At 47.5% G+C, this 211,140-nt stretch overlaps 2 protein-coding genes across 2 annotated transcripts; both read left to right on the top strand.

The window, feature by feature from the left end:
* Positions 1-6,236: 6,236 nt before the first annotated feature.
* Positions 6,237-40,834, top strand: LOC119389338 (conserved regulator of innate immunity protein 3). The gene is made up of 6 exons (XM_037656550.2): positions 6,237-6,566; positions 7,051-7,198; positions 9,815-9,908; positions 18,726-18,837; positions 33,725-33,813; positions 40,479-40,834. The coding sequence occupies exons 1-6, from the start codon at positions 6,365-6,367 to the stop codon at positions 40,626-40,628; spliced, it is 795 nt and encodes a 264-aa protein (XP_037512478.1). The 5' UTR covers positions 6,237-6,364; the 3' UTR covers positions 40,629-40,834.
* Positions 40,835-63,427: 22,593 nt separating this feature from the next.
* On the top strand, positions 63,428-200,151 carry LOC119389337 (uncharacterized). The gene is made up of 8 exons (XM_037656545.2): positions 63,428-63,677; positions 71,904-72,122; positions 74,124-74,206; positions 76,794-76,858; positions 78,651-78,768; positions 186,881-186,936; positions 189,314-189,429; positions 199,865-200,151. Exons 1-8 carry the CDS (start codon positions 63,501-63,503, stop codon positions 200,078-200,080), a joined length of 1,050 nt encoding a protein of 349 aa, XP_037512473.1. The 5' UTR covers positions 63,428-63,500; the 3' UTR covers positions 200,081-200,151.
* The last annotated feature ends 10,989 nt before the right edge of the window (positions 200,152-211,140 follow it).

Here is a 211,140-nt window from a genome sequence, read left to right as displayed (position 1 = left end):
TGAAACGGGCTGGATAGTGACGTACAGAAAAAGGAGATGTAGAGGGGGGCTGAAATAGCTCTCATTAGGAAGCGGGGGAGGTCCAAAGGGATTGGGCTCTCTTTGGGATGCCCCAGTGGTAGATCGACGTTATCGTCGGCTGTCGACTGCAAACATCGCCGGCGTTTCTTGCTGTCCTTTATTTTTCATTTTCGTAGTCGACTAGCAGATGTTCATACACGTTTGTTGCATCTGTTTATTGTTTGACCACGAGTGACATTTTCGGCATTGATAATTCATATTGTGATACGGCAAACATTTGCGCATACATAGGCAGGGTTTTGTGTACATAAAATCAGTATGTCAGTGCGTGACACTGTCGAGTATTTCTTCGTGTCCTGTTTTATCTGTGCTGGTGCAATTCCAAGGTGCAATAAAAATGTGTACGCACGTGATACATGGTACTTGTTATGTACTCATATTAACTATGTATAAATATTTTTTTTTTATTGGGTATACGAGTCCAACTGCAGTTTTGGTAACCTTGTACGATCTACGTCTGTAAATAAAAATTTTTTAAGCGTACGGTGCGGATGCATTTATTACGAAGCCGTGTGATTCCGCCCATTATTGATTCGCGAAAAAAAAAAGAGCATTAGGTGGGTTAGTTACACAGACCAGCTAGATCATATATACACGAAAAATTTTTTTAAATGAGGCGTTGTTTATATTCGGCATAGTGGGGCTCGAAAGGCGGGAGTGAAGTCGCTATGATAGCTACAGTGGCGAAAGTGCATTGAAAATCGTATCGATCAGCACGACAGAAAAAAAGAAAAGAAAAACGAACGCCCCCAACTGCACACCCTTGTTGCAGCGGCTGTGTGGAGGAGCATTCATTTATGCAATAGCCGCTTAAAACATCGCTCGCCCTCCGTAAATCAGTCACAACAACAGTAACTTATTTCACAACACACAGAAAACTTGCATCAAAAGAACTTCCGTGAGTTGCGCACCGTAAGATTGACTTTTCTTGCGCGCAAAACAACAACGCGCGCTATCCGCGCCCTGCAGCCCGCCGGAAAGTTTCAGGTGACGCTGTGAGTCGCGCCGCCTGTCGGCGGCGACATGAAGTGCGTCACGCTCCGCCGCTCAGTGAGCGCACTATAAACTTCTAGAACACTGTAATTGTCGACTACGAGCGCGCCTGCATGTTTCAGGCAGGCGACGACGTTTGCGGCGGCCGCTCTTCGCCAAGAACGGCATTTTTTTTTCTTTTTGCGAGTATAAGTGCCCCGTGTTGACTCATGTGTACTTGTGTTTCACTTTTTTGTCGAAAAGTCGGTCTGTCGGCGACTCTCGTCGGCATTCAACCACCCTATCGTCCCCTTTCCGCCTCGAGGCACCCGAGGGAGGCAGAGAGCCGCTTGTCGCTCAGAACCAAGCTACGAGCTCGTCTTCCCATAATGAGGAGGGGGAAAACAGCTTTGTGCACCGGAAACGACAAACAATGAGAGCCTTTGCGCCTTTGTTTTTGTTTTTTTTCCTGCCTGAAAAACCTTTCAAACTACAGCCGTTTAAAGCTGTAGCCGAAAAACCAGCATGCAGCGACTCTTGTTAACGTAAGCATTCAACAAAACTTCGTCCCCTTTTTTCCTCAAGCCATTCGAGAGAGAGAGGCCCCACTCAGTCCGTCTTTTCGCTGAAAACCGAACTGCAAGCCCTAACAACAACAACAAAAAAAGAAAAAGCCGACAAAACACAGCTGCTTGCGCCGGAAACAAGTTCTTTTCTGTCCCGTTGTGCCAGCCATCCACGCGGGGAACAGTAGATGACCCCCCCCCCCACACACACACACACATACACACACACACAAACAGGCTAACAACGCACACACACACACAGGCGAGCGCACAGACAGTGAAACTGCAGGCGCCCATCAGTTCGTCACTCTGGCTGGTTGTCGTCTGCTAGGAAAGCGCATCGCCAGCCAAGGCCGCCAGCCCGCGCGTGAACGTGAGGAGAAGCGACGATCGTGTGTTGTTCTGCGGTTTCCGTAGGATTGAAATGGCAATAACGTGTGTTTCAAAAGGAGTTCTTGGTCGCTTGGTACGAAGTTGCACGCGAGTGGTCAGTGTGTGGTCTGAAAGAAGAATTGATGTGCGCGATGGAATTTTCCGACATTATTGGGAAATGCAGAGTGCAATCGAAAACCGTGGATTACGACGTACGAGTGGAGGTGAGCTTTTGATTTTTCAGTGCTCTACGTGTGCTGAGCCATACCGAACTGTTTTCGTTCCTAACGAAGAGGACGCGGCAAATTTGTGTCTGATTCCGCACCGGCTGCCCCTGCTCGCCACTCTGGCTGGCGAGAAATCACGCGCGAGAGCAGAAGACGCAGACAGGCACATTGCCCTTCAAGGTGGCCGTTGTCAGCCTGCTATCTTCCTATTTCTTTGTGACCTTGTAAGCTTGTGTATACAATTAAAATAAATAATAAAAGGCGAAAAAAAAAACGCACGAGAGTGGGGACACTTATGGACGGAATTCGAGGCGTTGCTTACGCAGCCCCGCACAGCTGCGGTAGAGTTGTCTTTCATTTTCGTCCGACTTCTGAGGTAACCCGCAGAATTTTAAAGCTAGTTGCTTCCGAACGGTGTTCCTACAGCTGTTGTGCCAGCCATGCACGCAAAAGTACGGAAAATTACCGGAGTTCTGCGACGTTTTTACGTCCTTTCGGCGAGGAGCCATGCGTTTCTACCGTGACTGCGGGCACGGGAGCAACAAACGACAATCCTAAGTTTTCCGCCGTGGCCGTCCGATGGCGCTGCCTGTTCGGTTCAAAGCTGCATCGCACTAGGCCTATACTGACGGATGAAACGTGACGTACAGAAAAAGTGACGTACAGAAAAAGGAGATGTAGATGGGGGCTGAAGTAGCTCTCATTAGGAAGCGGGGGAGGTCCAAAGGGATTGGGCTCTCTTTGGGATGCCCCAGTTGCTGGTAGGTCGACGTTGTCGTCGGCTGTCGACTGCAAACATCGCCGGCGTTTCTTGCTGTCCTTTATTTTTCATTTTCGTAGTCGACTAGCAGATGTTGATACACGTTTGTTGCATCTGTTTATTGTTCGACCACGAGTGACATTTTCGGCATTGATAATTCATATTGTGATATGGCAAACATTTGCGCATACATAGGCAGGGTTTTGTGTATTCGCAATGCCCACGGACTATTCGCAATGCCCACGGACTATAGGTGGCGCGCCGTGCTTTTCAAGATGGCGCCAGGAGGAGGGTCAACCCGTTTGTTAGCATAGGAACAGATAGGACGTGCGGACGTACGGCCCGTGCCACTTTCACCGGATGAAGTCATGAGCTGCGCTGAATTGGATATGAGACTAAAATACTTTCCCAAACCATGGAAAGTGCAAAGTACCCCCCACCTAATTATTTGCTGCGGTGTGAAAGGTTATATTTCAGCTCCGTTACCGTGCATAACGATGTTTTGCGAAATCCTGTGCGTGCTACATAAAACTGCATGAACTAAAATTGACGTATGAGCTGAACGGCACACCGACGTAGTACGTACCGAGCCTGCCTGACGAATTTGCCGCAGTAGTATAGGCCGCCAGCGAGTAGCGTCATCGCTGCAGCACGGGACCGCACGTTTAACGTGTTATGGTTTGCAAACATAATACGCCGTCGTCATTACTTGCGCAGTCGGGAACGCGGTATTACGTCTTCAACGGAACACGAGCATTTAACATCCCATTAAGTAACGCTTGTGTCACAGCCATGCTGAGACTCTAGCCGTGTGCAATTCACTTCACTCGCATGTTGCAGATTCGATCAGCCCGATACAAACATGAATATCGAAAAGAATGCACACGTATGCTTTTCGCAACGTCGAAGAAGTTAGCCGAGAGGCGTAGATTGTGGCCGTGACTGCACGTTCTATCGCTCTAACCATTTCGCTTCGCTGGTCGAGCTCGAGCGTGTTGGCGATGCGGCGCTCCATAATATCCACAATAATTGTGATACATGCAATGCACAAGAGGAACTATGCTTTTATTCTGATCTCGCTCAAGGATATTATACGTTAAATACAATCAAAGTGACTTACGAGCGTGAAAGAACATTAACGCACGAGGGGACATGTGCAACTCGCTCCTCGTGAGTTCAGCTGATCGTTCATCGTCGCTGTCACAGCTGTCACTCTCGGTGCTTTCACAGTCTTCAATGTCCAGTGAAAAATCCTCGTCGTCAAGATGGTTTCTTTCAACATCACTGCTGAAAGCAATCCGAAGAAATTCCTCCGCCGAACGACTGCGACCACTCCGCGTCACCACGTTTACAATTAGAGATACGTCTGGGCGCGAAGAACATTATGCTCTCGGATCGGTCAACGAGCAGACCGCTTGCAGTGTGCTGCCACCTATCAACAAACGTACAAAAACAAACGGCGCAGCGCTGGCTATGAAACCAACACCAACACACTGGCGAAGGACGGTGTGGAAAGCGTTCGCTCCACGAAAGGCGTGGAGCAGACGCGTCCTCGAATGATTGAAACGTCGCTCGCACGACTAGTAACAGCGCTTTGCTGACAAAGGATAGAGGCCCTATTTTGATGTATCGACAACTTGAGATCGCTGAGTTTTACAAGAGCACATCGCGAGCCCGCGCGACCTCCCGCGTAGTGTTATGGGATTCATGCTCTACAAGAAACACTGACCAATGCTATATACAAGTAAAACAGGGTGAGATTCAACTGAATATGTCAGACGATAACATTTAACTAACCTACGTGGCTACAGAAAGCCTCGCGAAGCTGATAGTATGCGTACGCTGTGGGCTAGCATTGAAAGCGCGAGTTGCCACGTAAAACTTCGCGTCTCGCAAGAACGAATCAGATTTCTCATGTCACAGAGGGCCCGGTTTGTTCACTGATGCAGGGAACATGCAAAGTCGTAGTGTTCCTTCCTTGCCAATGCGTTAACACTGAGGTTAGCACAGCCGAACAAGGGAGAGACTGCGTAGTGCTGCCATTTTATCGTCTACTAACCCTCCTCGAGAGGACGCTCCTGAATTCCGCTTGGCGGCGCGACAGTCTATGGGCATTGCGAATATAAAATCAGTATGTCAGTGCGTGACACTGTCGAGTGTTTCTTCGTGTCCTGTTTTATCCGCGCTGGTGCAATTCCAAGGTGCAATAAAAACGTGTACGCACGTGATACATGTTACTTGTTATGTACTCATATTAACTATGTATAAATATTTTTTTATTGGGTATACGAGTCCAACTGCAGTTTTGGTAACCTTGTACGATCTACGTCTGTAAATAAAAAAATTTTTAAGCGTACGGTGCGGATACATTTATTACGAAGCCGAGTGATTCCGCCCATTATTGATTCGCGAAAAAAAAAAGAACATTAAGTGGGTTAGTTACACAGACCAGCTAGATCATATATACGCGAAAAAATTTTTTAAATGAGGCGTTGTTTATATTCGGCATAGTGGGGCTCGAAAGGCGGGAGTGAAGTCGCTATGACAGCTACAGTGGCGAAAGTGCATTGAAAATCGTATCGATCAGCCGGACAAAAAAAAAAAAAAAACCGAACGCCCCCAATTACACACCCTGTTATTGCAGCGGCTGCGTGGAGGAGCATTCATTTATGCAATAGCCGCTTAAAACATCGCTCGCCCTCCGTAAATCAGTCACAACGACAGTAATTTATTTCACAACACACAGAAAACTTGCATCAAAAGAACTTCCGTGAGCTGCGCACCGTAACATTGACTTTTCTTGCGCGCAAAACAACAACGCGCTATCCGCGCCCTGCAACCCGCCGGAAAGTTTCAGGTGACGCTGTGAGCCGCGCCGCCTGTCGGCGGCGACATGAAGTGCGTCACGCTCCGCCGCTCAGTGAGCGCACTATAAACTTCTAGAACACTGTAATTATTAATGAAGTTAGCGCACGTCTTGTGTGTCTGTTTCTTGCTTATGTCTGTTTTTCGCGTTACCTGCTCAAATATGCAATCTTACAGACTCGCTCAGATTTTAATTCTTGTACACTTTTATTTCTTCACATTCATTCATAATTACTAGAAATTGATTTTCTGTTGGTTATCAACTTGTCATTAGTGTTCTGTCTAATCAACACGCTAGTGGAGGCCAACGTTAGCGGCTAGATAAACCGATCCAAGGCAGTCGCAAGCAACAATGTGCTAATCACGTGCGGCGCTAGTGGTAGTGGCACCGGAAATCGTGGAGCACGTTTTCCGTGGCGTGTTCTTCGTTTGCGCGGTGTTCGTTCGCGTTTGCCTTAGGCTTACCTAAGCAACTTGTTGCGTACGTTGGTGTTAAAGGTCTTCAGAGTGCAGCAAAAGTCATGGCGACAAGCCTTATTGGATCCGTGTCTCGAATTTGTCTGAAACCGGCACGATCGAGTGCTGTGCGAATGGCATTGAAGCCTGAGCTGCACGGCTGCAAGTCCATGTCCAGTTCAACTTTGTCCCGCACATGCCGGCACATTGTAAGATCAAGCCCTGTCCGAACAACGGTCTGCAGCTACAGTCAAGCAAGTACCAAAGGTGACATGCGAACATGTCGAATTTTTGTAGTGAAGCTAGTTCTCTGTATCCGGATTGCACATCTGAACAACGTGACCGCGCGCTGTGTCGATGAAAAATGTCACTTTCTCCCGTAAACATTAGAGAAATTTAGTGAAGGGACCCACAAACGGCTTCCGCACCCGATCTCGTGCGTTCCTTTGTATTCAGCTTAGGTGTGGCCGGCAAACAGAAGGGGGGAGTAGAAAAGAACGCGAGGACCCAACGGTAGGTAACTGCTAGTCGCGTCGTCGTGAACTACGGGGCTTCATTGTTTGTTGGTTTCGTATGGTTGTATCCAACAAACCCTCGATCGATTTCTCTCTATGGAGTATTTGTAGAAAGAAAAGTGCACCATTAGAACAACGACGATGGCAGACTACCCTGTTTCCCTTGTTCGGTACTCACTGTTCTCTTTAGGCAACGAGTTGCACCAGCAAGCCCCAACGGCTCATCTCTTTTGTAGGCGACCAGGAGCTTGCCGATTTTCTCGTGGAAGAAATCGAAGCCGAGAAGAAGGCAAGGAAGTCCGCGCAGGTTCCCAAGATCGAAGGATTTGATGTTAAAACGGAAGGATCCGAGGTAACCTTGACGCGCACCTTCAACCAGGAAAAGTGAGTGAAGTTTAACATGTTAACCGATAGCGGAGCTTCCCTTTACATTGCTCTAGAAACTTTCGTAGAAGCCCATATGCAGAGAGAGCTGAAGCATCGCCTCTCTTTGAAACATGCGCGACATTGCCGTGTGTCTCGTGTTTATCCTTTGTATCAAGTTACTAAGTAAGAAGACGCTTTGCATCAAAGTTGAAGCAACCAGTTTCTTATGTTTCCCGCGTCTGATCACTTGCAAAACACCTTCTTAATGCTCCTGCAGTCGTAACTGCACCATGGCTTTCAACACTTGCGCAGCATCGTTACTCTATGATGCAGCCTCATTTGCAGAGGACCAGAACCCTGCTGTTGTTGTGGAAAACCAGTCGCGGCGATAGAGGATTTTAGTTTGACCATAACTCCTTGCAGTTTATATTTCTGGGTTACTGTAGCTGTTGACGGCAGTGGCGGAGCTGGTCGCGACATCTTGTGGCGTTTTGTCCACCTATGAAACTACTGTTACGGATATTTTCATTTGCGTCAGTGGTCTCGTCAAAACAATGTAATGAGAGTGCTGTGAGTTAATGATTATCTCACTGGCTATGTTTTACACTGGCAGTTCACTAAAGCATAATAGTCTCTGCAATTTTCGCTTAGAGTGTGTCTAGATAGGTTCTACATAATCTTTGCTGCTATCGGCACTGCATATCATGTATACTTTGTTGGTAACCTATAAAATGTAAACGGGAGCTGTTTATGGAACAACTAAAATTCTATAATAATGTGGGCATGCTCTCTTGTGAATGGTTGTACTATGGTGCGGCAGCCTTGTGCAGAAGCTTCAATTGTGTGACAAAAGCATTCGAATGGCTCTGGTTAAAGGGACCCTGAAACGGTTTTTTGAAGTTTTGTCAGCGTTTAGGCATGAGCATTCCCAAATCATTCGCACCAGAAATTAAGCGACACACCGTGTACCAAGGCCACTGCGGACAATTATATCTATACCCTCCTCCTCACCACTGCCTTGCACCCTCAACTCACAGACATGCTGGCATCGCCAGGATCGTAGCGCTCTCATGAGCTCACTCGACGGTTTGATCTTTGCCCAGTCATGGCCTCCGATATTGCGCGCCAACGGGTTGCGCTCAATCTCGGAAGCCCAGTGTGCTCGGCAGCACGCCGTCTGGCAACAAAGACGAAGCTCGCGGAGTGGTTGATATCTGCTCCGACAGGTGCCGCCACACTACCAGCTGATCTTATTTTATTCTCCTGTACGGCGACAACCTACAAAAGCATGTGGACACACAAAAAGAATTCGAGAATGATGACCGATAGGCGTAAACTCAGGCAATGTGGTTGTGTCTTCAGGGGTGAAGTTACAGCCGCAGACACATGGATCGTGGCGTTGAACGGATAGTGAGAGCGCGACCGCTGTGATCGGTGGTGATTCGCAGCTTTAAATCCTTGTAATAAATTACACAGTTTACGCACAGAGCTTAAGTTGGTCTGTAAATTATCCTTAGGACTTGCTCTACCGGCCCAGTGTGTTCATACAAAATCGTCAAAACCGTTTCAGGGCCCCTTTAAGTGACCCCTGACAGCAAAATTTTTGCTTGTGACGTTTTTACTGTAATTTGTAGCCTTGTGTCTGCTAATGCCGATACTGAATCGTAAGGGCTCTAATGTATTCTGTAATTAATGTTGTCATTAATTGTGACCAAATTTAGTGACCCTTCAAAATGCCTGCCTAAAATCGTAAGAAGCTAGCGCCTGAGACTACATGCGCTCATGCATTGGTGACGCTCACAGCGCAGTTTTTTCAAATCGGGGCTTCGCATGCAGTAAAGAATGGAACGGTGTGGGTGCTTTGGTATGAGTTATGCCCGTTAAGAGCATGTCCCCTCAGGGAAAAGAAAACCATTCCTGGCACAAGCAGCTCGACAAGAGAGCGAGAGGGGTGAGGAACAATAGCCCTCGTCGGCTGTCAGTCGTGGTATTGCATGCATTCCGCGAAGGGTCTGCAAGGTCGACAATACTCTCTTTTCTTGTGGAATGTCACACGGGGCCTTCATCTACGCCATACTAGTGGCGATGTCACGACCCGTACAAAAATGTATGTAGACAATCTATACACTGTCTAAATACGCTTTTTAAGGGGAGGTGCTGTCAACTCAGATGAGCTCTCACGGTTACTTTAAAACCAAATCAAAATGCCTTGGAGGCAACGTTCGCCACTTATCATTGGCCAGATGTTCTCACGTATACAGAACGATCAAACAACCCAAACATCTCGCAGGTTCAATTTTGGTGTCGGGGCCCCTTTAAGCTAGGAATGCGTTCCAAAGGAGGGCTAGCCCTGTTTGGCAACTTAAGGTGCACCACACAAGAAAATGCATTAAATGGTCAGCCTACGGCTATGTTAATATTCTCTGATCATTTGATATTGTCATGTGGCAACAGACCGAAATATGCCAATTCAACGCAACTACGGACATCGAGAAGCACTTGCCACTTATTACTGATAAGTGAATGATTGGACCAGCTATGATCATAAGTGATGCTTATTTGCATTGCCCTTTCAGTGCCGAGTCATTCTTTCCTCGTACCATGTTTCGTCATTGTCGCATGCTTTCCTTCTAGGATTACTGTCCGCTTGAATGTGAACCACTCTGTGGATGCAGAAGATGCAGATGAATTCACTGCCAACCAGGATAATGCACCCGAGCCAGGAGAGGTTGGTCACTTTTTATAAGCTTGTGTGTTTGTGGGATGATATTTGAATGGGATCTCACAGAGGAAGCTTGCCTCGGGAGTCTGAAAGGGAGTAAAGTGCGTTGGGGGACCAGTTGGTCCGAAAGTGAAACTGCATAGGGGACAAGCAGAAGTAGTGGACAGGACAGGGAAGAGAGAAATGATTTTTCTTGTATTGGTAGGTTACCAAAAGCACCACTCTTGCCACAAGCAGACGCTTGGAAAGCGAGAAGATGCGCAGAAAAAGAATGCAGGTGATGACAACACCTTGGAAGTTCCTGAAAAACTGTGGCGTCTACTACTAGAGCCTACAAAGCTCCTAACAGTTAATGAAGTGCATTGCCCTTTCAGGAGGCTTAACATACCAAGTTTCAGGAAATTTCGCCGAGCCAATGGGGCCAAAATACGAAGAAGAAAAAATTAAAATCCGTGACCTCACCTGCGAAGCTTTTGGAGCAAAATTTTTTTAAAACTTTGACCTTAATTCTTTTTCTGTTAATAATAACGACCGTAGAGTTTTCATAGTGTATCAGTCCAAACTGATTCACTGATGTCAAGCTCCCTAGGGACCCGCAAATCATCCTAAAAATCAAGTAATCGGAAAGAACTTATGCATGCTTTTTTTACTGCCCTCAAGAATCATCACAGTCATGTCCAAAATAACTCCGAATGCCAACCAGTGCACATAAGGCAGCTCGGTGCTTCGACTGTGACAGGAGGCTGTGGTTGCAAGCTTTTATAATTAAGGAACATGTCCCATGACTGTGGCCCCTTGGTACGCTTCAACAAAATACGAGGGGTGATGAAATACGAGGGGCATATCCACGAAGTGAATGACGACGAGTGGGCGAAGCTTTGGGGGATCATTAACCCTGAATCCCCTTGTACATTGCCCACTCGATCATGCAAAGAGGTGGCAACACGTGTGTACAGCATATACAAAGTTGTTCATTAATCACATTGCGTATATGGTGTTGAGATGTGGGCGGCGTTTTCCTTTCATTACGACCGCCTTATGATCGGTGAAATGTAAAGCCAAAGGTTCTTCCAACCTGAAATTTGAGAAGACGAGGTCAATACAAGTCCCTCTGATCGAGCCTGAAGGAAGTGCTGAGCTGAGCAGCCTTCTTTGTTTCTCTCCCGTTTTCTCTTTCTTTCCTCCTCTCTTTTTCTCTTTCTGTTTTTTTTTTCTTTTTATTTATCTTAATTTCTATTTCTCTTCCTATTTTTTTTTTATTTCTGTCTCTCTGTTTCTTGCTTGCTTCCTCTTTTTCAATTTGTAATGTGGTTCTATATGTGGCTGTGATCATCATCAAGGCGCTCGAAGAACAAGAGGAAGAAGAGTTCTCTTTGGTGCGAGCGCAAGAGTGAGCGCTTCCAGTACTAGTGTGACTACAACGGGGCGACAACAGACAAGCCTCGACCATAAGGAGCTTCGCCCCTAAAAGTTTTACAATTATTATATCAAGAAAACTGCCAGATCTTGGAAAAAATTATATTTTTCAACATATTCTCCCCTCACGCTGATACACTTCTCCCATTTTTCTGGAAGGCTTTTAATATCTTGCAGAAAGCTTTCTTCCTGGTTGCCAAGCCACTCCTCTGTGGCAGTTTGAAGCGAGTTCAAGTCATCGAACATTGCCTTGAGGTGTTTCTTCAAATTTGGAAATAAATAAAAGTAACTTGGGGCCAGATCAGGACTGTAGGGTGGGTGGCCGAGCTGTTCGAGACCACACTCTCAAATTGCAGCCTGGGCAAGACGAGACCTGTGAGCCGGGGCATTGTCGTGCAGGAGCAGGACACCTCCTGTCACTAATCCTCGGCGTTTTTCTATGATGGTTTTACGCAGTTTTCGAAGAACGTTGGCATAGTATTTGCCTGTAAATGTCCTCCTCTTTTCAAGATTCCCAATGAACAGGATCACCTTTGCATCCCAAAAAGGTATTGCCATCACTTTCCTACTTGAGCGTTGCGTCTTGAATTTCTTCGGGGGAGGGCACCCCGAATGCCTCCACTGCATAGACTGCTGTTTTGTTTCTGACTCCCACTGATACAACCATGTCTCATCCCCAGTCACAAGGCGGGAGAGGAAGTCTTCTGGGTCACTTGAATAGAGGTGCAAAAGTTCCCTTGACTAATGCACGCGGTGGTGTCGATCTTGTGCTGAGGGGTTCCGTGGCACCCATCATGCTGAGACCTTCGACATACCCGAAACATCGTGGATGATAGTGAAAGCACTGCCATAAGAAATGTTCAATTCTCCGGCAACTTCGAACGCCTTGATTCAGCAATTACTCATGATAAGGCTCTCTGCTGAGGCTGAATGGTCCAAATCGGTTGAAGTGGTCGGTCGCCCTGACCTTGGGTCATCTTCCACGTGCACACAGCTGCACTTAACCTCATCGAACCACCGAGTCACTGTAGCATATGAAGGACTTTCACAGCCGTACACATTCACCATCCTACCGTGGATTTAATACTGAAAGGCGAGCTAGTTGGTTGTCACGTATCTCGGGAGCGCTTGCAAAGCGGAATGGAATTGGGAGAGAGAGAGTCGGGAGACACCGTGGTGGCACTGCAAACAAAACTTTATCTAACACACCACGGCAAACAAAAATGAACACTCAAAATTTACAGCAAAAAGTACCATTAGGAAATGCGACGCTATTGCGCAATCACTAACAGACAATTGCAAAACCTTCGAGCCATGTCTATCTCCTATCAACTCGATAGTCTGGCCACTATGGCATCTCAGTCACTCGCGATACTAATGGAGCGTTCTTACAGTTCGCGGTGTCCGCTGACTCGGTTGATGGTCTAAAGTCGACGTTCGGCCCCGTCGTCGCAGCTCCTCTCGACGTCTCCGGGCCGTCGCCGTCGATCAGACGCCTCGCTGATCGTCCTCCTCGCCGATGCTTCCTTCCTTTCGGAGAACACCGGTCTCTCCCAGTTAGGCCTAACTCCTGGCCTCCCCTTGGTGCCACCGGGTCTTACTGCCGACGTGGCTCTCTGGTGATTGCCCGTGGGTCGCCGTCGTCTTGCCACGCCGTGGGAGTGCCATAGGTGCCCTGCGAACTGCTGTGACGGGGCTGCTGCAAGCCCGGGGAGCCTCACTTGGATGGCACCAAGGTCGACGGCCACCCTCCCGAGCCTCTTGTGCCGCTGCCCCCAGAACGGGGCCCTACTGCTCTCGTCGCGGGTGCGATGCTGGCTTGCAACACCTTGCTCCTCGACGACTCCAACGGACAATGACTAACTCTTCTTCCGTGGTCTCTCACCTCGGCTCGGGTCGCGTGGCACGCGCCTTTCTCCGGCCAATGGCTTGCGTCGACGTGGCGAGGGTGCACCCCATCGGGTACATTTCCATTCCCCTCACACCATCGACGCCTTGCACTGTCCGGCACGCGCCCCGTGCCCCTTTACTCATGACATTGGTACATATACATCGTAATAACTTTTTCTAGTGCAGACTGACACACGGACAAAGAGAGGGAACGACACCAGCGCTACTATCAGCTGAAGGCTTTATTCAGCAAAAGAAATATAGCACCGTCGTAGATGCAGTGTCCGGAGCTAAAGCCGCTCCATCGCGTCTGCTGCCACTTTTTTAAGTACCACCATCTATTGTTTCGACGACGACACCCACTTCCGGTTCCGGAGCTTCCGGAAGGAAGTTTTTCAGCCACTTCCTTCCACTTTTTCCTTCCATCTTGTTTCTGCGCACGCATGTGCACACGCAAGAAAGCTAATATTTCGTTCTCCGTTTCGCAAGTGTTGTTGTTTTGAGGTTCGTCGTAAACTGCCTGCCACCGAGCGAGTTTTTGGTTGGTGTTTCTGCGTCGCAAGGGCATGGGCGGCCATGGGGCGGGTGCATCAACCGGAAAAGCAGCAGAAACATCATGGTGGCACTTCGGCTTCCGCCAGTCGGGGAGCCGGTGTAAAGGGAGAGGGGGAGGACGAGTTGGCGCTACTTAACCTAGCCGGCGGAAAACGCATGGAGGGGCTTTATCCGGAGCTATCGCCCCATATCTACTGCTACTCCTTTCTCTCATAAGCGACACTTCTTTAGTGTCAGTCTGCGCCAGAAAAAGTTATTACTGTGGATTTCTTTGGCAGAACTTCCTTCTTTGCACAAAAATGTGATAACGCTCTGGTACTCCAGCTTGAAATCGTGGGAGGATGCCATGTTTCACTGACTGATGGAGACCAAGTAATGAGCTTGATATTCAGACCTTGTTTGGCTGCAGAGATGACAAAAGGTGGAGAGAGCCCACTGTGATATATTTGGTTATAGCCAAGTTGCAAAACTTTTTTTAGATCTTCCCTCATACATTGCTTGTGCTTGATCGTGTAACGCCTGTCTGCTGCGGCTGTCGTGGGATGCCGTAGACCGGCGAGCTAAAGGCTCGTACTGTTGTTTCTGACTTTCCTAATGGTAACATATTTTTTTAAAAATCCACTAGCATTCACAGGGAAATCAACTCGAGTTCAAGCATTCACATTCGTCCATGAATAGCTGCCAGCTCTAAAGGGAAAGTACTTGCCCAGTCTTAGACAATGGTAAAGTTGATGTAGGCCCAAGTGGCATCACCAATGGCCAACCATAGGGAGTGCAGAGGCCTTAAAACTGCCTTCAAGGGATGCTGCTGTCAGGATGTCGGAGCCCCTCAGGGGCAGCCTTGAGGTTGTTGGGTGAAGCCCATGTACGTCTCCAATCTCCCACTTATTCCTAATCCTGCATGTTCTCTTTTCATTGATGCTTTGTTTTGAGTTTCTATTGTTGTGGTGATGTTTTTGGTTCTGTCTCCCAGTCCAGCTCATGCTAGTGTGCAGATGCCGAAGTGATGTGCTCGTGACAGTCTCCTAGTCTGTTTATCATTTAAAAGAAAGGTTTAGTTTGTGGTCTAACTTCATTGCTGCCTATTTAAATATATGTAAGGCACAGGCATACTTCTCTTGGGCAATCCCTCGACTGATCTCAAGGATTTTTTCAGACAGAAAGGCAAACTCTAGTGTCAGTGGAAGCACAATGCTTGCCAGTGCATTACTGTAATGAAAATGGGTACTGCAGTTCTCAAGGTGCATATTTTAGGATGTTAAAGGGGAACTCTGGCACATTTTTGACGATATTAGGCTATAGCTGTTTTCCAATGCAATTGCCAGTCCTGTAACAGCTAGGGTGGTTCAGTTTGCTGAGAGACTCGTCACTAATTTTAAATAAACAAAAAATGATGTGTCGCAACTGAAACCAAGACAGGTAGCTGCTTTGTGCAGCATCTACAATGATGTCGTGTAAGCATGCACAAAAGCGTTTCACTCGATGCGCCGCTCGGCACAAAGCCGCTTCTCCGGAATACTTCTGTTGTGGGGGAAATCTTCATTCCTCTTTTCTTGGAACCTTCAGCGCAACACCATCTTCCACCCATCCCTGCATATGATGCAGCTTACAAAACCAAACAGTTATCTGTGGTGGCTGTTGTCCAGATGAAGGAGGAGCCTGATTCCTCCTTCATCCCTTTCTGCTTGGGGAGATGGCAAGGTAGGTAGGATGCAAACATTATGAACATGGGGTGGCTTGCATTGAAAAACTTGATTCCGGAGTTGGCTACGAAGCTTTGAAATGCATTTTCAGAAAAGCTAAATGATTTGCAATTGTATCATTTGGCACACATCAGCAGGGTACCGAAGAGAATATGTTAAAAATTTTATTGAGATCGGCGGACATCAAGAAATCACCAGAGTTCCTCTTTAAAGCAGACAGATCCAATATATGAATTGTGTAGCTTAACCCTTTGAGGGTCGAATTTTTTCGCGAAATCCAGTCCAAAAATATGTAATTTTCTTATTGCTGAAATTCTTCAGACGATTCTATTTAAGAAAAAAATTGTCTAAAAGTTTTTTTCGTGACCGTAAAGTGACAAAAAAATCGTTTTTGTTGTTATATACGCATGGTTTATTCGTAGTAAACTCGAGCGAAATCCCCCCCACCCCAAAAAAAAACTTAACAGATTTTTATAAATAAAAATTATGCATTGTATTAAACACAGCTCACAGACATACAAAAATAAACGCACCAGAGTATTTTTCCGGTTAAAAATGTTTCTGCTCTAACACTAAAAACTTTTCAGCGTGTGATAGTCTTTGAAGCATGGCTCGCCGTGCACGATTTTCAGATGTCGCTTCTTGATCGTCATTGGAGTCAGAACTCGTCAAAAAATCCTCGTCTATCAAACTGAAATCCAATGAATCAGATTCTGATTCGGCACTTGGGGAATAGTCCGCATCGGAAGAATCGCTGCTCGACTCACCGGCAGCAGAGCAACCGGCGCGCGATTCCATAGCGTAAGCGAACTGCGTCAGTGAGCACATGGAAGAGAACTCTATGGTTTTGCGCCCATCCGGAAAGCAAAACGAGTCAAAAAGCTACAGTAATCCTTCGTCTTATCGCCAACAAGACGGGGGCGTAGCCAGAAAATGTTTTCGGGGGAGTGGGATTCAAACATACATTATGTATGTTCGTGTGTGTGTTTGTATGTGCGCGTGCATATATACGCAAGCAAAACCAAAAATTTTCCGGGGGTTTTGAACCCCCCAACCCCCCCCCCCCCTGGCTACGCCCCTGCAGCAAGACGTAGTTACTTTTTCCGAGACCCCAAATCAGGAAACGCAATATCACGGCAGTGTCGTTTGTGCAATTTAGCGCTGCACGGAAACAGATGTAATCGCGCCCCAGGGAGCAATAAACAAGAAAGTAACAAGCGATAGCCCTTTGATAGATTAAAAACCAAACAGCCATCAGCCTTGCGGGCACAAGAAGCGAAAACCACCCGAAGGCCGAAACCGAAACCAGCCGGACCGCATGCGCACGATCTGATGGGCAATTGAAAGCCGTCGCGCCTCTTTGGAAAGCAAAAAAAAAGAAGACGGAGAGACATCGGCGAATTAAAAAATTTCCACATATTCCCGAAGCGTGGCAGCACATTTCAAGCAAGAGAAATGATCGAAGAATGCGCGTTTGAAACCAACCAACCGCGCCGCGGGCGCACTCGGTTGCGCAAGCGATAGCCGGCGCGCATGCGAAGCATAAACAAAAGCAACAAGGGAGAGACATCGGCGCATGAAAAAAATTCCACGTATTCCCGAAGCGTGGCAGCACAGCAAGAGAAATGATCGAAAAAGGTGCTCGTTTTAAAAATAAACGCTATGCCATACATGTACGGCGAAAACCCTCAAGGGGTTAATTTGTTAGAATGTTAACAGGCCCAAATTGGGGATCTGAAGTCGCTGTAGTGGTTGCCAAGAAATATTTCAATGTATCTCAATGTAGAGCTCCTCCTTTTGTTCACACATGCTGGCCATCTTCTGTCAGCCTGTGTTTATTCCAGGAGGTACATCAAGTTCAGCTTGCTGAAGAAGCCACCTAAAAGTCTGTCTCAACACACTGGTTGTCTCAGAAACTCGAGGGGGCAACAAAATTTTAAAGGGATACTGACACAAAAATATTGGTGTGGCGCTTTTTTGCGGCAGTATGTTGCTGGAGCCCTATTAGTCACAACATGGCACGTCGCTTGCTGCAGCACGTGACAGTTAATTATAGTCTGTTTATTACAGATCAGTTTCGGTTTGGGAGAGCTCCGAGAACCGTGTGCAACTAATGCCGTCTAGCGTATAAAATGGCACACAGAACTGTGACGCACTTCCGCGCTGCCTGCATAGTCTGCTCGCATTCTTTTGCACGTGGCATGTGCTGCGCGATCACGTTGCTATCATCGTCATCTGGTGGCAACAACTTCCTTGAGGCTTCCACACGGCACGAATTCGCGACCAGCCGCCGAATAGCCGTTTCTTTCTGCTCGGCCGTTTCTTCTTCCCCGTAATGCGCTATACCAGTTCAGTGCTTAAAAGCCTTTTCTTTTTAAATTCTTCGTCGATTTTTATTAAGCTTGCAGAGTTTATTTACATTCATGTGCTGATTTCAAATATGCAGTTAAAGAGAGCGCGTCGCAGAAATTTTGGTGTTGGTGTTGGCAGCACTGGTTGTCGGTGAAAAATCGCAGTGGATGCAAATAATAAATATCAGGATTTCGGGCCAGAGTTGAACCCAGGCATTCTGCGTGGCAGCCGTGTTTTTATCACCGAGTCTAGTGGTACAGAGCCACAAGAGTGTAGTGGGTACTTAGCTACTTTCTAAAATGAATTATGCCACAGTGGGCACTTTGAAACTGTACTTGCAGTGCACATTTTAGGAGAGTTTAAGACTGCCAATGTTAAGCTCACAGGCCTTCCCTTGTGTTGAGCACGGTTGAGGTGTCACTGAGAAGCAAAAGATGGCAAGCAAATGAGAAGGCGATGCGAATGGGGCCCTATCACATTCCACTCCTGAAGGCCAAGTTTAAGCGTCCTCCAAGTTTTTTCTTGTACATTGTGTACTTTTCAACATATCAAACATTACGTGCCCCATTTTGGGAGCAATAGTTTGCCTTACAAAGTGTTACAAAGTAAATTCGAATGTCAGAATAACCTGGAATGAGAACTGCATGCAAAGAAACAAGATTGAATATTCTAATCCAACTTGAACAAAAATTTTATGTGAACATCCGTGACCTAAATGCCAGCTTGACATTGACACACTCGCGAATGTTCAGAATACTGTAGCTTTTGTTCGAATAGGTTTTGAACATGCATCTTCTTTTTTTTTTTTTGCATACCCTTCCACTTACATGCATAGCAGTTCATTGAGCATATGTTTGCACATTACATGCTGTCTTTAGCTGATGAATTTTGGCCTGTTTACTTCCAGATGAAATCCAAGCCCAACTTCACCGTAGAGATTGAGCGTGGTGGGAAGAAACTTTTCTTCAGCTGCACCTTTAACGAAGTTGCTGAACCTGAGGGTCAACCTGAGAACTATGGTAAGCATCTACCCTGGCTAAGAGATGTTATGCAGTCGCAGCTCAGCTAAACAACATGCGAAATGCACTCACTGGTTGTGTACAGGTCCTTGAAAACACTCGAAATTTAAAAGTTTATTGTCGCGAAAATCCTGGAATTCCTATTTTTTTTAAAGGGTATTTGAATTTCTTTAGCAACGCCCTCTAAAATCAACTATGCAACTTGCTTTCGTTGCAGATTGGCATGAATCTGGCAAACTCCCAATTGTAGAAACCCACTGAAGCATATACGTCTTTTGCTTAGTGTGGCTTGCACGAGTTGAAAACACCGCAACTTGTACAGAGCGAAATTTTTTTTACATTTACTTCAGAAATACCCCTGGAGGCCCTCAGAGGGGATGAACATAAGCATCATAGACAATTAGTACAATAAGTGGCAAATAATAGAAAGGATGTAACCCTTAAAGTAAGTGATTAACAGCAGGCTGACAAGTAAACTATTAAAGGTAATTTAGCATGACACAAATACGTAACTAATGAGCAGAAGAAAGAACGTGTTACAATGCATGTACATAAAAAAAACTGAAATAATGATGTGCTAGTTATTACTGATTATATAATGTCGAACACCAAAAGAAGGAACGCAAGCACACCAGCAAAAAGTGCACATGAGTGCACCAAATAATCACTAAAAGAAGACAATCTCGAAAAGTAAAGAAAACAGCAAGGGTAAAGAAGGTCAGTCAAAAGTGTAGCAACTCTTGAAACTTACGTAAGTTTCTGTAGCGATGTGCAGTGGGAGGTTATTCTAATCAATCATAGTGTCGAAAGTGCGCTACCTTTGTCCCAGTCGAAAGTGCGCTACCTAACCATATAGGCATAACAATCATAGTGTGCATGGTATGAATGATGTTGCGAACTGATGGGAGTTGTATGCGGGGCACTTAACTTTACACGTGTGATCACGACTTGGAAAAATAGATGCGAGTGAGCGAAAGAAGTGTCGTGGTGAATTGGGTGATGGCAAAGTTTGTGAAAGAGTAAAAGAATGGCGACGTTCGGTCAGAATGCGATTTCTAAGAGGTGTGATACTAGAATGACGCGAGCATTCCGAAAATATGAAGCACACAGCACGGTTTTACACGGGTTCTTTGTTACCATTTATACATATGACCGGTTAGAGTGCCAAATAAGGGAAGCACATTCAGCTTGAGGACTGTAGTGTTTTCTAAGGGAGGCACCGAGGGAACAACATGCACATGCACGAGTTCCACACCAAGCCCAAGTTGCCCTCAGCTGCAGGGAGGGTGTTTATATATATATATGTCTTGTGGGATGCCCCCTGGGGCACTACAGCAGAACAGAATAGTAAAATATGATATACAACAAGGACAAATAATTGTCAGGTAGGTGATCTTACCTACCCTATTTACTCGAAAATAGGTTGGGCACGAATATAGGTCGACCCCTACTTATAGCGCTCTACGAGAAATAAAATAAAATATTCGAGTATTTGTTGATCCATGTTTTTTTAGAAACAGAAAAACTGAAACTTAGCACACCTTTATTTACAATAACTTAGCACTCTAGTAGCTGCCAGGAGCGTCATCATGCTTCAGTGTATGTGTGGTTAGCTGAGGCAGTAATGACATATGTGTGATAGTTACATACCTGCCAGGTCTCCCGACTTGTCCGGGAGACTCCCGAATTTCGACCACTTTGTACGATTGTACGACCGAGAAAGAAATCTCCCGGAATTGCCCGCGTGTTTGTCCCAAAGCGGGCTCCAGTTTGGCAACCTAGCACCAATGCACCCGCGCGGAGTGCCGATTGTCATCGTCATCGTTGAAGAGCTCGAATGTACGTAGTCGACCATGCGGAACAGTTGCAAAAGCGAGTGAGCCTGCCAGTACTTCTCAGAGTATGTGAATGCAGCGCCGCCACTCTATGAGCTGTGAGGCACATGGCAGGTGTGGCGGCGCTAGCGTCGGATTCTGCTTGCTGTATTTTCCATGCTGGTGTCGCTGAGTGATAGCACTGACACCGCTGACACACCGACATGCCGTTTTTTCTCTGAGCATATTCTTGTGTCGTGAGCGCTGTAGCAATGCCTCCTTGACTGTAGGGTGGCTAGCGCTGTGTCGCGTTGCTGTCAGCCATGGCACTCAGCAAAGAGCGAAAAAATATCCTCAGGTGCTCTTGAAGCAGTATACGGCAGAGTTCGGTTGTGTTATCGCCACACGGAAAGGTGAGCACCATGCGTTCTGCACCATCTGTAAGTGCGACATTAGTATATCCCACGGCGGCAGAACTGACGTGGTTGCTCACGTTTCGTCGAAGAAGCACACCAACAACGTTCGTGCCAGGAGAAACAGCATCGAATGCAACAGTTTTTCGGTAAGCAAGACGGCGACAATGAAGTGATCCGTGCGGAATGTTTGTTTACCGATTTTCTGCTGGAGCACAGCATTCCGTTGAGTGTCTCCGACCACGTGGGACCCTTGCTGCGGAAGATGTTCCCAAAATGCGATGTTGCGAAGCGCTACGGCTGTGCTAGAACTAAGACGACAATGATTGTCGGCGAAATGGCAGGCCATGCACAAGAGTGTGTGGTGAGTGCCTTGAAAAGACTAGTTTTTGCAGTTGCCACTGACGGCTCGAACAACAGGCAGGCATGTACCCCATCGTGGCCACCTTCTTTGCGGAAGAATCGGGCCTTATCGAGAGCAGACTGCTTACTTTAAGCACCCTGGAGGGCCCTTCAACGGGGCGCAACATCGCCAAGTTAATTATGGACAGTTTTGCGTCATTGGATGTGCCATTGTCTAATTGCATAGCTTTTTGCTTTGACAATGCTAACGTGATGATGGGGAAGAAAAATGGCGTAGCGGCAGCGCTAACCGAGGCCCATGAAAGCATTGTAAAAATTGGATGCCCATGCCATTTAATAAACATTGCGGCTGAAAAGGCAGCTTCTTGTCTCCCAGCGAAGGTGGACGAAGTCCTTGTGGACATTTTTTCTTTTTTTTAGAAAGAAGTGCTAAAAGAAAAAGTTCACTTAAAGAGTTTCACGAAATTCACAATAAGGAGTTTCGCAAGATTCTAAAGCACGTTCCAACCCGATGGCTTTCGCTGGGAAAATGCCTGGAAAGGCTCCTATATCACTGGGCACCGCTCATGAGTTTTTCCTTCAAGGAGTGAAAAGAGATGCCACTACAGGTCCCCAATTTCTGACCTACTACGACCTTGCCAGAATGCCAGCACAAACTGAAGACACTGAGCAGCACCAGTTCAGACAAAAGTCTGTTGAATCAACACCTGTGCCTGTGAAAAAAGCGAAGGCTACTGATGTGTGCAAGACTGGATCAACTTGCATAACACGTGAGGAACGACTGTTCGTGTTCTTGAGCTCGGAGCTTAGCAAAGCTTGCGGTCTGTTTTTAAATAACATTATTCCTGCTTTTCAGGCAGTAAACTGCCGCCTGCAAGCACAGGCACCCCTAATACACAAGCTACAACCTATACTTTTGGACCTTCTTGAGGACATCCTTTCAAGGTTTGTGAAGCCAGCACTGCTAAAGCAGCACAAGGACATCTGTTTGATAGACTACCACAGCAGAAATGTGCAAAAGGATGACCAAGACTTGGTAATTGGGCAACAAGCTAGGTGTGTTGTTCAAAAACTCGAGCCAAGTGACAAAAGGAATTTTTTGAGGCTGTTAGAAGGTACATGGTTTTGTTGCATGCGACTACATGCGCCTCAAATTTCCTTTTGGAAATGCTGTTTTGATCAATGCACGCGTTGCGGATATTGAAGCTATTGATAAGATGTCATTTAAGAATGTCCTTTTTTTTTGTTGAGATGTTTCCAGCGTTATTGCCACAGAAGGAGCAACAGACCAGAGATCAAGCAATTAATGTACTGGAAATGGAATTTGGGAAGATGCAGTCTTTCAAAATTCCTGCAAATGTACTGCAAGAAGAACGGGCCGATGTGCAGTGGAGAACAATGTCGCTGCTTAGAGGTGCAGATGGGCTTCTGAAATTCAGACGCATTGCTCAAGTGATGCTGGGAATTCTTTCAATACCGCACAGCAATGCTGAATGCGGGCGGCAATTCAGCATTCTGAGGAAGACTTGCACCGAGTTCCGCGCTTCTGTGCAAGACAAGATGCTTGGACAACTTCAAGCCAAATGTCACAGGCGTGGACCATGTTATTCGCAGGTCTATTCAGAGGACTTTGACTTTGTTGTGAAGCACTCAGCTAGAAAAATAAAACAATTGCTGTAAAAACCTCCTTTTGGATCTCCCTGGTGCCTTGTTTGTGAACCTGGCAGGTATGTAGTTATACGTTAAGTCGGATTGAAAGTGTAGACTGAGGTACTTATATGTAGTACAAAGTTCAGTATCTATGTTATTCAAAACGTAAGTAGTCCACAAGCGGGCATTATGATGTGCAAAGGCCATTAGCAGTGTTTTAGACTCATTAAGCCATATTGTGCACCACGCGTTAATATTGTTAAGATCAGATTGCAGGATTTCACTGTCGTCTATACATGTTACCTGATGGTATATAATGCACAATTGTCTGCAAAGAGTCTGTCTGATAAGTGAGGATACACAATTAGGTATGTAGTCAGTATAAGTTATAAAAAGCAGCAGACCTCAGACTCAGACCTAGAATGCTACCATGAATGACGCCTGATGTTACTTGAGTAGATGGGAACTCTGTTCTGAGTGAAAGGAATTCTGTAATGTACGTGGGGGGGGGGTGTATGCTAAGGGTGTGTCAGTTTTTGCAATAGTGTGTAGTGAAGAACACGATCAAAAGCTTTTGAGTAGTCAAGCAAAATTGCATCTACTTGAAATCCAAGACCCATTGTAGCGTGTAAGTCATGAAAAAACTCAGCAGGTAGGGTCGCTTGTCTATTCCTTGTGAAAGCCGTGCTGATTAGAAATGACGTCGTAGTCTTCCAGGTAGTTAATGACCTGGGTGTATAGTATAATGAGCTCCAATACTTTACAGATTCTATTGGTTAATCAAATGGGATAATAGTTTCCTGGCAATGACTCGTTGCCTGATTTGAAAGTGGGAACAATCTGGGCCACTTGCAAGTCCAGAGAGATAATGTGAGGTGATAACAATTCTGTGCAGAGAGCGCATAGAAAAGGTGATAGGCTAGCCGATATGTTTTTGATTACCTTATTATTTAAACTCGAGATGATCAGATGCTGGCAATAATTTAAGTAGATTAATAATGCGTGGATTCCTTCTACTGTTTCACACAGCATCAATGAACTAACAGACAATAACGCCGTGGAAAGTATATTGTATGTTATTTGTGGTAATTATGATGCAAATGTTTAGGAAGTAAAGGGGACGAAAAGATGACTTGCTGCTGGCAGGGACCGAACCTGCAACCTTCGAATAAAGCATCCGATGCTCTACCAATTGAGCTACGGCGGCAGTCATCCTCCCGTCCACTTTATTCGGTATTGATGTGCATTTAAACCTGGGAGTGTTAGTCAGCGCCTAGTTATCTTTTTGTCCACTTTACTTTCTTAACGTTTACCTCATAATTACTACAAATAACATCGCCTATACTTTCCTTGGCTTTATTCTCTGTTAATTCTTATTAATGTTGTGTCTAACAAAAAAACAAACAAGCCCTTAAAATTCTTCTTCTGTCGTTCATTTTACTGTTACAGTTATTTACGACATTGATATAACATGACGATTGTTAACTACAAGGCATGATGTTACGTCTCCGCATGTAAACAAAAAGTCGTTGAATAATTGAGCACTATTTATACAGGATGTTCTTCTTTTAGACAATGCAGATTTTTAACAAAAAAAACCTATGACAGGAAGGCTCCTGTCGTTTTTACACACGAACTCCACGTCGAGGCAGAACTACTTTGCCGCAGTTAAATTGACACTGTTGGAGCTAATTAAGAAAAACTCGTTAATTAACTTTTAAATTATTGACTTGAGGGAAGGTGTTTATATTACAAAGTTGTAGTGCGTGCCAATTTATGACATACCTATTTTTTAAAAATCACAAAAGCTGCACGTAGTTCAAGATATTCGTCATCGAATTTCAAGGGTGAAATCGAAACTGATCGCGCAAGGCGCGCTATACTCGCGGACAACTTTTTTTGGCAATGAAGGGAAGGCTAGAGAGCCGAACTACGCGTATGCTGCCGCTGAAGAATATAGTCCCACAATCGCATCAGTGTTTTTTGCGTGAGATAAAAAACAACAGCATTACTTTATTTTCTACGGGACGCTCTTTGAAAAGAGGGTCAGCACGCACCAGGGAGATATTTATATTTGTTTTACTTTATGCGGTTTCATTTCGCGTTTTTGGGCGCGTGAAAACGTCGCACCTTTTACGTGCACCTCACAGTCAAAATGGCGTCTTCGTCTTCAGGTGAGAGATCGTCACCCTCCAGCTTTTCCAACGACTCGCCGAAGAAGCTTGCAACGAATTTCACTAACAAATGTCTGTCTAAGTCTGTGATGGCCGCTTGAATAATCAAACAGCCGTCACACGAGATACGGAAGGTTCGAAAAGTGTGCCGAACCGGACTACTTCGCAGAGCAGTACCTGTGCTGTAGCTCCGCTCTCGTAGCCTTTCCTGCATTGCCAAGAAAAGTTGTCCGCGAGTATAGAAGCACGGCCGTTCTGCTACGTCAGACTGGAACTACCCGTCACAAGGGAGTGACGAAATTTGAATGAAGGTGAACCATGGCCGTATGTTTTCGTGAAAGACTGCAAGTAATCTCACTGTGCCTGCGCATCGCCTTACTTTTGCACGTAGTGTTTGGTGCTTATCCGTTTCTTTCGAACTGTGCACAAGAAAACCGCAGTATCAACCTTTTCTTTTTCTGGGAAGCATAAAACTCCGAGGCAGCCACTGCGGCGCTTTTTTGTGCAGACAGGCGAAATAGTTTTTCGTGCCTCTTTATAGTTTAAGAAAGAAACAGATAAGCACTACTCATCGCACGCAGATATTAAGCTATCTACTCGTGTATTTCAGAATGCTTACCGATTTTTCTGACCATATTCTGTTTCGGCGCGCCTTCATTCAAAATTCGTCACTTCCCTGTCACGTGTCGTTCCGGTGTTCCACCGCACTTTGTGCGCCCCGGGCGCCATCCCTTGTGATTTCGTCCTTGAAATTCAGTGCTGAATATCTCGAACTACGTGCAACTTTTGTGATTTCTAAAAAATGGGTATGCCATGAATTATTATGCACTACAACTTTCTAATACAAACAACTGCCCTCAAGTCAATCATTAAAAATTAGCGAGCTTTTGTTGATTAGTCGTGTCAACGTCATTTTAGCTGCAGGAAAGTATTTCTGCCGCGTCATAGACTTTATATGAAAAATCTGTATTGTCTAAAAAAGGACACCCTGTATATCAAGGCGGGGATGAAGAGTGCTGGACAGTGAAAGAACGACAGATCTGTTGTTCTTTCACCGTTAAGCCCAGTTAGGCGTACTCCTGCAGACCATCTCTATCAGAGAGAACAGCCCCGTTCTCATTAGTAAGCTTAATGTCAGGATGGCTGCTAGGGTTTACTACACGCTAGAAATGTCAAGGGTTTGTAACAAGGAGGGAGGAAATGTCATTTGAAAAAAATTATATCTGGTGGTAAAGATTGATACTAATTTTCGGAAAGACGAATTTTGTCAGCATTTCTGTAGTGCCTGTTACCTTTATTTCTGTGGTGCCTCTTTTGCAGCATCTTATATACTTTTCGATAATTTGGCGCTTACTAGGTGAAACAAAAAGACTGTCGGACATACGATCAGTGCGTTGCAAGTTGGTGCAAATCTTCGAATTATTCGTTAGGACCAAGTTGAAAATGTTTGTGGAGGATAGTAGTCCCTGTGGGACAACCGACTAGCTGGGTTAAGCACAAGTCGAGGCAGGTTTGAAGAAAAGAATAACCTTTTGTTAAATTTGGGACAGCTGATAACATAGACCAGTTATTATTGGGAAAGTTAGTCATCAAAGATCAACAAAGTGCAATTAGAAAAATGATTAACGATGAGATTGAGCACTCTTCAAAATTGATCTAAAAATGCTGCTTATGTTAGCTGGTTGGTAGAGCACACCAATAATTAGTAAATTGAAGCCTCGTTTAACTGAGACCTGTATACATTCTAAAAACTATCAACTGGAACGCAAGAGGCGACAAACTCCTTTTTGACAGCCTGCATGACATCACCGCCTTTTTTGTGCTTTCGATCACAGCAACTGACACTATGGTGTTGTCTACTCTAAGGTCCGTAGATAAGGTTTTGTGCTTTTTTCTCTTGTTATCAGTGGGCTGTAAAGAGGAAGCGGAGCTGTTTTTCTAGCACGTAGGAGATGCTGCCGCTGCGCCAATTGCGCTAAACTGCACCTAGGTGTCCCGGCTGCTCCATCGTGCTGCATTTCCTCAAAATTTGGCGAGTCTGCGCCCAAGGGTGTGCTCAGACTTTCAGAAACTAAACTAACTACTTGAGGTTCGCCTATTGAAAGCGACATCGCGGTGCAGCTGCGTACGACGCAATCCGAGCCAAGTCAAACCAAAAGCGGGCCAAACGTCGCTGTTGCGATGCAGATTTCAGCGGCTGTATGGGACACCACAAGAAATCCAGTATGGCTGTCGATCCGGTCATCACCTGCACGCACGTAGTCATTGCCGCATGTGTTGTCGTTGTTTGCTGCCGCTTGCCGGCTAGGATAATTTTCCACCGTATTGAACTTCCACTGCAGGGAATAGCTCACGCTTGAGCGCAGTACATGTCTTAAACATAAGCCGATATAAGGCTGACAGTAATGCTGAAAATTAGTAGATAGGACCGTAGGTCGGCAATAAAAGGTGGAGCTCAATAAGACTCACTCAAGAAACATATTTTGTGCTTAGGGCTCCCTTAGACTCATCAATATTTTTCTCAACCGGACTCACTCGAACTCAAACTCAGCAAAATATTACTCACCTGGACTCACTCAAACCCAGACTCATGGGTCGATCTGAGTCTGGTGAGTCGACTCATGAGTGAGTTTGCCGACCTGTGGTTCATATATTATATTCTATTTTTGCGAATACTAGCGCGGCAATATTCAAATTGCAGTAAGAGAAAAATGTTCATTGTGCAGAATTATTTCATGAGGACAAATAATGTAGGGAAGTGCTTGACAGGGGTGGCGCCAGAATTTTTCGACTGGGGGGGGCAGCCACGACAAGCGAGTCCCTTCGAGGTGGGAACTTATCCATTGTGGGATGATTGTTTCATCAAGGGGGGGGGGGCATTGCCCCCTGTATCCCCCCCCCCCGCTGGCGCCACCCCTGGTGCTTGAGCGCAATTTTAACGCGATTTGTTAGAGAGCTCGTTTTGCAGAAATTCCGCCATCGCCGACGGTGTCGTTTGTGAGCGAAAAATCGTCCGTGACCAAAAAATCGAGAAAGATGCAAATAAAATAAACAATAAAAATCTTTCGTCCCACTGAGGATCGAACCCAGGCCGTTTGCGGGGCAAGCAGGTGGCCTACCACAAAGCCACGATGTTACTTGCAACTGCTTCGGAAAAAAGCACTACATAAATGCGATGTAGTGGAAGGAGTCTCCGTAACGCATTTTGTTGGGCAGGTGTCAGGACAAAAGTGAGCCCATTCGGCGATTTGTAGGCACATTGGCGAGGCCATCAAACTACGTTTTTTGCGCGACGCCATGCTTAGAAAAAAGCCGGTATAGTGCACCCATCGCCGCTAAAAACAAACATAAACTTGCAAACAGCTCCAAAAATGGACAACTATATCCATCTAGCGGAAAACATATCAAGCAAACAACAAATATTAGAAAATGTGCTGCCATCTGTGAGACTCTGGCACAGGGAAATGCTTTAGATCGAAAACCTGTACCATTACTATAGATACATCGTGCGCGCGTGTGTGTGTAACAACACACATTAATAAGTATCAGGGTTGGAAGTGCTGTGCCATTTGCGCCATGCTGCACCAATCTGCTTCTGCTGCGCCAATCTGCTCCAAAACGCATTATTGCACCGAAACTGCTCCCAGGCGGCCTTTGGTGCCTTCATGTGCCGCTGTCACCCTCGGCGTGGCGTGCCCGAGCGAGCTCATATCAACCTGGCGCGCTCTCCGTGACATTCGTGACGGCACGAAAAAGCTAGCGAAAGGTAAAGGGCAGGAGAGAGCTACTGGAAAGTAGCTGCTCAGTCACTTTTCCGTTGTCACACTGGCGGTGACAGAATTTTGTGAAGATTTCAGTTCTCTCGTCTTCTCATTTTACATTTCAGCTGGTGTTCGTTGATATGAACATAAAAAAAATTCTCAGAATTGTAGTCAGGTTTAGCAACGCAGTGCATCTCTATTTTCCTCTGGGTTCTCACCTCGGCTTTAAGGGGAGATGCGGGTCGAAAAAGTAGAGTTCTTTCAAAAATTATCAATTTTTTGTTTTCACCTGTTTTGTTAAGTATCTCTACTGTTCAGAAAATAAAAATCAAAGTTGAGACTCAACTGGAAATGCGTTAAAATTGCGTCTAAAGAGCACAAGGTGGCTGGTAATCTTGACTGAAAGTGTGACGTCTTCTAGCACCTTGCGGCCGATAGCGCGCGGCCGCTCGCAATTGGGAATCGCATGAGGAGATCTTCAAATAACCACGGTTTCCTGCGCTGCAGAAGCGCAAGAAATAATAAAGAAAGCATGCTTTTGCCGCGCTTTTCGAGCGCTGCGACTGGATTTTAAGTCACGTGGTACGGATCTGGGACCGCCATTGGCCGCTGCACGCCTTGCGTGTTTCTCTCGCGTATTTATTTTCATTATGGACGAAGAGAACCGTAGCAAGCACAGTCACCGGCCAGTGAAGTATCGCTCGGTGAACAAATTTCGAGGACGCCGGCGCAAATCGAAGCCGAACACTCGCTGAACGACAAGGGCGTGTGCTGCCGCGAGGCCTAGCGACGGCGATGGCAATGCTTCCAACGAGTTTGCCACGGCGTTCAAGTATGTCAGTGCCTCGCAAAGAGAAGATCGCACTCTTCAACGACGAAGAAATAGTCTTTCTTGATCGCTGACATAACAGCATTGAACATCCTCGTGATCGGTGCAGTGTGTCTAACGTGTCATCGTTCGGGAATACGCGTCTGGGAACCAGCTTACAAACACACAGGCGTCGTTTCTGGAACTTCAATGCGAGAACAGCGAGTGCCCCGAAAGTATTCTTTCGATGCCGTATACGTTGCGGCGAGTTGCTTCGAGCGAGGAGGCCAGCGTAAGGGCAGCGAGTGACGGACCGATCGCAAGCAGAACCTACGGCAGCAGGAGCTCGCGCACTAGCTACTCTGCTCGAAAGAGCTGTGAAGGAGAAACTTATGGCGCTGGCTCATTTTAGTGGCAGTGGCTGCTAGAAGAACAATTTACCTCTTTTGTGTGCAATTTTGGTCGGATTTCGTTACCTCTTTCATAAATAAACATCCAATTTTAACTTTAAACTTCGTTTTTCTGAAAACGCACTTTTTGGCAACTTTTTCAACGTGCCCCTCTTGCTTTTGGTACTTCTGGTGCTCAGATCTGCATGAAATTTTGCCCAAATTTTCTCTAATGTGTGACGAGTGCAGTTATCTCGTCAAAATCTTATTATGTTATGCATATTAGAAAATCTGCAAGTAAACATTTACTGGGGTCTGGGTAATATAGACTTCCCATGTTTGAATTTTTCACATCTAGTAAATATTTTATATGCACTTTGTGGATAGTTTTTGGCACTCTACAGTTCAATTGGAGCAATATGAGCCATCAATTGTCAAAATATATAGAAGTTTAAGGATCGAAATAGGGGGGCTGCAAGGCCTATGTTTTACACATTTGTCATGGTGCAGAACAAAAAGTATGCAACTTACAAGAAAACTAATTATATATTTGAAATCAGCATAAACATCTCTACAAATACCCCAAGTTTCATTGCTCTAAAATGAATATTTAAAAAAAAGTGTCTTCGAGCCGAATCTCCCCTTAAAGGCCAACTCCGGCGATTTTTTGGCCATGTCAAAGTAATGGTGTTTTTATGTTCCTGAGACGCTCCTGTTACGGGCCCGATAGCAGAAATACTCGGCAAATTGGAAAATAATTTTAAATAAGCAAAAAAGCGCAACACCAAAACCGAAACCCACCGAGTGTACTGTCTACGTAGGACGTAGACGTTGTTACGAACGAACCGAAAGTCGTGCAAGGCATGCCGGTCATGCCGGCGCGGAGTATGAAAACTGTGACAGCCGGGACGACCAGCGAAGCGCCGGCCAAACCAACGCTGTCTGTCACCTTGTGCACAGCAGACGCTCGCTGTAGCGGCCGAAGCGCCGAAGTTAGCGGTGCCCTCGGCTGCGTCACTTCCGCCGCCTTCCCAATACTGACGTCACAGACGCAATGTTGCCAATGATTGTGGGAAGCCAGGAGGGCGTTTGCAGACACTCTTTAAAATTCATTTGCAAACAATCTGCGCATGTCTCAAGCCTGTTATTTGGCATAAATGACGGAAACGTGCAAACGAACGTACCCAGCGAATTTCATTGAGATCCATCGACCTCGAAAAATCGCCGGAGTTGGCCTTTAAGGGGGTCATGAAGCACCGCTTGGGCTTGTTGAAAAAACACATCCTGCGGGAAGCTGACACGGCTATGAACTGCTCAGCCAAATATTACAGTCGTGCGCGCCGCGTAATGGCCACAAGCGCAGCGCGAAGTTGCCGTTTCCCCAGGCACCCTCTTTTCGAACAGAGGCCGGTTCTCACTCTCGTCGGTGGGCGGGGCGTCTGTCCGTTTACGTCGCGGATCTGTCCGTTTACGTCGCAAGAGACATAGCATGCTTATTGGCGGATAGCCGATGTAAATCGAGAGCGGCGTTCGGATCAGATGCGCTTCTTGCCGCGGGGTGCCGCCACTTGCCGGCGCCGCACTCCTCAGTACACGGTAGCCGCACTCGCGCAGGCGAATCACAGCGGGAGAGCGATCGTGTTTCATGACGCGCGCTGACGTAACTTCCTTCCCCCGTGCCATCCCTCCCTGTCTAGCTTCCAGTGCGCTTGTCGGCACGAGAAAAGAGAGAAAGCGCTGGGAGCGTGCGCCAAACCCCCGTAACTCCGCTGATTCTTGACGGATTCGAGAAATTTTTGCGGCAATCGATTCGGGAGGCAGTACACTCCGATACTGAGGTCATTAGATCATTACTTGGAAAAGTGGTTCATGACCCCTTTAAGAGCATTGGCTTTTTAAGGTTATTTTTGTAGTCTCATTGTGTTTAGAATAAAGGTAACCTTTATTGGCTTAAATCAGTTCATGTAAGCTGCGGAACGTTTCTCATTTGTGTGAGGTCTACCGTAAAATTCAGAGCAAGCATCGTCGTCGTCGTCCCCCCCTCGCCCCCAACAAGCCAAAATACTGGCAAAGTGGAGGGAAGCGGGGGCGGGGGACGGATTCCCGGAACGGCACGTAAATTCAAGATGGCGGTGGCAAATTTTGCTCCGAAAAAAAAACAAGAAAGATGCATGCGGACTTCCTCACAAGTCTTCCCGCTTTCCTTCGTGGCACGGCGCATAACAACGGCCCTCAAACACAACAAACGCAATGGTAACGTGATCAAACCGCGGGAAGCATGGCATAAAAGCACCTCCGATGATGTGCCAGCGCAGCAGCGCTAAGCAACAAACACCGGTCTCTAAGGCTTTACATGAGCTGACTACATCATCATAGTTATGATCTTGAAATACAGATCTCGAAGGCCATGCTTTTGCTCACGGGACCCTGAAAATCATCATGGGTGTCTTGCGCTAAGTGCGGGGTGCGATCATTATTCGGGAGAACAAAGAATAAAATTTTTACAACAAATTTCACCCACAGGCACTTAAGAGATTAGGCTGCTAAGCAGGATTGGATGGGATTCAAGGAGGCTACTGTTGCGTTGACATAATCAGGATACGAAGAAGGGGGGGGGGGGTGCGCTCTCCTGGAACAGCGTGAAAATGTGAAATTAGCAGTGAAATTTGAAACGGCGCTTGTTCGAAATTTTACGGTAGTCAAGTGTTGCTATCCAAAGCATCGCTTATCTCTTGTTTTATCTTAGTTACTGCTGTGCAAGCTGTGATTCTTTAATCATGGAAACATTAATTTGTGGCAAGTATGGTTGGTTCATCAATATTCAGTGTTTAGTAAAAACCATTTGAATTTTTTATGTTTACCAGAAATAGAAATTTCAATTGACAATGATGTTTTACCCTAGAAATGTGCTCCAAACCACACCTTTTGGTGCTCCAAAGCTCCCCTTTTACCGCTCCAAAGCTGCTCCAAAACAGCATTATCACTGCTCCCTGAGCTGCTCCAAAAGTCTGAAGCCCGCTTCCACCCCTGAAGTATGTACTTAGTGGTTGAAGTGCGCACTAGGGGCCGGATTTCGCTGTCGCATTCAACTCTTAAAGGCGAAGCTTAAGGGTCCCCCAATTTTTTCGTAACATAATCTGAGAGGGTCGGGCGCGGTGTCTAGGAGGTTGGTGTGGAATGACCCAGTTGGAAGTTGTCACAGATGCATTTTGGAAAGCTAAGGTTACACTTGTTATGAGCAGCTTACAAGTAAGCCTGTGCAGATGCAGAAAGTTTGAGAAATTCAAGAAAACAGGACTGTGGTTGTTTAGAGGCATCAGAGCAACCTGAACTATCTACCCTTGTCATAATAGTACTGAAAACTCAGCCTGAAAGGTTTCACTTATTATGGCCTGATTATGAGGCCACTGTCAAGTAGTGTAATTGATGCCATTTTTTTAAACATTGTCTAGGTATTATTTATAGCTTGGTGAACATGATCTCATTCCTGCTCATTGCTCTGTTCCCATTTTCAGCAGACAGTTTTGGTGTTGCTGAATTTGCTATATATGAAGGAGAATGGACAGATGAGGTCTACACAGTGTCTGGTGACATTATGGATGGGGTAAGGCTGCCTTCTACGTGCCTAAAATACCAGTGCATGTCTTAGTTTCTGAAGTGTCAACTTACCATGTCATGTGAGCAGGATTATTTGGCGACTGGAGTTACTTTTAATGTACTGTATTTTCTCGCATATACACTCAAACCTCGATATAACGAATTATCGGTTATAACGAAGTAAATGAGGAATAGTCTTGTCATAGATATAGTGTTACAAATAAACGTTTAAGAAAGGGAAAATAGACAACCACCCATTTGTAGCACGAAGCCACAAGGAAATCCATACGGATTTCTCAGAAATAAAGCCTCTTAGTCGCCGAAAAATTCGTCCTGGTCCGGGGTCGGCGACTAAGAGGCTTTATTTCTGAGAATCCGTATGGATTTCCTTGTGGCTTCGCGCTACAAATGGGTGGTTGTCTATTTTCCCTTTCTTAAACCTTCCGCTACCTTGCGGGATTCCGCAGAACTGATTTTCAAATAAATGTTTATAACGAATTTTTGGATATAACGAAGTTATTTTCATGGCAGATGTGACTTTGTTATCATGAGGTTTCAGTGTAGTATCCCACACCAAAAAACGGAAAAATGTGCTTGAAAAGTGGGGGTGCAGGCTATATGCCCCGGGGGTTATATGCATGTTTTTTTTTTTCTTTTTTTTTCATAGAGTTAAAGTTAGGGGTGTGGGTTATATGCAGGGGTGGGTTATATGCGAGGAAATATGGTATTTAGGTTCGTGGTGCTTCTTTGTACAGTGTGCATTTGAAATGAAGAGCTAGCTGTTCCGGTAGGTTTCCTTCTGCAATTCAGGAAATTTTCAAATTTATTGCAGAACATCATTCATTATTGCATTATCATTATTGCAATGCATAGGTGCCTTACATACATACATATGTGTGTGTGTGTGTGTGTTTGTGTGTGTGTATTTATACACACACACACACATACTGTATTTACTCAAATTTAGGTCACAAGTATTTTTCTTCGAAAACTCATCTACAAACTCTAGGGTTAGCTTATATTCGAGGATTAAAAAAAAAAGTGATGCCATTTACCATTTCTATCAGAATCATAACAGCGGATTGCTCACGCCATTGTGGCTCGTGTGACTGCCAGTTCAAAGTGCACCCCGCAAACTGGTGACCGGCACCACACTATACCACAAGAAATAGGTAGCATTTTCATTTGGAGATGCCGGCCGGCCAATGATTATGACTTGGCACATGTGGTGATGGCCGGAAACGTGATAGCAACCACTGACAAACGTGCAAGTGTGACTGATCGCCAACCGTCCTATCACGCTAAGCATATCCAACTATCTGTTTGGGAGTGCATGTGGCATAGCGCCGTTTTTAACCTGCTGCGTGCTTCTAATAGACACCAACCCAAATGCTGCCAAGCTCGCTGCGCTGCCATGGGACAGCTAAACCTGCCTAAACTGAACAAGAAAGCATAGCCGTCGCCACATTGGCTTCACATGATGTGTGCAACACCTGCCCTACTGTTAGAAGCGAGCAGTGTTCACGCATAAGGACACGCTCTGCACAGACACTTGCACGGCAAACGCGCACGTGTAAGAGTCCCGTCGTAGTGATAGCGTGTGTGTATAGCTGCACACAATGCACTCTGGATGAATGGTGCAGTAGCAGGTGCCAGATTTTAGAGGAACGGCATCAGTTTTGTTCAGTAGAGATTGCTGTACAACTCGCTCTGAAGCAAGCTGGATGAGCCCTACCATGTCAAGCTATTGGTGATACCCTTCACGGTTGGATTGTAAGGACTGTTTGTGTATGCTGTAGGCTCTCTTTGTTTCTGCTCAGCCTACATTCGAGGGCTTCTTTTCTGGCTTCAGGCTTTAAGGGTGTCAGCCTAGAATCGGGGCCTGCTTAGGTTTGAGTGTGTGTGTATTCTGGGGGTGCTGGGCGGCACGCAGGGAGTTGAGGACAATGAAGAGGTGTTCGGGCTTGGCGTGCTTACGCATGGCGGAACAGTGGGCAGTAGTTGGGGACTGGAGCTTGACTTCTAGCTTCGCCTGGGTCCTTGCACCCCTCCGAGAATATATGTGAAGGGCCCAAAGGTATAGCGCATCCAAGACGGGACAAAGTGAATGACACATGAACACACGTACACAGCACTAACTTGCAGAAATGAATGCCTATTGCTTGTGGAGCCACTTTGTAAATATGTAAATAGAAGGGCAATCTAGTTGTCCTTGTGTACACACCTGGTCATTGCTTTAAAAAGAATATTTTCTGAAAATAGGGGTGCGTGGGGAGGTCCCAACGAGGACACAAGAAAAGGGGACAAGGGGAGTACCCTCGTTATTTGCTTGCGTTAAATTGCCATATTTTTTATGGTCTACTCTGTAGGGCAGAGATTGCTTGCTCCTGCCAAAAACGCGAGACAGACAAAGCTGACTGCCTTTTTGGCACATCAGTAAAGGTTTGCATCCATAAATATCTAGCGTTGGATGTCCTCGCAGCTGTAGCGTGATTTAAGCTCGACTTTCCTTAGCTTTTAGTGAGTAGTCACTTTAAACGAATTACCGCTTCTGTCTAATATTTCTGCTGTCCCATGTGGAGATAGATTTGCACGAAGCTTACCCTACGAGGCGACCGGGAAGGGACGCGACGTTCTCCACTGCCGCAGCAAATAAGACGCTACGGCCGGGTTCGTCGACTCTCCGACTCGGCTCAGAAAAGGCACTCGAGGCAGGTTGTCAACAAACACGGGTTTATTAACCCAAGATGCAGCACAGGGCGACAATCACGGGTTTGCGGGCCGTCAGGGTAACTCCGCAAGACCGATCAAGTATGCTTGCCAGCGGCACTACTACTATCACACAAAGGGGCAGCAGTCGAGCACACGAACGAGAAGCCGCCTGCCAGAGCAGCGTGTCAACCTCTCGTGCAGGCCTGAGAGCATCTGACACGGCGAGCCAACGCCAGACAGAAGTGAGCTCATGGGAGAGGGGGTTGTCACTTGCGGCCAATGAGGACAGGCGTTGCGCAGTGACGTAAGCTAGCGTGGTGGCTTGTCCAGACGGCTGGACGCGTGCCCGCACGACGGGAAGCCGACACATGGCTTGCGCCGCCGTGGTCGCCATACTGCCGATTAACGCGCTAGCTGGAGCGCCAAAGAGTAGGGTGCACTCGATTCCCACACCCATTCACTTCATTATAACGAGGGTTTACTGTACGTAACTCTGAGAAAGTGGTGCAGTGTTGAGTGAGTACTACCCTACAAGATGTTCCACGTTTAGCGCTGACATAAAGGACCTGTTCTATTCTTTGATAGCAAACACTGATGAGTTGCTTGAAAGATACTATTGTTGAGGACAATGATGAAATTGCTTTCAGAAACGGTGTTGGTATTCTGGTCAAGAGCTTCCTAGAGGTATGGTTTTACTTGTGCTTGACGGTTGTTTCTTTTGGGCCAAATCTGTATGTACAGAAGTCTAGGGTTTGTATCAGGTCAAGAGTGGTGCCAGTAACAAGTAATATTTTTCTTGGAAAAGTTGAGGGAGCTCTAAAACAAGATTTCGAGGGTATTGCTTGACATGTTTTTAGATACGTGGATGACTATTTGGTGTTTGTTGATCGGGCTGATTTTACCCGACCTATGATCTGCCGTAAAATCCCCGAGCCAGCGCCGCCCCCCTTACGATGAAAGATAATCCGAAAAGAATTGAAGGGGGGCCCTTGCTTGGTCATGCATCAAAATTCAATATGGCGGCGGAAGAGCCGCGCGTGCTTCCAGTGAAATGCATTATTCAATAGGCATGTATTGTCATTATTAGCCCTGGTCAAGCAAATAAAAACACTGAATGAAGCAGTGAAAATGGCAGGAGGGCGGGGGGGGGGGGGGGGCACTTGCTTGGTCATTGGCACATATTTCTCCATAAGAAATAGGTGGCCGCTTGCTTGGGTAGGGGTGCTTGCTCAGGATTTTACAGTAGGTTTTGAAGGTGTTCAAGCAAAGGGGCAGAGGTTTGACCTTTACGTCACAAGTCCCGAGGAACAATATCTTGCAATTCCTTGATCTTTCACTATGGTCCCAAAGGAACCATGTTTGCTATACCTGGCGACAACTTTCTGTCACAGCACAGCCAAAGCTACGTGGGCGAAGCTTCTGCACATGTGTTACTTCGCCATGTAGTCCGTTTGCAGGCGATTGTTTACAGGCATAGGAAAACACGAAACCGTCACCAAAAAAAAAAAACTAGAAACAGCAAAAAACGAAAATTCTTTATGGGATAAGGTTTCTTACAACGCAGAAAATCTTGAACGTAATACCTATTTCTTTTCTTCTTACGCCTTCTTTTATGCTACGTAGTCTACAAAAGTTTGTGTTCCCCGACTAGAGCATTGCACGGGCCCGAGCCGGCCCGAAAGCCCGGGCCCGGCCCGCGGGCCGGGCCAGGTAAGGGATTGTTGGATCGGGCCCGGGCCGGGCTCGGGCCCGTGATGTTCGGGCCCGGGTCGGGCTCGGGCCTGAGCCAGGCCCGTATTAGGCCCGGGTCTCATACGTATCTGTATAATCACGCTCCGGACACCCGACACGTCACGTCGACGGGGATCGCTAAAGAGGCCGCCGGCTGGTTCACTTCGGCGCTCTAATAGACAGTTGTTTTGGAAGCCCTTAGTCCGGTCTCGCTTTAAGGCGTAACATTTTCAAAGATCGAAGGCAGTCACACGAAGACGACGAGACAGCCATCTTCAGTGAACAGCGAGGACGGTGGCTCGCTCTCTAACGGGTGTGCCTCGCTTTGACAGATCTATGGCACTGCGGTGGCGGTGACTCGGGCAAGAAGGGTGGGACAAAGAACGTTCTTGTTTTGAACACGAAAACGTTGCGTACGTTGGGTGCAGTTGCCTGCCGAGGAGTCAACACGACAGCTTTAATTTATGTAACGCTGCCCAGCCTGGTGTATTCCTACCAGAAGCAGCTAGAGCACGTTTTTTTTTTTCATTGCATTGTGCAATAGATGAAGTTTGCAGACTTGCTACTTTTACTCAACAGCCCTAGCTCGTATGCAATTGATGTAAAACTTAAACTAAAAATGTCTGCCATGTGTTTTTTTTTTTTCAGTTTATGGAGGTATATTTTGTAGTCGTTCTTTGAAATGCAAAAATAAGATTGCGTGGTTAGCACTGCGTGTGTACATGAAACAGCCAGCTATGACTCCAATTATATTTTATATTGCCCTGCAATCATTTCGCGAGAGTGTTACGGGCGTAATTAACCGAAAGTACACACAGTACCAGTGAAAGTCGTGACACTGAAAGAAGTTCCCAAAACAATCTCTAGAAAATATCTTGTGTGTGGCAGGTATCTTTACAATAACCGAAGGTTAGACAGTGCCTCCTTTATGCTCAAGGCATAACTAGCTGAAACGGGTCGGGTCGGGCCGGGCCGGGCCCGAACCTTTCAGGCCGGGGCCGGGTACGGGCCACATTTAAGAACACCGGGCCGGGCTCGGACGGGCCGGAGCATGGCGTTTTTGGGCCGGGCCGGGCCTGGGCCGGAAAAATCGGCCCGTGCAGTGCTCTATCCCCGACTACATGCAGCAGCATATTAAAAAAGTGTGTGCTTCAGTTCCATAGCTTTGGCTGTGCTGCCACTGAAAGTTGTCGCCAGGTATAGTACTAGTCAACCCGATCTGTGAAGTCACTGATAAGTTATCATCGGCCCATTCAAAGATTTTTCAGAATGGATTGGCTATGTCGTGTCTTTGCTCAGCCCTAAAAAAGTCTTGTGCTCATGTTGTATGTGAAAGTTCTTTACATCAGGTTGACAGGTTGGAAGTGTCTGGTTTCCCCTGCATGGTCCTTGCCTCTACTTGACAACGATTGTTGCACTGCTTGAAGTCTGAACAAAAAGAGGGGCTTGGTACAGCGGGTATGCCCTCAGATAGGTGAAAAAAGGTCGCCATTATCCCCCATCTGCGTTCTGTCTCTCATTGTTTGAAAAAGATAGCCGGTCATTATGACATGAATATCGTCTTTCGCGGCTGCAAAAACCTCAAAAGTGTGTGCGCAGGCATTGACAAAAGGGTGCAAGAAGGGCAGGCAGCTCTATGAAGCACTGTACAGGATTCATTGACCGTGCCAGCGGTGTTGCGTACTTCGTCTCTTTGTCATGCAGAGGCATGTATGTTGGTCAAAGAGGACAGTGTCTGCTAAAAAGAGCATGCTAGCTCCCTGAAGGGTATGCCTTCATTGCACCTTTCCCTCCATTGAGGCACAGTTGGAGCGATAGCTTCAGGAAGTTAATCTTGAATCCTCTCTTCGAAAATGGGCCTCTTTGCATGTGTGTGTGTGTGCGCGCATGAAATATGTCTAGATTATGAGGTGAATCAGTTTGGGTAAACCAGCAGAAGGATATTGAAACTTGAAAAAAAAAATGAAATACAATAAAAGCTGCAATAAGCAAGAAACTGAGCTGAGAAAGAAGCTGTGAAAACTTTTTTAGTTAGATAATCTATTGATTGTGAAAAATGTGCCTGATTTTGCTTGTGTACAGTAAATGTGCTTTCGTGCTGTAAAAGATGTTGTCTTTTTTTCTACATTCTAAAAAAAAGTGTTCTAGGTCTTTGAAAACCCTCGAATTTTTTTCTTCACAGTTGCTATGAACCCTGTAAGCATTCCCTATCTCTGTTCTTTATTTCAGTATCTGTATGACCTGCTGATGAACATGCTTGAGGAACGTGGAATCTCCAGCGAGTTTGGCTACAATCTTGTGAACTTCTGCACTGTTTACGAACATAGTCTTTACATTGGCCTGCTGGAAAAGCTCAAGGATTTTGTCTCAAAACAGTAGAGCTGTGCTTTGTGACGATGAAACCCGTCTTCAGACTTTTCTAGTATCATGCCTGTATTAATGTAGATACATTTATGCCCTGTATAAGCAGCGTCTGTGGACACAGTCCAGTATGTTGGTAAAATATTCATTGAGTTGGTACTTTGTGCTGAAGTTCTCACAATGTTCACTGAAGCACAGGGTTGCTTTCATTGTAAACAATAAATGTTACTGAGTATACAGTATATACACTTCACTGTGCTGAGCACTCTAAAGAATATAGTAGCAGTGCATGTTCATCACTTCACTAACTTCAGGTGAGGAGAAAGTGTCAGTTAAAAGCACTGAACTGTGCCAAATATGAAATGGAAGGTCTCAACCTTTTAGGAGCCTTAGGGGTGTTTTGGTGGATGGTGATCTGATAAATCTTAGGTGTTACCCCACCAGCTGCATTCATTCCACTGGCCCAAAGGGTGTTCACCTCGAGTAGTGTGGCAGCTTCAGGGCTTGCCACAGGGAAAGGATGGATTCCTTGCACTGGCAAAGCGAGCCTTAAGTCCAGGAAGGGCCACTCCATGGTGTCAGCGCAGGACCAGGGTGGTCTTCCTGGTTGTCGACAGGCCAGTTGGTACAATCTGAGCATGAAAACAGTGGGCAAGAACAGGTCAGGCAACATAATGAGAGTACTGTGTGTGCTCTCATTCTGTTGTCCCATTTTTGTGTGCTCATGCTGGTGGTCTTGCTGTTTTCCCGACTGGAGGTCCAGGGTGTGGTATGTGAAGGTTCTGATTGATCAGGCCAGCTGGGTAGCTGCAGCAAATGGCACTTCACAAGCAAAACAAACAAAAATCTCACAGGGTCCCTATGCATTTGCCTAAGACGACTTTCGCCTTCGAGTCATTTTAGGAGTGGAGGCATTGCAAGCTTTCTGCACCTCGCCTGGTTTTGTGCTGTCTCCGTGATCGGCCCACTTTGACCAAGGACAATGTCATGTGATGTAGTGATGACATCACATGACATCTGTGACGTCACATGGTGAAGTCATCACGTGATGATGACTTTTTTGCATCACTCGTGATAAGGTATTCTATAAGTTTTCTATCAGTACTACTGCTACACAACTACTACTACTGCTGCTGCTGCTGAATGCGTGTGGGGCAAGCCGGCAGCGGTTGCTAGAGCGTCTCCGGTTCCCCGCAAAAGAAGGCACATTAATTTAGGTCCGAGGCTCCAGTGACTTCCTCCACCCGGTGGACGTGATCCAGGAGCACGAATGGCGTCCCCGGGTCCGAGATGACGAGATGTGCCTCCCACTTCTCCTTTTTGAAGTTTGTGCTGTGGTTTAGAAATTTATCTAAACCTACTGGTTTCACACCGTCATGAGATGTGGAAGCCTGCTGCCACACCATAAACAGACCTGGCACAGTTTAGGATGGATTTTCTGCACCGAGACCTATATCGCTCACATCATGCACGGGGAAATCCTGTGAACGCATAGTACAAAGAAGGTTGCAAAACTAGAGGTGGGACTCTTCCCAGCTATCATGTTGCTCTATCCCCGCTGTAGTCAGGAGCCTGTGAACTGGCTCCCCACTCTGACAGAGTTATCTCTCAAAGGGCAGAGTAACAAATCATAAGCAGCAAAACGTCACCGGTGGTGGTCCAAATGTGTGCAATGGATGCGCTGCCGTATACGTGCCGTATATTTTGTTTTGACCACCGTAGTTAAGGTTGTAAGGAATTGGACACGTCGATTAGGTATTACCTTCTCACGCCTGGACATAGCGTAGATGCAGTGAGAACTCACGTCCTTTCCCGACACTTTTTGTGGAGAGTCTCTCGTGCTGTATAACGTAAAGGATCCAGTGAGTGTAGTGTGGCAAGAGTCGCACAGTGCTGTTTACACACTGTTCAGTGTATGCCATAAAGCCGCGCTTCAACATGTCGTCCACTACAGTTTCATGGTCTCGAAAAACAGCGGTGACACAGCCAAGCACATCTGCACGTGTATTACGCTGTGGTAACATGCGATAGCTTAACGCTTAACAACTTGGCCTGCGCCAGCTGGAAATGATGATGACCTCTTGCTGATGGCGCTCACCCACAAAGGGGGATGGGCCAAGAACTGGGCGGCTGCAATGCTCAGCTTCGCCCTCGAGGACCAACTCTGGGCCGTCCAGCGGGCCGAGGCAGCCGCCAGAGCTCAAGGGCTCGTGGCCGACGCCTAGGTGGGGATATTAGCCCAAATCCCCGAAGAACTCGCCGGACCTTTTTTTTTTTTTTTTTTAATAAAGTTGCTCTCTCTCTCTCCTCTGAATGCAAAACAAATGCCATTACGGTATTTAAATGATCAGTTGCACGATTAAATTGCGCACCTGACAACAATATAATTGCGACTGATGCATCTGTATCAAACGAAAAGGCTGAGGTAGGCATCTTCTCTACTTCTCTTGACTGATCTTTTCCTGTTCGACTTCCAGATTGCACACCTATCTTCATTGCAGATCGAATTATTTGCTATTGTTCTGGCTCTATGAAAACTTCCTTCAAGCGAATCGGAAGCAGTTATAATTACAGATGCTCTTTCAGTATGTTCGGTGCTCTCTTCGGCGACAAACTTGACGCTCATTAATATGTTTCATCATTTAATACCGGCAAACTTGCAAAAAATTCAGCTGTTATGGGTACCAGGCCACCGCGGATTATATTTAAATGAGATGGCGGACTTATTAGCCACAATATCTCGAAGCGGACCCATTACACCAATTATACCTGATACTGCTTACGCGACAGCAATAAGATTTCAAAATGCGTGTCTGGCATAATGAAATTGGCAAATTTTCATTGGATCAATTCAGCGACTTCACACATACAAGATTTTGCTGGAATAAGCCGTGGTGTGTATCACGGCAATTAGAAGTTACTTTCATCAGACTACGCTGCAGAATTCCGAAGTTGAATTATTACTTGCATGAAGCTGGGCCTCAGCGCGTCACCGTTATGTCAGTTTTGCGGTGAAATAGAGACAATAGAGCATTTCTTTTTATTCTGTCACCGGTATCCTAATCAGAGGAAAAGATGCCTCGTCACTCCCCTTCGAAAGTTAGGATTACAAATCAGTGTTGTGCAAATTTTATCATTTGGTGGCATTACATTAGGTTATAGCCACAGGGAGGTCCTCTCTGCAGTGGTTGATTACATACAGGAAACAAAAAGACTACCATGCTAATGTATACTGGCTTATTTTCATTATTAATTACAACCTGTTGTTGCATCTGTCAAACATCACATCTGATAGTCTGACTGCTCTATGGAATTTTCAAGTATTAGCTGGAAACTATAATTGTTTATTTCCTTTAATTCTTTCTTTTTCTTCTTCCCACTCTCGCCTTGCGTTCGCTCAAAGTGCGAATTATGCGGTCTCAAAGAAAAGAAAGAAAAAAAAGAGCACCAGCTCCAGAAGTGATAGGCCTAAAAAGAGATTTCAAGAGAGTAAATGAGCTGTATTGTATACAGCGGTCGCCGGAGACTTCCCCATACCTGGTTCTGATCTTACTATCTCTTCTGTAATACACCTACAGTATTTTGCCCATCTTCCACATGTCGTCGAGCCCATTCCACAAGATGAGAGCTGTAACTCTTCAACATCAATGCTCAGATCATGGGACGTGCTTTGTGTTTCTCCATTGTCTCCTTTCCGGTGAGAAAATGTGCTCAGTGAGCTCGTCTCATGTAAATAAAGACAATTACGCTTAGCGCAGCCTTACTGAAGCTTTTTTTTTTTTCACTACTGCAATCATTGTATCCAAATTGAACTTTTTATTCACAGCATCGTTTACATAAAGACGCTAAACACGTCGGCATTGTGGCTGAATGTACGATCGGTTGTACACTGCTACCTCATTTTTCAAGAATACTGAGGATCCTAGAGGGCAGTGCTTAGGCGCTTACAGTAAAACCCCTGAATTTTGAAAGTAGCGACACTCTCCTCCGCGCCCGCGTTTTCTTCCTCAATTCTTGGATTTCGCCCCTGGCCGGCGCGGTGCACACAGCACGCTGAACCCTTCACTGGCTCGCCGCAGCCGCATTAGATTCACTGCGCGCGCTTGTTTATTCGGCCCTTTGAAACATTAAATGATAATCTGTCGCTTAAAAACCGTCGTGACGAAAGTGGGCTTCCGATAGGACATACTGACAAATATATATCTTTTAAGACTCTTCGATAAATACAAGCGAATGCGTTTCGAAAAAAGAAAGAGTATACCAACTGGCGACAGAGCGGTTTACTTCTCCGTCGCCGCTTCGGCTGTCCATAACGCGGAGTTGTATTAAGCGCACGTAAAGTATGCAGCATAAAGTATGGTCGAGAATTTCGCTCCTAATTCTTGTCTTGATGAGCTCAAAGAAGGTAGCCAAGAAGAAATGAGGTGGTTTACTTGAATTGCTCGAAATGAGTGGGCCGGAAGCCTTTTAGTGCCAATGCCGCTGTCAGACACGTACGCACGAACATATACACATGCGCGTACACACGCAATACAGGCACGCACGCACGCACACGATACACACACATGCGCATATACACACGCGATACAGACACGCACGCACATACGAGCATACACGCACGATACAGACACGCACGCGCATATACAAGTGATAGACACGCACGCCTATACATGCACACGCGATACAGACACGCACGCAAATACATACATACGCTCGCGATACAGGCACGCCCGTGCATACATGCACACGCGATACACGCACCCACATACATCCACACGCGGGTACAGTCGTGGTAGACACGCGCGCACATACACAGGCGCGAATATACGCAAGCGCACACGCACGTACGCACGCGCCAATACAGACATGCACACACATACGTGCGCGCACGCACGCACAGGCGCGAAAACACATACACAAGCGCACACATACACAAACCTACGCACACGCAGGGGCGCACATGCACTCGCACACACGCAAAAACACGTGCGCACACGCACCTACACACGCAAGCGCACACATGCACACAAACGAAGACGCATGCACCCGCACACACGCCTGGAGGGTTCATGGCGTGCGCGAGCAATTAAAAGCGCGCAAAAGCGCGCGAAGTTTCCTTGCGCGCGCTTTTCGTGACGTCAGGGTCACCTGACTGGGAGGTATCGCGCGTCGCAGCCACTCGGCGTTGCGGATGCGCCGGCTCCACGAAAGAGAGGGTGAAAAAAGAGGAGGTTGACGGCGCGACGAGGGTGCGGCTGGTGCGGCGGCGCGGATAAAACAGCGCCGCTACTTTCCAACATCTGGGGGCTTTAGCTTACAGTCGTTGGCCCGATCTTCGTCAGTCATTTTAGCCCGGTAGCGTCGATTAGACTCGCGGCTCACGTTTCTGTTGCCGCTGGCTCCCCGGACCCTCTAGACGGGATCGTGGCGTCCGAGAGCAGCTTATGGTATCGTTGGCACATAGTGTTGCAGAGCTGTCTGCACAACTAGAATACACATACTGGAAGAAATAATACACATTATATACACTTTTTTTTTTTCTGGGTATACGTGTTGTCTAGACGGCCCTGTAGCACAATGTGCCAACGATACCATAAGCTGCTCTCGGGCGTCCATACTTCCTATTGGGCCCGCCAAGCAAGCTCACATTGTAACGCGAATCCGTTACTCGTAGACCTGACATCAACGCGACAAGACTTTCGAGCACTCACGAGCCACCGACATACATCTCGTATCTTGCCGCCGCCTGTGACGAGTGTCAGCTGCAAGGGCGACCAGTGACTACGTGCTTTGCGGTGAAGTGGCAACAAAAAGAAATGCAGGGTGCGTTCGGGTTCGGAGCGCCAAATTCAAAAGTGATTTTCTTCCTTAAAGGGCCCCTGACAGCCGATTTCTTGTTTGTGACATTTATGTTGTAATAAGTAGGTCTATGTCTTGTAATCACGGAATGACACCGTAAATCCTCCAACGTGATGTCTAAATAATCCTAGCAGCGTTAATTGTGGTCATTTTTAGTGTAGGTTCAAAACGCGCGCCGAAAGAGGATAAGAAACTAGCGCCGCGCCGCGGCGGTCGCGCCTCGGGGCACACGTGATGACGTGCGCTCAGTACTGGGTGACGTCAGCCACGCGCTTGTTGAACTGCCAGTTGGAGAACACACACACGGAGAGCTCACGCTGCCTGCCGACACGTACCGAAGAAGGAGAAGGTGGGAAAGCAAACATGCTTCGAAATATACCACAGTGCATGCACCGCGCATATTTCTGTCTGTGACGTCGAGAACACTTGCTTTACCTCTGCAACGTCACAAGGGGCCTACGTCTACGTCATACTAGTGGTTATGTTGATAGGAGTTCAAAATTCAGATGAGCACTCAGGCTTACTTTAAAACCAAATTAAAATATCTTAAAGGCAACGCTCGTCACTCATAATCGGTCAGAAGTGCCCCCGCATGCAGGACTATCAAACAACACAAGCATCTCGAGTTTCCAAATTCGGTGTCAGGGGTCCTTTAAAGGGACACTAAAGAGAAAAAATGAATCGCTTTAGATCGATAAATTGTGCTCTGAGAACTTTAATGTCGTTAATTTCGCCATCACAGGTTTATTAATAGAGGATAAAAATAAGTTCAAAGTTTCATTTTTAAATTTCGCGCCGAAACCTCCCCGCGTGACGTCACGGATTTCAAAGTGTATTTATCGTATTAGTGTATTTCAGCGCCATTGGCTCAACAAAATTATCCCTAACTTGTTAAGTCTATGGCCCCCTCAGAGGACAATGTACTTATTTTTACCGATTAGGAACTACGTATCCCTAGTAGGCGGCGTCAAAACATGTTACGTCACGGCAAATGGTGCGGAAACTTCAAGGTGGCGTCGCCACCCACATTTTGCTTTTTGAGCGTTTTCTCGCTTATTAAACGTCTTCTCGCAGCAAACGTGGTGTTTTTGGGATTGTGAAAGAGTACTTTACTAATATGAGAAAAATTGTTTTGCTCTTTAGTGTCCCTTTAAAACAAAAAAATTATTTGATTAGACTTTCTTCATTACTTAGCGATGAAATCTTCTATCAAACGCCGCAAGACGAGAATTTTTACTTGGACCGCATCAGCACGAAAAGCACGGTCAAACATGCGTCAAATCGCATATTTTGTCAATTTCACAATTTTTGGGGGGAAGATATGAAGTCCATTTCACCACTAAACATTTTTGTACTAAAATACACTTTCCTGAAAATCATACTATTATTAAGATTGATTAGGGAGAGTTCGATATAGCTCAGCAAAAATCACGAACTTTGAAGATTTTTGCAGTTTTTGAAAATACGTAGCTGGTAGTGAAACACAAAAATTTCGGAATTAATAAATAGGACAACTAGATAGAACCTCTGTGATAGCGCAAGCGCGGTTTCAAAGCTCAACACACAAAAATAGATTTTATACACATTTTTCTGTTAGGCACAGAGGGCCCCTCACCAGGTTCGACAATTTTGAGCTGACGAGCAATGCATACACTGGGCGTTCACGATCGCGTCTGCCAAAATTTGCAACGCTCCGCGCCGCGGAAATGGGTCAAATTTGAAGCTGATCGAACGCTGCTTGCCCTTCCCGCGGCCGCGCGCCCAGAGAATGAGGGAATGACGTACACGATGGAATGGCCCCGGTAGTGCTGTGACGTCCGTCCTCCACGTAGACGACTGTGCTCTGACATCGCCAACAGTAGCACACTGCGATGTGTAGTTTGTGTAATTTGTTGCTTGAATACATGAATAAAACTTGAGAGTAATAATAATAAAACACACAAACGGAATGTGTGCGTTTTCTTTTAAATGCGAATGCATTTCTTAGTCGGGCTATGTCCGGCGTTGTCCGCGGCGCCCTCTCCCATAGCAACAGCTGCGGGCGCGCGCGCTTATCCTCGCCCCTAGCAACCAAACCAGAGCATGTGGTGCGAGAGAGTGTAGGAGAGGGTAGGTGCAGTGCTTTGCCGCTTCTTCTCTCGCCGTTCGCTCTCTCTCCTCCCTGCGCCCCACTCTCCCGTCCGCTCGCGCCTCACTCTCGACCGTTCGCTGGCTGAGCGCCTCTCAAGGCGATGGCAGAAGTCGGTGAAGGCGAACGTCTGACGGCAACGGTACCCTCTCTCGGCGCAAGAAATGCATTCGCATTTCCTCACGATTCCCTTCGGGGAGGTGAGGGCACTTTTTTTTTAATTTTTACTGCGAATCGCAGCGAGATGCGAGACTAATCTACCTCCGTTTCGCATGCGCGTTCGTGTTCTCGCGCTTTGCCCATCGTGCAGACAACTAGATAGACAGACAACGTACACTCCGCCTATGCCTTACAACGGCATAGGCGGAGTGTACGGGGTGGCTGTGGGGCTCCACCCCCCCCCTCGGACGTTTTCAGGGGGGGGGGAGCTTCCCCCCCCTGGCGCCGGCCCGAGAAATTTGTCAAGATCTTGGCTTAGGTCCCCGTCCCTGACAACGAACTGTTGGCCGTCCTGTCTGGCAGCTATGTCTCAGGGGGCTGTTCATGCCCGCGTCTTTTTCATTTCAGGCCTATAAAATTCGCATCATGGACCAGTGACGAGCGAAACATTCACTTGAAAATGCCCCTCAAACGGATTTGTACGTGCAGAATATGTTTAGTCTTGAATCGCGTAGCGATTGGTTTTCAGAAAACAAAAATTCGGCAGATCCCACGCCTTGTGGGAATCTGTTTCATGCGAAGCAGTCAGCGAGTAGTTCTATGCTGCACTTTTTGGCTTTCCGCCAAGCGTTACGAGGTGGATCGACGTGTTTTTGTAGGTGTAGAGTTGCGTGCACATCGTGGGCCAGGCACTTCGAACGGTCTGGCGTAACGTCAGCGCTCACGTTGGAGCACATACGTCAGTATTATCGAAACGAAGTGCACTTTACGGTGCGATGATGCGAATATCATACGTAACAATTTCGTTAGCGTATTCCTCCGGGGTCGAGCAACACTTGAATATAGCTCGATGAATCATAGGAATACAAATGTAATATTTATTAGACTGCCATAAAAGCGGAGCCAGCACTGGAACCACAGACCTGACATGACGCCTGTATCGTAGGATTACATAGTGTTTATTGCTTTGTTATAAAAGTAGATAGCCAGCCCCACAACCACAATTGACGTTGCACCGACATTACGCTTGCATAAAGTGTATTTACCAAGCAGTTTCTAGACCTGGCGTGGCTCTGCGGTAGAATACCTAACTGACACGCAGAATGCTTGGGTTCGCTTCCTGCTCGGATCCTAATTTTCATTCTTTGCATTCGTCGGGTCAACGCTGTCGATGTCGGTTTTTTGTAACGCTCTCGAATTTACATTACCAAAGTCTGTTCTCGTCGTTCGTGGATAGATATAAACTGTCAGTCACCTGTGGCGCATACCCGTACACCGTGGCCCATGGTAAACGGGTATGTGCCACACGTGTCCGGAGGAAAGGGATTGACGACGTACGCGACAGGATTTCACTTTATTCATGTCATGACCAGACAGTCATATTCGTTAATCCTCTTACGCTCCTGTGCCAATTTTCGTCTACACCAAGTTAAGGAGGCGATCACGAGAGCACCCAGACGTATCGGCCAGATAGATAGATAGATAGATAGATAGATAGATAGATAGATAGATAGATAGATAGAAACGCTAAAAGTGCCCAGGGTTCGCTAAGAAATGCTTCGCCATTTAAAAATGCTACTGAGAATACAAAGCATTCTCGACACAATCAGTCAGGGAATGTTTTCGCGCAGACTTGCTCTCCAATAGAAAAGGGGCAATTTCCTGTTTGTCTAGAAATAGGTACACTTCGACATGCCTGCCCATAAAAGTTGCCGAGAAAAGATGGTACGCATTTTTTATTTATCAGCAAAGGGTTTTACTACCACTTCGGTGACCTAAAAGCAACTCAAATACTCGTCCAGAAAACAACCTTCGGCGGAAAAATTCGTAACCCAGCTTCGCACTAGGTCTAGTGGTAGCAAATGGCATTTTCTACCACCTGATAATAATTTTTGGCCATCTTAAATTGTATATGCACTGGCATAATTAAAGCTTCCTGTGCCAGCATTAGCCCATTCTCTCCTGCCTGGTACATGTTTCAACAAAGCAATTAAATCATGTCAATAAAAAAAATCGGCTGATCCGACGCATTGTCAGAGACGATATATATATATATATATATATATATATATATATATATATATATATATACAGGGTGTTTCAAGAAATGTGTCCAACCTTCTAAAAAAATCAGGAACATGCGATAGTTGATTGCTGCCTTCAGAATTGGTTTTTCTGTAGTGGCCGGGATTTTAAGATGGTTAAAGAAATTATTTGGGACTGTAATTAAAAAAGTTAAATTCATTACCTTTTTAATTAGCTGAGTTAGGTGGTTGCGTCAAATAGGAGAATTGAAGTTCTTTGCCAGAGACCCAACCCAACTTTGAGATTTCGAAAAAGTGGCATCTAGTAATAATTACGAAGTAATGAAATTCAACCAAATTCAATGGCGAAACCTAAACAGAAACATGGAAAAACGCAACTGCTACATTCTTCTGAGACGTCCAAAATGAATGAATGATTTTTTCTGTAGTGCTAGGCATCTTAAGATACTTAGAAACATGACTTGAGATAGTAATTAAGAAATTTAAATTAATTAACTTTTTAATTAGTAGAGTTAGGTAACTGTGTCAAATATGGGAATTGAAGTTCTTCGTGCCAGTAACCTATCCCAACATTGAGATTTCGAAAAAGCGGCCTCGAGTAATAATTATGAAGTAATGAAATTCAACCGAATTCGATGGCTTTCGCTGTTGAAAGCCGTTGCATTTCGTTGAACTTCATTACGCCACAACAATTACTAGAGGACGCTTTTTCGAACTATCAAAGCTCGGATTTGTTCCTCGCATGAAGAACTTCAATTCTCCCATTTGACACAATCACCTAACTACACTAATTAAAAAGTTAATTAATGTAACTTTCTTAATTACTGTCCTAAATTATGTCCTTAACTACCTTAAAATTCCTGCCGCTACAGAAAAAGCAATGCTGAAAGCCCCGAGCAAATATCGCGTTTTCCTGATTTTTTGAGGAGGTTGGACACATTTCTTGAAACACCCTGTATATATATATATATATATATATATATATATAAAAGAGAAAGTCACAGTGAAAAACAACATTTATTCTGAGCTTATAAAGGCCGGTCCCCGACCGAAAGATCAGAATAAATGTTATGTTTTTCACTGTGACTTTCTCTTATATATTTTAAGTGATAACCAGGAATATTCTTTCGAAAAAGAAATATATATATATATATATATATATATATATATATATATATATATATAATATACGTGTATGTGCGGAGAGAGAGAGAGCGAGAGAGAAATGTGGAAGAGCCATTGCGGCCCCCGCCCACTCCGGGAAAATGAAAACTCCCCGCTATGTACCGCGTTACAGCGCTCATTAGGCTCATTTATCCAGCGTCTAACTAGATGTTCATGCGGCACACCGCTAGTCTCGCGTCCTACAAATGTCGCAGCTTTCGTGCTCAGCAATAGCAGGCAATAGGCTGAAAGCCAAGTGATCGGCGAGGGCGCATTCGGCATAACTTGCAGAGCACAGACTCTAGAATTTTTCTCACACCCTGCTCTAGAGGAAAAGCTCCCCATAGGGCCCATGCATTAGAATCTCTGACCACAAGGGCGCCGCCTTACAGTACCGTGCGAGCGTTATACCAGCCCCTGAGACGCATGCTAACTTATGGTACATTCGCCTGGGCGCCTCCACGCTACACCTGGGAAGCTCGAGATCGGAAACGGAGAAAGCTTGTCCGAGCCGAACGAACAGCGTCCCGCTGGAGCAACCAGAAACCGAAAGCGGAAGTACGGAATTCGAGACGTAAGACCTTGCGAAACTGCTAACGTGTTGATAACAAGAAAAAAAACAAAGCATTGTACTTTTGTTTTCTTTTTTTGTAGTTTATTTTGAGGTACTTATTTCATTTCATTGCTTACCTCCTTCGCGGTATATGTCCGGACTGCGCTTCGAACATAATTAATGACTTTAGGTATCCTTTTCGGGATACCTAAACAGTTCATCAAACTTATCTTCGCAAACGCTACGGATGTCGCCGGAGCCGCCGCTGCTGCTGCTGCTACCGTCGTCGTCGGCTTGAATGACAGAAAGAAGCACCGATGACATGGATAAAGCCTTCGCGTACCGTTTCTTCGGCATGCTTCGTGTTGCGTGCGTCCTTGAGGTTGCAAAGCAGCGTACTGACACGTGAGAGCGCCACAGAGTGCTCTGAGAGGAGCGTGGTGAAGAACCAGCCGAACGTATTCAGAGCGCTCGATTTCGACCAGGCGAACGTGACGCGCGTCGCGAGAGCGCTCTGGAGCGCTCGAAAACGACCTGTCGAATGTACCATTAGTAGTAAGTTTTCATCGTAATTAATGAAAGTGAGCTCACGTGAAGCCCAGTTGTAAGTACGTGTCAACAGAAAGCGCAGAAGACAACGCATTGCGACTCACAACTCAGTCAAAAGACGCGAAATCGGCCGCGATCTCGAACTCATGATGAAGCGCAAAGAACGCCGCCACAACACCGCTCACGTCTCGGGGCTCGAACTGGTTCGCTCGTGGCAATGTTTGCGCATGACGTGTTCATGCGTATGTGTCATGTGATCCTCCCGCTCGCGTGCCGAAGAGGGTAGGGAAGGAATTTGGCTTGCGAAGGCTACACGGGGCGAGCGGCAAGGGCAGTGGCGTACCAACATATATATATATATATATATATATATATATATATATATATATATATATATATATATATATATATATATATATATATATATATATATATATATATATATATATACGATTTGAGGTGATTTTTTTATATTCATAGAGCTGATCAGATGACTTGCTTTTCAAAACTGTTTGTTTTAAGTGAAGGAAGAATCTGCACAAACAGATTGTGCAGGCTTGGCCGTCGTATACGGCGAAAACACAGCAGTGTTTAATAACATTTTGGAAATATTACCGTGAAGTCTAAAAAGTACACCCAAATTTAACCTGATCATCTGAGCATTGCATCAGCAAACTTCCCAGTCTTAGTTTGGCGTTGTAGATGCGATGAGTATGAAGAACCTGCTTTGACTCTAGTATCTTAAATTCTCACTTATTAAACAAAACATGTGGCTGACAAAGCAAAGTACTTCGCAGAAGTCTTCAGGATAAGCCGAGTGCCAATTTCTTTACTCTTAGAGCTCTTTAATATAAAGTCTTTCTTAAGAAGACCAAGTTCAGTCGATTAATACTTAAGCAAACCACATTGAGCTGGTTGTGTATAGTTATAAGGTTATCAATCACTACGAATTTTCATACTAGGTGTCGTTCCTTGCGCTGCTCCTTTTCTCAGCTTGGGTGGGGGGTGGACGGAAAAGCAGTGAAGTGGCCCTTTACTCCTCCCCTCCGGTTCCTCCAAAAATTATGTAAATAGCCTACGTAAGCTGTGTGAGCTCAAATTTTCCTTGAAAAAATGTTGGCGATTATAACGATAAACTAACCCGCATTGTTTCCTTCCGTATAGGTCATTAGCTGTTAATGAGTAGTCGATATTTTCTGGGTCATGCTCCAAGCAGCTGCTCGTAAAACGACGCAAGAAATGACGCGTAAGTGATCCACCGCGTAATTACCACGTATGCATGACTGCGTAAAAATATAATAATAATGAACTATTTGCAGTACGGCGTATTGTTTGTCATTGGTCCTTCGCTATTCGTCAAAAATTTTCAATGTGCCATAAATCGCCTTCTTGTTACGCGACGTCACAAGTTTGCGAAAACTCGCGGCGTTAAAATGAAGTGTGCACAGTAAACAGCACATTACTATTTTGAACAACTCATTTTTTTTTTTTTTTGGAATAGCCAGACAGTGTCTCTTTCTGAACGTAATTTAATAAGGCTGCCCGCCAATCACATTGCAGCGGCTGCTTATAGCAGCGGGCGAGATGGATTCATATGTGCATAATAGATACTTTCAGTTGTAGTATAACAATGTTGAGCTGTTTTTGCGGGTGTACAACTCTCTGTGAACTCATCGTTGCTGACAAAGAGGTTAGAGCACTGCACGGGACCGGGCCGGCCCGAAAGCCCGGGCCGGGTATGGGATTGTTTGATCGGGCCCGGGCCGGGCTCGGGTCGGGCCTGAGCCAGGCCCGTATTAGGCCCGGGTCTCATACGTATCTGTATAATTGCGTGTGTACGTTGTTTGGCTTTGTTTTTTGTTGTTTTTTGGGGTTTAACTTCTCGAAGCGACCCAGGCTATATGAGACGCCATCGTTGAGGGCTCCGGGTAATTTAAACCACCTGGAGTGCGTTGGCGTGCACAGAAATTGCACAGTACAAGACGTCTACAATTTTGCTCCATCGGTATGCTACACGTAGTTTCAAGAAACGCCTAATATAAGTTTCCACCATTATAGTGAGTGAAAGACGTTCTCGGGTACCGTGTAAGGAAAGCAACGGTAAACTGCCTAGATTAGTACATATAAGATGTGCGCGTTTGTATCTAGGGAAACATTTCGAGTATGAAGTTTGCAGGAGGCTTGCTACATTTACTCAACAGCCCTAGTTCGTATGCAATTAATGTAGACTCAAACGAAAAATGTCTGCCATGTTTTTTTTTTCACTTTATGGAGGTATTATATTTTGTAGTCGTTCTTTGAAATGCAAAAACAAGGCTGTGTGGTTAGCACTGCGTGCGTACATGAAACAGCCATCTATGACTCCAATTATATTTTATATGGCCCTGCAAATATTCCGCAAGAGTTTTACGGGCGTAATTAACCGAAAGTATACACAGTACCAGTGAAAGTCGTGACACTGAAAGAAGTTCCTAAAACAATCTCTAGAAATTATCTTGTGTGCGGCAGGTATCTTCACAATAACCGAAGTTTGGACAGTGCATCCTTTACGCTCAAGGCATAACTAGCTGAAACGGGCCGGGCCGGGCCCAAACCTTTCGGGCCCGGGCCGGGTACGGGCCACATTTAAGAACACCGGGCCGGGCTCGGGCGGGCCGAAGCATGGCGTTTTCGGGCCGGGCCGGGCCGGGCCGGGCCGGAAAAATCGGCCCGTGTAGTGCTCTAAAAGAGGTAGAGAGATAAATAAACATTATTAGGAACAGACACAATCTTTTGCAGGTAGGCAGCCTTCTTAGTTCTGAAAACTGTGGACGCTGATCATCTCCCTGGTGATGTAGATCAAGCAGGCCCTGCCCCCCCCCCCCCCCCCGTAATTTTGGTAAAGTGGGTGTTTTTACCAAAAATAAATAATAAAAATGTGTGATTTTCTCAAAATGTCAGGGTTTTCAGCAAGTGCCCCCCCCCCTCCGAAAAAAATTCCTGGCTACGGGCCTGAGTAACGGGGCGAACTTGAAAGCTGGGCTTCCCAATGCGCTCGAGTCCACTGCCTTGTTACAAGCTGCCACAATCGCTGCAGGCTACCATATAAGCCAAGTAAAGCAGGCTAATCGGAGACTAAAGTGGGAATCTATATTAGCTGTCCTGGCTAGGCACAACTAATATACTGGGCACTTCTACACGCTCATCAACTCACAGCAGCTTGAATATGGAGCAGTGGCGATGCTATTCGTTTTCAAACAAAGAAACTGAATTTCCTGAAAAAGGAGAGCGTTCGAGCGGGCTATAACACGTTTACTGGTTCCCGCCCATATATGCGTCGCGGATTACTTAAATTTCAGGCCAGGCGGAACAAAATAAAATCAAGACAGATTGCTGTAATGTTATAGAGCCCCTGCTGAGCGATAGCCTCCTCTGCAGTACTCGAGCGCAAGACGCGCAAGCGTGGAATAGGCAGCCCGCATGATACACGGAGGACAGTCGTCACAGCAGAAGCGTAGGACAAATTTTATTACAGAATTAAGTTATTGCTGCGTTCAAGTATAACTTTGCCTGACTTGTTAGTTTCCCAGTCTGCAATAACCACTGTCGAAAGTGGGGGGGCTAGCGCACCCCTTGCCCCCCCCGGTAGATACACCTATGGGCAAGGGTTTCAAGCTCGCCTTCTCGCATCATGGTTTCGCGCCACCTCAAAACATTGGTTTTCTCAGCTTCTAATAAACCGATTAGAAAAATTCTTGTGGTATAATGCTTTTTATTGGGCGCGCAACAACTTCAAGTGTCTAACTAAAATTCGTTGTCACCTTATGATGGGCCCTTTAACAAATACAAGCGAACATCGAGGGGGTGCCACGATCGTCAAACATTTTTTCGAGCAAAAATGTTTCGCCACAATACTCCATGTGGCACAGGAAAAAGGCACAAATTTTATCTGCGAAATATGCGATGGGCGAGCCACGTCTGGGACACTTGGCATATGGAATGACCCATATATATATATATATATATATATATATATATATATATATATATATATATATATATATATATATATATATATATATATTGCAAAGGCGTTTATTGACGGCGGGATCGACGGCGACGCTGCACAACGACGAGTCACGACGGAGCGCAGACTCGCAGACTCTCACGAGAACGAGCACGAGGGGCGTGCTCTCCGAGAAGAGGCGAAGCGGGCGACCCACTAGAAGGTGCTCGAGAGGACGACCCATTACAGCATTCCAATGCTTCTCTACAATTACCCCGGGTACGAAAAGGGAGCCGCCTGGCCACCTAACAGCTGGTCACTATGAGCGGGTCATGGTAGGGCTCGAGGCGCTCTACGTTGACAATGTCACGCCCTCGACGGCGCATGTCCGAAGATGGTTCAATGGTTTCAATCAGGTAGGTGATCGGGGATGTGCGTTCGACGAGACGGTATAAGGGCCTTCGTATTTGGGCAGTAGTTTGGAAGAGAGGCCAGTTGCAGTGGTAGGGACCGAGAGCCATGCATACGAGCGCTCCAGGGAGGAACGTGGGTGCAGAAGTGTTGGTGTCACCGCGAATGCTCTTCTGCCGCTCTTGGTCATGCGTAGTAAAGGTCTTGGCAAGCTCGCGACACTCCTCGGCATGTCTGGGTGGCAGAAATAGGCGCACACTCAGATCGATTCGGCTTGTATGGAAGGATTGTGTCGATTGTGTGCGACGGGTGCCTGCCGTACAATAAGAAAAAGGGTGGGAAACCGGTGGTGCTTTGAGGGTCGGTATTAGGCGTAGGTGACGAAAGGCAGAATGGAATCCCAATTTGTGTGATCGGCGGCGACGCACATCGACAGCATGTCGCCGAGCGTGCGGTCAAAGCGTTCGGTGAGCCCATTCGTCTGCGGGTGGTAAGCAGTAGTTTTGCGGTGAACGGTTTTGCGGGTGGTAAGCACTAAGCAGTAGTTTTGCGGTTGCACTCTTTGAGGGTGGCTTCGACGACTTCCGACAGGAAGACACGGCCTCGATCGCTGAGCAGTTCCTGGGGTGGACCGTGGCGCAGCGTGAACCGGTGGAGCAGCAAGGGCTACATCGCGCGCTGTAGCCGCTGGGAGGGCGGCAGTTTCGGCGTATCGGGTAAGGTGGTCTACAGCGACGATGGCTCAGCGACTACCAGCCGACGTCAGAGGAAGTGGCCCATACAAATCGATGCCAACGTGCCCAAACGGCCGGTCAGGGCAAGGTTGCAGACCTGCTGGTGACTGGTGCGTTGAAGTTTTGCGGCGCTGAGTCCGCTGACAATCGATGCAGGAGCGAACGAACTTCTGCACGTAGCGGTACATCCCTCGCCAAAAGTACCGTTGGCGAATGCGGTGGTATGTTTTCGAGAGTGCGCACACTGCGGGTCAGCGTGGAACGACTCGCATATGTCAGAACGCAGACTGCAGGGTGCCACTGGCGGCCGTCGGCGTTGTAATTGCGTCGGTGGAGGAGGTCGTCGCGAACGACGAAATGGTGGGCTTGGCGACGCAACGCGCGAGTGGATGGTGTTGCCGATGGATCAGTGAGCAAGTCTATCAGTGAAGCGATCCATTGATCCATGCGCTGTTCGGTAGCGATGGTGTGCATCAGGGGCGTAGCCAGAAATTTCTTTCGGGGGGGGGGGGGGGGGGGTGTTCAATTATACTTTATGTATGTTCGTGCGTGCGTTTGTATGTGTGCGTGCCTATATACGCAAGCAAAACTGAAAAATTTCGGGGGGGGGGGGGGTTGAACCCCCCCAACCCCCCCCCCCCTTGGCTACGCCCCTGGTGTGCATGTCGATGGAAGAAACGGCATTGTGAGACATTGAGCTGTGGGTATTGTCGTCAGGCAAGGGGGAGCGCGAGAGTGCGTCAGCGTCAGCATGCTGGCGTCCGTTGCGGTACAGCACGCGAATATCGTAGTCCTGTAGGCGAAGTGCCCAGCGGGCGAGGTGGCCTGAGGGATCCTTCAATGACGGCAACCAGCATAGTGCATGATGGTCGGTGGTGACATCAAATGGGCGACCATACAAATAAGGTCGGAATTTTGTGAGGGCCCAGATGATGGCCAGGCATTCCTGCGTACGACTTGCATATGCCACGACATATTCAGGAAATTCTGGTTTGCGCTGCGCAAGGACAGCGCCAAGGCCAACACCGCTGGCGTCTGTGTGTACCTCTGCAGGGGCCGTAGGGTCGCAGTGGCGTAGTATGGGAGGCGACGTCAACAAATGACGGAGCTTTGCGAAAGCGTCGTCGCACTCTGACGACCAAGAATGGAGGCGCCCGCTACTTCCGAGGAGCTACATACATACATACATACATACATACATACATACATACATACATACGTATGTGTGTGTGCATGTATTCTCCTGCGTGCGTTTGCGCGTCTGTATTGGCGAGTGTGTATGTGCGTGTGCGCAAGTATCTGTGTGTGTATGTGTGCGCCTGTTACTGCGTGCGCTTGTGTATATTCGCGCTAAGTATGTGCGTGCGTGCGTGTCTATCGCGACTGCACCGCATGTGTATGTATGTGGGTGCGTGTATAGCGTGTGTATCTATGTACGCGCATGCGTGCGTGCCTGTATAGCGTGCGTATGTATGTATGTGCGTGCGTGTCTGTATAGCGTGTGCATGTATATGCGTGCGTGTCTGTATCGCTTGCATATGCACGTGTGTATGTGCGCGCGTGTGTATGTGCGTTCGTTCATATCTGTATTACGCGTGTGTATGTGTGCGCGTGCGTGTATGTATGCACATGCGTACGCGAGTGTGTGTGCATGTGCGTTCGTTCTTGTCTGTATTGCGTGTGTGTATGTACGTGCGTGTCTGTATCGCGTGTGTATGTATGCGCGCGTGTGTGTGTATGTGCGTTCGTTCGTGTCTGTATTGCGCGTGTGTATGTGTGTGCGTGCGTGGGTATGGGTGTGCGTGTTTGATCGCGTGTGCGCGCGTGTCTATATGTGCGTGTGTCTGTATCGCGTGTGTATGTGCGTCTGAGTGTGTATGTGTGTGTATGTGCGTGCATGCGTGCCTGTATCGCGTGTGTGTGCGTGAGTAATTAGGGTTGCCACTTGCCCGGTTTTGGACCGGCCGGGCCGGTTTTTTAGACAAGGGGCCGGTCGCCGGTCCGCACCTAAGACCGGCCGTCGTTGGCCGGTTTTTTGCTCATCGTATCCCGAGTATTTTTTTTTTTTACTCTTCTCCGTGTTGACCGCACGTGTTGAGGAATTCCACCTGCGCGGTCGGGGACTGACCGCGCAGGTGGAAAGAAAAGACGGGGGAAACGGGACACCTGCGCCGCCGCAACGACACCGCGTGTCGATCCCCTACATCGCCGGTGCCAGAGAAGCAATAGCCCGCCGACGTCGCCCACAAGCCATCCATCACCATCGGCAGCTTCATCCCTCGGCCCAAAGATCGCGCACCTGCGGAAAAAGCTCAGGGCGTCCTACATTGGGGAAACCAAGAACTTCCACGAAAGAATGCGGCAGCACAAGAATAACATCCGTCAATTGAACCGAGAACGGAGCGCAGTAGCAGAACACTGCGAGCGGTTTGACCAATATCCGTCCCGACGATGCGGTGATTCTGGCAAAAGAAATGAACCCTCGCCGGCGGCTCCTCCTCGAATCCTGGCACATTCAGCAGACAACAGGAAACACCAACCGCTCTACGGGGACGTTGCCCTCCCTCTCCTGCCACCGATCGTTGGAAAAGAGCGAAAATCAGTATCAGTTGTATAGTTACGTGCTTCCTTTGCTTGCACTATGAGCACGGATTCTCCGCCTTTGAAAAAGCGAAAGATACGTCAATGCACGTTCCGGAAAGAGTGGAGATCTCAACCCGAGTACGAGAGCTGGCTCCTGCCCACTGCGTGCTGCTTTTGTTTGTGCATTGGGTTTGTGCATTGGGCTCAATGACAGCAATGTTACATCAAATGTCACTGCATGCCGAAGAATTGACATAGCGTCTATTGTTCAACATTATTTTGATCTCCTGTTAACCCCCCCCTCCCCCCGGGCCGGTTTTTTTTTCGGTAAAAGGTGGCAACCCTAAGTGCGTACGTGTCTGACAGCGGCATTGGCACAAAAAGGCTTCGCGCCCACTCATATCGACCAGTTGAATTTAAGTAAACCACCACATTTCTTCTTGGCTACCTTCTCGGACACAGTGCGTCCAGCGAGTTTTTTTCGCGTGCGGCGAGTGCGCGGACCGTCAAAATGGCGACCCCGCCGCTAACGCTCCTGGCGGATGACATCAAGTGCATACCCCCTATAGAAGTGCATCCGCATTCTATTTATCGCAGCGTCTTAAAAAATATATTCGTCATTATGTTCTATCGGAAGCCCACTTTCGTCACGACGGTTTTGAACGGACAGATTCCCATTTAATGCTTCTAGGGGCCAAATAAACAAGCGCGCGCCGTGATTCTAATGCGGCTGCGGCGAGCCAGTGGAGGGTTCAGCGTGCCGTGCGCACATTCTAGGGACCGTAGCACCGTAGTGCTATTCGCCGCGAGATCGGGCTATAGGTGGCAGCACCGTCGCCGCGTTTGTGTGGATAGGCGGTCGGCGGCGCGCATACAAATGTACACAGCGGCGCTTCGCCGTATGCGGTTTGAGTCGATTGTTGGCGAGTAAAGTGCGTTGACTGCAGCCTAATGGTGATGTGTGTGCCCTCCATTGCCACATCAATGCACGCGACCGTCCTAACGTACCTATTAATTGTGAGAGAAGTGCAATCTGCCAATCAATGGGGTACTGGCCTTCAGTCACATTCGTGTTTTGCCATGTGATCGATGTTTTTTCTTGCTTTATTTGCACGTGTTGAAATTGTGTTTTGCCTATACCACAATATAAACTGTGTTGCGCGACTGAGCCATTGAAGTATTTACTTCTTGCTCTAGCAGCTACAAAGAAAAAGAACCTGTATTTCTGCGTAATTCGATGACGTAGAACTTTGTGCACTCCGCTTTTCTGTTTGTACGAATACGCGTATTGCCGTAGAAATGCGTGGCTTCAGATCTTTTTTACCGCTTACCATCCTCTGCAAACGCTCGTTCATGCTTTGCGGTATCACAAGGATTTCCAAATCGCCAACACGTCACGAGATGGTGTCGCTAAAATTCTGCATTCACACCTCGACATTTAGTACTTTCTTTTTTCGTTTAGGACGACGCCGAATGAACTATGTGACGTGCTTGAACGAGAAAGCGGTACCCACTTGAAATGATTTTGGCGAATGGACGGTACGATGGTTAGACCTAGCGCCATACCGACACGGGCGTGTACTCACTTATTAGAGTGCATACAAGTCTCGTAAGGCGAAATGCCTATGTATATCGTGTAGGCATACGTACAGGCATTTGATACTGTGCTAGTACAACGAAATAAGCTGTAATCTGAGGACGCGCATGACGTACGCACACATGCGAACACGGTGTGGCTAGCAGACGACGCAAGGAGCCATCCACACCGCGCGGTTTCGTCCGCTCGCCGCTAGGTGCCGACTCTGCTCGATCTCGCCGCCAATAGTAGTGCTAGTAGTGCGCACCGCGCCGGCCAGGCGAGGGGAGAAATACGAGGAGAATTGAGGAGGAAAACGCGCGCGCGGAGGAGAGTGTCGCTACTTTCAAATATTTTAAAAGTTGCTTGTGGCGCGTATGGGTCACCGGTGACAATTTCTCGCGAAAAAGCTTGAGCGACCCAGCAGGCCCACGAGTCGGCGGAGAGGCAAGACTTCAACGTCCCCACGTGGGAAGCCTAGGCCCAGCCAACCAAATTGCTGGTTTCAATAAAAGTTTATTCCTCCTCCTCCGCGAAAAAGCTTGCCTCACATTCAATACCGTTCAGCATCCGTTCAGTGTATTCCTGAAACGTGGCCTCCGAGGTCAGCTCCAGCATAGAATTTCTCCAGCAACGCGCACGCGCCACGTTGCCGGAACTGGCCGCGGAGGCCACGCCTGATGATAATTATCCGCGTTTGGTGTCCGACTGACATGCCGACAGAACTACAGTGTTTAGTTCACTGTAACAGAGCACCGAAAAGAAAAGTCATAGACCTACGTGGTGAAGAACCTGTGAAGCGGAAGCATGACCTTACGCATGAATCGTCGTTCCGAAGCGCGTAGTGTGTAGGGAACACGATCCCAGTTAAGCACAGCTGGTCGCGTAGGCCACGCTTTTTCAACCACCTACGACCTACTGTAGATGGTGGGCGTAGGAGGCTTATCACGCCTATCATACCCAAAAGCAGATTCGCCACCCGTAATCGGCATAATAATCAAGTCGCCAAGTCTGGCTGGCGAGCGATGCAAACGTTAGCCACCATGCTACAAATGTGGCGGTAGGTTTTCGATCTTTTGGATTGCAGTACAAGTTCACTCGGTTCACTGTAGATTGTAGCAGGTGGCGGTTTGTTGAAGTCGCTATGTGCCTAGCCGCATTGATATTCTTCATACTAAACGCAGTGTCAGCGTTGTTTTCGTTTGCCTGGTTGGTCATTTTGCCAGTGTGCGGCGTGGCTTTTGGTGCACAAGCGTTTTCGTCGCTGTCCGTGGCCGTAACAACATCCCTGGTTGCAAGAAAATTGATTCCGCGCTTAATCGTAAGAGTACAAATTGTATTTATTGTTTTGTTTGTTGGCTCATGTTGGTCATTGACACGTTAGGCGAGAGTTCGAATGTGCATGACAGCATCTAGCGAATCCGGGGTGGGAGACCGGCCAAGAGCCAGGAATGTTAACTGTGCTCGCTGCACGAGTGTAGTTCGTAAACGTCAAGTTTTTGATAGAGTACGTGGATGCCAGGGTGCGAGTTGCAGGTGTTATTAATCGCTTCACATCAGACTATTCACGAGCACTTGAGCACTACCCGAAAAGAAGCAGTCATGGTCGACCAGTTTAATAAAGCTAAACATTTTACCTGCGTAACGAAGGATTGTGTGGCAACCCGCAGTGGCAGCTTAGCGGATGATGTGTTGCGCTCCTAAGCTTGAGGACGTGGGTTCGATTCCCAGCCACGGCGGCCGCATCTCGGTGGGGGGCGGAATGCACGAACGCTCGCGTACTTAAAGAAAACAAAACAAAACAAAAACGCAAGGGGTCAAAATTAATCCGGAGGCCGCCCACTAAGACGTGCCTCGTAATCATGTCGAGGTGCCGAACCCCAGATATTATTTTGGTATGCCGCTTAGTAAAGAAGTAAATTTGTTAGCATACATTCATGAAAGCCATAGTGTTGCTGCAAACTTGTGTTGTAATCATGTAAACGGTGTGAAGCAGAAGGTGTTCTTTGCGGTTCGACTTACTTAGCGGCTCTTTCACGCTCAAGGATGTACCATTCAGAACTAGTGGTTCACAAAGTCAGCATTCAGGCATGCCTTGATGTGCCTGTAGATTTCGTGGGAAGCCCTCGGATAGTCGTTAAATTCTTTTTTGGTCAGGCTGAAGCACTTACCGAAAAGTGTGTTGTACTGAATTCACGGTTACAATGAAAGCACAATGAAATCACATTAAGTTAGATTGGTGGTTGTGAAACTAAAGGTTTGCGAAATCATTTAGGAAGAACGGGACGTTATGCAGTTTCATTGAGCCTCCCCACTTGTTTATGGCTACCCTTTAAAAGCCATTCTTGAATATTCTGTTCATCAGTGCTACTAACAGTCATGCCCGCACAGTATGTTGGACATGATTACCAATAGAGGTTGATCCGTACCTCACTAGGTGGCTTCGTTAGGCAGTTTCAGGTAAAGGGACTTTACTTTCAGGGCAGGGGGCAATGGCCGATTTCACAGTTCCGGTTTTTGAAGGCAACCCCTCATCTCCACTGCTTTCTTAGAGGCTTAATCTATGTGGGGCAGTCAGGCAGAAAATAATGATCGTAGTCTTGGCATAAACAGCTTGTGGTTGATGGCCGGTCTTTATTTTAGTGCCCCGGTGCTGCATGCTTCTTTGTGACACCAGCAATATTTCTTCACTAAATCCCAATGAAAGCTATGACGTAAGCATTCATTAAAGCCTTTTCTTCAATATATGAGCTAATTTGGTTGTGCCATGAAGCAAGTATCTCAAGAAGAAATATAAAGAGTTATAGGAATTTCTGGCTGTCCCACATTCATTTTGCAAGATGCTGCCTGAACCTATCGATGCATTATTATTTTACTTGTGACCAAATTGTATGTGGCATCCAAGACAGCTTTCTTGTCCAATTATATTTTGTTTCGAAGGGGAAATTGCCAACCACCAGCTTGTAGCACGAAGCCGCAAGGACATCCATACGGATTTCTCAGAAAGAAAGCTTTTTAGTTGCCGAAAAATTCGTCTTGCTCCGGGGATCGAACCCAGGACCAACACCTTTCCAGGGCTGGCTCTTTACCACTTGAGCTAACCAGGAAGCTAGCAATTGGCAGTGCGAGGGCAAATTACTCAACAGCTCTAAGCACATGGACACAGCATATCGCACATGAGTTTAGTGGAATCCCGCAAGGGGGGGGGGGTGTCGCGGAAGGGTTAATTATGAAAGGGATAACTGACAACCACCCACTTGTAGCACAAAGTTATACTAATGTGTTTTTTCGTACACTTGGAAGTACCCATTAATGATATAGATGCATTTTTAATTATTTTGGTTTTGCATTTACTGAAGGAGTACTGACATGCATTTTATGAAAGAAGAGAATATTTAAGGGCTCGTTTCATTGTTGATACAACCTTAACGAAAACCAACAGGTAATGAAGCCAAGGGAGGTATAGGCGACGTTAACTGTACTGTTTTGACTGTATTGTAGTTATTATGATATAAATGTGGAGAAAGTAAAGTGGGCGAAAAGACAGTTTCTTCACATTTATATCATAATTACTACAACGCAGTCAGAACAGTACCGTTAACATCCCCTGTACCTTCCTTGGCATCATTATCTGTTGGTTTTCGTTAAAGGAGTACTGACACGAAATTTTGAAGGCGAGATAACTTGTGGGATAGATTTGTGTGGACACACATGCATCATCTACGAAATATCAACGGATAATATAGCCTAGAAGAAATTTAAAATCAATTTCGAGGCATGTGTCGTACCACTACATATGAAATGCGTCCTCGGTTTTCGTGTAAACCACCAACCGCCCCCTGTGTCACGAGTTTGTGTTGGCTGCCGTGATCCTTGGGAGCGCTCTCTCCTAGCAGACCTTTTCAATGGAAAGAGGGGGCAGACTTGCGTGGGAGTACAAAGGCTGATGTGCTTGCCTCCGCAGTGTATTTTTGGAGGGTCACTCATGTTTACAACGCCTCAGAAGCGATAATAGCAGCACCCAGGAAGCACTGCCGTTGAAAAGAGTTGCCAGTGCGACCTTGTGTGCTCATGTATCCAACTATGTTTACCCGAAACTGTGGCTGGGCGCTATAAAACAGTCTTCAAATAATTAACTGTTGCGTGCTTGAGCAAACGAGCTTTCCAGCCGTGATAAGTGGTTAGTTAGCTGTCTAATGCAACAGAAAAAACAAGAGGCAGAATTTTTGTGTAAGTGCTCCTTCAAAGTGACATGAATTTTAGAAATTTTTGTATTGTTGCTTGCCATACACTGCAGTGGTACAGTGGTTACATTGCTCGGTTGCTGACCCAAAAGTCACGGGTTTCATTCCACCCACAGTGGTTGCATTTTGATGGAGCCTAAATGCTAGAGGCCCATTACTGTGCCATGTCAGTGTACCTTAAAGAACACCTGATGATCAACATTTCTGGAGCCCTCCACTATGGCATGCCACATAATGATATTGTGGTTCTGGCACGTTATATGCCAGAAATTATGGATAATTTGTGTTTTTGCTCTAAACAGAAACGTTTGTGCCGAGAACCCCAAGGAGAGTATTGTGGTTCCTCAGAACACATTGAATATGTTATCGAAAGTTTCTCAGCACACACACAGCAGACGAGGACATGAGCAGAGCAAACAAGACAAACAGGTTAGAAACTGATACCAACTCGCCCAGTTTTCTATACATTAACATTGAATACATTTTTAATACCACTACCTTAAAGAACCACTTTTCGTTTTGATATCAAGAGGACCGTTTCACAGTGAAGTGTCAACACAGTCTGACGTAGGCCTAAGTTACATGGTGACAGCAACTTATAGCATACTAGCAGCAGCTCTACCATTCGTATGCACTGAATGCAAACAATGATTAGTGAATTGTCATCCAGTGACTCTTACAGCGATTTTGGCGACCATGTTGACTCGTTATGGCATTGTCAATTGCAGTGGGGTTCACTTGCTGGTTCACACGCGCTGAGAAGTCGCGCGACATCACGGCCTTTTCTTGTTTTAGCATCGGGCTGCTGTTCTCTTGGAGGGCGCACGAACCTGCGCACTTAGCTTGAACATGATGTCTGTCTTGCGTCAATATAGTTGACATCTGACTATTCTGTGCTTTATCAGTTGCCGTCACTATTATTTTATGTCCTAAATGTTATTTTGTAATCGCAGTAATACATCTCATATAATAATTTATATCTATAACTCTAAAGCAGTGCAACGTTCTTGAAAGTTCCAGCAGTCCACTAAAACGAAAGTTCTGCGCGGAGTCTCGTTACATAGAATCACTACAAAGATAACTTATAAGGGTGCGCAATAACGTAACTCTATAAAGACACATTCTTTTTCCGTGGCTCAGTCGCAGCTCCCAGTGGTCACGTGATGCAACATGGACATGCACAGCCTGCTTTGTGTGGTCACATTGTTAACGTCTGAGCTTTCGTCTTGTCCCGCTATATGGTGTGAGAGCTACTAATGTGCAGAATTAGCAGAGGTCCAGTAAACAAGGTGTGGGGAAAAGTATATTCACTTGATGAAATATCTGGCCTGAAAAAAGACAGTTACAAATTCCATGCCTGGTGATGTCCCCTTACCTTGAACCATATGCGGACAATGAGTAAGCGTCGAGAAGCTTATTCGTGCCTTTATTACCAAACTGGAACGAACCCCGAAAATAGATCAAAATCTCTTCATCCTCCTCCTGCCAGTCCTATCCACATAGTCCAATCGCTACCTTCTACCGGTACAACATCGTTAGCAAGACATAAACCATTATGATAGGAAAAAAAAAAGAGCATGTTTACAGTACAAACCGTGCATTACATACAGTGCTAAAACCTGCAAGCAGAAGCCCTCTGAGAAGTTTTATAGATTATATTGAAGAGTGGCACGACGTTTGGGAACAAGATAAATGACGGGGTGAGCTGGACAGCTATGTTCATTCTGCAGAGGTCCGCAGAGACGTCTGAAATTTGCTCCAGTGGTGGAAGTCTGAAATCAACGACTGCCGACGCCTTCACAATTCGCAAGGTAGATTTTGTGCGCCCCTGTGGCTAACGCAAGGAGTTCAAGAAACTTTAGTGCGGGAGGATATCTGATCCAACAGCGCATAGCGTGCTTACAGCCAGAATCTCTTGATAATTTGACTTTTCGCACAATAACACGTGAAGAAATGAACTGTAAACTATGCCACAAAATACTTATAGACTGTATATAGTAGCAGTGGTGTGATATATGGAAGGAATGCCATGACAAATCGGTTTTTCCTTCCTGTTGGCTGTTTATATGTATTTCGAAAAGTACACGCGGTGCATAGAGCTCATTATAATTTTGATCTAGGTTACCGTTTTTACAACAAAGGTAATAAATTCTTTTCTTTTCTCTATTTCTCTTGCTGTGGCAAAGTGCGACTATGCTGAAGACAGGGGCTACATGTCCAGAAGGGTGAACTATTTGGTCTGTTGGTAGAGCATGCTTTAAATTTCAATAAAGAGTGCAATAAAAACTAAGTGAAGTGAGCGCTGTGTTCTCATTACGCTCCCTGTTGAAACTGAACTCATGCTGCAAATCACTTTTCTTGCTATAATATCTGCTACCATACTCTCTCGATGACTCCCATTGTATTTGTGGAAAACAGGCATAGTATACCGCTGCCTAGTAACCGTTCATCGTAGCCAGCAAGTCCGGTCAACTGTTACCACAGTGAGGCCCTTGTGTACAGGGAATTACCATTGATTAAAGCATACTTGTTAGTGTAGCATGCGCCAACAAAACGTAGATATTTGTCTTTGGGCAACACCACCTAGATTATTGTCTCCGGCTGCTGTTAGGCCCGACCTGCAGTCGGGCTGGGCTGGGCCGGTGAAATTTTTTCTCGGGTTCGGGCTAGGCCTGGGTCTCGCTTTGAGTCACTGGGCTGGGTTCTGACGGGTAAGCTTCAACGGCCGGGCCCGAGCCGAGAGTCACGGCCCGTGCAGTGCTCTACTTCAAATACATGCTGCAGAAGTGCTACAGCTGCCTCAGCCCTATTTTAAAAAGCTTTGAAGGGCATAAATGGACAACACTAACAATTCTGACACTTCTGCTCGCTTTCTTGGGGAAGCAGCATGTTTACATAACCAGGCTGGCTGGTAATCTCTTGTGAAAAAGACAATGCAACAGAAGATGATGGACAAAAAGAGCAAACTGAGTCAAATGCTGTGTTACGTTGAAAAACAACTGAAACCCTCACTCAAATTTACAAGCGTGTCAGTAAGGTTACTCACATCTTTCTCGACCACTGTTTAGAGAAATGTTATGCTTTGATTAGCGATTTCTAAGTTGCAAAGCAACATTTCACATTGACATACTGTGGATCCATTGTGTGTAACCAGCGCATTATTGGCAGGGAGTTCAGTGCACTGAATTAAATAGCACTACTAGAAGGAGCATTAAGCTGTTAAAGTGACCAACAAATGTTGCAACCACACTAGTTACTGAAGGCTGGCAGCACACTAGTCTTGTGGATCCACCAACTCTTTGTGTTTTCTGTCATTTCTGCAGCGCTTGCCATCATAGTTCGGAGATAAAAAAATCGCTAAGCTTTTTTTTGTTGTTTTTCAAGTTTCATCAGAGCATTAGGCTGCATTTGATGATTTTCTGTGACGTACATGTGTATGTGAAACATTTTTAGCAGGGAGGTCACTCTGTTTTAAAAAAATGTATTGAATTCTACATTTGCTAGATATTTTGAATTTTCTTGCGCGATTCGAGAATCGTGAAATTCAACCTTGAAGTGAACTAACACAGAGGAGAGCGCTTGTCCCCTAAGTGATGCCATTGCAGCGAGGCTGGTGTGATCCTGAGAGCCATAATGTCAGTCGAACCAGTACACAATGGCATTTATTTTGCTAAAAAAACCGTACAGGTCACCCACTGGGCCATAAAATGGTGCTTATTAGTTTGCTGCACTTGAAAACTCAAGATGAGTGTCATACGAAGTCATTTAAAAAGCTTTTGGACCACGACAAGTTTGAAGGCAAGAGAATGGTTTCCTAAAGCCTTTGCTTCCCTCCTTCCTATTCACGGATTTTTTTTTTTCAAGCATGATTAGGTCAATGCCAGCACTGTGCATTGTCCCTCTGTGCACTTGCTTTTTGGCTAAATGTGGTATCTCTGCTCGGGCACTACAATGCTACACTACATGTGGTGACATCTCTCGTGCAGCTAGGCAAGAAGATAAGAAAAGACGGGCATGTGATTGCATAAAAGTGGGGTAGTGGACAAATCAACTGATATATCTTGTGTATGAACCAATTGAGAGGCCCAAGTGGCATCATGTGAATTACCCAGTTGGCATCACCAAACACAATGAAAATATAGGAAGCAGAGGAAATGTATGAAAAGAAGAATGCAGTGGATGTTTGCAGTTTCAGAGGTTGTTTACGGGTCCTGTAAAATTAAAAAAGGCTCTTGTGACAAATTGAATGTGGTTTAATCCCAACCTTCTTATTTTCATTTTGACCCTTGAGTTGGTCTCTTAAAGGGACCGACAACTGCCCAGAACATGAAATGAGATGACTGCAATGATGAAAAGATTGTCCGTCGCATTGACTCAAACCAACCCTGTTTATCTCGTAAGAGGTGGATTTATATTTTTATTTCTTCATTGAAAGTCGCGAAAAATGACCTTTGGCGCCTCTGGCGGCAAAATCATAAATGGTCCAATGAAGCCGGTCACGTGACCATTGTTTGGTGTACGCGTTCGATGACTTTTCTGTTAGTACTGAAATATTGTTCATTTCTTTATATTAAAAGATATTACTCCATAAAAATGTGCATATAGGCCTGCGTTAGTTGTATGCAACAAAGTGGCGCTGCCTTCGCTTGGCGTAGGCAGCCTTGACACAGGCGCAGGCAACCTTGGGTGCAGGCGCACACAACGCTGTACAAATACCGAGAAGGTGTCTAAAGCCACATCATCTCATTGTAACAGCTTGCTATTTTCAAAAATGGTTGGAAAGTTCAAAATAAAGGTGGTTAAGCACAGTTACGGTAACTCCTGCGAAAGCAGAACAACGACAGCTTTCACAAGGACTAGCGGCGTCGCTATCAATTCTCAGCGTTGCTGGAGCAAGCCTTCATGCATGTTTGGAGCATTTCAGATCGAAAAATACTGCTTATAAAATAACTACGTGCTTTTAGGATAAACCACTGTAGCTACAAACGCTACGAAGGGTAAGCTTCCTGTTGCGCCGTAAAAAAGTGGGTCGAGAAAAATCAGTTGTCGGTCCCTTTAAGTGTGTCCTCATAAAAACATACTCTCATAGATGCCTTGTCATGTGTCTGACCTGCTCCTTCCATAAAAACATATTTCTCAGCACATCTGTTACTTGTCTCAACACGAAGCAAGCGTTCGTCGACAAGAGTCTTGCTTGTGGTCTCTAACCTTTAGGTCGTGAAATTAGGGCGTTATTGTGCAGTGCTAGAATTTCAGCTGTATTGTTGATTAGTGCTAATTACAATGCACTTATGCCCTTGCAGAAACAATGCATTCCGTTTCTGGAGCTCATGGTTACAATGTCCGCACTGGTCTTTCCGCTTGTATACATTCCACCTTGGGTCTGTCAAGTGAACCTTACGCTTCTGGCTCTCCTCGATCCTTTCTTCATCATAATAGAAGGGTTACAAATGCTCAGCTTTGTTCGCTGGTGCAATGTGAAGGCGCAAACTGGAATCGACAACCAACCAGTGATTTGCAAGGTAAGAATTATTTTCATTACATCACCAGAAGCAGTTTTATGGACAGGTTGTCGCATGAAGATGTACATAAAGAATGACATGCACTAAATATCGGTAATAGCCAGACTACCCCGCTGACTAAAGGAGCCATTGTTGGCGCCAGTTGTATTTTGTAATGATCCTTTCCTTTCACCCTCTGCTGTTTTGGTGGATGCTGTTGCACTGTTAATGTCACTATCCTTAACTGGTTTGTGTCAAGAATAATAGAACAGCAATAGAGAAAATTATGATGTGTGCTTAGTTATACTACAGCTTTAGTGTCACCATAAACAGACTGACACTCAAAGAACAATATGTTGTGTGCACATTTGCTGTGCACACAACATATTGTATGATTATCTTAATCCCTTAACTGACGAGCTGAGCTCGTGATGAGAAATTGTCACTTTCTGCTTATGACGAGTTGTGCTTGTCATGGCTCTTCAGCAATGTTTCAAGAGACTTGACGAGCCCAGCTCTGGGGTTTAACGTCCCAAAACCACGATATAATTGAGAGTTGACGAGCCCAGCTCGTCAAATGGTGCTTTCCGATTTAAAACATAGACTGCAGCACGGGTTCCGGGATTAGCGCTTCTATTAAATGAGAGTCTGCACACTAAATGGCGAAATGCGTGCCTTGCATCTCCCGCGCGTTAGAAACGATCATGGCGCAGTGCCGTGCTTTGAATGCTACCACAAAGACGGTAGCCTCATCTAGTTTGTATTGAACTATCGAAGAATAGTACATTTTGTCCATGGGAAGTCGAATGGAACCCATACTTTCTGGAGTTGCAGAAATTTCTGTCGGAATACCCATCAAATGCCCCAGGTATGGGATATTACCAGGCCCGCAGCCAGTGGGTGGGGGGTTGGTCTAGCACCCCACCCCCTTCCAGAATTATGATGGAGGGGGTTTTTTACTGAAAATTAATAACGAAAATATGTTTTTCAAGGCTTTTAGCAAGTGGGCCCCTCCGAAAAAAAATTCCTAGCTACAGGCCTGGGTATTACATGACGGTGCGAAATATGATGAATAAAGCATTTTTATAAGCTGTAAAATGTTTTCGCAAGTTTTTTCTGTTTTGAACATGTTACTGAAGCATTTCACGTCATTAAAAAGATTTGGCAATTTTGGAACAATTTTTCGTAATTTAATTGGCGCTTAAGGGGTTAATATCAGTGATTTATTTATTGCTACTTGTTTATAAGTTCAGTGTTCACAAGAGTGGAAAATTGGGCATGTTGGAGACGCCTTGTTGCGACTAAAGCCCATGCACAAAATCAGTAATATGGATAAATGGGGCATCACAGTGCGTCCTCTTCTAATTGTTTTGCTGCAGGAAGCTTGCAGAAAAAGAAGGGCACTTAAGGCCTTTCTCAGAGGCAGGTAGTTTGAATTGCATAACAGGATGCAGACCACTGAAACAATTTTTTTTCAAACTAACCATTTCCTTGGCATGAAATCAGCACAACTAGGTTTCGGAATGCTATTTCAACAATCCATGTGGACTTATTATTTGCCTTTAATACCCCATTAATGGGGTTCCGTTTTGGTTCATAATGAATTAAGTTGTATTGTATGTTACAAGTGACACAGTGCAAACAGTTATTTAAATATTGTGAAAAGAGAGTGACCATGATGTAATGTTTGAATTGACTTGTGCAGAGTAAGGTACAACACAGATTACATAGAAATACACACTTTGATATTGTCGCTGTTGCATGTTGCGGTGTACAAGTCAGTTCTAAGATGTTGACCAACAGGTGTCGCAGCGCTAGCAAACACGGATGAGGAAGACACCACGGGACAAGCTCATACCGCTTGTCTTGTTGTGTCTTCCTCGTCCGTGTCTGCTAGTGCTGTGACACCTTTTGATGCATTTAAGCAACTAACGAATCAAGATTGACCAGCTCAGCTGTCAGTTTTGTTAATATGATGTAAAGTTACAGAAAGAAAGAATCGTACCTTTATGTTCTGTGCAGGTTGCAGTGCTGTCCTTTGCTATAGTCAGCTGGATTTCTTCTCTTTTCTTGCTGCTAAGCATTTTTCAAGGATCTGACACAAGGTAGGCATGTATCAGTGCTGCTGGCTTAATAAAATACAAAAAAATTGACCTCCTTTTGGGTTTATGTTCTGCCCAAGGAATAATGGTCGTCGTCTTCCAAGCCTTGTTCTTATAATGCTAGAAGTGTAGTTACCTCTTCTCTTCTATTTACCTCTTACATCTTCTTGCCCAATGTGGAGTGAAGCAAAAAAGTTTCTCTTCTTAAGCTGTGGCTAGCAGTAACCTGTAGAGCATTGCCTTTTTTTCCATAACACCTGTTTGTGATGCTGCTCATTAGAATTCTATGCCATAACATTGACTTGAGTCGTTAGACCTTATTTCTAAGAAAAAAAATTGGCCGCATATCTGCGTGGTTCGCTGCAAATGTCGTCTAAAGACGATAGAAGAAGCACTGCGTGAGATATGGACGCCATCTGGCAATACGTCGGGAAACATGAGTGCTGTGTTGCGGGCTGGTAGTCCCGGCGCAGCAGCAGGCGAAGACCGGCGGTGACCAACGCGACCGGCGGGGACGCCAGCCAGCCCGAACACGCGGTTTGGCGCGAAGCGCCGAAGCAGAAGAAACGTCCGCACTCAACGAGTACTCTCCACACACTCTTTTATTTACACGTCGCCTGGGTAAAACAGGAATGTCAGAGCGGCGCCCCATGGCATTCGTACAGTGGAATACTGAACCGAAACCGAAACACAACAGTGAGCTCGTGCAGAGGGCACGGAGGAAGGCAAGTTTCAGTGCAGTCGCATTTTCAGCGCAGCTTAAGAAACTAGGGTCTCTAGAATTACGTATCTATGTATTTTCTATTAAAGGAACACACCACCTAATACTTACCTAGTGATGTTGCGCCTCAGATATGCGTAATGTTTGCTTTTTGATCAACAATGTACACAAGTATGAACCTAGTCAGCTGTTCAAGATGGCTGGCTCTTGGACAAGTGGTTCAACTTTGGCCGGGTGGCTGAATCGAGTGATGTGTCGACAAACAGAAAGACAGACAGACAGAAAGACAGACCAAAATTTCTGTGTTTAAGTTCCCTAAGAAAGACTATCGTCTTTAAAAAGTGCATGACTGCATTTGTGTGTATATATATTCAGATTCCCCTGCCATGAAAATAATGAGCTGGGGTTTAGACATTGAATCTTTGAGGAAAACATGGTAGCCGAGATCTTGTGCACTATGCTACAATGCATCATGGTCCGGTTGAAACCTAATTTTGTGACAAAAAGATATAGGAATAATGGTCACATTTTTCTTTTCAGTATCATCGCTGTAGTTGGGAAATACATTTTGGTGTATACTAGGCATTTGTAGCTAAAATGCTGCTGTGGAATATATTACTTGAGGGCCGCACAGTTTTGGTTTTGGATGATTGCCTCACCGGTAGTCCTGAAATGAGCAGGGTTGGAGTAATTCACAGCCTCTCAGGTAGAGTCGTTTGCTGTTATGAGACGTGTGGTTGCAAGATATTGCTCTTTTATAGGGGTGTGCAAATAGTCTAGATTTTATCTCGAATCGAATAGTGGACAAAAATATTGAATATCAAATACAAAAAATTGTATTGAAAATTGAAAGAAAGAACGAACAAAGGAAATCTGCTCATTTCCTCGAGCACATTATGTGGTGAGTGACTACTACCGAAAGACTACAAATTGTCATGCAGAAACACAAGCTGTTCCACATGATTTGGCTTCTGGTTCTCTCGCAGTGCTATTACGGTGTTTAAAGCTCATCTAACAGCAGTAATATTGTGCTTCATCGTCATTATTGACTATCAAGCACAATATTACAAAAATCTTAGGCCGTTCATTCACGGCAGCGTTCTAACTGCGCGCTGGAACGATGGGCGTTTCTGAACGAGTCGTGCAATGTGACAGTGGCGACTGTTGAGCGTGAACAAGTTTTCACAAGTGAAGCCAATAACCGAGGGTTTCGCGCCGAAGTCGGGACATTTGGCAGCGCTTGTGGCGTACGCGACCGAACTACGCATGAAATCCGTGCCTTTGTTGCGGAAGCCAAGTTATGAAGGGCTTGACAATTTTCTCACGTTTCTTTTTTTTTTTCATCTGCGGAAATGACATAATCTACTTTAAAATAAACGTGTGCTCGCTTGTGAACCAGGATATTTGTGAAAGTTTTAACGAAAGGCCTACTTTAACGACGTTAGTGTTATATTCCTTCACCGCACCCTAAGTTCGTCGTGATATTCGTCGTGTTGAATTATTCGAAACTTACAAATACTAGCAATTCGGAAGTCGAATCGAATTATTTGGTTAGGTATTATTCGATTCAAATTCGAAACTCGAATATTTGCACACCCCTACTCTTTTATGCTTCAGCTGTGTACTTACAGGTGTGGTTTGCAACTGGTATTAATAGAATGCGTTGCTGGGCGAGTTGGTGCATTGTCTGAAAATAAAAGCAGAGCGCAAAAAAGACGGAAGCAGCCCGTCCCATCTTCTTGTCTCTTGTGTCCCATCTTTTTTGCGCTCTGCTTTTATTTTCAGGCAACTGGTAAGCTCACATTTTGCTATAAAAGCAGTGCTGTAGTAATGTCTCACGCTGAAATTGTCAATATCTTGTTGTTACAGACTTCTGGCAGCCTTTCTCGTACTTACTGTTCTAGCTCATGCTGCCTGTGTGTATGTGGACTCAGGTAAGCAGTGCAATATGTTTTAATATCCTCTTTAATCGGTCAACAGTTTTGATGAACATAAAGATGATAAACTATGCTAAGTGTGTAAAGTTACTGAATATATTTAGTCTTTGCCGGGAAGATCATGCCTCATAGATAATCGGAAAAAAATTTAATATTTTGGGAACTTATTAAAGGGACACTAAAGGCACATAACAATTTATGTCAGAGTGGAAAGTCAACGCTTGAGAACCTCTAAAACATCAATATTATCAATAGCACAGGTCTAGTAATCGGGAAATTAAGGTAAATGTACAACACTATATGCACCACCAGTGGGACGTTTCGGAACGAGCCCGATGACGTCAATAGTCCCGAGTACAAATTATCACTAGTATTCAAGGCACTTATAATAAAAAAAGAACATTCTGAGCATTGCAAGATGTAATAAAAGGCTGCTTGTACGTTTCTGTTTGATTCCTGGAAAAATGAACTTGATGCTACAGTGGAGAACAACGCGGATTGTGCAAAAGTTCCGTTTTTGCCGGGCTGCGCTCCGGTCGCGTCTCAGTGGTAGTTTCGTCATCGCGTACTACTGCGTGTGTTTTGCACGGTCATGAAAGTCGCTCTAACGGAAAGTTTGACAAAATGCTACGTCCAAGTGATGTTGTGTAATGTGGCCTTCAGAGCAGAAACCACAGCGTCACCTGCCGGGCAATAAAGGTGGGCAACGTTGGGCAAGGCAAACGCTACATCAAAAGGCCTTTTCAGGCGTGCAATTTGAAGTGTGCTAATGCTGTGCGGACCACAAAAACGTGAGTTTCTTTCAAAATAAGCATTTCCTTGGCACGAAACAAGCACAACGACGTTTCTGGAACACTGTTTGAACAACCAACGTCGACTTAACATTTGCCTTTAGAGTCCCTTTAAGCGTTACAAATTACTGAGGCAACCATTGTTGAAGGCAGTGATAACTAGTGAGTAATGTATCACTGCAGCCCATTGGAATTGAGTATTGAGGAATGGTACTGTTGCTTTCATAGTTGTTACTGTTGGTGGGCATTAGTTTGTGGTAGTACCTTCACAACTGCTAAAAGTACAACCAGCAAACGATTGTAAACTGCGCGAAATTAGGAAAAGGACAACACGAAAAGACACAAAAAGCAGATAGAGCGCAAACTACCAACTTATTTATTTCACTTAGAGCTTTACAATATATATAGGTGTACACAAAGCACAAATGTGCAGGCATGATAAAAAACAAACAAACAAAAAGACCCAAACTAACGCATCTGCTTAGTTAAACAAGGCATTTCAGCACTGTACACATTTCAGCGCTACATGTGGTTGTTTGTGTGCCTCTTGTTCCTCGTTTCTCGCACTGTTTCCCTACCGTGCAATTCTCCCATAGAGTGTGTTTTGTTATTATTGGGAGACTCAAATTTATTAACATGATCCAGTGCATTGTTTAACCCACCGTGGTGGCTTAGCATGGATGGTGTTGCACTGCTGAGCTCGAGGGCATGTGTTTGATTCATGGCCCCGGCAGCCGCATTTCGATGGTGGCAAAATGTAAGAACACCCATATACTTGGATTTAGGTGCATGTTAAAGAACCCAAGCTGGTTAAAATTAACCCGGTGTCCCTCATAACCATATTGTGGATTTGGCACGTAAAACTCCAGCAGTTATTATTGATGCGTTGTTTATTCTGCCGTGTGGAAATAAAGGGCATCATTGTATAAATGATTTCTTCATGTGTGAAATAGACCATGTGTTCTTTGTTCTTTTTACTCCTTTCCCTGCTCTCCCAGGTATCATAAGTGATGCGGCCTTGGTTCTTTTAATATCCCTGCTATTAATACGACTGGGCTCCTATGAGACAAAGATTCACGAGACCCTCTGTACAGTTGTACTGTCAAATCACCCAGAGTAAGTGTTCTCCATTTTTTGCAGCCTCTCTATGCATAATTCACAGTTGCAATTGCAGCTAGTGCAGGCAGAACCACTTCTGCTGGCAATCTTGGCTCCCAGCTGCTAATGCATGTACAATGGGGTAAAAGAGTTCTAGTTTAAGGAATATCATTGGGCACTCCTGTGCATGTGCAATACACGAATGGCATTCTTTATAAACGACTTTCTTTATAAATAATAATAATAATAATAATAATAATAATAATAATAATAATAATAATAATAATAATAATAATAATAATAATAATTGCTGGGGTCTTAAGTCCCAAAACCATGATATGAATTTGAGAGACACTTTATAAATATATGGTGACATAGGATATTGTTTTTTGTCATTTGATGCTGTCAACAAAGGCTGAGCAATAAGTTGTTACCGTTTGAAGAATGGTTTTCAATTTGAGAGCTTGGTAGGCTGAAACAGGTGGCATTCTCAAATTTGGATTGTATCGGCTTATGACAGCAAAAGAAGTTAGACATGCAGAACTGCCAGTTATTATTGGAGAACTTATTACCTGCAAGTTTTTTAACAGTGGAGCTGTATAAGTGCGGAGTAAGGCCAGTGTCGTAGACAGAAACTTGGTGCCACAGAAAGCGGGTGTGTGCCAAGCAGCTCCTGGCAGAGCGAAGCCATGGATAGCGTAGTAGAGCAAGGAGGAGGGAAAGGGAAGAGTGAGGGTGAGGAGGAAGGGAGAGGCTAAAGCGTGGCCTTGTGTAGTATAGTTTAGCAAGGGGAGGGGAAAGGGAAGTTAGGAGGACCAACACCCTCTAGACTTTAAGGCCTGAAAACTGCCACCGTGACGTCAAAAAGCGGCGGCGGCGGTTGCTCGCCACCGAGCAGTGAAGGCTAGCATAGTAACGTCTGCTGTGCGCTTGTCTATGTCTTTTCTTTCGTCAGTGTTTCTGTTTGGCGCCTAGGAATTCCCTGCACAGGAGTGAAGGAATTGTGCGCAAATATTTACGGTCAAATAAACCTCACATATATTGACATATTTTTTCTCTTGTGAATAAGTAAAAGAAGTCTGTCTGCTCTGAGGGATATCAAGCACTTAAACAGAGTTTTGCTGAGCTTATGCCCTGTATTTCACCTCGGTAGTAAGCAGAAATAGATATATCAAGTGGCCAGAAACTTCGCATAATTTTGTTCATCGGTTCTTGGTTATACATCCAGCAGATAGCAGAAATTTGCGACCGATTCATATATCGACCACCAAGAGAGTCCGAACACAGAGTCACACCTCGAAGAAAATTATCTGTGTGTAATGCATTCAGGGAAGTTTGAATGAAAAAAAAAAAAGATTCATAGGAACAAGCTACCGTTCGAGCTTAAGTAAAACTGCAAGGTTAACTGTTTGTGCGAAAATACGTAGGCTCCATACATTTGCCTTCTCGAGTTGCGCTTGCCAGTGATAGGAAAACTTATGGGCAGGTAATAAATGAAACAGAGGAAATCTCACACCAAGTCGCAAGCGTGCTTTATAAACGAGAACGGGAGACTGATGGCATTTTGTCTGAACAACTTTATTCGAGAGCTACTTCTAGCTGAGCGTTTCCAGCTTTCCCTGCTTTGATTTCGATTCAGCTTCTAAAAACGTTTCATGCGGTTCATGCGCTAAAGAATTGTATGAGAGGATTCTTGCTGCACTGCAACACTTGCTTCAGAACCAGCTCTCATGCGTGTTCATTGACGCAGGTATAACAATCTGACAACTCGTCGTTGGTTAGGAGCTCCACGGTGAGGTCTGTAACCACTTGTCACTGGCTCGAGAACTTTAAAGCACTTGTTTTGGCGATTGCTCCATGACTGCATAATTATATACAACAGCATTTACGACAAACAGCGCTAAAAGCAGGATACTTCCACGGTCCATTGCTCTGACGAGGTCAGTGCTTCTCTGCAACACAAACTGAAATTTATTTATTCGCTGTCAGTGCTTCTCTGCATTTTTCACACTTGAGTTTCTTCAAGGCGGCCTAGACAGCATACCCTGCCATATACACAAATACCGGGATAATGTCCTTCATCTTTTATAGTGTTTCCCCTGCGACAACTACGTTGCGGCCAGGCCGTGAACAGTTCGCTTCCCTCTGAAGGTCATATTGCTCATACTCGTCACTGGCATTTCTAGAAGTGGCGGCCGTCGTACTTCTAATCACGCTTGGAAGTATATGTGGAATATTCTGCAGCAAAACTCACCCTGGGGTTCTCTGAAGGAGTGAAGTTGCCACGTGAAATCGCGCGCAGCCGCTTTCAGCACAGCTTCGCATCTTGGAAAATCGGAAAACGCACACCTTGCACTTCAAGTCGTAATTGCTACTGCACCGAAGGACACAGCGCTTGTCCGGTATGACGAATTCAATGCCCCACACACGCTGCAGCCACGGTGCAAGTGGCTGCAGCACGCATGACGTTCGGGAAAACGGCACACCGCACTGACCACGTGTGTACCACGTGTGGCAGCAAGAAACAAACTGACGAGCTGGTGTGCCGCCGCACTACTTGCCCTCCATTATTAAATATAGCGCGCTTATGAGTAGAAAGTTATCTCGCTGGGTGCTGATATTTCATTGAAAGTTAACTGTCATAGGATTATTGCAGATTTCTTCCGCCGATTCAGAAAAATTCCGCGACTTCCTTAAGGACGACGATTGACACGTGTTTCGAGTTGTATCCATCCGCGTTTGAGCTGTTCCCTACGCGAGTCACTCAAGTGGGCCACCGGGAACGGAGGAAACCGGATTCCCGCTGCCGCCACCGCGTCCACTTGGTGACGTCAGCACTTCGAATGCGGAAAGCGCTCCGGCCTTAAGGAGCACTGACACAAAAAATTTGTGCCTTGTTTTTTTTTTGTTGCAATAGATAGCTTATGATCAACTTATCACGGCTGCAAACCTCGTTTGCGCATGTGCGCGACGGTTACTTTTTAGAGACGTATTTAGAGCGCCAAGTCGCAGTTTCGGTTTCAAAGAGCACCGAGCTAGGCAGCACTACTTCCGAAGGCCGGGTAAACACAGCTGGCCACGTGACCACGCAAAATTGTGACGCAGGCGGCGCGCGAGAGTGGGTGCGGCGGGCGCCGCACTGACAGTTCGTCTGCTACGCCAGTTCGTCTGACGCGGGATGCTTCGAGCTGCTTGCTTTTTGATCCGCGTTTTTCACGCTAGAAGTGCGGACGTCGTCCGTGTCGTTGCCAGGCATGGTTCGAGCAGTCAGAGCGTTTTAGTCTGTCCGGCATGAAAAAAAGCGTCGCTTAGAACCAAATAAAGTGTCCCCAAGCTGGCACCAGGTCAAGTGGCGCCAGCTATGCAGGATTAAAAACAACTAACCAACGCGTAATCTATGTCCTCCGAGCATTCGGAAGCGCCCATCTCGACTCGCTAAGCCTAGAGCATCGATGATTTGACTATGGCTCTCAAAAACGGCGCGAATATATGCTGTCGAAGCTTAAAGGGACACTAAAGGCCAATAACAATTTATGTCAGAGCGAAAGCTCAATGTATGACAATGTCTAAAACGGCAATATTATAAACAGCACTGACCTACTTACCGAGAAATTAAGCTAAATGTATCACACGACGTGCGCCACAAGTGGGACATTTTGGAAATGATCCCGATGACGTGAGAGCGTCCTACTACAATTAATCACTAGTAATCAAACTAGCTGCAATAAAAAAAGAACCTAACGTGCATCAACAGACGTAATAAAATGCTGCTTGTTCGTTTTTGTTTGACTCATTCATGGAAAAAGGAACCTCTTTGGCGCTGCCATCGGGAACTGCGCGCGTGGTTCAAAAGTTCCGTTTTCGCCGAACTGCGCTTCGCCCGGCGTCTGGCTTCGCTCACGCGGTCGCGTCTCAGTGGTAGTTTCGGTAATGCGTACTGCCGCGTGTGTTTTGCACGCTCGTGAAAGTCGCTCTGACAGAGAGTGCGACAAAATGCCGCATGTATGTGATGTTGCCGGATGTCCGAATAGTGCACGCCGCCAATGCACGCTGCCGCGCAGTAAAGACGGGCAACTTTGTTCGCGTCAACAGTGACGTCAGAAAGGCCGCTTTGAGGCGGGTGTTTTGAAGTGCGCTAATGCGATGCGGACCACCAAAACGTGATTTTATTTCAAAATAAGCACTTTCTTGGCATAAAGGTAGCACTACGAGGTTTCTGGACCGCTATTTCAACAATCAACGTCGACTTAATATTTGCCTGTAGTGTCCATTTAAGGACATGAATCTAAAGCAAATGGAAGCATCAGTTCGGAACTTGCACGTTACAGAGCGCACGGCGGCCACTTGATAGATTCGAAGTGGACGACAACCGCTTTTGGCAGTGCGGCCATGGTTTTCGGAGGCGCGAATGCCTCGCCGGCGAAGCTTGCCGTGCACGTTGGACAGCCCTCGCGCGTGCGGCGATGGCCGACGTTCTGCGGCACCACGCCGTTGCGGCAGGCTTGCCGCTAGCGTGAGCGGGCCATAACATCTGCCAAATGGCACGACGAGCCAACAGCGGAAGGGAGCACAACCAGCACTCACAAAGCCGCAGGCACGGAGGAAGAAATGGCAGGTAGCACAAGCGGACAAGCGCAAGGGCACAACCAGCAACCAGCCAACACAAACTCGTGACGTAGGTTTGTTTACATATCCACCGCGTTGATGTCGGCGTCGCGAGGCGCTCGCATCTCGCTCAGTCGCGTGGCATGCACTTTAAAATTGATTTTAAATATGTGCTAGGCTATATTGGGCCTTGATATTTCGTAGACGTTGTGTATGGCTCCTCATACATCTATTTCACTCATTATCTCGCCTTCGAAATTTTTTCAGTGCTCCTTTACAGGAGTACTGACACAAAATTTTCAGTGTTTTCGCTGGTACCCCATTTTCAAGCTCCTTTAGAGTCTAGAAGGTGTTGATTGAAGTCGTTGGGGCGTGGCACGTGAATTGTGCGTTGTACTGGTGTTCCCCAGTTGGACTTCTCGACCTATCAGTGTATTGTGTGACTCATTGCCTCCTTTCCGGAGGCTGGGATGGCAAGTCACCGGATTGGCGGGAGCTGCGAACACCGGTTTTGAAGGCCTCAGTGTTGGCAGGCTCAGGGCTTTATAAGCCGGAGAGTTTTTGTAAAAGCTCTCTCTTGATATCTCATCGTGCTTCTATGTAAATAAACCTCTGTCTTCACGTACGAGCGCTCTCCTATCCGCACAAGCGGGACGAAGGGTCCGATGACGGGGGCCAGCTACCAAAGTCGAGACCCGCCGGACCCGAGTCCCAGCAGCGCCAAGAGCTTTTGGCATAACCCGCGTCTGCACCTAGGGAGCCACACGAAGTCTCTCGAATGAAACAGTCGAGTCGACGGTCATGCCTAGTATCTTTGGAGCGGTCTGGCGATGCCAGTGTGCGTACAACATAATTTCGGCTGAAAATGGCTGTGGCTCGATTGTTCGTGGCATTGCTGGATTATTAAATGGCATGGTCACCGTAAATGACACTTTGCAGCTGTATCTAATCCCTTGTCCGGGCACGAGTATTTCCGTCGTGATAAGCGCAAGTGCTGTGATACGTATGCACAGGTCACAAATGGTAAAGGGAAGTCTTCAAGGAGCACTGACATCGAATTTACGCATGTCAAAATTTTAACTGCAAAAACTTTGGTGTCTGCAGAAAACCGCAGATGGGTATGCGCCACAGGAGCGCCCCACTACCAAGTAGAGCAGGTGCGAGCGTTAAACGAAAACTCTGCTTGGCGAAGTGGCGCACGTAAAACACGTGAAAGAGGGAGAGAAAGAAAGAGAGAATAGAGAGAGAGGAAAGTGATAGAAAGAAAGAGAAACAGAAAAATACAGAGAAATAAATTGAATAAAGGCATAAAAATATAGAAAGACGGAGAGAGAGAGAGAAAAGGAAACGGACACGAAAAAGAGCTAGCAAAAACAGAGCAAGACCGGAGGAGAACGAAATAGAGAGAAAAAGAGAAACAAAGAGATAGAAATAAGCAGGGAGTGATAGATAGACAGAGAAAGTGAAAGAAAGAAATAGAAAGCAACAGGAACAAAAAAAAAGAGAAGAAAAAGAAAACATGGCTGATCCCTACATCATAGGAATCGGTATAACACGAAAGTGAAATGTGTCTTCACAGAAGTAGCGCTTATTGTGTTGTGATATATGAGAGCTTGCACAATGTATATTCGTTTTTGGTAGCTATAGCACCGTTTGACGTGGATGCACCCATGCTGACACCTAGTGGCATGTCTCCATCGCGACGAATAACGTCCATGATTACGATTAAACCGTTGTGGTAGCTGAAGTTGTGAACATATATTTGGACACAGCGAATCGTGAATCCCACATAAAGATGACATCAACAAGCTCGTAATCAACGCTGGTACCCGATATGCACTTCTTCAAAACGTCGTCAATTAAGGAGAGGAACGGCACGGTGTGCGCTTTCTAGTAATGGGTAACCACGCCTGTGCTCATGCATACACTACCACACTGCGCTTCAGCAACACGGAAGGCACAGGTTCGTAGCTTGAGCCGCAAACGCGTGCGTCCCGCTGGCCTCTGTCTCGCTCCACCAAGGCACGACATTTTCCTGTCGAAATCGTGTCCTTTCTGCAACGGATATAGCAGCAGTTTTATTAGTTGGTGCTCTCATAGTCGAAGGAGTCGTCGGCGGAGAAATCCAGTTGGTGCATGTGGAAGCTGCACTACTCCGATGAGCCGGCGCACACTAGCACGAAACGAAATGCAAAGAATGTAACCAACGAACATCCATACCACTTTAAAGAACGGACACTGTACCTTTGGCTCTTTGGCTGTAGTACGGAAATGAGGGTAGCGGCGACGTACCGAACTGCTATAGAGCGAAGCGAGATGGCGCTGCAAGTGCTATCATCATCATTAGACAAACGCATTTTTGCTGCTGGTTCGGCCTGGTCCCGCTACTGCGCTTTTTGCTCCCTGTGGTATTTTGTTCTTTGTCGTTGCTAAATCGCGGCTCAGGCTCGCGTAGGTAATAGTTATCGCCAGGTGACCAAACTGGCCTCGACCGGCAAAAACGTCAATCAAGTAAGGTTTTCTTTAATTTAATCAAACAGCAGAATTAGGTGTACTCAAACAAATTTGGGACGTTTCTCTGCAATATATGTAAAAAAAAAACAGTACCGTACTCAATGAACACAGTCTCACTCATCACGACAACGTAAACGTGCTTGGTGAAGCTCTGCTGCAAGAAGTGCTTGTCACATTTATAATTTGTTTATTAGCTGTAAATAATTTGAAGGTGCCTATTAAACATGTGCAAAGGCTAATGTAATTGAGCACAGCCTTGTAAAGCTTTGGCTTATCTTTTTGTAAACTTCTATGATCTAAACACAGTTAAGGCAAAACGGTTTTGAGCATAGTGCCACGCCCACTTCTTGTCTTGTTTTGATGCATTCGGGTTTGACCGGCAGGGACTGTTATCAACGCTCGACGCTGTCCGCGAAGTAGTGTTCTAGAAGCGTCGCGATTGTTGTAGATCGGTTAAGATTGCGCGCCGCACGCGAATGTTCCAGCTTTGTCTAGAGATAACGCCGCCACCAGCGATATTGCTGGAAAGTTCGATAGCGCCTGTATAAAAGCCGACGCGCTTGATCGCTTGTCAGTTGATCGACGGTCGACGCTCTGTTCGCCGCTACCAGTTTATTGCTGTAGCTGGTGTTTCATTTTCCCGGCCACAAGTTCGGCCTAATAAAGAGTTTCATCTCGGACGTGCTGACTGCTGCCTTCGTCGACGTCACCACCACGTGACATCTGGTGGAGGTGCTGCTTCACGATCCGGACGCCACCGCGGAGCGCTGACCCAAGCCCAAGCCGCGAAGAAGACGACTCTAAGGACAACCCAGATCATCGAACCAGCCGCCGGCAGAAGGGACTGCAGCCAGAGTACGGGCTCCTTCCCGAAAACGCCAGGCAGCCGAAGATCGTCACATCGACCGCCGAGACGATGACTGACGCAGTGCCCCCTACGGCGATCGTGATGCAGCCACCCAGGGAGCCGCCGACGTTCCGTGGTTCGCCATGTGAGGACCCCGAGACTTGGCTCGAGACCTTCGAAAGGGTCTCAACATTTAATAACTGGAACTGCGAGGACAAGCTGCGCCACGTATACTTCTACCTAGAAGACGCCGCGAGGACGTGGTTCGAGAACCGAGAATCCGCCCTACAAACATGGGATCTCTTTCGGACGACGTTCCTAAGCACGTTCACGAGCGTGGTCCGCAAGGAACGGGCCGCGGCTATGCTGGAGACCCGTGTGCAGCTGCCCAACGAAAATATTGCCATCTACACGGAAGAGATGAATCGCCTGTTTCGACACGCCGACCCAAGTATGCCCGAAGAGAAGAAAGTGAGGTTCCTCATGCGGGGTGTCAAACAGGAACTCTTCGCTGGATTGATAAGGAACCCGCCGAAGACGGTCGCTGAATTCGCATCGGAGGCTTCCACGATCGAGAAAACGCTTGAGATGCGAACGCGGCAATACAACCGCAGCTTCTCGGCTACAAGCTACGCCGACGTTCAAGCCCTAGGACCCGCCGACCTGCGTGAGACGATTCGAGCAATCGTGCAAGAGGAGTTGCGAAAAATTCTACCTCCGTCGCAACCTCAAGTAGAGTCCATCGCCGACGTCGTGCGCCAGGAGATCCAGCATTCACTCGGCGCGCCTCAGCTAGCAGAGCCGCAGCCGCAAGCTACTAGCTATGCTGCTGCAGCCCGCCGTCATGCTCCTCCTCCACGCCCCCGCCAAGACGCCACACCGCCGCAGTACCGTCGCCAGACGCCGCCGCCGCCACCGACGCCCTACCGACCACCTGTCGGCCAGCGCAGCACCCCGAGGAAGACCGATGTCTGGCGTGCCCCCGACAACCGCCCGCTCTGCTACCACTGCGGAGAGGCCGGCCACACGTACCGCCGCTGCCAGTACCGACAGATGGGACTACGGGGATTCGCTATCAACGCGCCGCGCCCGCGGCCAGGCGAACGGCCGCGCGACATCGACGACTACCTCACCGGAACACAGTGGCAAGAACGACGACCTTCCCGCTCGCCGTCGCCCGGCCGCTACATGTCACCGCACCGCCGGCCGTACACTGGCCCAAACCGGGGCCGGTCGCCTAGCCCGTATCCGGAAAACTAAGGGCAGCAACCGATGGAAGTGCGGTTGCTGTACGACGAACTACCGAAGATCCTCCGCCGCCGACGACGACGCCGCGACGAAACCTTCAGAACACGACGCGAACCAGACAGACCCCTGACGACGAAATCTCGCGGACTGAAGAAGACCCGACGACGCAAAATGGAAGCAGCGGAACACACCGACGCAGCCGTGACCCCACGCCACGACCTAACTGCAACGCGAGACGACGAACTAGCGACCTCGACGTTCTTATCGACGGCCACAGCGTCACAGCCCTCGTCGACACCGGAGCCGACTATTCTGTCTTTAGTGGACCGTTCGCCACCAAGCTGAAGAAAGTAAAGACCGCTTGGAGTGGACCCGAAATCCGGACAGCTGGAGGCCACCTGATAACGCCGATTGGTGTCTGCACGGCGAGAGTCACCATCAATAACCGGACTTATCCTGCGAGCTTTGTAATCCTACAAAACTGCTCCAGGGATGTGATACTTGGAATGGACTTCCTAAGTGACCACGGCGCCGTCATCGACCTGAGGTCTGAGTCGATAACACTGAACTCGGACAAAGCGCTCCCGCCCCACGCGATGCCAGGCAACCATGCATTGAATGTGATAGAAGAGCAGGTGACCATTCCGCCGCGCTCCAGCGTCATTATTTCCGTCGGCACCGAAAAACCTGCGAACCTTGAAGGCGTCATCGAGGGTGATCAGCACCTACTCCTGAACCGTCAAATATGCGTCGCACGAGGTATAGCCGAGCTGCGTGACGGTAAAGCAAATGTAGTGCTGACAAACTTCAGCCACGAATATAGGCACCTCAACTTTGGTACGACGGTTGCCTACATCGACGAATGTGTAGCCGCCAGCGATGCTTTCGCCCTCTTCGATGCTGCCGAACCTGCTTCGACGAATAGAGGTCCCGAACCGGATTTTGACGTCAACCCGAGCCTTTCGAAGGCCAAGCAAGACCAGCTCAAAACCCTGCTCTTGCAATACAAGGACTGTTTCTCGTCGTCATCGCGGGTCCGACAAACGCCCCTCGCGAAGCACCGCATTATAACAGAAGAAAATTCTCGACCACTCCGTCAGAGCCCCTACAGAGTTTCTACTCGAGAGCGCTACGCGATAAAGAAACAAGTCGACGAGATGCTACGCGACAACATCATCCAACCGTCCAAGAGTCCGTGGGCGTCACCCGTGGTGTTAGTGAAGAAGAAGAAGGACGGGACACTGCGCTTCTGCGTTGATTATCGGCGCCTGAACAAAATCACGAAGAAGGACGTGTACCCCCTCCCACGAATAGACGACACCCTGGATCGACTTCACATCGCGACGTACTTTTCGTCGATGGACCTCAAGACCGGCTACTGGCAAATCGAAGTCGACGAGAGAGACCGAGAAAAGACTGCCTTTATAACACCCGACGGCCTCTTTGAGTTCAAGGTCATGCCTTTCGGTCTTTGCTCGGCACCTGCGACGTTCCAGCGTGTCATGGACACCGTACTGGCCGGATTGAAGTGGCAGACGTGCCTAGTGTATTTGGACGACGTCGTCGTGTTTTCCTCGACCTTCGACGAGCATCTCCGGCGGCTTGAGGCAGTACTTCAAGCAATCAAGGCCTCTGGACTTGTTTGAGGCCCGTGTACTTAGATTTAGGTGCACGTTAAAGAACCCCAGGTGGTCAAAATTTCCGGAGCCCTTCACTACGGCGTCTCTCATAATCATATTGTGGTTTTGGGACGTTAAACCCCAAATATTATTATTAGGCCTCTGGACTGACCCTGAAGCCAGAAAAGTGCAGATTCGCGTATGACGAGCTCTTGTTTCTGGGTCATGTGATCAGCAAGTCTGGAGTGGGTCCAGACCCGCGGAAAACAGCTGCCATCACCGAATTCGCGCCACCCACCGACAAGAAGGCCGTGCGCCGATTTCTCGGTTTATGTGCCTATTACCGACGCTTCGTCAAAAACTTTTCACGGATCGCCGAACCACTGACGCTTCTCACGAAGAATAACGTGGAATTCAGGTGGGAAACGGCGCAAGTGCAAGCCTTTCAAGAACTTAAACGACGCCTGCAGACGCCACCCATACTTGCGCATTTCGACGATTGCGCCGATACAGAAATACACACCGACGCAAGCAGCGTAGGACTCGGTGCCGTCCTTGTGCAAAAGACTAACGGGCTTGAAAGGGTTATCAGTTATGCTAGCCGGTCACTATCCAAGGCAGAAGCAAACTATTCCAAAACAGAAAAGGAATGCCTTGCCATTCTCTGGGCTACCTCAAAGTTTCGCCCCTACCTCTATGGCAGGCCCTTCAAAGTTGTCAGTGACCATCACGCCTTATGTTGGCTAGCTAACTTGAAGGACCCTTCAGGTCGTCTCGCACGATGGAGTCTCAGGCTTCAAGAATTCGATATTACCGTCGTGTACAAGTCCGGACGAAAACACTCTGACGCCGACTGCCTGTCTCGTGCCCCCGTCGACGCGCCGCCGCAAGACGACGACGACGACTGCTTCCTCGGAACTATAAGTGCCGACGACTTCGCCGGAAGGCAACGGGCCGACGCGGAACTGGGGGGCCTTATTGAGTACCTCGAGTGCAAGACCGCCGTTGTCCCGAAGGTATTCAAGCGAGGACTGCCGTCGTTTTTCTTACGGAACGGCGTTCTCCTGAAGAAGAACTTCTCGCCACTTCGAACCGACTACCTTCTCGTCGTGCCCTCATCATTGCGACCAGAAGTCCTCCAGGCCCTACACGACGACCCGACGGCTGGACACCTCGGTGTTTCCCGCACGCTCGCCAGAATACAGGAAAAATACTACTGGCCACGCCTTGCTGCCGACGTCGCCCACTACGTCAAGACTTGCCGAGATTGCCAGCGACGGAAGACACCGCCGACTAGGCCAGCGGGACTTCTGCAGCCAATCGAACCACCTCACCGGCCGTTCCAGCAAATCGGGATGGACCTACTGGGACCGTTCCCGACGTCGACTTCCGGCAACAAGTGGATCGTCGTAGCGACTGACTACCTCACCCGCTACGCCGAGACAAAGGCCTTGCCCAAAGGCAGCGCCGCCGAGGTAGCCAAGTTCTTCGTGGAGAACATCGTCTTGCGACACGGCGCCCCAGAGGTTCTCATCACCGACAGAGGTACGGCGTTCACGGCTGACCTAACTCAGGCGATCTTGGAATACAGCCACACAAGCCACCGCCGCACCACCGCGTACCACCCACAGACCAACGGCCTCACCGAGCGTCTAAATAAGACCATCGCCGACATGCTGGCCATGTACGTCGACGTCGAACACAAGACGTGGGACGCCATCCTTCCGTACGTGACCTTCGCGTACAACACGGCCGTACAGGAAACGACGCAGATGACGCCATACAAGTTGGTCTACGGACGGAGCCCGGCAACGACGCTCGACGCCATGCTACCAAACGTGACCGACGAGGAAAACATCGACGTGACCACCTACCTACAGCGCGCCGAAGAAGCACGACAGCTCGCCCGCCTACGGATCAAGAACCAGCAGACGACTGACAGTAGCCGCTACAACCTTCGACGACGCCACATGGAATACCAGCCCGGTGACCGTGTATGGGTATGGACGCCAATACGCCGACGAGGACTTAGTGAGAAGCTTCTTCAACGATACTTCGGACCGTACAGGGTACTTCGACGCCTCGGCGCACTCGACTATGAGGTTGTCCCTGACGGCATTACGAACTCTCAGCGGCGCCGTGCGCGACCTGAAATCGTCCATGTCGTGCGCCTTAAGCCGTTTTTTGCGCGTTAGCGAGCCTGGGGACTCTATTTTTTCCTTTGTTATTGTAATTTAGTTGTGTATGCACTTGTTTTTTCCTCTTCTATGTTCTTTCACAAGCATCGGGGCGATGCTTTTTCAGAGGGGGGCAATGCCACGCCCACTTCTTGTCTTGTTTTGATGCATTCGGGTTTGACCGGCAGGGACGGTTATCAACGCTCGACGCTGTCCGCGAAGTAGTGTTCTAGAAGCGTCGCGATTGTTGTAGATCGGTTAAGATTGCGCGCCGCACGCGAATGTTCCAGCTTTGTCTAGAGATAACGCCGCCACCAGCGATATTGCTGGAAAGTTCGATAGCGCCTGTATAAAAGCCGACGCGCTTGATCGCTTGTCAGTTGATCGACGGTCGACGCTCTGTTCGCCGCTACCAGTTTATTGCTGTAGCTGGTGTTTCATTTTCCCGGCCACAAGCTCGGCCTAATAAAGAGTTTCATCTCGGACGTGCTGACTGCTGCCTTCGTCGACGTCACCACCACGTGACAATAGTTTGTAAACTGTCTCACAAGGCACAACTAAATGTCTGAAAAACTGTTAATTCCCCTCACTGCCATGATGTTCGTTTTGTAATGTAATTTATAATATAATTAAAAAAAACTGACCCTACGTTTCGAGAACCACTCGGCCCCTTTTAATTTAAAATAAAAGAAAATAATGAGTTAACGTGGTTGGAGAGTCTTTTTATTCTTATAATCTTACCCAGCCAGACAGATTTCTGTCAAATATGTTTACCTTTAAATTTATAATTTATACTGATTCACATGCAAACCATGATATGATTATGAGTCACACAGTAGTGGGCAACTCTAGATTGATTCTGACTGCCTGGAGTTAAAACAAACACAGTTGTAGCCTTGAAGAAGACAGGACTGCTTGTCGAAACATTTGCTCCAGCGACACCTCATGTTCACAAATTTTTCGTCTCTTCAAGCTTCCGTCTTTCCCTGAACTTCAGACGCAAATCTAAGCACACGAGTGGCCTTGCATTTCGTCCCCATTGAAATGTGACCACCATGGCTGGGAATGAAACCTGCGTCGTTGAGCTCAGCAGTGCCACGTAATGTAACTAATGCACGGAGGTAGTGTTCAATTTCAACGCTATTGCGGTGTAGATTGCATGCCATATGACACAGTAAACAGCTAATGCTTGTGGACGATTGTAAGCAGCCCTCCATGAGATGCCTGGTAAACCATTCACAAATACAGCATTGCAAGCGTGAGGTTCAAGATTACCTGTTGTAGGAGACGCTCACATGTTTCACCGCACTTGCAGAGTGGACATTCGGGGGTTGTCATCCTGCCGTTGCCTGGCAATCCTGGAAAAACAAGTAATGACATCACCAGATATTGATAAGCATAATCAATTAATATGAAATTTTGCAAAAGTAAACATATAAACATAGTGAACAAATAAACAGCAGCTTGTTATACATGTATGTAAACGTACCTTATAATGCATGTTTATCACTCGGGCTAGCTTCTTTACAAGGCGTGTCATGTAGCAGGTGTCTTGCCCATTGCACACAGCTGTTTCCTTGTCAGGCCAGGAGGCTATGGCAGAAAAAAAAGTATTTCTGACTATAGTGACGGTTTCTTTATCGAACTTAAGTGAAAGTACATGTAAAATTATGTGACGCTTTTGTTGCACTAAATGTGTAGTAAAAATAACCTAAACTGACAACAGGAGAAATGAGACCTCTAAACCTTGCCTCTCAAATGCGACTGCGGCAAACTATAACTCGTATGTTTTTTGCACTGCGTTGCGGGCTAGTTACGAAGATACGTGCGAGTCGCTATAGTGATGTAGTTGCCTTTTTTTTTATTGCAGCGGCCTGGTTTGTGTTACCAAACAATAAACTCAACAACTCGCTCCCACATGAAGCCACGGCGCAAGGAACGCACGTTTTCTCGTCGACAGAGTATGAGATGTTGAAAAATTGAATATTGCAGTGCGTCGCCTCCGTGGGACACTCACACAAAGTCATTGTTAAAAACTGAAGCAATGGGTTTTTACGCACCGGTCCGTATATTCTCCGGCTTGAAACGAGTGTCATCCGGTGAAAGCTTCAACCGTCCCTTCGTTCCCCCGAAGTCAGCTGAATGCACTTCGCGAAAGCATTTTAACGAGTCAAAACAAACAACGAAAGCGAGTGTGTCGGTCGGCAGTGGCTCGAAACATTTACAGCGAAACGAAACAGCGCGAGACCCATCCGAATGCACCGCGAACCGTTATCTGCCGTTGCGCCGCCTCTGAGGAGGACCGGACTGGCAACCAGCGCTTTCCTCCTTTCTGGCTTGTGCGCGACGGCGCGGAGTGTGCGGGCTGGTGCTTAGATGAGTGGCGTTTTCGAACAATCCGCCTCTTTCATTTTCCTGTGCTGCCCTCTGCCGTTTTGGTAGGGGTTTGGTAGGGGCCGGGACAACCGGTATTGCCAGAAGCAAAGCCTCCGAGATGACGAGGCGTTTCGCGAGTTTTCCGCTAGGGGAGAGCGCATGCGCGGGGGCGCCGTGAAAAAGGCTGATTTTTGCGTGTTTTAGGTCGACCTGCGGATTTTGTTCTCTTTTATTGCGACGTCAGCCAGCGAAAAGTCAACGGGAAATAACTGTGCCGTTTTTGGTTGTTCAAACAACTATAAAAAGGAAATTTAACTGCTGTCAGAATAAGCATGCGAGGTGCATCACCAAGCCCGGAGTGTTTGTGGTTGTGCGCACTCTTCAAGGTACATCGTTTGTGTTACGTTGCAGGTTCTAAATCGGCAAGCACCGCAATATATCCGGAATTCCCAGTGTTCCACGCAGTCAAATGTCAATCGGATATGGCCAGATTTGTGAACAAACATAAGCGGTCAAGTACGGCACTGTCCGGTAAAGTGCAAAACATCTAAGTACCACTCGAGTAGCCACCTGAGTTGTTTTCGCTTCGTTTTATTATTATATTTTAATATAATGTGTTTCGTCCAACAATTAGCTTCGTAGCTCGGCTCAACACGGTGATCGCTGCAGTTGATGCTTATCGGTATTAGTACGGACGAGAAATCCCTCACTTCGCAGCGTGGTAACCGGCACCATACATTTAATTTGTGCTCCGTACCAGCCTTGTAAAACCCGAACATTGACTGAACGCTACATGAAAAGAATGTGGCGAGATCCTTGTGAGGTTGCAGCTTCCGTAAGACAGCGGGGTGTATCGTATACGATGAGCCATATAAATTCTGGTTTGAGCTAATTGGTAGTGGTTCGACGCCCGTCCTGTTCTTTTGTGTTGTGTGTCCTCGTTCGGTTTGCGCCAAAAGTATCCTCAGTTATGAGCCATATGAAAGCCGAATAGTAAAAAAGAAAGAGTTCTGTCACTTTGTGTGTAGAACAACTACCTCAGGAAGACAAATTATTACGTGGTCAAGAACCGTGTCTGACAAGCCGCGCAGTGACATACAACATAGTTAATTCTCTTCTAAGCGCGATACAAAAACCACGTTGTTACGCTTGTCTAGTGTTTCTTGAACTGACGATTTTGCTGTTTAGCTTTGCGAACGACAGCAAGAACTTTGCAAAACCAGTACATCTGGTAGATGAAGTTACAAAAAAAAAAAAAAACGCGAATCACCTCTGATGCCGATCAAAGGCTCGAGCACGGGCGCGCTTCGTGCCTCACTGGCAGAAGACACTCTAAACATCATCTTATCGCCGCCGAAATTCAATCAAATATCACGACTCTTAAAAAAAAGAGAAGCGCGCCGTCATGTCAACATCAATATCGTTTTTATATGTACCAGCACATCCCAGTAAACAGCTCTGACTTCGTCCATGCTGGTCGGCAATAAACGAGCGAGTAATAAGCGATCACGTAAAAGTTGAGAAACAAGATAGGCAATTGTTCGCGAGCAACAAACAGATGCCGTCCGCGCCACAAAATCGAGACTGCGTGCTCACGCACAATCGCATGTACGAGCGGTAGTCGGTGCGACAGCATAAGCTCACCGTGAATGAAAAAAACAAACTAAAAGATTACAGTCCATGAAAAAAATTCATTGGATCTGCTAAGAGTGGCGGCACTTGTTTGCCCTGCTAGAACAGATCGAAATATTTACGTGGTTTTCCAACAGACAGCGCCGAAAATATATGATATCGACCACTTGTGACACGTTCGCGTCGCCGTATATTAAATCACTGAGCCTGAACGGATCAAACCGTTTTAGGACGTCTCACAGATTCATTTCCTACGTAGACCACATCAGTTCATACGAAATTCAGTGCGCAAGAAAGAAAAAAACCGGCTGCAAACACCTTCCATAGAAACGCGGAGCTTCGCACATGCCAGTGGGTTGTCAGACCAGAGACGGCGGCGCCCGCTAGGCAATATGGCGGCGCCCACGAAAAAAAGGTCTTATGAAGATGATGATGCCGATAGGCTGCTGACAACTACGAGTCAGCTGGAGCAAAAGCTATTACAAAAGTTTGATGACGCGGTACCTGGCAAAGCAAGGCCACTTCGTATAAACAGCAATTTGTTTTAGTGAAGTGTAACAGTATGCAAACAACTAAACTCCGTTATATCAAGAATATTTTGATTTGAAGTTTGGCCCCGACGAGGGCGCCCCTACATAAAAAGTGCAATAGCGCGGATGGCGGCCACCATAATGACCGCCATGCGATCCTAACGCAGAGGTTAGTAGATCCACTCCCGGTGTTTGAAGCTGGAACTCGCCGCGTTTGATTTTTTTCGCCCTCTGGGGCGATCGCTGGAGCTTGAGACTTTCCGGGGCCTGACGTAACTGCGTCTAGGGTGCCTCGGCGACGCCAGCGCGGCTAGTTGCCCTCGCTTGTATCGAGATGCTTTAACCATGACCTGTGATATCGCGCGCAATCTTGGAGTAAGGGCCAGTAAGTGTCGATCGTGACGCATTACTTCCTTTCACCTCTCAGAGACGGCGGCACCGCCCCGCACCGCCCCGCCTACCTACACCGCCAACAGAGAGCACCGTGCGAGAGAGAATCTGTGAAAGATATAAGGCGCGTGTGTGAAGTGTCCAGCCTCTGCCAAGGTAGCTTAGCCGGTTGAGCGTCGGGCGCTTACCGTCGCGGCCGCAAGGTGGTGGGTTCGATTCTCAGCGGCGGACCTTTTAGATGCGAAAGAGCTTATGAACGAGGCCTGTCCCCCCCCCCCCCCCGGCGTGACCAGTGCCACTAGATGTATGGAAGAAAGAACGAAGTGCTGGCACGAGAGGAGAGCTCGCGCATGGTGTATAGAAAGGAATGTTTGCCTGAGAAAACGGTGCCACTAGATATGAAGAAAGAAGAGAACGAAGTTTTCGTACGAGCGGAGAGCTCGCGCATGGTGTGCAGAAAGGAGGAGAAAGAGAGAAAGGAAAGGCAGGGATGTTAACCAGTCTAGAAGGACCGGTATGCTACCCTACACTGGGGGAAGGGTTGGGGGAGATATAAAGATAGAAAGAGAGAGACAAGGAGAGCAGGAATGTTTGCCTGACATAGGGAACCAGCGCTGGAGTTTCCGCGGTGTTGGCAGTGCCGCCCTGGCGGTCAAAGCGCGCATACTCCAGCCGCTCCCGCAGACGAGAGTGGCGGCTGGTTGAGGCGATGCGGGCGCGTATCGCCAAAACAAAACAAAAGGATGCTGGCGGTACTGTTGCGCATTCAAGTGCCACAATACGTAGAAATGAGGGAGGACGTATCCTTCTATGCTTTTCCTTCTAAAACATATGAATAGTAACGGATACGCCGTTGCATACCGGCAGTCAGGCAAGCACAGTATGTCTTGCTCTCCTGTCTAGTGGCGTCGGGCTGGCTTCTAAACCAAACTGCGCGTGTCGGCAAAATTTATTCGATAGTGAGGGCCATCAGTGGAAACCGAGGCCAACGAGCAGAATTTAATCGGTGTTTTGTCGTAAAGAAAGCCTACATATTATGCAGCATGCGGCATATGCAACAATTTTTTCATCTGACCACCACCAAGCTCCTTCTGATGCCACCGCGTGCAGTGAATATGATGCGATAGGCAGGTAGTCTACATTATTTGCAAAAAGTTAAGCAGAAGGAAATCTGTCTGTCTATGAGATGTGTACGGAGGCACCTTCGCCGAAGCCGCTGAACTGTTATGAGAAATACGCACACGATGGGTGCCTCCGTGAATTTCACTTGTGCTACAGACACAGTTGTCACGAACAAAGCAGCGGACTACTCGAAGCTTAGGTTTCTGGAGTCAGCCGATGCGGTAAAGCTTCTTTGTGCATTGGCTGCCGCGGCGAAGTGACATCACAATTTATGCCTCGCTAGAAAAGGGTCAAATGTCTTGGATTTTTACTCGCCGTTTAATTCGCCTAACGTACTGTGTTAGTTTTTTCGCTTGCCTGTGTCTGCTTAAAGTAAACGTGTTTGATCAACATCGACAATTGCTGGCGTTTTACGTGCGAAACAAGGTATAATTATGAGGCACACCGTAGTGTGGGAATCAGGATTAACTTTGACCGCTTCGGGTTCTTTAATGTCCACATAAATCTCAGTACGCGGGTGTTCTTTGTATTTAATTAATAATAATATCTGGGGTTTAACGTCCCAAAACCACCATATGATTATGAGAGACGCCGTAGTGGAGGGCTCCGGAAATTTCGACCACCTGGGGTTCTTTAACGTGCACCTTTGTTCTTTGTATTCTTTGTATTTCTTCTTTGTTCTTTGTTCTTTGTGTTCTTTGTATTTAAACCCCATCGAAATGCGGCCACCGTGTCCGGGAATCTTTCCCGTGCCCTAGAGCAACAGCGCGACACCATACATGCTATGATATCACGGTGGTTTGCTTGATCAACGTCCGCGCGCATACATACCGCGGGCTGGGCATACATACCCACGGCAGAAAAACATTGACGCAGCTACCCCTTGCCTCTTACTTTTTTTTTACTGCATTAGTGGGCAGCTGGTATCGACGCAGCACGTACCTATCAATGAAGGCTTGTGAGCCTGCACTAGCTTGACACAAATCCCAGCACGCAACCAGAAAATGGTGACGACGGAGTCGCCACCACGGCGCAGCACTGTCTCTGCGACGCCGTATGCACAGACGTAGTCTGCTTTGCAGGTCTTCTCTCAGTTTTCCAGTGCTTTCCCGAGAAAGTAGCCTTCAGACAAAGTTATTTTTTTTAAACCATTGTGCAGTATTACTGGCGCAATGGCTGCTTGAGCTGTTCGCGCAAAAATGAAGCACTGGAACAGCGCACGTGCGTGCGCTTACCGCGGTACAGTGCGGCCGGTCGTCTGAGCGCGAGCGGCACGGCCTCCGAGATTAGCCGGCGGCGCGGAGGCCATGTGAGCGGCTGAGTTATGTCTTGACTCCCCGCCAGGCGCCCTTTTTCGGCGCGCCACCTATCCAGCGCTGGTCTCCCATATGGACGTGCGATAGAGCGCTCGCTCCACTGCGGCGCGGGCTCTAGTATAAATCATGCAAGGTACCCTCTACGTCATAAATCATGCAAGGTACCCACTTCGCCATAAATCATCGTCATTCATTCTAGGTACCCACTACGCCATAAATCATCGTCATTCATGCAAGGTGCCCACTACGCCATAAATCATGCAAGGTGCCCTTAGATGCGAAGCAGCTTATGAACGAGGCCTGTCTCCCCGGCGTCGCGTCGACGTAGCCAGTGCCCCAGCCGATCTGGAGCGGCGGGCTCGCGAAGCCGAAGCGAAACGGGCGCGTTGACATCGCATTCTCAAACTTCAAGCTGTAACCTTTGCAGCAAGAGCCATTAACTTTATACCTTGCGGACCACAAGGCCGTTATACTCAAGGGAAAACGTTCCCCTGAGCTTAAAGTCATATATGACGACTAACAACATCAGGGGAACAGTTCCCCTGAGCTTAAAGTCATATATGACGAGTAACAACGTCAGGGGAACCTCAAATAGAAGGACCATGAACAGTGATGAAGAAAATAAAACATTTACAGAAATCTAAGTCGACTCATGGCTGCTTCGCATACTACTCAGGGTTCCCTTTACGGGGAGATGGCGGAAATTTTTTTCTTCATTTTTTTCTTTCTCACCCGTTGGCGTCCATTTTGTCAATGTCATATCCGTAACGGAAGTACTTGATGGACTCCGGCATAAAACGCTTTCATGTTAAAAAAGTCCGGCAAATCCCACGCATTGTGGGAATCGATGTAATGCGAAGCAGCCAGCAAAGAGCTGCATGCATCGCCTTGTTTGCCTTTGAGGCAAATGAAGTCATTCATGTCACGACATCTAGTTCACTGTATAACGCATCTTCGTCATGCATTCATGCATATATTGTGGCATATGCAATGCATGACCTGTCGTTTATGTTCGTCACGCACTCATGTCATGCCATACCAATTTTGGTGTATATCTGGTTAACGAAACGGCCGGAAGCGCACCAAGACAGTGTCATGTAAACCGTGCCGTACATGACATGCATGTCATGATTCGCATGTTAGAACCTGCCATTTATGTTCGTCGTACGTCACGTCACGCAATACCAATTTGGTGCACATCAAGCAACCGAAACGGCCGCAAAAGCACCATGAGCATGGCATGTAAATCATGCTCTACATGACATGCATATCATTATTTTTATATTATTACCCACCATTTATGTTCGTCGTACAGTCACGTCACGCAATACCAATATTGGTGTATATCAAGCAAGCGAAACGGCCACGAGCGCACCACGAGCGTTACATGCAAATCATGCCCTACACGTCATGCATGTCATGATTGTCATGTTACCATCTGTCATTTATGTCCGTCGTACAGTCACGTCATGTATCACAATTTTTGGTGTATATCAAGCTAACGAAACGGCCAAGAGCGCACCTTGAGCATGACATGTAAATTGTGCCCTACATGACATGCATGTCATGATTTTCATGTTGCCACCTGTCGTTTTATATTCGTGATACAGTCACGTCACAAAATACCAGTTTTGGGGTATATCAGGCTAGCGAATCGGCCGCGAGCGCACCATGAGCGTGGCATGTAAATCATGCTGCACACATAGGCGGAGAGTTTTCATTTTCCCGGAGGGGGCGGGGGACCGACTTGCTTTTCCACATTTCTCTCTCACGCTCCCCATATATATATATATATATATATATATATATATATATATATATATATATATATATATATATATGTATATATATATGTTGGCACCTAAGAGACTAAATTTACATTAAATTATTTAATTTGGAAGTAGTGACTCCCTCCGCCATCTCTCTCTTTATATATATATATATATATATATATATTATATATATATATATATATATATATATATATATTATATATATATATATATATATACCGCGTGCCAACACCGCGATATCATTACGAAGTTCTGCAGTGGGAGACCCACGATTTATTTTTCAATTTACACAAAGACGTCGATTCACCTCATAATGCTTGGCTCCAAGCGAAAAAGGCCGCGTACGCTACTACTCGCTGACTGCATTGCATAAAATCGATTCCCACAATGCGTGGGATCTGCCGAATTTTTTTAGTGACATGCTTTATTTTGTTAAAACATGCGCTAGACAGGAGAGAGTAGGCTAATGGTGGCACAGGAAGCTTTAATTATGCCGGTGAAATCAATTTAAGATGGCCAAAAATAATTCTCAGAAGGTAGAAAATGCTTTTTGCTACCAGTAGACCTTGTGCGAAGCTGAGGTTACGAATTTTTCCGCCAAAGATTGTTTTCTGGACGAGTATTTGAGCACGGCCGCTGATTTGAGTTGCTCTTCGGTCGCCGAACTGGTAGTAAAACCCTTTTCTGATAAATAAAAAATACGTACCATCTTTTCTCGGCAGTTTTATAGGTAGGCATTTGGGTACCCATTTGTAGACAACCAAGAAAATACACTTTTACTTCTTTTGACTGTGTCGGGATTGCTTTGTATTCTCAGTAACAGTTTTGTGTTCTGAAAGAAAACCAGTCGCTACGCGGTTTAAGACTTTTGAACTCGTCATAGCTTAAGTGGTCGCTTCAGTTGTTCATCAAGACAACGTATTCTGCACATACAAATTCGTTTTAGGGACATTTTCCCACGGAATTTTTTACTTGTCACTGGCCCATGATCCGAATTATAAAAGCCTGAAATGAAAACGAAGTGGTCATAAACAGCCCGCTGTGAAACAAGGGCAAACAAACAAACAAACAAACAAACAAACAAACAAACAAACAAACAAACAAACAAACAAACAAACAAACAAACAAACAAACAAACAAACAAACAAACAAACAAACAAACAAGCGGCCAGACATGACGTCCAACACTCCGTTGTCATTGGACCGAGACCTAAGCCAAGCTCTTAAAAAATATTGTGAGCCGGCGCCAGGGGGGCTCTGCCCCCCATGAAGCAGTCCGGAGGGGGGGGGGGGGAGGGCGAGCCCCCAGCCTTCCCCCGTACTCTCCGCCTATGGCTGCACATGAAATGCATGTCATGATTGTCATGTTACCACCTGTCATTTATGCTCGTCATACAGTCACGTCACGCAATACAAGTATTGGTGTATGTCAAGCTAGCGAAACGGCCGCGAGCAGCCCACTAGCGTGGCATGTAGATTATGCCCTACACGACATGCATGTCATGATTGTTATGTTACCACCTGTCATTTGTGCTCGTCGTACAGTCACGTCACGCAATACAAATTTTGGCTCCATCTTAAAAACACAGCGCTAATTTAAACATGGACAGAAGAAACAGCAAACGAGGACGGGCGCTGACTACCAGCAAAGCTTTTATTGTGCGTGCACAAATATATAGCTTATGAAAGAAAGGAAGGGGGAGGGGGAGAGGGATGCTGATGCAGGAGGTACTAAAAACAGGTGTGTAGATGGTTGAGATTGCTGTAAGAAACTGTATTCCTTGTCAGACAGGGTGAGTGACGGGGCGCTGACACACACTGAGCCTCTGCGCATCATCGTGAAAGTCTCGAAAATTTCTCGAGCGCGATTGTCATTGTACTTGCATAGTACCTTGGTGTCTTGAAGCAGAAGTGCGCATCCGCATTTGTCACAGCGGATCGCCAGATTACTGCCGTGCTTATTCCTCACGTTGTTTGCATGTTCCCGCAGGCGGTCGTTTAGGCATCGTCCGGTCTGGCCGACGTACGTCCCGCCGCAAGTGGTGGGAATTTCATACACTGCACCACTTTTGCATTCCACTAGGGGGGACACGTGGTTCCTGCAGGGATCGTGGTCACAGTGGGTCCAGTTCACACGTTTGCACAAGGACCCTAGTTTACGGGGGGGGGGGGGGGGGGGGGCGAGAACACAGCCTGCACACCGGCACGCCCTGCATCCTTTTTGATTCAGTGGGAAACCGCGTGTACGTACGGGATGACCGCTAACTTCGACTTGTCGAGTTCGGGCCGAGCCTTTACTTAGGGCGACTTGAGCTCCTGAAGTAGAACTTCTGCCAACGTCGAAAGAAGAGGTTCCGGAAAAACGCTTGTTCTGAGGCGCTTCATTTGCTTGCAAAAGCTGCGGTTGACTTCGTGGTGGCAGGAGCGGGTGAGAGCATTCTTCAGGGCTCCTAGTGCAATGGCTCGTTTGACGATTCTTGAGTGGGCCGAGGAAGATGGCAAAAGCTGCTTCTTTTAGCGCGGCGCGTATGCCCAGCAGGTGTGGTTTTGGCTGAGGCGGAGCTAAAGGTCGAGAAAACGGATGCAGCCGTCGACTGAGGTTTTTTTCGTGAAGGAGAGGCCGGAAGATACACTGGAAGGCACTGAAAATCAGCTGCACATGTGCGAGGGTGTCTTTCGAATTAGCCCTGAACAGAACCAAAAAATTGTCCACGTAGCGAAACACTTTGTTTGAGCCAACTGATGCGGGGTGGTCCGAGAGCTGTCTATCGTAGTGTGCCAGTAGCGAATCACTTAAAATAAGGGTGATACGGGAGCCTATACACACCCCGTTTTTTTGCACAAACATTTGCTCATTGCGCTTTACAACCGTGCAACTGAGGTAGAGGCGCAGCAGGTTCATGAAATTGGAGGCACTGGTCCCAATAGCGTTCTGGAAGCGGACGATTCCTAGCTCCTCTATGCCGTCTTGTACCACGGTGACCAAATCTTTAGGTAGGGAATAATATAGATCCTGTATTATGACCTCTGAGAATGCGTACATTCCCAGGGCACAGTGTTCTGCCAAGTACTGGGACACCGCAGCCGAATTGCGGACCAGGAACGGGTCTTTCACTTCTAAAGAGGAAAGGCACTTTTGCAGAAGGGACCCGAGTCAGCGCTGCCAAGTTCCTGCTTCAGGGACAATAACCCTGAAAGGGATGCCTTCTTTGTGGGTCTTTGTCGTGAAAAAGGCAGACAAGCAAAGCTCTTTTGAGCTCTTAATCGAGGCTGCCAGTTTTGAAAGACCTGCTTTTTCGCACCTTTCAATTGCGAGCTTCTTGGCTTTCGCGGGACGGAAACCATCAGACATTTTGAAGTTGTTGAAAAAGGCCTTTCGCGCCAATTGCTCGTACACCCTAGAATGGGCGATGGCGACGCCACCTTCTTTATCTGTCAGCAGCAGCATTAAGTCATTGTCGCATAGGTGCCGGACCACGCTTGACAGCTTGACTCAATGAACACCTGTGGAAGTTGGTGGCAGTGCGTCATAAATGACATGTTACCACCTGTCATTTATACTCGTCATACAGTCACGTCACGCAATACAAGTATTGGTGTATGTCAAGCTAGCGAAACGGCCGCGAGCAGCCCACGAGCGTGGCGTGTAAATTAAGCCCTACACGACATGCATGTCATGATTATCATGTTACCACCTGTAATTTATGCTCGTCGTACAGTCACGTCATGCAATACCAATTTTGGCGTTTATCAAGGCAGCGAAACGGCCGCGAGCGCACCATGAGCGTGGCATGTCAATCATGTTATACATGACATGCATGTCATGATTTTCATGTTACCACTTGTGATTTATGTTCTTCATACAGTCGCATCACGCTATACCAAGTTTGGTACATGTCAAGATAGCGAAATGACCGCAAGCGCACCATGAGCGGGGCATGTATGTCATAGCGTACATGACACGCATGTCATGATTTCATGTTACCACCTGTCATTTATGTTCGCCATACATAGATGCTTCGTAGTACCAATTTTGTGATATATCCATATAATTAAACGGTCGCGAGCGCCCTGAGACCATTTCATGTAGATCATGCTGTACATCACATACGTGTCGGGATTTGCACTACAGGACCTGACACTTTTGTTTGTCAGACAATCTTGTCATGCCATACCACTTTTGGTGTATATCAAGTTAACGAAAACGGCCGCAAGAGCACCAATGCCGTGGCATATAAATCATGCTGTTCATGACATGCATGTCATGATTTTCATGTGATGACCTATCATTTATATTCATCATACAGTCATGTGCCATACCAATTTTGGTATACGTCCCATTAACGAAACGGCCAGGAGAGCACAAAGTCGTAAGCGGATGGATGGATAGATAGATAGATAGATAGATAGATAGATAGATAGATAGATAGATAGATAGATAGATAGATAGATAGATAGACAAACAGACAGACTTACAGACAGAAAGACAGACAGACAGACAGACAGACAGACAGACAGACAGACAGACAGACAGACAGACAGACAGACAGACAGACAGACAGACAGACAGATAGATAGATAGATAGATAGATAGATAGATAGATAGATAGATAGATAGATAGATAGATAGATAGATAGATAGATAGATAGATAGATAGATAGATAGATATGCTGAAAGTCGCAGAAGTTCGCTAAGAAATGCTGCACATTTAAAATAAAGAGAAACAAGGAAGGCTCCGCTCTTCCTTTAGGCTTGGCACCACTAGTGCGAAACTGCCGTATTTTTTTTTTGTTTTGCATTCGCGAGTAGTTTCGACTTCCTAGTAGCGATTCGCGACGCAAAATGCAACTGAGGGATGCATAATTATGTTTTATTGATTAATATGACCACTATCGATCACGATTCAAAACGGGTGGCCAGCCCGCCAATGAGTAGCGCTGGCGGCGCTTCCTCGCGTGCACCTCCAGACCGCGCCCCATTTGATCACGTGGCCACAGAAAGGAGTGACGTGAGGCTCAGCAGACATTTCGTCTGCTATGCTCATACGTGCAGTCACGTTATTGTAACCAGCATCGCCGTCGTCGCTGTGATGCAAGGTTCAGTGCAGGGGTCTCAAACATGAGGTCCGCATGTGTACCATGGACCTTTCGCTAGCGGCCCGCCTATACTTGTGGGGGCACCTGTTCTTGTTCTTCGTTCTGAAGGCGAACAAGTCCGGTCGACGATGAACACTTGCGATCGACCATCAGGATCGTCTCCGCACAAGAAGTTAATGCGGACATTTCTTCTTTCGTGGCAGCCAAGCGTTTCAGGCATGGAGTCATGATATCGTGATTTAGCCATGAAATCGTGCTTTACAAGAAATAAACGTTAATGACTTCGCTAATTGGTACCCGCATTATGTTCTCGCCTATTGCGATTAATAACGCTTTAATCGGGTAAGATACACAGACATGAATGGTCTCAAGCCTTTTTTTTTCTCGCGAGGCAGCCGTGACTATGTGTTGAAAGGAAATGATAACCGTGGAACAAGAACTATATTTCAGAATAGGCGTCTCCAGATTTTTAGTCGTTCTGCAGGTCGGCATCGATATGTGTCTCGAATGCTGACGTCAAGTCCCCTTCAGAAATGACCCATATATGAGATACGGGAAAGGCCTCCGTTCAAATCGTAGCATTAGCGAACATTTTGTACAAGCTCCTACAGCCCCCCCACCCTCCCCTCGCTCCAACATCCTTCCCTGTCCCGGCGCTTGCGGGACTAAATTTCGTGACTGCGGCCCTCTAGATGAGTTGAGTTGTGAACCCCTGGTTTAGTGTTTCGGTTGTTTGAGGGAGGGCCTCAGATCCGGAAAAGAAAGAAAGAAAAACAAACAAACAAGCAAATGAAAGAAACAGTCAAATCGGACACACGTTAAACTGTGGTGACAGGTGACGCACGTTAAATATACGAGGTTCCGTTGTACGTTCACACAAAAAAAGAAAAAAGCATTCTGTTGTTTGAGTCGATCGCGGTGGCGGACTCGTTGTCGGCAGGTAGTTCGCTGGCGGCGTGTGGCGCTGGTGAAGTGGACGAGGAGGCAAGTCTGCCCAGATGTCGTAGAAGGAAGCACCTTCGGGCACAGCAGGCCGGCGACCTCCAAATGTGAGCATAGATACCTACCCACGTACGCAGCTTGGTGGCTGGCGGTAGGCCCTTGGTCTGGTCCCGTGGCTGGCAACCGGCAGCAGGAACCCACTCGCCAACCTGTACGGCAATGTCTGCCCCCCCCCCCCCTTCCCCCGACCAGGACGAGTAGCTGGAACAACGCCTCGGATTCACGAAAGGCCGGTTCCGAGAGCGTCTGGAGATCCTTTGACGCTCGAGTCCGTAACTTGACCACACGGACCCTGACACCAGCGTGTTCTCCCTCCGAGTTCTCCGAGTGAGCCTGCTCGCGTTCCATACCGTCCTCTCCCTCGTCTCTCCTTCGCCTCTACAGTGCCACCTTCTAATCGTTCGTACCATTTTCTCCCTCTTCCGCTCACACGTGCCATCCCCCGCCAACGTCGTCCGCTTCTGACCGACGCACGTGTCTGTTGCGTGGTGCCGCCGCCGTGTCCTCACCAACGCGTTTGCGCCACTCGCGACACCACAACACTGCACTAAGCACACCGCACATGTTTCTTGGTTTCGGGTTTAGGAGCTTCCAAGATCTTTTCAACCATACTCTCCATTGGACGAACCTCTCCGCCTCCCAAGAAGGTGACAGGGCGTGCTCCAATTCCACACTTCTAGGGCTTCACTGTCAGGCCAGCGTCTTGTAGTCTGCTAAACAGTTCGAGCGTCTCCAGATGTTCGCCCCACGTGTGAGTCGCAATGAGCACATCATCTATGTAATGCGCGACGTTCGGGATTCCAGTCGCCGTCTAAAGGGTCGACAAGGGATGAAGACAACATTCGGGAACTTGGAATCGCCGTGATACGCGACGTCGCGAATCCTTTTCGCTTCGACACTTTGCAAAACATCGATGCAAAAATGGTTAGCTATTGGGCGCGAAGTCCACCACTGCAAACGCCGGCGCCACCGTCGGCATGACGACGTGCTTGGCAGGATCACGAGGGCGGCCGCGTCGGCTGCTTGTGGAGCGCTGCCGCGTGCTTTGAAAACGAGTTTGAAGTTCCACCTGCGCTGCGGTCCGTTAAAGTGCGGAGGTTTTCTCGCATTTTGAACGCAATTGAACCCATTGTAATAGGAGTGACTGCCTCCGAAAGCAACGAAAATGCTGCTCTACTGCTCGGTGCCGCAGTGCCGGACGTACGTAACGGAGCCTGGAGGAAGCCTGGTGTCAGCCTGCACCGGTACCCGTGGGACAAGAAATTGCGTGGAGCGCGGGTTGTGAAGCTAAGAGCCGGCAAGCAGCCATCGGCTACGAGTCGTGTGTGCAACAAGCACTTCCGAGACGAAGACTTTCGCTACTGCGTCGGGGCTGCGATGTTCGGTGAGTCGCAGAATGTGCGCACTGAGACGATCGTTCGCGCACGCTTCCCGCCGGCTAACGGGGCTTATCTCCCGCGGGATGGAAAAGGCGCTACCTTTCAGTATACCTCTGGGATATTCCACGTAAGATCGAACAAACGATGGCTGGTCGACCTCTTAAATTTATTTCAAAATGTTATATATTATGATGAGTGGAAAGAAGAGATCCGCAATTTGTTTTGCCGCCAAAAATTTTTTCAAAGCACAGGAAATCAATAATGACGAATAGGTGGAGTGGAGCGCTCATCCGCTCTGTTGTTTTGGCTAACTTTCGTTATGAATTTCGTCATAACTTTCGTTATGAATTTCTTTAACTAAATATATGCATGTTTTTGCTTCTGCTCAGATATTTTTAGTTTTTATGTGTAGTGTAGATGTTTTTGCAAAAAACCACAGAATTGGCTCAGGAAACGTTATTTTCGTTACTTTGAACGTCTTTATCTCAAAAAAGCCGTGCAGCAGAGCGACAAAAATTCCGCATTACGTTCTTCGCATGCTTATCTACCAAACTGCCGAATCTTATATTTATATAACGTTTCAGTAAAGAGATATGATCGGGCTAAGTTCAAGAAAACACCGAACAATGGAAACTTCTGACAATTAAAAAAGAAACCCATTTTTTATATTTCTTGAACTTTGTCCACTTATTCTCCTCCACATCAACTTTCACAATCATTGAAAACATGTTGCATAATGTCGTTGCACTAATAGTTACGGCCCCTCCAATGAGACCCTTAGGCAAGGATTGGCAATTCCGACTTCTTGCCCAGCAAGTGTATAAAATGCAGGCCGGATTGAATTTCTTTTTATTAAAAGGCCAGCAGGTACCGAAAAAGGTGTCGCGGGCACTGAAGAGATTAATTATGAAATTATTTGGTCACTGCAACGGCCACGAGCGCGGGGCTACCGAGCAGGCGCGCGCGCACCCGAGATGCTCGTTGTAAGAGACGGCGCAGTGAGAGCTCGTTTTCGCGTCCTCAGACCGATTGAGTTCGAAACAGCAACGCCTCTCCGGTGACTTGAACGCACGTGCACCGGTAGTCGCAGTGATCTGGTTAATGACGTCGATTTCTTTTTCAGCGGGCATAAGAATGTCATCGTTCAACGGCGCGTGCCTTGAAGATCTTTCATTGCAGTGGTAGCAAAAGCACGCGTAGCACAAGTAGTCCGTCTCACTGACAGTCACTGATCTTTCGGGCGTTAAACGTTCCTTCAAAGCATTTATGTCTAGATCGGTAACTCTGTGAAATTTTGGCTTCATTGCAATAATTAAAGGAGTACTGACACGATTTTGAGACATCGCAAAAGGGACATTTTTTGCTTCGTTGGTATGCAGTGTCCACGCTGTCCACACACTGGAGTCGGAGAACACGTATAAATATTTTAATTTGACTTTGAAGTTTTCGTCGCTGAGCATCTGCAAGCCAGCCCCACTGCAAGGACATTATCCCGACGAGTCAAGACAGGTCCCCCGAGTTTACGAGTTCTGCGTCCTGCATGCAGCCTAAATCATAGAAATCGCTCTCAGGGTCACTGGGCGACAATTCACTCATCGTTGTTTATGTGCACCACGAGCAGATGACGGATTTGCCGCTAGTACGTCGCGAGTTTCTGTATCTCTGTGACGTCACACTGCTATGAAACGACACTGAGAAGCCACTCCCTCGATATCGAAACCGAAAGTGTCTTTTTAAGGTGGCGCTAGTTAAAATATATATGATGTGCTCCCAGGCACCACAATAACCGTTTTAGGTTTCTGGACACCAGTATTTTTATTTAGAGTAACAATCCGAAATTTTTAAAAATTCGTGTCAGTACTCCTTTAAGCTTCTTGTGCTTCGAAAGGTAGTCTCCACAATACACTAATTCAGAGCTATACCTTCTTGCCATGAGACGCACAGGAGGAGTAGAGCAAGAGCAAAGCACAAGAACTATCCGCGCCGAATGAAGTGTGAACAGCGCACCGAACGCGCGGCCAGTTCAGGCCGTCTGCTGCCCACATCTAAGATAGGCAAGCGCAACCGGTTACCGATAGTTTTGCTTTTCTTTCCTTTGACATTCCATATTTTGCTTTGCCACTGGAGCGCCACGTTCATGCTTTCCACTGATCGCAACTGGCGCAGCGCAGTTTCTCTGGCAGCAGCGTGCGTGAAGCGAGCGCTCATAGCGTTTTCATCTTGCTTCCATCTCCGCCGTGTTATCAGCGCCTAGCTGCGATGCGAACAGAGGACGGATAGAGTAGCAAAGCTCCAGTGTACGTGCGTTCAAGTCACCCGAGAGGCGTTGCTGTTTCTAACTCAATCGGTCTGAGGACGCGAAAACGAGCTCTCACTGCGCCGTCTCTTACAACGAGCATCTCGGGTGCGCGCGCGCCTGCTCGGTAGCCCCGCGCTCGTGGCCGTTGCAGTGACCAAATAATTTCATAATTAATCTCTTCAGTGCCCGCGACACCTTTTTCGGTACCTGCTGGCCTTTTAATAAAAAGAAATTCAATCCGGCCTGCATTTTATACACTTGCTGGGCAAGAAGTCGGAATTGCCAATCCTTGCCTAAGGGTCTCATTGGAGGGGCCGTAACTATTAGTGCAACGACATTATGCAACATGTTTTCAATGATTGTGAAAGTTGATGTGGAGGAGAATAAGTGGACAAAGTTCAAGAAATATAAAAAATGTTTTTTTTTTAATTGTCGTCAGAAGTTTCCATTGTTCGGTGTTTTCTTGAACTTCGCCCGATCATATCTCTTTACTGAAACGTTATATAAACATAAGATTCGGCAGTTTGGTAGATAAGCATGCGAAAAATGCAATGCGGAATTTTTGTCGCTCTGCTACAAGGCTTTTTTGAGATAAAGACCTTCATAGTAAAGAAAATAACGTTTCCTGGGCCATTTTTGAGGTTTTTTTTATAAAAACATCTACACTACACAGAAAAAGTAAAAATACCCGAGCAGAAGCAAAAACATGCATATATTTAGTTAAAGAAATTTCAGCTACCTAACTTTAATATATATTGTGCAATTCATAACGAAAGTTGGCCAAAACAGCAGAGCGGATGAGCGCTCCACTCTAGAGCACTGCACGGGCCGGATTATTCGGCCCGGGCCCGGCCCGGGCCCGCTTTATGAAGCCCGAGCCCGGCCCGGACCCGTGGTTCGAAGCTCGGGCCCGGCCCGGGCCCGTGCGCACATGACCGAAACCAGCCCGAGCCCGGCCCGGGCCCGTGGTTCCAAGCTCGGGCCCGGGCGTACATGAACGAACCCAGCCCGAGCCCGGCCCGGGCCCGTGGTTCCAAGACCGGGCCTGGCCCGGGCCCGGGCGTTCATTACTGAACTTATCCAGGGCGTGCGTGTTCATGACCAGGTGATTTAAAGCTTACACAAGCCTTAACATCAGCAATTCGACCAGAAGGATAGCCACATATAATGCGGTCTACGCCTCTATTCACAACGAAGGACGCGAGCATCAAATATATTTGTTTACTCACAGCTTGTACCGTATGTGCTACGGTATGTGATTGTACCGTTTTCTGTATAATTCATTTTTCCTCACGCTGAAGCCATGCTCGTTTTTGTGGAAAAGAAAAAAAAAGTAGGACTTCAACTGTTTTTCTGTTTACTTTGCTAAGTTTTTTAAGAGCCAGCTCTTTGAACGCGTGACTTCATCTTGGCACAGAATGCCTTAGACCATACAGTGCATAACGTTCGTGTGTGGTCGAAGGCCCGACTTAGGCCTTTGAATGAGCGGGCCCGAGTCCGGCCCGGCCAGCAGCCTCAAGCCCGGGCCCGGCCCGGGCCCGCGGCTTCCAGCCCGGGCCCGGCCCAGGCCCGCACTTTCAAGCCCGAGCCCAGCCCGGGCCCGCGGGAAAACGCTTCGGACGGCCCGGACCGGCCCGCGGGCCGGGCCGGGCCCGTGCAGTACTCTACTCCACTCCACCTCTTCGTCATTATTGATTTCCTGTGCTTCGAAAAAATTTTTGGCGGCCAAACAAATTGCGGATCTCTTGTTTCCACTCATGAGGCAATAACATATAAAATTTTGAAATAAATTTAAGAGGTCGACCAGCCATCGTTTGTTCGATCTTACGTGGAATCACCCAGGTGCGATTGTCAGAACCTTCCCGTGCGACCTCTTGATCGTCAGCGCCGTGCTCAGCGTCCACAAAATCGGCTGCAGATACCTAAGTCATTGTTCAGATTCGTTGGATTTAAAAATTCACAGGGTCCCTTGTGCATTCCCCTACGATGACTGGAAGGCAAAAGCCAGCTTCTTCTTCTTGTCAGTCGATGTATTGATTCGTCCCCGCCCCCTCCGAAAGCTGTTTTCACCCAACGCGGTTTTGCACTGCCTCCGTGATCGGTGGGCTGATCACGGAGGCTGTGAATACGTCATCATGTGACGTCACGTTATGTGGCGTCACATGTCCTGTGAATACGTCATCATGTGACGTCACGTTATGTGGCGTCATGGTGACGTCATAATGACGTCACAAATTTTATCAACCGGTGACGTCATGGTGACGTCATCGCGTGATGAAGATTTTTCGCATCACTCGTGTTGACGCCGCCGACGCGGGACGCCTACGCCGACGGTCAGTACTCCCGTATGATGAGGCATCTAAGTCTTTCGCCTTCATAAGCTACACGACCTTTGCTAGTGGATGATGCTGATGCGTGCTGCATTGATGTTGGCAATAATATTCTTTCAGTCAAACTTGCGTTCTCCTGACGCAAACACAACGTGCTAAAAAGCCCAAATTTATTTGTGCCACTCTCAAACTCAAGTTCGGCCTCTGCAATCCCATGTACTTTCTTGGAGCCTTACTTATTTATGTGGGAAACATCCCGCGCGCTTTGCGTTAGGCACGACATGCTGCCGAAATTGCTGGGTAACTCGCCAAATAATGCTGTGCGTTAAAATTTTGCATTTTACTCTTTATGCGTTGTTGTTACCGTGCTTTGCGGCTGCAGGTTGCTGCAGTAACTTCTCTTTCTTTCACCGCTATTTCAAGTTGATGTGGGTCCTTGTTCACAGACGACGTTTGAAGAACAAGTCCGGCGAACGTTATCTGTATTTTCTTAATTTTCCTTGGCGTTGCATGCTACTACATACTTGGCCTCGTAGACCGCTTCTCCTTCTACCAGCAATCTCGAAGTGGTGAAGTTTTAACTATGAATTTGCTGGTGGCAGAGAGTGGCAAGTTCACTGGAATGCAAAGGGAACGATAGTTAACGAGCATTAAAAAAGGCATCACATTTGCTCACGCTTTGTGTGGGCTCCAGACGAAACGAACGCACTGAAATAAGAAACATAAGCAGCGGCAACGGCTCTCTGAGTAGACCGATCAATATGCACTGCGAGGCAACTTGTTAAATGACATTGAAGTGTACACGAATTTAGACCGAAAAAATCACAGCATATCCACGGAGTGAATGATGATGAGTGGGCGAAGCTGCGGAGGTTCATCGGTAAACCGTGAATCTTCCGTGAATTCTGCCGAGTACATCATCACCGACGTGAGATCGGGCGCGTTTATGCTAAAGGTTCGATGAGTTATGACGACTTGCAGCTCACTTTAATTTTACATGTACGCTGTGAATTTTCATTGTTTAGAAAACCATTGCTTTATAAAACATCTGGCGTCTTTCGTTAAGCAGCTGGCGTCTTTTCGTTTTGCTTTAGAAACATCTGGCGTTCTTTCGTTTTGCTTTTACAAAACATCTGGCGTCTTTCGTTGGTTTACTTCATCAATCGACGGCGTTTTGAACAAAATTTTTATTGTTTAATCACGCACAGGAGAAATCTCACCAGGCACTACCTTGGAGGTAAAGAATGGCTGCTAATGGGAATGAGAGACAGAAGAAGTCGGCTTTCAGCTAACGCTGCGAATTTTTTATTGTTCAACAACGCACACGAAAAATCTCCCACCGGCACCACCTTGGAGGTCAAAGCGTAAGACTGGTTACGCACTACGACTACGACTACAAGGGACGAACGGGTGCCGCCTTAAGGAGCTTCGCCCCTAAAAAAATTTGAATCGTCGGGACGGCACATCACAAGTTGCATGCGCGCCGAAGTCGTAGTTGTAACGAAATTGTTTTTGAACTGTTCTAATAGCGTCCGCGCAACAATAGTTGTTTGTGCACGTACTAAAAAATTCTCAAAGTTTGCGACATAAAATTCACAGCAAGTTGCAAAAACGCGCTCGAAGCGAAAGCGAAACCATCAGTACGAACACATGCAGACGCTTATACATGCAGAGGCACCGTCGGTCGCCGCGAACATAGCTGGCTTGAGGCTTGTTTCTGTTGTGCTGCATTTGGTTATACAGGCAGTCCGCTCTAACCCTAACAAGGTATTTCACATAGTTTGCACTCAGCTACTGACTACATTTAACGCAGAAGCCGGTTCAGGGATCTCCATCGCGGTGACCGCGTGAAGCGGCGCTCCGTTTTCTGAAGAGAGACAGCGACTGTAAACTATCTTGTGCTGTCTGTTTGCCGAAAATTATTATTTTGACAGTAAAGAACATATTTCGTTTCGAAAGTACTAGCAGAAATGTCCTGGAGGGCTTTCGCGAGGTGCTTTTGTAGAGCGCCGACAGCAATCCTATGGGGAGCGCGCGGCGGTATCCTGCCTAGCACGCAATCGAGGCGCATACGATAGAGGGTGACTCCGTAACTCCTCGAGCCCAATATTGGAGAATTTTAGAGTGCACGATATTGCGGTATACGGAAAGGGGTTTACGGGATATGGGAATAGCGAATGCACACCATCAAAGCAGCAGAATGCGTTAGGTTTCTACAATAACAATTCTGTGCTTGCCAGGTTCATCTTTGCGCCGATAGATGGCCCCACCTACCCGGCCTCTCACGTTTACGGCTGCAGTAATCCGGTATTACGCTAACGCAAAGAAATCTATGGGCGAACTAAAATTCTCTATTAGCGCGCTACCTGCGTTTTACTTGTTAGCGATTATATTTATTTATTTATATGCTACTTATTTATCATTAGCGTCGGCGCCACGATAAGAACATTCGAAAACGCGGGAAGGAGCAAGGCAGGAAGGACGTGTTTTGAGAGGGCTCCGGAACGACAGCGACAGATAAGTGTATTTGCATGGTTTGAGCTTGCCTCTGTCTGTAGCTTTATGAGTACACAAGGCGCTAGCGTAAAGCGTGATTGGGTTTATTCTGTAGCGAAGCCTTGGAACTCTGCAGTGGGTCGTCCTCTCTAGCCCCTTCTAGTGGGTCGCCCTCTTCGGTTCCTTTCGGACAGAACGCAGCTCGTGCTGAGAGTCGGCGCCGCCTTGACTGTCGCTGTCGTATATCGTCGCCGAGTGGCCGCTAATAAACGTGTTTACAATTTGGTGGAGGTGCTGCGCCTTGACAACAACTTCGGCCCTCATTCGATGCCCCTGGCTCTTCGATTCCGTACCCTGCCAGCTATCATGCCTCAAGACGCCGCCCAGCAAATGCCCCCGCCTCATGTCCCGGTGTCCCTCGTATCCGCGACCCTGCAGTCTTCACTGGCGCAGATGGTACTGACTGCACTCTTAGAACTAGGGGAGTGCCCCGACGCCCTTTGCGAGATTTTTGGCTTGTCCCGCTGGGCACTCCTTTTTTCGGGGTGAAACAACTCCCTCTAGACAGGGAGTGATTCAACGCCTCTTCATGGAGTACAGTACTCCGTCTGCGATAGAGTGAAAGCACTCCTCTGAGGAAGTTAAGCTATCACGTTGAAACAGCTTTGAAATAAAATTAATCGAGCACAGAAAATGGCACATTCATACGCGCACACATTCACGCAACCAAAACACGTAGAGCGCTCGCAACCAAAACGCATACATTAGAGGATTTTAGTCTGTCCGGCACACCGCTATACGCAAAATGCTTTGCGTGTACCGGAATATCGGGTGTAAACTGCGCATGCGCACGCCCGATTAACATGGCTGCGCCGCCGAAAGCGATTGCCGTCCACCTCGAATCTATCAAGCGGCCGTCGCGCGCTCTGTCGCTCGTTATCTCCGAACTGATGCTTTTATTTGCTTTAGGTTGACGTCCTTAAGCTTCGACAGCATGGTATTCGTGTCGATTCGGCACCGCTTTCGAGAGCCATACTCAAATAAACAATGATGTAGGCTTAGCGAGTGACAATCCCGGAATCTCGGAGGTCATATATTATGTGTTTGTTAGTTGTTTTTATCCTCCATAGCTGGCGCAACTTGACGTGGCGGCAGCTACGGCACACGCTATCCAGTAATGCGCTACGCCTTCGCTTTACCGGAATACCGGACAGACTAAAATGCTCTACTAAAACAGAACCTTCCCGCTCTCTTATGGAGAGATGTGAACGCAGGTGTGATGTTAGTGAGCGTTTCGATACACTGTTAGTCAAATACTCGCTGGAATCCACGCCTGCAGGCGGGAAATCCGTTCAAGTTACGGCCGCTGCTAGTCAATTCATTATGCGACTCCGTAGGCGGCTCCCAGAGAAAGCAACACAATAGAGGATTTTAGTCTGTCCGGTATTCCGGTAAAGCGAAGGCGTAGCGCATTACCGGATAGCGTGTGCCGTAGCTGCCGCCACGTCAGGTTGCGCCAGCTATGGAGGATAAAAACAACTAACAAACACATAATGTATGACCTCCGAGATTGCGGGATTGTAACTCGCGAAGCCTACATCATTAATTATTTGAGTGGCTCTCGAAAACGGTGCCGAATCGACACGAATACCATGCTGTCGAAGCTTAAGGACGTCAACCTAAAGCAAATAAAAGCATCAGTTCGGAGATAACGAGCGACAGAGCGCGCGACGGCCGCTTGATAGATTCGAGGTGGACGGCAATCGCTTTCGGCGGCGCGGCCATGTTAATCGGGCGTGCGCATGCGCAGTTCACACATGTTCACACCCAGTATTCCGGTACACGCAAAGCATTTTGCGTATAGCGGTGTGCTGGACAGACTAAAATCCTCTAATAGCCTTGACGCGGCTTTTGCAGAATTTTAGTTTATATTTTTCCTGGCTAGGTACGGCCTGCAGCGCTTACGTGTGGCGTCATGTCAATAGGCGGCCCTAAAGCGGCTGCGAAAAAAAAGCGTTTCACGGAATAATTTCTTCAATACTTATCTCTAGGGATAATTAGAAAATGGACATCAATGTAAACACGCACATACGACAACAAATATAAATCGCACACGACACAGGAATCAAACTCATGACCACAAGCTTTGAAAGCAGACACTCTAACCACTACGCCACAGAGCCACCGCGTGCTTCGTCGACTTTTCACGGCCTTATATATTTACAAAGTGGTTTGCAACGAGAGGGCGGAGCTTGCTTCTTCTTTTTTTGCATCACCGGCGTGTGTTTGCGCGTGTGTTTGCGTGGAGCGCGGCGCCATGAACTCACGAAGGCCACCGTTAGCACCTTCAGCTCCGACTTCCGTTCGTCGTTTGTCGTGCCGCAAGAAAAATGATAAACGTGTGTTTTTTTGTGTGTTCACCATACATTGTGGATGTCTCGCTCGCCCAAAAATGTGCTGATACCGGCGTGACCTTTAGGTAGCGACACTCACGTATGTGCATTCTACGAGCGTGTGCTGTTGGAGCAGTTTTGATTATTTTTGCCGTGAGCTGCAAGTGTCTGCAGTTCGTTCTCAGCTGTTCGAAGACCATCATCTGTCGCATATTTTTGTGACATTCGTCGATGTCAGAGTTCCAAGGGCATTTTAGCGTGCACCTATACAAGCACGTGCATTTATTGCGCGTGTAGGTGCTCCCAGGAAAAGTTTGGTGAGTCTGAGTCCGAGTTTAAGGGCAAGATATGTTGAGTGAGTAGTCTGAGTGAGCTCCACGTTTTGTCGACCTATGGTCACAGCAGGACTAACATTTGTGTCGCAAATTTGTGAACGGTTTTGCAACTACCGAACATAAAAATAAAGTTAAACACCACAATAACAATGCGCTGGTGAGCTTCAATGTACTTCGATGTACAGGGTCGACCACATCTAAGCTGAACACCTCATTAGTATTCAGGACCTCATTGAAGCTGTTGTTTAATACATAATTCGGAAAATCGTTACTGTGTTTGTCGACACCATGATTAGACGTTCTCTAACGGGCATTGCACTCGTGAAGTATAAGAAACGTTCTAGTTTTACCGGTTTGAATACTAATGAGGTGTTCAGCTTAGATGTGGTCGACCCTGTACATGCCACTTCATTGTTAAGGCAATGCATCACAATGCTGACCATCTGAAGCAAAACGGAAGGGCGAGCTAGTTGGCGGGTAATAGGTGAGGTTCAAGTTTAGGTATATATTTTCTCCTGAAGCAGTAAAGCTTTCAGTTGTGAGTAAGCGCTCGTGTTGTGCACTTTCTTGTCCTTGTCTTCTTAGCACTGCCATTATATAAGTACTGACCATTTCGCCAGGAACACTATGAATCCCTCTCAATACAGTCAATTTCATGCTGCAGGTGTCTATTATCGAGGCACACTACTGTAAATTCAGTATAGTGTTATAGGTGTGACAGAGTGCAGGTGCAAATTCTGCATACTGTATCGGATGACTGAGATAAGAGCTACCGTGCGCTGATGGTAGCTCTTATGGTGCTGATATCTCACGCAGCGCTCGTCTATATTCTTTCGGCGGGATTTGCAGCGTAGCACGCAGATACGCGGCCTAGTTTTTTTTTCTTTTGTTTTTGTCGGGCTTTGTGTCACAGCATTTTATTGCGTACGCTGCGGCGCGCCGCCTCTAGTCAGTGTATAACTAGTACCTGACTCAGAGTGGGCGTACGTGTGAATATAATCGCGTGCATTTATGATCGCGGATTCTTTGTGTATGTCAGCGGTTTTCGTCGCGATAAGTTGACGAGGAATGTATCGCCGTCACTTCATCGATTGAGCTACTGCCAAAGATATTTACTGCACGAACTTTTCTTTACAGCTCCTTATATTTGGAGAGGTGCAAGACTAAAACAAGCTGTGAAACAAGCTCTTATATGGCAAGAGAGTAAAACAACCTTTCACTCTCTCGTGGGATGCAGGAGTGGAACAGGCACTTTACTCTGTCTCGTCAGGAGCAGTGAAAGGACTTTTCACTCCTCCTGGCAAAAGAGAGTAAAACGCCTCCCTGTAGAGAGAGTATAACGAGATCTGCGGGAGTAACACAGCTTTTTAACTCTCACTGCAGGAGTTTCAATTTTTAGAGTGTGGAGGACTGGTTCGCGATTTACGAGCGCGTGAGTGTCCGACCCACCTACGCCGCTGTCACCGAAGTCTCGCCCAGCTCCATCTACCCGCCGTTCACCTTCACCACGACGCCGCTCACTGTCACCGATGCGGCCACGTCCGGCCCCACGCGACCAGAAAACTAGTCGTCGCAGTCCCCGAGGCAAGGGCTGCGGCGCTATCGAACTGCGAAAGCCCTCAGCGAAGCCCATCGAACGTGATAGACGTTTTTGTGGACGGTGTTCGCGCATCTGCCCTTATTGACACTGTAGCCGCCGTATCCGTTATGGACGCTAAACTTAGCCGACTACTACGAAAAGTGCGACGCCACTTTCCGGGCTCTCCCTCCGTATAGCCAGCGCCCAAAGTATTCACCGGACGGCGGTATGCACAGCCCGTGTCATCATTCAGGACGCTCTGTATGCCGTTGGATTCATCATAATTTCTTCATGCTCTCACGACGTCATCCTGGGATCCGCCACGACGCCATAATTCATTACGCACCAGCCGAAGTAGAGCTCTCACCATTCTCAGATTTGACACTGGCAGACAGTCCATCGGTTGCGACCAAGGTACTCGTCAAAGACGACACCTCAGTTCCTGCAAACTCGTCAACGACTGTGTCAGTCTATGGCACCGGTCTCTGCGACACCGTTACACTCCTTTTGCCACGTCAAATCAAATCAAATCTTTATTTCAGTTTGTACATACAAACTAGGGATGGCGAGAAAAAAGCAGCGAATTTTACGCCGCTTGACGAGCCTGGCCATCCTTACATGTCAGCAGTAGGCACAAAGCAGAAACAACCACTGTACAGAGAGTTCGTGTAAGTGCATGTGCAAAAAAAAAAAAAAAAAAAACGAATAAAAAACTAAATAAAAAAGCCGGCAGATCCCACGCATTGTGGGAATCGATGTAATGCGAAGCAGCCAGCAAAGAGCTGCATACATCGTCTTGTATGTCATTGAGGAAAATGCGTGTCATGCTTTTCATGTTAACTCCTAATATTTATGTTCGTCACACAGTAACGTCGCGCAATACCAATTTCGGGGTAGAGCAAGCTAGCGAAACGGCCGCCAGCGCTCCATGAGCGTGGCACGTAAGTCATGCTGTACATGACATGCGTGTCACGATTTTCATGTTAACTCGTGTCATTTATGTTCGTCACACAGTCACGTCGCAAGATACCAATTTTGGTGTATATCAAGCTAGCGAAACGGCCGCCAGCGCACCATGAGCGTGGCATGTAAATCATGCTGTACATGGCATGCGTGTTATGATTTTCATATGAACTCGTGTTTTTATGTTCGGCACACAGTCACGCCGCGCAATACCAATTTCGAGGTAGATCGAGCTAGCGAAACGGCCGCCAGCGCACCATGAGCGTGGCACGTAAGTCATGCTGAACATGACATGCATGTCATGATTTTCATGTTAACTCGTGTTATTTATGTTCATTACACAGTCACGTCGCAAGATACCAATTTTGGTGTATATAAAGCTAGCGAAACGGCCGCCATCGCACCATGAGCGTGGCACGTAAGTCATGCTGAACATGACATGCATGTCATGATTTTCATGTTAACTCGTGTTATTTATGTTCATTACACAGTCACGTCGCAAGATACCAATTTTGGTGTATATAAAGCTAGCGAAACGGCCGCTAGCGCACCATGAGCGTGGCACGTAAGTCATGCTGTATATGACATGCGTGTCATGATTTTGATGTTAACTCGTGTGTTATTTATGTTCGTCACACAGTCACGTCACGCAATACCAATTTCGGGGTAGATCAAGCTAGCGAAACGGCCGCCATCGCACCATGAGCGTGGCACGTATGTCATGCTGTACATGACATGCGTGTCATGATTTTCATGTTAACTCGTGTGTTATTTATGTTCGTCACACAGTCACGTCACGCAATACCAATTTCGGGGTAGATCAAGCTAGCGAAACGGCCGCCATCGCACCATGAGCGTGGCACGTAAGTCATGCTGTACATGACATGCGTGTCATGATTTTCATGTTAACTCGTGTCATTTATGTTCGTCACACAGTCACGTCGCAAGATACAAAGTTTGGTGTATATCAAGGTAGCGAAACGGCCGCCAGCGCACCATGAGCGTGGCATGTAAATCATGCTGTACATGACATGCGTGTCATGATTTTCATGTTATGACTTATCATTTATGTTCGTCATACAGTCATGTTACGCCATACCAATTTTGGTGTACATTCGATTAACCAAGCGACCAGGAGAGCCCAAAGTCGTAGGCGGCTAGATAGATAGATAGATAGATAGATACGCTCAAAGTCGCAGAAGTTCGCTAAGAAATGCTTCGCATTTAAAAAATAATATTGACAAAACGACCTATGTGTCATAAATGGCAACAGTACTGTGAGTGTTTTCCCTAGGAAAGGCTTGCTGGTGCCATTTGCGACCGTGGATGTCACACCGGTATTTTTGTTACCAACCCATCCCCGTTCATTGTTACGTTGGTGCGAGGGGAATGTCTCGGCAGAGCGGAACCCCTCGAAGACGCACAAGTTATGGACGCACCGGGTGACACGCACTGCGCTAGCTCCCGTACGCTCAGTGGTGTTTCCACATCTGATTCGTCATCCGCTGATGTATTTCGTTCCTCAATTGCTGACAACCTTACGTCGGTCGAGCGCTCCCAGCTTCATGCCTGTTGGAAGAATTTCGTTCTTCGTTCGATGTCGCGCAAAATCAAAGGACCGTGGGACGCCTTGGTGCTCACGGGAAGACGACAAATGAGGCTGTAAAGGGCGATATGGGATGGACAGGTTTTGAGGCGAGGGAGGCTCAGAGCAAAATAAGGTTCGAAGAAAGGCTAAGGAATATGAAGGAGAATAGATGAGCAGAGAAGGTGTTCCGTTATTTGTAGAGGAAGAGCGTGGACACACAGCGGAGAAAATGAACTAGGAGGCTCACTAGTAAATATACGGCTGGTAGTGTAAGCGACATGGCAACAAAGAGCGTTGAACGAAAAGTCAGAGAGGTGGAGAGGAAGTACTGGACGGTAGCTATGGAGAAAAAACCGGCTATGAGTAACTACCGAAAGGGCAAAAACGAAATAAGGAGGGATGCATTTTACGATAATTCAAGGGTAGCGCTTTAATGTTTTAAGCGAGATCGGGCTACCTTAGAACGCGTAGTTATAAAGCGAGATCCAGTAAAAAAGAACAATGCACATGCTGGGGGGAAGATAAGGAAACGGCAGAGCATGTTCTGATTGAACGTGGAGATATCCACCCAGGTGTATGTTTGGGCACGAGCCTACATGAAGCCTTGGGTTTTAGGAACAACATTGCAAAGCTGAATGCAGCTGCGATTGAAATAAGTGAGACACGGTTAGAGTATTGGTGGCAGAAAATTATAGAGAAAGGACAAAAATAAATATTGGAAAAAATAAGGACATTCTGCCGTAAAGGGCAGAGAACTGGGCTGAGAATTTACGTTCTTTCCCCTTAGTACGATAGATTTAATCGAAGTAGAGGCATTAGGCCAACATGAAAAAAAAAAAAAAGGAAAACGCTTTTTAACTTCTCGAGCCTGCATTGTCACCGCTCCGTTATAAAGGGGACGCTTATAGCATCCATCCGTCCGTCCGTCCGTCCATCCATCCATCCGTCCATCCGTCCATCCGTCCATCCATCCATCCATCCATCCATCCATCCATCCATCCATCCATCCATCCATCCGTCCGTCCGTCCGTCCGTCCGTCCGTCCGTCCGTCCATCCGTCCGTCCATCCGTCCGTCCGTCCATCCGTCCATCCGTCCATCGATCCATCCATCCATCCATCCATCCATCCATCCATCCATCCATCCATCCATCCATCCATCCATCCATCCATCCATCCATCCATCCATCCGTCCGTCCGTCCGTCCGTCCGTCCGTCCGTCCATGAGCCCCGTTGAGCTTTCGTGCGCTCTTTGCCCTCGAAATAAAATAACTTCCATGTGACGGACGCCATTCAAATTTGGTCAAAAATACTTCCGAGCAATCGAATGAAGGACACACATCGAGCTTGAAAGTTCATGTCAGTGCACCTTTCAGTGACCGCGGGTTGGTGTGTGCACGCTAATTTCCCTCTGCACCCTGATGACCCAAATCAGCTCTGAGCGAAGCGAAAAGCGCAGATTGTTTCAGAATCCTGCCAGCGCAATTTGGTCCCGCATATTATTTCCGTCTGCAGCTTGCGTAATGATGTAATCGTAACCTTGTTAAGAAAATAGACGCGTCTAGTGTGCACATTCCGCTTCCTTCTCTGTCACCAAGCATGCCGCGCTCAGATCCACGCTTCCTCAGCATGGGCTACTACCGAGTAATGGCGCTGTTGACCGGTGTTGTTATGCCTCGGCTCATATTTCACTGGTCGAGAATGGTATTGTTCCCTTGACGAGATAGCGCGGATATAAACGAGCAATTTCAAAACAGCTCTGTCAAACGCGGAATAACTTTTGCTAAAATTATGCATTTGAGTAAGGCTGTGTCGTTGGCCGTAATCGGCATGTTATATATATAATGACGCTATGTAGGTGGTGACATCTGTGAGGTGCACTGTGGTATACCATCAGCGCGCTCATACATCGTATGCGCTGGTCGCCCGTGACGCCGAGGCGCGTGGTCTTTTTCGTGTAACGTCGTGAAACCAGGCGCTGGTACATCGTCAGCTAGCAATTATGCCAGAGATTGCCAGGCTCCTATCGCCATGATGGAAGAGCTTGCATTTGCATAGCAGTCGTTGTGGCTCGTTAAGTTAATTATGCGTGGCCGCAATTGCGAGCGCCCCCCTCTTTGTTTCAGTGTGCGTTTCTTTATCCCTCGCCATTTATCTCGTTCGCTGTCTTTGCCAGGTGTGGTCCGCCCTTCTCCCGTAGGCGCGCACTAGCCTGATTGCTTGGCACGGCATCTTCGCAACCACAGGCGTGCTTAAAACTGGCGGAAACAAGATTCACATGGACCGGCAGCGCGTGTTCGGTTTAGACATAAAGCAACCACGGCAACTAGGTGCGGCGAGCTCTCTTCTCTTTACGTTGCTTATTTGTAAAGGCATTGCGTCTCAAAGCAAGCATTGACCATACTTCGTTTAATACATCAGGAAGCTATGCAAGAAGTTCGCCCAGCGAGATGTGTGAATACGCGCGTCTCGCGCTTGGCTTTCGTCGTTGTAAACGTTCGAGCCCGCGCGCGATGCATCACGACGGCTGCAAATGAAACGCCTAAAAGCGAAAACAAATAGACGCTAAGCGATCCAGAACAACTTATTGACAGCCGTATAACGGGGTTTGTTTCGTCATTTATTACTCAGCCTAAAGACGAAAGGAAACCACACTACGGGTGGTAACATCATTGGACTATTTCATGGTGCGAACGTATCTACTGCAAGCAGTCTCGCTAGCCTCTACAGCGTTGCACCTGATGTATGAAATGAAGTATAGACGTGGTGACACTTGGCAACAGTGTCTGAACAATCTACAGGCAAATTACTTGTGCGGTTCGCGAAGGGGAAAAGTTATGGCTGTTATGCCAAGTGGTGTGCATGGCTACGTTGCATTGTTTGACGCCGAGCAACGCGTTGCGAGGCGAACCCTGGAAGTGCGCAGTTCTTTCCTGTCCTGTGAGTAGTACATTCTTCCGAACCGCTTCTGCGCTCCCCTTCGCAAGATGGTGAACTAGCCCATTAAATGACTATTTTCAAGCTCATTTTTTTCTACAACGTCCAGTGGAGCGATGTGCAGCGTGCTGCAACCCTATTGCTACAACCATGTGCCGAGCTAGCTCATCGGGGCGTTGCCTGCTGCCGCCAGTGGCATCCCAGGTGGACGCTTTCTCCTATCATTCGACCGATTGCAAAGCTGTTCTCGGAAGGACGTGTCGGAGCGTATCGAAATCGAAAGTCCCTACTGGCACAGAGGACGCACGTGTCCATAGCTGTATAGAATGAGCGTTTCTCTTGTGCACACAGCGAGTGTGACTGCTCAGAAGCTTTGTCCACGACGCTTGTTGTTTGATGCCACGTAAAGCCTGTGTTGCACGCGGGTCCTTTCCTCTCCGTGCTTACCTCGTAGTTTTCCAGCTTCATCGAGGACGCGCGGGCCGTCTATACCCACCTCCTGCGAAGGGGCTGGCCAACGCATCTCTTTTCACCGACACCTTATTGTGTGCCCGGCAGTCTTGAAACATTTCGATTCTTCCTTCACTGCAAAGACTGGCGAGGTGGCTGACACCTACCACATGGTTTGGGCTTGCCATCTAAACCCTATCCCCACCCCGAGAGGAGTGGGAGGCGGCCCTGTTCAGTTGCTCGGACCTTCATGCCCAAAGGGCCTTGGTCGCAAGGGCTAAACTAATACCATGGTCCTTCAATACTTTTACTGGTCATGAAACTCCCGCGTAACTCAATGGGAGAGCTTCACATACCGCCCGCACTTTCCGTGCCGTGGCGCTGGCGTAGCTAGAAGGGGGATGAAGAAGCCGGCTGCTGCTTGCCGCCATTAGCGGAGTGGTGTTGTTTGTGCTGGTTGCACCCTTTTTCTTTTCGCGGTCACCTCGTAGTGACAGCGGTGCCCAACACCTGCTGTGTGCCGGGCTGTCGCCCGGTATATACAAGGGCACCGTCGAAAAAGTCTTCCTGTTCTGTTTACCAGCCGACGCAGAACAACGCGAGAGGTGGAAATGTGCAATCCCGCGACAGGAGACTGGAATTTTCATTCGACTCCAAGTACGTTCGCGTGTGCGAAAAAAATCGCAGCATATCCACGGAGTGAATGATGATGAGTGGGCGAAGCTGCGCAGGTTCATCGGTAAACCGTGAATCTTCCGTGAATTTTGCCCAGTACATCATCACCGACGTGAGATCGGGCGCGTTTATACTAAAGGTTCGATGAGAGTTATGACGACTTGCAGCTCACTTTAATTTTACATGTACGCTGTGAATTTTCATTGTTTAATCACGCACAGGAGCAATCGCACACACGCACTACCTTGGAGGTCAAAATCCAGTGCCTATATATACGGGGTGGTCAGTGAACGGTTGTGCAGCGCGAGCGGTCGGTTTTTTCAATCAAGACGCTGCCGCGACGCTGCCTGCGTCGGCGCCGCTGCGCCGCGAGGAAAGATAGGGGGGGGGGACCTTAGGAGAGGAGAAAGAGGGGGAAGCGTAGGAGAGGAGAGGATGATACATATCACGTACTGTCGCAGCGCATTGTCTTTAGGGAGCCTTCATGTGTGCACGCCCCCTCCGTTTTTAAGACTGGTTATGGGAGAGGGAAAGGGGGAGGGGAAGTGGAGAGGGGTATGGGAGAGGGAAGTGGAGGGGTATGGGAGAGGGGAAGTGGAGAGGGAAGGGGGAGGGGGTAGAGGACATGGGGAATGGTGAGGGGGAGTGGAGAGGAGGTGTGTGGAGAGGGTATGCGCATGCGCAGTAAGGGTGGTCACGCCGCACACCACCACCACCACCGGACAGATACTGCCGTTTACTGCCGGCTGCCGGGAGATACGCCGGACAACGGAGACGTGACAAGGTTAGACTAAGAGGAGCTACGCCCCTAAAACATTTCGATGCAAGGGACATTGTACGTGCGGACGTGTGCACAGTGAATGGAAACATAGTTTCACTGCCTCGAGATTGACCAAGACTGGTGGAAGACTCCGTGCCTAGAATTATGTGTGTAGTGTGTGCGAGTGTGTTTGGAGTTTTATGTGAAGTGCGGTGTTCGGAGTGTGTGCGTTTGCTTTCTGGATAATGATAGAAACTAAAAAGTGATGCCGTGGGCCAAAATGCAATATTTTGTTTTACTTTGATATTGCTGGTGCTGTCGCTGAATCGAGAAAATTTCTAGGAAGCTTAGGTTCAAGAAGAGTAATGCAGTTTTATGTATAATTGATCAGTTTAAGCTGAATAACTGGGTTGATGGAAGCTCCGGGTTGATTTCGATTTGCGCTGTTGCATACATAGAAGGAACACGGTGGCTAACTGGAATGCCAACTTAGAAGAACTCGTGGTCATTGCGACAGTATATGGGAATGGATAAAAAAAAAAGAGCCGCGTATATTAGAACTCGGCAGTGTTATGAAATCTGCATGCGTAAAATCAAAACATTTCGCTTGAAAATCGCACATAGTGCCTATATCTAGCAAAAGCAGCTCACAGCAGTTTCACCTAATTATTTTTTTAAGTCTTCAAAATCAAAAGCGCAAATTATGACACCCAAGAAAAAAAAAAGGGAAAACAACACGATCATCCCTCTTCGTTTTGTGGTATCTCAATCTACGCTTTTGATCTTTAAAGCTATGTTTCACTAACGATATCTCTCAAGAGGTACTTCAAAGCTAATAATGCCAAGTTAGCCTGATATACAGGCTTGTGTATTGGCACGCGAACTTCTATTTGCAGCTTCGTGATGCCCTATAGAATAAAGTGACAATTAGTCCGGAAATGAGCGTTACGTGCAGCCAGAGCACGGCTACTCAGCAACCTCTAGTGCAAAATATGTTAGCCTGTCAGTCATCTAGAATCAGTCACAGTGTTCGGTTTAAGCCCGAAAGCGACTATGCAGGAATCGAGAAATGTAGGAATTTAACGAACACACGCGTCACTTGACAGACACCCTCAGTGAAAACATTGCCAGCAATCAATGACTTAGGCAATTTGACAACGCGCATAATGTACCATATTGACAATACTAATCACTGCTATGATTTGTTAGCGAGAACACAGAGAAGAAAAATATCTGAAGAAAAGGACATTGCCGTGAGTGAGTCTACCTTTATTTATAAGTTCGTGACGCTAATTAATAAGTAAGGGAAGAGGAGTAGCCGGAGCCATGTATAGGCAGCAACCTCTCCTTAAACACATTTAATTAAAAAAAGTGTATTTGACAGCAAACGCTTCCGCGAACGCGCAACTCTCCTACCAATCGCGGCAGATCAATGCCCTTCTGCTTACGGTGGCGCCTCTGGTGGCCACTTTTGTCCCTATATGAAACTTTCGCGGGAGTTTCATGACCAGTAAAAAGTATTGAGGGACCATGCTAATACCAATGGGGTTCACCCATTGCGGGGCCCCTTAAAGGCCAACTGCAACGAAATTTCGCAAACCTCAAAAAGCCGATTTATAGGCAGTCTAGCTGTAGATAATGCTACCTGCCAAATTTCACCTTCGAAGTGCAAGCGGTTACCTAAGAAAAAAAAAAAAAACCGCCGGCAACGCAATTTTTGATACCGAAACTAGGAAAAACGACGCAGACCGCAGCCCGACAGACTGACCGATGCAGGCGAATCGTCTGCTCTGCGCTCCGAAGTATTCGCTTCGCGGCCGCGCCACAGAGTTTTCTTTTATTGCAATAGCAATTATATGGGCACTCTCGGCTGGTTTTTGCCGTCGGCGTCGCTGTCATGTCCCGTACACACACACACACACACACACACACACACACACACACACACACACACACACACACACACACACACACACACACACACACACACACACACACACACACACACACTCACATACACACACACACACACACATATATATATATATATGTATATATACACACACACACATACACCGTATTCGGACCTTAGCCGATTTTTTTTCTCGAAAAAACGATGTGCGAAAGTGGGGGGTCGGCTTAGAATCGGGGCCGGCCCAGATTCGAGTAAATACGGTATATATAAAAGCCAGAAATAATAATTCAGAAATACTTTCCGACGCGCAGAATCGAACGGGCGACCTCTCGCTCCGCAGCGCTAGACGGCTAGGCCACGAAGAGTACCGTCTTTCAGCAAGCTAACGGCGAGCTATTTATATACACTATTTACTTCAGCGTGCTTTCTTGCTTACCAGCGAGATGGTGCGAAGTGCGCGAGGGGCGCGCTTTAAAGGTCATCGCCCCGCTTGCAGCGTTGCGCGCGCGCCTCCGTGCACTTCGCCCTACAGGGCGTGGTCGCCTGCGTGCGCACTTATCCCGTGGAGGGAGGAGGGGGATTGTATGTCTTGTGCTCTCAACGCGTGTCCGCGCTGAAGTTACAGAGCGTACGAAGGTCACTTCGCTCGCTGCAGCGGCCGGGTTTGGAAACGAGCACGCTGTTCAAACAGAAATAAATAACATCTGTGACACTTGATAGTTCGCGCTCGTCTTGTGTGTGTTCTTTTCGTGCGTCCTTTGCGCTTGAACGACGCACTGGAAATTTCGAGCGGCTTTCCTTTCTTCGCGTTACATTCCAATTTGTTGCTATCGCATTCATTGCTTCGCCGTTGCGGCGAAACTGTGATTTTTTTTTAGATTGTAACGAAAAAAATCACAGCATATCCACGGAATGATGATGAGTGGGCGAAGCTGTGGAGGTTCATCGGTAAACCGTGAATCTTCCGTGAATTCTGCCCAGTACATCATCACCGACGTGAGATCGGGCGCGTTTATACTAAAGGTTCGATGAGAGTTATGACGACTTCCAGGTCACTTTAATTTTACATGTACGCTGTGAATTTTCATTGTTTAGAAAACCATTGTTTTCGTTTTGCTTTAGAAACATCTGGCGTTCTTTCGTTTTGCTTTTAGAAAACATCTGGCGTCTTTCGTTGGTTTATTTCTTCAATCAACGGCGTTTTGAACAAACTTTTTATTGTTTAATCACGCACAGGAGAAATCTTACCAGGCACTACCTTGGAGGTTAACAATGGCTGCTAATGGGAATGAGAGACAGAAGAAGTCGGCTTTTAGCTAACACTTACACTTCTACTTCTACTAACGTTTCCTACTGGAACATGCCAATGGCTGCTAATGGGGAATGAGAGACAGAAGAATTCGGCTTTAGTTAACGCGCACGCTGCGAATTTTTTATTGTTCAACAACGCACAGGAAAAATCTCCCACCGGCACCACCTTGGAGGTCAAGATCTGGTACTAGCGTTACGACTGGTTACGCACTACGACTACTACGACTACGAGGGACGAACGGGTGCCGCCTTAAGAAGCTTCGCCCCTAAAAAATTACACCATCTCCCGCTAAAGGGGACCATGAGGCGATGAGAAGCAGCGTTTAGGCATGTCGAGCCCGCGTTTCAGAGGGGGAGTGGAGAGGGGGAGTGAGAGGAGGTGTGTGCAGATGGTTTGCGCATGCGCAGTAAGGGTGGTCACGCCGCACACCACCACCACCACCACCAACGTTACTAGACTATGTTCACTTTGCAAACTCTCCGCAGGCGCCGTACACAGGGGTCCACTATTAAAGGGAACATCGGAGCGTGTGGCGGCAGCTCGGCGCCACCACCGGCCAGCGGCTGCAACGAGTTTCGCGCAGGCGCTGTGCACGCTGTGAGTCGTGCTCTTTCGTCGTCTGCTGCCGTCTGCTTCCGCGCTGCGAATCGTCGCGAAGCCAACCGTTGACGCGACTATAACGCGACGAAAGAGCACCGGGCACGGAGCTCACTGCGTCTGCGCGAATCTCGTTGCAGCCGACGGTCGGCGGTGGCGACGAGCTGCCGCCACGCGCTCCGATGTTCCCTTTAACAGTGGACCCCTGTGTACATTGCGGGCACCCCCGTGCCTTGGCTCGCCGCCAGAAGGCGGGAGCGCCGCAAGCAGCTCTACGTGAGTACATCTCTCGTACTGGCGAACACGCGCGGGTCCGCAGGCTTCGCTCGTACAATCGCTACAGCAGTGATGGAAGTGCTGCTCCAATTGCTCCAAACCGCTCCAGAAGAGAAATGCTGCTACATGCTGTTCCAAACTGTAATTTTAGGGGCGAAGCTCCTTAAGGCGGCACCCGTTCGTCCCTCGTAGTCGTAGTCGTAGTGCGTAACCAGTCTTACGCTTTGACCTCCAAGGTGGTGCCGGTGGGAGATTTTTCCTGTGCGTTGTTGAACAATAAAAAAATTCGCAGCGTGCGCGTTAACTAAAAGCCGAATTCTTCTGTCTCTCATTCCCCATTAGCAGCCATTGGCATGTTCCAGTAGGAAACGTTAGTAGAAGTAGAAGTGTAAGTGTTAGCTAAAAGCCGACTTCTTCTGTCTCTCATTCCCATTAGCAGCCATTGTTTACCTCCAAGGTAGTGCCTGGTGAGATTTCTCCTGTGCGTGATTAAACAATAAAAAGTTTGTTCAAAACGCCGTTGATTGAAGAAATAAACCAACGAAAGACGCCAGATGTTTTGTAAAAGCAAAACGAAAGAACGCCAGATGTTTCTAAAGCAAAACGAAAAGACGCCAGCTGCTTAACGAAAGACGCCAGATGTTTTCTAAAGCAATGGTTTTCTAAACAATGAAAATTCACAGCGTACATGTAAAATTAAAGTGAGCTGCAAGTCGTCATAACTCATCGAACCTTTAGTATAAACGCGTCCGATCTCACGTCGGTGATGATGTACTGGGCAGAATTCACGGAAGATTCACGGTTTACCGATGAACCTCCGCAGTTTCGCCCACCCATCATCATTCACTCCGTGGATATGCTGCGATTTTTTTGTTAGTAACTGCTCCAGACCTGCTCCGAAATCGCACTGGTAAACTGAAAACAATGAACTTTTATAGCACATGATCATCCAGCAAGCCTAAACGTAACAAAAAACAAGCTGTCTACTATCATTCTATATTTTGCGGACATTTTTCTTGGCAATGAAGAGAAGGCTGCAGAGCCAAACTATGCGTGTGCTACCGCTGAAGAAAAAAGGCCCACAATTGCGTGCTTGTTTTCTGCGCGAGAATTAAGCAAAACAACATTGCTCTATTTTCTATGGGACACTGTTTGAAAAGAGACACAGCACGCACCCAGGAGATATAAAATTTATATTTGTTTTACTTTACGCAGTGTCATTTCACGTTTTTGCACGTGTGAAAACGTCGCAACTTTTACATGCTCCTCACAGTCAGAATGGTGTCTTCCGTCTTCAGGTGAGCGCTCGTCGCCTCCAGCTTTTCCGATGACTCGCCGAAGGAACTTGTGACGAATTTCACTAGCAAATGGCTGTCTAAGCAGACGAAGCAAATAGTATGCAGTGTTATTATTCGACCATGGCCGCTCGAATAATCCAACAGCCGTCACAAGAGATACGGAAGGTTCACAAACTGAAACTAAATTCGAAACGCGCGCCAAACCGGACTACTTCGCGGAGTAGTAATGTGCAGTAGCTCAGCCCTCGCAGCCTTTTCTTCATTGCCAAGAAAAGTCCGCGAGTATAGTATGTACTATAGTATGCTAGTATGGAGTTTCTATACTAGCTCGATACTAGCATATCGATATACCACATGTGGTATTCTTGATATGTCTCCGATTTAGCTGTATGTAGCTGTACATGACAGGCAGACTATTTTGGTAAAATGTGTGCGAGATTAGTTCGATATCTTACTGAGTACTAACTGCTGGTGGGAGGGCTGTGATGTGTGACTGATCACATTTATCACTTTGTCATTTCCGACCTCATTATTGCCACAAGAAATGGCAAGGCTGTTTTTTCAACCTCTCAGAACTTGGTTTCTTGTCTTTTTTTTTCTTTTTTGGAATTTCAAATGCAGGCTGTTTTGGTGAAATATGAAAGTAACAGATTTCTTTGCTCTATTACCGATTATAAACTGCTCTATGTGATTCTAGTTCCTTTTATAATTTGGGGCTCAGGTTCATCGGTTTTATATCATTTTTGTCACAGGTACCCAATATTTTAAATATATAGCTCATCTTACTTAGTGTTCAGTGACCACCCATCTGCTTAATTATTTGTTTGTTGCAATTTGCAGTGATAATTGTACGTGCAATATCTTTAATAATAAGTAATAATACTTATGAGATAGGGGACAGCATGACACAAAGGGTTAAATAATGCTTTAAACTCGAGGAGTCGTTTGGAATATTTTGCCATCTGCTCCGAAAATGCCAATAGCTGCTCCAAACCAGCATTTTTTCGGCTCCAGAGTGTGCTCCAAAAAGCAAAATGTCCCTTCCATCACTGCTACAGGTGCTTTCACCTATTACCTTTTTAATATTTTATGGCCTCGTGTTTAGCATATCGACAGAAAAACTTGACCGATTTGTGAAAAGCGCCGCTGCGCTGTTTTAAAGTGCACTTTTGAAGTGCGTTTTCGAGCTCCAGCTGCCTTCTCTGTTCGCTAGGCTCTATTAACGAGCTGTTGCAGATTCTCGCGCATTTAGTAACGAGGCATGGTGAAGATTCCCGTTACATTTCGTTATCGCCATCAAGACGCCAGACTTGTTTTAAAGCTAATTTCGCTTTCAGTGTCAGAACGACACGTTACCGCATCTTAACAGTAATGGTATTGAAAACGCGCTACACGTTCGTGCGACTCAAGTGAACTGTGCTTCGTAGGAAAAGCCTATTAATCCTTTTTGGCCAACTATTCTTAATCGCGGAAGCAGCCGTGAAGTAACAACCAGCATGCCAATTAGTGTACATAAATGCGTCAATAAACCTAAGACACCTCCTGACACATACACTCGCACAGCACTTTATTTCGAGATGAAAAAAAAAATGAAGCCAGCACTGTTTTCGTTCATCACAGCACCACATTCACAAGTGAAACGTTGAGACCTATATGAGCTTTGCTCGCTTGCGGCCAGACTTCACATTGAAGGCACGTTCACGTTGCAGGAACCGCGCATAAAAATGCATTCGTGTCACCAAGTAAAATTTGAGGATCCGGGTGGTGAACTTCTCAAAATGCACATGACATCCAACACGCACAAGAGTATGTTGGCCGAGCTCCTTCCAGAATTGTCCAAAACAGGTCTCCAAACACCTTCTTAGATTGTGTCTTTCCTTCAGTGACGCCCTCAATCCCTGAAAGTAGGCAGGTCCGGGCACTTGAAGGTTGCTGCAGGGCGCCGGGTACATATGATCGCATTTCGGTCATGATTGCCGCTGGTGGAACACTGCAGGTGCCCGCGAACGTGCTGAGACAGTCGGCACCGGTGGATAATTTCCCCGCTCTTTTCATAAAATACCCAGCAAGATAATATAACACCGCATCTCTTGCGACAGGGCGATTGTAGTTGTGCTGGAATTCATCATCGGGTGCGTGCTCTCGCAACTGAATCTTCTGAAGGAAACCAGCCAGCCTTTCTTCTCGAGCCTGCTTTTGGGCAAGAGCTGCCAACTTGCCTGCATTAAAGGGCCCCTGACACCGAATTTGGAAACTCGAGATGCTTGTGTTGTTTCATAGTCCTGCATGCGGGGGCACTTCTGACCGATTATGAGTGACGAGCGTTGCCTTTAAGATATTTTAATTTGGTTTTGAAGTAAGCCTGAGTGCTCATCTGAAGTTTGAACTCCTATCAACATAACCACTAGTATGACGTAGACGTAGGCCCCTTGTGACGTTGAAGAGGTAAAGCAAGTATTGTCGCCGTCACAGACAGAAATACACGCGGTGCACTGTGGTTATAGTGAACTAGAACCATCTTCCTAGTGGCGCGAACGGGAGGGTTCAGGCGTTCCTCTTGGCGAAGAAAAATCCAGGTGGCGCCAGTGCAACTTTTTCTAGTCGCACCGCCCCTTCTGCTGTAGGCGCTTGCGCGCGTTTCTTGTGTGCATTTCTCCACGTTCCGCGTCGTTGTAGCGGTGCCGTGCATTAATAGACAGCTTCAGTTGAGCGCCCAATACGTATATGTGAACGCAGCCTGTCATTGGGAATGGCTGGCAGGCTGCGTCCGCAGAGCTGCTACGGATGCCCAAATAAAACTGTGTAACGCGTTTAACAGAGAACGTGTATGCCGTTCGCTTCGACTAACTTCCAATGAATATCGTACTCGGCTGTTTCAGGAGGTTGAAACAACTTACACACGTAATTGTACCCGCGATTGAGAATAATTTCATTCTAATTTTAAGCAACTTGCACGCGGCGAGTGCGCGTGATCGAACAGTGGACCATACGCTGGGGATGATAATTTTCGTCCTTATTATTTGCAGGTCAACGCATTAGAAGAAAGAAAAATTAAAGCGCTTTCGGTTGAGGACGTACAACTGCGGTGTCTAAGCGGCGTGCGTAGTGAACTGAAATCGTTATAATTTATTATCACACTCTTATGTTTTTCTTTATATTTCACTACAGCTGCTTCGACTAAGGCGCAGCTACCATATTTCAGACGCCAGTGATACACCAGCTCACGGCGTCTCACCGTTCTTCAACGGCGGCGCCAAGCAATGCTGTCAGCACTAGACGCTTGTAAAAAAAGACAATAATAACTGCCGGGTGGCAACAAAAAGAGCAACGCATAGTGAGTCCACTATAGGCGAACACATCGGAGCGCTAGAAACAGCATATCCACGGAGTGAATGATGATGAGTGGGCGAAGCTGCGGAGGTTCATTGGTAAACCGTGAATCTTCCGTGAATTCTGCCCACTACATCATCACCGACGTGAGATCGGGCGCGTTTATACTAAAGGTTCGATGAGAGTTATGACGACTTGCAGCTCACTTTAATTTTACATGTACGCTGTGAATTTTCATTGTTTAGAAAACCGTTGCTTTAGAAAACATCTGACGTCTTTCGTTAAGCAGCTGGCGTCTTTTCGTTTTGCTTTAGAAACATCTGGCGTTCTTTCGTTTTGCTTTTAGAAAACATCTGGCGTCTTTCGTTGGTTTATTTCATCAATCAACGGCGTTTTGAACAAAATTTTTATTGTTTAATCACGCACAGGAGAAATCTCACCAGGCACTACCTTGGAGGTAAACAATGGCTGCTAATGGGAATGAGAGACAGAAGAAGTCGGCTTTTAGCTAACACTTACACTTCTACTTCTACTAACGTTTCCTACTGGAACATGCCAATGGCTGCTAATGGGGAATGAGAGACAGAAGAATTCGGCTTTTAGTTAACGCGCACGCTGCGAATTTTTTATTGTTCAACAACGCACAGGAAAAATCTCCCACCGGCACCACCTTGGAGGTCAAGATCTGGTACTAGCGTTACGACTGGTTACGCACTGCGACTACGAGGGATGAACGGGTGCCGCTTTAAGGAGCTTCGCCCCTAAAAAGTGCAGCCGCGATCCTTGCGGCGAGGAGACGCGTTCGGTTTCAGCCGCTGCATTGCCAGGCTCCTCCGTTCAAAACATTCGCAACCTCAGCGTCTGCCACTTGCGAACCGTCGTCGGACTCGTTAGACGATGAGTAGGGCCACGAATCTGCGTCTGACAGCGATGACATCGTCTACCACGTGCTCGACGAGCAGACGAACGTCTCCAACTGGCAGCTCAACAAGCGCGTGCCCCGAGGCGCGACCGCCGCGGCGCGGCGCTACTTTCTTATCCTCTTTCGGTGCGCGTTTTGAACCTACACTAGAAATGACCATAATTAACGCTGCTAAGATTAATTAGACATCACGTAGGAGCATTTGCGGTGTCATTCCGTGATTACAAGACATAGACATACTTATTGCAACATAAATGCCCCAAACAAAAAATCGGCTGTCAGGGGCCCTTTAAGGCTTTTCTCAACGGAGACGAGTACTGGGTCTTCATCACCGGAGCAGTTGCCCTTCGTTGCCATCTCGCGTGTCGTCGCTGGGAGCGGTGAAGAAATGCCGGGCTGACTTCTTGATGTCCGTCACATAGCCACTCGGGCACCCAGGCACACAGCACGTCGTCATCGTTCACTTGCTGACCGCAATCAGCACTACGCAGCTAGGCCATAGAAAGGTCGCAAAACCGAGCAAAACACACACGAACACACAACGCCAAACCGTGTGCACAGCCGCGGACAGACTGCTACCCTGCTACTCCGTTGCGACCGCGCCGCACTGACCGAGCAAGATGGGACCGCAGCGCCACGAGATGCGAGAATCGGTGGCCGGTCCACGCAGTAACGGGAGTTTGAAAACCGAACCTAGTCTAGTAACGTTGACCACCACCACCACCGGATTGAACTCCGCCATAAGATGCTTCGCATTTAAAAACAAAGTATGTAAACATCCACCGTGAAGGAAACATGGATACATGCCCATAAAGCGTTTCTCTAAGCAATGGCTGACCGCTTCGCACCTATCATCGCGCCCTACACTGCTTCGGAGAATTCGCTGGTTCACAATAAATGATGCTGCACATCGGGTTTTCTCGCTTCGTTGATAGACTGCGGACGGTAAGACAGCGTTGTTTTCGATATCGATGCTCGGTTTGGCACACTCCCATGTCCACCGTCCCTGCATGTCTGTCTGACTGCGCCCAAGACTTTTACATTAAACCTAACTTAGTACAATTTGTTTTCTTAAAATAAGTTTACGTGCTTGGATTCCTTTGAACCGAGCACGACTACATTTCTGTCGACCACTCGCCACTAGAAGCGAGCCGATCAGCGTTTGGAGCTTTTATTAATCGCGCGTAGATGGCGCAGCTAGTCTAGCGCTTCGCGGGGCGTCGTTTTACCTGCTTTACGCTATACTAAATGTCTTTCGAATAGCGTTACGCTAGATATTAGCGTGCGAAACACGCTAACGCAGGCACTAAAGCTGTCTAATTCGAATACCTCTTGTCGCCTGTGCTTCTCCAAACGCTGGTCGGGGCTTCCCGCTCTTGGGTTTGCAGTGGCTGAATATTGAAGGCACTGCGTCAGGAATCAACATTCTTTTCATTTTCAACAGTATTTGAGCGAAAAGACACCGGTGGTACATAAAGCCGTCATCTTTGAAGTGCGCCGCGTAAAGTACCACGCTCTTCGATAACTTCCATTCCTTTCGCGTTTTTTGGAAAAGCGTGAAAGCTGGTTCCGTCCGTAACATACGTGTTCCAGCAGCCAACGGCCCCGCATTTCGTCCTACGAGAGAGTTTAGCTTTTCGGAATTGGCTGCTCGTAGAGGAGCGTCCCGCAGAAAAGGAATTGGATTTTGCTGCAGGGAGTTCTGCTGGTTCTGCTCACGAGCGGCCGTGAACTGCGATTTACGTCATTTCCTTTTGTGTCCGATTTGCCCGGGCACACCGCTAGAGCTCCGCGTCGTCTGCTAGCTGATAATTAGAGCACCGATTATAAATGAAGTACGCGACTGCAAGATTTTTCACTGTGATTATAATTAATTTCGCAACATATACTACACATTCCGAGCTAATTCTGTCCAAGTCAAGTTTTGTTGCAGTTGGCCTTTAAGGGCTGCACCTCTATTTTGTTTTCAATAAAGGATTTCAATCAATCGATCAATCTCCTCTCAGAACATCTTTCTCCTTGCGTAATGCCAATAAAGGAATATGGACTGCTCGGACTAACATGAACGATCCCGTGTTGCTACTTCCGTTTCCTGTCTCCTCTCTCCTATCTTCTCTCTCCTCCCCCTGAAAGAGTAGGCGCGCCCGTCTTGGTGGCAGTCTCTCAGTATTTGCGTCCTTTGTATACACGATTTTACGGAGAACGCCTGAAGCACTGCTTGCGTTTCGTCGTTTCCGCTAACCAAGAGTGGCCGTCTCGTAGTGGGCCGTCAACATTGCTCGACCGGGGGTGATACGTGCCTGTTTCAACGTGTTTTCGTCTTTTCTCTGCACTTGCAAGAATGCCTTGCACCGCTCCTCCGGTGTGCACTGTCGAGGTTAGCTTGTACGAAAAACACGCTATGAAGGAGGAGCAATGTGGCTGCGCCACGCATGCACCGATTCCCCGTGAACGTCGACGTGTGCCGCCAGTAAACTTAATATAAACAGGAAAGACTGCGCCTAACCGAAATTCACGCGTGTGATCTGCAGTTTCCTGGATGGAAAGCGCACGGAGTCGAAAACCTGCTACGGGTGCTGAACATTGTTGTCACTTGTCCCGTTAATCGGGTGGCAATCGCCGGGCAGATTCCAAGGGCTGACTTATCGGCCCCTCGAAACGCACCACGAAAGCGCGGACAAATTATAGTAGGTCGTTTAGTGCGCCAGCAAACGCCGGTTGTGGTACAAAGACCGAGTCAGAGCCAAGAGTTGATAACACAAACAAAATATATCCTCACTTAAGGCAGTACAAGCATCACATAAACATGCACACTCGGCTGCTGTCAACTACAACTCACAATATCACTTAGATGGTGGTTAAACACACGGGAACAAAACAAACAGATCGCGCGCTACAAATGCTATCTCATGCATTACACCCTATTCAAGAACAGCCTTATTGACGCGCTCGTTTGTGACATTTGTCTACGAGGGAAATGTAATAAAATACTCTCGTTTTCCTCCGCTTCGCCAGTTCTAAAGTACCAACATGCAATTAGTGCCGTAGGCATTGCATGCGGCCTTTAGAAAGCTACCAAGCCATGCACCTACGTAGCTGATTCTGCGCCTCGGTTTCTGTCGGACCGGAATGGGAAAAGTGTGCCGCGGTTTTGTGCTCGAGCTTCGGTGTGATAGCGTTGCTGCGAAAATGTTACGCATTAGCTTTGGATTTATTCATGCGAGAGTTGCAGAGGTCACGGTATCGAGCTAATAAGACGTTTGTTTTTTTCGTCCACGTTGCGGCGCTTCGCTTTGCTTACCTACGGCGATTTACCAGCAACTGCGTGGATCAATAAAAGCCTCCGTTATTGCATTTGTACCAACTCGGCCAACTTTCTATCCTCCGTTATTGGCTGCGATAACAGATTTGCTGCGGAAGCTTAGAGGCTAAGGCGTTGCGCTGCTAAGGCCGATGTCGCGGTTTGGGTTCGCAGCCGCTGTGGCTATTTCCTGCCATGGATCAAGATCTGGCGAGCAGAAACGTGCGCCTGGAACACGCTGACAACGATTCAACACGAGTTTCCATACCAGAGCTCCTGCTTCGCCCAGTGGTTAAGACACTCGCCTTAGGACCGTGGGGCCCTGATTCGACACCCAACACAGTCATGGAATGTTATTTGGTTTTATTCGTAATTATTTCTTTGTAGCGAGTAGTCTTACGTGACGGAAGCACGGATAAACGGCAATGTCCTCGTCGACATAGAGTCCCCGCAGGGGCGTCTGCACAAGCAGGCGTTTGGTGTGTAGCGACACCACGGACCCGAGCTAACGGGGGGGGTGTTGACCCCCTCCCACGCCTAGCCGTGCGTGGCTTTGCCGTGTCCGGGGAAAAGGGGATCCTGGGGGTTGAGCCGACGCTGGGTGATTGGACCTTTAAGGCCCCCCGGCAGACGCAACACACCCCTTTGGCCCCGGCTTCACGTAGACGGCACCCCTGGGCTGACCCACCCAGGGGAAATCGGCAGTCGCCTTTTCCTATCTCTCTCTCCCTTCATCTTCGTCTTTCTCTCTCACTTTCAGCCTTTCCTGTCCTCTCCTATCTTCTAGTCACTTCCAATTTTAGTGGCGGCAAGGGTTAACCTTGTGTGGCTACCCAACCTAGGGTAAACCATATTGGGTTATAGTAACGTCGCACTACTGGCGTTGCGCAGACCTGTACACATGTTCTGACACGCCCCCTTGTTGGGCTCCGTGGTGGGTGGTAGGCGCCGTTACCGAAAAATCCACTTTTTCCCATGGGATCCTCGACCCCTTCAGCAACCGATCGTGCCCCGAAAAGGGTACGCACCGACGTAACTTCACTCCTCTGGCCCAAAAACAAAGAAACCTTCCCGAAATTCCATGTCCTCCACTGCGAACAATCGTCAACGAAAGCTAGAGCAATCTCACCCTTTCTTGTTGCCAAGTGCCTAAAGGAGACCATTGGAACTGGTTATAAGGCCACAAAGATGGCAAGTGGAGATCTGCTCCTCGAACTAAAGGATAAGGAACAGTACAATAAACTCTCGCACCTCGTAGCCTTTGGAAACATACCTGTCTCTGTGAGCGCACATCGTACCATGAATACAGTGAAGGGTGTGGTATCGGACGAAGATTTGATGACACTGAATGAAGAAGAACTCCTTGATGGATGGAAAGAACAAGGTGTGACACATGTCCAACGCATCACAATCAGACGTAACAACAACGAAATACCAACGAAGCACTTGATACTCACCTTCAGTTCAACCACCCTACCCGAAACTCTTGAAACTGGATATGTGAAGCTCAATGTCCGACCGTTCATTCCAAACCCGAGGCGTTGTTTCAAATGCCAGCGCTTTGGACATGCATCTCAGAGCTGCCGAGGGCAGCTGACTTGCGCTAAGTGCGGCACAACTGGTCACAGTGCTGACGACTGCAATCATGACGAGTTCCTTTGTGCAAACTGCGACGGAAGCCACCCTGCATACTCCAGAGCGTGCCCGGCTTGAAAGAGAGAAAAAGAAGTAATCACTATAAAAGTTAAAGAAAACATCACGTTTCGGGAAGCAAGACAACGGATCTCGTCAATGTTTCCACTAAAAACACCTTTCGCCGAAGTGGTGCAACGAGGGGCGGCACCACAACGGCCCCTGGCGGTAGCCCGGAACACGCCTAGCGTGCCCAGGCTAACGCCACTTGCCCCTTCGGTGGGAGCAGCTAGCGCTGCCCTGCCCACATTCAACCTGTCCACACCAGTGGCCTCCACAAGCTCTGGCAGCAGCCAGGGCAATCACGAGGCCAAGGGGGTCTTATCGACCTCCAGCTCGGTGGGGACAAAGACTTCGTCCACCGAGGCGAGGTCTAAGAGACGCACAGACCGCTCTGTCGAGCGGGTGTCCAGTGCCTCGCAAGACGCTATGGACACTACGTCAAGCCAAACGGCGCAGGAAGCGCCGAAGGAGCGGCGAGCTTCTCTCGACCGCTCCAAAAAGGACAAAACACCAATTACAGGGCCTAACAAAGGCCCCGTAAAATGAGCCAATCTCCGTCCACTTTACACACAGCGCCCTTTTTCCCATCATGGACAACATCATACAGTGGAACGTAAGAGGACTACTTAGAAATCTAGACGATATCCAAGAACTTCTGAGTAAGTTCAACCCGAAAGTGCTGTGTGTGCAAGAAACACACCTAACTTCAAAACACACGAACTTCCTCCGGCAATACATTACTTTCCGAAAAGACCGCGAGGATGCTGTCGTATCGTCTGGCGGTGTGGCCATTATAGTTGATAGAAGTATAGCATGCCACCATTTGAAGCTCCAGACGGCCCTTGAGGCAGTGGCCATTCGAGCTGTACTTTTTAACAAACTCATTACCATATGTTCCGTGTATATACCACCACATCATCAGCTTCACAGACGCGATTTAGAGTCATTATTAGATGAACTCCCAGAACCCTTTTTGATTCTAGGTGATTTTAATGCACACAATGTCCTCTGGGGCGATCCTCGCTGTGACTCTCGAGGACGTCTCATTGAACAGCTCCTTTTTTCGTCTAGTTTATGTCTTTTAAATAAGAAGGAGCCTACGTATTTTAGCCTTGCAAACAACTCATACTCCTCCATAGATCTTAGCATCTCATCACCCTCCCTTTTACCCGTCTTTGAATGGAGCGTTCTGAAAGACCCTTATGGGAGTGACCACTTCCCAATCATCCTGAGTACGCCGACAAAAGACCAACTGCCCCCGCAGGTTCCTCGATGGAAGGTTGACTCAGCTGATTGGGAACGGTACAAAACCCTTGCGCACATGACATGGACTGAGCTGTCCGCTCTGACCTTTGATGACGCTGTCATGTATCTTACAGCTTTTATTCTTGATGCCGCATCAAAATGTATTGCCCAAACAAGCGGCCTGGGTTCTAAGCGGCGAGTTCCATGGTGGAACGATGCATGTAGAAAAGCGCGGATGAATCAGAACAAAGCGTGGGCGTTGTTTCGTGACTCCCCAACAGCAGAAAACCTGGAACATTTCAAGGAGGTCAAATCGCAGGCAAGGAGAACGCGCCGACAAGCCAGACGAGAAAGCTGGACAAAGTTCATATCGAGTATCAACTCGTACACAGACGAGGGAAAAGTGTGGAATAAGGTGAAGAAAATTAAGGGCCAACAAACGTACTCCCTGCCATTAGTAAATAGCCTCGGAGAAAGCCTGGAGGATCAAGCTAATTTTCTTGGCACACATTTTGAACACATATCGAGCTCCTCACACTACTCCGAAACCTTCCAAAAGTACAAAGCAAGAATAGAACAACAGAAGTTGGAAAGAAAATCTGCAAAAAATGAGGCGTACAACGAACCATTCTGCTTAGCAGAACTGCAAACAGCACTGAACTGCTGTAACACATCTACCCCAGGTTCTGACTGCGTAATGTACGAAATGTTGAAGCAACTACCCTCTGAAACGCAAAAAACCCTCCTCACTCTCTACAACCTTATATGGCTCTCGGGTGTGATCCCCTCTTCTTGGAAGGAGGCTGTTATAATCCCAATTTTGAAACAAGGAAAGGATCCCTCTGCTGTATCAAGTTACAGACCCATAGCGCTAACAAGTTGCCTATGCAAAGTATTTGAAAAAATGATTAATTGCCGCTTGCTACACTTCCTTGAATCAAACAAATTGCTCGACCCATACCAGTGCGGGTTCAGAGAAGGCCGATCCACCACCGATCATCTCATACGTATCGAGGCATGCATACGTGAAGCTTTTGTTCATAACCAGTTTTTCCTATCTGTATTCCTCGACATGGAGAAGGCCTACGATACGACCTGGAGGTTTGGGATACTGAGAGACCTCTCACACATGGGTATACGTGGTAATATGTTCAATGTCATCGAAAGTTATCTGTCTGATCGCACATTCCGCGTTCGAGTGGGCAGTGTTTTGTCCCGAACATTTATACAGGAAACCGGAGTGCCACAGGGTGGGGTGCTCAGCTGTACGCTCTTTATTATAAAAATGAATTCTCTTCGTCTGTACATCCCAAGTAATATGTTTTATTCAGTATACGTTGACGACCTGCAGATAGGTTTTCAATCGTGTTCTCTTGGGATCTGTGAGCGACAGGTTCAGCTTGCTCTTAACAAGGTGTCCAAATGGGCTGATGAAAACGGGTTCAAATTGAACCCACAGAAAAGCACCTGCGTTCTTTTTTCACGAAAAAGAGGCTTGTACCCTGATCCTGAAATAGTCATGAAGGGTGAGCGTTTGCCCGTAAACACAGAACATAAGTTCCTAGGTATAATTTTGGATGCGAAGTTAACCTTTGTACCGCACATAAAACACCTTAAGAATAAATGCATGAAAACAATGAATATCCTAAAGGTGCTGTCACGCACAGCGTGGGGCAGCGACAGAAAGTGCCTCATGAATCTGTATAAAAGCCTTGTACGCTCACGCCTTGACTATGGGGCGATAGTCTATCACTCTGCCAAGCCAAGCGCTCTAAAAATGCTGGACCCAGTTCACCATCTAGGTATCCGCCTCTCCTCAGGTGCCTTTAGAACAAGCCCTATTGAAAGCCTTTATGTGGAATCAGACGAGTGGTCACTCCATCTGCAGAGAACGTATTCTTCTTTCATATATTTTCTTAAAGTGAATGCGAACAGTCAGCACCCTGCATATTCCACTATCAAGGACCTGTCCAGCTCTCAACTCTTTCGCAATAGGCCCACAATAGCACGCCCTTTCCCACTGCGCGTTAGAGAGCTAGCTGAAGAAACAAATGTCCCACTGCTTGAATACCACCCTATTCGCCCCACTATGCAGCTCCCGCCATGGCAGTGGCAGCTTATAGACTGCGACACATCCTTCGTAGCTGTCACAAAGCACGCGCCCCTTATACACATTCGGATGTATTTCCTAGAGCTGCAACATAAATATGACTGCCCAGAATATTATACTGATGCATCTAAGTCCCATGCTGGCGTGTCATATGCAGCGGTTGGACCATCTTTCTCGGATGCCGGCGTTTTACCCACTAGCACAAGCATTTTCACAGCCGAGGCTTACGCGTTATTCGTAGCCGTTAAACACATTAAAGAATTGAATACACCGAGGGTAGTTATATACACTGACTCCTTGAGTGTCGTGATGGCGCTGAAAAATCTGAAAAAACATAGAAATCCGGTAATTATGTCCCTCTACTCAATACTCTGCGCGGCGTACGCGTCCAAGCAACATATCGTCGTGTGCTGGGTGCCAGGGCACCGCGACATCGCAGGAAATGTGTTGGCTGACCAGCTGGCCACGTCAACCAACGTAAGCGCTGCAATCTCTTCAGTTGCTGTCCCCGTGATGGACCTAAAACCAAACATACGGAAAAAGCTCAGGGCTTACTGGCAAAAGTTATGGGACCTACAAACGCACAACAAGTTACACCTGATCAAACCACGCCTCGGTAACTGGCCACCTACATCAAAAACACGCCGTACAGAGGTCACTCTCTGTCGGCTTAGAATAGGACACACACACAGCACACACACACACCTTTTGTCCGGTGGTGACCCACCCAGCTGTGACAGATGTGGCCATCCACTTACCGTACATCACATACTCCTTGAATGCTCTGAGCTAGAGGCTTACAGAAAAAAACACTTTCCACTGGCGTTCACACAACACATACCCCTTCATCCAGCGATGTTCATAGGTAGAGAACCTCTTTTAAATGCGAAGCATTTCTTAGCGAACCTCAGGCACTTTGGCCGTTTCTATCTACGTATCTATCTATCTATCTATCTATCTATCTATCTATCTATCTATCTATCTATCTATCTATCTATCTATCTATCTATCTATCTATCTATCTATCTATCTATCTATCTGTCTGTCTGTCTGTCTGTCTGTCTGTCTGTCTGTCTGTCTGTCTGTCTGTCTGTCTGTCTATCTATCTATCTATCTATCTATCTATCTATCTATCTATCTATCTATCTATCTATCTATCTATCTATCTATCTATCTATCTATCTATCTATCTATCTATCTATCTATCTATCTATCTATCTATCTATCTATCTATCTATCTATCTATCTATCTATCTATCTATCTATCTATCTATCTATCTATCTATCTATCTATCTATCTATCTATCTATCTATCTATCTATCTATCTATCTATCTATCTATCTATCTATCTATCTATCTATCTATCTATCTATCTATCTATCTATCTATCTATCTATCTATCTATCTATCTATCTATCTATCTATCTATCTATCTATCTATCTATCTATCTATCTATCTATCTATCTATCTATCTATCTATCTATCTATCTATCTATCTATCTATCTATCTATCTATCTATCTATCTATCTATCTATCTATCTATCTATCTATCTATCTATCTATCTATCTATCTATCTATCTATCTATCTATCTATCTATCTATCTATCTATCTATCTATCTATCTATCTATCTATCTATCTATCTATCTATCTATCTATCTATCTATCTATCTATCTATCTATCTATCTATCTATCTATCTATCTATCTATCTATCTATCTATCTATCTATCTATCTATCTATCTATCTATCTATCTATCTATCTATCTATCTATCTATCTATCTATCTATCTATCTATCTATCTATCTATCTATCTATCTATCTATCTTATCTATCTATCTATCTATCTATCTATCTATCTATCTATCTATCTATCTATCTATCTATCTATCTATCTATCTTCTATCTATCTATCTATCTATCTATCTATCTATCTATCTATCTATCTATCTATCTATCTATCTATCTATCTATCTATCTATCTATCTAGCCGCCTACGTCTGGGCGCTCTCCTGGTCGTCTCCATACCTTGTAACATACCAAAATTGGCATAGCAGGGGTTCAGTGTATGACGAACACGATTCACTGGTCATGACATCAATAACGCAAAATACCTGTCGCGTACGTCATGAAACCCTTTCTCTCAGTCACGTGTGGCACATACCCGCATATCAGAGTTCATGTTATGCGGGTATGTGCCACAGGTGATATACAGAGTCTCAACCAACACAGTAACGGCGAACACACACATTGACACGCAAGGAAAGTGATAATAATAATCGTTGGGGTTTTATTTCCCAAAACCTCAATATGATTATGGGTGACGCCATAGCAAAGGCTCCAGAAATTTTGACCATCTGCTATTTAACGTGCACCCAGACCGCACAGTACACGGGGATCTAGCATTTTGCCTCCATCGAAATGCGACCGCTGCGGCCGGGATCGAACCCGCGACCTTCGGGTCAGCAGCCGAGCACTGTAACCGCTACACCAGCGCAGCTGACGCAAGCAAAGTGAGGGAGCTGAAGACAGAACACCCCTGGAAGGCGCTCAACTACCATTCACTCGTCCACGTGGTCCAGAACGTGGACTACGTTGATTACAGAAAAACCGGAATGAATGCTTCCCTACAATAATTATGCCGAGAGAACAAGGCCTCTCATCATTACCGGTGACTTCAACATTGACTTATCAAGACCCAGCAACGCCTGGTCCTTATACTGCGTGAAAGACGGCTTGGATGTGGACAGGGCATCAAAAGACCTCGCTGCCACATCCAGGACAGGAGGCATCATAGATGATTTCATCGTAAGAGGCATCCAGGATTTCCGCCAGCTGCACTATACCTCGCACTTCACTACACTTAGACCCCTCGTAGCCGCGATCACGAACGGATCCGATAACAAGTCCGGACCAGCTGTTGGCGCTCACTGATCACGGTGATCATGACCTTGCGCAAGAACTTTCAAGAACCCCTTCTTCAAATACACACAGGTTCGTGAAACGTGCGTGCGTTCTCCGTCATAACAGACAAATATTAGCATAACAACTGTAACGCAACTGTGACAACTGCAACTGTGACTGTGACGTACGTGCAGTGCGCCTGCGCGTGCCACTCGTCCGCATACCATATATCTATGGAAACTTTCCTATATGAAGCTTAGTTGCGAGTACCGCCTGTCCTGTGCATCTGTGTTCCTTCTTTCGCGCTATCCAGTATTGAAGAGCATGAGCACTACATATCAGCTTACCGCGTCTGGTGTTGGTAACACCCACGTTGCTGTTGGCATCGTTACGCAACTGTAAACAACTGGTTATATAATACATATGCGACTCTTCAACATATGAGTGTAAGTATACCACTTCCACATTTCTCTAGCGTCATTCCGTAACGTTTCGCTCAATGGGAAAAATTACGCCACAGTCACAATCCCGCGCATGTTTCGCATAACATCGATTCCCACGGTACGTGGGATCTGCCGAATTTTTTAAATATGATACATTGAATGCGTTTTTAAAGAACATACGTACTTTTCATGTCATCTACGCAGGTGATCCGTAGCACGGCCTCCTAGAGGAGGCTGCTGCTGCGGATGGTACATCAAAAAGAGCACCTGCCTCCAGGCCCTTAGGACTAAGGGCGCTGACGAGGCATCCGTGCTAGTACAACCTCTATATTTTAGCGTCATGATCACCTAAAACTCATCCTCACCATGCACGTTTCACTCCACTCTCATGATTTTATTACATATATGTTTTACGCACCTTTAGTGCGCAGAATCTTAGGCCCTTATACAGCCACTAAACATCATCATTGTTCCCATCCGACACCGTTTCCTGGCGCTCTTTGGCCATCAATGGCCCTTGCGCCATTAAACAACATATATCATCATCATCATATCGTCGACATAGAAAGACTTGCGCATTAAAAGCTCGAGATATGGGCAAAATGCTGACTGAGTATAAACAAAAACAAGCAGAGATGAGTGCCCCAGAAGCCTAAGGACCACGCATTGAGTGTGCGGGGATACGGGACCTTCAAGTTACGAAGCTTTTTCTTGGTGATCGCTGAAGTGTTCCCGGGGCTCAAGCTTTGCAGATGCATCAACGACAGTAACGCTGAGCAAAGGAGTCCCTTTGGAAGTACTGGTTTTGCTGCTGACTATATAACTGAACCCTTTCAGTATATGTTTAAGCTATGTAAGATGCATGTTCCTGCATCCTGCGCGGTATAGGGAGCCGGTTCTAACATGTGACAGATATATGCTGCTAGCTGACGCTTGGAGGCTAACAAAGAAACCAGAGAGAAAGTTAACGGCCACACAACGTGCAGTACGTGGAACGGAAAATGATCGGCGTATCAATAAGAGATCGCAGAACAGGTGAGGGAGCGAACAGGGGTAGCGGATATTCTGGTTAATCGAAACACCCGGGTCGGCCGCGTAATGCGGAGAAAGGACGGCAGCGAGTGAGGCGGAGTGACGAAATTTACAAGTTCTCAGGGATGAAATGTCAGAGTAAATTGAGGATGATCGGCAGAGGCCTTTGACCTGCAGTGGGCAGAAAAAGAAAAGGCTGATTCCAGCTTTTTGGGCGTCATTTATAGTAAGCGAATTTTTACTACAATTTATTCCGTTGATAAAACTGCGCGTCCTACTTCGCCTTGCTATCTCCCCAAGTGCTTTCGAGGAAAAGAAACTTGTCCCATGTTGCGTTTTCATTTGCGCTATTTTCCGATTGTAAAACGTCTGTAAGTGCGAATTCTTATTATTATGTAAAGTAACTTGTGATGGGGAAATATTCGGAGATTGCGTATGTAGTTTCTGCCCTGTCTCGCTGGGTTCCAGCCGCCCGATACGTCCTAACAGTCGTGGTGCAGGGACTCGTGTGACGTGTCAGCCTATTCGAGCGGGGCTGCAGAATCTGGGTGCGTGTTCCGGACGTCTTCGGACCCATTCGTCAGGCACCTCTCTATCTTTATTCTTGCGCAGGGCACGAGCCATTTACGAACCATTTGTACCAAACATTCAGTTATGAAGCAAAACGGCCAGGGGGGTGCTGGAAAGCTGAGAGCAAGAAAGGAAATCGGGTCCCGCCGGTTCCGTGTTCCGGTGAGCGAGATCCACGATGGGCGTGATCCCGCCCGCTGTTTGAGACCACTGCGATTCGAGGTGGCCGGGCTCTTTTCCAATGTGATGGGCGCTTCTTCGTCTCTCTTCGCAGTGCGTTTGCTGCACTCCTATAGAATAAAGCGCGAGACAGATGGTACGATTTTCCATGCGATGCGACGACCGACGACTCGGTGCGGCAGCCGGAATGGTGGCTGTCCGATGCTACGAAAGGTCACCATTCCGGTTTCCCCACCGCCGCGTCGGATGTCGCATCGCATGGAAAATCGTACCGTCTGTCTCGGCCTTAAAGCAAGTATACGATTAGAGTTACTGTATATGCTACCTTTAGGTAGCAGAGTTGCGCCAAGGTACGCCATCTTGGGCTCCGAAGTCTTGCGGGAAAGCCACTCACCACCCGCGTAGGAGCCGCGCTCGCGCGACAGAGTAACAGTGTTGATTTAAACAGATCTTCATAGGGCTTTTATTGCACTTGTCACATTCTAAAAAATGAACGCAAGCAAATATACAAAAAAGTAGTAATATTGCGTCGTGCGAGTATACAGGCGAGAATTCCGTCTTTTCGGCTCACTTTTTTTTTTAACGCATTCACCCTTCTCTAGGTGGCGCCACCGTCCCAGCTTGGGCACGTAAGCGCTATTCCACTAAACTAAAACACGCTGTCCGCAACGAACGTTTGCGGCACGATAACGATATTCCCTTAACCCCCCGCTATCACGCTAACGCTAAACTAATAACTGTCTAATAACAACAGCGCCGATGTCAACCGCCCTTGAGCCGCCGGAATCTACGGAGTGTCGGCGTCGCCTGCGAAGTGTTGGCAGTGTTGGCTTCTCCGCAGCGCAAGGGAGCCACCTATGACCACGTGACGGCGCTCGGCGAATAGCGTTGCTGGAATCATCGAAGGCCAGGGGCGTAGGCAGAAATTTTTTTTCGGGGGGGGGGGGGGGCACTTCCTTGATCTGTAGTGGGGACGAGCAGGCAGATGTGGTCGAGTGTCATTTTCTGCTCTGTATGCTATGGCAAAAAAAAATTTCGGGGGGGGGGGGGGGGGGCACGGGCCCGGGTGTGCCCTAACGTGGCTACGCCCCTGTCGAAGGCAGAGCGAGCGGCGTCCGGAAAACAGTGGCGCAATTCTGCTACCTAAAGGTAGCATATACAGTAACTCTTGTTATGATCGGCCTGCCTGGCTTGGCGCCGCTTTGATGCATGAGACGTTGCGGCTAAGACTACCCTGATTTCTTCCGGGTCAGCGGTTCCAGAGATGCCCCAAGAGCGGCGACAACACGAGGGTCGTTCGTCTAGTTGTCTCAGGTTGTCTGCGCCCCTCGTAGAACCCTTTGGGCACGCCTGACCGACTGACAGATTAGGAAGAGTTGTTGGCCGTCAATGCGGCTTGCTTTGTCGTCAAGGTGCCCCGGACAAAGGGCCCAGAGTCTGGGAACCGTCTGCGGATGCATTTCCCACGTTCCCCGTGGCACCTTGTTGCCGCTGTTTCCACAATTCGTGGTCTGCCTGGCGCTGCATACCCATCATTGCAACAGACTACGAAATTGACTTCCACGTAAGACTCAACGTCTTCGTGCTGTGCCGTGTGCGCGCGGTGGGCAGTGTTTTTCCCTCGCCATGGGACGAACTGGATGTGCCTCTTTCTCCTTTCGTGGGTTGGGAAGGAGGCGGCGTTTCACCTTCCTCTTTTGGGGGCGGAGGTGAAGATGGAAATTTTCATTGGACTGTCCTGGCCTCCATTGTTTTTTTCCTACAGGGAACCCTGGGAAGACCAGGACATAAAATGCGAGCGCCGATGCGCTCCCGACGAGCTCTCACAAGTTCTCTCAAGCTCCGAGAAGCTCGCAGAAGCTCGAGAGCTTCCATGATGCTAACACCATCATGTAGCAACACGCTACCTGTAAATAATGTAATAAACGTTACTGGTTAACATCTCCGGGCTCCTCTCCTCGACATCTCCCCGGGACTCTGGCTGGCTCCGGTCCTCTGGGCAGAACCCCGATCACATCAACTGGATGGCAGCGGTGTGATGCTGCTGACAACTGGAACAGATCAACTGGTCAGCAGCAACGGGATGACCCATGCTTGACTCGGGCCTCAACGATATGGTGAGTGCTTGACTTTCTTTGAGTTTTGCCAGGTTTTAGCTTTTGAAGTTTTCTAAATCTGTGTGTAATTTTCTGTGCGTATAGGCTTCGTTGTACCGCTACCATACGTCACAGCTATTCACCATTTTAGTTTTCATGTTCTAAAACTGGCAGTGTTTTACCGTGCGTCTAGGCTTCGCTTGTTCGCTACCTAACGTCACGGCGGGTAGAAAGTCCTCACTCGTGAAGACCATGGAGTTGGTAAAGAAGCTAGAGAGACCAGACCTCTTACTACTGTGTGAAGAGCTGGGAATTAAGGTTGGGAGAGAAGAGAGAGAGTCACAGCTGATTAAGGCTATTCAGGAATGCGGGGCGGAGGATGATGAAATTGAGGAGTGCTGGGAGGAAGTTGAGAAGAACAAAAGATGGGCTGAAGAAGACAGGATAAATGAGAAAAGGCGATTGGCTTTAGCACTTTATCAGGCATCAAGTAACCCGAATAACGAGATAGCACCCTCAGAGAAGAAAAAGAAATGCAGTCCTGCTAAGTCCACGTCTACAGTGAGCCACTCAGAAGATCGAAAGAAAGAAAAGGCGTTTAAGGCTAGGAAGCCGGTTGTATGCCACCGTTGCAAAGAGCTAGGTCACATCGCAATCGGCTGCCGCAAGCCTAGGAATGCTCTCTGTTTTGGGGACAGCAGCGACAATGATCTGGAACAATTGAAACCCCCCATTCAGGAATTAGTTGAGGAAAACGTACCGCGGGACTCTGCCGCAACGTTTGATAGTGTACACCCGTACTCTTTGACAAATGAGCTGACCACAGGGGAACGCCCGTGTGCATGGCAAGTAGTTGAAAATGAAAGTGTGTGTTTGCCATTAGCCCGCGTTGAGAGTGAGGGACCGTTCAGACTGCTCGCCACGGAAACTTTGGTGTCCCAAAACCTGCCCGAGCATTATCCCTCTCAGAATGACGTGGATATGCTTTCGAAAGGCCTTTGTTTTGGTGACGAATCGGCGGCAGCTATGACGGATCCGATGGCCTGTGAGTCTGCTCATGAGGTTCCGGAAGCAGAAAGCGCTAACGAAGCAGACTGTAAAAGTTCAGATGATGAGGCGCTTAGCTTACCACGAGAGGAAGAGGCGCTCAACATAGCGCGAGGTGATGACTCTCATCAAGGAGAGACATCTGATGGCGAGCCGGCTGGTTTAGCAAGTGTCGATTGTAGCGTTGTTTCTGAAGAGCAGACAGCTAGAAATAACGCCGAGGATAAGCCAGTTGAGCCGCCTGGAGTTTTGAGCAATGTACTTCCGAGTATTATTGCCGAGTCGGTGAGCGTTCCGTGCCGCCCCGAAAGAAAAAGGCGCCAGCGAAAACTTCGGGAAAAGGGGAAAGGTCCAAGTTGCCTCGAGCGGAGGCTGGAAACCCCTAATAAGTTCTCTAAAAGCCAAAAGTTGCGGGTCTCGCACAAATCGAGATTAGGCATAAAGCGTGTCGCGAGGGCCAAGAAAAAGAGACGTCGAAGTGGTCGCCTGGTTTCATCATCTTTTTGGAAGGCTAAACGGTGGAGCAAAGCGAGGTGGTGCGTACGCGACTGTAACGACAAAGGTCCTCCCCCAAGTTTGCGAGAGAGTGACCGCTCTGGGCGGCCCACAATGAGGAAGCTTAAGCGTCCGGGTGCGTCTTTGTCGGAGTTCGGGGCCCGCGGAACAAAGGTCACCGCCACTGTGTGCTTCGGACAGGTTGGCTTTTTGTCCCTCCGTCGCGATCTGGCCCATCGACAACTGTGGTATGCGCGTCCCCCCAGAGCACGTCTGAAAGGGTGCCGCATTAAATTACGCAGTGTCACGAAGGATACTAAGAATTTGTCTTGTATCCAGTTTTATTATTGTTTTGTTTAGCTGTCTAACGTTTGCATGTCTGCCGATGAGCAAGGACTGTGTCGATTTTTGAAAGTTTTATTTTCCTCCTCATCTTAACTGCAGACATTGAGATATTTGCTAAACTGCTTGTTTGCTTACATTTTGCAAAAGCTAGCACCCGAGTAGAGGGTTTTGCGCTGATGTTAACAGAGAAGTAGGCTGAAGGTAAAAGCCTCTGTTTAAACCTTCTGTTCTTGCAGTAAAGTGTAGGTTTTTGCTTTTGTTGATTTATTTTATCCGCATAATGTTCGGACAGTGTAAGGCTACCAAGAATTTCTCTTGTATCCAGTTTTGAATTGTTGTGCTTTTAATGTTCGCGTGTCTGCAAATGAGCAAGGAATATGTCGATTTTTGTAACTTTTATTTTCTTCCTCATGATAACTGCAGACATTAAGATACTTGTTGAACTGAGTGTTTGCTTACATTTAGCGAAACCTAACACCCGAGTAGAGGGTTTTGCGCAAGTTGATTTTTAACAGAGAGGTAGGCTGAGGGTAAAAGCCTCTGTATAAACCTTGTGTAAATTGCAGCACACTTGTTAGTATGCGCATCAGTGTAGTGTAGGTTTTTGTTTCTCTCTTTGTTTTATTTTCACACGCGCAAGTTTGATTTTGAGTTTTACTTATACTGTGAGAGGCGTAATTCATTAACTACCTCCTTTCGTTTTGTTTCGCCCGTAGCACCTGCGTGCCTTGAACGCTGTGAATCTCTCTGGGAAATGATACAAAACGTTAGGCTGTTGATTTGCTTCGCACGTAGTAGGTCTGAGTTTGTTATGGCTTCGTTATCTGATTCTTGATTTTCACGAGTGAGCGCACCAATTGTAAATTTCTAGGGAGTTTTACCAAAACTGTAACCTGGCATTTCTCGAGGTCAGTTGAGTGCCCTATGTTTGTTGTGCCTCGGGTCTTGCGTGGTTCGTTTCTGGCGTTTGCTGGCCATGGCTCAGGTCCAGAGATTGGTGCAGCCTGCGTCAACGTCTACAAGGGAGCAGATCTACGGTCTCTGCGGAGTGCTTTGGTGCTGCAACCCCTTCGAGACCTCCTGTGACGGTGGACGGGCTGTTATGATCGGCCTGCCTGGCTTGGCGCCGCTTTGATGCATGAGACGTTGCGGCTAAGACTACCCTGATTTCTTCCGGGTCAGCGGTTCCAGAGATGCCCCAAGAGCGGCGACAACACGAGGGTCGTTCGTCTAGTTGTCTCAGGTTGTCTGCGCACCTCGTAGAACCCTTTGGGCACGCCTGACCGACTGACAGATTAGGAAGAGTTGTTGGCCGTCAATGCGGCTTGCTTTGTCGTCAAGGTGCCCCGGACAAAGGGCCCAGCGTCTGGGAACCGTCTGCGGATGCATTTCCCACGTTCCCCGTGGCACCTTGTTGCCGCTGTTTCCACAATTCGTGGTCTGCCTGGCGCTGCATACCCATTATTGCAACAGACTACGAAATTGACTTCCACGTAAGACTCAACGTCTTCGTGCTGTGCCGTGTGCGCGCGGTGGGCAGTGTTTTTCCCTCGCCATGGGACGAACTGGATGTGCCTCTTTCTCCTTTCGTGGGTTGGGAAGGAGGCGGCGTTTCACCTTCCTCTTTTGGGGGCGGAGGTGAAGATGGAAATTTTCATTGGACTGTCCTGGCCTCCATTGTTTTTTTCCTACAGGGAACCCTGGGAAGACCAGGACATAAAATGCGAGCGCCGATGCGCTCCCGACGAGCTCTCACAAGTTCTCTCAAGCTCCGAGAAGCTGGCAGAAGCTCGAGAGCTTCCATGATGCTAACACCATCATGTAGCAACACGCTACCTGTAAATAATGTAATAAACGTTACTGGTTAACATCTCCGGGCTCCTCTCCTCGACATCTCCCCGGGACTCTGGCTGGCTCCGGTCCTCTGGGCAGAACCCCGATCACATCACTCTAGTATACGATGAGCACAGCGCGCTCAAAGAAGTGAGCGAGGTTTGCGTTGTAGGCAATTCAAGAAGGGTCCCTTATGCGTTCGCCTAAGATGACTCGAAGGTGAAATCCTTTTTTTCTCAGTCGATGTATTCGCGATGCACACACACGTTCACACTGCGTAGTGGCCGGCGAGAGCAATACTTCAGTGTGGCTGTCGATGCGCGGACGCGTTTCAGTTTTGTTAGTGTTTTAATTTCTGCGGTGCTACCTGCAAAAACGCCGATGTGATCAGGAGGCTTGCCGTAGTGGAGAGCTCCGGGCCACCTGGGGTTCTTTAACTTGCACTGAGGTCGCACACTACGCGGGCATTTCGCCTCGTTTCTGTTTTGTTAACAGGTTCTGTCTATGCGTCATGGAAAAAAGAAAAAAAGTATTTTAAAGCGACATTATGCTTTGCGGGCTTCAGTGCATCAACCGAGCTGTGGAGGTTGCGTGAGATTCATTTTTCAACACTGCGCTTGCATCATACAAATGCAGCAGGACTGTAGAAATTTAGAGAGTGTAGATACCCTACTACAAGTACAATAAAAATGGGAGGATACAGAGCTTCAACACACAGTGCAGGTGCTGTTTTCTAACTGAGGTAGAAAGTACGATACTGTGTTCAAATTAGTATTTGCTCAGTTCAGTGAACCTGCCGGCCGCTTTTATGCGCGCATACGTTGGGCTTAAACTGCGCATGTATTGGCAAATTAATTGATAACAGGCAGTGGGCCGCTCAGCTCTGTCACTGGCCCACATTTGTTTTTGGCCACGGAGTCGGACAAACGCAATTTTCAGACCAACTGGCCACACAGTTCTGCACTTGAAAATTCTAAATAAAGGATATGCCAGTGCAACACAGCATTGTGCTGCTCAGGCCTACGACCGACTTACGTGATAGGGTAGCCGGAGTTATTTCTGGCGATCTATATAGGAAACCCTTTGTTGGCATAACCGTCCACTTCGCCGTCAACAGCTCGTACCGCGTTGGGAAGAACACTGTGGACGGAAACAGCCCGAAGTTCAACGTCCACGAATAGAATGCATCAGCTTTGATAATGTATTTCGCTACATAGATTAAGTGTGAATTAAACTGGGAATTAGATAAAGTGATGGATTGGTGCAAGACTTGGCGGATGTCCGTGAATTACGACAAGTGTGCTGTAATGACCATAAGTAGCAAAAAAAAAGAGTCCTCTTCTATATACCTACACAGCTGACAGTCAAGCATTAAGTCGTGTCTGTGGCTTCAAATATTTAGGTCTCTTCGCCGACGCCAGCGCTTGCCATTCCCTTACCGGAGAAAGCGAAGGGAAGCCGCCGGGTACGACCCCTCCGCTCCGTTTCGTTTCCACGCATTTGCGAAGCTCGCGCTGCACGTGAAACGTCTCTCGTTCTGTCGCCCCGACGAAGGACTGGTGCGAATTACTGGTGCGTTTTTAACTGCTATCACAGCATTGCAAACACGAAGGGGTTGATTCCACCCGTAAAATTTTGCTGATTCCCAAATAGATGGCACCAAAAAAGCAGACGATAGGCATGGCTTACTGAAATGCGCTGAACGAGGCAAACAAATTTTGTTGCATGCGCTAGCAGTGCGTGGTCGGAGTTCACGCGTGCAGAGAAAATGAGTATCTGCACGAAGCATTAGAAATAACCAGAGTTCATTCCTGCTTCGGAATTGCACTGATCAATACACGTCCGCGTCTTGGTTGTGCCGGCATTGAAGCAGAAATTACTACAGCGCGTTCAACTTCCGTCTTTTCAGCAGTAATAAAAATTTACGAAACTATATACAATGTGACGGAGCCAACTCACAGATTTCAAATTGATGACGAAGCCATTTATGACGAAGTTGCATCCATTGATGACCTACGGAGGCGCTTGTGCGACTTCAAGAAGCGTTTGCAACAATGCATTGATGTAAAAGGAGGCCATTTGCCAGATGTATTTTCAACAGATGTATTTTTCAAAAAATGGCCTTGTAATTGGTGGATAAAAAATACAGACTTGGCTGTCTTTATAGACACGTATTTTTCCCTGCTTCCATATATAATATATGACTATTTGAAATATGTCAGTTCACTCCGCACTACCCTGTATTTACGCTGCTGCCGCTGTGCTATATTGTAGAGGAAGCATACTAGCGAAAGTCGCCTACACATATGTCGTGTTTGTATTGTGCGGGGATATATTGTCTACTTGCTTAGTGCCGATGGAAATGCGTGGTAGCCAACAAAGGCGACACGGATTTCTAGCAGGTATATTTTGTGGGAAACAGCACAATCCTGTCTTTTGGGGACAAATTTAGTCAATCTGGCGCCCTATTCTGTCTTCTCGTTATTCTTCCTCGTTATCAATAGCACCACAAATATTTCGGTATGCAAAACGCACTCCGCCCAGACCAGGACGATGTCGTCTGCTTCGCATCTCCTACAAGGCTGAGCAGACGCTGCCCTTTCGCCACTCTACAGCTACGAAAGGAGTCCTCAGTCTCGCGGATCTTCACGAAATCCGCGAAAACACGTGCAGCGTGCGTGGAAAGCAACGGAAACTCAAGGCGGCGTGGAGAGGAGAGCGGAGAGGTGTACAGTCACGCTACGAGTTCTTTTCTCCACACTCAGCGGCAGCGCCCGGCACCGCAGCGCCCCTCCACGGCGCGGGTCTCCCCTATAGCTTCATTTGGATAATAGGGACCTTTAGCTTGTACGTTTACTTTTAACTTTACCGTGTTACCGGAATACCGGATAACCGTGCAACCACAGTCATGGACACGTTTGTTTTCGCTTAGTGTTTTTGAGAGAAAAAACGACTAAAAAGGCAACTCCGTAACTATTGCGCTGCAAGGCATTTACATTGGAAGTAGAATGCCCGATGTTTCTATACTCGGGGACAACTTTCTGTGGCAATGAAGGGAAAGCTACAGAGCCACAATACACGTATCCTACCGCTAATGAATGTAGACCCACAATTGCATCCGTATTTTCTGCGTGAGATATATAAAATACTCCTTCACTTTCCACATGTAGCTTTTTGAGACGGAACGCAGCGCACACAAGCGAGATATTTGTATTTCTTTTACTTTATACGTTGTCGCTTTGCGTTCTTGCGTGCTTGAAAAAGTCGCGCCTTTTACCCGTACCTTAGACGCTGAGCAGCGTTTGCGTCGAAATGCAACGCTAGCCATCACTTTCCACGGCGTTACGAGACGCGCGCCAAACCGGACTACTTCGCGTAGCAGTACATGTGCAGACGCTCCGCCCCCGTAGCTTTCCCGTCATTGCCACAGAAAGTTGTCCCCGAGTATACAATAACAATTTTGTGCTTGTCTGGTTCACCTTGGCCCCGTTAGATGGCGCCACCTATCCAGCCTGTCAGGGGCTTTAGGTCTCTCACGTTTACGGATTCGGTATTCTAGGTCGCTCTAGCCTCGGTAATCCGGCTGAAACAAGGTGATCGTAAGTGGCACTCGCACTTCGGCTTATTTTGACTCGGCGGCTGGAGATCCGCGAAGTGGATATCGCGAGTAGCCACGAACGAATGTGGATTTGCAAAATAGGGCCGTAAACGTAAAGCCTATCCGGCGACTAGTTTACGTTCCTTAAAAGTTCGCGCATGCGCAGATTCCATCCGGTATCCGGTAACACGGTAACGTAAAGAAGTATACGTACAAGCTAAAAGTCCCTAATAACATTCATTGTGATATTCGTGTCACTGCTATTTCTAATAAAGCTGTGTCTAAAGTTCATTATTTAAGGAGAGCTCTCTGGGTAGCATATAAACACTCGTCACTTTCAAAGCTCTCGTGCTATCAATTCTAGAATGCGCAAATGTTATGTGGGACCTGTTCACACAGATTAACCCACACAAGCTGGAAAACGTTCACTGTGAGGCTTTACAGTTTATTTTAACACGAAAGTGTTTTATGCCGGGGTCCACCAAGACTTCAGTGACGTATTTCCGTCACGAAAATGACGTCGAAAAAATGCACATGATTAGATGGCAAAGAAAAACTTGGAAGAAAATAAGTTCCATCAACGGGACTCGAACCCCCGACCTCGGTCCGCGACAACAGAGGCCGGGCACGCTATCCACTGCACCACGGTCACTTCTTTTCTTTATTGCCTTCTTGACTACAGGTCAAGATAGTCTAACAATCACACATCATACCCGTTTCATGTGCGTTAATGCATCAAACAAAGATATCACATCTTCATCACGGTCAGTCGTCTTATACACATCACGCACTTTGACAACAGTTTCCACGAAACACTCATGAACAGATGGAACTTTAACATCACAGTGTCTATACGCTAACATGCTGCGCCATACCGAATGCAGACCCAGTAAAAAGATAACATCCACATGCAGAACAGAGCATTCAAAAGGCGACAAGCGAATTCCGTGCGGATTAAGAGGTAGTTCTATCTTTAAGGTCCTCTGCAATGTGTCCCAAAAGAATATGGCATTATTACTGTGGCGAAGCAATTGGTACAGTTTAACGGTTGCGTTCTCCAGCGGCTCCTAGTGGGTCGTCCTCTTATAAACGCCGCTCGCTCTCGGAGCCCGTGCTCTTGCCTTGACTGTCGCCATAGCGAACTGTCGCCGAGTCCCGTCCAATAAACCGCTTAACAAATTGGTGGAGAGTGCTGTGCTCCCATTCGATGCCTCTGGAGCTTCGATCCCGTACCCTACCAGCTACCATGCCTCAAGACGCCTCCCAGCAGACGCCTCCGCCTACACCGACCTCATGTCCCGGTGTCCCTCGTATCCGCGACCCCCCAGTCTTCACTGGTCCACACCCAATTTCCATTTTCATTTCCTTCTTCCTTTTAAGAATCACCTCCCCCCCCCCCCCCAGATGGGACCGACGTGGAGGACTGGCTCGCGATCTATGAACGCGTGAGTGTCCCCAATAAATGGGACGAGGCGGGAAAATTGACCAACTTGGTTTTAAATGCGAAGCATTTCTTAGCGTACCTCTGGCACTTTGAGCGTTTCTATCTACGTATCTATCTATCTATCTATCTATCTATCTATCTATCTATCTATCTATCTATCTATCTGTCTGTCTATCTGTCTATCTATCTATCTATCTATCTATCTATCTATCTATCTATCTATCTATCTATCTATCTATCTATCTATCTATCTATCTATCTATCTATCTATCTATCTATCTATCTATCCGCCTACGTCTGGGTGCTCTCACGATCGCCTCCTTAACTTGGTGTAGACCAAAATTTGCATGGGAGGGTAAGAGGATTTGACGAATGTGATTGCCGGGTCATGACATGAATAACGTTAAAATCCTGTCGCATACGTCGTCAAACCCTTTCCTCTAGACACGTGTGGCACATACCCGTTTACTGCGGGCCGCGGTGTACGGGTATGCGCCACAGGTGATTGACAGTTTATATCTACCCAGGAACGGCGAGAACAGACATTGGTAACTTAAATGAGAGAGTGTTAAGGAAAACCGACATCGGTAGCGTTGACTAGACGAATGTAAAGAATGAAAATTAGGAAGGCAGCAGGAGTCGAACCCAAGCATTCTGCGTGGCAATCAGGTATTCTACCACTGAGCCACGCCAGGTCTATAAACTGGTTTTGAAAAACAGCCTACGCAAGCGTAATGGCAGTGCAACGACAATTGTGGTTGTGGTGCTGGCTATATAATTTCACAAGAAAGCAATAAACACCACATGATACTCCTACGAAGCGTGCTCCTACGATACAGGCGTCATATCAGGTTAAAGTCTGTAGTTCCAGTGTTGACTCGGCGTTTATAGCAGTCTAATGAACATTACGTTCGTAATCCTATGACTCAACAAGCTATATTGAAGCATTGCTCGACCCCGGTGGAATACATTAAAGTTGCATATGATAGCCACATCACCGCACCGTAAAGTGCACTTCGTCCTGTTGCTACTTTTGTCGCCTTGTGCATACGTGATGGTCTTTTGATATCCTTTCCCAGATGCTATTTATTCTGTTCCTTGTGAAGTAAAGTTTTAGTTGCGAGCAGCGCCGTGGTCTGTTGCTTCTTCAGTTCGTCCTCGTTCTCTAGCGCGTTGTATCCATTCACGATGCACTTCGTCCACCAGAACGACGCAGTGTCCTCTTCATTTCTTACGAGGCTGGGCGATGGCCTCATGCTGACCGAGGATGATGCCAGATTGATTGACAGCCGCTTTGTAGACAAGGCTACGCAGGCCACATACGCCCAGGTAGTCAAGGAATACGACAAACACCATCGACTGATGTTGGTCTACGTAGCACTATCCAGGCCTACCAGCCTCGATGGCCTATACCTCACCAACGCGAAGGGTGGCTTCAGGTTCCGACATGTCGCCGGCTCTGTCGACAGACAATTTGTCGACGAAATGACCGAGGCATCCACAAATTCCAACAGCTCTACTATACCACATACTTCACTACACATGGACCCCTCGTCACCACGATCACGACCGGATCCTATAACAAGTCATGACCAGCTGCTGGTGCTCACTGATCACGGTGATGTTGCCCTTGTTCAAGAACTGTCAAGAACTTCTTGCACACATACACAGCGGTTCGTGAAACGTGCGTGCGTTCTCGGGACACGTATAAGCACTACATATCAGCTTACCGCTTCTCGTGTTAGTAATACCCACGTTGCCATTGGAAGCGTTACCCAACCGTAAACAACTGGTTATATAACACATATGCGGCTCTTCAACATATATATGTGTGCGTATAAAATTTATACAAATCTTTAGCGTCATTTTATAACGTGTCGCTCAGTAAAAAAATGTTACGCCACAGTCACCTACCCACCGCATGCTTCGCATAACGTCGACTCCCACGGTACGTGGGATCTGCCGAATTTTCTACCTCGCGGGTGTGGCCGGCCTGTGGTACAACAACCACGCATCCGATTTTACGACGTGGTCCGACTTCAAGACCGCCATCATCAACGTGTTTGGCCGCCCTGCCGTTCGTAAGCTGCAGGCCGAACAGCGTTTGCGAGAACGAGCTCAGCAGGCCGGCGAAACCTTTACCAGCTACATTGAAGACATCCTCGATTTGTGTAAGAAAGCCGACGCCACCATGTCGGAATCTGACAAGATGAGGCACATTATGAAAGGCATCGACGACGATGCCTTCACGATGCTGCTCGCCAAAAACCCCAGCACAGTGGCCGAGGTCATGACGCTCTGCCAGAGCTACGAGGAGCTGCGCCGGCAGCGGTCGATGACCCGTCGCTCTCCATCCCGCGGCGCCGAGCTCGCTGGCTTGTCGACCATATCCGACCACTCCGCCTTGCTCGCAGAGGTGAAGTCATTCGTGCGCGAGGAAATTGCGCGCCAGTTCTCTCTGCTGGACTTTGCTCAACCTCAGTACGTTCAACAGCCGTCAACCACTCTTCTCCCTCCCCTCCGTCGAGCGATTGAGCAGGAAATCGCGGAGGTCATGCCTGAGTACCACCAGCACCATCCAGCTCCTGCACCACTCAGTTACGCCCAAGTTGTCGCCAGGACGTCCCCAGTAATACCTACGGCTGCCCCACACAGTTACGCCGAAGCCGCCGCTAGACATCAGTCCTTCGAAGCGGCTGTGCCGGCTACCTACGCCGACGTCATGCAGAGGCCACGACTGCAGCCAACGATGCAGTCATATCAGTCGCTACCCCGTCAATCACGTCCTGCGCCATGGGCGGGCCCTGCTCCAGCAAACCGATGGCGCACACCTGACAACCGCCCCATATGCTTCGCATGCGGTTACGCCGGCCACGTGGCGCGTTACTGCAATCGCGTCCAACCGCCTCAAGTCGTGTCGCCCGCCACCAGCCAGTCAGACCGCACATTTTACGCTCCACCTAGGCCTCTGTCGCCGACGTCACGCCAGGCTCCATCTACTCGGCGCTCTCCGTCTCCACGACGTCGCTCACTGTCGCCGATGCGCCCACGTCCGGTCGCACGCGACCAGGAAAACTAGTCGTCGCAGTCCAGGAGGCAAGGGCTGCGACGCTATCGAACTGCGAAAGCCCTCAGCGAAGCCCGTCGAACGTGATAGACGTGTTTGTCGACGGTGTTCCCGCATCTGCCCTTGTCGACACTGGAGCCGCCGTATCCGTTATGGACCAAAAATTGAGCCGATTACTACGAAAAGTGAGGACGCCACTTTCTGGGATGTCTCTCCGTACAGCCAGCTCCCAGAGTATTCATCCTACAGCAATATGCACAGCTCGCGTCGTCATTCAAGATGTTCTGTACGATGTCGAGTTCATTATAATTGCTGCATGCTCTCACGACGTCATCCTGGGATGGGATTTTCTCTCCCGCCACGACGCCGTAATTCATTGCGCACAAGCCGAAATCGAACTCTCCCCGTTCTCAGATCTGACGCCGGCAGACACTTCATCGGTATCGAACAAGATCTTCGTCAAAGACGATACCAAAGTGCCTCCAAATTCGTCGACGGCTGTGTCAGTCGACTGCGCCGGTCTCTCCGACACCATTGCACTCATTTCGCCATCTGACCACGTTTGCACAAGGAGAGGCTTGCTGGTACCTTTCGCGACCGTCCAGGTCACTCAGGGCATTACCGCTATTTTTGTTCACAACCCATCTCCCTACATTGTTATGTTGGTGCGAGGGGAATGTCTTGGCAGAGTGGAACCCCTCGAAGACGCACAAGTTATGGACGCACCCGATGACACGCACTGTCCCAGTTCCGGTACGCTCAGTGCTGTTTCCGCGTCTGATTCGTCACCTGCTGATGTGTTTAGGTCCTCCATTGCTGACGAACTGACATCGGTCCAGCGTTCCCAACTTCTGTGCCTGCTGGAAGAATTTCGTTCTTCTTTCGATGTCGGGCAAACTTCTCTCGGCCGCACTTCCGCTGTTACGCATCGCATCGACACCGGCGCCCAACCACCACTGCGGCAACATCCATATCGCGTGTCTCCCGCAGAACGGCGGGTCATTAATGAGCAAGTCGACGATATGCTTCGACGCGACGTTATTCGGCCCTCGGACAGCCCATGGGCGTCTCCCGTTGTTCTCGTTGCGAAGAAGGACGGTTCCGTGCGGTTCTGTGTGGACTACCGACGGCTCAACAAGATCACTCGCAAGGATGTTTATCCGCTGCCGCTAATCGACGACGCAATTGACAGCCTGCAAGGAGCCGAATTCTTTTCGTCTCTTGATTTGCGCTCGGGGTACTGGCAAGTACCCATGGCGGATGACGCTCGACCGAAGACAACCTTTGTCACGCCCGACGGCTTGTACGAGTTCAACGTCATGCCGTTTGGTCTGTGTAATGCGCCCGCGACCTTCGAGCGCATGATGGACACCGTTCTGCGCAACTTGAAATGGCACACGTGCTTGTGTTACCTGGACGACGTCGTGGTTTTCGCTCCGGACTTCTCCACGCATCTCCAACGTCTGCGGCATGTTTTGACGCGTTTGCGCAATGCCGGCCTCCAACTGAATCTGAAGAAGTGCCGATTTGCAGCACGGCAGCTGACAATCCTCGGCTACGTCGTGTCCAAGGACGGAATCCTTCCCGATCCGGCCAAGCTTCGGGCCGTGGCCGAATTTCCCAAACCCACGGCCGTAAAAGAACTGCGCAGTTTCGTAGGACTGTGTTCGTACTTTCGACGCTTCATACGAAACTTTGCCACCATCATATCGCCGCTGACGAAGCTCCTTGGAAGTAACGGACCCCTAAATTCGTGGTCGTCCGAGTGTGACGACGCGTTCGCAAAGCTCCGTCGTTTGTTGACGTCTCCTCCCATACTACGCCACTACGATCCTACGGCCCCAACGGAGGTACACACGGACGCCAGCGGTGTGGGCCTCGGCGCTGTCCTTCCGCAGCGCAAACCAGGGTTCCCCGATTATGTCGTGGCATACGCAAGCCGTACGCTTACCAGAGCCGAGACCAATTACTCAGTCACGGAAAAAGAGTGCCTGGCGATCATATGGGCCCTTACAAAGTTTCGACCTTATTTGTATGGTCGCCCATTTGATGTCGTCACCGACCATCATGCACTATGCTGGCTGTCGTCATTGAAGGATCCCTCAGGCCGTCTCGCGCGCTGGGCACTTCGCCTGCAGGACTACGACATCCGCGTGCTGTACCGCAACGGACGCCAGCATGCTGACGCCGACGCCCTCTCGCGCTCCCCCTTGCCTGACGACAATGCCCCCTGCTCAGTACCTCACATGGCTGTTGCTTCAATCAACGTTCACACCATCGCTACCGAACAGCGCAAGGATAAATGGATCACGTCGCTGATCGACTTGCTCACTGATCCATCGGCAACACCATCCACTCGCGCGTTGCGTCGTCAAGCCCACCATTTCGCCGTTCGTGACGACCTCCTGCACCGACGCAATTACAACGCCGACGGCCGCCAGTGGCTACTAGTGATACCCCGCAGTCTTCGTTCTGAAATATGCGAAGCCTTCCACTCTGACCCGCAATGCGCGCACTCTGGGGTATCCAAAACTTACCACCGCATTCGACAACGATACTTCTGGCGTGGGATGTACCGCTACGTGCAGAAGTTCGTTCGCTCCTGCCTCGATTGCCAACGCCGAAAACCTGCAACGCACGTGTGGCCAGCAGGTCTACAATCATTACCTTGCCCTAACCGTCCGTTTGGGCGCGTGGGCATCGATTTGTATGGACCACTTCCTCTGACTTCGGCTGGTAACCGCTGGGCCATCGTCGCTGTTGACCATCTAACGCGATACGCCGAAACCGCCGCCCTCCCAGCGGCTACAGCGCGCGATGTTGCCTCCTTCCTACTACACAGATTCATACTGCGTCACGGTCCACCCCAAGAGCTTCTCAGCGGTCGAGGCCGTGTCTTCTTATCAGAAGTCGTGGAAGCCATTCTGAAAGAGTGCCATGCTGTTCACCGCAAAACTACTGCTTACCACCCGCAGACGAATGGCCTAACCGAACGCTTTAACCGCACGCTCGGCGACATGCTGTCAATGTACGTCGCCGCCGATCACACCAATTGGGATGCCATTCTGCCCTTCGTCACCTACGCCTATAATACCGCCCCTCAGAGCACTACTGGTTTTTCACCCTTCTTCTTACTGTACGGAAGGCACCCGTCGCACACCATCGACACGATACTTCCATACAAGCCGGATCCATCTGAGTGTGCGCCTATTTCTGATACAGCCAGGCTTGCTGAAGAGTGTCGCGAGCTTGCCAAGACATTTACGACGCAGGAACAAGAGCTGCAGAAGAGCATTCGCGATGGCACCACCACTTCTGAGCCTACGTTCCTCCCTGGAGCGCTCGTATGGCTCTCGGTCCCTACCACTGCAAGTGGCCTCTCTTCAAAACTGCTGCCGAAATACGAAGGCCCATACCGGGTCGTCGAGCGCACATCCCCGGTCAACTACTTGATCGAACCCATCGAACCAGCTTCGGACATGCGCCGTCGAGGGCGCGACATAGTCAACGTGGAGCGCCTCAAGGCCTACTATGACCCACTCATAGTGACGAGCTGTTAGGTCGCCGGACGGCTCCCTTTTCGTACCCGGGGTAATTGTGGCGAAGCAATTGGTACAGTTTAACGGTTGCGTTCTCCAGCGGCTCCTAGTGGGTCGTCCTCTTATAAACGCCGCTCGCTCTCGGAGCCCGTGCTCTTGCCTTGACTGTCGCCATAGCGAACTGTCGCCGAGTCCCGTCCAATAAACCGCTTAACATTACAATCAGTGAATACATGTTCAATAGTTTCAGGCTTATTACACAGGAAACACGTGCTTCCCCATGGTACATCAATCCCTCTATCTTCCGGCCACGTTTTCACTGGCAAGGTTCCTGTATGCAGCTCGAAAAAGAAGGTCTTTACGTTAGGCGGTATCCACATGTTTTTAACTCGTTTTAGAACGTCTTGGCCGAGTGCTTTTTTAAACATTAACCGATAAACGGGCACAGGGAATACATTCTAAATTAGATGCTTCATAAGGCGCTTTCTTTTCACGTTAGATAAGTAATCCATAGGAAACCTTGCTCTTAGGAATCGATAGGACAACACAACTTCGCGGAAGAATGGCGACAAGGAGTATCGTTCCCCCCTCTCTGACGATACAATAAAGTCAGGCACGTGATGTAATAACATTGTTTGAAATAAACAACATAAAAAGGTATCTCTTTGATCTCTTACCAGCATGAAACGTGATACTACTTGGTTGAGAAACAGATGACACAAAAAAATTAGTTCTTGATGTGCACTCCCATGTAGAGCTCCAGATGAATGTAGCAAATATCATGTGAATTTTTTTATATGTTTTTACGCTTACAACTAAGTGCTTGCAAAAGGTACATAATTTTAGCAGCCAGAAAAACGTTACATATTGCGGACCGAGAGAAAAATCGATAATTCTCGGCCACCCCATGCTTCAGCTGTCGCATGCAGTTCCTCCGCCTTGCCAAGCCAAAGGGATTCGCTGTCTTTTTATCTGTCCAGTGGTACCCCGAGATAACGGCTAGGTGTCGTGAGCCACCGAATATTTCCAAAAGAAGTGGGAGTGAGATCCCAATTGCCACACCACAAACCCCCACTTTTATCCTTATTCATCAAACATCCACTTGTGTCGCAAAACCTTTCAGTGATTCTCAATAACGAATTGACGCTCTCTCTATCAACAGCAAAAAGGGCGATATCGTCGGCGTATGCCAAAACACGCTCTTCACATGCCTGTAACCTAAACCCTTTAATTTCAGCACTGCTAATAACTTTCCTACAGAGTGGTTCCAAAAATAAAGCAAAAAGTAAAGGGCTTAACGGACACCCGTGGCGCACAGAGGAAAGGACTTGTATGCGTTGTGAAAGTTCTCTATTCACAATCAGGTTTGTAGTTGAGCTTTTGTATGCCATTCTAATACCTTTACACATGACCGAACCAAGACCAACGTGTTCAATTAACATAAACAGAATATTGTGTGGCACCATGTCAATAGCTTTGGCTAGATCTATTTTAACATGGCTACTTTAAGAAATGCAGCATCACAATACTCCAAGATGCTCCTGGCGACGTGAATATTCGTGAATATACTCCTACCCTTAATGCCACAGGTCTGATGCGGCTGGACCAACTTGTGTATAACCCCCTGCAACCTCCTCGCCAGCACTTTCCTTAATACCTTGTAATCCACGTTCGTCAACGTGATTGGCCTGTATCCTGTCACTTTACTTAAAACATGTTTCTCTTTTCCTTTAGGAATCAGTGCAGTATGCGCATGGTTGAACGATGGAGGCAAAGTCCCTCGATCGACTAAGCTATCTTGGCAGATGCTGGACACTTCACGAAGACGCCTTATATCTTTCACAGTTTTTCTCTCGCACGGTGCTCTAATACTTTTACTCGCCCGATCAGCAACCCTCCTCTGTTAGTGGTGTAGGTAGGCGGGGCGGTGCCGCCGTCTGCGAGAGGTGAAAAGAAGTAATGCGTCACGATCTACACGAACTAGCGCTTACTTGCGCGCGATATCGGAGGTCATGGTTAAAGCGTCTCGATACCAGCGAGGGACACTGGCCGCGCTGGCGTCGCCGAGGCACCCTAGACGCAGTTACGTTCTTCGCCTTTCGCTTCGTGTCAGCGTGCGCCGGTTCATCGGAGTAATGCGGCTTCCACATGCACCAACGGGATTTCTCCGCCGCCGACTCCTTCGATTGTGAGAGCACCTACTAACAAAACTGCTGCAATATGCGTTGCAGAAAGGACACGATTTCGACGGGCGAATGTCGTGCCTTGGGGGAGCGAGACAAAGGCCAGCGGGACGCGCGCGTTTGCAGCTCAAGGAACGAACCTCTGCCTTCCGTGTTGCTGAAGCGCAGTGTGGTAGTGCATGCATGAGCACAGGCGTCGGTTACCATTACAAGAAAGCGCACACCGTGCCGTTTCCCTCCTTTATTGACGACGTTTTGAAGAAGTGCATATCGGGTACCAGTGTTGATTATGAGCTTGTTGATGTCATCTGTACGCGGGATTCGCGATTCGCTGTGTCCAAATATGGCAACGGATTAATCATGATCATGGGTGTTATTCGTCGCGATGGAGACATGCCACTAGGCGTCAACATAGGTGCATCCACGTCAAACGGTGCTATAGCTGCCAAACACGAATATATATTGTACACGCTCTCATATATCACTACAAAATAAGCACTACTTTTGTGACGACACGTTTCACTTTCGTGTTATACCGATTCCTATGACGGAGGGATCAGCCATGTTTTTAACACGAAAGTGTTTTATGCCGGGGATCCACCAAGACTTTCAGGAGGTATTTCCGTCACGGAAATACGTCAGCAAAATGAACGTCATCAGATGGCAAAGAAAAAAAGCTAGAAGAAAAAGTTTCGTTGACAGGAGTCGAACGCGCGACCTCTAGGCCCGCGATGATGGCTGGCGGGCGTTTAGCCCACTAAGCTACTGCCAAGCACATAACGGAGCCTGCATAAACGCGTCTTTTATCTTTCACACTTTCATGCCACAGTGCACTGGGATGGATGGATGGATGGATGGATGTGTGCTATGAGCTTCAGAATGGCTGTCAGTTGGGCTTCAACCCTTAAGATGCTATGAGCGTCCCCTTTATAACGGGGTGGTGACATGTGCGCTACCAGCCTCGAAAACAAAAAAAGAAAAACTTGGTTGCCTCCGCAATGAGCTCCGGCAACGCACCATTGCTATGACCGTCCCATTCGGTGCGTTTAGGAGAAGTGTAATTTAGTCAACGTTTTCCCAATCCTCGCTCATAGCATCCGTCCATATCGAAAAATAGCTCTCCGACGCTCGCCTGGCTGTCGCACCGCGTTTCCCGCTCGCCACGTGAGAATTAACGGCCAGGCTAGAGGCCCCATGTCTTCCTCCGTCGTGTTTCACGACGCTTTGAAGGAGTTCATATCGAGTATCAGTGTTTACTATGTGCTTGTTGATGCCATCTTTGCGCGGAATTCGCCCATATGCGGTGTCCAGATATATCTTGACAACTTCAGCAACCGCAAGGGTTAAATCATGATCATAGGCGTTAGTCCTCGGTACAGAGATGTGCCATTACGCGCCAACGTGGGTGCGTCAACATCAAGCGGTGGTGTATCTGCCAAACAACCATCGACATTGTACTCGCTCTCATATACCAATGCGCTATAAACAGTAAGCTACTTCTATGACGACACGTTTCACTTTCGTGTTATACCGATTCCTGTGGTGGAGGAATCAGCCATGCTTTTTCTTCTAAATAGAGTGGAACGACCTCGATGTACACACAGTCACGAAAGTTTACATTGACCAATCCGAGGCTTTTGTTGAGGTGTAACCCTGTTGTTAGTTGCATGATAAAACGCTTGTCTGTGTGTTGCTTTACAATGTAAAATACTGATGTCTCACATTCATATTGACTGGTGTATTGCTTTAAATTGCCTGACTTCATGTCGTGTGCTAACAGATACTGTTATATGCTTTGTAACCACCCTACAAGAACCGCTACTATTGGGGTTGGCAGTATTGCGAATGAATAAGAGACAACGTGTACAAGTACCTTGAGCGTCCTTGTTAAGCTCCGTGCAACGCGTCTCTGTCTGATAAAAGCATTCGTGACGTGTTGCTTGCCTCTTGTGTCGTTTATTGCCTGTATCCAAAGACCATCTTAGGATGCTCAGATGCACCTCGTATTAATGTTGCGCCCCACCGTTTTATGGCGCTAGTGCCTACACGTTATGTTCCTTCTCGGCGGCTTTCAGTGCGCTTCTTGCCAACCGTAAGTTGAGCATGGTGATGAAACAGCGCTAAGAGACGAAGACGGAAGGCGCTCGTGTGTGTGCCCTTCCGTCTTCGTCTCTTAGCGCTGCTTCATCACCATGCTTCCAAACGAACTAGCCCACCGACAAGCACTAGCGTAAGTTGAGAGTTTTTGCGCTGTGTCTGAAAGCCCGGAATAAAATAGAACTTATAAAAACGAGCGAAGGGTTCATGGTTACGAGCGGTATAGGATAGATATGGTGGAGCTTAAGTTCAGTGAAGATAAGCGCCAACTCACTGTCAGGATAATTAAAGGGGCCATGGCACCCAATTTTCGATCATAATCTCTGTTACGTGGATTAATGCTTGTGCATTCACAAATAAACTGGCGAAATTTTAGCGCATATGGTCGAGCATTTTATTTATATTCGAATATTTTTATGAACACGCGAGCGGCCCGAGAGTCAGGCAACACTGGTGCATTCGCGAGCCGTGACGTAACAAGTAGCTAGCTGTGCAAGCGTCTGCATTACGGCGAACGATATTGTTCCGTGGACAGCTGCACGTGATATCGGGATATTTTAGCTTTCTTCAGCTTGGCACTGAAATTGAACGATTTGCAGCGGCTGAAACTTTGGTAGAAGACTACGGCTCCGTTCCGTGCTGCACATGACGTCACACGCGCCATGGCAAAATGGCGGTCGTCGGCAGTGGGCGGGATTTACAACCGGCGACTTCTAGAGCTTTTCGCACTGAGAAATATTCTTTTACGGCCCACTTTTGAAATCCTGATAGACATAACAGACCCTCTATTTCTAGCTTTCGCTGAAAACCACAAATCTTTGGGCGACCGTATCATGGTCCCTTTAATGAAAACTAATTGAATGAGTTCACTGAAAGAGCAGACTTGTTTTTTTTTTTTTTCGTGAACAGGTTGGATCGTTGCGACACCTGACAAATAAACCACGCGATTCTTTCCACTTGGCCTCTGCGATCCTCTTCGGCAACGGTTGCCGGAGTTGATTGCCACGCAGAGGGAAGCGCGGCTCAACTCGTCGAGTGCGCTTAAATCAATTGAATGAGTTCATTGCAGACTGCTTTTTTTGTGGGTATAAGTGCCATACCCACCACAGAATAGTCTTCCCAAGTGAACCAAAAGTTCACCGAACGCGCGCCATTAGAGGGCCCCCGAACAACACAGAGGTCGAAATTTAGTTGTGGTGTTGCAGTTGTGCGCGAGCCTACAACGAACACGGGGCCGTAAGAATTTTTCGAAACGGTGCCGGAAAAGCGGAGCTACACGCGTTTGATGATGCAAGAGACGCCCTTCCCTCGTTTCGCTCTTCTCTTCGCTCGTCTCCCCTCCTGGCCGAAGAGCAGCAAGCGCGCGTACCTGCGAGCGGACAAACAGGTGTTGCAGATGACGAGCAGACGACGTGTTGACGTCACGGCGGACGCTCAAGGGATGAGGAAGGCACGGAGGGAAGGAGGGATTGTTTCTTGGAATTTGAGGTGCGGCTACCGCGTTTGGCATTCCTGATCGTGACGGCAACTCGATGCGCGCGTTTACTTGAAAATGTTAAAAAACAAACAAACAAAAAACGAACATCGGAGGTGGTTTAGGGGCCCTTTGAAGATACTTGAGTGGAACATTACGGCCGCCCAAAGTTTTCGTCCTTGACGTTGAGATATTTACGCACCCTCAAGCCGCAGTTTCATAATGAGCCCATCTTATGTCCGCCGCAAGACGAAGGCCTCTCGTCTGGCCTCTCCGCGCAATGTGAATCGTCCTCTTATTTTGCCCGCCACCCTTCCTCGCCCCCACAATGTCTGTCTGACCAAATTATCCCATCATGTGAGGCATCTTTATGTTTGGGACAATGAGGGTACCTTCCTGGTCGGAAATTTCGTTTTGAAGTGCGCAGGTGTCGGCGACCCTGACATAGGTAAGGCTGACAAGAACGATTGGAGGAGGAATTGCTAGACTTGTTTGGCACGCATGCTGTGCCTCAACAAGTATGCACAGCGGGATGTGTTTTCGATTCAGAAGTGCTGCAACTTAAGGGATGCACCGCAGAAGTGCACACAGACGAACAAGCAGAACAAAACAAGAACGTCCGTGTCCCTTTCGTGTTGTGATTGTTCGTCTGTGTGGACCTCTGCAGTGTTTCATTTATGCCGTTATCATTCTTTGCGCTGTTGTGCTCTTGTACCGCTTACACGTGTGAGTGTATTGCGTTCTTTCAAAGCAGCCACGCATACTTCGCTCATCCTGCAGTCCAGCGAATAGTGCTGATTGCGCATCGTAACTGCGGGGAGCCCTCATTCACGCGGCCGTTCGACGCTGCGACCGAGGAGGAGGGCGCACAATGGCCGCGAGGGGAAGCGGCTACCCATTGTTTCCGCGGCAGCCACATCGGAAGCTTTTCCGCTCGCTATCGAACGCGGGTGTTAATAGTACGACGCTGCTTATCGGCGCCCCGACGACCGCACCGCTGTTCCCTCGCTAACGCGGTCGACTTGTGCGATGATGTGTCGGCTGCGGTGGCTCCGATCGATATGCGACCATTTTCCTTCGAAAGTTGTCAGCGACATTTTGCGCTTCACTCGTGGTCCGAACTGGTGCTCTGCGTGCTGTCGAATGAATCGCACGATGTGAAGATAGCAGGCGCTAAGGTAACAATTAACAGCGTGTATTGGCGAGACCCAAGTTGTGTGCCTGCCCGAGTTGTGCGCAGCATGGCGGTCACACAGTGGTGCGGTGGACTCACTCACTCACTCACTCACTCACTCACTCACTCACTCACTCACTCACTCACTCACTCACTCACTCACTCACTCACTCACTCACTCACTCACTCACTCACTCACTCACTCACTCACTCACTCACTCACTCACTCACACTCACTCACTCACTCACTCACTCACTCACTCACTCACTCACTCACTCACTCACTCACTCACTCACTCACTCACTCACTCACTCACTCACTCACTCACTCACTCACTCACTCACTCACTCACTCACTCACTCACTCACTCACTCACTCACTCACTCACTCACTCACTCACTCACTCACTCACTCACTCACTCACTCACTCACTCACTCACTCACTCACTCACTCACTCACTCACTCACTCACTCACTCACTCACGCACGCACGCACGCAGTTGTAAAACGCAGCAACGCTTTATGAGACAACCGCTACACCGATTTAGCACTTGAGAGCTTAAATTTTAATGTATACACGAATATAACTTCAGTGTAGGGCTTGGGAAATTTTCACCCTAACATATAAGAACTGGCATGCCCCCCCCTCCCCCCCCCCCCAAAAAAAAAAGACGCACAAAATTTACAAATCGTCAACTGTACGCCAAAACAAATATTGCAGTTCTGTGAACTCCATCTTAAAGCATCTAAAGCGGACAGTTTTTTTTTGTAAGAGCACCAGCAGCTTTATTTAGATGGCCAACATCAATTCAACATTAGCAAGCTCTAGATACGACAAGCTAACAGCCATCGTAATGTCAGGCAAAATCAGCGACTGCTATTGCACAGTTAACGCACCCAACATTAGCCAACGAGTGTTGGTTTTGCGCTAGTAGATACGGTGCATGTAATGTTGTTTATGCTATGTCATGCATGCCGAGATAGCGCACCTAAAGAAATGAATGCGAAACAGTGTCCAAGGCAGTTGCGACAAGGCCACTAGTCGAAACGTCATTCAGCGATTTCTCGTCACTTCAAGCCTCCATCTTTCCCTTCGATCTTGTTTAGAGTGACATCTGTCGTTTATTCCATTCATCTCGTGTCACGTAATACATGTATGCAGACTGACATATCTACACAACATTAACCGACAGTTGGCCAGCCAGTGTTGGTTCGTGCGAGTAAGCATTGTACATTTCATGACATCTGGGTCATGTCACGTCATTTATATTAGGTCAGGCGTTTTGAGAAATCCTAGCTAAAGAAATGGCCGCAACGACGCCTTGTCATTTGTGGTACTCATGTCGCACCATACACGAGATGCATGTCATTCCACTCATGACGTCATGCACTTCATTTGAGGTCATGTTATTTATTACTGCACATTTCTCAGGCACACATGCCTTTTCTGGTGTATGTCATGTAAACGAAACGACAACGGCGGCCTCACGACATATGCATCGTCGTTTGTGCTATTGATGTCATGGTGTGGCTGACATGCAAGTCATGTTATTCAATTCATGACCTGTGATTCATGTCCTTGTGACACTTATCTCATGCCATGCAAGTTTTGGTATTCCAAGATCATGATCATGAGAGCACAAAGACGTAGGCCGCTTGATAGATGGATCTTCAAAATCTCCATAATTATATCACTGCACGTTCTCGTGTAAAGCAAGAGCGCATTTGGTGGTGTACAGAATTTTATATTTATATAGAATTCGTCGGAAGCGCTCATTCTTAGGCCCCCTGGGAATCATTGGAACCAGTAAGGAATTTAGTGTGCGTGCCTGTTTCTCGCGCAGCCGGATAAACTGACCTGACGTGTGTGCTTTGGCTTTCTTTTGAAGTAATAATTGCATCGAATTTATGTGTTCTATTTGTGAGCCTGCAATTTGCCGACCTGAGGAGATATTGCAGTGGTTGAATGCCGCTTTGTCTGTCGACCCCTGCAGCTTTCTTACTCGCAGGTCGGTTAACCTTGCTTCAGCTACGACAGTCTAACAAAACACCACCCCATTTTTGCTCTTCCTTGTACTTTCTTCGTTTGTGGGAGTCTCGACATCGTGGCTGCTATGGATAAGATGGAAAACGAAATTAGCATTGGAAGTCTGCATCTGGAAAAGCTGGCCATCGGTATGCCCCACAATTTCGGTACGTTGATGTGCAACGATAGATAGTCACTGTGATGGCCTGTTCGAGTCTGTTTTGGATGTTTTATAGCTGGCCTCTTTCCTTATCATCACTTGTGTTATCTTTTACCGTTGCAGAGTAGTCAAAGCACCAGAGCCGGGCCTTCGAGTATCATGATCAATTTCTGAACTGAGATGACAGTGCTACTGTCGATACGTCGCTCGCCAACCGGTCTTTCCGACGGACTTTTTATTTGCTTTGTTGAGTTCCGTACCAAACATCACTGTGTTCGACGCCGTGTGCGATCGTTCATCATTTTTAATGCGTCTTATCGTGGAAGTCGACAGCCTGTGATTTTGACTCCCACGGGTCTGCTTCCCCGATTGGCTCCTGTTGGGACTATTTTTGCTTCACCTGTCCGGGCAGGGGACCAAGGAACGACTCGTGAACGCTTTCTGATGGCACCGAGAGGCCGGCGATGATGTTCGATCCTCTTTTTATGCCGCCGGGGAACGCTCGCACTACAATCGTATCGGGGCACACGTGTCCGCGCGGGATGCTGCGCTCTTTTCTTCTCGCCTCTTTCTTTACGCTCCCGGCACATCTCGGTCTGCAGAGCTTTTGTTTCCCTCCTCTTGGCCTCACTGAGCGGGATGTGTGCAGCCTTCTTAAACGCTCTCAACGAGCTTCGAATGAGGCTTGCTGCCAACTGACGCGCACACGCGTCTTTATCTAGGAGCTAGTTCACAGAAGAAAGTTCCATGAGAGCAGTTTCTTTTACACTATTTTCAGCGATGCGGCCCGAATACGCCAGTTATAGCGCAGCCGTCCACTAGGTGATCGTGTGTCTCTGTAGTCGCAGAATCGTTCTGCAAACCATGCCTGTCTACGTGAAGCCAGCTGTGGTGCTGCTGTATCTGGCTCACTCGCATACTCTGGGCCTGTTGCAAAATAAGTGCCATTGTAGTCGGTGTCTAGGCAAGCGAAGCTTCCTTAGACGCCCATATACAACAAAAGGGTAGGGTGATGAGCTGCTAGCATGCAAAATGAAAGGAATAAAGTGTCCATGTGTTGCTTCTCGAGTAGAATAAGGTGGCAATTCTATGCTCCTTGAACGTTTGGCACATCCAACATATGGATATACAGCGTTATTTTACTCCTATCATCTCGCTCACAAGCTTACGTGCGAGCGTATGTTCAAACTCTCTTTGTGTACTTGCGCACCTTGGGAATGTGAGGATGGTCATATACGTCATTGTCTGAGAGGTTACGACAAAACCAGCTCCTTTTTAATTGTTTGACTCCCAATGCACACGAACAGCCACATCTCAATGGATGAAATGTGATCTAGCCAACAAAGTTACAACATGGCCTTCTTTGGGCTGTGTGAAATGGATATGCTGCTGCATGTCTCTCTGCAAGGCAGGGCACAACGGCATGGGAAACTCGTTACGTTGAATAAATAAATAAAAGCAGGTGCTACCTTACCGTAAACAGAAAGCAAAAAAAAAAATGTCGACACTAATTGCTTTTCCTGTCATGCTCGTGAAATTAACTGGTAAGGTTATTTATGCCTTCTCGAACATAGCTTGCCATTTTTCTTGCGTTCGGTTCGTCTCTGTGCTTCTGGTATGTGACTTTTTTTTTTTTGCGGCAAGATTTATGAACTTGTTTCCCTGCTGAAAACACGGGTACTACCTTTCGCGCGAAGCTTTGGAAGCGGTACAAAGGAACAATAGTCGTGGAAAACCGACCGTTTTTTTTTTATCTTGGTCGCGGAAGGTTCGACTTATCAACTTAGTAGCAGGGCTGGGCAGTATCGTAAATACGTGTAATCTTAGATACTATCATAGATACCTTTTGGGTATATTGTGTCTGTATCTTGATACCTTTGGCAGATCGGGTATCAATATCTGCATTTCCGATACACCGTACGAAGTATCGTGTATGTTATGACAAAAGATACACCTTCGGCGCGAGTGACAGGTTATATATAATTGGGGGCGGTTCAAGTTTAATACAGGAGATCACACATCTACGCAGTTTTTTTTCTCGTGAACAAGCATGCATGACTACGGCAGATGCAGGAAGGCAAGGGTAGCAATAGTTATGAAATATTTAATAACTACTTTTCTAATTATATTTGTGATGTGGAAGGCTGAAGGTTTCCAAAAACGAACTAGCCAGTGCTCATAGCTTACCCTTTTGCTTTGTTTGTGCTTCGAAATACATATTCTCCTCACGGATTCTTCTCACGTGTGATGAAATATAATGCTGCCCTAGCTGACAGGTTATGAGTAGGACTACGTGTTTTTGGATAAATGCGAAAAAATCCGACAAACATTCGCCGGTAAAATGTTTGAAAAGTCGGATTCATCCGATAAGCTCAGATTTTAACGGCCAATATGACCCTGTTCCGTTTTTTATAGAAAGGGCATGTTCTAAGCGGTCATTGATACATCAGCCGGTTTGGCCGATATAAAGCTTACTTCAGGTCAACAGCGTCTCGTAGACCGCACCGCACCCAGCGCACATTTAACAAAGGGCTTGTCGCGCACGGAGCGACAGACGTCAACGTATGCAGGGCCCCGGGAGCGCGAGACGGCATCTTGATGTACGGCCCCCTGGCGACACTGGGGCGCGCCAGACACCATCGAATACACTGACCTGGTAAAGTATGCTTGCCTCTCTTACAACGAGCTTTAACGTTGTGATACGCACAAACGTAGGTGATTTGTATTCAAGTATTTGTGTGTGTCACGGGGTCGCGAGACGTCGACGAAGGCAGCAGTCGGTGTGTCAAAGATGAAACTTTATTTGGCCGAACTTGTGGCCGGGAAACGGAAAGTCAAACTACAGCAATACACACTGTATACTGATAGCGGCGAACAGAGCGTCGGCCGTCGAAAAACTGATCATCGCGTGGACGCGCTGTCTTTTATACATCACACACCGAACCTTCCAGCCTTATCACTGGTGGTCGTGCAAGCTCTGGAATAATCTTGACTATTCACGTCCTGCGCACAGTCTTAACAAAAATGATCTACTACAATCGCGAAGCTTCTCAAACACTGCGGCGTGATCTGCACCGAGCGTTGCTAACCGCCCTCGCGGCTCTAACCCGAATACATCAAAATAAAAGGAGAAGCGGTCATGACAACGTCCTTTTCTGAAAAAGCATCCTCCCGATGCGTAAAACAGATCATGGAAGTAAAAAAAAAAGGTGCATGTAACTCGAAAGAACAACAATGAAGCAAGCAAAAGCAGCGTCCTCAGGTTCCTCAACGCTCATAAAACGGCTTGAGGCGCACGACGTGAACGACTTCAGGACGTGCGCTGCGCCGCTGAAAGCTTGTGGTGCCGTCCGGAACAACCTGTAGTCCAGTGTACCGAGACGTCGTAGCACCTTGCATGGCCCGAAGTATCGCCGAAGAAGCTTTTCACTGAGTCCACGTCGGCGTATCGGTGTCCAGACCCCCACACGTTCACCGGGCTGGTATCCATGTGGCGTCGCCGAAGATTATAGTGACGGCTGTCGATGCTCTGCTGGTTCTTGATAAGCGGGCGGGCGAGCTGTCGAGCTTCTTCGGCACGTTGCAATTAAGTGATGACGTCCAGATTGTCTTCGTCGGTGATAGCTGGCAACATTGCGCCGAGCGTCGTTGCCGGGCTCCTTCCGTAGACCAACTTGTACGGCAACAGCTGTGTCGTTTCTTGTACTGCCGTGTTGTATGCGAAGGTAACGTACGGAAGGATGGCATCCCACGTCTTGTGCTCGACGTCGACGTACATGGCCAGCATGTCGGCGATGGTCTTGTTCAGACACTCGGTGAGGCCATTGGTCTGAGGGTGGTAGGCGGTGGTCCGGCGGTGCTTGTCTGGCTCTATCTCAAGATCGCCTGAGTTAGCTCCGCAGTAAAGGCCTTACCTCTGTCGCTGATGAGGACCTCAGGGGCGCCATGACGCAGGACGGTGTCTTCAACGAAGAACTTCGCTATCTCGGCAGCACTGCCTCTAGGTAAGGCCCTTGTTTCGGCGTAGCGGGTTGGGTACTCGGTGGCGACGACGATCCATTTATTTCCGCAAGTCGACGTAGGGAACGGCGCCAGGTCCATACCGATTTGCTTGAACGCTGGGCGAGGTGGCTCGATCGGATGAGGAAAGCCTGCTGGTCTTGCCGGCGGTGTCTTACGTCCCTGGCAGTCTCGGCATGTCCTTACGTAGCGAGCAACGTCGACGGCAAGACGCGGCCAGTACTTTTCCTGTATTCTTGCGAGCGTGCGGGAAACACCAAGGTGCCGAGCCGTCGGGTCATCGTGTAGGGCCTGGAGGACTTCTGGTCTCAGTGCTGAAGACACTAGAGCACTGCACGGGCCGTGATTTTCGGCCCGGGCCCGGCCCGGGCCCGGAACTCGTTTGAGTTTACCCGCCCGAGCCCGGCCCGGTGATTCAATACGCGACCCGGGCCCGGCCCGAACCCGACAAAAAGTTTCGCCTACCCGGCCCATGCCCGGCCCGACGGCATATCAGGCCCGACAGAGGCCCGAGCCAATAATATAGGTCCAGAACACAGAATCTACAGCAAACTGTTTTAAGTAGCAAATATCTACGCTTTGTTGGCGAATATTTCGCTAACAATTCTACTTTAACCAACGGTAATTTCGTGTAAAAAGGGGTTCACGGTGGAAACAGTTGAGTAGACATACTGGTTACAATGAACGTTTGGTCTACTATCACTGGTCTAGTACTATAATTATGGTATACTATAACTTTTTTTTTTGCTAATGCAGTGGAGATCATCAAGAGCGTTTTGTAGCAGATATTGCAGCAAGGAAAGTGATTTGCAGCATAGGTTCAGTTTCGATAGGAAGTACAATAAAAACAGAGGAGACAGAGAACAAAACGTTCTCTTCAATTTGTTTTTATTGCGCTCTTTACTGAAACTTAAAACATGCTCTAACGACAAAGGCAATCGTGCACCCGGCTTCTGGATATGTAACACGTGTCTTCAACATTTTGACACCTTGCCGCAGCAAGATAGAGGAAGAAAGCCAAGTTTATTACCTTGTTGTAAATACACTAACCTAGATAAAAATTATAACGAACCGTGCGCACCACGTGTACTTTTAGAAATACGTATAGGCAGCCGAAAGGACGAAAAAAGTATTTGTTGTAGCATTCTTTTCAAGTATCTAGAGATTCCGGCTTTAAGCACGCCATCCACCGTTGCATCACATATCCTGCCGCGCTAAAGTTTCTCGCACTGCATATGCTAGCCGCAGGGGTGCACATCTGCCTTACGAATTGTGAAGGTGTCGGCAGTCGTTGTTCTTAACATCCACCACTGGAGCAAATTTAGGATGTCTTTGTGGACCTCTACAGAATGAACGTAGCTGTGCAGCTTATCCCTTCATTTCTATTGTTCCCGAACGTCGTGGCACTATTCAGTATCACCTATAAAACTCCTCTTTGAGGGCTTCTGCTTGCAGTTTTCAGCAGTGTATGTTATGCACGGCTTGCACCACGCTCTTTTTTTTCGTATAATAATGGTCTGTGCCTTCCTAACGATGTTGTACTGGTAGAAGGTGACCACTGCACTACGCGGGTAGGACTGGCAGGAGGTGGACGAAGCGATTTCGATCTGCTTTTGGTGTTCGTTACAGTTTGGTAATTAAGGCGCGAATAAGCTTCCCGGCGCTTACTCATTGGATGCCTATGGTTCGAGGTAAAGGGACATCACCAGGCACGGAATTCGTAATTGCCTTTTTTCAAGCCTAATATTTCGTCAAATGAATATATTTTGCCTGACGCCTTATGCTGTTTGAACCTATGCTATTCCTGCACATTCCAACGGTGTTGCGGCAGTGTCATGTAGCTCTCACACTATACCTGTATAGCGCAGGGGACCCAAACGCGCGGCCTGTACGCCTCTCCCTAAAGGCCCGCGGGCCGCACAGGACTGTCTTCGTCCCATTTTTTTTCATTTTCATTTTCTTTATAACTATGTTCTTAAGCTACACAGGCATGACAGGTCTAAAGCTTTTTTGTCGGGAGGCATCCCCTGCGGCCACCATGTGTTGATACCTAACCGTGAAACAAAACTCTATATTTCAAAATCGGCGTCCAGATATCAGTCATGTTGAAGATAGGTATCGATATGTTGTTGGAATCCTGCCGCGAAATACCCTTCAGAAACAACACACATGTGATATATGGGAAAGCTGTTCTTTTAAATGGCAACGTTAGCTGACATTTGGTATGACCTATCCCCCCTCCCCCCCCCTCCCTCCACGCGCGCTTTTAGCTGCGTTACTGTGCTGGCTCTTGCGGGAGTAAATTTTGTGAATGCGGCCTGCTAGTGGAGGTGGGTTTCGACCCCTGATATAACGGAAAAAAGGCGAAAGTTAAAATGTTAAAAAATTGGGCACACCAAGCTGGCTGCGCGCGTCCATCTCGCGCCACATGACCACTGGGGGCCGTTACGAAGCCACGGAAAAAGAATGTGTCTGTATAGGAATTTTATGTAACGAGACTCCGTGCACTCCTTTCGTTTTAGTGGAAGCCTGGAAATTTCAAAAAACGCTTCCCCGCTTTGGAGCTCTGTGATCGCTCTTGCGATAAGTTACAGGTATATATTTTTATAATACATTTATTACTGCCATTACAGGATAACATTTGGGATATAAGATGGTGATGAATATAAATAAAGCACTGAATAACGACATGTTAACTATATAAGCGTCTGGTATATCTACCTTTAGTTCGGCCATTCCAGATAAATCAAGTAGCCCCATATGCAAGGAGCGAAAGAAGTTCAGTACTTGTCTCTAAACAGGGGCGTAGCCAGAAGGTGGGGGGAGGATGGGGGGGTTCAAACGCCCCCCGAGATTTTTTCAATTTTGCATGTGTATAATACACGCACACATACAAATGCACACACGAACGTACATAAAGTATGGTCGGACCACGCCCCTCCCCCCCCCGAAAAAAATTTCTGGCTACGCCCCTGACTCTAATAAAATTTCTCCATAAAGCTTGCCCCACATACAAAAGCGTTTTTTTCGGGACAAAATGTGAAACATCTGTATGTATGCGCAACGTATGTGGAACAAACTTGACGAGACCACTAGAAAGAAAAAACAATTTCTCTGTTATCAGTAAATTGCTCTTTGCGATTCCTAAAACACCACGCTCGCCGGGACAAGACTCTTGGTAAGTGAGAAAATGTGCAAAAAGGTAAATGCGGGTGGCGACGATCCCTTCAAATTCGCGCAGCAGACCACCGTGACACCTTAGATTCTGACGGCGGTCTAATGGGGCCTACGTAGTTCCTAATCACAGAAATGAAGTACACTGACCTTTGAGGGGGCCATAGACTTAACATACCAAGTTAAGGAAATTTATTGAGCCAATGTCCCCAAATACGACAAATACAGTTTGAAATCCGTGACGTCAGGCTCGGAGATTTCGACGCGAAATTTAAAAATGGAATTTTGACCTTGATTTTATTGTCTGATAATAAACTTATGATGGTGAAATGAATGACATTCGAGTTCTTAGAGTTCACTTTATCAGTCTAAACCGATTCAGTACTTCACTATAGCGTCCATTTATGAACCCAGGAAAGTCCAAGCCCGGCCCGACCCGAGCCCGCCACCTCAAACCCGGGCCCGGCCCTAAGCCCGGAGCTTCAGGCCCGAGCCCGGCCCGGGCCCGCCGTGAGAACTACTTTACCCGGCCCGGCCCGGCCCACGGGCCGGGCCGGGCTCGGGTTTTCGGGTAGGCCCGAGCCCGTGCAGTGCTCTAGAAGGCACCAGGAGAAGGTAGTTGGTTCGAAGGGGCGAGAAGTTCTTCTTTAAGAGAAAGCCGTTTCTCAAGAAGAACGGCGCCAGTCCTTGCTTGAATACCTTCGGAACAGCGGTGGTCCTGCCCTCGAAGTATTCCACAAGGCGCCTGAGTTCTGGGTCCGCTCGCTGTCGTTCGGCAAGTCGTCGGCACTTATGGTTCCCGAGAAGCAGTCATCCTCCTGGTCGTCCCGCGGCGGTCAGTGAACGAGGGCGCGAGACAGGCAGTCAGCGTCGGAGTGTTTTCTTCCGGACTTGTGAACGACGGTAATGTCGAATCCTTGAAGTCGTAGGCTCCACCGTGCGAGGTGACCTGAAGGGTCCTTCAAGTTAGCTAGCCAACGCAAGGCGTAGTGGTCGCTCACAACTTTGAAGGGCCGGCCGTAGAGGCAGGGGCGAAACATCGATGTAGCCCAGATGATGGCCAGACACTCCTTTTTTTGTTGTGGAATAGTTGATTTCTGCCTTTGATAGCAACCAGCTAGCATAACTGATGACCCTTTCTAGCCCCTCAGCCTTCTGCACAAGGACGGCGCCGAGTCCTACGCAGCTTGCGTCGGTGTGGATTTCCGTATCGGCGTATTCGTCGAAGTGCGTTAGTATCGGAGGCATCTGAAGGCGTCGTTTATGTTCGTGAAATGCTTCGATTTGCGCCGTTTCCCTCTTGAATGACACGTCGGCCTTCGTGAGGTGCGTTAGCGGCTCGCCTATTCACGAAAATTCCTTGACGAAGCGTCTGTAGTAGGCGCACAAGCCGAGAAATCGGCGTACGGCCTTTTTGTCGGTGGGTGGCGGGAAGGCAGTGATGGCAGCTGTTTTCCGCGGGTCTGGGCGAACGCCATCCTTGCTGATCACGTGACCCAAAAACAAGAGCTCCTCGTACGCGAAGCGGCACTTTTCATTCTTCAAGGTGAGTCCGGAGGTCTTGATTGCTTGAAGTACAGCTTCAAAGCACCAGAGGTGTTCGTCGAAGTTTGAGTCAAACAACGATGTCCAAGTATACTTAGCCACTAGTCGGCACAACTAGCAAAAAACAAGTGGTGTACACAATTGTGTACATAGCGTCCCAAAGGGTTAAGTGCGCGTACAAGATTAGGAAACGGGAAGAGAAGCAGCGCTCTTTGCCACTGCTTGTACTGCCCCCCTCCCTAATCTGTTAATACCTTCTAAATTCAAGTGTATTGTCATGGTACTTTAGCCTATACTTTGTCATATATGAACGAATTGCGCCTCTCGCTTAAGTGATTGATTATGAAGTTATCACTTGTCTTTTTTAATTCCTTGATGAACGTGGAGGCACAGAAGGAAAATCTACTGCATATCTTTGTTCCTATCGGCCCCAGAACGTCAAGTTAGACAACTCTTTTTATGATAAGGCTTGGCGTAGCCACCGTGCGCTGGAGTTTTTCAATGCGACTGCAGCGCCAGAACGCACAGCCAGCGGAAAGAAGAAGCAAAACTGAGCTGTAGCCGGGCAGGATGCGAACGCGACGAGCCCTTCTCCACCCGACAAGAGGCCCTAGCGGCCAATATCGGTGAAACTGGGCCGTCCAATGAGAGCTACGTAGCACCCTCTGGTCAACGGACGGTGCCTATGTCCTCAATAGAAACGCATGCGTGAGCCAGCCTTGCCTAGAGAGTTATCTTTCGCGTAGAGCCGCACGTGTGCCTGATTGACAGGTGGTGCTATGATGCTTGTGTACACGCAAATGATCCGCCACAGTGTGCCCATTCAGCTGATAGACGGCGTTTGTGTTGTCTGTGCGCTTTACCCTCTTTCATCACGGAGTGCCATTCCTGCACTGAAGAAAATTGGGCTTCAAAGGAAAGAGAAGAGTGCAACCATATTCGAGTTGCACATTTCCTAGCAGTGCGGCTGAGGAACATGGTGAATGTTTTTAATGTATTGCCGTCCCGCTATTAGTACCCCGGAAGGTGCGTGACGCTCTGTCACGTGCGCTAGGCGTTGTAAGCGTAAAAACGCTGGCCATTGTCGTGTCTGTAACATATGACAACGCTGCTCAAGAAGTCGAAAACAGAAGAACGCTTATTCTCGAGGCGCAGCTTTACTTGAATAGCTTTTTGAAAGTAGACTTCTCTGGCCTGTTTTGTACATGTTGCGTATTTTATTCTGCAGGCCATGGAGTGGAACGCTTCTGGGGATGCTCTCCGCCCTGCCTAGCATGACTGCTGGCAAGTACTCTCAGCTTGTTATCATCGCACGCCCAATGCCGTGCATTACGGTTGACGCAGCCGCCGTTGCCGAGAATGTTGCTGTGACATGCCCTTTGTACTCTCAGCGTCTTGCTCCGCCGTACTTTTTGAAAGCTTCATTTGCACTTCCTTGATTTTGATAGGCGAGTAGTACGGAAAGGCCCCTCCCAGATGACCGAAGCGCGGCAGCCGATCGCCTCGGCGACTAAAGGAATATAGTCCCGCTCATGCACTCGGCAATGCTCTGCGAAGGCGGGGTCACCGGCCGTCCGGCTCATGGCGTCAGTCTGCATACTGTGCTCCCATTGTTTAAGGCTTCTGTGCATCCGCCTTCGAGGAGGAAATGCCGCAGTCTTGTGAGGTAATGGTGTCCGACAATAGTGAGTAGTTTTACCTCGCTGATTGGTCGCTTTCATCACTGCACAGTTGCTTTATGTTTCGATGGTCAATTTCGAGTTCTAGGTAATGTTGGGTATGAGCTTCGAAATTCGCCGATTATTACCGTGTTATTGTACACACAGTGTGTGTGGGTACTGTTCTTCGAGCAGAATGTCAGAACGAGGAGTTTGCCGGATCTTAAATGGACAGCTGGCGCTTTATGATATGTGCTTCAGTGTTGTCATATCCTCAGACAATTTTTTTAGCTACCTGCTTACAATATTTCTTTTCTAGTCATATTCGCCCCTATAGAGCGCAACGGCTCCCATGCAGTGAGGGCAGAGAAAGCGTGAATATTCGTAGTTGGCTAACTAGCTTGCATGAGTGTGATCTTGTTTAGATGATGATAATCTAGGCAAAATCGCCAACTGTTGTCCTTCTTAACGGGCACAGCAGTGGATGCCCACAGGGCATAACAGGGGGGGGGGGGAGGCTAGGCTACGTCAATGCGCGTCGTGACCTTGAGCGTGCGTCATGAAACGTGGTCTCTCTCTCCCCGTGTGATCCTGGTGCGCGGTGGTGTTGCTACTGCAACACTACCGCGGCAAGAAGCCCATCTGATTCAAACGCCACTCTTGGTTTATGTCGGCTCTCTGCTTTATGACGTCATACAGTAGCCTCCGGCGGCTCCGAAGAGAGAACGTGCCTCTGTAGTAAGAGAGGGTGCTTGAGAAAATGGCAACTTCGCGTTTCGCTTTTAAATGTTCCTTTTTAGCTGAGGCGTTCACGCCAGTGTCTGCTTTCCGCCGTATATGCTTTTTCATGAAGCACGAAGGGGGTTCAGGACCCCTTTAAAGGGCAACTCCGGAGTATTTTTTTACTATATTAGGATACTGCCGCTTTCAAATGGTATTGACAGTCATGTAACAGCTAGGGGTTTAAATGTGCTTAGAGACTCGTGAATAGTGTCAACCCCCCCCCCCCCCCCCCTTTCAGAAAAAAGACGGACGGACGGAAAAAACTTTAAGAAAAAAAAAACATCTGCAAGGTTGCCGGCCCGGGCTCAGGCCACCCGGGCATTATGTGCGGTGAGGCATAGCCTTTCCACCGCTTCCCAGGCCCGCTGGATTGCCCACAGTTGTTCTTGTAGATCTGAGCTAGTTAGAGCGCTTAGCCATCGCTCCTCGAGAAGGTCCGGTCCTATGTTGTCGTCTTTGTATATTGTGCTGATCCGTGTGCATTTCCATAAGATATGTGCTATATGTGCGTGTTCGTGCTTGCAGAGCATACAGCTCGCTTCTGCGTATTGCCTGGAATTTACTCTGTTTAGGTGTAAAGAAAAGCGATGTGTCGAAACCGAAACAGGTAGCTGCTTCGTGCCACGTATACATTGATGTTCCATTATGTAGTGTAGACACGTGACTAGTGCTATTTCTAGCGCTAGCAAAGAGAAGCTGGCGATGCCATCCGAGGCTGGATCGAGCTGTGGCAACCTTTCGGAGCTTGACAGCGAGAATGCCACTGTCTTTTTGAGCATGGAAGTAGTATTGCCGTCTGTTTCTTATTAGCCGCTTCGCGGAGCGAGGTAGGGAATAAACGTCACAAACGCTGGCTGGCCCGCATTGAAAGGTGTGATACCGGAATTGCCTACCGATCTTTAAAATTCATTTTAGGAGAAGCTAAATGACTTGCAGTCGTATAATTTGGCACATATCACCACATTACTGGGCAGAACGTATGTTGTAAATTTTATTGAGATCAATGAGCATAAAAAAATATCGCCGGAGTTCCCCTTGAAAAGTGGACGAGTCTGTACACCTATGTGCCTTGTGGACAGCGGTGAATCGAGCGCTGGTGGTTCTGCGCGTAACATCGCCGATTCAAATCGAGGTTAATAAGATTAAAGTTTCAACTGCGGGGATTAAGAGCAGCAGAGGCACGTTGCTGTATTTAAACCCGAATACTGGTTTCTATGCAGGCGCCATGTCTCGCACGCTGTCTGCGATGGGTTCGCTGACCAGTCCTCTGTTCTGGATCGGCGTCTTGGTGCGCGTCGTCCTCGTGGTGCCCGCTCTGCTCAGGTTGTGCTCTCTGGTGAGTGTCACAACTAAAGGAGGTGCTAAGTCGAAAGGACACGCGTATTTATATTCACGCTGCACATGTATTTTTACTAGCACTTTTTGTGCATAAGTAAGCCACGCAGTAGATGTAATGACTTCCTTAGCACGTTTCATAAACGTGCCATGAAAAACGGACTACCGATAAATGTAAGGAAAAAAAAAGGCAAAGACCGCGTTCTTAACTTAGTAAGCTTGACAGAAAGCTCTCCCCCTCCCCTAATTGTTTTTTGAAAAAAAGATGACCGTGTACTGTACAGCTCGCTGAAAGCTCCTTGCCTAGAACTGCATGACTCTGCCACTAAATGAAACGGGCATATAAACTTCATCATTCATGCGTTGCATTTGTCAGTTGTATTTTCCTTTTTTTTGCAGTCACGTTTTTGTTTCTCTCTTGTCTGAATGTAAATGTTTACAATGTGCTCCATGCTTATTTATTTTGGGATTTTAGCTTATTGTCCCTATAGTCTTCACGTTACCGTAATGCCAGATGGAACCTGCGCATTCACGCACCTTTACGGAACGTTAACTACTCCCCGGATACGTTTTACGTTTACGGCCATATCTCGCGTATTCACGTCTTTCGTGGCTACCCGCGATATCCGCTTTACGTAGACTCCAGCCTCCGAGTCCAAGTAAGCCAAAGTGCGAGCGCCAATTGCGACCACGTTGTTTGAACTGGATTACCGAAGCTAGAGTGCGCTCTCGTTTAAGTGAGGAGTTGTGAGCGTTTAGAGGAGGAGAGAAGGCTTTTAGAAACGCTCAAACACTCTACACGAGCGCTTGAGTTTGTCCCGTCACACTTTCGCCTTCAGAGAGATTCTCGCGATTATTGGAGCGTCTCCTCTTTCTTGGAGCCGTCACATCAATCACGTCACGAATCCAGCTTAATCGAATTTAATCGAATCGGCTTAATGTGACCATACGCAGTCACCCAAACGGCTAGTCATTCTCAATTCACTCAACATTGACTTGTTCAGGATTAGCTTAACCCGGATTTATTTAGTCATGCTTAATCAGAAAGAATAGCCTAGTCGGGTCTAATCTGCCTTATGGCTATGCCATCTCATCTTGGACCAGATTAGCGTGCTCGGACATAATCTCCACTAATCTTGCCTAATCCCACTTGATAGGTATCTATCGTATAGATTGGTATCGACTAGAGTTAAATTGGCTTGTCGAAACTCAGTTAGGCTGCGATATACTGGCTTAACGAGGCTTTTTCTAAGCTTAGCCTGGTTTAATCCGGCGTCTTAATTGGTATTAATGAGTATCGATTTGTGTCGATTACTACTGATTGTTTTGACCATGCTTATTTAGCATGAGCTATGATTAACCTGTCTTGAGCAAGCTTATCTAAGCTTATCGGCAAGGTAGCCGAAGCATCTATTCACTCCGCACGGCTTAACGCAAAGCTTAACATCCTGTTTGTAAAAGCAGGTTCACGCGATGATTATGCGATGCAGCTATAGCGAGACGAGCAAGGATTTCTTTAACAGCATGCTCACTGCCAGCGACAAAAAATGCAAGGCAACATGCTGGACAAGTCAACAACTAACCTGGCATATCTTGGTGCTGTCGGTCGGATGCAAGCGGTCGCGTTTCACTTATGCTTCGCATTTTTTAGATGCGAAGCAGCTCTTTGACTAGCCTGTGTAACGCTGTCCCACCGTCCGCACAAACGCGAGACAACGCGTTTCCCTCGGCGCAGGTGTTGGAGCGGTGCCAAGTAGGTCACGCCGCAGCTGGGCGTTGACGTCACGCTCCCCTTGCACGCTTCCCTCGCAGGTGCGCGCGTACGTCACTCTCTCCCTCACCCGCCGGAGCGCCCGCAGCTGCCAGCTCCAACGCCCGCTCGCCTCCCGTGTCTGCGCTTCAAACAAACGTTTACACCAGTAAACGCTACACCGAGTTTCGCTTCAAACGAACCTTCCAGCGCTCACCGCAACACCCGCGTTAGCGGCGTTCAATCCGTGACGCCACCCGTGCGCAACGCTGCTGCTTCGCATCCCATCAGGGTTACCTTCGGGGAGATGGTCCAATTTTTTTTCTTCGCTCGCTGTTACGAGGGAAGCGAAACATCCGCTGGCCTTTCGCGTGCGAACTAGTACACAGTGGCACAGAGCAGCCTGTCGTAGCGGCCAAAGAACGGATCTCAATACGTCAAGAACAACGTGTTTACAGTGCCGTTCCTGCGCTAGCCTCTGCGCGCCGCTCGATACTTTTAAAGCAATATGGCCGCCAGGCGGCGCGGAGTCTTTCAAAAGGTGTCTCCACCCTGGAAGCGGAGGCGCGCGCACACCGAGGCACCCTAAGTAATTTGCTATTTGCTTGTTGACCGGTTTGAGAACAAAATGTTCTCCGCACCCAGACGTAAAGATTGGTAAACATGTTGACGCTGAGTGGTCGAAGTCATTACGCGGAGGAAATTCTTCAGATTGCTTTCAGCACTGATGTTGAAAGAAACCAACTTGACGACGAGGATTTTTCATTGGACGTAGAAGGCTGTGAAAACACCGATAATGACAACGACGATGAACGATCAGCTGCTATCTCACAAGGAGCCACGTCCCCTTTAATGTTCTTTCACGCTCGTAAGCCACTTTGATTGTACTGAATGTATGATATCGTTGAGCGAGATCAAAATAAAAGCATAGTCTTTGTGTGCATCGCATGTAGCGCAATTATTGTGGATATTATGGAGCGCTGCATGCCGCCAACACGCTCAAGCTCGACCAGCGAAGCGAAATGGTTAGCGCGATGAAACGTGCAGTCACGGCCACAATCCACGCCTCTCGGCTAACTTCTCCTGTACTTCAACGGTACCTTCCGAACGGCATTGTTCGAGGAATTTTTCGCAACGAATTTTTCGACGTTGCGAAAAGCATACGTGTGCATTCTTTTCGATATTCATGTTTCGATCGTGCTGATCGAACCTGCAACGTACGAGTGAAGTGACTTGCACACGGCTAGAGTCTCAGCATGGCTGTGACACAAGCACTACTGAATGGGATGTTGAATGCTTGTGTTCCCTTGAAGAAGTAACTCCGCGTTCCTGACTGCGCAAGTAAGACGATGGCGTAATATGTTTACAAAGCATTACCGCGTACGTTAAACATGCGGTCCTGTGCAGCAGCGATGGCGCTACTCGCTGACGGCTTACTACTGCAGCAAATCCGTCAGCCAGGCTCGGTACGTACTACCTCGAAGTGCCGTTCAGTTCATACGCCAATTCTAGTTTATGCAGTTTTCTGTAGCACGCTCAGGATTTCGCAAAACATCGTTGATGCAAGGTAGCGGAGCTAAAATATAACCTTTCACACCGCAGCAAATAATTAGGTGGCGAGCACTTAGCACTTTCCATGGAAAGTATTTTGGTCTCATGTCTATTTCAGTGCAGCTCATGACTTCATGCGGTGAAAGTGGCATTGGCCGTACGTCCGCACGTCCTATCTGTTCCTATGCTAACGAAGGGGTTGATCCTCCTCTGGGCGCCATCTTGAATCGCACGGCGCGCCACCTATAGCTCGTGGGCATTGCGAATAAGAATGAACACAAAGTCCCGCTCACCATTCCCGATTTTGATGAAGCTTACTCTAGGTGCGTGTTTCGGACCCAGAGCAATAATTTCGAAGTTGGCTTTCCAAAAAAAAAAAACCAAAAATGTTCGCCTAAAGAAAATTGCAAATTTTGCCCGCAAGAAAGGCTTTTCCGCCAATTTCGCAGTTTCCGAACTTTCAGCGCACTTAGCGAAGTAACGGTGCACTCCTTGGTCACAATATTTATTTCCAACAACGAGCAAGAGAAATGAAATTATGTGAGTATTTCATTTCGCTTTGGCGTAGAAGGGCTTTTCAGAAAAAAGAAATCACAAACGTGGCAAACGACATGAAATACCTGCATTTCGGGAATTTATTGCTGCAGTCTAGTTAAACTGAGGGCAACAAAACTCGGTACATATATGCTGATATTTGTACTATCCTTTAAAATAATTTTCGTTTGTTTCGCGCTAACCGCTATACTTCATAATTTGGCGGAAACGTATGTCGTTTATCAAAAACGCCGAAGTTTGAAAATATTTTAACACGAAAGTGTTACATGCCGGGGTCCACCAAGTACTTCCGTTACAGGATATGACTTTCATAAAACGGACGCCATCGGGTGAGAAAGAAAAAAAAATTACACATCATCTCCCCCTACGGGCAACTATGGTGGGATGCGAAAGCATCGCGGGGGGTGCGCATTGAGTTTCCGTTTCTCTTATGTGACTTATGAGACGGTGGTTGTCGAGGCGTTTGAATTACCGCTTGCTGACGCTGACGTTTACGTTCGGCTTCCCGAGCCTTCCTCTGCTCTGCGGCGGTGGCGCCGCCGCTGCAACTAGCGCCGACGTTGACGTTGTTTATGGCGTTTCGCACACCGTTGCACGGAGAATGACGGAAGCACAGCGAACGCGCGCTTTCGCAGCCTCGCAGCTTCGAGATTCGTTTGCCGGCGTTGCCGTTTACGTTCAGCTTCGCGAGCGTCCATAGCGCCTTTGCGAAGGAGAGTGCAACGGGAGTGAGCGCGCGCCGCATTATATACGAGCGCGCAGCCACGGAGCCAGCGCTCACGCCACCGCCTCCACCCCACCACCTCCCACCTCCTCGAGGAGGGGGGGGGAGGAGTTGGCGCATGCGCAGTATGGGTGCGGACGCCGCAGAACGGACACCGCCCCGAGCATAAGATGCTTTCGCATCTAAAAAACCAAGAAAAAGATCCGCCGCTGGGATCCGCCGCGACGGTAAGCGCCCTACGCTAAACCAACTAAGCTACCTGGCAGATGCTGGACACTGCACGAACGCGCCTTCTATCTTGCACACATTCTCTCTCGCAAGGTGCTCTCTGTTGGCGTTGTAGGTAGGCAGGGCGGAGCGGGACGGAGCCGCCGTCTGTGAGAGGTAAAAAGAAGTAATGCGTCACGATCGACACTTACTATCGCTTACTCCGAGATTGCGCGCGGTATCGGAGGTCATCGTTAAAGCGTCTCGATACCAGCGAGGGACACTGGCCGCGCTGGCGTAGCCGAGGCATCCTAGACGCAGTCACGTTCTTTGCCTTTCGCTTCGTGTCAGCGTGCGCTGGCTCATCGGAGTAGTGCAGCTTCCACATGCACCAACGGGATTTCTCCGCCGCCGACTACTTCGATTGTGAGAGCACCTACTTACAAAACTGCTGCAATACGCGTTGCAGAAAGGACACGATTTCAACGGGCGAATGTCGTGGCTTGGTGGAGCGAGACAATGGCCAGCGGGACGCACGCGTTTGCGGCTCAAGCTAAAAAATTACAGCATATCCACGGGTGAATGATGAAGAGCTTGGGCGAAGCTCCTGAAGCAATCATGGTCTCGGAATTCGCTTCTCGTTGAGTCCGTTTCGCAGCGGCGTCCTTGGCGCGCACCGTCACGGGATCCGCTTGGCTGCCGCCGAGCGAGCGCCCGCCGCTGCGCATCGTCCATGCTCCGCCAACTATCCGACACGTACGGCGACGATCCAGGAGAATGAGAGAGGCGCTCGCTCCCCGCGCATCCCCGCGCAGCCCGCGCAGCAGCCAATCGGAGAGCAGCGGCACTTCCAGCGCCATCTAGTGTCGATTCACACAAGCGCCATATTGCACACAATTCTATTGGACCAACGCCATCTAGGAAATGAGACGAGAAATGGTGATGACGACACAGATTGTGTACAGCGCCATCTAGAATATCGTCCCTGAACTGCAGTTTGCATGTACTTCTATGAGACAGCGCCATCTATTGCATCATACGGCAGATCCGTTTACGCCGGACAACGGAGACGTGACAAGGTTAGACTAAGAGGAGCTACGCCCCTAAAACTTCTACGAACTATAGTCGGGTACAACTTTAGAAAAAAGGAGAGGCCCCGCCCATATGACCGAAGCGCGGCAGCCGATTGCCTCCGCGGCAAAGAAATAGTCCCGCTTCTTCTCCTTGAGCGGAGGCACCGGCCGTCCGGCTCGTGACGTCAGTCTAGAGCGCGCGCCCATTGGTGGAAGCGCGTGTGCATCCGCCTTTGAGGTGCAAATGCCGCTTTTTTCTAAAGTTGTACCCGACTATAGGCGTCAGCATGGGTGCATCCACGCCAACCGGTGCTGTAACTGCCAAACACGAATAGACATTGTACAAGCTCTCATATATCACTACACGATAAGCACTACTTCTGTGTAGACACGTTTCACTTTTGTGTTATACCGATTCCTATGACGGAGGGATCAGCCATGTTTTTTCTCAGAAAGACCATCTTTATTTTGGCTCCGAGAAAGGCCATCTTTAATTTGTCTTTAAAAATGTCTCCGACTGGAGTCAAAGACCTTGTCTACCAGTCTGCGTAAAAAAATATGACGAAGCTTGTGCTAAGGCACGCAAGGCTTGAAACAGCGAAAATGAACGATTCTGAAGGCTAACTTTGTTGCTTCTAGGTTGTTGCTAGGCTTTAGCTAGGTGATGCTAGGTTGCTTCTACGTTTATTCTCAGCGCAGAGAGGTTCGAGTTAAACCACAGACAGTCACAGACACGACACGGATGTCCAAACTCCAGAGACCAAGCGTTCGCACTGTTCGCACCTCATAGATATACGGGCACGTCGTCGTTGGCGTAGGCCTTCCATCGCTTCGGGGTCTTCTCGCAGCCGCCGTTGCCTTTCCCGTTACCTAGAATTCTCTCGTTGTACGTACTCGGGGTCTTCGGCTCGCCGCTGTCGCTTCGCAGCCATTTATTGTCGGGCTCACTGTTGCGTTCATTGTTAGTGGACCAGTTGTGAGTAGTGGGATTACCCCAATTTCTGCGGCACATACCCGTTTATGATGATAGTAGTTTTTGCCTCCTTCATTTTTAGTTGACCAGTTGTGAGCAGTAGGAATATCCCAATTTCTGCGGCACATACTCGTTTATGATGATGGCAGCTCTTGCCTTCTTCATATTTAGTGGACCAGTTGTGAGCTGTAGGATTACCACAATTTCTGTGGCACATACCCGTTTATGATGATGGCAGCTCTTGCCTTCTTCATTTTTAGTGGACCAGTTGTGAGTAGTGGGATTACCCCAATTTCTGCGGCACATACCCGTTTATGATGATAGTAGTTTTTGCCTCCTTCATTTTTAGTTGACCAGTTGTGAGCAGTAGGAATATCCCAATTTCTGCGGCACATGCCCGTTTATGATGATGGCAGCTCTTGCCTTCTTCATATTTAGTGGACCCGTTGTGAGCTGTAGGATTACCACAATTTCTGTGGCACATACCCGTTTATGATGATGGCAGCTCTTGCCTTCTTCATTTTTAGTGGACCAGTTGTGAGTAGTGGGATTACCCCAATTTCTGTGGCACATACCTGTTTATGATGGTAGTTTTTGCCCTTTTATTTTTAGTGGACCAGTTGTGAGTAGTGGGATTACCCCAATTTCCGCGGCACATAACCGTTTATGATGATGGTAGTTTTTGCCTTCTTCATTTTTAGTGGACCAGTTGTGAGTAGTGGGATTACCCCAATTTCCGTGGCACATAGCCGTTTATGATGATGGTAGTTTTTGCCTTCTTCATTTTTAGTGGACCAGTTGTGAGTAGTGGGATTACCCCAATTTCCGTGGCACATAGCCGTTTATGATGATGGTAGTTTTTGCCTTCTTCATTTTTAGTGGACCAGTTGTGAGTAGTGGGATTACCCCAATTTCCGTGGCACATAGCCGTTTATGATGATGGTAGTTTTTGCCTTCTTCATTTTTAGTGGACCAGTTGTGAGTAGTGGGATTACCCCAATTTCCGTGGCACACAGCCGTTTATGATTATGATAGTTTTTTTTTGGTTCGTCGGACGAGGAACGATTTGCTAAACAGCTTCGCTGTTAAAAATTTATAATGCAAAAAAAATTGTAATGCGTCAAACGTGACCAACTGAGCCTAACGGCAGAACCTTTCCGTATGTGCTGCAAATTGGATAAATGTTGTTTAAAAAATAATTGTACCAGACATAGTCACAGAGAAGTTGTTAAAAAGAACAAATGCGCCCAGATTGCAGGGTGCGGCAAGTTTTGTGATGTTAATGCAAAAGGGATAACTGCGCTACCTGACACACACGTAACAACCATAGACACACACAGGTGCACACATGCACACATAGACACACATGCGATCGACTGCTTAGAAAACCTGAGCAGACGATCCGTGTGGCGGGTGCTCGCGGCGAAAGGCGCTCACATTACATTGGCAGTGCTTCGATTGAGCGCGAACTCCTTTTTTTTTGTGTAAGAACTCAGTTCAGAGCGCGAAGGAGATAATGAATCTATCACTATAAATAGTGAAAGCTGTGAATCGCCAACGGGGTCCATATCATGCAACGACAACTGTGCCCGTAGTTTGCAGCGAGTGCCTCCAGTGCTGCGCACATGTGCTTCATATTTTCTAATGACCTAAAACTAATAAGGTGCACTCTATCAGCAGCACATGACACGTGAAGGAAGCCTGTGACGTCTAAAGCAATCTGTCATACGTGCTTACGCTGGCCGAGGAATTCAAACTGCAGTTGTTCTGCTTCATGGGCCGGAACACTGCAGTGTTTTCAGCTAGGCTTTGCCTTAACGGAAGTTGTGTCCAGGATTTTTGCATCGAGAAAGTACCGCTGGTACAATGTCGTATTATTTTGTGCCTGCGGACACGATATTAAAGTAAAGCAGCGTGTTTATCACGATATCTTGCGTCTCCGGGAACAACAGAAAAGAAAGAAATACATGCATGCTGTACTGAAGGCGATCACTGGAATATTACCGGCAGAGTTTTCGTTGCATAGGATGGACCTTGTTGGCAGTTGATTCACTTCTCGGTGTACACCTCAACCGTACCGTGAGGAAAGGAACGTCTGTGCGCGTGACATTGACCCTTGCAAACTCGCCTAGGGCGCCTACTGTAACGCAACTCACTTTGTTGAAGCTGTGGCTGATGGTGATGAATTATGGACGAGCCCTTTATGATGGGTGGACGCTCGTCACGCAGTTCATATGGTGCGGCACCTGGTGCCATTCTGCCACGCAATATTCCATCTGTTAACGTGACTCCTCGCCCGGCATGACGACTGTATAGGGTATTTGGGTATTTTTCCGAGGCAGTTTGATGCATTGGCGTGGCTCTGTGGTAGAACACGCGCAGAATAGCTTGGTCCCATTTGGACCCTGATTTTTAGTCTTTGCATGCATCGGGGTGTTTCTCTCACAACCGGCGCCGACGTCGCATTTTCTGCGACACGGGCTCTTATACCCCTGTCACACGGCCACCACCGAACTTCGTTAAACTCCATCAATGTAAAACTCCATGAGGGAGTTAGACGGTGATGGAGTTGTGCCCATGTCACACGGCAATTTTACGAGCTTCAGACAGAAGCCGCAAGGGGTCCATTAGGCGCTGCTGCACCTACGTCTGCATGCAATATTTCGCGTCTAATCACGCTGAAAACATTCTCAATGGTATGTGTGATTATAAAAAGTATAATTTAATCACATCGACACAAAACCTTTTTTTGTCTTTATCACATAAACGTGTACCTGCAAGCATGTTGGCAGTAATTTTGACAGGAATGCTGGCAACACTGTACGTTTGTTTTGGTACGCGTCTTTTCTACGCGTACCGATTGTCAAACACGATGCAAGTTGTCGCCGAGCTCTTTGAAGTTGCGCTACCGCCCAAATCACGTTGTCCTTTCCAATATCAGCTGGGTACAGGTCTCACGTCCAGTCCACGAAGCCTTTGCTGCGGATGGCTCCCACGACAGTCCGCGTGTACTGCCAGTACGAGTGCCGGCGTCGACGGAGAAGGAAGAAAACCCGCGTCACTCGACTACTATGACTATTGGTAGTGCTGAAGTAGAATGAAGAGCACCGCAATAAGAAGGAAACGAGATGCACAGACGTAAACACAACGGTGCACACGGACTCGGGGACACTTATTCAAAATGGCGGCACGACAACTTTTCGCGAGGCATGGTGCGGAGAGTATGTGCACTTATACGCGTTTTTTTTTCCCATTAAACGCAGGTTATGACTGGATTATGCAGTGAAATAACTTTCAATATTAATGAAATTCATTATTGTGTTGACTGCGGCTGTTTTGTGCTTGCGGTTTTTTCCGTAACTACAGATTACTGGGGACGAGAGTACTCCATTCCGCCGCTAATGGAGATCGCCGATGTCCCTTTGCGAAACGTTCCGTTTAACTTCCTTGACGTAAGGGAGACCGTGTGACACGGACCGCATCTCCGTTGACGTAACGACGAGGGAGTTGCACGGAGTTAACGGGTGCCCGTGTGACAGGGGTATTAAACGCGTTAAAATGTTCTACAGTCTGATGCCCACAGGTGTCGCTTCTCTTTCTCAGAGGGAGGCAGGCAGCGAGGGTGCATCGCTGGACCGGGCTGCTGCCACGGCGATTGGCTTGGTGGCGTACACGCAGGCGCTTTGGCGCCACCTGGACGGCTGCCGCCTCCTGCACTGCACGCCAGCCATGACGAGGCCCGCGCAGGCGCTGCTGCTCACACTGGCCTACACTGTTCAAGCGCTCTGGGAGCAGCATGGGCGCCACGACGACTGGTGACACGGGCCGTTTGATCGTGTCGACGAGTAGGTCATGATTTGCGGGGCAATAAAGACAGACAAGTTGCTTTCTTCTAAAGCTTTGCTTGAAAAAAAATAAAAAGAACAGCAGCTTGTTGCACTCTCTGCAACACTTGAAGCCGAAAGGCTGCTTCACACGTGGTAATGCATGAAGACTTCTTGCAAGACACAAAGGCGCAGTGTGAGATGCACGCATTACATTAACTTGACGTCCTCAGCAGTCGATTCTGTTGCGCCGCCAGCCGGCCAAGAGGCTTTCCGCATCTCACGTGCACCACCTGCGTGATCGGACCACCTTCGACGATCTCTGCTGATCCCATCACACGATGTCATCATATGACGTCATGAGGCCGTAAAATATTTCTAAGATCTGTGACGTCATGATGGCGGCACATGGTGACGTCACAGCGTGATGAGATTACTGACGTGGGTTTTTGTACCTCTTCGTTCGCCTGCAGTGTTTCGCTCAAGGGGCCGCGCTAGTGATATTTTAAGGCTTCCTCGCCTTAGAAATGCTACTCGAAGAAGATGAAAGTCGAGTCAGAATCTGGGGGCGACCTTAATCCTTGTTGCTCAGCTTCTACAGCGCGTAAAAGCCAGAAATTACCAATACTTATAGTGAACGCTCAGCGTGCCAATAACAACCGTGTCGTCATGCAGTTCTAAAGCCGTATGAAAATGTGATGCTTACTTATAACCACTATGTTACCTGCAAACCGCATGTTGCTTATATATAATCCGTATTTATATTTCTGCCCAATCCGTTCCTTTAAAGACTTCTAAATGGGTTGTAGATGACATAGCGCTTTTCAGCAATGACGGCATGAACCGAGAAAGTGGGGCAAGAAATGAATATGCTGAAGACAAGGAGCCCGGCGGAAGGAAAGGTGTTCACTATTGGCAACCAACCTCTATAATCTGTTCAAGAATATGCATATTTAGGTACATTACTAACAGCCTAATCATGGCAAGTAATTTACCGATTTCTCTGAAACGTAAAACTGCATACTGTCAATGCTAACGTGTGAGGCTCAAACTTGGAGAATAACAAAAGAACTTAAGAAGTACGCAGTGAACAGTGCAGGAACGGAAAGTGAAAGGCCTAAAATTGAGAGATTGAAAGGTAGTAGAGTCTATCAGAAAACACATAGGTAGCCAATATCCTAGTTGACGTTAGGAAAGAAAAAGAAGCGGACCGGATGTTTACACGTAATGTTTAAAAATGTGATGTTTAAACATTGTCCTGTCTAGCCCTATATATGATTTTGAGCATGTAAGGGGAATTTTGTAAACCACGTTGTCTACACAATCCAAATACCTGTTTGAATGCCTTATTCCGCAACTGCTGCCTGACGGTTTTTAAGTGCTTAGCACTTTAGGAGCCCGGCTTGTCTGCCCATCCGTAGATCTCGTGTGGCATGATCACGCTCAAAAGCAAGTGTAGGCCTAAAACGAGGGTAGCAATGCTCAAAACCGGGTTAACATAAACGAACAAGGTCTAAAATAATAGAATTAACAGAAATTCCTAAGATCTAATCGCAATAACTTAAGGTCGCTAAGAAGGCTTCAGAAACATGCGGCTGGAGCCCGAGCCGCGCGAGAGAGGGCGCCACCAATCTTTCTTCCGGCGTTTCTCCGGCACCGGTGTTACGAACTCGAGAGTTCATTCATAGACAAGGACTAACTGCAGCGCAACGGGAATCGCTGGGCACCCGTGTCACGCACTTCCTCAGTTCTCATAGTAGTGGAGCTCCATTTAGCGCAGGATTTAGAGCTACGCCAATCGCTACATGAGAACGACATTAGCGCTGGACTTTTCTTTAAATGCGAAGCATTTTTTTTTGCGAACCTCAGGCACTTTGGACGTGTATATCTATCTATCTATCTATCTATCTATCTATCTATCTATCTATCTATCTATCTATCTATCTATCTATCTATCCGGCCGCCTACGTCTGGGCACTCTCCTGGTCGTCTCCATAACTTGTAATATACCAAAATTGGCATAGCAGGGGATCAGTGTATGACGAACACGATTCACTAGTCATGACATGAATAACGCTAAATACCTGTCGTGTACGTCATGAAACTCTCTCTCAGTCACGTGTGGCACATACCCGTATAGCAAAGTTTATGTTATGCGGGTATGTGCTACAGGTGATTCAGTCTCAATCAACACAGCAACCGCGAACACACACATTGACACGCTAGGAAAGTGATAATAATAATGATTGTTGGGGTTTTATGTCCCAAAACTACGATATGGTCATGAGAGACGCCGTACCTAAGAGCTCCGGAAATTTTGACCATCGGGTATTTTAACGTGTACTGAGATCGCACAGTACACGGGCATCTAGCATTTTGCCTCCATCGAAATGCGACCGCCGCGGCCGGGATCGAACCCGCGACCTTCGGGTCAGCAGCCGAGCACCGTGACCGCTACACCACCGCGGCGGACGCAAGGAAAGTGAGGAAGCTGAAGACAGAACACCCCTGGAAGACGCTCAACTACCATCCACTCGTCCACGTGGTCCACGTTGCGGACCACGTGGATTAGGCAAAAACCGGGGTCAATCCTTCTAACAATAAATCTGCTGAAAGAACCAGGCCTCTCATCATTACCAGTGACTCATTGATTTATCAAGACCCAACAGTGCTTGGTCCTTATACTGCGTGAAAGACTGTTTGGATGTGGTCAGGGCATCAAAAAACCTCGCTGCCACGCGCTTTTCATCCAAGAGGCATCCATTTCATCCTAAGAGGCATCCTGGATTTCCACCAACTGCACTATACTGGTACTTGACTACATTTAGACTCTTCACAGCCATGATCACGAACGGATCCGACTAACAAGTCTGGTCTAGCTGCTGATGCTCACTGATCACGGTGATGATGACCTTGTTCAAGATCTGTCAAGAAGCCCTCCTGCACATACACACGGATTCGTGAAACGTGCGTGCGTTCTCCGTCATAACGGACAAGTATAAGCATAACTGTAACTGTGACTAACGTATGTGCAGTGCGCCTGCGCGTGCCACTCGGCTGTGTATATATCTAGGAAAACCTTCCTGAATGAAGCTTAGTTGCGAGTAACGCCTGTCCTGTGCATCTGTGCTCCTTCTTTGTCCTGTTCGGATTCGCGCTATCCAGTATTGAAGGATATAAGCACTGCATATCAGCTTACCGCGTCTGGTGTTGGTAACACCCACGTTGCTGTTGGCATCGTTACGCAACTGTAAACAACTGGTTATATAATACATATGCGACTCTTCAACATATGAGTGTGCGTATACCACTTCCACATTTCTCTAGCGTCATTCCGTAACGTTTCGCTCAATGTGAAAAATTACGCCATAGTCACCATCCCGCGCATGCTTCGCATGACATCGATTCCCACGGTACGTGGGATCTGCCGATTTTATTTCTTTGTCGGAATTAACTGTTTTGCAGGGTACTTTCATTTTAGGGGCGAAGCTCCTTAAGGCGGCACCCGTTCGTCCCTCGTAGTCGTCATCGTCGTAGTAGTCCGTAACAAGTCTTACGCTTTGACCTCCAAGGTGGTGCCGGTGGGAGATTTCTCCTGTGCGTTGTTGAACAATAAAAAATTCGCAGCGTGCGCGTTAACTAAAAGCCGAATTCTTCTGTCTCTCATTCCCCATTAGCAGCCATTGGCATGTTCTAGTAGGAAACGTTAGTAGAAGTAGAAGTGTAAGTGTTAGCTAAAAGCCGACTTCTTCTGTCTCTCATTCCCATTAGCAGCCATTGTTTACCTCCAAGGTAGTGCCTGGTGAGATTTCTCCTGTGCGTGATTAAACAATAAAAATTTTGTTCAAAACGCCGTTGATTGATGAAATAAACCAACGAAAGACGCCAGATGTTTTGTAAAAGCAGAACGAAAGAACGCCAGATGTTTTTCTTAAAGTGTAGTAGTAGTAGTTGTATGTAGCCACCTCGCCCGATCGTCAACGGGCGAGGTGGACCGGCAACGGCGCGAGGACCCTGCCGTACGAGAGTTAAATCACACTAAAAGACATACTTTGCGGGCGATACACTCTAGTGAGCTTTCAACTTTTCGTCTTAATGTACATGATAAAGAAATTATTTCTACGAAAAACGCAAGGCACACCTTGAGCAATATATTTGGTTTTGGGACGCTAAATGGAACCATGAGGCGATGCGAAGCCGGAGCACTTGCACGATCGCGTTCCGTTGGCTTTCGTTGGGCATGCTACCGACCTCGCGTCGTGGAACGCGCGTCCTGTCTTCCCTCTAGCCTTGCCTTTAATTCGCACAGGGCGAGCGGGGAATGCGGTCGCTCTTGGCGCTCTTGCGCTCGGGAGCGGACTTCTTCCTTGCATTTCACCGATCACAAGTGATAATGAAGGGACCACGTAAACCAACAGTACAATAAAAGTTTGATGTTTAATATATACACGATGTTTCACACTCTTTATATTATGTACTGGGCGCATTTCACGGAAGAGTTTCACGGTTTACAGATGATTCCCTCCGTAGCTTTTTAAAGGAGCTGAGAACACGGCTTTCGTGCCATGCTTTTCAGCTCTCCTTAAGGTCATGCGAAATTTTATGCATGTAGGGTAACACAGTCACCCTCTTCCGATCTTCATCAGTGTTTTGGCTCCATCCTTTCTTTCGCTCAGACCTCTCAGAATTTTTTCAACGATAGACGTTTTGATAAAAGGGGGGTAACCACTGTCTCTGAGCTTGACCGAGCCTGTCTCTGATGCCATCTTTCCGCGGGATTTAGCACATTCTGTGTCGAGGTGTATGTTAACTACTTCAGCTACCACAAGGGTTAAATCATGTTCTTTGAAGTTAGTCGTCGGGATGGAGATGTGCCGCCATGCGTCAACATGGGTGCATCCACGTCAAACGGTGCTATAACTGCCAAACACCAATTGACATTGTGCAAGCTCTCATACATGAATGTACGATAAACAATAAACTATACTCCTGTGAAGACACGGTTCACTTCGGCAGTTTCGCGATTGGGATAGTAGCTGCAAGCGTTCTACCCCAAGAAACACCGAAGCGTGCTTTTGGTTGTCTCAGGGTAAGGGAAGTCTGTTTTTACGTTTTAGGATAAAAGGGGGAAACATAAAATGCAAGGGTACCTCCTATGACCTTGTGTGTAGCTTAGAAGAACATTTATGTGAGATATTTGGCTAAACACACATAGGAAAGGGTTGAAAGTCTGCCGGCTACTCGTCAAGGCTTTTCTTACCTGGCAACGGTAGTATGCTACGTCCGTGGACAAAACTGGAAGCCGGCCAAGGCGTGTGTTTGTAAACCTCGATTCCTAAGACGGAGAGACATATTTTAACGCGATTCGCTGAAATTCCGGTGTCGGCGTCGTTGGTTGGGCGCGAAATATCGGCTTTGTCCGTGAGATAAAATTCGAGATAGATGCAAATAACTAATAAAAAGTCTTCGCTCCGAATCCAGGCCTTCAACTGCTTCGTAAAAAAAAAAAAAATATAAGAATGTGATGTAGGAGGTGGGGGGTGTCCTTAACGCATGTAATATTGCGTGGCAGAATCCCACTAGGTGTCAAAACAAGTGAATTGCTGAACGAGTGGGTGGTTTCAAGCTGCCCACCCATTACAAAGTGCGCAGGTGCACGTGGCACCGTAGTGGGTATTTCACCAATTTGCAAAAGGAAGAATTATGGCGTAGTGGGCACATAGCAACTGCACATCCAGTAGACATTATATAGGATAGTTTGAAGCGGTCGATGTTGCGCGTAGAAGCGTTCCTTTCCTTGCGGCACGGTTAAAGGCGATGCGCACAAGGCCCGATTACGCTATCGCGTTCTACTCTTGAAGGCGAAGCTCAAGCGTTTTTGTTTTCTTCAGATTTTTCCCCCGAGTTGTGCACATGCCTGGCAAGCCTGGTTGGCGCCCTGGTTCATTTGACGCTAGGCCACGCTTTCCCTCCGCAACGAGGAGGGAAGCCCAACAAATGTGCCCACGCAGCAGCAGGGACAAACTCGATTTTTGTTCCCATCGCGGGGCTTCCCATCTTACCCTCCTGTGTCGCCAAGCTTTCCGCAACTTATATGGATAATATTCTCTTTTTATTTTTTTTCATGCAGTCTATAGTGTTGCCGGCTTCTCAAGCGTCATCATCGTTTCGTAAGGTTGCATTTTCGATTGTCAATGTTTCGGGTAGCGAAAAGAACCGCCAGTCGATTAGTCTTGGTATTGTCTGGAAATTAATACAAGCCGCTGCTTGCATTGGGTAGTTATGGTGATCTACCTGTATATACCGTGGTAAGCCCCATAACTCATCTAAAAGGATCCTATAAATGAATCGTCACAAACATATCCGCAGAGTCACAGCGTCGAAAGGTTTTATAGCTATACCAGGCCCCGGAAAGTCTCAAGTTCCAGCGATCGCCGCAGAGGGCGAAAAAATCAACCGCGGCGAGTTCCATCGAGATGCGCGTATAGTGGAGCTACTGACTCGTCTTTTAACGGTCGGATAAGTTAGTTTGCACTTTCCGTGTTAGGGGCGCTCAACGCGGCCAAAAATTTTCATTTCAAAATGTATCAGAAGATTGTTAGAAGCGTAGTTACCGTGTCTAGTAGCTAGTAGGGACCAGTGTTTGTGTTACTTCTAGAGTTAATACAATAGCTTGATTGTTTGAGGACAAGTATTGAGATTACACTGACGCTCGAAAAGCAGCAGCCCATTGGCATCCATTGCGCTTCGGCCGTTTATTCCATTCAAATTGTGCCGCGGTCGTTTTCTTTGATCGGCATTACGCAGCTCCGTTTTAAATCAGTTTTGATATAGCAATGCGAGTTCGTGCGCCAAACTTTACATGCTGCTGCCACAAAGCGAACGTTTCTAAAGCCTGCGAATCATGTCAGCTGCGGCGCTTCACCGGCCGCACCGACGTTTATAGATACTTTATAAACGTAGGGCTGTACAGCTTCCAGCGTGAAAATTCAATGCCGGCAAAGAGCTCGGAGACTACCTACGGAAACGGAATAACTATGCACCATGTGGGCGTGCGCACCGGTGAGTGAAAATGCACTGCTTTGCATTTGAACATAGCCTTTTTTTTTGCATGCGCTACCGTTTTTGTCATTTCAAAAGGTTTTACAACTCGTCCAGCTGATCAGATGCACCGCTTGTGGATTCCAATGACATTTTATAAGATTATTTACTTCGTTCTCACTTTTGCAGAAAATATCTTTACTGCTAAACTTGTAACACAGATCACAGCATAAGTTTTACCTATTTCTGCACAAATGAGTCTCCTGCGATAAATGCTCATAAATCCAATGCATGGTAGAGCCAAGTGAACTTGTAGTATGTATACGGATTTATACATTTACGTAAGTTTACACTCACACATATTACATTTGCACATATCATATAGTTTATAGAGTTGGGCAATTAACGAACTTAGTATCCTCTAATTGAGGCTTGGTCAGACACTGTCCACTGAAGGTCACCATTAAAACAAATTCACAAGCAAAGCAATGTTATGTGCACACAATTTTTTTCATCAAGTGTTCTCATATACATTCTTCTCAGACATGAAACACAAATCCACTCACGCTTCTACCATAGTAATCATTGTTTTTTCCTCTCAACCCAACCACAGCCTCCAAGAAACTGCTCATATCAGCACACGCTTGGATGCCTTATCTCTGAACCTACCTCAAGTCAGCAGAGGATGTCCCATTACTGAAAATAAACTCATAGTCCAAAAAACCTCACAAGGTATGGTTGTGGACACTTTACTTATTGAACCAATTTTAAATGCGGAGCATTTCTTAGTCGCACCTGCGGCGTCCCCACCCCCACTGCGCATGCTCGGCTCGTCTCGTGCCGGCAGCAAGCCTCTCCTCTCCCTCCCTCCCTCTCATCCTCCCGCCCTCCCTTGCTCCCCCCTCTCCGTCCCTCCCTCATCTCCCTCGAACGCGGGCGGTGTGTATATAAGCGGCGGAGCGCGCGTTCGGAATTCAGTCAAGGGCGTCTTTACTTGGCTTGCGCTTGACTTGACGCTTTGCTTGACTCGAGTAGATGCGATGGAAGCAACAGTACCTTCAATCAGCGTCCCACCACTCACTGAAGGCAACGTTACCCCACCCTCACCGTCGTCGGCGTCAACAACAGCAAGCAACGCAGAAGACAAGGCTGCGAAGAGACGAGCATACGACGCTGAACGCAAGCGTTTGAAGCGAGCTGCGGACCCGGAACTTCGTGCACGCTGGAGCCGTTCAAGTCGTACTAGGTGTGCGCATCGTGTAACAATTAAGCATTCCCAAACCATACCCAATTACGCAACATTCACGCGATACCCCCACCACTATGCGACGCATTTACTCGAGTTCCCCCCGTGGGAAGATGCGGGTGACTTTTTCTTTCATCATTTCTTTCTTGCTTTTTCTCATGACTAATTTTTTTTTTCTTTTTAGAAAACTGGACAAAAGAGAGATCATTGGTTTCCAAGCTACCCACACCAAGTCGTAAGAAGCTCAAGAGTCGCCACAGTGACCCTATGCGCCACCAAAGTTTACCAGGCGGACAAATGCAAGCTTTATACTGAAAAGCAGTGATAGTGTACGGTATGTTGATGCAGTACAAAATTGGGTGCACAAATTATTGTTTCTTGCTTCATGAATTACTCACTTTAGAGAAAATGTGCTGGCTTCAAATTTCTTGGATAGTGCATGTGATGGGGTACACATACTGTACTTTAATCTACATGTCAAACTTTGCACAGAGTATCGCATGTAACTTGGTAGCAAGTGGGCCAGTAGTAGTGCACATTTAGCGGCACTTCTTTTTCACATTGAGTGCAGATTGCTGTAATTGTGAAGACTGTTGCAAAGCAATGGCAGGGAAAGCTACAGTAGTGCTGAAACAAAAAGTTATGTGTACCACTTGCTTGTAGGGAGTGACATTGTGAAGGTCCTAAAATAGGAAGCTGTGTGCAAACACTCGTGCCTTCATTAAACGAGCCATTTCGTGGAGTGGTCACCTGGAGAGTAGTTCCCAGGTCACTACTCTGGAATAAATAACATTTGATGATGGGAGTAGGAGAATGAAAGCATGTGCATAAGGACGCTTTGGGCAGTGTTCTATGAAACAGGCTGTTGAATTTGTGAAGCATTTGCAAAATTAGTTTTTAGTTTTATTCAATCAACTTTGCCAATACATTAATGGGATGATATGTAAACGGACACATACAGAAAAGAGCGTACAGCACTATTGCATTTGTGCAAGCAGTTCGTTTTGTATGTGAAGTTGAACCACAGACAAGTAGCAAATAATATTTGTTCTAGATAACAGACCTGACACATGACACAGAGTTTTTAAAAGTATGTTTATTTTTAACAGAACAATAAATGGGTGCACTCAATAGATATAATCAGAGTTCATTAGATTTGGCCAGTGTTTGTGCATGTTAAAGATGTGAATGTGCAATAACTGCTATTTCGTTGATATTGCTGTGAGCCATGTATCCAAAAAAAAGGCTAGTTTTGTGTTCATGCTTGTGATGTGCAGCAGGTAGACACGAACCAGAAAAAACACTCTGTGTTGTTCTCATTTTTTCTGGTCCGTGTCTACCTGCAGTGCATCATATGCACGAAGACGTACCGACTAGCCCCTACTGCCAGCTTATTAGTTTTGTGTGAAACCCGTGTGAAGAATGAAAATGTAAATTCAGATTCTGCAATCGTCCATCGTTTAAGCAGTGTCTTTCACGACTATGCACCATTGGCACCAGAAAAATAAACTCATTTATTTATTTTTCAGTGCAAAGCATAACAATTAAACGAGAAGCTAATTATACACATTTCACAGGAATAATTACTCACTGCCTGTTTTTTCCAACATTTCTACAATGACTTCCAACACTTCCTAGCTGTCTAGTATACTACTGTTCTAAATGTCTCTCTGTGCGCACACACATCATGTGCAGTGTATTGCCGGTGCTTTCCACTGCTACATCATTCTTTTCTTTTTTTACAAATGAGTGCTTTCAGGAACACGCTCAGGCATCGGCTATCACGTGCGTCAGCTGATAAACAGTGGGCGAGCAAGGGTAGCTCAATTCTCGAAACTTGTCTTCCGTGAGAACCTTCACAGGAATGTTCACTTGCTGAAATGTTGGATTCAGGCTAAGGGCTTTCCTTATTCGCCAATAGTTACTCAATTGAAGTGTTTGTCACTGCAACCTCTTTTGAAACATAAACCAAGTGCCCTTTTTAACGTGTTACCGTAATTGGTGTTTTCCCAGAATACACGAGCTTAGCTGAACTGAATGTTGAGCTAAATGGTCGGAATTTATCGTAAAAAGGACGGCGCGCAGGCACGAACTCAAGGATATTGAGCACGATAACGAGAACGCGTTATGTACAGGAATAGCAACCACAACAAGGTGGTTTCACTTTTTTTTTTCAACGCCGGGTGCCTCTCGCCAATTTGTTGTCAAAATAGTACGTTGAGGCTCAGGCTAATCTTACTGGCACTGCATCTTTTGCGAGTTTTGATGCTGTTTGTTTATTACCGCTCAAATCGTCAAACGCGCATGTGTAGTGAGAAAGACGACGGGCAGCATTGTACGCAAGTGCTGTGCAAGGGTCACCCATCGTAAATAGTATCGTTGTCTGACGCTTCGTTCTGCGTACTATACGAGGTATGCTGAACGAGCCCAGAGACATTGTTGCTCGATTTCAGCTGGTAATTTTATTAAGCAGATGGCTAATTCTGTTTCTTGTATGTATTGTTCAACTCTGTGACTGACAGTGCTGCTTGTTTACATGTATACTGCTACATTCACGATTGCCAATAAACAATGTAAGCTTACTTCCTTGGCGTGTTTCTTGCCAGTTGAAGCCCCTTGGTCACCTGGCGACATAACGGAAATATTCGTAGTAACTTTAGGCTGCCGTGCGCTCGAATACAACCCCTGGACAGCAGTGAATAAACGCTCAGAACCAGCGGGCGCGCACCGCGACCACCCGCACCCGCCAGCAATGCGGCAGCCATATT

The sequence above is a fragment of the Rhipicephalus sanguineus genome, chromosome 4 (assembly GCF_013339695.2).
Source record: "Rhipicephalus sanguineus isolate Rsan-2018 chromosome 4, BIME_Rsan_1.4, whole genome shotgun sequence".
NCBI lineage: Eukaryota > Metazoa > Arthropoda > Arachnida > Ixodida > Ixodidae > Rhipicephalus > Rhipicephalus sanguineus.
The sequence above is the reverse complement of the archived record's forward strand: the minus strand, read 5'-3'. Positions and strand labels throughout refer to the sequence as shown.

What these genes read in the sequence shown, in the direction of transcription:
- LOC119389338 (XM_037656550.2), top strand. Translation starts at nt 6,365, where the DNA reads ATGGCGACAAGCCTTATTGGATCCGTGTCTCGAATTTGTCTGAAACCG. An exon ending in CGCACCTTCAACCAGGAAAA is followed by an intron (nt 7,199 to 9,814) that starts GTGAGTGAAGTT and finishes CTTTCCTTCTAG; the next exon opens with GATTACTGTCCGCTTGAATG. An exon ending in ATGCACCCGAGCCAGGAGAG is followed by an intron (nt 9,909 to 18,725) that starts GTTGGTCACTTT and finishes GTTTACTTCCAG; the next exon opens with ATGAAATCCAAGCCCAACTT.
- LOC119389337 (XM_037656545.2), top strand. Translation starts at nt 63,501, where the DNA reads ATGTGCCTAGCCGCATTGATATTCTTCATACTAAACGCAGTGTCAGCG. An exon ending in ACCAACCAGTGATTTGCAAG is followed by an intron (nt 72,123 to 74,123) that starts GTAAGAATTATT and finishes TGTTCTGTGCAG; the next exon opens with GTTGCAGTGCTGTCCTTTGC. An exon ending in TTTCAAGGATCTGACACAAG is followed by an intron (nt 74,207 to 76,793) that starts GTAGGCATGTAT and finishes TTGTTGTTACAG; the next exon opens with ACTTCTGGCAGCCTTTCTCG.